General features: G+C 29.5%; 4 protein-coding genes and 1 long non-coding RNA gene across 8 annotated transcripts; 2 read left to right on the forward strand and 3 right to left on the reverse strand.

Annotated features, from left to right (window-relative positions):
* Positions 1–13,001: 13,001 nt before the first annotated feature.
* Positions 13,002–17,441, reverse strand: LOC149059918 (uncharacterized). The gene is made up of 2 exons (XM_089226909.1): positions 17,020–17,441; positions 13,002–13,526 (listed from the first exon to the last, which is right to left on the reverse strand). Exons 1-2 carry the CDS (start codon positions 17,439–17,441, stop codon positions 13,280–13,282), a joined length of 669 nt encoding a protein of 222 aa, XP_089083035.1. The 3' UTR covers positions 13,002–13,279.
* A 25,752-nt stretch (positions 17,442–43,193) lies between these two features.
* On the forward strand, positions 43,194–126,766 carry LOC149059919 (uncharacterized). Its single transcript, XR_016189674.1, has 3 exons — positions 43,194–43,314; positions 122,872–122,966; positions 126,330–126,766. It is a non-coding gene; the product is annotated as an uncharacterized LOC149059919 (long non-coding RNA).
* On the reverse strand, positions 116,802–148,654 carry LOC149059920 (uncharacterized). Of its 3 annotated transcripts, none has more exons than XM_089217099.1 (6): positions 148,596–148,654; positions 140,244–140,706; positions 131,143–133,672; positions 129,959–130,058; positions 129,301–129,450; positions 116,802–117,191 (listed from the first exon to the last, which is right to left on the reverse strand). In XM_089217099.1, exons 2-3 carry the CDS (start codon positions 140,254–140,256, stop codon positions 132,144–132,146), a joined length of 1,542 nt encoding a protein of 513 aa, XP_089073225.1. In that variant the 5' UTR covers positions 140,257–140,706; positions 148,596–148,654; the 3' UTR covers positions 116,802–117,191; positions 129,301–129,450; positions 129,959–130,058; positions 131,143–132,143. The 3 variants fall into 3 exon arrangements, with proteins under 3 accessions (XP_089073225.1, XP_089073226.1, XP_089073224.1); XM_089217100.1 differs by lacking the exon at positions 148,596–148,654 and adding an exon at positions 147,091–147,422 and having other exon boundaries at positions 140,244–140,527; XM_089217098.1 differs by lacking the exon at positions 148,596–148,654 and adding an exon at positions 147,091–147,422.
* Positions 136,041–201,026, forward strand: LOC107169350 (uncharacterized). Of its 2 annotated transcripts, none has more exons than XM_089217101.1 (2): positions 136,041–136,211; positions 198,876–201,026. In XM_089217101.1, the coding sequence occupies exons 1-2, from the start codon at positions 136,185–136,187 to the stop codon at positions 199,911–199,913; spliced, it is 1,065 nt and encodes a 354-aa protein (XP_089073227.1). In that variant the 5' UTR covers positions 136,041–136,184; the 3' UTR covers positions 199,914–201,026. The 2 variants fall into 2 exon arrangements, with proteins under 2 accessions (XP_089073227.1, XP_089073228.1); XM_089217102.1 differs by lacking the exon at positions 136,041–136,211 and adding an exon at positions 192,689–192,877.
* Positions 201,027–237,745: 36,719 nt separating this feature from the next.
* Positions 237,746–244,489, reverse strand: LOC107169348 (interferon-inducible double-stranded RNA-dependent protein kinase activator A homolog B-like). The gene is made up of 7 exons (XM_089216251.1): positions 244,071–244,489; positions 239,446–239,526; positions 239,289–239,381; positions 238,619–238,794; positions 238,331–238,560; positions 238,135–238,237; positions 237,746–238,067 (listed from the first exon to the last, which is right to left on the reverse strand). Exons 1-7 carry the CDS (start codon positions 244,118–244,120, stop codon positions 237,931–237,933), a joined length of 870 nt encoding a protein of 289 aa, XP_089072377.1. The 5' UTR covers positions 244,121–244,489; the 3' UTR covers positions 237,746–237,930.
* Between the last annotated feature and the right edge of the window lie 12,378 nt (positions 244,490–256,867).

A 256,867-nucleotide genomic window follows, 5' to 3' on the forward strand; every position in this document is an offset into this window, starting at 1 on the left:
TGAGATTTTGAAAATTAAAATTTTCAAGGCCACCCCTCTTAAGTACGCCACTGTAAATAGGTACACCATCTCTATAAATTATCTACTCATTTTAACAAGACCAGCACAAAATTGGATTTACATTTTAGTATTTTACAGTTGTTCACGCATTTTTTATTAAGTCGTACTCTTGTAAAACGATCTACAGATTCAACACAGGTAAGGCGTCCATCTATATAATATACTATCAATTTAGTTATTAATACTTATCAGTTATCAGTAGTAGGTATTGGGATTTTATAGCACTTAAAATTTCATAAAAAATATGCACTATAAGTTATAATGTTACTTTAAATATCGCTGAATATGCGATATGCACTTTTATACAATAAAAACAAAATAATATTAAAAAATTGACATTTTAAAACAACGTTTACTACCTAACTAATCTTACGATGTTTATTATTTATTCCAACCTATTTTAATATGTTTTAAAAAATAATGTAGTTTTTTTTATCATTTAATGATAGTATGTTTTGGTTTTTTTTTAATAATAACTGTATTCTGTAGCTAACAAATAAAAATAAAAATGGGAAAACACCGAACAAAGTGTTAATGCTTTATAGGGCATGGGGACTATACTTGCCACCAAAAAAATCTTTAAGGTTTTGTTTCGATGACTCATCGTTAGTAGAGCACGACAGCGTATATCGATATATCACTAAATGCAAAAAAATGTCTATAATATTTATTTATTTTTATTTAAATTATTTCTTTATTTAGTCATTTGTTGCACAATTAATTTACTGCTATTATTTATTTCCTGTGCCCTACACACACACACACGCACAAAAATATATTTTTGAATTTTATTATTAGTCCAAAATTTTAGCCGAATTTTCTGTTTAGCCTTGGTCAATTTTTCTTCCTAGTCTACGCCTGAAAGTATAATAGATACCTTTTAGTTTAGACATGTCAAGAGAATGTCCAACCTGCAAGGCTGCAAAGACACAACTATAGAGTCGGCGCAAGAACAGTGAACAAATATTATAATTGCGAATATGTGAAATGATATCTTACTGTTGAAATAATAGTAAGTTCTGTGACATCCATATAACCCATCTTTATTTAAAATATAATTTCATATTTCAAAAAAAAAAAAATTTAAAAATCACAAACATTTCCAACAAAATTTAGTGTTTTTGATAAATCAAAGACGATGAACAACGTAAATCATAAATTATTATAGACACCTACTGAAGTTTAGGTACTTGACGGTCTAAAGCTAAACTAATATTATGAAACGATATACATTATACATAGACGGGCGCATCAGATCTTAGTGTCAGCCTATTTAAATATAATTACCTACCTATACTATACACCAAGTAACAGTGGCGTAACCAGGGGGGGCACAGGGGCCATGTCCTCCCATAGACTGTATCATAATATAATATATAAAAATAATTGTAAATTTATTAATTTTGGCTGTGTACCGGTTGGGAGTTAAAATTAAAAAAAAAATGCAATATTTTTTGTTTATCAAAATGCCGTAGATTAATAATAATAAGTGAATGTCATTATCATCAATATTTTCCAAATATTTGGAAAATTAAAAGCAATAAAAACACTGTTATTTGAATGTTATTTATTTAATTCCCCCCCCCCCCCATCTTTGTAGAAATTTTGGTTACGCCACTGCCTAGTAAATACTTTTAATAAGTGTCTGATACAAAGCCACTCGTTAGAATCTCCCTATTTGGTTTAAATCATTTAATTCTATAGGATATAATATGGTAAGGTCCATCAGATTAAAGGCAAGGGTGGGCCTTAACTTATAAGTAGTTTATTTTCACATCAACTTTTGAAAATATCTAAATTAATTGACAGTTGAAATAACTTATCTTTTCTCATTTGATTTTAAAATAATCAATCGAGTTAAACACATTTTGAAATTTTTCGTTTCTACTACGTAAATACATATTAATATAAAATAAAAGTAATAATCCAATATTATAATAGGTACCTACCTATTAGTGTAACACAAACTGTTCTGTTTTATTTCTTGATGAAATAATTTCGTACATCGGTGTAATTTATTAGATTGGATGGACACGGTCACTCCTTATGTGATTTACGTTTACTAATATTAAAAATAATAAATAGATCAACTTTTTTAAACTGAGTTGGGTTAATATGTTAAAATAGCCAACTGCGTTAACTTGAGTTAATTATTTTCGTTAACTTGTCCACTTTTTCTGTAATGGAAGGTGTTAAATTTTAATTTAATTACATAAAATAATTTTATACGAAAAACCTTTCTGATCGAAGACCGTCTGTTTAGCCTATAAAATTATGAAGTAGGTATATTTCATGATATTATTGTGATTTATGCGACTCTTAGGGATTGGATTTTTCATGAATTCAGACCTATGCATAACCTGACGAAAAATGAACATCTTTCGTGTAATCCAATTTAATGGTTTCATATTTTTACAATTTAATAGTCTATAACAACGGTTCTCAACCTTTTTTTTGTGTACATATGCGTACCACCCACACAGTTTGAAGATGATCTTGCATCACTTAACCAAATAATGTTTTATTTTTTTGCTCTACAAAAATTTAAAGTTATTTTACCCGACGAATGAATAATATTATTTATCTAAGAACTACAAAATTATGATAGTTTAAGCCAGTAGTTCTCAACCGGGGTGACATGAACCTAGCTTAGGGGTGACGCAAAATTTTAACAAGAAAAGAAAAAAAATTTAAAAAATTTATTTTTCCGAAAACAGTAATATGATTTCTTATAATAAATATATTATACACCTATACCACCACTGTCATGTACATAACATACCTCAAAGTTCGTATCTTTATAATAGTTTGTATTATTTATATTTAATCTTTTGGTCCGATAAACACGTGTACCTAGTAATAAATATACAGCTAAGATTGTTTATTATTTTGATGTTAGTGTGACGCAGTGTTTGATTCTAGTGGCTAAAGGTGATATGAATCAAAAAAGGTTGAGAACTACTGGTTTAAGCGTTTAACGCACAATTAATGGAAAATGAAATATCCATAATAATAATTATTGACATCAAATGAAGTAACATATTTTTTATTACGAATATAAATTTCAGGTTTTTTACGAATCGAGATTCTCTTAGCGTATCATCACATACATGAGCTTTTCACGTACTATTAGTGGCACGCAGTTCTCGAATGGATGGTAGGGGGGGGGGGTGAGCAGGGGGACGGAGCTCCCCTACTATTTTTATTTTTTTTTGCGCACCCCTATACTATTTTTTTTTTACTTAGACGGGGGGATGGTAAAAACTAATGTCCGAAATAATTTTTATTAAAATATGGATTTTTAATTAATGTCAATTATATAAAATTTTTACTATTTTTCATATCAATATTATTTTTGATATCATAATTTAATAATTTATTATATCTTTTCTACACGGTTTAAGATAATATACAGTTTAATATCTACAGCCGTGCTTTTCTGCGGTCCATAGAATAGATATGGTGCACAGATACAAGTGAGTGATGGTAGGTACTATCTAAAAAAATCGTGTTCTGAACACGGGGTAAGATCTTACTCTATGGTTCCGAACGAAATGTTATGAGTTTCAGTTATTACTGTTGTGTGGTTATCATTTATCGGTGTTTTGAATTTTTCGATTTTGTATTGTAATCGAATTTGACGAATTTCGACTTTTCGAGTAATTTTGTGTTCAATTATAATTATTAAAATTATTATTATAATTATTATTATTACATTAAAAATATTATAATATGTTTTCTTAACAAATTACACATTCATAAAGACCGGAACAAGGTTATAACAATCAGTATTTTTCATATAATTAAATTATATGTGTGGGTGTATGTAATTTGCGCCACATCTAAAAATGTATTTTGGTAATTTGCGCCACTTTTTAAATTTGTAATTTGCGCCAAATAAAATTAAATAAAAAGGAATTATGTAATCTGTGCCCTAGAGTACCTACTAAAATTGTAATTTGCGCTTTTTTCCACCTTATTAAAATAGTAATTTGCGCCACTTATATTATAATAATATAAATAACTCCATGTATATTAAATATGTAAATTATCGTTAAGTAATAAAACATATTATAAAAAGCAGTCATATTAAACTCGTAATTATAAATAAATGTATATAAAAAATCAAACACCATTCATATTAAACATCTAAATTGTCGTTAATTAATAAAACATATAAAAATCAGTCATAATTATAAATAATTCGACGATATTGAGACGATATGTGACACGCTTCGGACGCATCAGAACGTATTATTGTATAATATCCTATGCGATATCGCTAAATTTATCTGCTGGTAAATTCCAACTGCTATTAAAGTTGAAAGTGTGGCGCAAATTACATATTTCATTTTGTTTTCTTTAGTGGCGCAAAACGCCAAAATTAATTAGTATATGTGGCGCAAAATACATGTTATATTTTTATATTTTGGCGCAAATTACATACGTACTTAAATGTACCTGTTCGTGGCGCAAATTACAAGTAATAAAAGTGGCGCAAAATACCATCTCCCATATGTGTAGCCAGTGGCGTATTTAAGGCTTTTCCGCCTGTAGGCACTTTCCAATTCGCCGCCTTCCTCCCCCCCCCCTCATCATTGCTACAATTTAATTTTCAAATTAATTACTACATACAATAAAATTCTGTTTTTATTATAAGAAATCGAACCCGCATCGAATGCGCGTGTTTTGTTATCTATGTGCATATTCGGACTGAAAGATGATTAATTTTGAGCGAACAAAAATTAGTTGAATTTGATTTCATCAAATGAAAAATACTTTTTATAATTTTGTGAAAAAAAATTGTTGAAATTTGCCGCCCTTCAATGTTGCCGCTTTAGGCCCTGGCCTATAGGGCCTGTGCCTAAATACACCTCTGTGTGTAGCTGAAAAGTGGTAGGTATTCAAAATGTACGTTAGGTTGGTGGAGGGTAGGGGGATGTGGGAGGGGCCACGGGTCTGCTTTGATTAATTGTGCTCTTGGAACGCAGTTTTTAAATCGTCGGATTGAGCTCCTCTACTTAATTTGTCCCAATTCGAACACTGCAGGTGGCACGAGTACCACATGTTGAGAAACTTTGGTCTATGATATTTGGTACTATAAGCCAATATGGACATTTGCCTTAATATATTTTAAATGTAGGGTAAACATTGTAAACATTGTAGCTATACAGTGTGCTCAGTGTGATCGCGTGAATACATGTGACATGATATTATTATTCTATGCGCGAAAAACGAAAATAATTTATTATAATATAGTAAGTAGAAAAAAATAAAAGAATAAATATAAAACAACGCCACTCCCACACGACGTGTGGTAAGGTCTTAGCACTTAAGTGGGTAGGTCCTAAAACGTGAGCCGTCGTGTAAATCTGATTCGTTCGCTTGAAAATGTCGTCGTACCAATGTTGAATGAAAGTACTTACACTCCGTCGAGTGGCTGCAGGCCGACGACCTCGTAGTAGGTCGTTGCTAGCAAATGGCGATAAATTAACATGAAAAGTTGTTCGCTATTTCTTAATAACATGGTCCGAACGCCCGTCCGTCCGGGTCCACCTCCACATCCGCTGTTTTGAACATTTGAACGGCAATAATTTCAATGATATTGTACCTGTACGCTGTTATAACCGACACGAGTCGTCGCACTGTCGCAGAATTTTTAAACATTTTGCACGCATCATCAAGCGTCGTGCGATGCTATTTAAAAAATTTTTTTTTGGGGGTTCATTATTTTTTCTCTCAAATTTTTATATAGGAGTAAAATACTTATAACCCGTTACTTTATGACACCACTGTCCATAAAACGCTTTTAGTTGGGGGCGGGGTAGGAGGGGCAAGGGTACTTACAGACTCGCACAGTGTCTCCGGCTACGCGCGGAACTGCTATACATCTATATATACCTGTCACGAAATTAGAGTTTGTATCATCTTATCTTACGTATAGTATACATTACGACAATAGTAATAAAAACATTTTTTCTTTTTTTCAGCTATTGCATAGCTTTTATCGTGAGCCTGGCGTGACCGGTCAGCCAAGGCTGAGCATTAACGAGTTAAAAAGTTAACTTACTTAACGAGTTAATTTTATTTTCATAAGCAACTTCTAAATTAATGAGTTAATTTATTTTAAATAAGTCACGTTTATTTATTTATTTTTCCTTATATAAATTTCATAGATTTAAAATATTGTATTTTGATTTTTACAACTTATTTGTGTTACCTATATATATATATAATTATATATAACTATTATAATTGTGAGGATCACCAAATATTATTTATGTTATATAGTATATGAGTGTTTTGCATTATATCTATATTTGAAATATAAATAGGCATTAAATAGATATTAACATAATACATTTATTTGAATTTAATATTTATTTGTGTAATTTATTTTTAATTAAAGCTGAAGACAAATTTAATAATTACAATTTACAAATTTAGTAGGTAAAAAAATACATTGAAATAATTTATTTGTTTTTTTTTTTTTTGATTTTATAATTAAGTGAAGTATGTAAGTATTACTTACTAATAGTATACCTACTGTAATTATTAATTAATACAATTACATATTATATTTATTAAAAATAGTAAGAGTTCCACAATATTATATTATTTCATTATTTGCTAAGCTTCAATAAAAATGTATAATAATTTATTTTATATGAAAAAATAAATGTAATTTATTTTTAATTAATTAAGTTAGTTTTTTCAGATTAACTTTTAAATTTTAACGAGTTAAATAAATAAGAAAATCAACTTTTAACTTAACGAATTAAAACAATTAGTTAACTTAGCTTTGCGATTAGCATTTGTTGGCGATCGTATAAATAATGTATAAATGTTTAAAGACATCATATGCTTATATACCTATTCGCTCGTTTCCACCAACCCTTTCCGTCTTGATGGCTTTTCTGCCAGAACCTATTAGGCCACGGCGTTTCCTCTATGTAGGAAGAGGTACCACAGAGGTAGTTTTAGCCTTGGAGGTAGTAACTTTTTAAGCTGTTGCATGTAGCTTTTATCACGGGCTGGTGACCGAAAAAAAATATTTCATATAACGAAAAATCTGACCGTAAGCGCTACAGGCGTCAGGCGCACGCCCCGTTCCGTCGCTGACGCGGGACTTGTCACAAATATTTAAAAAAAATATATTTAATTATTATATTATTATAATATTAAAATAATAAAGATAATAATAAATTATGAAACAATTAACAAATAAAAATAGAAATCTGAGCGGATGACAACTTTTCTCACAGAACAATTAAATTTACAAATGATCCACAAGAATCTATTACAAAATGTGAAACCCCATCGACGCCGTATTTTCCAGATATTTGGAGGAAATCAAGTCTCAAATGTATGTTTCATATTTTAGTTAGGTATCAAAAGACCTATAATAGTTTCCATGATACCAATTCACGAATAACCAACATGTGTTGTAAATATTTATATTCTACGTCCATACAAATGAATGAAAATATTATGTAAAAATAAAAAAATATTTCAAACTACCTACGTTAACATTTTATTTATTTAATAAAAAAGAAATTTATTCTTTTCGGTCACCGCGCTCAAAAAGTGTAACTTGAATTAATATCATACAAAAATAAAAAATTATGATCACAATATGACGATATACATATTATAGCTACAAAATCGCCATGCAACTGCAGCTTCACCGTGGCAGTCCCCGAGTGACCCTCATATTTTTTTTTTAAATCTTGTCTCACCTACCTGTCGTAGTGAACTTATGACTTATTCAATTTGAATATAGATAAACACGCGTAAGATAATGGTCAAAAGTTTTTTTTATTAAAACTATGCCTACTACGATTATAAGCACTTGCAGGGTTGTTGGCTCTACACGCAATGCCAGATATTTGCATGTCCAACCATGGCCGCAATATATACTTACTACACCCACAAAGTGTTCGAATACGGTTGGGTGGGGTGCGCAGGGGGGACGGGGTTCTTCTACTGTTTTTATTTTTTATTTTCTGTTAACTATTCTATTGTTTCTATGATTTGGACAGACTGCAGATGACTGAAATGATTTTTACTAAAATATTATTGTTGTTCATATTATGGTAAATATAAACAATGACGATTTCAAAATTATTTTTGATAGTAGTTCTATGGTTTACCTTGTTGTTTTTATTAAATTTTGTTTATATTATTTCACGTTACTTCAAAGAAGTAGCGCATATAGATATAACTATATAAAATAAACTGTGATAAATTGTATTATCAAATACTTATATATATATTATGTCAAAATAGATACTATCATATCATAGTTGATAATAATAAATATTTTTATTTCCTACTGTAACATAACGTAGGCGTGTTGTCATCAAACACGGGAATTATAATAATAATAAGACAAAAAAAAATTTTTTTTTTAAGTGACTGAATGTATGAGATGTAGACAAATGTGGAAAAATTGTGTGAATTTAACAGAAGTCCACATGTTACATAGATATATAACATAATATATTATATATATTAAATATATAACCACGGGACTGGTTAAATGATATTGTACTTGGAATGTAGTTTTTAAATCGTTGGATTGAGTTTATCCACATTTTTCTTAATTCGAGCACTATATTGAGTCTACACCTAATATTCCTATACTTTCGACGATATTTTGTTGTTGTCACGCTGTATAGATATTGATTTCTCAATCAATAGTTCAATAATATTAGTAATAATTAATAATTATTTTGTTTCTCCTTTACACGTATTCGAGACAGAAATTTCGTTTAATTATTGTCGCCACGCCGCAATTAAACGAAATCGGCATTCTTAAACAAACGTAAACGGTGAAATTCAGCTGAAAATCAGAAAATGTAGTTTTTTTTTATCCTCCAAGAAGTACTGGCCACCGATGAGCATTGAGCAAGTTCGTAACATGGATGCCCATAAGTAACTTTTCAGAAGGGGGTAAAAAAACAAAATTCTCAAATTTAAGCTAAGTAAAGGTTATTACTTATTAATATAACTTCAACATACAAATAAGATATATTTCATTATTTATTATTTTATGTTGTCAATGTCATTCTAATATTTATTAAATCATAAGTGCATATAATAAATAGGGCTAATGCTCCGTCCACCCCCATCCTCAATGGGCACCCATGGTTTGTAACAATTAATTATTGTTTGTATGCAATAAAATAAATAGTTTAAAGCGTGAATTTGAAACATTTATACTTACACAGTTACACCATGGACTTTGAGATGACATTATATTACTAGAGCTAGGGATTTCATGCCCTTAAAAACTTAAATATATGCATGCATTTATGCTCTAAAGAATCAATAAATATAGTATAAAATATGAATTTAAAAAAAATTATATTTGTAATAAACTAATAAATAATAATTAATTAAATAAAAATAATCTGATAATCTGAGATCTGAGATAATTATTTTTTGTTTTCACAACTGGTCATAGTCTATAAAATGTTATTTTGGTATCATAATCAATCAGGAATCGCGCGTGTTGTGTACCGATAAGTAACAATACAATAATTAGTATTATACTATTTTCGACGATAAAAACACCAACATTAATTTAAAAATATTTACATCCGGTCCAAGAGATCTACTTAAAATTAAGTTTTTTTTATGAAATGTACCTAGGGTATTATTGATATTTCAATATATATTTTTAATTATTTCATATGAATTTAAATATTAAAAAAGCGGATAAGTAAGTGGATGTCACTCTGCTCAAACAAAAGGTTACAAATGGGCTACTGCTGTAATGGATGGTATTAAATTTGAATTCAATGATATAATATCATTGTTTACGAAAAATGATTCTGAGTGGTGACGGTTTGTCAGTCTAGGACAATGGTATTCAACCGGTGGTTCGCGATAAATCTTATTTTTAAAATAAAAATTAAATGTATAATATTAGGTATATGAGGTAAAAAAAAAATAATAAAAAATAATATTATAATCATAATGGATATCAAGTATTATGTTTCATATTACACTGGTATGATTCTACGACGTAGAATCTACGTAGTAAGATATTGAGATAAGAATTTACGAATAAACTGTGTTATTTATATTTTAGAGAATTTATATACATTGTTATCGTTAGAGTCCTATTATATTATGTTAAATTTGAAAACGTCTAAGAGAAATAGACTTGAAACTGAAGATGATTTACAATCGCGCTTAGTCAAGTTGATCCAAGGTGGAATTTATTATGTGAAAACACTCAAGGAAAAAGTTCACTTTAAATCTTTTGTGTCATATTTTTATTTTATTTTATATTTTCATATGAATTCTATCTAGCAATAATTAAATATCCTACTTATTAAAATGTAATTGTTATTTATTCAGTTTTAATATAGTACTACTGCAAAGCATAAGGCAATTCTAGCTTTTTTACAAAGCTTACGTGGGTCACGAGTCTAAAAAGGTTGAAGACAACTAGTTTAGGATATGTTATACTATATTAATTATATTGTTATTACTTATTGTTTCACAAAAAAAAAAAAAAAAAAATGAAGATACCTAAAAATAAATTCCAAATTAATCAAATATCAGATTCATTATGTACTCGACTCACTGCAGGACACCTACATTCATAGTAGGTATATACAATTTATTAAAAAGTATTAATATGATTCATTCATATATATTGACATATATGTCATTAACTATTAATATTACAAAATAAGTTACCTAATATATATATAAAATATAGACAGGTAAACAACATATATATATATACCATTTGCCATTAACTCATCACACTTGGCTGGTAATACCCCTTTCATAGTTTTTTTAAAATACATGCATTTACTTAAAAACCATACTATATAGGTGAATCATGATCTCATAATAATTGCAATCCTCATAATAATATTCAGAGATAAATAAAACCATTGATGTAGAAAAAAAATTAAAACTCTTACCTTCGGATGATTTTCAATTTGAAAAAATATTAGATCGAAAGTTATAATAAAATTGATAACAAACTTTTGGTGGGAAAAATATTATTTTGAAATATATTCGGGCATAAGAGAGCACTACACCCGCGTGCGTTCTCTCTGTCTTACAAACGACATTAACCATTAATAGTAGATTATAAAGTAATAATATATACTATAGAAATTTAAGTACTCGCGAATAAAATTTTTAAATTACAATAATAATTTAAATTGTTCTTTTTGTTTATTTAATATGTAATTTCATCCAAATTTGAACTTAAAATGCTTATAAAAATACGTGCCTATTTATTTTTAATATTTTTCAATTGTTATTTTTTTCCTAAAACCATAGATTTAAAAATATATTCTATTCTTTTTGTAAAAATAATTTTATACAAAAATAAAATTAATAATAATCAATAGTATTGAATGTTATACTTTCTATAGTAATTTTACAAGATTAGATATCTATAAGAAAATATTAAAATTACATTTACCTATTTAATAAATTTGTATTCTAAATATTGTGCTTATGTTTTATAATTGTAATTAATTTGATCATGTTACAAATTAGTTTCACAAAAAAATAATTCAAAGTGTAACGGCCCAACAGTTGTTTATTTATTACTTACTTATCATAATAATTAATAAGTATAGGTAACAAATAATACTAAATAATAAAGTAGCTTATATTATTATGTTGTTCTAAATTAGTATCAAATGTCGATTATTTTGTATTCTCTGTTCATATTTTATGCATACATTTATTGATTTATTCTCTTAACCTTATTTTGTAGGTAAGTAAGTACCTATACCTACTCATTGCATCTATAGAAATGCAAATTGAAACAATATTTAAACAAATAATGTTAATTTGTAGACTGAGACGAAATGTATTGTTCACTTTAAACTATCAGAACATGCACTTAAAGGTCGATCGGTAATTTTGCAGTGTTTTTTTTTTTTTTTAACATATAATTTATACTAACTTAATTACTTTCTCGAAAAATTACCTCAATCTATTATTGTTACCCCTATAGTTTATACTATACAATTTTACTTCGGTACGTGAGATATTTTAAGGGGATTCGATACCGACCTGTTTTAAGGAGTTAAATATAGGCAATTTCTATATTACGTACATACAAAGCATGTTTACGAGTGTTTAGTAACCGATTATTAGTGTAAGTGACTCCTGCACCACCAACTAGTAAAAAATTCACGCACCCTCATGCACATGTTTTGCGCGCGAGCAAAATTAATTGACCAAAAAATCCAACATTTTGTCCATCAGTCTGATGGACCTAATAACGTACTAACGTGGTAAGACTTAGAAACATATAAACTGATTTTAATTCGTTATTATGTCTTATTGAGATCGGCTGAGTCATTTTTTCGAATTTACAGTTATTATTCAGTGTAATCAAAACTTATATTTTTTTTTAAATTTCACAATTTTTAAATCTACACTTATAAGATTAGGGGCAAACATTCGAAAAAGTGGATCTGCTGATCTCAAGAAGACATAACAACGAATTCAAATCAGTTTTTAAATCTCTTATCGTATCATCGGGCTGATGGACAAAAAATTGGTATCTGGTGTGTTTTAGTAAAAAAAAACGGTCGGTATTAGTCTGTATTGAATCTCCTTTATAACTATTATTATATTTGTCAAAAAATGACAAGTTAACATTTTCAATCTTCATATTTTGTTACATTTCAATTTAAGAACTAGTTTTCAAACTCCACTTCATTTTCAAGCCATAGATCAACTTTAAAAATCAAAGATAACATTAACTTCTATGTGACGATCATAATATACTTAAGATTTATTTTTATAAAATAAATATAAAAATTATATTCATGCGAAACATTATTTATAGTTAATAGACAATTAAGTTTTTTTCATTTCGCTTAAACATAACATTAAGAAAAAAAAATCAGAGGTAAAAAAAAATAATAACAATATTTGGACCTTTGTAAAAAACAAATAATAATTTGATTATAGTAAACACATTTGAGGGGTCTGCGGTGATTGGTCACTGTCACTATATTGTGCTGTGTCGTCTCTAGATGGGTGTCTATAAGTTTTGGAGATTAATCGCACGAAAACGTGTTCTTCACGAACCTAATCATAACCAATCACACACTTAAAAGCCCAAATGGCCGAGGAACATGAAAAAAAAACACATCAAATTAATTTAGTACAGATCACACTAAAACAATCATACATAATATCAAAACGTATAAATATTTTATAAATTTTTGAATCTTTCTGGCTCGAGGATCATTTTTTCGTGAAATTCTATCACCAAATGAGGGTAGCTGTTTCTTATCAGGTCGGCTTCAACTGGAATGGACACAGCTCCTTTTCCGGTCCACTGGACAAAGTAGATAACTTTTTTTTGTTTTATCGCCATGCCGGTTATTCTTTTTGGCCGGTGTTCATTCCCGTTCAACATACCTTCGCCATCAAATACGTCAGAACACCTGATATAGTTCCTGGAAACGAGTGAACGGTTAGCTGTGTGACAGGTATAAAATAATATAGTCATACGAGTACATAATAATATTATAGTAATGGCTGTGGATGGGGTGTTACGATGCAATTGGCTTAATTCATTAATGTTCTTATTATTTTGATCAACACACGAATATATTATATTTATATGTCTTTTAATATTTTGTCATTAGTACATATTTACTATTGAGTACCAACTCGGTCCAAAGTGGAGATACGCGACGTAGCTAGGGAGTGATGGTATATACCTGCCCCCACTTGCGTACACCATTGAGGTAGGTACCTACGCGATGAACAAATTCAAAAATTTTTCCACTATAACCAATTTATTAATTTTTGACCATACATAATTATTAAGCTAATAATGTGATGTTTTTGAAAATAAAAATAAATAGTAACTTTAGTTGTAATGATGAAGTTCCTTTTTTAATTTAAAAATAATCTAACTTGACCAAATGACCAAATAAAAAAAACTATTTCAAAATAGTTTAAAATATTACAATTTTTAAAGATAATTCATAATATAATTTTATAATTACAAAAAAAAACTTTTCAAGAGATAATGTTCTTAAGAGGACGCTACACAACCATTTGTTGTCTCCGTCTTACAAATGCTTAACATTGCAAAAGTAAACTCAGCAGATCACGTTTAGCTCCGTTAGTTTAAAAATTATAGTAAATTGACCTATTACGAAACTTGATGGTAAGAACATTATCTGTGTTTGTATGTGGGTTTTTTACGATGGTTCAATTTTGTAGCAAGTTACGCGCATATAAAATAGCATAAATTAAAAATCCTCATAACTCACTTAAGTTATTGTAAAAAACCAGCATACAAACACAGACAATGTTCTTAGTATCAAGTTTCATGATAGGTAAATTTACTCTAATATTTAAACTAACGGAATTAAACTCGATCTGCTAAACGTAAATTTGCTATGTTACGCACTTGTCAGACGGAGACAACATATGCGGGTGTGGCGTCCTCTTAAATAATAAACACCAGTTTCTTACTTTTTCCTCGACACGTTTTAAGTGTTGACCACTTTTGCACCTCATACGTACCAGGAACCCATAACAATCATATGATTTTTTGATAGACGCAATTTTCAATTCCTTCGTTTACTCAATTTTGTTTTAGATGGTTACTTTTGGGCCTACACATACCAGGGCCCCATATGAACGACCGCGTCAGTTTGTGACGGCCTACATCACCAGCGATCATTGTTCATCCGGCGACCCGTGGGCCATGAACAATGATATAAGTAGATACTTTTTAAAAGTATTCAGTTAGTACAGTCAGTACAGATACAAAAATAAATCGGTCACATGTGAACCTTTTTGGCTAATTTATTGATTGTGCGATATTAAAGTCGAAATGAAGATTCCCAAAATCAATATTTAAATATTAAAATAAATTATGATAAACACGATTAAAAAGTCGATTGCAATAAAATATCACTAGTTGCATAGTTTCAATTTTTTCAGTAATATGTAAAATAATATACTAACACCGCAGTAATATATAATAATAATATATAGCAACAATGAAAATGTGTGTATCTAAAATATTTATATCTTAATATATTTCAATAACAATAATAATAATAATACATTATTAATAAAATCTTCGGACTCTTACTAACACTGACAGTGTCTCATACAAAAAATGTACAATTTTTAAAACACTCATAACTCGCTTTAAAATTAAAACAAAATAAAAAGACCACGTGATAATCTAGATAGTAAATGTTCGGTACCTTTGATGTTTATAAGAGGTCGTTCACTCTAAACTTTAAGCTAACAGAGGCCAGAGCTAAACGCAAGGCGGGCATTCACGTGTTAAAAAGTTAAAATTAAATTAAGAAGTTAAGTTACTTTGAACTAAGTTACTGATCGAGTAATTTTTATTTTCATAAATAACTTCTAACTAAACGAATTTTGAAACGTAGTTTCTTATGGCGCGATGTGAGCGGAGGGACCCTAGCCCCGAAAAACCATGAGTAACGAAAATAAATTTGTTAGTCGCTATCCCTCTTACTTTTTACCGCTCACGTTAATTCATTTATTTTTCTTAATATAAATTTCTTAGAGTTAAAATTGTATTTTGATTTTTACAACTTATTTGTATTATACCTATATGTATAAATTATAATTGTGGCAATAACCAAATATTATTTATGTTTTAGTAAGTGAATGTTTTGCATTATTTCTATATTTGAAATAACAATAGGTATTAACTTTATAAGTTTATTTGTATGTTGTATCCAATATTTATGTGTGTAATCCATTTAATTAAATCCAAATCCAAATTTGATAATTACAATTATCAAATTTAGTGGGTATCAACATAATATAACATTTTTTAAAGATTATAATTTTGGAAAACCTGTAGCCTGTAAGTAAAAAAAAACACATTGAAATAATTTATTATTGTTTTGTTTGATTTTATAATTGATTGAAGTATGTAAAACGTATAAGTATTACTTACTAATAGTACCTACTGTAATATTATTAATTAATACATTTACGTATTAGATTTATTTATAACTCACCTAAAAACTAAATTATATATCGTAAAAAAACCCACATACAAACACACATAGTGTTCTTACCACCAAGTTTCATAATAGGTCAATTAACTCTAATTTTTAAGCTAATGGAATTAAAGGGAATCTGCCGAGTGTAAATTTGCTTTGTTATGCACTTGTAAGACGGAGGCAACAAATGGTTGTGTAGCATCCACTTAACATCAAGTTTCATAAAAGGTCGATTAACTCTAATTTTTAAATTAACGGAGCTAAACATAAATTTGATATAATATGCACTTGTAAGATAGAGACAACAAATGCCGGTGTCATCTCATAAAAGAACGGCATGTCCAAATATTGTGTTGTCCCTGAATTCTCTATAGCACTCTTATATTAGTAAAAAAATGTAGCAAGTACCTAAAATATGTTGTTAGTTACCACATTTTCGTATATCTTAGCCAATTTCGTATTTTTATGTGCCTAGATCGAATATGAACAGCTATATGGAATATGCTCATTATGGAATACCTATATGTAAATTAATTTTAGAAGACGATCATAACCTGCGCCGATTGATAATTAAAAGTTGAAATTTCATAAAAAAAAAAAAACGACTTAACAGAAAACGAATTTCGTGAGGAGAGTTTATGGTTGTTAAAAACATATATCTGGACACAACGCTCATCGTTTTTACGTTAAAAATATAAAAAAAATTGCATTCTCGGTTATTGTACCGTTTAAAAATTGTATACTTACTAGATTATTGGAATATAAAATCATTCATCATACATAAATAATATATTGAAGTATAGTCAATTAATAATAGATATTCACCATTTTAAATTTTATAATTTTAAAACTTTTTTTTTTTTTTTTGGGGGGGGGGGATTTGACTTTCAATCATGATGATGATAATAATAATAATAATGTAAATGGTCATCACCTGATCCGTGCCAAGTCCGTATAGTCATACCCCATGGACGTAATGCTCCGCGCTCTCCTCGAATAAGGATGTGTTCTTGGAGCGTCTTCGCGGTCCAGTCTTGGACTGTACGGCGGTCCCGGCGGTGCCGACAGGTTACACGCCGATAATGACATCTGTCCCCGCGCCTCCGGATACACACCGTCGACGATGATTTCCTCGGGATCACTTTCAGCACTTCCGAATCCGTCGTCGTCGTCGTCGTTGTCGTCGTCGTCGGGTCCATCGCTCGACGTCCAATCGTCATTGGATTCGTCGTCGGTATCGTCATCAGATTCGTCGTCGGTATCGTCATCAGATTCGTCATCGAAATCGTCATCGGATTCGTCATCGAAATCGTCATCGGATTCGGCGATGATGTATTGTAGATCGCCCCCCCACATGGTTTAGACCTGCAAAATAAATAACAATCAGTGATGCGTGCTGTGTAGTCGTGCTGGTCGGTTGTTCGGCGTGTCGAACAATTTATTATTATGTGATGATATATATTAGGTATAGCAATATTGTTCGGGACAGCGCCACGCGACGGCAACAGGAATGATGTCAGGAAGACCGAGATCAGCGACACAGCACTAACGCACGTGGCAACAAAACATGTACCTACCGCGTACGCAGTGCTCCCGGTGGCGGACGACGACTGCACCGCGGTGGACACCACTGCTGTTACCATATTATAATATTAATAATATTGTTATTCGAGTATGACGTATGATTTTTCAACCCACCTGTATAAATCGAAATACTACCCAATTCCGTCGCCTCGCCGCTCTGTATCCATGGAAACACCGACGAAATCGTTACACGGAGAAGACAGCGTTGCAAGTGCGTCTGCGCTTCCACAAACTATTTATAGTTATTATTTTGTTCTTGGATGACGGGGGGAGGGGGAGGGAAATATAATTTATTGGATAATTATTAAGTTGGAGGCTTCGCCCACACCACCCCCTGAAAGTTCTTTTATTTTTTTTAAACATCATTATACTATACACACACACACAGTTAAGCCGCGGGTACTTGTTTGTTATCGTCCCGCCATAAATAAAATACACATCTATAGTAAAATAAACGATAGAAATGAAAAACCAGTGCCGTAGAAACCGCGGTGCGGGCGGTTCATTGCACCGGGGGGGGGGGGTTGAAATTTCTAATACGAGAATGAGGCCCATACTTAAATAAAATAATATAAGAATTAAGAATCTATACTAATAACATTTTTTTTAATAAGATCATAATATAATGATAATGCCGTTAGCACTTTGTTATTTAAGTATTATATAGCACCGCCAGGCTTCAAATTAGCACTCCCAGTTCCCAGTTCCCATATTATAATAACATGTAATAATATAATTATTTTTAAATGTTTTTAATACATAATATATTGTGTACAGTATAGTTGCTTAATAGCTTAAATAAATAAAGATTAGCGATTATATTGACATTTATACAATTTCAACTTTATTATTAGTTATTAATTTGTCTGTACAAAGTATTGAAGAAAAATTGATTAAAATTTTAATTAATTATATTAGTATTATAATTAAAAAGTCAGAATAAAAAAATAAGCACAAATTTAAAATTATTGCAATGCAGTTTATTATATTATTAGTGGGGTTGTGGACTGTGGGGGGCTAAGTCTCCCACGAATCTGTGCACCATAAATTATATCAGCCCCCCCTACATTCACACCCAATGTGCGCCTTTAAAGGGGTCACAGATTAAATTTGCACTGGGGCCCATCTATTTCTAGCTACGGCACTGTGAAAAACTGTACTTAATGTTTATAAATTTAAAAAATTTGACTTAAAAATAAAAAATAAAAACACTATAATTAATAAAAATGTTAGATTTAATGGTTTTGGTGTTTTAGCCAACACAATAATTAATTGCTCCGCTTCAATGGGGTTTAGAAGTTCCCACACGAAAATAAAATTAATTTAGACTCAGGACTGACAACTTAAACGTAGTTAAAATTTGATTGTTTTTGTATAAGTAAAGTCTTTTGTGAAGTCCAATCATTTTTTGAATCTTGTCCAAATATATAATAAAAATTAATTATATAATATGTAGGTTTATGGTCCAGTTATTATTTATAGTTTCGAAGGCATTTATAGTAAGACTTGTATCAGAACTAGCTATGTAAAGTATTTGAGCTTTCGCAATAAGCCAAATAAAATTTTTTTTTCTACTACTATTATAATTGATTTTAGAAACAATGCTTTTATTACGACTTTTATTATTTTATACCAATATACAAATAATATGGACATACCTACATATTATATTATTAATTTTCATTATAAATTTGGACTAGATTTAATTAAAAAATTGATTGAACTTTTTTTTATGCAACACAAAAACAAACAAATTTTAACCACACCGATTGCGTTTAAGTTGCCAGTCCTAAGTCTGAATAAAGTGGGAAGGAAGTTTGTGTTTGGTAAAAAATTTTTTCATGTGGGAACTTATATTCGTCCGTTTCAACTTGTAAGTTTAAAAGTGTATCAGTGTATCACGTCTTATCACCACAATTATGTAGTGAAAAAAACAGTTGTCTGGAGCATGTTGTAAGTGTATCGCGTATGAATGTATACTAAAACCTAACCAAACATAACCCACTGCTGTTCCCACAATATTATAATAGTCAAATTTGTTTTTGCTCTTGAGTTATCGTAAAGAAAGGTCGATTTTCGCTTTCAGGTTTCACCGAAAATACGTTATGCGATTTTTTTTATATTTTATTATAATGGTATATTTATTAGGGAAAATTCTTAAATGCATATTTACAACTTTGTTCCACAGTGTAGGAACTGACGTATGTAATAATTATTTACCTGCTATACTCTCATAATATGTAGTAACTCACTATTCACCTTTCGAGTCGGTCCTACCTAGCTACAGGTATAAAATCCTTTTTTTGGGGTTCTTCATTGTCGCATACACTCGCCAAAACTGCAAAAATATTTTCGAACGTGTCGTCATTGACACGGACATACGCGTAGTACGTGTGCTACGGAATACTGCAGTCGCCGCCTCCATCCATCAGCTGCCTGGCAATAATGAAATTCAAACTCACCCTAATATTCGTTTACGACTGTAACATCGTAATAACGATCGCAATGGTGAGCCGATGACGAGATTTCAAATTGCCTAATAATAACCGTTGCTCCTCAAACAATAGCCACCGCGAGAGCAACTTTAAAGTAGTGTATTTTACTGTTAGACGTTAAAGTACCACAGTCGTGTATATATATAGCAAGGGTATTGTTTTGCTACCACAAAAAAGTATTATATTAAAAAAATATATTCTATGTCTATCATTCAATGTGTGTACAAACATAATATAGACTATCTGTAATATGGTGGTTGTGACCACAATAATATTATTTTGTGATAAGTCCAATGCGGACGATTAGACAGTGTACCTTAGATCATAATATATACATATGCATTTTTATTATACAACATAATAATGATTTAACCTATTTTTTCACTTTCTAAAAATGAACTTTGCTACACTTACCCAAGAAGTTGGACTTTGGTGACGCCCGTGAGTTAACAGAGATGGTTTAATTTTTTTTTTATCAACTGCATTTGAAATTGTCATAATTATGTGTATAAAATAAAATTATATATTAACTGATCAAAAAGTTTCAAGTGCCCACGAATAATTTAAAAAAATAATTTGTAAATTACTCACTGCAATAAAATAACTAAAATCGTTAATCTTGGTTAAGTTATTATGTAATTTCATCCAAATTTCAACATAAGAGAATGCGCTTCACAGAAAAGTGTCACAACGCTCCGAATTCTAGCAGAAACCATCCTCAAAGTTGAAAATCGAAGCATTTTTCTACTATTTTTCGAGTGGACAAACACACACAACACTCTTGTGCATTGTAGAATGGTCCGATTTCATATGGGTATATTATACTTATATATATATATGTATATTTTTTTTATGGTAGAATTAGTCCGATACCTTTTTTTTTATGACTTTCAGAATTTTCAAGTATACATAGAGACTATTATATCATTGATATTTTTCGTAGTACTAGAAGTGCCATCGGGGTTGTAATGTTTTCGAGATTTATGACAAACATTTCTACCCACTGATTAAAAGAAATAACCATATATATGTATAATATATCGCTGTATATAGTTGGCACAAAACCGGGAGAGTGTTGGGCATTTCAAGAAAACAATAATGCAAAGATCCCCTGAATTGAGACTCACACGGTAGAGAGAGCGGGAGTTTTAGACGGCAGATGTGCAGATGATTATAAAACATAATATTATACAATACGTATTGTAAAGTGGGTACCCATATATATATAGAGAGTCGGTCGGACCTTACGACGCCTTTTCTCTGAGGAATAACATCTAGTAAGGAACATTATCGTCGTTGTAAAATATAATTTCGATTTTCGTCTTGGCAACACACACACACACCGATTAAGTATCTGTGCGTAAAAGATACACTCCAATATTATTATTATTATTACCCCTCGTCCCCGTGAAGATGTGTGCTCCATCCGTGACTAAAATGAATTTATAAGAACTCGTTTCAATAATTTATGGTTGGGCAGACAGCGGACTCGTATCCAAATAGATAACAAATAAGAAAAAGGTCCGTCGCCAGTTTAACAGTTCAAAAACACTGTTCATCTCACGCTGAGCTCTTTTGGACGTTTTGTGCGTTTCAGACGATGAAAAAATTATAATTATTATATATAGTGTCTCTGTATAATATACCGAGTTTTGGATTCCCGTCATCAAAAATCTGGAATATATTTAATTATAATCGAAAAATAAATAAATAAAAATTCATTGCCTATATTATTATTTTCTTGTCGATAATTATTTCTGTCAGTATTTATAAACCATCCGCCGCTGCGATAAATAACCAATGGTTTCGACCTATATGGTGCGGTACCGTTGCCGCTGCATGTAGTCGAGAGAGCAGCACATGACTACGGAAAAAATTATACCTACTATAATGCAACTTTGTGCATTAACTTGTTTTGCGGGAATTAGAACCCTGAACCTTACAATTAATTTTAAAACCCAAAATTTCATCGCAATATACAAAACAAATTTATCTGTGTTTTGTTGAATATCTTATTTCAATGAATTTATATAATTTTTTGAAAATGTACAAAAAACAACAACATTTAAAAGCTAAGAACTTACTAATTTTTTACGTTATAGTTAAAAACTCTCTGAGAGAACACAGGAATTAATGTTCTTTAAATTGCATAAATTTTTTGCTTTCTAATAATTAATGTAACCTTAGTGGTTCTAATTATTCTTGTAAAGACTCTTTCAGCGTTCGGATTGCGCGTGTGAGACGTCCTCTTAAAGACAATATTTTTATGCTCGAAGAAGGCCGCGTTCGATGACTTCGACGAGTGATGTGTACATCGAAATCGTTCTTCACAGACGTAAATATAATATGACGTATAGAATCCAGTGGTTCCCAAATTTTCTCAGCCTTCCATAGATTTTTTTTTTAAATAGAAATATTAGATTTTATCTGCCTGTGTTCTATACGTCCTATTTTTTAAAGACGAATTTTACAATACGAATTGTATGTACAACGAGTCTTATGTGAGTCAAAATAAAATGATATTTATAAATAAAAGATGAAACAATATACTTATTGTAAAAAAAAACTGGAAAAAATATTATTTATTATTTAAAATTGAATTTTTATTTTCAATTTTCTCTTATCGGGATTTTACGCAGTATACATATTATAGCGTTCAAGTATTCATTATTTTTATTTTATGTAATGGACAATTTTTAAATTCGTGTTAAATAATTTTAGTGGCCACAATTAAATGCTTTGTATATGTATTTCAATATGACATATGCATGTCCTTAGAATATAGTCTAAAAAAAAAACAACAACAATAAGAAGTTCTAATGTAATATTAAATATTATATTATAATAATTTCGTAGGGTAAAAGGTATACACAATCCTATAAAATATTATCTGAAAACGCAAACGTTGTAATCGTATAATTGTATGACAAATGATGAATTATTCATGGTATTTAAATGATTTTTTGGGAGTACCATAATATATATATATATATATATATATATATATATATATATATATATATAATATATTGCACATAATATATTAACATAAATAAATAATTTTTTTTCTTCACATTTAACAAGTTTTGATCGTTATAGTCACCTATTTAAAATCAAGTTCGTTAATAAAAACCAATGAAGACACTACTTAACTAAAATTCCCGATACTGATATAAAATATATTATAGCCCGTCACTTTATAACCAGTAATCATTTGGTCAGTAAATATTGTTTTAATTTTCTGGGATTAGATGGAACAAAAATATTTTGATATCTGCAGGAAGTGGCGAATAGGGAAATTTTAATAAAAGTTAATTTGGTATAATATTGGCCGTAAAACCAGTACAAGTGAGACCACACGTTAATACATAGTAAGGAAGTGTTCGTAAATTTCACCGACTTTTCTAGACTACCTACCTGAAATCTATACGTCTTTTGGCGCCGGCGGATTTATCATAAAATAAAAAGATATACATATAAAATTACATACCTAGGTATAAGTAGTAGATATTAACTGTTATAATATTATAACGAGTACCATCTCAGAATTAAATTTCAAATTTGAAGCTCACAGTTTTTAAGTAGTCCAGTCTGGACATTTATTTTCTATCTACAAGTTCGACGCATTTATATTTGAGTTGACTTGTATATTCACTATGCAGGTATTTTTGAATAATGAAAATACTATATATTTAATATGATATATTTTAATTTTAAAATGAAACTTAATACTTATAGTGTAACGGGTAGAATACTATACCGGGTAATACAATTTATTTTTGCGCTTTTATCCCACTAGGGATTTGCGCTTTTGGTCCATCGAACAACATAGACAATTTGCCCACAGGATTTACACGAAAAATAGTATTAAAAGGTCACAATAGGTGGAGTTTACATGCGCCCATTGTTGATAATAAAAATATTACGGCCAGTACCTACCTGACGTTACACAAAATCAATTTTATTTTAATATGGATGGATGATTAACTAATAATTAACTGCGTTAATGCATATATTTATAATACACGCGAGTCAACGAAATAAATTAAAAAATAGTAAAATAAATTGAACGAATAAAGTCAATGAACTTATTTTCCATTTTTGTATAGTGTCGTTTTATATACACTGAGAATTATATTTTCCTCAGAACAGAATATAATATGTATATTATGCAATTTAATTACTTCAATCAGTGGTTTTCTAATTGTGAGAAGCGACTGCCAAGTGAGGCGCGAACAGCTGCGTGGTAAATGTTGTAATAATAAAAATATTTGTAATATTTGTATATTTAAATAGTACATAAATTTGTTATTTATTTATTCATGGAAAGCGTAATTAATTATTTTTATTTCTAGGATGGCGTATGCTTAAAACGTTTAGAAACTGTTGTCTTGGATAATATTATGGTTAGAAATGTTTTCGAGAAAAAAATCACATGCGCCTTACAAACGGGTTGGTTTCATTTGAAAAAAAGTGTTATATCCTCATGAAACACTCTTATTCAAAAGGAATGAAGATCGAAGTAGGAACCTATTTGAAGTTGTCATCATATAATTAGTAAGTATATTTGAAAAACTGTCAAAATCAGAATAAATTCATTGTCATACGAAATATTGTTTTTATCGATCATAAGTGGGTGAGTCAATCTATATATATATATATACGATATTATACATAATAATGTATATAAATTAATATAAATAATAATATATTTGGCGTATTTATATTTTATATTCATTAATCCTTATCAATATATTTAAATATTATTAGATATTTAATTTATACGTATAGTCAACATTATAATAAGTCGCTATTAAAAACCGTAAAAATATTTTTTGAGAATTGAATTATAGTAAATTATTAAGCCTCAATTACAATCAAACATATTATATAGGTAGAATAATAAAAACATATAAAATAAATTCTAATATTTTTTCATCTTCATATAATATTATATTTATTGACAGATATTATTATGTTATGGTCAATATTTATTGGTAATTTTACACTATTAGAATATCTATTTATTATTTAAAACAAAAACTTGTACTGCCCCGCACCGTGGTGCTTACGTTCTTAAATATATTTTTACAATTAGCTCCTTCAGCTCATTTGCTGCGTTGACCTACTATTATTATGAAATCGTTGTCGTCTTAATTTTTATAATTTAAATTAAATTGGTTGTCGCTTCCATGCATATAGAATTTCTATTAAAAACCACGGTATTCATGTCGTAGGCGGTCAACCGCACACCTGTCGTCTACCACGTATGTTTCTACACGTCATAATATGCGGTCTACTGCCGTCTGCCGTGTATATATAGGTATACAGGGTGATTGATTTATCATAAAACACTCATTATTTCAAAAAGTATTGACTTTTTTCAAAATATTTTTTTACATGGTTTCAAGTTGTTCAAAACCCAACGTTTTTATTAAAAAATTATATTTTTAAATATTTTTTATCCTTATCATTTTTTATTTTTTTGAATGACAACATAGAGTTTTAATTTCATATTCCAAAGCAGAATATTTTTCTAAGTATTTTGATACATAGAAATCGAATTTGGGGCTAGTAGTTTATGAGTTTTAAGTATTATTTAAAGTTTAGAAAAGCGGAGTAGTGAACAAACATTTTGCGGGGTAACCCTCGTACCACTCCACTCTGCCTATCTAAACTTTAAATACTTATAACAGTTATAACGTTATAACTCATAAACTACTAGAGTCTAGTAACTACACCCAAATTCGATTTTTATATATCAAAATATACTTAGAAAAATATTCTGCTTTGGAATATGAAATTAAAACTCTATGTTGTCATTCAAAAAAGTAAAAAACATAAAAAATGATAAGGATAAAAAATATAATTTTTTAATAAAAACGTTGGTTTTTTAACAACTTGAAGCCATGTAAAAAAATATTTTGAAAAAAGTCAATACTTTTTGAAATAATGAGTGTTGTTTGATAAATCAATCACCCTGTATATTTTTTTGGTAATTATTTTGGTTTGAAACTTCGATTTATTAAAAAAATGCACGGCAAATCTCCATCATTGCTGCCCTCGTATTTGGTGGAACAATGGTGGCGTCTAAAAAACAAGAATGACAACACATTTGATTGTTATTTAAGAGACGTGAAGTTATATTGTACCTAATTTAAATTGATTACCTAATGCATATAATTTTACATTTTTTGTCAGTTAGATTTTAATACATATTATATACTAATTAAATTTACCTACATATTATAATGAATTAATGCATATTTTTATATATTATTTTGTATTATTAAATATTATATTGAAATTCCACATTAATAAATATATTGTAATTCTACATTTATGTATTTATTTTATTCATATTTTTAACTATGTGGTAGACCGCATGACGACAAATGTGCGGTAGACCGCATAATACGACATGAATACCACATTAATTAAGGTGCCAACGAAAGTTTTTTTCATTATATTTTATGGGTTTTTTTTTCTTTGATCATGCTAAAAATATTTATTATTTATACAACCTGAACACATTACCAAAACTTGTAAAACATATGCACAAAGATTTGATAGTTTATTAATTTGATTATTATACTATATATTATATGTAGGTATATACGCCCTGTCGGGCTCAGTACAGTACATATAATGATACAATTATACGTCTTATTAAAATATTAACTATACCGAATAAGTAATTGATAAAGACCGCATACGAAATGAATACCGAAACCACCCTCTTGGCCAAAAATCGAAGCACTTTTCTACGATTTGTCGAATGGACGACATGGACGTGGACGTGAAATATTAATTAATATACCTAAATTGTTATGCTTTCATATAAATTAACATTATTTTTACACGCTACGTACAAATTGGTTCCGAAATGTCCGAATTGGTTAAAAATTATGACTTTAGTCATATAAATGCAATTAATTTTTTTTTTATTATAAAGTACAAAATAAATAATAATAAAATAATATATTATTTCAATTCGTCTATTCAATTGTTTTATAGAAGCTGTACGTATTATTGAGGTAAAAATTTATAACGAAATTTTTTTGTAAACAGTCTTGTATTGATTTCTTTATTTTTTAAAATTTATCCATTCCTGTTTTTATAAATATTTCCTTATTTTTAGACTTATCATTCTGTTGTTTGTTTGTACTTTGCTGTTTCATATGTATTTATAGTGATGGGAAATTGGGAACTATGTCATAATAAGTTTAAGCAGTAGTTTTTTGCCTTTTCTAAAGTCTTAATCGTGAACCAATTAATTTTGTAGAGTTTATTTTTCTGAAAATATTGACTTTCAAAATTTCATTTTCATTTATTTCCTGGTTTTAAATATTTTTTCTAGATTTGAAGAAATAAAATATGATTATAACTAGCCACACTGAAAGTGTTCGGCTGGCCGTACGTGAACGCCCGCGGCGCGGCGGGTCACATGTTTGACAATACTACGGTGTTAAATAATTTGCAATTTTTCTCGAAACTAAAAAAAGATTAAAAATTAAGAAATTAATGAAAATAACATTTTGAAGAGTCAATAATTTCAGGAAAATAAACTCTAAAAAATTGGTATAGTCAATTTTTTGGAAATAATTTTATATGCAAAAAATATATTTTTAACTTTTTTACCATAACATTAAAATATGAAATGACTGTAGTTCTTATCCCTGCGATTCCTATAACAAAACAAGAATTGAGTGCCCATCATGACCCAATAGAAGGAGTATAACAAATGTCTACTATACTTTTATTTTTTTTATTATTATTTATATTATTGATGTTGACTATTATTACCAATTAATATTTTTTAACTTTTAATTTTTAGCTCTATGATTTATACTTTATGAATTCTAAGTGGCCTGACACGAAAAAAAAAATGATCTATTAAAATACTTTTATGTGCATTTACCATACATTTATTTACCAATTCTCCACTGGCTACACAACGTCGGTCGCGTGTACAATATGTTTGTTATATATTATGTCGTTATATTATCATTTCGGTCTGTTGAAATACATTAAAATAGAATGACACCGCATCAATCGTTATCGCCAGATAGTTGTCATTTTGAGGCATTGGTGCGTCGTCATCGAGAATTCCGAAAGTGTCATCAATATTGTGTAACCACTTAATGTGGACATATAAAACTCACACAGGCACACACAAATTATGTACACTGCAGCTGCCTTCAGACTGATACACCGAGCATAATATAATAATACTAAATTCCTGATTTTACCTTTAACTGCCGCCGTTAATGGCGCCAGGTTTAAAACGATTCTCACTCACCCGTTACTAATACATATATATATATATATATAATATATATATATATTATATATACACTTGTCACTCAACACTCAACAGCCATGCATAGGGCGTTTACTTTCCAGACGCGAAGGGTTTCTCTCGGAAACAATTTTTAATTGTACAATATTTATGTTGTAGTAATAGGTGACAATTATAAGCAAGTCAAAAAGCATATTTGTAATGTAGGCCAGTGAAACAAAATATGTGCTGAGGCAGCTAAATTGTAATCTATAGATATAAGGTAAAAGAAATAAGAGAGGAGGGCAGTTGTGGTACGCCAGTACGGGCGAGACCCTTTTCGACCAATTTTAAAAAAGGTCGATTCCCTTTTCGGTCAAACAAAAATTTACATAATATATGTATAAAAAAATAAAATAATTGGCGCTATATAATATAGTTTTTTATAAGTTGCATAAAATGTTTTAAAAATAACAATACTCGTAAAAATACAATTCGCAACAACATAATTTACAAAACGATATTAATTTTACACACACACTAAAAATTATCCCAATTATTTCATTTATTTAAATTATGAAGTTTTTTCAAATCGAATTCAAATTTCTTGGTACTATTCAGTACCAACTTATACTTTTAATAATTTGTCAAAATTACATAATTATATAATTGCCATAATTAATTTTACAAAAAATTTTGTTTTTGGTCGTAAAGGGAATCAATCTTTTTTAAATTTGGTCGAAAAGTGAATCAACGTAAAGGGAAGGGTACGTTTTCGGTCGAAAAAGGAATCGACCTTTTTTAAATTTGGTCGAAAAGTGAATCAGCCGAAAAGGGAAGGGTACGTTTTTGGTCGAAAACGGCTATGCCCACCAGTACTATGGTATACATTGGATTGTTTTTACCTATCTGTTTGTGTGTTTTTTTTTTTAAGTATTTATTGAAGGGGGCTTTTAACTCATTGGATTGATTATTTATACATGATTCCACCTTGTACATTAGAGTCTAAATTGAAACCGGTTAATTCGTGGTCTTTAAGTCAGATAATTATAGAGGTAGAAGTATAAGACAATGTGAAAATATTAAACCATCGTCGCATTATAAAATGCAAATCAATAAAATACGTATTCAATTAACGGTTGACTAAAAATATTATTGTAATTCAAATTCGAACGTCATAATAACACTAATTATAATAGGGAATATCACCTAATTTAATTGTTAAACAACTTTCAAATTACTTTTTTAATAATGTTTCCATAAATTAGCTATACCCAGTCCTATTTTACAGTTCAACAATTTTAATGGACGCACTTGAGTCGCTCATTCGTTGAACTTTAATGGAATAATGCCATTTATTTGCGGCCATATACTTTTCTTGTTGCCGACAACGCTTGAAATGCGAAATGTATAACTAATATACTAATACCTAATTTAGGCAAACCACCGCTGTGTACAAATTGATCAGCGCCCTCCGAAGTAAAATCCTGGGTACGTCATTGGTATAAGTACCTAAGTGATGTTACTTGACATCATATTTTTATTATTCAATAATATTTCGTAGAATAACTACCGAGTTGAACAATATTTAACATTATTTATTATTATTTATTACTCGTTGTAGCTATTTTATTTATAAACAGTATTAAATTTGATACTTCCGATGATTAGATAAAATTAATTTTTACCAAATGGAATGTATTTTAAATCTGCGGTCTAGGGGGCAAACAATTTTCTAAACGTGGCGATAAAATTAAATAATTTATAACATCGAATTCCTAAGTGTTAGAACTCGTCGTGTAACGTAATAATATACCTATAGTTAGACAAAGCTTTGACTTTTTGACTGGTGGTTAATGCCGAGTCTTGAAAAAATGCCGTTAAAGTTTGAATTTAAATTTACATAATATTATTGAGATGAGATGACAAAATAAAAAGTTTTTATCAACTCCTTCGTAATCATTTCGAACTATACAAAAGAGTGTTATTCGAGTAGGTAAACAACGTTCACTTCGGACAAGAAAATAATATTATTGTAACTACTATTCTTGTCATGTTGAAAAGTGGATTTTAACCTTGTAACACTACCGACCGTGTGGCGTATGAGGGTCAATCAGTTTAAATGAATAATCGAGATAATTGTATCATGTTTTTTTTTTTTATTATTTTAATAACAATATGTAAACACGTTTACCCTTACAATGTACGATCGTTGATATTGATTATAAACGGGTTTTTTCTGTATTGTGTGATCGCATACAATGCATGGTAATACTATTATATATTACTGACGAGATTCGTTTCCTTTTTAACGTTCGTCAAAGTGGTATTCAGAATCAAAAAAAAAAAAAACTACCTATCAGCTGAGTCACCGTGCATATCATATTATATGTATTATATACAGGGCGATCCGCAAGATACTCGCTGTTTCCGAAAACATCAAAATTATTATTATTTATTACGTATCATCATCTTCCGTGTCCTAGTCATACAATAATATTGCAGATCATACACCGTCAGATACTCGTTTACGATGAGCGACATTTTATCGGTTTTTATGGTTTATCCGATCTCATTTTGATGTTTTAAACTCTCTTTTAATGACCATCATTTACATTTCATTTGGAACAAAGCGTTTGCGAAATTAGGTTTTTTAAGACGCACAAGTGCAAATTTTAGAGATCAATTTGCATTAAAAACTTTATACCAGTGTATTGTCCGTTCACATTTTGATTATGCATAACTTACTTGGCATCCATATTTAAAAACTAGCATACAGATTTTAGAGAAAGTTCAAAGTAATTTTATTCGTTTCTTATGTTTTCAATGTTTTGTCTTTAGAACTCTACATTCAGGCTACGAAGTGGAATCAAGTATTTTTAACATATTCACGCTTAAAAACCGTTTTCTTCAAATGAAACTAAAATGTTTATACAAAATAATATAAATAATATGATTGATTGCCCTAAAATACTTCAAAACTTACATTTTAAAATAAATGCAAAATATTGACGGGAAAAAACTTATTTTATATGAAAAATGTTTTTTTTTGCTTTTTTATTGCTTTATTCAGTCAATCTAGCTAATTAAAGAGAAAATCCGGATTCCGTAGTACAGACTAAATGGTTATATTCCACGGTTTTCTATATGTATAAAAAAATTCTGCCAGACAATAGAGTCTGCAGTTTCATTGGGTACTGAAAATCTTGTTAATTAATTTTTTAATTTTTTTCATCCAGTTTTACAAGTAATTCGTGTTAATTTTTGAATTAAAAAAAAAAAAAAATATATGCTTTAATTTTGCTTTTTTAAAACAATTTTATGCTTTTTCGTTATTTATTATGCTTTAAATTCCGAGCCCAAGATTAATTACTAATTACGAATTACGATATCCGATATAGGTAAGGATCATTAGCCTACAATATTCATATTTAAATAATTATACTTTTATTACTATTACTATGTTACTAAAAATTATAACTATTTATTATTTAATCCTATGTGATAAATTTTTTAATTTTTTATATTTAGTAATCTGTACGGTTCTCATATTATTTTTGTGTGTGGTATTGGTTGTACGATAATGTTAAGGGCAGTAGCCATTTTCCTCCAAAAACGAGATACTTACCGTTTTCCTGCACTGTTCATTTTCCTTCAAAAATATAAAAAATAATCCTTGACCATTTTCCTCCAATAAATAATAAATAAAATAGTCGGTATAAATAATTTATACATACCAAAAAAAAAAAAAATAAATAAATTGACTACTTATTATATAATATTATATATTTTTTATAATCATAGGACATTTCAGCGACAAATAAATAGGTACCTGTTTAAAGAAAACAAAAATTAGATATAATATGAATAATTATTTTACATTTCGTAATTGCTCGGACTAGCGTTTTTCGACACCTATAATAGCTGGTATAGACAGTCGATACCAGAATGCAATTATCGTCTTTTTTTTATAAAATTTTCGTTGGCAATTTAATGTGGTATTCATGTCGTATCATGCGGTCTACCGCACATTTCTCGTCATGAGGTCTACCACATAGTTAAACATATTAATGAATTCATAAATGTAGGACTACAATATTATGTTAATTGATGTAGAATTTCAATATAATATTTAATAATACAAAATAATATATAAAAATATGTATATACATTTAACAAGTAGGTATATGTATTAAAAACTAACTGACAAAAAATGTAAAAATATATAGAGATATGCATTAATCAATTTAAATCAGGTACAATATAACTCCACATCTCTTAAAAAACAATCAAATGTGTTGTCATTCTTGATTTTTAGACGCCACCATTGTCCCACCAAATACGAGGGCAGCAATGATGGAGATGTACCGTGTATTTTTTAAAATAATTTCAAGTTTTAAACCAAAATAATGTCTAAAAAAATATATATAGATACGCGGCAGTAGACCACATATTATGACGTGTAAAAACATACGTGGTAGACGACAATTAGTGTGCGATAGACCAGGCACTAGGCACAGTGCCTAAAGTGCCTATCGGTTAATACGGCCCTGGGCCACACGGGCAGTGCACAGTTTAGGAACCACTGAGTTAGTATAATATAATAACATAGGTGCCCGCGCTCGAATAGCTTATTGTTCTAAAGCCCGAATTTCAATGCTAAGTGCAAATTTTTTTGGTTCTCCTTAGACAATGCTTTCCAGGTACATAATTCGTTTTATGTAACGAGTGTTTCAAAGCTAAACATTTTATTTTGCATTTTCTTGCATATTTCGATGTTTTTTTATTTTTAGAGCATTTTTAGCATTATCGGGTTTTTCTATGGTTTTTAATGCATATTTTTTCAATGTACTGTACAAAGTAAGCGTATTTAGTAATGTATATCTAAGTATCGTTGTTTAGAGAATGAATAATATTGTGATTGTCCCAAAACATATGTTTGTCGACATCAAGTCAATTTTCCAATTTTCAGTTGTTTTTTTTTAATATAAAATAATAAATATATTTTATTTATTGATTCTAAATTAAAATACCAAATTGCTTTAAAAAAATAATATATAAATGGCATTTTTTTGGTAATTTCTGTGGTAAAATAAATTTTTGGCTATTTTTTAGAGCATATTTGTATGGATTTAAGTGCATTTAAATCCAGGCCTCACATTATCATTATTATTCATTGTGATAATTCGTTAAACTGTAATAAAAAATATTATTTTATGATCACTTACGACGTGTTCCGATAGTTCTTGTGCCCGAGGGTTCCGATTTCATTTTTATTATTTTTTTTTTTTCGAACTGGTCGGTAATAACATATATTATTGTGTTAATCTTAATGCATTTTCTCTTTCTCTCTCCATATATATACAGGTAATATATCACTCGGAAAACTACCGTTATTATCAAATGGTATAAATATTATTATTATTATTATCACTTGAACACAAGAGATATGTATTATACGCGTCATTATATATATTAATACAGCGTGCTTAAGGATAAACATAAAACGAAATATTTCGAACGCGCGCGACACTGAATTCCATTTGGAGTTTTTTTCCACATAAACGATTTAAGATGAAACACCTGCTATATTATTGAAAACTAACTTTTCCCGTACGCTCAACAAAACATATTTTTCGAATTTGCAGGATTTAGTTTTTTTCAAGTAACTTTGACTCATTAAGTCATAAAATTTTTTTCTAACTATTAATAAATTGACTTGTCGAAAGCGAGCAAGGATTTTGGTTTGTGCATATGTATAGTTATTATATAACATATTTTTCATATTTTTGAGCTGACCAAAAACGATTTACAATATCATCGGTGTTATTTTATATGTTTAAAGAAAAAAATACTTAAATATGGTTACGCAAGTAAAGTACAATTAAATTGTTTTCACCAAATTATCGACTAAAATGTTTAGTGAAAAGTACAATTGTATTGTTTTGGTTATGAGGACTGGAGCGTGGTATATGTTTTAAAGAGTAGGTATTATACATATTATTACGTGACGTACCACCCACGCTAAATTGTGTCACTGTGTGGGTGGGTAGTAAATTACCATTAGTGCGAACAGCTGCAAGACAGAAAAATTCAGAATTTTAGCACCCGGGTCCTAATATTGTTCCACCTCCCCTCAAAACAATAAAATTATTCAAATTTTTTCACCTACCAAGTGCGTCGTCAAAGCTTACCTTACGTTGGCCACCCGCAGATGTGAACATTAACTTGTTATAATTAGTTAATTTATTTTACACTTTTTAACTTAATTAGTTTAATTGAAAGCTGAAACAACTTATAGTTTTTCTTAGTTAGTTTAAAAATTATCCATCAAGTTAAAAACATTTTGAAATTTATTCATTTATAGTACGTAAAATTAATATGAAATCAAAATAATCCAATGCAAACATATAACACAAATACAATTCTGTTCCTTTTCTTGATAAAATAATTTTGTATATTGAAATATTTTATTAGATTAGATAGACACTGCAGTCACTCTTTTTTAGATTTACAATGTAAATGTATTTTTATGCATATTTATATCTTAGTATTTTTCTATAATATAATGCATATTTATGAAATAATAGTATTAAGTTATTTATACCAATACATAACGCTATTATGTCCTAAGTAAAACCCAAAAATATGAAAAGAAAAAACTTTACTGAAAATCGACGTGCATTTTTATTTGAAAATGTATTAAAGTCTTTAATAATTGACTGTAACTCACCATGTAACTTTTAAATATTATAAAAATTTGTTTTAATTGATTTTTGTTTGTGAATTTTTACGAGCTTATAACAATACGATTATGATTTAGCCCATCTAAAAATAAAAACCTGTAGTGAGGATAAAAGGGGGAGGTATACTTGAATGATTCGAATTTGTTTACAGTTTATTATTTATAAGTTACAGTTTTGTTTTGATGAAAAGTTTTTTTTTTATTTAGCAATATACATATTACGAGATATTATATAACATTTGAATTAGGTAATTGAATTTTCTTATTGTAAACACTATAAATTATTTTATTTATTGAATATTTATTAAAAAAAAAATTAATTTGCATTATATTTTGGGGTTTTCAAGTGCACAAGCGTTTTAAAATCTATATATTTTTTTTTTGGTCTATTATTCCAATGTAGACATAAATTCATCAATAATAAAACGAATACGTATAAGCAATAAACGTTATATTATTATTTAATAAATTTCATTTAAAAATTTAAAATATTCTATGGTATATCGTAATCAAATAAATATAAAATTAATTCTGAGGGGGAATAGTAATTATAGGAATGTTTCTATACACGCTGTGGGCATTAATATAACGGTAAAAAAAAGTAAAAAAAAAAAAAAAAAAACGTAGTTATATTTACCAGACGTTTGTTTATATCAGCTACAATGTGTTGTGTGCTCTCGGACCATTGACATCGTACAGAATCTCGAGAGTGGTTCACCTTGATCTACTGCACCTGAACCGTGGTTGTAGGTAGGTAAACATTGTGATCATCACACCGTTATTCTCACGGATTACGTGTTGTTATGTAGCAGCATCACGTCCAAGCGATAGTTTTGTTATTTATGATGGTTGCTAGAAAGTGATACGCACCAATCGTTAAATCCGTTATTTATTTCGAAGTATCCATATAGGATATGGAAAAAACTAAAAGTCATAAAAATGAACCGTAAACGTAACATGTGTACCCAATGTTATTTATTTATTTTTATATTTTTTCTATATTGGGTGTATGCGGCTTCAACAACTTACTGGGGTCGTTAGCCTGTAATAATTACAAACATTTGTTGACATCGGAAGGTTTTCGGAACGGTGGAAAATATATTATGATTTGGAATTTTTACTTTAGCACATTTATGGTTTTATCCACTGCCCTAAAATTTTAATTTCCCACAATTTTAATTTCCCTTGACGTGTAGAATCAGGTCACCCATCACTATGTTTTATGTTTTTACACATAACACAAATAATTATGCATTATGCTTATGAATAGGATTATGTCAACAGCGTTAATGACTTGAACGTCGATTTGTTTAACTACAATTCTATTGAATCTCTTAATATTTATGTAAACAGAATTTTTTGTACTTAAATATTCTATTTAACAGACCTTATTTTTATGTGCACCACGAATGTACAAAAGTGTGCTCTACGATTTGAACGTGTGTGCACTACGGTCTACAAAGCAAAAATTACATAATATGCTATAGCTACAAGAAAATATGAGTATTCCCTGAATTTCGTTGTTTTATTTGATTGCATTGTTAAATTATTATAATTATACTTATATTTATATATATATATTCTATATGCAATACATTGTTTTGTCTAAAATAGTAGTGCATATAATTTTTGTTTTAAAGCCATAAAATTAAACATGTGAAATCTATGAATAAATATAATAATATAATAAATATAATAGGGCCTGTTAATTTGTGTTGTTATTGAATAAAATTGTTTTTGATTCATTTGTACCTATGTTTTTTTTTTTTTTTTTGAACTATAATTAAATTAATTTTGTAATTGGATTATATTATCCGTTGAAGTAATAATAAATAAGTAAAATGTTGGTCCAGGACTGCGACGAGAATACATTATATTATATTATATTTTACTATGTTACAATTAAAGTGTTGAATTCCGTTAGGTATTTTATGAAGTAACTAGGAAGGTAGTTCATGAATTACCTACGAATATTAGATTGAGTATGAAATCATTCATGAAATTCATACTCTAATTGCAGTGATTTAATTGAATACCTATATGGTTGTTCTATACAATTTTAGTTAGAATTACGTTTTTTTATTTATTTTTTTTTCATTTCACTTTTAGTATAAACTATGATGCTCTACAATTATTTAATAATATATAATACAGTAGTCCCGATGGACTTTACACTACATAATTACATAAAGCGATCAAAATCAAATCACTGCAGATAATAGTGAGCTAAATAATGAAATAGCGAAAACAATTTTATAAGAATAATGTAGCAAATTGAAAATGAAAAGTGATAGCTGGTTAGTAGATACGTTATATATATGTAATATACACGTCGTTATGTTGATTTTGTAAGAAGAGAATGAAGAGTTGTTGTGATGTTACAAATAATTATCAATAATTTGAAAAGGGACAGAAAATAAATTACGACAAACCCCTAGCAGTGGTATAGATATTATAATAATATAATCATAAAACACAATGTTTTATTATTGGTTGTTGACTTAGAGGGTGGATTTATTCGCATTAAAAACCAACCAAATATGCGCTAAAAAATCTTAAATATGCATAAATATATGCATTAAAAGTTAAAACATTGAAATATATGAATTTAAAAAAAAATATGCATGATAAAATTAAGCAAAAAAAATGTATTATTTATTGAACATTTAATTAAAACAACATATTTTTAAAATTATGGAACCCTACTTAATAAATAATTAATTAATAAATACTTTTATTCATTTTTTTTCTGAAATAATATCCATGGAGAATGCACGTAATCGATTTTTTTTCTTATTTTGGTATACGTAATTTATTTCATCGATTATAGATCTAAGACCTAAGATATTTGGGAAAACCTACTAAGAGTATATCTATTAATTCATTATGATATTAATTACTAATCGAAACTAAAAATTTAATATTTTTTCTTATGTATTGCAATAGTATACATTTAAAAATTTCTAAAAAAAATCATCGAAATATACATTATAAAATTTAATTTGCAATTAAAATTGTAAAATAAACCCTTAAAATAGAACAAAATGGAAAAATATCAAAATATGCAAGAATTTGCAAATAAAAAGGTTTCATTTTTTAAATCCGTTTGCTATGAAACTAATTTTATGCTCACTTATCATAATATCATACAACTAACCAGAAAAAACATTCAAATACATAATATTATATCGTCTATACTAAAAACGACCGATCTTAGACGATTTCAAAGTAGTTGATCTCCCCATTTGTTATTAAGACTTATTATTATTATATATATATATTTAGTGGGCACAGTGACATACTACATATTTCGGATCACTTGCAGATTTAGAGTGAAATTACATTTTTTTCACACGGAAATTATAAAAGCTGAATAACGAAACATACGATTTCTGATAAAGCAGCGTTTTCGTATAGAGCTGCAGTTCTTTCGATTATTTCACAGAATATCTCAATTAATGCAGGCGAACGATAATTATTAAATAACACGCTTCTACATCTCACAATATGAATGTTAGGTTAAATAAATATTAAAATACGACGTTTTATTTTGAAATTTAACACGAAAAAACTTGTTTTCAGAAAACATTATGTACTTTAATATTGTATTACATTATTATTTATACAGTAATACTATAGTAATAGTCACTCGATGATTCGAAAAACTCCAATAATCGAACTAAACGCCAAGACCTCACCCTGAGAACACCTCTATAATTAGAAGAAAATACATTACGTAATCCAGTCTCCTCGATAATTCGAAATGTCTGTTGGTGAGAAAGACTCTACAATTCGAATATTTTTCCCCCAAACCTCTGTAATACGAATTTTCTTAAGAGGACGTTATACCCTGCACATGCGTTGTCTCCGTCTTACAAGTGCATAACATGGCAAATTTTACGCTCAGCAGATCACGTTTAGCTCCGTGAGTTTAAAATTTAGAGTTGATTAACCTATTATAAAAATTAAAGGTAACATTATTTTCGAGGGATTCTCGCGGGCTTCTTATTATATTTTAATTTTAAAGCAAGTTATGATTATTTTAAAATTGTAAATTGTTTGCATATCTTAAAATATTCATAACTCGCTTTAAAATGAATATTTATAAAAATCCTATGAGAAGCACTCGACAATAATGTTACCGTTAATATTTATACGAGGTCGATTCCCTCTAAATTTTAAACTAACGGAGTTAAACGTGATCTGCTGAGCGTAAAATTTGCTATGTTATGCACTTGTAAGACGGAGATAACACATGTGGGTATAGGTACCGTCCTCTTAAACGTGATTATATTGAAGTTCGTAATATTATGAATGTTCATACACATTTGATAATTATAAAGATTATGTACAATCTATTTGACGTACTCGCAGTGAAACTGTAATAACGACGGTGGTTAAATATTATCGTAGTTTATAAATGTCACCGCGTACCTTAAATGGGTACTAATACCCAATCCAAACTTTAATCGTATTATTTTACCAAAATAAACCTCTGCAATGACGATGAAGAGGAAACGGAAGTTCCTGTCATTACGTTAAAGAAGCAAAATCTTTGATGTCAGGATTACGTCAATTTTTTATAGCAATCTGAAATGGACGAAAAAATATGCGATACAATTTGTAATACCATCAGTAAGTTAGACAACGCTATGGACCTGATTGTGGCCAACAATTTATCATAAAAAAAAAAAATAAATAACAGATTTCTTTAATATGTATAATATAATAAATAAATATCAATTAATAATAAATTGTAAAAATTTTTTAAATTTATTATGATTTAAGTGTCTCAGCACATTATGTGCTATTACAAGTCAGTTAACAAATTACGAATACAAGATTCCAGTGGCGCCGAACCCTATGTTAAGGTCGGGCTATGGCCCGACATATTTTGAAAGTTTAAGATAGGGCCGCTTCATATTATTGACCATTTTCCTCTCCACAGTATGCCATTTTTTCGACGTTAAGATGTTGGGCCTCTTGAAACATTTTTCGCCCTACTAGATTTTTAGGACTTCGGCGCCACTGCAAGATTCTATTACTAATTTATTGTAATTAGTTTAAGGTATCGTAAATCGTGATAGCTGTACACATTTTAAAATTAGTATTTGTAGTGGTAAATTATGGTTGATCTTCGTCTTCACTTTGGTCTGGTATATAAGAAGATCTTGTGGACCTCAAGTTGTGGTAGACGTGGTTTAAAACGCCGGTTTTTCGTTTTGATTCCTAGATTGTAAAACCGTGCGCAATCGGATGTTTTGAGTTTTGTGTGAAAGTTTTGGAATCGGATTTTCATCCAATCTTGGAGAAGGGGAATTTCTGTGTCGTTTTGGATTTGTCTATTCCTCAAATTGTAAAATATAATAATATGTATTTAAAATAAATAAATGTAATATGTAGTGAATACATAGATGAATGGTTAAAAATACAAAGTTAATGTTTTAACGTCAATTGATCTTCAGGGAGAAAAAAATATATGCTTGGTAGATCTTAATTTAAAAAAATAAATGTTTGGTCACCCCTGCAGGTCTATACGCTACTTATGTATATTATAAGTACGACGTTGCAACAACGTGAAATTGGTGACATCACTGACGATAAAGAAGGATAAACACTTATACTTGGCACTCACAATACAGTAAGGGTGGCCGGCGGTTTAATCAAAGGGGTTTTCGGTTCCGAGAGCTATAAATAAGGCTCAAATAAGGCGGCAAATCCCTTTTCATTGGCAGCACATAAAAATGACAAACGCAACTTACGTTATTTATACTAAATAATTGTTGATTTATTAATTCGTGATCGCCATACAACGGAGAACATCTCTTTTGTCGGCTCAGTAGGTTTTATTGGGAGTGTCCCAGAGATGTAGGTATGTACCTTTTTGACACCCTGAGAGGCACCTTTCGATGTGAACACTTTATTTAAAAAATAAAATTTATTTATAATAACTCCTATATGGTGAGGGGGTGGTAAAAAACACAAATAACTAAAGCATCTAATGCATTAAGGTGAATTAATTAACTATATATATTTTTTTTAATTTACAATTTTGCTTTGTAAATGTAGCTATGACGTATAATAATTTATAGATATAATATTCAAATACGCATTTAAAAATGATGCGCACTTTACATTAATAAATTATAAATATTCAATTAAATATGTCCTGGAAAAAAATAATAATAAGCGCCTCATAATATAAAACAAAAAAATTACGTTTTTCTTTAAATATCTATCAATAAAATATATAACTATTTAATAAGTTAGTACATCATCAGTTTTTAATTAAAAATTTACCATCAATTAAATTATATTAATTTGATTACACAACTCAATTTTTTTTTTATTCAAATTTGTAAGTATAATAATTTTATTATACCTTGATTCATTAAAATATTTACCTACTTAAGTACTTCAATTTCGATAATCTGCAAATATCAAAATATGCACTAATTACTTAAAAAATGTGCTCTAATAAGCGAAAAAATGTCTTTTAGACCCAGCAAAAATATCAAAATATGCTAATATACACTAGGGGCATATATGTTTAATAGGTAACCTATGCAAATTTGTGTAAATATTCTTTCCTCCCCTTTTAAAATTTTTATTGAAATTATTTCTAACGACTAATGCAACTTTTAAATAACTAGCAATTCAAAGAATTAAAAGTTAAAGCAACAAGCTAAAGCCATTTCACTATTATTTGTAAAAAAAAAAGGCAAATAAGGTATAATGAATAATGAAATACTTTTAATTCCGAAATTAAACATCATTCATTCAAATTATCAAAATATCAATTAGTTTAAAAATTTGAATAAGCGGTTATTGACTGGTTTTAATGTGTGCAAAAATATTCAAAATATGTCATACTTGCTTCTTTATTCTCAACTACAATAATCATTAGATCATTTAATCTTTCGTCGCCCATGGTCGTTCGTAAATATGTATTTACTCTTTTGAGGCATAAAAAAATCTTTCATTTGAAGCAGTGGATATTGGTAATATTTTTACTATAGAAATCACAGCAATTATAACGGTGCGTTGGAGTTATTAATGGCAGGCCAATTGTTAACATTTTTTTAGTTAGTGGTGGCGTTGCACACCCTGACAACCCCCCCCCCCCCCCAATGATGCTACTGGTATATAAAGTAATAACTTTGAGAAGTTGATCACAAACATTGTGAAATCAGGGGCGTATTTAAGATTTTGACACCCGTTGGCAACAACATTTTAGCGCCACCGACTTTGCTTATTATTATTTATTGTTTAAGTACAAATTTAGCAATTAATACTAATATTTTAGGGATTTTTGGTATCCAATTTAGTGTTTATATAAATAATACAAAAAAAACATGTAAATGCAGTAACTGGTAAATAATATAAATATCATATATTATCACAATAGGTAGGTAATAAATAACAGAATAGGTAATATACTAATATGTAGGTAAATATATAAAATATATAACATACAATTAAATAAATTGTATAATATAATTTTTATTTCGGTTTTTTTTAACAATAGTACCTAAGAATATACCTAATATAATATGTTTGAATCATTATTACTTATATTTTTTCAGAAAACTTTATTATATAGTCTCCGTAAAAAAAGTTGGCATCCCTTAACGTGTTCCGGTGAGGGGAGTGGAGGGCTATTACCTGTTGGAGCCGACAATTAAAATACACCTCACACACACACACACACACACGCCGAACCGGACATATTAGGTCATTTACGTAATTTTTGTGAATTATTACACAACATATTAATGTAAATAACGCGTTATCGTACGCCGCCGCATCGGCTGCGTCAATACGTATAATTAACAAGACCGTCGTAACGTTGTTGTCTTCCTCCGTCCGTCGTTGTGAGTAAACCGTCGCGAGCGTCATTTTTTGCGTTTTGTATTTTCACCAATATTATTAATTTTGTCGTGGGCGCAAATCGCCACTTTAATCATTATATTTTAAGGCACGAATCGCCACTGTTTTATCATATTTTTTGCGAGCGCTAATCGCCACTGTTTTGTTATATTTGTGTTACCTATACTTGTGTGCGAAAATTATTATATAGAATAGGTCTGAGCAGCAGCTGGCCAGCCGAGCACTGTCTATTTCGTGAGTTTTATGTTTATTTACACTATTAATATTTATTACGTAGTTTATATTATATCAGTGTTATACTTTTATTATTATTGCCGGTTGTGCCGAACTGGCAATTTACTTATTATTCTTTACCTATTGGACCAAAAGGGTCGTATTATTGTTGGGCCAGAAGGGCCATAAAATATTATTGCTCCGCGCGATTTGTCAGCCACGAGCGTTGCGATTATTATTATATTGTTTATACATGTGCCGCTGTGAATTTTTATATATTTTTGCATTTTATTTATTATTCGTGTACCTACAAATAAACACAGAACCACAGACCACAGTTACCATACATTTTTGTTACCATTTATTTAAGCCACTGCCCAACTATACAGTTTTTTAAGTCCACACGCCTACACACTCACTGCACACGGCTATAGCGTTCGATAGTCTTGCTCGGCGATCCCGTCCACTTCTGTTGAATTGCTAACACACATATTATACTCACATACACAGGCAGGTGCGTAGCCAGTGGTAAACTATGTTTTATAATGTGAACCGGGACACAGCATTAATTATTATTTTAGACCATTCTGTGTGAGTTTACAATATGGTATGAGCATAATATTTTAAAAAACAAAAATCCTGAAAATGCTACCGAGGCTTTTTTTGACTGCAACCAAGACATATTTCCTGCCGTTCATCGACTTTTACAAGTATTGATTACTTTACCAGAGTAACGACTGCAAGCACATGTTAAAGGTCTTTTTCCTCATTGCGACGCTTGAAAACGCGTATCTAAGAAACTGCCAAGCAGTTATGAATATTCATCGAGATTTAGTAGATTTAGTCGTAACCACAGACGATGTAATAGATACACTAGCCTCGTCAAAAGTCGACGCATCAAGTTAATTTAAAAATATTTTCATTTTTTTTTTTTATTAATTATAAGATAACTATTATTCTAAACTATTATTTATTCAATTGTAAATTGTAATACGTTTGTATAAAAAAGTATACGTAAAATTAATTGTTAATGGTATGTGTACCCTTAGTTTATCGATTAAGTTTGAAAAACACCCCCCCCCCTCTTTGAAATTCCGAGTTACGCGCCTGTACACAGGTCGGACGGTGTGTGAGTTTTTGGTGTTGAGCGCGACCAAGTATTTCTCGGCCCATACATTGCCTCTCCGAACCACTCCTTAAATATGACCCTGTGTGAAATTTATTGTATACACATACTAAACATGATATGTTATAGGTACGATAGAATTTACAAGAAAAAATAATATGCGAATGCATAAAAGTCTTGGCAGCTCTAGTCCAACGGCTTTTCAAATATTTTACAATATAATATAATGCGTACCACTTAGACAGTTCGATGTTTATGTGCCGCACTTAACCAAATAACTTTTTTTTTTTTTACGTTATTTTACATTTATGAAATATTATTTCTCTAGGAACCACGAAATTACGATAATATAAGCGTAGTTTACAATTCACAATATTATTGGATAATGAAATGTTCACAATTATTATTGATATCAGATGCAAAAGTATAATATATTTAATGTGAATAACGATCCATTCCGATTTTTTCGAAAATAAGAAGTATTCATGAACCGACTTAGAATAAAATTGGCCATACGAGAGTTACGCATAGACATTGTACACCTAAGGGAAAAGACCGAACCTCCTACATGCCGCTCTTGCAATTCTATCATTATACGGTCAAGCACGCACCATCATCCACTGCCAAATCTTCACGGAGCCCAGAAAAGAATGCGAAATACCAGACAATCTATACGAAGCTATAGGATCCTACCCCGACACGCGAAAAATAATCACATTAAAAAAAAAAAAAAAAAAATTGAAATGTATAACTTAATTTGACCTAATATTTACATTATTATTAAACTTCATTTCAAAAATCCCTTATGTACACAATTACTCAATATAATATTGTAAGCTAATAACATGATGTCGATGCTGTAACAATAAAAATAAAAAAACAACTTTTGTCACGAAGCGAGACTTCCTTAGCGTATAGTACCACATATATACTTTCCCCGTACCATCACAGATTAAGAGACGCTGCTTTATAGTCATCACAGTAGTTCATATCAATAATGGTTCGTAAGTGGAAATTCAATAGAGAGAATCTTGGCCAAAATCTTCATATTTAGAAAACATACCAATATAGGTATTACTAAATATAAAATGAAAATTTCTAGTTTTTATTTAAAAATACAATTATATGAAACGCTCCGAAAACGAAAATAGAAAATAATTACTGTTAAGACAAACAATAAATCGTATTTTTGTACGACAAGAGTCATCTTGTACGCGTACCTACATTGGAAGGTGTTGTAATATGGGGAAAAAATAAAATCGCTCTATAAGCCCTAAAACGCCGTAAAAAACGAAAAAAAAAATTAAAGAGTAAAAGTGTTGAAATCTTCTAAAAAAAAAAGGCAATGTAATAAAAAATTCTCCCCCCCTGATTCGAAAATACAAATCCTAAAATGTTGCGGTAATATAATAATATTATGACATAAAAAGAGCATGGACAATTATTATTGTTTATAAAAACACGTCAAGAAACCTTTTCAGTGAATCCGGCAGCCACCGCGCGGGCAGGCTTAAAATATTAAAAATAATGAAATGTTAATATAGCTACTATCTCGTATTATTATAACATCCGTGCCGATGACTGTGCAGAGTGCAGCAGGTACCGAAGCGGCGACCACTATTATTATTATTATTATGAGTTACGGTGAATGGTCGGTGGTATTTTACTGTTTAGATATTTCATTTAAATCGCCTAGGCCGAACCCCCTATAGAAAAAAAAACAACGGTACTCACACACAATATGAATATATAACTATAATGCAATAGAAACCAGTTCTCTGACTTGTGCAGGTTGTGACGGTCGCGTGCGTACCTATATTGTATACGACCTACCTATACGAAAACGGTATTTTCCAAAGCGTAGAAGTCGTCTACGAACAGTCACCCGCCGTTTCTGCAGTGCTCTCGCGACAGTGTCGAGTGCGCATCATCTATTTCCGTATATCATATTACATCATTTCCTTTAAAACTCGCGTCGAAACCGTCCGACCGATCGAATAACATTGTTCGAAAACGATCTGCGACAAGCCGAAGCGACGCCCCAGAACCTCTGCAACAGCTGCAGCGATGTTGTACGCGTCATAGACGGCGCCAGTCCAGACACCTTTTGCAGGTATATTGAAGCGTACTATTATTGTAGAAATATGGATTTGGGCGCATGTTAGTTGGCCTCCCGAAAGTCAAAAAGGTCAATTCAAGGTATAATTCTTATACGAATTGCCTCCCGACGCATCTTAAATTTTATTGTAAACGAAAACACTCTAGCACGGCTGCCTCCCTGTGGTGAACAGGTGATAAATGCTCATGAGCGGTTTCAAACATTTTCAAACGTGTTTCATGATAAATTTGTGATTTCAAAATGTGATCCATAGGTATATGTTTTTTAAAACGATTATACCCAGACGACAATAAATAAGGGACTAAACGTTAAAAATAATATTATACTTAAATCTAATCACAGCTTTTATAAGCATGGTATTAAGAAGACGCTTCACCCGCATGTGTTGTCCTACGCCTTACAAGTGCGTAACAAAGCAAATTTAGAGTTAGTTGACCTGTTATAAAAATTAAAGGTAACATTATTTTCGAGGGATTGTCAGTTTAGGCAGTTTATTATATTTCAATTTAAAGCGAGTTATGTGTATTTTAAAATTGTTTATCTTATAGGCTCAAAACTCGTTTCAAAATTAAAATATAGTAAAAAAGCCTACGAGAAGCCCTTCATAATAATGTTACCATTAATTTTTATAGCAAGTCAACACACTCTACATTTTCAATTAATGGAGCTTTGAGTGATCTGCTGAGCGTAAAATTTGTTATTTTATAGGCTATTGTAGGACGGAAACAGCACTTGCAGGTGTAGCGTCCTCTTAAAAACAAATAATACTGATTTAACATTTTTATAAAATGAGTTGATTTAAGTCTTTATCAAAATCATTATTTTTAAAACTGAATATGTATTACTTTGTTTAAAAATTAACGAAAATCATACTATTCACCAGAAATTTGAATTAAAATTTCTGTAGAAGTCATTTAAATTACACTTATACACTTAATTTTTATAGAAAATCACAAATCAATTTGTAAAACCCCAAGTAGACTATTGAATAATACGAAAAATACAATTAATGTTATAAATCGAAATGTGTTAACTCATTCTGAATTAGTCAATTTTGAAGATAGAGGTTAAAGGTCAAAGTTGCTTAAAATAATTTACATCATTCAAATTTGAACTCAAAAAATGGTGGGGTTGCCATTTAAATAAACATTATTTTTTGCGCATGCATAGAATTTTTTTTAATTCAGATTTATCAAAAAAAGAAGTAATTCTATGTCATTTATGTTTTAAAAAAAAACCCGAATTGAATTCAAGGTCATGCGTTCGAAACATATCACGTTACCTTTATCATTGAACTCACTTTATTATTATGGACAGGAAAGAGTTCAAACATTCGGCGCACAACCGATGCATAATAATCTTTGGATTTACTGAGTCTCCACATTTTAATTTTAATATATAAATTTATCAAAGTTTAAAAAAAACCAATGCAGACGGAGAGATTGGTACCTATTTTAATACGAAGTTCTAACATACCTAAACCACATGCACGATTTCAAATCAGAAACAAAATAAAGTTAATTGATACTCAAATAAAAAATAAAAAATAAAATTTTGAATGTATACAAATATTGGCTAATAAGCCTATAACCAATGTTCTACCAAATTCTTTTTTTTTATTGAACATAATTTATATTGACACATCTTATTTTATTGATAAATTGTAGATGTTACCTACAAGTTTTCGTATTGACTTATTATATTATTATTATTTAAAATTATTTTTCATTTGCATAATTAATGGAAATGTGTAATTGTTATTATATTTACCTAATGAATAACAATGTAAATTATTTCATCGTAATTGATAAATTAAATTCGATTTACATATTTACATATAATGATTATCAATAATATCAAACCATAGTGAAGTTTATGAAACACCATGGGTACTTGATTCTACAGTGGAGGCAATAATAATGAGAAAATTCTTGGGAGGTGCCTCGTATGTAAATAATTATGAACTACCTGATCATCGGAAGCAACTAGAACGCACTGATACGTTTTTTATCCACCACAAAAAATTAATTAACATTTTTGTACACAAATCGAAGAACGCATAATACAATAATTATTGGCCGTCAAATATACGCTTTGGGTACAAACAATATTTTTACCCGAATTTTGGGAAAACGATTGCAGCGAGAACACACGTTTAGGTAGTACCTACACATTTTTCTAGACCTCAAAAATCAATACAACATTTGGGAACATCAAATTTTTTAATTAATAATTCCATGATTAAGGATACCGATGTTTAGGACACTGAAGATAAAAACTAAGACGTTTTCACACCGGGTGGATAAATAAACAATTTTTATAGATCGCTGAAATTACGAATATACTATACGTTAATTATCAAAATAATATAAATTACATTAATTGATAATCGAGCAAAATTAATGAGTATATTTAGGGCTGTTCGATTATTATTTTTTACCAATCGATTATTAATTTCACGTTTAATCGGTATTTCAGTTACCTAATCGAGAATTAATATTAAAACCAAAAATTTATCATTAATCGATAACCGTTTTTATTTTTTTTTTTTATAATGACAGATTAAACGAAATAATCAAAGTATACCATTATTGTAGCAGATCTCATTTTATATAATGTGTTCCCAAATGTATCTTGTACCAACATTCGTACTGGATGTGTCAGGTGGGCCATGTCTCACCCTGCGAGCCGTACTGTATTACTCGTTGTCCATATTGTGACCTGAAAAAATGATAAAATTACGCATTAGAATTTTCAATGAAAATAATTAATTAAATACATTGAAAAATCGAATACCTGAAAAATGTCATTAAGCATCTAAATCATCATATTATTTGGTTTGGCCAACCCTGCCAAAAAGGTCTGCGCACGCCCATGGTCTTGTATACAAGTGTTATGTGTATACCTGAACGTTCTCTGATTTACCAGGTAAAATTATAAAATACCTTTTGTTCAATGTGTCCAATCATTGTACATATATTAATTGTTCCCAAACATGTTGGCTTTTGGGTCAGTATGCGCAGATTATTAAATAGATAATATAATATTATGTAACATTACGTTTTGTGTGAATCGGTTTGGATTGGACGTTAAATATGGTTTATATGATGTGTATATACTTGAAGGCCAAAACCGATATTTTTTCCAAATTCTAGTTTATCGAATCGGACAGGAGTGGCCAACTTGCGGCTCGCGCCTTATTTAAAAAAAAAAAAAACAATATTTACTTATAAAATGTATTTATAAGCATTTTGGCTCTCGGTATCATAGGGTATTTATCCATGTGGCTCGAAGACGTATTCGTGTTGGCCACTTCTGATATTATACTGTTTTTATGGTAAGTGTTGACAATATAATATTAATCATAATAAACAACTATAATTATTATTGTTCACCCGCGTAAGGGGATCACATCACACATATTTTTCGTATGGTTTAGAGTGTTTAGACCAATAAACGGTAGTATAAAATTCACATGCTTCTGAATGTCCAATTTTAATTTTTAATATATGTATGAATTTTTTTGACAAAAAAACTAGGCTTTCTCGGAAGTCGATTTTCGATTTTCAATTTCAAAGGACTATAAAATTTAGATTTTTTTTCAAAAAATCTCATGAAATAATTGCATTACATTTGTATCTATTTTGGACTTTTTGAGTTTTATATCAAAACAGTGATTTCTACAAAGCATATACCTAGTCTAAGACCTTACGAATTCAACTCCTTTTTCGAAATTACAATCGAACTTCAGGAAATATGTTTAATTTACTACCTACCGCTTTGGTAGTTTTCAAAGGTGACATATGCATAATATTTCGTTTTTCTCGATTTATTGACATGAAGTGCGCGCGCAAGAGTGGCCTTCGTTGGCTGCCGAACGAATCTACGCACACTAATAATACCTAATTTACTTCTCACACACCGTAACGAATATAAGACATCTGATTGCCTATACAAGACCCCTTATTAAATCACCGCCACCAATTATACCATCGGCAATATTATGGTTATTGTGATATTATTAATTATTATTACTATAAACTGTAGCCGATTTTACCGTCACTATACATATTATATCATTGCATAATATTACTATTATATTAGTTCGTTGTCGACCAATCGACCGAACCATTATTATCGCTCCCGATTATTAACAGCAACGACAGGCACGATGAGCCGCCTCTTAAACAACTATATGCTTATATATGTTTGAAATATCGTAAAACAGACGTTAATTAAAGAGAAGGGGTGGTGGGGGGAGTGTAGTTCTTCAAAGTTCAAAAGTTACAATTCATCCATATACGGGTGGGGACCGGTAAAAAAGTACACTGGATACTACATATTTATAAGGACAAATAACAAAAAATGTTTGGGGCAATTTTCAAATATTTTGCAGATTATTTATAAAATATTGAAATATTTTGTTTGAATTCGATAGGTATTGAAAATACGTCAAAAAGGTTAACAGATACCAAGTTACAGCAAATATTCAAACAAAGTCGTACAGTATAAGATTAAATACAAAAATAAGAACAAATTTTAGATAAAAAAATATATTTTATGGCCAGGGACGCTGTAATATTATCGCAGCCAGTCCATCACGCAAGCGTCCATATTAAAGGTTATTTTACTTTTTTAAATACCTAGGTAGTAGGTTTTTCGTAACCTGAAAAATATTGAAATATGTATTGGTTATTTATAAGTTAACAATTAATATATCACAACACTAAACAAGCAATATCTTTGCACAATTAATTCTTGGTAAATATTTGGTAACTAAAATCACATTTTTCTTCGATGTAAGGTTTATTTTTCTTCAGCCTAAAATAAATACTTTAGTCAATAATTACTTGAAACCTGCAATATAACTAAAACAAATAATAATAATAATGTATTGTGATTTAGGTATTATCATCTCATTTTGTTAATAATAAATCAAATTTTAAAAGATAAGACATTTTTTTAAATGTTTGAACTAATTTTAAAATAAGAAATATATATAATAATAAGTAATACATGGATAGGACATTCATTCGGGGCATAGGCGAATCTAGGAATTCATAGCAGGGTGTGCCTTTACCTCAAAAAAGCCCTCTATAGTTCAAACTACCTCTCAGTTATCACACGTTTAAAATATGTTTCCCATTTGAAATAACATTAATAATATTAAATAATATTATTAAGATTAATTTGTATTACCTAGTTTAGATGCTATTTTTCATGCTGTATTTTACACATGCAATCTTTCAAAATTATTCAATTTAATAATCTACAACTATTGCAAAGTTCAATATATGTTACTCAATTTTTTTTTTTTGTACATACTTACAACCAATAATTAAATTGTTAATCAATTATGTTTAAAATTCTTGGAAATTTAATACAACAATTATAACATCTTATTTTTATTATCATTAATAACAAAGAATTGTATGAAATATATAATATAAGTATATAACTGATATCTAGTAATAGCTAGGTAACTGATATCTATAGTATATAGTGATAGTAATAGGCGACATAATATTATACTTAATACTTCTGAGTTAAATGTATTAATACTTAATACGAAATAAAATATTTTTCATTTTGTCAATAACCATAAAAATGATAATTACTGGTAAAATTAAATTCCATAAAATAACTATGATTATGGCTACAAATTACGACTATAGCCGTGCTATAAATAAACAGGCATGTTATCTCTATTCTTGAAAATATTGCTGTTCTTTTATCAACTATGTTTATATCACTATAATATTTATTAACAATATTTTTACACATAAAAATATTGTATTAAAATTAAAATACAAATTGTTTAATGCTTAGACTCAATACCATTGTAACTGAAATGAGTATTATGGGCCCTATACGGGTTTATACTAGTCGAAGGCTGTGCCCTGGCACACCAGGCACACCCTGTAGATTCACCTGTGATTCGGGGCACAGGGACACTACTAAATACGAAACGAATGGAACTCCCCGCGTGAGTTTAGACGCCTTTTGCCAATATAGTTGTTCACAGTTAGAAATTTTATAGAATAAGTGACCCACCTTCTGTACGGCGACTCAAGCGTGGACGTCCACACACGACCTGCTGTTATAACTATTATTTATTTAATTTTAATTTCTTCTGATTGTAAATACTTTAAAACGTAGCCGATAGTATCTATTATATTACTAATAATTTTTTCTAATTATTAATAGGTAACTATTATCTATTTTTCAAATGCTTAAAAAAATTTATTAATCAACACTAAGTTAAGATGACATAAATAGTTAAGATTTATGGCTTAATTCACTGAAAAAAAGCAAGTATAGTGCGCACTTATACGAGTTTTTGTCCATCACGAATTAATTAATTTCGTATACATAATTGTACAGTTCTGTTATTATAGATTATTTTATGCGACGAACGGTTTGGATTGAACTTCGATTGATTAATACACACCATGCAGGTCAAATCCACGAAATCTCAGTTTGTCGACAATATATATACAATACAATTTTTTTTTTATTAATATAATGAGATTTAACAGTGTTTATAATCGTTGATAGTATTATGAATATTTTCATTTCATTTCACCGAAATCCTACACCAGGGATGGTGAACCAGCTATGGCACGCCATATTAAAAAATTGAAAAATGGTTATAAAAAACAAAAAAATAACTAGATATACATTAAAACTTGAGTATCAAAGAATCGATTTTAGGAATTGGTAATAGTAGGTAAGAAAACTTATGTATAAAAGTTATGATAATTAATATTTATGGTTTTTGAATTCTTATATCACTAATACGATAAGAGTACAATGTACCTGACATTCGAATATATACGAAGTTTATTTTAAATTTGCCGATCCAGATCGAGTTCCTAACTTGTCAATAAATAGGTTTGGTCTGGTTCAAAATTGAAAAATAATAAAAATCGTTCAATAATTTGGTTGTTTCAATTAGAAATCGTTTAATTGTTATGAACGTCAGTGAATTTGAATCATTTAAAATGTGCAATAATGTTTTCAACATTAAACGTATTAATACACGATGCACAATAATTAACGCAAAATTGCGGTAAATGAAAATATTATTATTATAAATTATTTGTCAAGGTCAATATAAGTCTAAACATGTGTTATACATCATGTTCAGTGTGTTTTATTCCAACTTATGTACAGTTTTTTTTTTTAATTTTTTAAAATTAAATTAAAAAAACATATCTTAAAGTTTGTTTTTTTAAAGCATAGGCAATAGAATCTATCTCATATTTTAAACTTTCATAAAACTTCCATACCATATAGTTATATATAATATAATAAATTACGTATAAATATTATTAGTGATTATAATAATTATAAATAGTTGTATTCGAGTGGAGTTGATAAACCTACAGATAAATGCACTGGAGATCGTTTTTTCTTATTGGCGAGGGGGGAGAAGAAGTACCTAATATTTTTTAATGCGCAGAGAACTTTGAAAGCATGCTTGTCCACGATGTTAGTTAGATATTTGATAGTTTTTTTATTAAATATTAATTATTCTTTAAAGCAGGTACCTAATGAAATTATCAATAAAATTACCAAAATGTCAGCGACCGAAATTTGGGAAGATGGGACTTAAGTAGTTAAGTCTGATAGCCCTCCAACCCCTCCATCAAAAGTGTGCCAATATCGTGAGCCGTCGAACCTATATAATGTACTGTTAAAGTGTTAATAAGAGAACGTTACACAAACATTTGTTGTCTCCGTCTTACAAGTACATAACATAGCAAATTTACGCTCAGCAAATCACTATTAGCTCCGTAGTTAGTTTAACATGATGTAGCGTAATCTTAAATGATAAACACAGTTCCTTACTTTTTCCTCGACGTTTTAAGTGTTGGTAACTCAAGCACCCCATACGTACCAGGAACCCATAATTATCGTACGATTTTTTGATAGACGCAACTATCAATTCCTTCGCTTACTCAATTTTGTTTTAGAGGGTTACTTTTGGACCTACACATACCAGGGCCCCATATGAGCGATCGCGTCGGTTTGTGACGGTCTACATCACCATCATTGCTCATCCGGCGAACCGTGATCAATGGACTGCAATGATAGATACTTTTTAAAAGTATTCAGTTAATAATATAGATACAAAAATAAATCGGTCACATGGGTACCTTTTTGGCTAATTTATTGATCGTGTGATATTGAAGTCGAAATTAAAATTCCAAAAGTCAATACTTGAATATTAAAATAAATTATGATAAACACGATTAAAAAGCCGATCGCAGTAAAATGTCACTTGCTGCATAGTTTCAATTTTTTCAGTAATATTTAAAATAATATATAGCAATAATGAAAATATGTATATCTAATACACATATACTAATCATTAATTTAGTACCTAATATACTTCAATAATAATTATTAATTAAAAATGTCGGACTCTTACTAACACTAACTGTGTTACATGCAAAAATTTACAATTTTAAAAACACTCGTAACTCGTTTTAAAATTAAAACAAAATAAAAAGCCCATGTGATAATCTAGATAATAATGTTATATACCTTAACTAAATTATAAACTTATATTATTATTAACTTATGAACTCTTAACTAACAGGTTAAACGCAAGGCTGGGCATTTAAGAGTTAAAAAGTTTAAGTTAAGTTGAGACATTAACTTGTAAGACGGAGACAACAAAAATGTGTGTAACGTACTCCTAAAAGAACGGCTCCATATCCGCTTGTATGTCTCCTTCTTACAAATGCGAACATGGTAAATTTAAGCTTAGAAAATCATTAGTTTAAAAATTAAAGTAAATTGACCTCTGGTAAAATATAAAGGTAAAAACATTATATATGTATGATGTATTACCTATATACAGGAGGTTAGGTATATAAATATAAAGTATACAAAGTATACATATATATATATATATATATATATATATATATATAATAATTAATATTCCGAAATTTGCGGTTTTGATGTTAAACAAAATTGTACACCTCAAGGGTGAGACGCATTATAAAAAAGTTTGGAAGCACTGGTGCAACGTATATAATGTTTATTATACATAATTCAAATGACATTTTTACTTATTTTTTAGGTTCGAGTTTTGTAAATATTCAGTTTTCACGCACAAAAAAAAATTAAATTATACATTTTATCATGTAAAATTATTGTAGACGACCATTTAGGATTTTTTTTTTTTGACGGGAAATTATGTTGGTCAATATTTCTCCAAGACCTTAACGAAGACGTAATTTTCGAGGGTGTATCGTGCACCTGTCCGCGTTTGCCCGTTGGGCAAATACGGAATTGCTTGCCACGTCATAATAACTACATAGTACAACGATTGATTATATATTACGGTTTGACAGTTAAATGGTTAATGGTTAATAATAGTTTAATATATCATACAAGGTATTATTAACGGTGGAATTAAACCAAGAAGTTGGTATAAGGATTACGGTACCCATGTTTATAGGTATAGGTAGGTACACATTTTGAATATATCTGATATTTGGGTGCCCACAAAACATTAAGAAAATAAAAATATATCACGTTTGCACGGCAAAGCTTTTAAATATAAATATACAGGTGATCGTGAGGCGTAAAACATTCATTATTTCTAAAAACTATTTTCATTTTCGGATTTTTCAAAATTTTAGATCCATGCTGTTCTAGAACTATATTTTTTTTTCCACCCTTTTATTTATCAGGTAAATCTCTAGCAACTTTTGATTGTCAAATAACAACCTATGCTTAAAATTTTATAAACTTAATTTGGTTATTTTTCTTTAGATTCTGAGCGGAGCGATGAATGTATTGATTTTACCATTATGTGTGTTTTTATTTATTTTTTTGTTGTGTCTGTCATCACGTTTTGGGGCAGTAAAAATGCTTCGATTTTTGACTTCAGTACCTCGTTCAATCAGAAAAGGAATCTAGTTGGTACTTTGGCGGGTCAAAAGTAAAAAATTCTTAATACTTTTCTAAATAATCGAGAAAAACAAACTAAAAATTAAGGGAAAAACGGGAAATTTTACACACACTCATTTTTCAACAAAATCGATTTTGGTTTTTGATGTAACTTTAAAATCAATGACCATAGATACATGAAATTTTCACCGAATGTTTATATAAGTATATTCTATCCACCATCCATGCAATTTTCAAAAAATTTCGACTTAAGTTGAACTATTCATAGGTATTTGAAATTTTCGATCATTATTAGTTTTTTTTAAATTAATATCGATAAAAATTTATTTGTTAGGCAGAAAAGCTTAAAAATTTAATACAAGGCTCATAATATATTTTTACAATAGCAATTGAAAAATAAAAGAAATGCATACTCACAATTTTTTTTTTACAAGCATTCAAAGTTTGAATTTTGACAACATACGTAAAAATCACGAAAATTCACAAATTATTTTATGCTAGAAATTCATAATAAAATATTTTCCTTTTATATCTAAGAATTTTAAATTTTATATAAGGCTCCTAACATATTTTTAAAATAGCAGGTAAAGTATAAAAGAAATATATTGGCACAATTTTTTTTTACAAGCATTCAAAGTTTGAATTTTAACAACGTATGTAAAAATCACGAAAATCACGAAAATTCGCAAATTATTTTAAACTAGAAATTATTAAAAAATTTTCTTTTTAAATCTAAGATTTGAAAATTTTTAATCCGGACCTAGAGCGGCAACATTGGAGGGCGGCAAATTTCAACAATTTTTTTTTACAAAATTAGAAAAATTATTTTTCATTTGATGAAATCAAACTCAACTAATTTTTGTTCACTCAAAATTAATCATATATCTCAATGTATCTTTTTAATATAACATTATAATATAATAAATTGTATATTTAAATACGTTTTAGAAATAATTGTAGGAAGGATGAAGGGGGAGGAAGGCGGCGAATTGGAAAGTGCCTAGAGGCGGAAAAACTTAAATACGCCACTGTTGAGTGGTGTTTGTGTGTAAATCCCTAGTCAGTAGATAACCTAGCAATTAGAATTTTTATACCTCGGGGTAAAAGATATTACACTGCTCAAATTAATTTTCAAGTACAGTGTGTACTGTAAGCTTAAGTTTTGCACCGAAATGTACAATACTCATTTAAAGAAGGATTTTGCGCAGTTCGCTCTAATGAAGGTAAGCATTGATGTATATATTATTGATATAGTACAACAATTTTATAATCGTTATTGTTCGACGACAAATGTGTTGTTTGCATTATTGCTCAGACAGACTGTATTGTAATATTAATCACTTTTTAAACAAACAACATTAAAAAAAAAAAAAAGGTGTTTTATAGTTTTTATCAATCGACCGCATTATATTTAATGGACGTCTGTCAGAATAATCAAATCGTATTTATATCATTATTATTATTATTATTATTATTATCTATAACATTCGTTGTGGTTCGAATTATCGAGCAAACAAGACGAATATTCGAGTTTATCATACTATAATATTATATACTATAAATAAACATAATAATTACTTTAATCTGAGGGAAAAAAACTGCGCTAGGCCAGTAATCCGCATGAACATTATATTAAAATATTATAATAAAAATCGAAATGATTACTTTTATAAAATAACATATAATGAGTTCGTAGAAACGATCATAATTTATCCTGATTTTAATGTTTCGATTTCGGGCGTATTTGTTTGTACTTTAAAACCGATTAAAATTGTTAATGTGATGTTTTTAATTATTGTTACAAAATATTCCTTCTGACGACCGACAGCGGGTTGTTCAAGGTTAAAATTAAAATCAACTAATCATATTATTATTGTGCACAAAACAAAATTATACATTATTATTAAATATTTTGTTAAACGATAAAATAATTATAGAAATATACGAATATGATCGGTTTATTTGTGATTAACTTTATTCATTATTGTTCGCTTCGCTGAACATATATTATATTATATTGAATATCGAAAACTATAGACATATTTAACGTAATATTTCAAGAAGATGTCAGTGCGAACACTGCGAACTATGATTTCTCTCTGAGATCTGCTAGCATCATATAAAACGATTTCACCAAACATATACGAATAAAGTAAAAAGTTTTTCATAATTTTTGATTAATATTAGAGTAAAATCACCTACAATACAAAAATAAAATATTTTTGATTTGTATCAGTTTTATTTTATATTTGAGTATTTGACTTATCGACCAGGAGTTTCATTTTCAAAGTAAAAAAAAAAAAAAAACTGTAAATTTAAATAACCTTTAAAATATTGTTTTGAGGCGATAATTATTAGACAAAACGATTTGTCATACTCTTGACAATAATATTCTCTATCGTTTTTGTAAATGGTGATTTTCTATTACGATAACTCAAAAACATAGAAAAAAAATTGATTCTGCGTAAATGCTATTAATCTGTGGTTTAGTCTATGTTGGATCAGAGAGAGAAACAAACAGTGCGCTGACACCTTTTAAAATTAAAATAAATATTAAGTGTCGAATTTTGGCTGCCGACGTTGGTATTTTTTCAAATTTCCCGCAATTCTATAAAATTATACAGTAAAACCTCGCTAAACGGATACCTCTAAATAACGGAAAGTTTTATGACAATTGAACTGTCGATCTTGACAATTTTATATTAATATTATATTTTAATAAAAATATCTATCAATCTATCTAATTTGATTATAATACTATACATTTAAGTAACTGATTTTTTCAATAAACGTTAATTCTTAATATTCTTATCATACAATTATTTTTATTTACATTGACGTGTATGATTCGTGTCTTACGGTTGGGGTCATTCTATCAATATTTATGAGACACCAAGAGCGTTATCATTACGTCATCGTACCCATAACAACCTCGTTATACTTTTTAGATTCTAAACGTAACGGTAATTATTCATAATTTACAATAATTATATTAATTAATCAATACTTTTTTTATCGAATGAAATCAGTAGTCGCATGACATGTACATATGTAGCGAGTGTGGATATTACTCTCTTTTTATCGATTTTTACATAAATAATAATAAGTACAATAATTAATATTTGTTTTAAAATAGTACCTACATTATTATACCTACATATTATGTTGTACGACATAATATGTAGTTATTAACTTCTTCAAACAATTTTTGAGGATTGTATTCCCCTCTAAATGACGAACAAAAAAGACGACAACTGAGAGTGTCCAGTGTTCAGAGGTTTCACTGTGTCGCATAACTATAGGCCGGAATTATATTCTTTTGCATATTTTTTGTGAGTCTATGCAGTCAGACTGGGGTTTGAAATCTTTACAAATCATGAAACTGGTAAATAAAGTTTTTTTTCCATATTTATTCCATATTATTCATGATAAAAGAATATTTCGTATAATAAAGCTTACTTTGTGTAACAGTTGTGTAAATAATAAATGTATTATAATAACCAATATATACCGTCGTACAAATATGACACCTTCGCCCGCAGAACAAAATGAAATCGTCAATTATTTTCAAATATTTTCTAAATCAAAAGTACCTCATTAATATAACTCAATCAATTATTTTTTGATATGTACTTGTGTAGGTACATATTTTATTATCAGATTTTTTTTTTATGCTCTTATTGATCTTCACTATTTTGGAAGAATATTTTTAATTCAAGAGAATATATTAATTAAAAAGCATACTTTTGGAATATTTTATAACGATTTTTGATGAAAACCGGAAGAATATTATCAACTTTTTCAGATAATATTAGCATCTTAATTTGGCTATTTTAAAAGAATATAATTCCGGCCTTTACTTATAATATTATTATTTTTTTGTCACCTTAATAGGTAGCAATAGTTTTAATTGTTTTGTTGCCCATCAATTGGTGTACCGCGTATGTCCGTATAGAATGTACAATAAATAAAATAATGAAACATTAAGAGCACGCCCACCTGCATAATATGTTCTCTGTCGTACAATTTACCTAAAATAAAAATTAAAGGAGAAATTATTATCTACGGCATCGCATTGGCTTTTTATTATATTTTGATTTTAAACCGAGTTTCGAGTATTTTTAGATATACAAACAATTTACAATTTTAAAATATTCATAACTCGCTTTAAAATTAAAATATAATAAAAAACCAATGAGATGCCCTAAACAATAATCTTGACTTTAATTTTTATAATCAGTAAATCCACTCTAAATTTTAAACTAACGGAAATAAACATAATCAGCACTTTCAGTACGACGAAGACAACACATTTTCGGATGTGGCGTCCTCAAGAGAACGCCACAGGTATTGTCTCCGTCTTACAAACGTAAGACATAGCGAAAACTGTTTTGTGCTTTACTCCCTCTGTATTTATTGCAAGATTACCGAAATTCCACAACGCACTGGGAAGAAATTTGGCCTGTGCCGTAGTGTATTTATTTAATTTTTTGTTGGCACTAACCAATAAATTATTTAAATATTTAATTGAAAAAAAAAACAAATTTTCTTAAACTGATAGGTAATTCAAATTGTATTTATGTTATCCAAATAATAAAAACGCTACGCACATGAGAATGTACATATATATATATATACAACATACATATAAGCGTTGTGGAATTCTGATAAATGATAATTCTATTATAAATGCTGAGGAGAAAAAATTGTCCTTCTGGATTTATCGCAGAATAACCAAAATCCCACAACGCATAGCTAAGAACTTTGGCTGTGTCGTAATGTTTTTTTTGTTGCTATGTTTGATAGCACTAAACAACAATTTTAAATAATTAATTTTAGAAATAAAAACAAATTTACTCAAACTGATAATTCAAATTGTATTTATATTATCCGAATAAAAAATTTGAAAAACGCTACGACAGAGATAAAGTTCTTCGCGATGCGTTGTAAATTGTGAATTGGTGTTGGTAATTCTGAAATTAAATAAACAGACGGAGTAAAGTTGTCCCGCACTAAACTGCAGTTTTTGGTTTATGCGTTGTATAATATGATTAATATGTTCGTAGAACGGAGGCAACACACATCAGGTTAGGTTAGGTTAGGCGCTCTATCAATTTTTTTTTCTTTTATATTCTTCTAATATTTTTCTTACTCACATTATAATATTATATAACAATAACGGTCTTGGCCTAAGCACCTTAGTCACAGTCAAATAACACACACACACGTTCACTGGGTGAGGGATTAAAACAACATTAACATTATTATACGCATCGAAATATATTTTTATCGTGCAGACAACTATTAATGTGTGAGTGTGTAACGAACGCGCGTGACGAAAAAGTTTTACGACGGTAATATTACATTAAGTACAGTTTTTATTTCTCTGAATTTCGGGTAAAAAAGGCGACTCTGCCGTGGGTATGTGCCGTGGGCTGTGGATGAGTTGTGGCCCATCGACTTGTCGTTTCCGGTGTTGGAGTTTGGTTAATTCCGGACACCAGATAATATTTTAGGTATAATATGTCAGTTATGCGGTTCGACAATATTTTTAACGCGGTAGGTGAGTTGCGACCCGAATAATTTATTGTCATTATACCTATATAATATGACATATACCTAATACCTACGTACCTGGCAGTTGATTGGATATATGTCGAGCCGTGCATGCCGATCAGTACGGACGTACATCGCAGCAGGTCGCTCCGTATCGCAGCTAACCCTGCCCCCGTGCGTGCTCTCGCATCTCAGACACGCCCACCAGCCAACCAGACGAGTCACGTGCCTGCAAAAGCTTACCACGCCCATCGGTAGCCGTAACGATCACGTGCAGACAAGCCACGCCCACTGGCCAACCGTAGCAACTCACGTGCGCCTAGACACACCCGTGACCAACCGCAACGGGTCACGTGCGCTAGGCCCACCTAGAAGTCAACCGTAGCGTCCCTCAACCACGCAAGCGCAGAATCGCCTCTTCGGGACCCTATATAACCCAGTGCGCCGCGCTCTGAACGCTCAGTCTCACAGCAAGCCGGATCGGAGCATCAACTGGAAGAGAAGTCAACTACCACACCAGGCACCCGGGGCTCGGCCCCTGGTGACAACATGTCAGACCATAGTAGTCAAATGGACCAGACCCACCAGTCGCACGCGTCGACCAGCAGCCGATCAGTCCTGACCCATGCGAAAGCTTCTGAAAAGTCCTCCGCTACCAGTGACGGGCCGACCGTCAAGAAACTTAAGGTAGCAGATCCCCTCCAGGACAGCCCCGGACTGACTCTGAATTCCAGCGGACACGATTGGAACGCCAATTTGAGGGAGAAGCTTAACAAAGCGAGGTCCATCATCATAGGTGTTGCATCCAGCGCTAAGGCAGTGATGGATAGAAACGTCGACGAGGTGCTGCGCGCCCACCTTGAGCTTCTTCTGACCCGTACCGCAGACGCTTTCACAGCAGTTGACTCGCTTCTCGAGAAGAATGGCAACGTCGTGGGCTTGCCAAGACACGACCCACCTTCGGTCGGCATCTCCAGCGGGAAGACCACGTCCGATGCCTCCACAGATATGGAACTTACCCCAGGGTTTTGGGACAGCCAGGCCTCGAGAACGGCCGCCGCCAGCCGACGTAAGCGGACTTCGAAGGCCCCAGCCACCCAGTTCTCACCAGAGACTGAGGCTGACACTGCCATGGAGACAGACGCTGAAGATTGGTCGAAGGTCGTCAGAAGGCGTTCCAAACAAGCGAAAACCACAACGACTGCGGCAGACCTAATCCCCGCCGCCCGCCGCTCGCAGCCGTCGGGGTTTTCAAAAAAGGCACCAGCTATTCTCGTTAGGAACGCTGAAGGTAAGACTTACCGGGACACGATCCTGGCGGTCCGCAACTGTGGCTTATCCAGAGAAGACATCGGGACAAACGTCACAATGAGGCAGACGCGTGACGGATGTCTCCTCCTTGAATTCCCGAAAGGCGCGAATTCCGCCTTTGCCGCGAAAAACATCGTTTCGGCCATGTCATCCAGGCTCGGTAACTCCGTCGGTAAGGTACAGCAGCTCGGACTACAGGTAGAGGTGGAAGTCCTTGATATCGATGCAACCGCCACAGCTCAAGAGGTGCTAGAGGCCCTCCGCGACGCCATCCCCGGGCAGGACGACGCAGCGGTGAAAGTTGACAGGGAGGTCATCTGCGACGTCAGGATATGGGGTACCCGTTCGGGACAACAGATTGCCACGGCCAAGATGCCTAAGCACTTGGCCGTCCTCATCACCAGGGTCCCGATCGGGTGGACCATGTGCCGCGTACGCGCAAGGACCCTCCCTCCGGAGAGGTGTTTCCGATGCCACGCGTTCGGCCACAATGCCAGGGACTGCAAGGCAGCCGACAGAACCGGTGCCTGCTGGAGGTGCGGGGCTAAGGGACATGCTATGAAGGATTGCGTGGAAGCAGACGATCGGTGCGTGGCATGTGAGTCCGCCGGGCTCCCGAAAATTCCCCACAAGCCAGGTTCGGGCGCATGTGCCGCCAGAAAACAGTCGGCAGCAGGTAAAACCGGCCACAATGTGTAGACTTCTTCAAATCAACCTGAACGCGAGCTGGGCAGCGGAACAACTCATGGTTCAGACGGCGGACGAAGAGGAAGCAGATTTCCTTATTATCTCCGAGCCTGCGACCCATCACGGCCGGGAAGACAGTTGGTGCTTCAGCCACGATCAAAAGGCCGCCGTGGGCACATCACGCCATACCGAGCTCAGTTACGACAATCGGGGCTCCGGAAACGGCTTCGCCTGGATGTCGTTCAGGGATCTGACCATCTTCAGCTGCTACCTGCGCCCCAGTCTTACGTTTCAAGAGTTCATCACCTCTTTGAGTGATATCGATGATGCAATCAGAGCCAGGGGTAACGTCTCCATCATACTGGCAGGGGATTTCAACGCTTGGCACGTCGAATGGGGCTCCAGAGCCAGCAACCCAAGAGGCCGGGCGCTCTCTGACCTCGCCTCCAGCCTAGGACTTATTCTTGCAAACTCTGGTACCGCCCCCACGTTCAGACGTGGAGCAGCTACCTCCATCATAGATATCACATTCTATAGGGGCGTAGCACTCAGGGATTGGAGGGTATCCGAGGCTGAATCGCTGAGCGATCATAACTATGTCCTTTTCAACATAGTCAATCCCGCCCAGGCCCCGGCACCACCGGAACCTTTTCCCGGCGCCAACCGTGGATGGACAGTGAAAAAGCTCGACGGAGACGCCCTGAGTCTCCACCTGGCTTCCACGCTCTTGGAACCTCCTGCAGGGCCACCAAGCGTGGTGAAGGCTCTCACGTCGGCTGACCAACTGGAAGACTTTCTACTCAGCGCCTGCGATGCCTGTATGCCGAGAACAAGACCTGGTCCCCCAGGCAGACGTCCAGTGTACTGGTGGAACGAGGCTATCGCCGAGCTACGCAGGTCGTCGCTGGCGCTTCGTAGACAATATCAAGCGTGTCTCAGGCGGGCCAACCACCCGGGCATACAAGATGCCAGATTTCGCTATTCCACAGCCAAGAGGAATCTCAGGATAGCAATACGTGAAGCCAAGACCAAGTCCTGGGCCGATCTCTGCTCTCAGGTGGACACGGATCCCTGGGGAAGACCGTATAGGCTTGTCATGAAAAAGTTTGGCATCCGAAACCCGGCAGCGGACTCCAGAGGCAGAGAAGCCCTAATTGCAGACTCCCTGTTCCCTGCGGCCCCCGTCACCGACTGGAACTTGGCACCATCGGCTGCCGTAAATAACTTATTCCAGGCATTAAACTCGGATCGCAATGTACCGGAGTTCCAGAGAATTGTGCCCGAGTTCACCATTGACGAACTACGAGGGGCAACTCGTAGGCTCTCTCCAGGGAAGGCTCCCGGACCTTCGGGTGTCCCGAACGAGGTCCTCAGGGCCCTCGCCACCACTCAGACTCAAGCAGTGCTGAACTCGATGAACGACTGCCTAAGCGCTCTAGTGTTTCCGCCACGTTGGAAAAGGGCCCGCCTAGTGCTAATCAGGAAAGGCGCGGACAAGCCCCCTGACGCCCCATCAAGCTACAGGCCAATCTGTATGTTGGATACGACGGGCAAGCTCCTCGAGCGGCTGTTGCTCCAACGCCTGGAGAAGCACCTCGACGAGCATGGAGGCAGCAGGAGAGCACCCAACCAGTTCGGATTCCGCAAGGGCATCAGCACCGAGTCAGCAGTTGCCAATGTCCTGAGCCTCGCTGCTCAGGCAGCCGCCACCTCGGTCAAAAAGAGTTTGTGCATTCTGGTGACTCTTGATGTTAAGAATGCCTTTAACTCCTTGAGGTGGCCAGTAATCGACGCTGCTCTTAGAGGCATTCAAACGCCTGAATACCTGGTGGAGATGTTCAGGTCATGGCTCTCCGACAGGATGTTGTTAACCGGAGCAGAGAAGATCTCCAGGCCAGTCACGTGCGGGGTTCCACAGGGATCTGTTCTTGGACCGGCTCTGTGGAATGTCGCATATGACGCTCTACTGAAAATGGACGTGCCTCCCGGGGTACAGCTCATAGGCTTCGCCGACGATCTGGCCGTCGTAGGAACGGCTTATACGGGCCAGTTGCTAGAGGATCTTGTCAACCCCACCCTGCAGAGAATTGACGATTGGATGACGAACCACGGCCTGGAGTTGGCCCACCAAAAAACGGAAGCCGTCATCCTGTCCAGGAGACGCGCGTACAACCCTCCGAGGCTATCAATCGGAGGACACCCGATAGTCCTGTTTGACAGGATCAGATACCTTGGGGTGATTCTGGATAAGAGGCTCACCTTTGCGGCTCACGTGGACGTCGTGGCCAAAAAAGCCGCACGCACGGCAGCTGCGCTGGCAAGGCTCATGCCCAATATCGGTGGCCCATGCCAATGGAAGAGAAAGCTGCTCAGCTCTGTGGTCGACAGTCAGTTGCTCTATGCCGCCCCTGTCTGGATTAGCAGGGTGGCCGCGGTAGCCAGGACCAAAACAAACCTGATTCGTCCACAGAGATCATCGGCGCTAAGAACCATTCGCGCATACCGCACCGTCTCCGACGAGGCCTCCTTGGTCCTGGCCTCCACGGTTCCTGCGGACCTACTCGGCCTGGAACGGGCCAGGATCCGGTCCCGACTCCTTGCTGACATTACACCTGGCGACTCGCGGCCATCAAAGCAGTCCGTAAAAAGAGAGGAAAGATCCCACACCGTAGAGGAGTGGCAACGGAGATGGGAAGCAACCAGTAAAGCGTCTTGGACCCGATCCTGCATCCCATCCATCAGACGTTGGCTGGAAAGAACGGTCCCACTAGTGCCACTGACGTTCCACATGTCACAGGCACTAACGGGACACGGCTGTTTCCAGTCATATCTCTACAGGAGAGCCAGGGCCGCCAGTCCGATGTGCCTACAGTGCAGGGGCGGAGAGGACACGGTGGAACATACTCTGCTTGAGTGCTACTACTGGAACGTCCTCCGTGATCCTTTGTCCATTCACCTGGGGCACAGACTGCGTACAGCCGACATACAGGATATAATTTGCGGGCCGCCATTTGACCAGCTTCCAGCAGACCCAGATGAAAAGTTGAATATACTAAGGTACGCGGAGGAGTCCTTTCGGCTGTTCTATGGAATGGTCGAACGCATCTTCTCACGCAAAGAAGAAGAGGAGCGAGTCCGCCAGGCTGTGGAGGTGCGGCGATAAGAAATGTTGTTGCAAAAATGTTGTTATAAAAATTGTTGTTGTTAAAATTGTTGTTGTAAAAATTGTTGTTGTAAAAATTGTTGTTGTAAAATTGTATTGTAAAAATTGTTGTTGTAAAAATTGTTGTTGTAAATATTGTTGATGTAAAAAGATTGTTGTAATATTAGCGAGTGGGGGATTGTCCCACCACTAATAATTGTCGTTGTTATTGTTATCAATAAACGATGGGAGTCAGAGGAGAAGTAATGCTAACGCGGTTCCTTCTCTGGCTCTTGATACAAAAGGAAAAAAAAAAAAAAAAAAAAAAGTTGATTGGATATATACATATAGCGATAAACGAATAACGATAAACGAAATGCTCGTATGAAAAGTTATGTTATAAAAACATATTATTAATATATGAATACTTTTATTTTTAACATTATTATCATTATATACTAAATTCTTATAAATCAAAAAAATATTATGAATACTATTAATTTTGTTTTACGACAAAAAATATAAAGACAAGTACTATAATTTATACTAGGAAATAGGTACGTAATATTGTGATGTTTATATACTATATATAGACACAAGAGTATAACATATATAGGTACATATATATATATATATATATATGTATATATGTATATAATTTTATGGCCGCAATTCGTACGTTATTTAGGGATTGGGCCGTAACTCACCAACACTGATGTCATAAACCCATGAGTACCCTCTATATATATAATACGTATAGTTAATTATATATTTTATAAAATATGTTGAACAAATATAGCTCTCTCTCGCTCTCTACCTCATTCTCTCTCACTCACTCGGTTTCAGTGCAGGAGATATTTATATTATTGTATATATTCGAAAACGCAAATGTGTGTGGTTGGTTTTGAACCTACTACAGCGACGCATTTCATCTGGGATACTTATTATATTATTGCACGTGTAGAGTGTCATTAAATCTCTTGGACAACGATGACACTTTCTAGAAGTATGAAAAAATAAAAATAATATTATCGTCTAAAGCGATTAATACCCATAGGTACACAATCGCTTATATCGAGAGTCCTCGGTAAAACGTATGTATATATAGTCATCGGATATTGTTGTTGTTGTTTTTGTTATGTTGTAAGGGCATACAACAGCTATTATAATATTGTTATCGGGCCACTTATTGTGGCCGTCCGTAGTTTTTATTGCAAACCAGGAATGTCGTGCACGGACGCCGCCGGAAATAGTCACGAAAAGAAAAAAGTATCGTATGGCTTTGGACATTATAAATCACACGTCTATTCGACTGTTGTGTCGATGAATGCGGGAAAACGGGACGACACTCTGGGACCGGACGTTTGCTTGTACATCATCGTTTTAATCCGGACATGGGTCGTGCATTGTGATGGACACAATACCTACATGTAATACGCAGAACGCATTTGGCCATTTGGGGTCCAACAAGCATTTTAAGTCTCACGTTGTACACTCGCTGGCCGAATATTCAAAATAAACCGAACGTTCGACTAAAACGTCGAAATCTCCAAGGCGCACATTTAAGTCTACATATATTATGGCTGTAATCAATTTGCACCAAAATTGACCTAAAATATTTGGAACATGTGTAATTTGCACCATCCTCAGGTAGTAAGAAATAGAAATTGTAATTTGCACCAAAATTATAATCGATTATTTCTTCGATAGTACAAACTTACAAGTTCTTATATTGTAATATAAATTTAGCTTAGTTTTTAAAGACCTAAAAATTCCTACACTTAATCAATTAGCAAAAGCACATTACTCTAAATTTCACTCAAACTTAAACTCTCACGGTAATCCATTAATAAAGCAACTTTCTTCCTCCTCACTTCCTGGCAATGTACGCAGAAGACTAAAAAGGCAGTGGCCTAGAGACCTGCTAAAATAAAAAAAACAAACAAAAAAAACCCACGACATTTAAAATGTTCTCGGTCGGGTGGTGCTGCTGAGTACCTGCCCCTAAATGCTAAATTCTGCTATTTCATATTATATTAATTATCAAATTTGACCATTGTACATAGTTGTATAGATTGTAAATCGCTTTAATGTAATAAAAAAAATCTTAGTTTTTATTTATAAAATAGCTTATATATACACATATTGATGTAAGTACTAAGTATATATAAAATTGTATAATTATGAATATAAAAAAAAATTGGCCAATTAAAAAAATTATATGTTATTATTAATATTATTATTATTGTCATTCGTGTCAATCTAGTCTCGACGTCTACGAAGATACCGAGGAAAAATAGAATATTTCAAAATCGAATATTCGATAATCGAACAAATAAATAATCATTTTGGTGCAAATTACAAGCACTATTTTTGGCTACCTGAGGGTGGTGAAAATTACATATCTTTAATTTTGTGCAAATTACGAACTCCCCATATAATAGCAGTGGCGGCCAAACCGCAGATCGCGTCTTAAGAGGACACTCACACGCGTATTTGTTCCGTCTTACAAACGCGTAACATAATATAATAATATGGCAAATTTACGATCAGCAGTTCACGTTTTACTCGGTCAGATTAAAAATTATAGCGAATAGACCTATTACGACACTTGATGTTAAAAACATTATCTGTGTTTGTACGTGGGTTTTTTTACGATAATTTTGTTTTAAATAAATCATGAGCATTTTAAATTTACGATTTTTTACGTACACATATAACTTGCTATAAAATTCAACTAACGTACAAAAACGCACATATAAAACGCAGACAACGTTCTTAACATCAAGTTTCGTAATGTTTTCGTAATTTTCACTCTAATTTTTAAACTAAGGCAGTTAAACGTGAACGGCTGAGCGTAAATTTTCCGTGTTACACTTTTGTAAGACTGAGACAACAAATGCGTAATACTGGTGTTGCGCCCTCTTAAGAGTACGCAACAGTGGTATTTGTTGTCTCCGTGTTACACCAGTGCGTAATATAGCAAATTTACGCTCAGCAGAACACTTGTAGCTCCTTTAGTTCAAAAATTACAGTGAATCGACCTATTATGGAACTTGATGGTAAGAACATTATCTATGTTTGCTCGTTGTTTTTTTACGGTAATTCAATTTTTAAGTGATGAGTCATGAGCATTTTTAATGTACCGATTATTATATACTCATTATACTCACTTAAAAATTGAATTATCGTAAAAAACCAACGTACAAACACAGATAATGTTCTTATTACCATCAAGTTTCATAATAGGTCGATTCACTGTAATTTTTAAACTAAAGGAACTACAAGTGTTCTGCTGAGCGTAAAAATTTGCTATATACGCACTGGTAAGACGGAGACAACAAATTCCACTGTTACGTATACTCTTAAGAGGACGATACAACCGGATGTGTCGTCTTCGTCTTACGAGTGCGGAACATGGGCGCATAGCAAATTTTATACGCTCAGCACATTGCGTTTAGCTCCGTTAGTTTAAAATTTACAGTAAATCGGCGTCTTACAAAATTCAAAAATAACATTGTTTTCGAAATCTTCTAGCAGGCTTATTTTTATTATATTTTAATCTTAAAGTGAGTTATGGGTATTTTAAAATTGTAAATGGTTCGTATATCTTAAAATACTCAAAACTCACTTTAATATTTAAATATGATAAAAAGCCTATCGGCTAGAAGCCTTCCACAACAATGTTTCCTTTAATATAAGAGGTCCATTCACTGTAAATTTTAAACAAACGGAGCTGATAGCGATCTGCTGAGCATAAAATTTGCCATGTTATACGCACTTGTAAGACGGAGACGACACATGTGTCTGTCACAACTGATGAACTATAATGATGAGTGATGACAGTATGACACGAGTTTGGCAGTCGGTCGTCAAATAAAGAATCGGTGATTCTCGGCGGCAGCGTCGGCGGCGGGTGTGATAGTGCTAGTACACGGGTAAAACTCAGTTATTATTTAATTTTAACTCAACTTTGTTAACGATACATATCAGTGTGGTCGTGGCTTCAAAATGGTATGGTGTTATTACCAAAGATTTGTTGTCTACCACAATCGTTTAGTTGCTTAGAACTAACTTCAGTTGTGAGAACAAAAGTAAAATATTTGACTAAAAAAACATTTTGTAAATATTTCGAGTCATACAGCATAATTAGGTACCTAGTGTTAAACCAAAAAGTACAATCCATATTGTATTAACAACTCAACTATATTTGTTCTATTCTAACTATTACTGTAAATGATACTGTAAATTCTGTACGGATCATAACTTTGTTTATGCTCACAAAAATTAGTTACTATAACACATATTACTAGTATATATACAAAAAAAATATATTAACAGTAATTGATATGTACGTACAAAAAAATTGCTGAATTTTGTTATTCGAACCGGTTAGTATTATAATTGATACAGTTTTTTAGTAACGCTCACTATTTATACTTTAACTTAACAGTTTTGTTAATAAGAACAGTAATATTTTTTTCAGTGCATGGGGTTGTTACGTCCTATAGATAGGTATTACAAATAACAAGAAAAGCAAGAAATTGAACTTAACCCGTAAATTAGTTATATTTTAAAAGGACCAACCAACTACAAAATTCATTAATTATTTTATTATCATATTAGATAGAATAGAGTGACGAGGATAATTATACTAAGCCACCCAATAGTGCGACACTTACCGAATTCAAATTTTATTTAATATAATTTACGAATTTTGTAAAAATTATTGAGGTTAATAATATTTTTGAGAATTTCAACGACACTCACGCTGATTTATCAACTATCGTCAAAAAGCCTAATTTTCCACCTTAAACAATAGCTACTTAAGTGGCGTTTTAACTTGAATTTTGAGTCTGTAATTGGATCACATTTTATCTACCTACCTGTTTCGTATAAAATAAATAGCATTAAAATGTACGAATATGATATATAACATTTATTAAAAAATTTTTTTTTTTTCTAATAAATAAAGAAACAATATATATTTTTTAAATTTTTGTATATATCATAATTTAAAAATAATTGTTTTTTTATGTCATAGAAAAAATAAAAATAAATTAAATAAATGTTATACCTATATCATATTCGTATATCTTGATGCTGTTTATTTTATACGAAACAGATCAATAAAAATAGTCAAATAATAATTATTTAAAACATTTTTTTTACTTCTAATGATAAAATAATAACATCTGTACAATCTGTGTAGGTATACATTTTTTGTAATACATAAAATTACAATTATTTTTTATTTTTTATATTGTAATTTGTAATACTGGTGTTTTAACTCAATAACCATCCAACTCATAAAACTTCATTGGTATAAATTATAGTACACAACATGACGGAAAAAATGATAGGTTAGGTTAGGTTGATACGACTAAAATTCGTTTATGAATATCCGTTCGCTAGTTACGCGATTAAGTGTGCATATTGCACGTGACGTCACGGATTCGTTGGCGAGGCGGCGGCCATATATATTATAAATATAATACGCAACAATATTTATCCATTATTGGATTAACGTAAAATAACTGTTAATGACCTTATTATTTTCCGATCGAACTAATCAAATGAATTCAAGAGAAATGCTTACTGATTCGAGCCCAGATGCTCTTTCTATTAGCCAATAAATACACAAATATGTGCAAAAAAATTATTATAATACCCAGTAGTTACTTTTAATAATGATTTTTTCAAATACAATTATTTAAAATACATCTTTTAAATTTACATATAATACACGTTTCGACCGACACAGCAATTTAAGTCATACTAATACGTATTGTCCAGTCGTCGCCGTAAAATATACAAAATTCTATTATTGCTATATTATATTACTATAGGTAGTACCTTAGTCCAGAACAAACATCATAATAATAAACATTTATATTTTTTCGTCAATACGTGGTAAATTGTAGTCAACACCTGTAAAGCTTATATATTGGTATTCAAATAGTGGCGAATTTATTATATAGTTTGTCACATTAAATTTTTTTTTCGATGAACTGAAATATGCATTTTTATTTTTAAAATTCCAAAATATGCAATTATTATTCAAAACCAATAAATATGCAAATTAAAAATAGCATCATTTGATTTAGTAGGACTTGAATTAAATTTGTACCTATATAGGTTAACATTAAATTGGACGAATGGAAAAAGTTATGCAATTTCATAGAAATCCGACTCCCCGAGGTCACAATATTTCCATTCGTATAATTATATCACATTTTGGTTTATTATTAATAACATAATAACGATCATATTATAAAACACAGCACTGTAATAATATAATATCAAAACTCATAACTTTATAAGGATACTATAGATATCTAATAATGATGATATAACACTTTTAAAGTTTTAAATAACACATATCTTTCTTTAATATTATAGCAATAAAAATAAAATTATTTTTTTAATTTATACAATGCAGCATATCATAAGACATATTTTTTTATTCATTCAATTTATAGCATAGTAAAAATATTACGTTGACTTTATTATAATCATATGATTATTTAATTTATCGATTAATTGTTATATTATGTGTGGCTTTGCAGGTATTTTCATATTCGTGTGAAGTTTACATTGCAGCTGTACGTATATACTATATAGGGTAGGTACCATCGTGGGTGGGTAAAATAACTTTCACATTTGTTTGAAAACGACAGGGGCTCGGCAAAACCAGCTACCTGTGGCACTTGGTCCCTGTCATACATATATATATATCATTTACATTGTGCATAGACTGTTTATTCCCAACTCGGTAGAATATGTCTGCGAATTGAATACCTACAGACCGTTTGGCCGTCGGAAAATAATCGGTGACACACTACGTAAATAAAAAATAATTCACAGTAGGTATTTAGTTATCTAGTAATTTATTACACGACGTTGTGGCACTCATATAAAACTGGAGCCACATTAGATGTGTGCACGTAGAGAGGTCGAGAGAGAATTTCGCTAATACCTATATTGTCATTCATTAAATGTTTTGCTATATTAAGCATAATACGTATTGTTTGGTTTTAAGCGACAGCTGCGCAGGCGGCCGGCTTTGGGTTTGGATATGAATTATTAAAATTATTAAAATTATAAAATCGTGCAGAACTGCGGATACAATATTATACACCTTCAAATCCATAAATAGGTTTCTGCGTATATTAAAAACGTGTTTAATGTGACGCTAGTGAAGTTAGCCCCACCAACTTGACCGATCAAACCGGTGACAATATTTTGCAAATTAATTGCAAATAGTTGCAAATTGGGTTTTGCAATTTGCAAATTATATAAAAACACAAATTATATATTATATATAAATAATAATTTTAATATTCTATAGAATTGCGGAAAAATTGAAAAATCTGCACCTGGCTCACTTGACCAGGATAAGTTTATAACCACATAAATTTACAACAATATATATCATGTCCGTAAAATTCGTCCTTTTCTCGATTAAACCGCGTAGACAGGCCTAATAATGGCTATAATAGCAGCTATAACCACAATATTTATCGATTTTTGGTTTGACGTAAAATAACTGCTAACGAACTGATTTTATTTTTCCATTAAACTGATTAAAATATCTATTTAAGAGTATCTCATAATAATAACCTAACCTAATCTGGACAAGCCTATATATAGTAGCATCTGTGACCACAAAACTATTATTTAACTGCCGAGACGTCGACGAGTACCTAAATGTTCTTATATTGACCACAACAGCGGGGCAATCGGTCTTTGTAGTTTGCAAAATACTACTGCCAAATCGAGAATAAATTTCCTAAAATTTTAATATTGATCTAAAATGATGGTATTTGACGAAAATTTTCGAAAACTAAAATATCTTAAAACTTTCATTTTAATGGTATAATATTTATTTTTCGTTTCTACTATCATTCATAACGATTTTTTTATAAAAATTATTAATTTATTGTCACACGCTTTTTTTTAGGTTTTATCGTTTGTTAATTGAGAGCACGTGATACCCGCATGTGTTGTCTCCGTCTTACGCAAGTGCACAACAAAAACTGTAAAGCGCGGGATAGAAACACTTAGCCTTTACATTTAGTAGAAACACCAAAAGTTAACACAATATTAGAAGATAATATTTTATGTCTCGTATTATTTTTATTTGTTTGTCATCTTTAATATGAAAAAAATTATAATACTTTTAAAAATCTGATATTTTTCGAACTTACAATACACAAACATATTATAATTAATTTAATTTTAAATTACATAAATATGCCTCGTCAGTCGTCGCCTATGTCTATTGGCATTCAAGGAGTTCAAGGTTAACAATTTTTAAGAATACAGTATTTTCATAATATTATATAAACAAGAAAAGATTATAACTATTTATAAGATATGGTTTTAATTAAGATTTAAGAAGGTCATCGTGTGACTATTATGGTATCTGGATGGAGAGCTGCTGAAAAATATAAATTATTATAATTCGTAAAACGTAAATATTTTATTTTTATTACCCGGTAGTTACTTTAATTATAATTTTTTTTAATACAATTATTATTTTTTTTCAATTATTGTCCAGTCGTCACCTCAAAATTATAAAAATTGCTGTATAATATGTTAAGTATCTATAATAAAGTACTGTACAAACAGGATAATAAACATTTATATTTTTACGTCAATGCGTGCGGTAAATTGTATAGTTATCAGTTTATCACCTATAAAAGTTTTATATAGGTGTACTGCAAATTGTGCAATTAATTTAATATTACGAATATTAATAACGAACGGTCGAAATGTTTTACGTCTAAAATTTTATATTAAGTATAGTTTATATTTTTCCGTATTTCGGGCAAAAAAGGCAATAAGCCTGGTTTGATGGGTATATATGCCATATATGGATATCAATAGTACCATCTATACATATATATAATACGTATTGTAAATTATAAGTTTTATAATGTTGATCAAATACAGCTCTATTCGTCTCTTTCTCTCTCACTCACACAGTTTCAGTGCAGGAGATATTTATATTATTATTTACTCGAAAGCGCAAATGTGTGTGGTCGGTCTTGAACCTACTGCGGCTAAGTATTTTATTTAGGCTACTTATTATATTATTGTTAACCGGTAATGTGTGCACGTGCAGTGTCATTAATCTTGTGGACATCATACCTCCGTTTGACACTTTTTAGAAGCACAAAAAAATAAAAATAATATCCATAGGAATTCGAAAATAATATTATCGTCTTTAGCCAATACCTATAGGTACACAATCGCTTATATCGAGTGTCTGGCTATTGTGCGTGCGCGCCCGAGAGGTGCCCAAAAGTGCACGTACCTACGCATTAATAAAACGTATACAATATAATATATTATAGGCAGACAGTCATCGGACATTGCTGTTGTTTGTTGGATCGTAAGGACCTACCACAGCAATTACAATATTGTCATCGGGCCACTTGTAGCAGTCGATTATTTTTTTATATTACATTGCGCGTGACGTCATGGATTCGTAGGCTGTATATTATAATGCACAGCAATATTTATCCATTTTTGGTCTAATGTAATATAACTGCTAATGAAGTTGTTTTTTTTCCGACTTAACGAATCAAATGTATTTAAGAGTACCTCATAATCATTATATTCGTATAACATTATATTGTATTTTGGTTTAATATCGATAAAATAGTAACAATAATGATATTATAATACATCACTGTCATTATACGAATAGTATAACTGTCATACTCATAACTATAGTGCCCGGATTTCCAAATTGTAATATATTTTTGTTTTTCTATTAAAATAATAAATGATAAATATATTTTAATAATAAATTCCAAATTGTATACAAAAAATATAAATGGCATTTTTTTTCGACATGAACTAATATCAAATGTATTTTTTAAGAGTACCTCATAATCTTTGTATTCGTAAAATAATAAATCGTATATTGCTTTAATATTGATAAAATAAATAACAATAATCATATTATATAAATTGTAATACCCCATTGTCATAATATAGTGTCATAACTCATAAGAGTACTATACTATACTACATCTAATAATGATTATAAAATACATTTAAATATTATGTATCTTAACTATAAATTATGATGATAGAAATTTAATTTATTTTTTAATTTTTACAATGCATAGGTACCATAGTATGAAATATTTTTTATTTATACAGTCTATATCATGGTAAAACTATATTGGCTTATAATCATGATTATTGAATTTTCCGATTAATTATTAATTATTATGTTATGTATTTCTTTGCAAGTATTTTTATACTCGTATGCAGTTTGCACTGCAGTAGATATATTAAGTAGGTACTATGGCCCTATGGGTAGGTAAAATAGTAACGTTAAATAAATGCTAATGAAGTTATTATATTTCATATTAAACTTATTAAATGTATTTAGAGTACCTCATAACCATTTTATTCGTATAACATTGTATTGTATTTTTATTTAATATTCATGAAATAAATAATAATAACAATAATGATATTATAATACATCACTTTCATAGGAGCAGTATATACTGTCATACTCATAACTAGGACAGATTTCCAAATTTCCATTTTTTTTTTTTTAATAAAATAATAAATGATAAATATATATTTTAATAAAAAATTCCAAATTAAAATACCAAATTGTATACAAAAAATATAAATGGCATTTTTTTTCGATTGAACGAATCAAATGTAGTTAAGAGTAACTCATAATGTTTCTATATTCGTATAATTATATCACATTTTGGTTCAATATTGATAAATAAATAACAACGATAATATATTATAATACACATATATTATATATAGTGTCATAACTCATAAGAGTACTGCTTATTTCAAATTTTATATAATTTTATCGATGTTCATTTTTCATAACAATATAGACTATAGTCATATGGTCGTATAATACGACTCGTATTGAAGTTTTAAATATCTTTATGATTATACCAATTATTCTAATATCCTTTATTTCGTATAAGTAGCTTATACAATGTCCGAGTGAAATGTGAATGTGGTACTTCCTATTATCAATTGTGCATATTTTGTACTATAATAATGTAAATGATATATAAATATATATATATTATATAATATGAATAATATGATGCGTCCCGCGTTCCATAGGTAGCTGGTACCTAAACGGTCTTGCCGAGACCCTGTCGTTTTCAAACAAATGTGAAAGTTATTTTACCCACCCATGATGGTACCTACCACCTATATAGTATATGGGTGGTTTGCGTTTGGGCGAATTACCTTTTTACCTGTATAGTAAAAGTAATGTGTTTGGGCGAGTTAACCGAGTTTCTTATAATGTGTTTGGGCAAGTCAACATATTTTTTTTATTCCTGAATTTTGTGATCGGGATTATCATTTTTCGTATTTTGTTTATCATTTATCTTTAGATTAGACATAATTATTGAGCGAAGGTCGTGGTTCGACGTAGTACTGAGGATTCAATATTATTAAACAAGTGATTGACGTGCAGTGCGGACGGTACGACATAATATAAAAGATAAAATTGTAATGATTATAAGATAAAACAAAAAACAAATATATTTTTTCAATTTTAATTATATTTTAATTTAATTTTTAAAAAACCTAAATCATTTCAATTTTTAATTACACGCGCACACACATAAATAAACAATCCATTTTTAATCATACCCGTGGAATTCACGGACAGTCCTAAGTCTGTCAAAATAAGAGGTAAAATGGATTGCAGATAAAATACAGCTTCCCAGGGTATTCAGAATAAATAATAAAAAATGGTCGCCCAAACGCATTACAGTGTTTTAAAATCACTCGCCCAAACGCATGACGCCCATAGTATATACGTATACTGCTGCAATGTAAACTTCACACGAATATAAAAATACCCGCAAAGCCATACATAATATAACAATTAATCGATAAATGCAATAATCATATGATTATAATAAAGTCAACCTAATAACTTTACCAAGCTATAAATTGTATGAATAAAAAAATATATCTTATGGTATGCTGCGCATTGTATAAATTAAACAAATAATTTAATTTTTATTACTATAATTAAATAAAGATATATGTTATTTAAATGTGTTTTATCATCATTATTAGATATCTAGTACTCTTGTGAGTTTTGACATTATATTAAGACAGAGGTGTATTGTAATATTATTGTTATTATTCTATCAATATTAAACCAAATGCGATATATTTATACGAATGGAAATATTATGACTGTAGGGCTCTGATGTCTATGAAATTGCATATTATTTTCATTTATCCAATTTAATGTTAACCTACAAATTTAATTCATGTTATACAAAATCTAATAATAACTATTTTTACTTCGCATATTTAATGGTGGTGTTACATACACAATTGTCTACTTTGAGATTTTAAAAATAAAAATGCATATTCCAATTTTTTTTTTTTTAAACAATTTAAATTAAAAAGCTATACAATTAATTCTACAATTTGAATACCTATATGTAAGCTTTATAGGCGATAACCACAATTTAACACACATTGACGTAAAAATATAAATGTTTATCATTGTGATGTTTGCTCGGGACTAAGGTTAGGTTAGTTTTCGGAGTAATATATGTAATATATAATTTGTGTTTTAATAACAAAATAAACACATTTTTAATATACCCAGAAACCTATTTATGGATTTGAAGGTGTATAACATCATATCCGCTGTTCCACACGATTGACTTAACTGGAAAAACTCTCGAGACTTGTAGAGGTTTCGGAGTAATTATTTTTTTAACTCTGGCATTATTATTTCATTTCAAATAATAATATAAATACATTTGTAAAATAAACTGTGCGCGTTTCACCTATACATATATTATACATTATATGATATTTATCAATATATCGGGTGATCAAACATTTTGGACAAATCCGAATTAATAATATTTAAACCGAAATGTAAACTCCATGGTGCCAAATGCGGCTATAATATACATTGGAAACGTCAGTTTGAAAAGTGAATTTAGGACTGTTACAAAAGCATCGCAGTCGAATTCCTATAGATATTATACCTATACAATTACACGACAACATATGTTTGATGCTTGTAAAAGAAGACAATAACTGTTTGTATAGGTACCTATCGTATACTCGTTTTACTAGACATCATTAATTATTATACATAATGGCACTTGGCGCCGACCGCTGACCATGAACCGTAACCGGAAGTATACCAGGATAAGATATAATAGGACGACGACGTTAACAAAAGTCATATCGTCCGGATTACAATTATTACCCACAACGTACAATATAGCAAATATATGCGGCAAGTATTTACTCAAAAGGCGCCCTTATCGGCACAGTTATCCCGTCGGCCAGACGACGTATTTATTGTAATATTCGTATCATTGAGCACACATATACCTACCCATCTGTAATGCCCATGAACAACAGTAAAATGTACCAGAAATCTTTTATAATAGCGATATACAACAGCAGTATAGACTGTGCCGGACTTCTTTTTCGATCGGAATACCCAAACCCAAAGCCGGCGCCGCCTGCGCAGCTGTGGATTAAAACAGGACAATACGTATTATGCTTAATATAGCAAAACATTTAATGAATGACAATATAGGTATTAGCGAAATTCTCTCTCGACCTCTCTACGTGTACACATCTAATGTGGCTCCGGTTTTATATGAGTGCCACAACGTCGTGTAATAAATTACTAGGTATACTGTGAATTATTTTTTATTTACGTAGTGTGTCACCGATTATTTTCCGACGGCCAAACGGTCTGTAGGTATTCAATTCGCAGAAATATTCTACCCGAGTTGAGAATAAACAGTCTATGTACAATGTAAATGATATATATATGTGACGGGGCCCGAGTCCCACAGGTAGCTGGTACCTACACGGTTTTGCCGAGACCCTGCAGTCGTTTTCAACCAAATGTGAAAATTATTTTACCCACCCATGATGGTACCTACCACCTATATAGTATATACTGCTGCAATGTAAACTTCACACGACTATTAAAATACCCGCAAAGACAGTCATCAATTCATCATATAACAATTAATCGATAAATATAATAATCATATGATTATAATAATGTCAACCTAAAATTTTTACCAAGCTATAAATTTTATTGTTTGAATAAAAAAATATATCTTATGGTATATGCTGCATTGTATAAATTAAACAAATAATTTAATTTTTATTACTGTAATTAAATAAAGATATATGTTATTTAAATATGTTTTATGATCATCATTAGATATCTAGTACTCTTATGAGTTTTGATATTATATTATAACAGTGCTGTGTATATTATAATATGATCGATATTATTTTTAATAATAATAATAATTATTATTATTTACGTTCACAACCACGTTCAAATTGTGTATCGTTAAAAAAAAATCAACCTCATTTTATAAAAAATGTATTAAATTAAGTAAAACACGATCTAGTGAAGGTATTCAAAAACCAATGATATCGAATGATAAAGAAAAATGTGTTGAAAAAACGAAAAAATTTATTTGGGTTTTAAAAAAAACCATATATCAGGTTGTATATAGTTGACATTGGTATTTTGTAAGATCCCCCATGTCAACAATATATAGTTGTCAGTTGAACGTATTAATTATAAGCCAAATGCGATATAATTATACGCACGGAAATATTAAAACTGTAGGGAGCCGGATTTATATGAAATTGTATATATATTTTCATTAATCCAATTTATTGTTAACCTGCAGCTATATAGGTATAAAATTTAATTCAAATCCTACTAAATCAAATAATACTATTTTTAATTTGCATATTTATTGGTTTTGAATAATAATTGCATATTTCAGTACCTACATTAAAAAAAAAAAATTAAATTAACAAACTATACAATAAATTTCATAATTTGAATACCAATATAAACTTTATATAGTCATTATAACTACAATTTACCACTCATTGATGTAAAAATATAAATGTTTATTATTATGATGTTTGTTCGGGACTAATAAGGTACTATAGCAATATATAGCAATAATATAATTTTGTATATACGGCGACGACAGGCCAATACGTATTATTACGATTATTGCCGTGTCGGCCGAAACTTGTATTATATTATGTAAATTTAAATGATGTATTTTAAATAATTGTATAAAAAAAAAGTAATAATTATAAATAATTACTAGGTATTAAAAATAAAATATTTATGTTTTAAGAATTATAATGATTTATATTTTTGTGCTTTTCTTGGGTTAAAATTTATATTTTATAATGTTTAGTGCACATTTTGATTGCATATACAGGGTGATTCTTTTATCAAACAATACTCATATTATGGTGTTTGTGTGTAAATACTACCTAACATACACCTATAACACACAAACACCATCCAAAACTACCCAACTTTGAGAGGCTATACAGCTTGTAAATGGATTAACAAAAATTGAAAATTTAAACGCGAAAATTCATTGAAAAATAGCCTTTTTAGTTTATGGAATTTTAAGTATAGGTTTTCGTTTGAAAATCAAAAGTTGATAATGGTTTACCTGATAAATATAAGGGTGAATATATTTAAAAAATATATAGTTCTAGAACAAGATGGATCTAAAATTTTGAAAAAAAAAAAATTTGAAAAAAGGTAAATAGTTTTTGAAATAATGAGTGTTGTTTGATAAAAGAATCACCCTGTATACATCAATAGTTTGAAGTGTATAAACATCCGAGCCGTAATTATGTTGAATAAATTTGATTACAGTTGTGTCCAAAAAAAAAAAAAAATGAGTTCATTAGCAGTAATTTTACGTTAAACCAAAAATGAATAAAATATATTATTGCTGTATAAATTATAATATATGGTCGTAGCTGCGCTAACGAATCCGTGACGTCATATAATATATATTATGTGCTATGCACACTCAATCGCGTAACTATTGGATGGTATTCACAAACGAATTTTAGTGGTATCAATTTTTTCGTCATGGTGTGTACTATAATTTAAACCTAAACAAATTTCACGTGTTGGATGATCAGTCTGTTAAATATCTAATATCAACTTATATAACAAACGAAAAAACCTTATAAAATATGTGTGATGACAAAAAAATTATTATAATTTTTACTATCAATATCGTTAAGAGTCATAAGAAATAAAAAAAAAAATTTTAGATCATTATTACGAAAGTTTTCGTTATAATGTTTTCACCAATATTCGTCGAATACCATCATTGGCTCAACATTAAAATTCTAGGAAATTTCACCCGCGATTTGACAATAGTATTTTGGTGGTCAGTGCTAAGTGCAAAGACCAATAGCTCCGCTGTCGACGGTCGACAGGAAAAAAAATGTTTTGTAGTCGTGTTCGTAATAGCCGCCTTGGCCTGTCCACACGGTTTAATCGCGTAACAGACGAATTTTTCGGACATAATATCGTTGTAAATTAATATGATCAACTTGCTGTGTGGTTATAAATTTAGCCCAGTCAAGTAAGCCAGGTGCATAGTTTTCAATTTTTCCGCAATTCTATAAAATATTAAAATTGTTTTTTATACAATATTAAACCCAAATGTAATATAATTATACGAATGCAGACATTATGAGATACTCTTAAATACATATTATTTTGATTAGTTAAATCGAAAAAAAAAATATGTTCGTTGGCAGCTATTTTACTTTAAACCAAAAATTGATAAATATTGCTGTGCACCTATAATATAATATGGCCGCCACCGCGCAAACGCGCGAGTTCGTGACGTCACGCGCAATGCACACTCAATCGCGTAACTTGCGAACGGATAGCCACAAACGAATTTTAAGTAGTATCATTTTTTCGTCACGGTGAGTACTGTAATTTAAGATTGAGAAAATTTTATGAGTTGGTGACATCGGTATTACATTATATAAAAACAATAATAATAATTGTAATTTTATGTATTAGAAAAAAAAATCGTATTATTATTTAATTATTTGAAAATAAAAAAATAAATATATATTTTAAATAATTATTATTTGACTAATTGCATTGACCTGTTTCGTTTAAAATAAACAGAATAAAAATAAATAATAATTAGTTAATAAACGTTTATTATATTCGTATATGTTTAATATGCTGTTTATTTTATACGAAGCAGGTATATAGATATAAAATGTGACCCACCCAATCACCGACCGCCATAAGTTAAAATGACACTCAGTGAACTGGCTATTGTTTAATGGCAAAAATTAAGCTTAGGTTGTAATATGTGGTTGTAATGTGAGTGCGGGTCAAACTTTCAGAAATATTATTAGCCTAATAATTTTTATAAAAATTAAAAATTATGTATAAAATTTTAATTCAGAAAGTGTCACTACTACTTTGTGGCTGCTTCTGACAAGTTTTCATTATTTTGTTAATTTCAGATCATATTCTTATAGTACCATTGCAAGGAAGGTAGGTACAGATTGTACACATTTTTTAATTATAAAAAATAAATATTATTTTAATTAACGTAAATAATTAACTCTAGAAGGTAAAACGTTTTACACTTCGCGATTGAGCGGCACCCTTTGTCGGTTATTATATATAGCTAATAAATAAAAATTAAGTTAAATAAATGTATTATTTTTAATCGGCCGATGATGAAACGGTGTAGTAAAAACCGATTTTACGATAGTACGTTTTAAGGTCGAGACAATCGGGTATTGAGCCCAATGCATTAAAATCATTTTACTTTTGATGATGGTCTGATGAGCCGGCTGCTTGAAAAATCGACCGCTTGAATGTTCAGAACAAGAAATTAAATTAAATTGAAATATAATTTTTTTTTGTTTTTAATATTATAAAATGAAAAAAAAATCGTATTGGAATAAAATTGTTAATCAATTTTTTATCATGCATATTTATGTACTACTATAAAAAAAACAGCCACGAACAGATATATGTTTTGGGAACAATAATCGTTCCAAATAATATTATAGGTGGATGGATATATATTTTTTTCGATCGTTATTCAACAATGCGTTTTACGGGGATGAGTAAAATATTCAAAAATATTTCATCAGGACAGTATTGTTTTTGCAGAACCATATTTCACCCTTATAATAATAAATACGCCAAAAGTAAAACGACAGAACATATTTCATCAAAAACATACCTATAATATATATGTTATCCGAAAATCATCTTATTGAAAATATTTTATCAAAACAATTTATTCCGAATATATTCGAATAAAATATTTTTCGTGTGTTTTATTTATATGTATAGAATGTATAGTTTTTGTGTAAAATGCTTTTCGATTAGAATATTTGTCGGATATAATTATTTTCAAACATAATGTTCCCAACAGTGCTCCGCCATTCCTCTTTCAGTCGTATACCAGTAAAGCAAATCGACACACTGCAATTATTATAATAATTTAGTTATTTTTAATTTGACCATTCCAAAATATTTGTTAGAAATAATTGATATGGCAAAACGACTTTTACCGGGTCAGCTAACATGATACAGATATATAATATGTAACAGATTATATATTATATATTATATACCATATAACAGGTGATGAGCTTTGATAATATTTTATACATTGTAATTTTTATTGTTGTATATAGCTTTCGACGACAATTAAAAACTCAACTCTGAGGTGGATTGGGGGGAGGGTTAAATATAGAAATAATATGTATAATATTGACTAATGTCTACAGTCCACTATTACCGTTCTGCTACAAACGTAATTTATTTCATTAACTTTACCAGCTAATTCAATAATTTGATATTTGCATTAATTTTTTTATTAAATTTAATAATTTTTGTTAGAAGGTATAATTTAATTTTCCAATTTTTGTAAAAACGGACGAATTTGGACAATATATTGTCCTTGTAGCATATTTGACCGATTGCAGGCGATTACCGTTTCCGACATGTAAAATATGTTATAGTAATTGCGTCTGAGGGAAAATTGAAATAATAATAAATTATTACCTATAAATATAACGTAACGTATGTCGTATACAAAATGTATTGTTATCACTATCTATTGTTTATAATAAATACATTTATATAAAAAAAGTACCAATAATATATTATATATATTAAAACAATATTTTGAATCATACCAATATAGTCTGATGAAATGTGATGGAAAATATTGGTTATAAATTGGTAATATACTAATATATGTTTTAATATAAAAATTCCAGGTAGTAATTTACATATTACCAATGCACAAAAAACACTCGGAATGCAATTTACACGATATATATCAAAAAAAAAATTAAAATACTCAGCACGCGATTCACATCAAATATTAAAAAGGTAAATTGGGACGCAATTTTGCACAGTCAACCACGTCTATGGACGTCATTCGTTTGGGCGAATTACCTTTTTACCGGCATATAATAAAAGTAATGTGTTAGCAGAGCGAGATTCTTATAAAAATAACAATAATAACGTGTTCGAGCGAATATGATACAATATAAAAGATAAAAAAAATGAAATAACTATTATGATTATATAGGTATTAATAGCTAGGTGTATGCCATGTGAAATAGATGTTTTACGGTACACAAAACGCGCGAGAGTGAAAATTACAATAAAATCAAAATCAAAAGTCAAATATGCATTATTTTTTGATTTTAATTTTTTTTTAACTCGATTTCCAATCGTTTGAATGGTTTAAGTTTCGCACACTAAACACAATAAGTATTTCTCTCGTGTGCACATATCGTACTTAATTTTTATTTTATTGATATTAAATATAAAGGTCGTTTAGAAAGAAAAAAAACCGCCCACACTCAAATCGCCAGCTATACCATTGACAATGACCGTTCGCAACCGTGTCCTATCCAAAACGTGTGTATTAATGTCTGCAATGTCGCATGCAACTGGTACTATGAAATGCAGCGCAGAATACGATTACGAAAACATATTGTGTCTAACAATGATGATGTTTAATCTCTGTAGGTACGTAACGGTCTATGAAATGGTATACCTTTGTTCGGGTCTCGGGTGGTCGTTAGTAAGTAGTTATTCAATCAAGGCCGTAGAGGCGTAGACGAGACAATAGCATATTAATAATTCATTACGTGGTGCCCGTGATGGTGCGCGCGCAACAGACAAAAATTTATTAATAACAAAATATTGTTCGTGGTAGCGATAAACTGTTCAATATTATTATTGTTCAATAGGTTAGAAAGCAGCCGCCGCCGCATCCAACGTGTTAGCTGATGTGTAGGTTTCACACACAAACTTACACGCACACACGCGCATTAAATAATACGAACGGCGCACGCGCGATAATCTCCGTCCGAGGAGACTGCACGTCGTAATATTATTATAGCCGTACGTGTAACCTCCGTCGCGCGCCCTCGGCAAACGTCGGCTCGGCGGCTGCTGAGTGCTGCTGCTGGCCGATAATATTATTATTCCAACTTTTGAAAACGATAACTACTGTTTTTACTATATAGGGCCAGGATCTTCCACATTTGACTTGAAACAATCCTGACGTTTCGTAATACGTATAGATTCCGCTGTTGATATTTTTTTTTGCATATTTTTGCATGAAAACGCATATTAATAATTGCACATTTCCGCATGCATATGTAATTGCATAAAAGTTGCGTTTTTTTTTACTATAAATCAAATAGTTGACGATTTTTTACAAAGCAAGACGATGAGTGAGCTGCCGACATAAAAGTCGTTTAGTTGGAATTAGGTGAAGTGAAAGAGGAATAGGCACAGAATCGGTTAAACTTAAACTAATGCAAGTATTCCAGGTTTCTCAATAATAATCGTAAAACTTTGTAGAATATTAAGCGGCGAAATAAGCAATGGCAACGAATTACGGGTTGTCAGGTCAGGAAAGCTGCAGCAGCTATGGAGTTCCATTAAGAGTGTATACTAATTATTTAAAATACTCATAACTCGCTTTAAAATAAAAATAAAATAAAAAGCACGTGAGATGTCCCAGTTAATATTCTTGCGTTTAATTTTTATAAGAGGTCAATTCCCTGTAAATGTTAAACAAACGGAGCGAAACATGATCTGCTGAAACCTGATGTTAAGAACATTATCTGTGTTTGTATGTGTGTGTTTTTAATTCTGTAGCAAGTTATGCATTTATAAAAAAGCGAAAATCAAAAATGCTCATAACTCACTTGAAATCTAAGTTGTAAAAAAAAACCGCATACAAACACAGACAATGTTCTTACCATCAAGTTTCATAATAGGTCAATTATTTACCTACTCTAACCAACGGAATTCATAGGCGTGCGCAGTGGCGCCCAGACAGGTTTGCAAGGAATGCAACTGCATGTGTTCTCGAGGGGTGTGGGTGCAGTGTACTACTGCAGGTTTCACAGGGAAATTAAAACATTTATAACATTAAGGGCCAGTTGTACCGTCTCTGATTAAAGTTAACCGGAGTTGTAATCGGCCGAATTTGCACGGTTAAATATCTGTTATCAGCTGATTAAGCGTAATCGAAGTTTAACCGTAGACGGTACAACTGACCCTAACTATAGTCTATACTAATTGATTTCTTTGAATTACAGTGAATATTAAGTGAAAATATTTGTCATAAATAAAAAATTGGGTGGGTGGGTGGCTAACTTGTTTTAACTGCATGCATGTGCTCTTAAAATACCTCTGCAGTGCGCCACTGGGCGTGCGCATTACGTTGCTGACAGGGGGAGTGCAGAAAGTATATATTATATAAAGTACTATTATAATATATAGTATATTATATACACTATACCATAATATATAATTGAATATTATTTTGGTTATTAGTATTGTTGCCGCGTATCTATATATTAACACACATTATCAAAACGCGGTATCGCTTGTGGCTTGAACAAAGTTGGACTTTTGACCACACAAAATATTATCGTGCACCGTTTACTCAATATTTACAATTTATAAATTATTCATTGACTCATTGTAATATAAAATTATTATGTTATAATAATATTATAATGTTTTTTTTTTTTTTAAACTACATATTTTGGGGGAAAAAAGTAGTCCGCTGGAGGGGCAGCTTCCCGCCCTGCCCCCTACGTGCGCACGCCTATGAACGGAATTAAATGTGATCTGCTGAGCGCAGAATTTGCTATGCTACGCACTTGTACGACGGAGACAACACATCCGGGTGTGGCGTCCTCTTAATATTGTAAATTAATAATCTCAGCGTAGGTAAAATTATTATTATAAGCATCCACCTATCAAAATAATAACACTTTTAATCGGATTAGATATCTCTCTCTCTCTCTCTCTCTCTCTCTTATCGCAGTGGGTAAATTAATGTTCGCGAGAAGTCAAGTTAGAGAAAAAACGATAAAGTTTTAAGCAATAGATCTTACGGCGAATACGTACAATATTATTTATAAACGTCAGAGCGACAATTTTTTCAATAATATACCATGTAACGACGAGTGAATCGCAATTCCAGGCGGTCCACTTATCCCGCGAATAGCATAATGTTATCCATTATTTATGTTTTCGCCGAAAACAGAGTATCGAAAACTTTTCGGTACTCGCCTAAACTATTAGTGCAACGTTGCCGTTTTTATTGAATAAATACACGATATCATTAAAGTGAAATTTTTTTGCGAAACACCCGACTTGAGATGACGCCATATTGTGTTGTCTCCGTCTAGCAAGTGCGTAACATGGCAAAATTTACGCTCAGCAGATCACGTTTAGGTCCGTTAGTTTAAAATTTAGGGTAAATCGACCTCTCATAAAAATCAAAGGTAACATTATTTTCGAGGGATTCTCAAGGGCTTCTTATTATATTTAAATTTTAAAGCGAGTTATGTGTATTTTAAAATTGTAAGTTGTTTGCATATCTTTGAATGCTCATAACTCGCGGGTGTGTAGCGTTCTTGCAACGAACTTCATTACTATTGATAAATTTTGGACGGGGTTTTATCGATTCCGCCGTTTTAATATCAATTCCAGCGAGCTTTTTTATTTATTGATTCCGCAGGCTATCGATTTCGGTGGATATTTGTTTATGTTGATTCCACTGACTGTATTTTTTTTAATCATTAGTTTAGGTATAAGATCACCTAGTTTACCATATTTTTTTAAATTTAAATATAAACAGTTCAAAAAACAATTCAAACATTCTCGTAAGTAAAATTTATTAAAATAGAAAAATAATAATATGTTTTAAAATTTATTTAGCTACCGCCAAAACAGCAAAAATAATATAGTAAATATAAGAGTAAATAGTAATTAAAATGTAATAATAATATTAATTGATTTATTTTTTAGAATAGTGCTTTGATGTCAGTTTTATATACTTAAATCTATCAATTTTTTTATTTAAATATTTTTCGAAAATGTTCTATATTATATTTATTTTTTCTTTCATAATTTTTATTTTTACTTATTTTATTATTATCGAGGCCTCTTATTATTATATATTGTGTATCAATTTGAATCTTTAAATTTAATACATGCGTAAATAAAAATATATTAGAATGTGCTTTGTTGAATTGAGCATTTCCTAATATTATGCATTTCTAATAATATCAATGTACCTTAGTACCTACGTGTAACAAAATATGTCTACAATTGTATAGGTTATAATACTGATTAAGATATATGAAAACCGATGCGATTAAGTTCGGCGGAGTTGATAGCCGGCGAAATCAATAAATAAAAAAGTTCGGCGGAGTCGATACCCGGCGAAATCAATAGATTTTTTACAGGTAAAAAGGTAGTTTCGGCGCAATCGATATTCCTCCAAAAATGAGATACCGTTTTCCTCCACTGACCATTTTCCAAAAAAATAAAAAATAATTCTTGACCATTTTCCTCCAATAAATAATGTAAATTGAAATAAATGTAATATGAAACACAAGAACTATAAAGACATTCAACACAGGTGACTAGTCGACGTAGTGTTCGCTACTAAAAATATAGTCTTATATTGATGCCAATGATGCGAGTATATCGTATATACATTCGCGGTGTGTCTATCTCACTCAATGTGTGTAATCATAATAAGAAGTGACAACTGATACACAACATAACTAAGTATATATGTATATGCCCATCTGGAGTATGTACGTATCTTTATTAGGCTTAATCGATAGCTGATATAGATAGCCGATACCAGAGTGTACCTACGTTACAATCATTAACGGTAAGCGCAAAATGTGATCCTAGCTTTACTCTATCTTTATAAAACGGAACGTAATACTTCAACAAAAATATTTGCTAAAATATTGGAGGAAAATGGTCAGTGGAGGAAAACGGTATCTCGTTTTTGGAGGAAAATTGAACCGCCCTTTTGAACAATCAGGGGCGGACCCATTTGGCCCATTATTATGAGAAATAATTGGCCCTATACTAAGAAACCTTTGTTTTTAAATTCGGTTACTCACCATACTAAATAGATGAAGGATAATAAATGTTTTTTAAATTAAAATGTATTTAAATAGTAATATTAATTATTATTATTTATATTCTACATTAAATCATATTATACCATATAGGTAAAATCTAAAGAGTAAAAAGGAATGCAATAAAATATCAATTCATCAACTAATACAAATTTGAGGAATAATTATTTATTTGATTAGCAGATAACCCAACTAGTGTTGTAGATATATTTACAACTATATTTTTGGTTGTACCATATTGACACGTCCGATCTTATTGATTGTTTCTGGTTTTTTTTTTTAGGTTTATTTTATTTTTAGAACCTTTAGTTAGTTACTATTACAGTTCAACAATTACAGATGGTGGTTACATAAGCCAATTAAAAATAAAAATAACATAGAGGCAATAGAAATTGGTGGTGATTAAACGATAAGTGTACAAAATGTATTAATGTGAAAATAATAATTATGATTTTCTGGTTATTGATGACAGACATATTTTTTTGCATAGGTAGTTTAAAGTTGCAACAAATTTAAGTTAATAATTTTTTATCGTTATTATTTTTCTAAGATTTTAATTTTTCAACAATTATATTTTACTTGGATTAATTGGCACCTACCAGGGGTGAACCGAAAACGACACTGGTCCGTTGCACAATATAATTGCACAATAACAACTATATCAATGTTCTGCACAGTCCATCCCTGCTTTTGATAAATTTTACTATTTTTATAAATTTTTTATTTTTATTTTATTCTTCAAGAAGACAATTTTATATATATTATATTATTATATATTAATTTATTTTATTAATTTTCAGTCCTATATTATACTGCGATTCGATAAAAGAGTAAATATTGTGACATCTGTACACTACATCAGATTATTCGGATTTACCGATTTGTTGTGCTTTGCCGTCGTACACAGTACAATGCAGTATACAATATTTATGTACATAACATTTTATTATTATGCTGTTCGGAATTATCATTATTATCAATTATCACGCGCAACAGTGGTTTTTCGATTAATTAACAAAAGTTAAGTTTGAGTAGTAGTTCAACAAGACGTTTGTACGCTGCAGGCGATATAATATTAGTTTGGTTTACGTTTTGTTTACAAATATTTAATATTCTTTGTACCACTAAGTTATATTATTATTATTATAATATTACATAGTGTTTGTTTAGGTTCGGAAGCTCTTGACGCGTATCAAATTCCTTTCAAATACCATAAATTCATAACATAATATTATCTACCTACATTAGTATCAAGTGCATTGTAAAGCCAAGGCGAAGTATATTAATTTATATAACGCTAAGAAAAATATTCTGATTTTTTTAAAATAATATTTTGGAATACAAAAATATTTTTTCACCCTTGTAGGTATGCGGGACTTTATTAAGATATTAAAGATATTATATATATATATATTGCTATTTGCTAAGTGTTTAAAAAAAAAAAAAATATACCTATCTACTGTTAAATCGCTCGCTCCGTCGATAGAGATGCTCTCAACGTACGTTTGTTTGTTATCGTCAGATATTATTAATATTGTTAAATAATTATTATCAAATATTTGGAACTAATTCGACGAAATACTGCGTGCAATGGTGCAATGTACAAATCTAAATAATATTTATTTAAATAAATGTCGGATTTTAAGTAACTATATGTATATGTAATTTGAAAATATTGTTATCCCGTGGAAATATATGGGTATGAAATGATAGTGACCCTAATCTTGGTATATTTTAATGATATTTTCGTTATTTTCCAATGGTTGGCACAATACGCTTATAGACGCGATACGATTTATTATTTATTTCTGAAAATCAAAAGTTATGTTTTTTTCAAACACTATCAGAAAAGTCATAAATTGTATTCAGTCATGTACTTAGGTACATTTTGGTGCTAGTATATTATAAGCTCAAGTACAAAATGCATTTGATGTTTATGTATCTATTACAAAACGTAATTAATTTTAAATGTTCGATTGGTGTGTATTTCAGTCGACCCACGTATTTTTTATAAAATTTTTAGCAGGTCATACATATCACTTGACTATACTAATAAATTATTAGAATTTATTATTATACCAGGAACCAGTTACATTCACAAGTCAAATTATAACTATTTTGTTCATAATATTAATAATAAATTATCATTATTATTTTAAAAATACATTATTTTTTTTCACTCATCTAAGTACATTTTTGATCATTTTTTAGAGTTTTTAGGTCATTAAAATTCTATCTCTGCTAATAATGTTATTATAAGGAAAAAAAGATCTAACATCTTCAAGTTAATGTATAAAACTGTATTTGATATTTGAACATTTCATTGTGTATAATATGGTAACTATATAATATAGTACCTATAATCTAAGTATATTAAATTAAATAATAAATAGTAAACTTTGAAATTATCACGTAATATCTATGAATGATATTTTAAACTCCGACAAAATAATCTAGTTTCAACAATTCCGTACAAATTTGAACTTAAAAATGACTAAAACAAATTTGACTATGTATTTTTTGGATTTTTTCGTTATGCAGTATGATCTACTATTAAGTATGACAAACCTATTGTCTTTAAATTATCGTCAATCTTTAACTATGAATGTTGAACCAACCAAAGATATATTATGCTCGCACGTGTGCAATGTGCTTTGGCCCTGAAAAAATATTTCGTATATGCACATTAATAATGTGACTGTTAAAAAGCATATTGAAATGTTCACTATATAGACATGAACAAAGAAAACACATAATTCCCAAATTATTCAATATTTAATATAATTCATGATTTTGATAATTTTTTTCAACATTTGAACTTTGAATATATAAACTTTAAATATATTCATTATTCACGAAATTGACGAAATCGATTACATTTTGATTTTAGACGCTCGTACGGAGACACTGAAGTAGAAATCAAACTGCTCATTTTTCTGCCCCAAAATTTTATGGCAGTCATAAAAAAAAAACTTCACAAATCATTGTAAAATCAATATATCCATCATTCTGCTCAGAATCTAAAATCGTATTAAGTATGTTTGGTGAATCCTCCTTTATATCAGTGTTTTTACGATTGCACCCTAATTTAGGTCCATAAAAATAATCACAAACGACAAACCTATAATAATGACATGTAAATATTGAGGATGAGACTATATCGTTATTCGTTACACTTACGTCTTACAATTGCAGTTTTTCTTATCTGTGGTAACTGATAAGTGGTTTTTACCATCCCGTCATAATGCCATAATAATATCATACATTTACACTATTTCAGAACGAATAATAAAAATAAACAATATTTTTTTGTGACACGTCGGTTGAGAACTATTATAGCTATCTGCTAAATTAATTACATTTTAACATATTATTTCTCACATCGGTTATTTTTTTACTATGGAGACAAAAACCTATTTATTTTCGCATGACTTGTTATTGCAGCAGGGAATGATAATAAATATTTTATTTTTTCGTTCGGAGAATATATACCTATCTACGTTTAAAATAATTTATGCAATAAACATTTTTAAAAAAACACGAAATTCTGCAACATTAACCATCGTGTTGGACGAAAAATTAATATTTTATATTATTATCATATTATTATTATTATTATTATTATTATGTTCAGTGCGTCATATTATTATTAATCGGTCGGTTGTTGAACGCGGGAGTTTATGTAATGGCTCAAAATGATGATGTTTTGTGCCACTCGTCGCGACTGGCCAGTGTTTGTATCACTGTTTGACCCATTTGACTCCATTTTAATAAAATAAAATAAATAAACCTCCAAACGGTTCGTGTTGTACAAATTCGTAATTTTCCAAGCGGCTCCAGTTCTCGACCACAGAAATTCCTTACTACTTCATATATATAGTATACTATACGTTGGTCTGTTTCAAAAGAGATGTGGTTAAAAATGTGATGGTGTTTGATATGCAAAGTAATTTAGGAGACAAAAATATTATATATGCTTATTAAATTATATTGAATTTTTGTCGTCGAATAGCCGAGCTATTTGGAAACCGACGAACAATGGACGCGAGCCGTTTGGGTTTTGACACAGTGTATACAGCTAGTATATAATATAATATACTGCAGGTCAACTGCAGCCAACAGGTGGCAATAGTTATTCTACTTTTACAGCAATATACATAATAATAACAATGTACAATAATAATTTTCAAACGTATATTCTCCGGAGGAATAATGCGTCACATTGTTTATTCCGATATTATATTCTTCGTCTGGATGTCTATACCATTAACATAATAATAATATTGTCGTTGAAACGTTCAACAAAACATTAACTGTTATATTATTATAGTATTAATAATAATTATTGTTACCATTGTATAGTATATAGCTGAATAAATATAAATAACAGCTTATACAAATAACAAAATAAATTACAAGATTATAATCTAAAAAAACGAGTGTTCAAAATAAGTGAACATTGTACTGTTGCGACGTAGAAGCGTGTGATGATTGCAATGTATCGTTGACCACGGGAAAATAGTCATTAATATTGTCAATCGAAGTCATTGTTGTAAATGATCGTCAAAAATTTTATAATACAGTTTAATTCCGCTATTATAACTTTCACGCGAGAAAATGCGATGGCGAACAAACAGATAAATCTGAAATACGCATCTGTATATCTAGGTACTTGATGGCTGATGTTTATAGTAAGAAGTAGTTATATATAATAATAATAATAATAAGGCGGGGGTTGAGAGATTGTCATTGAAATCGTCCAATATAGCTATCGGCTTTTTGGCCCAATTCTACACAGTTGTAAAGGTGCCTAAAGTAGGTAGGTACATGCGATGTTATATTACGTTGTCTTTCGTGAGGATAGAAATGGATCGCAGAGAGAACGTTATTTAAAAAAAATGACATTTTCTCGACCTTAGAGGTCCCCCGTCTCTCGTTTAACGTTTGAAAATAAAAAAAACTATTTAATTATTCTTACTATTATAAAATGTAGTACAACATTTGATTCAACGCATTATTATCAAACATTCTCGGATCAAATAATATCAGAACATTAGAATATCAAAATTTTAGAATTTTGTATTTAATGGCTCTGTTGTATACGTTTCCATAATACTCATCTATATAACCGTATAATCGGTATTTTTTACTAGAAGACGATAATGTCGAACATGAGTAGGTATACAGAAATTTCTTATAAGCAGGGATGTGCATTTAATGCATTTAAAACATAAAACATCAGTATAAAATCGACTAAAAATCCCAAAAATTCATTAAAAATAAAAATTAAGCTATCGAGATATTAATATATTGAGAAAAAAACAATGTTTTTAGTTATGTTCGCTAAACAAAAAAACGACCTAAAATTACAAAAATTTTATAAATGTAAAAAATGCAAAATTAAAGATTCAAAATTTAATTCATTATTGGCATCTATATACCTATACTTCCTAGATTTATTATATCATTAGAATATGCTAAAAAGAATGCTTTTTCATACATATTATATATATATACGCAGTCGTTTTTATAAGTTATATTATATCTGCACGATAAATTTGTTTCATTTTGATCTCCAATGTTTTTAGATATCCCATGTATATGTTACGCCGAATTTATGAAATTGCCGATTTCATGAAATCTGCATCGCTGTTGCCGACAACGTGAAATCCGCAACTTTAAATGCATAATACTGCCGGTTGCGTGAAATCGGCAAGACCATTCTTAAAATAATGATAACACATAATTCAATATAAATTAATGTGTTATATTTATGATTGTACATAAACACTGGAAATATAATAAAATCATATTGTAATAATAAATTATGTGTAAAAAATTGTGAAAAAAAATAAAAAAAGTCGAAAGTTATGAAATTATATTAATATGTTTAGTTATATATTCATATTATATTTATACTTTTATCAAAGCAATACAAACTAAGATAAAATGTTTGTACTTACCTATATGATGGCATCGTATTATCGTCATAGGGAATAAAGATAATGGCTTGGTAATGCCAATAATGAACACGCGTGAAATTTGGATTATTTATATAGGTATCACTATTTCATATTTGGAATGTGTTACCGAATTCATGAAATCGGCAGAAAAAAGTGTGCCTATTTCATGAAATTAGCAATCAAAATTTGCCGATTTTGTGAATTTGGTGGCATAGTTTCCGATTACACGTTGTCGGCAACAGTGTTGCAGATTTAATGAAATCGGCAATTTTTCTGCCGATTTCATGTAATCGACAATTTCATAAATTCGGTGTAACATATATATTAAGGTCAAATCAATCAGGTATAATACTGTATAGGTAGGTATATATAATATTAGGTGTTTAACAAAATACTATATATTTCTAAATATATACCTAGGTACTATATAAACATTTTAAACAAAAAATGACTTGTTCGTTTAAATTACGTATCATTTATATGTCTATACAATAGTTAATACATTAATTCATGAATTACAATAATGTAAATATGTTTTTTGGTATTAAGTATTTTAAATATGTGTACTATGTAATAATTGTAGTAAACACTGTATGAACAGGTCATAAAACAATAGGCGATAACAAGTATTCTAGCCAGTGGTGGAATCGCCCTCTGCCTAGACACCGAACTATATATTTAAAAAAACAGACATATTATTTTCAGGATATTATTTCCAACCTCCTCCTGCGCAACCTACCGAAAAATATTGAAAAACAGGCTCTGATTCTAACATTTCAAAAGCCAGTGGAAAAATAACCCCCCCCCCCCCTTGAAAAAACTAACAATTTTCTCAATTCTCAATTTCTGGCTATACAGCACAGCTCAATACATATACAATATTTTTAGGTCTCGTCGGCGAGTACAAGTAATATTGTTATAACTACAAAATAAAAATATCAAAAAATATCTCAACGTAGTTATTGATTAGCTATCTGAATAGGTAATGTAATGCGAGATACTCGTGACTCGTCAAATTGAAAATGAATGATTTTCGATCATTGTTAAACAAATGAGTGACATAGAATTATATACATAGTACGTTTTCCGGTTTTAAAGTTCCGGTCGATGTAGCGAAGCGATAAGATTTCTGAAAATGGTTTTGAATTCATCAACAAGTCTATAGGTATATAATACCGATAGGATATAATGTTATGAAAATATTAACCGGACTTAGAGATCGAGATTCGATCCGTCCGACTGTGAAAATCCCGTGCGTATACTACTTGCCTCCTAGAATTAATTTACTGGGTAATTAGCGTCCTCAGATAAAAATGTCAAAAACCTAAAAAACCACTTTAATTCGCTGAATCTAAAAACCATACATTCAACTACTTAAAAAAAGTAAGTAAATATATTTAAAATAATTTTGACTACGCAGTACGCATAAATAAATATTTATATTTTGGGGTCGGAATTTGTTACATTTGCTCGTTATTTTTTTTTTTTTTTGACTATTATATCGATTTATTGTTAAATAAGCTTGCAATTATTTTAACGGATAACTACAAAAATAAAAGCTTAGAGTGCATACACGTGTATTCGTATTTAGTATTATTTATATTTATATATTTTTAAAGCACATATTTTTTTTAATGATACAAATTTAGCAATAAAAAAAAAAAAATAATAAATACGCTATAGAGAAAATTTATTTTGAGAGTTTTCACTATAGTAATATTATTGAATCGCGTTTTTCAAATCTCTAATTATTGTCATACGATTTTCCGTTTTTATCAACTAAATAATCAATATTTAGTAAAAAATAAAAACTATAGAATATAAAAATATTTGTGTTCGAGAAAGTTTACACAGGGAAATTGTTTGTGTATTATTATTTTTGTTTGGGATCATTTTATGAGTGTAACATTTTATGAGGTAGGTTGGTTTTCACTAAACCCGCCGTAAAAATAGCCGTCGTGTAGGTGTCAAAGAGCTAATAAGAGTCAACTAGCTACTAAATTATCTGATATCAATCTAACCTAAAGAGAAAAAACCCTCATTTTTTGGGGTAAAACTGTATATTGACTTTTATCGTAATGGCAAAACTGTAGTGCTTTATAATATACGTTCGCTAATAAATAGTGATTTTTATCGTACGATTTTATTACGATCATAAAATATGCGTCTATTATGTGTAACGACAAATAAACAAAAATTTTATTTTTTTATTATTATTTATGTGTATTCAATTATATTTTTACAATATTTTATGATAATTATTTATTTGTGTTTAATATTAGTGAAGTTATTTAAGACGCTACGGGTTTGCTCAAATGAAGTAAAATATTTAAATGTATTAATTGTTTTAATTCTTTATTTTAACATTATAAGAGTAGGTACCAGGTACCTAATATTATTATTTAAGTGTATTCAACTATATATTTTGTACAATAATATTTATGTTATGATTGTATTTTGGTTTTGCTTTTACGATAAAAATCAGTATACAGTTTTACCCAAACGAGGTTGGTCATAACTATATAGGATTGCCCGGTCAAAAGCCGTCGAAATATGACATTTTGCCCGAGGATTGTGGGCAGTTCGCCTTTTGACCGGTCATTTCTGAGGTTTGCCCGATTTCGACTTTTGTCCGTAACATAATATATATTAGGGGTGGCAAACTTTTTTCGGATCGTGTCAAATTTGTTCTAACGAGGGTTTGAAAAATGTTCACGTTTCCAAAATCGTAAATACCAAAGTATATAATATAGTAATAAATGTGCATTGTAACATTGCAGAACTGTATACAGTAACATTATTATTTGAGAAAAAAATCTCGGCCGCCGCCGCACGACCGACCTCTCCCCTGTCATCGTAGCCCCTCCCCCCCACCGCTACCCCCAAAAAATCGCCGAAAAACAATAATAACGATCGTATTGTAACACCATCACAGGTCTCTCTTCTGCGTTTTCTCCTCCTCCGCTCCGACATCGATATTATTATACTCGGTTGATAATAATAATAATACTATGTTTGGCGTGCACCACGACACGGCGTCTTTCTTTCGGAGCCGTCCGCGGGCTCGCGGCGCGCGTTCGAGCCGACGCCGCCGCCGATCCGTTGCCGCGCGCGCGGCTGTCGGCCCAAGACGCGCGTCCGAATCGAAATAGAATTATTATTATTTTCTCGAACCCGCTCGATATACACGCGGTGACAACTATTACACACAGTTGTGCGTCGGGTTTGCGGCGTGTCACACCGGCCGGCCGACCGGGACCGGAGCAGCGCCACACGCGACGCCGAACATTTTTCGTAGTCGTCGTCGTCGTCGTCCGCCGGACGGCACTTTGTTCGTCGCGCCAACTGCACCTACCACACGACCTGCCCAACTCTCTGACCGGTAAGTACATATAATAATATTATAATACTATTATTAACTGTGTACGTGCATTAATAATAGGTTCGTTCGTTTTGACAAAAAGTGTGTAGCAGGTACACTTTTTCATGATGGTGCACACCTGAAGCGTTTGTTTTAGAAAAGTGTTAGCGTGCACACTGTTTGTTTTGAAATAGCGTGGGTTTGGTGGTGCGTACACTATCCACACCAACTAAAGTGCAGGTGTCGAACTTGATTTCTGGTGTGGAGCCAGTTATTATCATAAATATTACCTTATCACTCACTACATGCTGACTGCCGAGCCAACCACACCTGAAACGTTTGTTTTAAATTGGCACACCGCACACCATACCAACACTTCTACACTGTAGTGTTAACACTTAGTTTTTAGAACGAACAAAGCTATTATTCGTCGTAATAATATTATATTGTTATTGTTATTGTTATTACCTATATACCCCGGTACGATATATTGATTCAACAGCCGGTTATGCGTGGTATTTAATTTTGGTCGGATCTCTGTATGAACGGGTTTGGCGTGTGGGTGGGCGGGTGGGATTGGAGGGGGGGGGGGGGTTAGGGAGGGTCCAACCCGCTAACGTTGTACAGTGTTTGTTTGCTTACCGGTGGCGGTGGCGTAGGCTCTGCTATTGTTGTTGTTGATTTGGGAGTTTGTGATTTGCACCACTGCAGGTAGCCAAAAATGGTGTTTGTAATTTGCACCAAAATAAGGGTATGTGAATTGCACCACCCTCAGGTAGTCGAAAATAGAATTTGTAATTTGCACCAAAATGATTATTTATTTGTTCGATTATACCGAATATTCGATTTTGAAATATTCCTGGTTTAAAAATTTAATTTATCTGTAATATTATTTTTGTTGTTAATCTTGCTTTCATATGTAATATTTATAATCATAATTGTCGAAGCTAATTGTTTACATAGTTTCTTTTAATAAAAAAAAAAAAAAAAAAAAAAAAAAAAAATATTCTATTTTTCCTCGGTATCTTCGTAGACGTCGAGACCAGACTGATACGAATGACAATAATAATTTTAATAATAACAATAATACGATTTAATAACATATAATTTTTTTAATTGGCCAACTTTTTTTTTATATTCATAATTATACAATTTTATATAAACTTAGTAGATACTTACATCAATATGTGTATAAGCTCAGCTATTTTATAAATAAAAACTAAGCTAAATTTATATTAGGATATAAAAACTTTTAAGTTTGTACTATCGAAATAGTATCGAAAAAATAATCGATTTTAATTTTGGTGCAAATTACAATTCCTATCTCTTACTACCTGAGGATGGTGCAAATTACATATCTTTATTTTGGTGCAAATTACACATATTGTAAATATTTTGAGGCACATTGACTACAGCCGTTGATTTATCAAAACACCCTTCGTCGTCTACTCGTACGTTTCTCGATCGCCGCCGTTGCGAATCGATTATTATACGTTCGTTTTCCCGTGAAATTTCGTTTTCTAACATATAATATTAGGTATATTTTATTCGACACGAACGCGTTACGAAATTCGTCTGTAAAATCAGGACACTTGACGCGCGGAAAAAATAACGAAACGACTTTATAACGATTTACACGAAACGAAAATCTCGAAGCTTTGCGCGTACCTATTTCAATTATTTAAAGCCAACCGTCGCCGCGAGTGATAAAACCATAATTATTAGAAAACGGCTGATTTCAAATTAAATTCGTTGTCGCTCATAGACAGCCGCAGCCGGGTTGATCAACCGCGCGAATAAGCATACTGCATACGTATTGTGTTCAATATACCTAGGTACAGAGCATTAGGTATACCGAGGTACTTACGCCCTTAATAAAAGTTTACCTGTATGTACTTTGGCCGGGATTCAAAAAAAAACTGCGGACCGCGGTAATAAACTGAAATCGATAATTATTTATGGCGGCTGGTTTGTGCAGTGCTGCACAGTTAATATCATATGCTATAACCATTATAGGCGTGCGTACGGGGGGGGGGGGGGGGGAGAACACGGACCCTTCTGTGAACTCTGTCTTTTTCTTTAATTAAAGTATGGATATCTGATATATATATATATATATATACTATAATACCAGATCAGGGATTCTCAAACTCTTATGAACAGTGTACGCCTTTTTACCACTATATAATTTTTTTTGGAATGTCCTTTCATAGTTGCCTACTAAACTAAAATATATAATATATATAAAAAAAAAATATTTAGCAATTTAAAAGATTGTATGCTTACCACAGTTTGAAAATCCATATACTAGATTGTTTTAAAATTTGCATATTGAATTAAATAAATCTCTATTTCATTAACTTAAAATTTGTGTACTTATTTTGGTAATTGGTTTAGAACTTTTTAATGTGCCCCCCTCCTCTGTGGGTAAAGTCTGTGCACTCCTATTTATATTAATATAATATTTACAATTTTTTTCTAATAATATATACTATTTTTCATGGCTAGCTCGAAAAAAAAATGGGTAATCTTTAGCACGCAGCGTTCAATTAATTTGTCACCCCTATTCTATACCATACCATCATATGTTCATATGTCCATATATTTATATAGACTTATAGAAATAGACGGAACACTTCTTCCCCCTCCTCTAATGCTCTTCCGACATAAATAACAAAAACATGTGGATGGGACATCTGCACAGATTGAGGCCATCATATTTTTGTGGTCGTAAAGGGATAACGAATGGAGCCCATTCGTTTACATTTTTGGATCATATATGATTAAATTTAAAATGATCAACAATCAAAAGATTTATGTATCTTGCCAATGTTGACGCTTCCTCTGTTTGTAAAAATGTATATACATTTTAATGTATATATTCATTAATTGCGGTAATATTTTTGTCAGGTTTACAAGTAATTGTAATTTGATTGCCTCAATATTTAATTTTACTCTCAAAGGACTAGTCTCGTAAATACAATAAATGAATATATTTACTGTATATGGATAGTCGATAAGCTAAGTTAGTCCTATACACTTATTTGGCCTCAATTGGAATAATTAATCACCGCTGATAAAAGGTCTATCCATTTTATTATTATTTATTTTTCGGGGACAACCAGTTAGCTCCACCTAATTGTACGCGTTTTCATACCAAAATCAAATACGAAATGTCCCGTCTATTTCCTTAAGTAGATACCTATCTAGGCGTGTTTTCGTGGAGGTAATAAAAGCACACAGTTTGTTGTCTGTTCACTGATACTAACCCCAGATACGGTATTTGAAGTCATTTATCTACAAAACGAAAATGTATTATCACAGGAACCAACCAGAAACATTAAAGTTTAGTCAACTGTTGAATAAGTTAGTTTGTGTGATAGGAGCATTTCAATTAACAGTTAACAGCAGTTCTGACATAAAATTAACGTCAAAGCGATTTTTAACTATAACAGTTTGCTGTCGATACTTCCGTAAAAACAGGCTTACCTATTAACTATACAAGAGTGCATTTTTTTTTTAGAACTTTTCGTGGTTGTCCTTAATATTACGAGTATGTTATATGAGAATCACTATGGTAAGATAGAACTATTTAATGCATCGCCCCTCATAATAATTAAGATCAAATCTTAATATTAGAAGTATCAAGTATGTGGTAAAAATCATTACTAAAAAAAAATGTATAATTACAAAGAAGATGCCAATAATTATAATATCAAATAGTGTAAACTAAATATTGATTTCATATTTGTGATGGTGTTTAGAAATGTAATTAAAAATAATTTCTAAAAATTTCAAACACAATAATTAGTATACCTGAATAATACAGAAATATTCGCAATATTCGTGTCTCGTATACCTTTATTACCGTAGTTACCGTATTTTATGTTCTGCTAGAATTCTTTGTTTTATATATTTCATCGGTTGATACTATAGAGCACTGCTTGTGGGAGGGGGGGGACTAGAATATTCTGATACCCATTACAATATTTTAGAATATATGAATAAAATAGAATTACTTATAATCGTTTAGATTATCATTGATTTCCAATAAAACATGAAAACAACAATTTGATTTTTAGGTCAACAGACAAACAAACTACTAAACATAAATAATAAATTATGGATCTGACGTTATACCTACAGTATTCGTTTTTATAAATTATTAAATAAATTCATGAAATGTACAACAGGCAGACCTGAGAAATGAAAAATAGACATATTTTCAAGTAAAAAAATTATATGGATTATAAATAATTCTGAGTTTTACTTTGAAAATCGTACAGACGATTAAAAACAGTCATTGGCGATGATGCCTGAAAATTACACAAGCGAATATACTTTGAAAAATGCTACCTATTACGTTTCAAATTAATTTATTCAATAAACAAAAACATAATTTATAATAATAAAAACATTTTTCTGAAAATTAGATTTGCAAATCGGTTATTTTGAAATTTTCTGAAAAAATTTACAATTATTATTGTTATGTGTGATAATTAAAATGTGTATTATTATAATCTATTATCTTACATAATATTGTAGTACTTGATGCGTAGCGCCTACAAATAATTATAAACAGATTATTAAAAAAAAATTAAAAATTTGAATACAGCAAAAGTTACTTAATTTATGAAGTCATTCTGTTTCACCTAGTTGCTCAATTTAGTATACTTAAGTTAGGGTTAGCCAATCAAGCCAGTATACCAGTCAGACCAAGGCCAACTACATACATTTTCGGGACCCTATACTTAACGTTTTTAACCTAACCTATGAAATATAATAAAATCAGAATTAAAATTAAAATTTTAACAATTACGAATTCATTAAAACGGCTGGTCCCTAACATAGCCAGGCCCCTGAACAGTAAGGTCAATGGACCCCTTCACCTTTTTGGGAGCCTCAGCTGATACCAACTAGTCCAGGATTATGTTAATAATTTTAATTATCTTGACAAGAATAAATATATTGACGTTTAAAATGAATACGGTAATATAATCATTTTGATTTGTTGTTGTTGTTTAGACGATCGGCATGTCATCTAATGGTAATAATAATAATAATAATAATAATGATAATAAAGAAGAACGTCCGTCTTCTCCGGGAAGCCATAATACTTCAATAGAGGAACTCAAAAATAAACTCGACGGATGTCAGGCGCATTACGAAAGGATGCTGCAGAAAGCCAAATATGTGCCACCAATCGCTAGGGTGGAACCCACTCAACGACATGACTTCAAACCAATGTTTCTAAAATCCCGGACGACTGATTCAACGAGTACAAGTACTACCGGAAGCAGTTGACTACGAAATGGAAACTATACCAAAATACCTCTGTTATAATGCTATAACAATATTATTTTTTTTTATTTTTTTTTATGCAAATACATAAATAATGTCATAAGATTAAAATGTGTTGTACTGTACTATGTATAATGCAAATTACTTATTTTGAATTGACTTAAATAAACGTAAATTGAAGTACATTGAGTGATTTATTTTTTACGCAATAATAAAATTTTAGTATTATATAGGTACTTACAGGAATTGGAGATAGTTTTTTGAAATGGTTTAATGCTGTCTTGAAGAATAACGGGACCGAAAAAAATTAGACATTATTCGATCTGCCAATAGCATATTGTATAATATTATGCAAACCACTGTCGGTTTATCAATAAAAACTGTGAAAATCATCTATTTAAAAAAAAAAAAACAAATGATATTTATTCTTATGGGTATAATGAACGTTTTCTTTTGGCCGTCATAATACAATACAACTTGAAAAATACGTCATTAATCATTATTATTCTCTTAAAAAACATTTGTTAAAATTAATAATTTCTCCGACCTAAGCAAATTCTTATTATTTGTGAATGAAAAAGTTTTTTTTTTTCAGACCTTAGGAAGTACTTACATTTTTGTCGACAATTCATTGTGTCACTTTCGGTTTCAAATTATACCTTTTGTCATAATGATAATATATGTTTAGTGATCTACGCTTTCGTGTCGCGAAAAAGGTAAAGTGTTCATAAACGTGTTTCGTTTAGATGTATTCCACGTCAATAAATAATTGGTTTTGAATATTTTGATCTAATGAGTGATGACATGTTCACGCGAGAGTTTAATTCGTATGACTTTGGTCATGCGGGTTGTGGGTATTCCACTCAACAATTATCAATAGTTCAGGGTTATAGGGACATCATGCCCTCAGATACCTTAAAATATTAATTTTCATTAATTTAATATTTCCTAAAAATCCCTAAATATACCCTTAAAATATGCGCAATCGGGTGGTCAGTAGGTTTTTCGGACAACATTTTATCTACCTGTTTCGTATAAAATATTTGTTTACATTTTACTACCTGTAAATTGGGCCATTGATGTACAGTATAAAAATGTACTAATATAATATAACGTTTATTAACTAATTATTATTACATAAAAAAAAAAAAAAAACAATAATATTTAAATTATGTTATATGTAGATTTCACAAATTTATTTTAATATAATATAATAAGGTCAATAAGATTAGTCAAATAATAATTATTATAAATATTTTTTTCTATAATTTGACAATAATAATGTACGCCGTTGTTAAAAAATTAAATTAATATATTAAATCTATATAAATCGATATTTATATCTTAGAACTTTTTTAATTTGTTTTAACTATGAAAGGGAAAAATGGAGGCGAGCATGTAGAATTGCAGTCATTTTAAGAATTTAAATAATTTTTTTTTTAACTTTTTGTATTTTAAATGTTTTCTAAATAATTTTTCTTTATATTTTATTCCAGAAATATTTTCATAAATACTTTTTTATTCTTGTCGTCGTATTTCAACGAGCAATAATTTTGTAAAAGTTTAAAAATTGGTCATATATTAATATTAGAATATACAAATAAATAGGCAGATGAGTTGCAATGCAAATCTATCTTGCTGATGTTAAACTTGACAATATATAATAGGTAAAGGTATGTATGTGACATTCAATGAATGGACGAGTTATGAATTATTTAATTTGAATATATTTTTGAATCATTTTAAGTAACATTCGACGAAAAATCATTAGACTACAGAAAAGTGATTGTTAAATAATAAGTATTTATAATATTTTTAAAATGTATATTTATTTTGTATTTATATTCAATGTTATTATAGGTATTATGAGTGCTTTTGAAAAACAGTGTTCTGAATACATTTGGAAAGTACCTATTCTTGACAAAAAGACTCATAATATTATACATATTATAATTTTGATACCGAACTAACCCGCAGTAGTAGACCACAAAAAACGAAACGATATACCGGAATAGGTACCTATAATATAACACCGCTTATTTTTTTATATTTTTTTTAACGCACACCAACGAACGATGGATTATGATTAAAGTCTAAAACTACTTATGATTATGAATTAACTTAGATAAACATAAACGGAAGTCCATTGAGTAATTTATGTTTTTCGTGTAAGATATTTTAGATTCTGAGCGGAGCAATGAATGTATTGATTTTACCATGATGTGTGTTTTTTTTTTTTGTGTCTGTCATCACGTTTTGGGGCAGTAAAAATGCTTCAATTTTTGACTTCAGTACCTCGTTCGATCAGAAAGTGAATCTAGTTGGTACTTTGGGGGGTCAAAAGTAAAAAATTCTTAATACTTTTCTAAATAATTGAGAAAAACAAACTAAAAATTAAGGGAAAAACGGGAAATTTTACGCACACTCATTTTTCGACAAAATAAGTATATTCTATCCACCATGCAATTTTCAAAAAATTTCGACTTAAGTTGAACCATTGATAGGCATTTCAAATTTTCGATCATTATTAGTTTTTTTTAAATTAATATCGATAAAAATGTATTTGTTAGGCAGAAAAGCTTGAAAATTTAATACAAGGCTCTTAACATATTGTTACAATAGCAGTTGAAAAATAAAAGAAATTCATAGACACAATTTTTTTTTATAAGCATTCAAAGTTTGAATTTTGACAAAATACGTAAAAATCACGAAAATTCACAAATTATTTTAAGCTAGAAATTCATAAAAAATTTTCTTTTTAAATCTAAGATTTAAAAATTTAATACAAGATTCCTTACAAGTTTTTCAATCTTTATCACAAATAAAAATTCCACCTGAAATTCAAATTAAATTTTGATGGGCATTTGAAATTTAAATTTTTAGAACATTGGATTTTCACTTTTAGCGATTTCCTTATTTTGGTGTAACTCTAAAACAAATTACCGCAGATACTTGAAATTTTCACTGAATCTTTATATAGGCATTGTATATATTTGATAAAATTTTCAAAATATTTAGATTTGTTTTGAGCTGTTAACTGACATTTTAATTTTTCAACTTTTTTAGTTTTTTTTTTCTATAAATATCGATAAAAATGTATTTGTTCGGTAGAAAAGCTTGAAAATTTAATACAAGGCTTCTAACACATTGTAACAATAGAAGTTAAAAAATATTAAAAATTCGTAGGCACAATTTTTTTTTATAAGCATTAAAAGTTCAAATTTTGACTAAATACGTAAAAATTACGGCAATGTTCAAATTATCTTAGATAGAAATTCATAAAAGTTTTCCTTTTTAATTCTAAGATTTGAAAATTTAATACAAGGCTCCTAACATATTTTTACAATAGAAGTTGAAAAATAAAAGAAATACATAGTCACAATTTTTTTTTATAAGCATTCAAAGTTTGAATTTTACAACATATTATGTAAAAATCACGAAAATTCGTAAATTATTTTGTGCTAGAAATTCATAAAAAATTTTCCTTTTATATCTAAGATTTGAAAATTTAATACAAGGCTCATTATAAGTTTTTACAATAGCAATTGAAAAATAAAAGAAATATAAAGTCACCATTTTTTTTTACAAGCATTCAAAGTTTGAATTTTGACAACATATGTAAAAATCACGAAAATTCGCAAATTATTTCAAACTAGAAATTCATAAAAAATTTTCTTTTTAAAACTAAGATTTGAAAATTTTTAATAATCTATAATATATCCTAGACAGATAAACCGTCTTCGCTCAGAATCGTTTTTCGTATACAATGATATAATATCATTGGATTCAAATTTAATTCCATCCATTACAGTAACCCACTTGTAACCTACTGTACAGCAGAGCGACATACACGACTTACCCGCTTTTTTTAATATTAAATATACAACAGGTGTATGCATATAACGGTAATCGTTAAAATATTATAATATTTATATTTGTTTGGCGACGTCTTGAATACAACAATCGGAGTGAGCGACAATATAGATGAAACTAACCGATCTGTCTGGTCTGTATATAATATTGATAACTAACAAGTGTAGGTTGAATAATAAAAATTAATTGTTTTAGCAAAATGTGAAAAAAAATTATAAATAACATATTTCGCTATCAAATTGATTTTAAATAATTATGCAGCACGTCATATCGAATGCGGCAATAATAATTAATAATTATACAATCATAGAAATATCGGCAACAATAATATTATTACGACTAGGCACATTAAAACAGAATAATAAATTAATAACTATAAATTTACATTAATAATACATTATTATATCTTATAGGGTAGGATTTAAATGTCATTAAAAATATCAAAATAGAAATAAAATGCATTTTAAAAGAGGGATACCCTTTCAGATACATTTAATCATTTTTGCGTACAAATGTACAACTCAATTTCGCACACGAATTTTTAATACCTGCGATAAATGGCCCAAAACTTAGGACTTGTCTGCGGTAGCATCATGTCGAACGTTAAAAAAAAATGCAATTGCATCAAAATCCAAGACATTTTATCATAGGCGTAACTAGGGGGGGACTAAGCCCCCCCCCAAACATATTTTTGCCCCCCTGTCAAAATTCCTAGTCCCACCAACGGAAGCTATGTTTTTAAACTTAATTATCTTTTTAAATTTTAAATATCTTTTTTTTTATTAATATCTTGGAAAAAAATTTATTTTTTTGGTTATCAAATTGTTGTGTAATGACCCTGTGACCTAATACGTATCATTTCGTGTATTTTTAACTATATAAATACTACTTAGAAGTTGTCAATAAACTAAACACAAAAATTGACGTAAAAGACGTACGATTATTCGTAAAAAAATGTTATAATAATAATATTATGTTACTATTTTAATGTTAACCTACCTCAATACCACATTTTTATAATTTGTTTTATACATGCTATACACGATACACACTACAAAAATAATAATAATAAAATAATGTTATGATTTAAGGAATAAGTATAGGGGGTGGGGGCAGAGCCTCCCCCCCACATTTGTTATATATATTAAATATGTTAGGGCTTCAGCCCCCCTAACTTTAAGGTCTAGTTACGCCTATGCATTTTATCATAACATAATATATCAAATTTTTGCTGTCTTATAACAGAATATCAAATGTAACGTGTAATCATACAATCATAGAAATATTAATAAAAATATAATTTATTATAAACTGAAAACGTTTACACAAAAACAGAAAATATAAAAAAAACTTCTATTAACAACTATTTATACAGTAATTTTGTATTTTTCTTTATAAATCGTCATCTCAGAACGAAAAGGTATTCTAAATCGATTTTTTTGAAAAATGGTTTTTTTCCGTATACATAGGCGCCGACTCCTCGGGGGAAAAGGGGGCGATCGCCCCCGTACATTGATTTAATGGGGGCAAAAGTATTATTTCGCCCCCGTGCCCCGTTGTGTACAATAATAATTATTTGGTTAAAATACCAGATTATAACATGAAAATATTCATTAGAACATCGACGATTGTATATTTGTATATTACCTAAATATGATCTATAAATACTATAGATCGCTCGACGCTCACTACTATTTGGTTTTATATTTTGTCTAAAAATACATCTGTCATTTCAATTTTTCCCGAAATATAGAGACGGAACTGATTTTATTACCATTATAGTATATAAACTAAACATTTTCAATTCAAATAATATTATTTATAAATTATAAACAAATATATTTATAGCACCCTAGAGGAGTATTAAAATAGAGTTAAGGGACAATTTGGTAATTACTCCTCCCGGTAAGTAAACTACAGCATACTATGGAATTTTTTTTCACTTAATAAGAAGAGTTTGCCCCCGCGCTAACATCTAAAAGTCGGCGCCTCTGTCCGTATATTATTTAATATTTTATCCTTGTAGAAATCAATATTGAAATTGTATCGATCCGTTGATTATTTAATGAGATATAGAAAATGAAATAAAGGTTCTAACTCATACAAATATGGACGATAAGGGCTGCAAGACGGAGAATATCAGTTACAACCTTATTTCATTCTAAACAATAATTAAGAATGAAATAGTTCCAAACGATCTTAGATGTAATATCTTGGAATGAAAAGGTAGAGAAAATATGTAAAAATATGTAAATATATGTTGAGCAATAATTAACATTAAAATTATCAACAAAAAAATTTCCAAAATTTAGAAGCTTTTTGACCATAAGTTCCAAATTAAGTTTGAGCGACATGGAAGTATGTCATAGTATATCAAGACATATTTTGAAAAAAACAAAAATAAATCGCTTAACCAAAATTGTTCTTTGTCTTGTAGTAGGTATGTGATATAAGTCCTATACCCAATATCTAATAGGTAGGTACTCTACTTAAAAATGCAATATATCGCATAAAAAAAGTTCATAAAATAATTTACACTTGCAACTTGATATTAGTGAATAAAATTAATAACTTTTATTTTCAGAACGAAAAAGTTCTACTCGTAAAACATTTTAATTATAAATACAATATTTTAGTTTTTTTATTATTGACTTGATCAATAATTGCGGTGAAATTGTGTTCCTTGCTTTGTTCTTGACGACTGCATCGAATTTTGGTAAGTTAGTATATTTACAGCGAAAAAATAATTCCATTTCTGACTCAAAAACGTTTTCCTGAACAAAAATTACGTTAGAACCTTTTCATTCTAAGACGACGTAAATATTTATTATAATCATATAATATATAAACGCATAGTGGATATGCCTTTACGATTTAAAAATAAATTAAACATTATAATAATTAATATATTTATAATAATGGACGACGATTAAATGGTACCAATATTTTTAATTCTTCGATGACATTTTCGATATCAACGTTATTAGCCAAAGACGGTGCCATGTATGATATGATGGTAGCAAAAGTTTATTCAAACTGTCTTGTTTCATGGCGAATCGAAGTTAAGTTTTTACAGAGTGATGCGAGTTCAGAAAATGCTCTTTCACAAGTAGCACCGGTGACTGGAATCACATAAAAACCTCTAATAATTTTTATGTATAAAAATATTATTTTTTTGTAGTACCTAAATAGTTATTAAAATATTTAAAAAATACAAATTTATAGTCAGTATTTGGTCAAGCCATGGCCGTAGTTTCGCCTTTTATATGTCACTATGAAACACGATAATAATGTGACACATATTATGATAATGGGTTTTAGTTTGAACATAGCATACAAAGCTATTGTTCTAAACATTCAGCTGACCTGAAAAATAAATCAACACGATTAAGAATTAAATTACACATTGGTAGTAGTAAAAGCAGCTCTCTCTCTCAAAAAAAGGAAAGAATCAGAGCAAAATAGCAATTTTTTTTCTTTAAGCTTTACAGGTTGTAAATAATATCATTCACAAATTTGCATCTCATGGGAACCTTTTAAATGAATTTAATGCTTAAAGTGTACACTATTTAGTATCATGTTTGTTATTTTATTTTATATCTATTTATTTTATAATTAAATTGAAATAAAATATTAAGTTTATATTTTCAATAATTTAATTTCAGTGGTGTTAAGTTGACCTATTTCATTTAAAATTATTCTAATGTGAGCATATATATATATATATATATTAAATACCCTTATAATTTTTAGTTTTTAAAAAGTATTATAGATGTCAGATGAGTATAAAATATATTGTTTAGTGTCTAATCATATTTTTACTTTTTGTTAACATTTAAATTTAGGCGCATAATAATACATTAATTATATGTATGTGTGTAAGAAGAGGTTGGCGGGTGAGTGACCTAAAAGTTTAGTAATTTGAATATACGAGGTAAATTATTGCTGTAGCCGTCACTGTTTTTACAGCAAATAAATTTTGAATTTCTAATCTCATAGTGCATATTATTATATTATTAAGTATACACATAAATAATGTGTATATTATATGTATATATCGTGCATTATTATGTTTACAAACAGTGACAGTTATGTATAGGCAATATATATATAGGTATACACGTGCATTTTTGTAAAACGTATGTACCTGCTATAATCTTTTTGTACCTATTTATATAATTATTTTTATTTTTACAAGTCGGGTTGTCATAATTCATTTGTTTCGTTGAACTCATTATTAAATATTGAGAATTTAAAACGTTGGAATATTAATAATATTATTATTATAGAGGTACTTGGAAATGCACCACCTGAGAATTTTAATAATTTGGAGTTTTCAAATATATAATGAGATATAAAAATTCTTGTTCTGTTAATTCATGCCCATAATTATTGTTCAATTTAGTCTATAACATTAAAATATATCTATTCTTAGAGACAGTGGCGGTTTTTAGGGGGGGGGGGGCGAAGGCCCTCGCCCCCCTTGGAGTTTTTTGTGTCAACTGTTATGTTCTGTAAGTTATATATGCAATATGCATATATATAAGTTATATATGCAACTGTTATAGAGGGTGGGGGGGCACAAAAATTGAAAATAGCCCCCCCTTGATGTTTTATCAAAACCGCCACTGCTTAGAGACTGTCGTCTGTTGTACTTTATTAGTACTGGCCACTGGGTCATACGGCCGCGTCTATTATTAATAATACATTTTTTTCGATGTGCCACGACCACGCAGAAAATTCATATTTTAATATTTTATAAGTCATATTGGTTTATTGATCTTAGGTCATATTTTTTCATGTTGTCTGTCCTATTCTTTTTCAACAAATATTACTAATATTTTATTACCTTCGTTGACTAGATATTCTCGAAAAAACACTGTACATATAGGTATATATAGGTAAGTACATATTTTAACTTAATGTTGATTTTTTTTTCTACTTTCATAATATATTTCTGTACTCGTGTGTTAAATAAATAATAATAAATATAAAAATATAAATTTTAAAGCATATTTTTTTATAAATGCATATATCAACATTTTTAAGTGCATATTTTTGAGATTCTATTTTGTGTTTTTTTAGAGCATATAAATCCGTTTCTTAGTTATTTTGATGGTATATACACAGCCGTCATGAGTGAAAATTTCGGCGTAAGTCCCAAAAAAAATAAAAAATGAGGTAATAAAAAAAAAATGTTTGTGAAATTCGGCTTGTGTAGATGAATATGCCGTACTTATTTCTGAAATTGTAATCCAAACATATTATAATACAATCAATACTCAAATGATTAACAGACCATAAATCTTAGAAAAATTCGTGATGGGTACCTACTACCTACAATTTTTAGGTAATAACGCCGTAAAATCATAAAACAATTAAGGTTCCTAAATTCATGCATTTGCATATCAATCTTGCTAAGTTGTGTTTAATGCTACAGATGACATAGAAATCCATTTCAAGGTACCTACCACGGTGAAATAAGTAGTCTTATTTTGCCTGTTTTTCCATACTTACTTAGTGGTTTTATGCCTATTTGGCATACATTTATGCACATTTCTATTTTATCGGGCATATTATACATGATTTTGATATTTCTATTCATATTATTATATCAATATGCATTTTTTTATGGAAATACACCATGCAAGAATCAACATTTGTCGAAAAAAAACGCTATCTGTTACAATTTTTCATTTTAATTGTGAAATGAAAAAAATAAAACATAATATCTATAAAAAAAAATGAATTATGTTTCAAAAATTGTTTTTGATTTTTTTGAGTGAACATTTTTTATTTTCCATAATTTTAAATATTTAGGTATAGTGCTGTATATAAATGCATATTAAAAAAAAAAACTTTTTAAGGCATATTTCAATGCATATTTTTCCAAATTTGAGTGCTGCATAAGTGCATGCCTATTATTAAGGCATTTTTTAGGGCATGAACTATAATTGAGCCTGCTTAGTTAAGCACTAACGCAGTAAGTATTGTTTAAGATATATACATTTTATCTTAGTCCATAGTACAATTTACTATACAGTGGCGTTAAAATATATACTTACCCATGACTATTGTCGTAGGTGATTTTATTTGGTAGAAGTTTTTTTTTTTGCCTTTGTCATTCTAAATATATTATGATAATATTAGAAATTAGAATTATGATATTATGATTAATATTAATAATATTATCTAATATTAATCATGATATTATTAGAAATTACAGTTAATTGTTATCTAAAGGTTGATAATATTGCATAAAAACTATACTTGATATGTAGTAACGTAATAATTATAAGAAATGCGTGGGTGTAAAAATTATATGTAGAGGTGCCTGATGTCATAGGTACAATTTTAGACTTTGACGCCACTGAGTTAAAATTGTAATTGATGGACATTTTGACTTAGTAACACAGACTGGTTTACTTATCGCAAAGCTAGTCCACCATCGGAACAATTGTTAATTTATTATTTTATTATTTACACGATCACCAATTTCCCTTGCTGTCGTCCGATTGCGTCATCCGGTTTCCAACTCCATTGGGAGTGAAGACCGCACATGTCACCTCTTGGAGAAGGATGGGAGGAGGGTAGCGTAATGTATCTATATAGTGATGATATATACATAGATAAATAGAACACACATTGCCCACTTATGATACGCATTGAAAAAGGCATATAAGGTGGTTTCAATGTAGAAATACAGAAAAAAATTAATAAATATATAAAACTAATATTAATACACACAATATCATATATTCACTCACTACAAACTATTTACATTTTTTTTGTCCTTAACCTATCTTAACCTACAATTTTATATAACTATAACTAAGACTAAAACTATAACTAAAACTAAAACTATAACTATAACTGTAACTAAAACTATAAATATAAATATAACTAAAACTATAATTATAACCGCATTGGGCGGATGTCTACAACTACATTATCCTTATTCTTTTTCTTTTTCTTAAACTTCTTTTTTGACACTGGATCATAAATATTTGGACTTCTTGGATTCATAGCTAGAGGGAACCCTCCTGTTAAGATTTCGATTGGCACCAGCGTTATTCTAGGGTGGCGGGTGCCATCGAAATTTTCTTTATTTATATAATTTGGACTAGAACTCATTGTTTTACCTATAATAATAATATAGAGGACACACATTAACATCGATGATTATCGTTTTAAGTTATCAATTATCATAATTCAAAATACAAAATATACGTAGTTTCATATAGGTAATGATTGTATACTAGCCATTGTGCCCGGCCCGTGCTAAAGATTTATTTTTTTTACAAATTTATTATTAAAAATGCGGGTAAGTCGTGGATGTCGCTCTGCTGTACAGTAGATTACAAGTGGGTTACTGTAATGGATGGAATTAAATTTGAATCCAATAATATTATATCATTGTATACGAAAAACGATTCTGAGCGAAGACGGTTTATCTGTTTAGAATATATTATAGATTTTTACATAATATGTTGTCAATACTCAAACTTTGAATGCTTAAAAAAAAAATTGTGACCATCTATATCTTTTATTTTGCAACTGCTATTGTAAAATTATGTTGGGAGCCTTGTATTAAATTTTCAAATCTTAGAATTAAAAAGAAAAACTTTTATGAATTTATATCTAAGATAATTTGAACATTGCCGTAATTTTTACATATTTAGTCAAAATTTGAACTTTAAATGCTTATAAATAAAAATTGTGACTATATATTTCTTTTATTTTTCAATTGCTAATGTGAAAAGATATTATGAGCCTTGTATTAAATTTTGAAATCTTAGATATAAAAGGAAAATTTTTTATGAATTTCTAGCATAAAATAATTTACGAATTTTTGTGATTTTTACATAATATGTTGTTAAAATTTGAACTTTAAATGCTTATAAATAAAAGTTGTAACTATGTATTCCTTTTATTTTGCAACTGCTATTGTAAAAATATGTTAGGAGCCTTGTATTAAATTTTCAAATCTTAGAATTAAAAAGAAAAACTTTTATGAATTTCTATCTAAGATAATTTGAACATTGTCGTAATTTTTACGTATTTAGTCAAAATTTGAACTTTAAATGCTTATAAAAAAAAAATCGTGCCTACGAATTTTTAATATTTTTTAACTTCTATTGTTACAATGTGTTAGAAGCCTTGTATTAAATTTTCAAGCTTTTCTACCTAACAAATAAATTTTTATCGATATTTATAGAAAAAAAAAACTAAAAAAGTTGAAAAATTAAAATGTCAGTTAACAGCTCAAAACAAATCTAAATATTTTGAAAATTTTATCAAATATATACAATGCCTATATAAAGATTCAGTGAAAATTTCAAGTATCTGCGGTAATTTGTTTTAGAGTTACACCAAAATAAGGAAATCGCTAAAAGTGAAAATCCAATGTTTTAAAAATTTAAATTTAAAATGCTCATAAAAATTTAATGTGAATTTCCGATGGAATTATTGTTTGTGATAAAGATTTAAAAACTTGTAAGGAATCTTGAATTAAATTTTTAAATCTTAGATTTAAAAATAACATTTTTTATGAATTTCTAGCTTAAAATAATTTGTGAATTTTCGTGATTTTTACGTATTTTGTCAAAATTCAAACTTTGAATGCTAATTAAAAAAAATTGTGACTATGAATTTCTTTTATTTTTCAACTGCTATTGTAACAATATGTTAAGAGCCTTGTATTACATTTTCAAGCTTTTCTGCCAAACAAATAAATTTTTATCGAAATTAATTTAAAAAAAACTAATAATGATCGAAAATTTCAAATGCCTATGAATAGTTCAACTTAAGTCGAAATTTTTTGAATTGCATGGTGGATAGAATATACTTATATAAACATTCGGTGAAAATTTCATGTATCTATGGTCATTCGTTTTAAAGTTACATCAAAAACCAAAATCGATTTTGTCGAAAAATGAGTGTGCGTAAAATTTCCCGTTTTTCCCTTAATTTTTAGTTTGTTTTTCTCGATTATAAAGAAAAGTATTAAGAATTTTTTACATTTGACCCCCCAAAATACCAACTAGATTCACTTTCTGATCGAACGAGGTACTGAAGTCAAAATCGAAGCATTTTTACTGCCCCAAAACGTGATGACAGACACAAAAAAAAAAAAAAAAACACACACATCATGGTAAAATCAATACATTCATCGCTCCGCTCAGAATCTAAAATATTGCATACACCATATTATTTGAGATAATTTTAAATAATATAATAATTAATATAATTTAATTTTTAACAGCTCTCTGGTGTGAACATTTTTAGAAAATAACTCTACTTAACCTAATCTAATAATTACCTGACCATTGAAGGGATCAATGTTAATAATACCGACCATTTTATCTATACGGTGGTAGGTACCTATATAATTTGTGTGATACTGAAAGGTGTAACAGAAAGACTCGACAAAAAAAAAAAAAATAATGTTAGGTAGTAAAAGAAAAAGATTCAAAAAAAAAAACACTATTATACCAAAATATCAAATCTTGTCTAATTTTGATTAAATATCTATGTTTAAAAAAAATATATATATTATTTTCACAGCAAGCCCCGCGTTCAAATCTCTCTACGCCAGTTTTGGTAAAATTAATTTCGCGGTCCGCATCACATCAATGTGAATTTATTTAATGGAAGACATTACATTAATTGTAATTTTTACAAAAATAATTATCAATTTATTCAATAATTTTAATTTATTTTGAGTGATAATCACTGTTACACTAATGCTTATATTTTTAAAAATGTTATGAATATAATAAAACCATTATATTTTTCGATTCTGTAGTAAATAATATTTACAAGAGGTTCACTAATTCGGCTAGGTGATACTAATAACACTAATAACAGAGGTTTCGAATTTCGTTCAGTATTACAGTGAGGTTTTTTTTAAAAATGAAAATTAATTTTTCATGCACGATGTAACACAGCTTGAAAAACAGTTATCAGCAATTTTATTGCAAAACAAAATATTTTTTAGAATAAAACCTGCCCTGATAACGGTCGACATCTAACCTAACCTATCGTTGAAATTTTATTCAGTAGTTTTTGACAAAAAATAAACCCACAAATTGATGAGGCTCCTTAAATATTATATTAATGTACAGCAAGAAAATAATATGTTTAGAATAATATTATACAGCAACCTACCTATATCATATATCATAAAATAAAAACAAAAATGTAATATTTTATTATTTTAAATTGTGTACTTACAAAATATAGACGTCAGGATCAATAATAAAGAAAGAGCTGATGTTGTACCTAGTTGTCGTTGTGGCGGACTAATAACATGAATTAAGGACTTTCAGCTCACGAAGAACCCACGTCGTGGCGATGACTCACTAATACAATATTATCGGAAATACATTGTGATATGGCACATAATTCAATCCTATTGAAGAATAAAAATAATCTAAGGTCCTAATGGTATAATTATTTTCTACATGTACTTTGTGGCCGACAACAGAAATGCTGATAATGCGTTAAATCCTATAATGTGATTGTCATAATATATGGAACCAAAAAATTATCTCATTCGTTGCTTTACCATTATTTTGTCAAAATGTAATATATATTATAATATTATAATAATACATATAGCATGTTGTAGACAATACAGTGAAGCGAATGACATAAAAAAATAAAAACATTAAGATAGATTATTGAATGCGATTAACTATAAGTGTGGTCTGTTTTACAATTATTTATTACGTTTTATACGAGAATATAAGAATAAGAATTTCAATGAAAAATATCATTTAGTGGTGGTGGAGAGAGGAGGTCTAATAATATGTTAACGGGTTGCCCAGCCTAACCTAACCTACGACTGATGCAGGAATAGGCGCAATCGAGGAAATTTTTCTGTGTAGGGGGAGGAGGTTAAAATTTTATCACCAGTACAAACCTTGGTTGATATTTTAATATAAACTAGGGGGGCTATGGATATAACTGAGGGAAATGCCCCCCCCTCCCCAGTTCTCCTAATTATGCATATGAATACTAGTAACTTCCCTCAGTCAGTAAACGGACTTAGTAGTGAGCTTTACCCCCCTCTCTACCCTCCCCCTTCAAAAAAATAAATAAATAAATAAACAACCTGAAGGGTACATTTAAACTCTCACAAGTCTTTAATAACAATCTAATTTCAATACCAAAAAATTAAATTGTAAATATAATAAATTATACACTTAATAATAGTTTATATCAATTTCAAATTTAATTTAATCTTCATGATAGATGATGATGACATCATTTAAGATAGATTTAATTCATTATTTTTTGGTCTATAAACAGTTTGTAATTTATAAGACAGTTTTAATATTTACTTCAGGTACACATTATGATAGACCAGTAGAATTTTTACATTTTAGGTAAAATACATTTTTAATATTACTGTTATTATAATATAATCATCAATCATAGGTTATGTTTAATTGTTTAATATTAAGTTTAGTATGATATAATGCAATATAATATAATATAAAATAATGTTGTCATTTATAATTTTATGGACTTTGGAAATAGATTTCATATTATATAAATATAAAAAACAAGCATAATGTATAAACGCAGAATGTTTTGTTGGATAGGTAAGTGATATGATTTCATCAAGCTTTTTCCATCACGTCATTTAATCTTACGAATATTATTTATAATCTACCACAAACAGTAAGCTTGGATGGTATACATTGTGTCATAATTTCCACATATTAAATATTCGTTACATCGAAATAAAACAAATTTGGATCATAGAAAAATGAACAGAAAACAACACACGTCATAATCGAACCGATAAAATATAACATTCATCGCTCAGTTTGTAATTTAAAATACAGATGATTTCAAATGACTCAATACACTTAAGTATTTTACATAATTATATAACATTACGTATATGTGTAATGAAAAATATTTACACAATTTATACGTATATAGGTACATATTGTATAATATTATGCATAAAGTTGGTATATACCGGGTGACCAAGATTAGGTCGGGTTTTGTTCTAAAAAAAAATGGTATATATACCTAATATGTTTGAATAAAAACTTTTTAAATTATTCTTAAGTATTTCTGACGGAAGAATAAAAATAAAGATGCAATGATTTAATTTATGGCCGAAAAATCAGAATTTTATTTGAATAGATTCATTTTGAGGGAGAGAATGTTTGGCGAAAACGCCGTAGCCACACATAGGCTGTAACTGGAAAACCTCACGAACGAAATAATTTTTGTTCTAATCAATATAAATAAAAAATTGAATTTGAATTTTCAAAAAGCAGTTTAAATCAGATTTAATAACTATTTTTATTTTCAGTATTTAAGAATAAAAATTTAATAATATTCAGTAAAAAAAAAAAAAAAATTAAAATTTTGATTAGAACAACTCATCCTTCAGGCCTTTATATTATGTTATATTATAACAGTTACACCCGGTACATAAATAATTTTTAATTAAATTCTGCTTCACTGCACCATAGCAATAATGTTAGTTTGATAATAATAATTGATAACATATTTATTATTATGAAATAACGCCGAACACAGACAGCCTACACCAGTCCACTACATAAACATCCAAATTAAGTTGTACGCTTTTCGATATATTACATTATGGGTACCTAATTATATAAAGTCGATCGTTTAAGCCCTATTGTTCGAAGCTTCGTGGTAACAAACTAGATAATATTAATATTGAGTTTTGATTCATCGTCCCGCCCGCATTCGTTTTATTGCCTGATATTTTTTTTTTTTGTTATTTGTTTAGTTAAAGTGAATCGTCTCTCGTTTATATTTCAGCGGCTGTGTTGAACACCGTCGACGGCGTAAACAGACTTCTCAGACGACTAGACCACAAAAGTTTAAAAGACAAACACTCCTCCGTCAACACTACCGTAAGTACCCACCATTTTTAATTTGGTTGCCAAATATAATAGGTAATTTTATATTATTCAAAACATACGTGTGGCTACCAAATAAAAATAATTAAATTTTAATGTAAATTACATTTTTTTTGATTGTTCTAAAACTATGATTTCCAAGAATTTAAACTTTTGCATAGTTTTTCATTGCATTTTTAGAACGTTTGTTATTTTTAGAGCGTTTTTAGTTATTTGAGGCATTTGAACATACTTCATTACCTATAACATTTATTTTGATAACTTCCTAAAGAAAAAAATTCACTTTTGAAATATATTAAGTGGCTTACACACTAATACACCCGAAATAAAGTTTTTGAGTATCTTTTAAATGCATTATCTCGTTAAATATTTATTTTTTTATAAGTGAATTAAATTTTAGTTAATTTTTAAAAGTTTTTACCTCGGTGCATTATATTGTATTTTTTAAGGCGTTTTTCTTGTATTTAGAAAATTTAAATCCGCTAATAATGTAATCAGGTAATTTTATTTTTGTGTAGAAACTTATACGATTATATATAAAATTTAACTACGAATAAAATATAAATGAAACATGAATATAAATAATTTAATATGTTCAACTTATACGATTCCCCAATTTGTATTACTTTTATTTTAAGACGAGAGTGGAAGAGAATTCGAAAGGCCGGGGTACCTGCGCAGTGATTATTTTATAATATTAACTATAAAAATATTACCATAATTTATTATTTTATTTATTTCCATACGGCATGCATATTTAATGAAATAGGAACGTTTAGATTATTTTTATGAGACCATATCATTACGAAATTTACTGTTAATTTAGTTATTATTTTAACATATCTAATATTTTGGCGACAATCAGATCAAAAAAAATAATATATCTTAGACACGTCATCGATGATTAGTCATCATCTCATCAGTAGTCCTGCGCTGTTTACGTTTTTATAATATTATCTTTAGAGTAATAAATATAACGCATGCAGATAGATAATACAATACATCCCATCCATTTTAAACGCTACAGCAGCAGCAGATTTATCGAAATCAAATAATATGATATAAGCATTTTCTGACGAATTTTGGCCACAATTATAATTATTATGCAAAACCAGTGACTGAACATTGTACTGTATTATTATGGTTCCCGTGAAGACACAATATTGTTTTATTTTTGAAATGGTGGGTAATAATGAGTATGGTTAGCGGTTATTATCGCTATTCATTAACGTTACTGGATGATATCCGACCTATAAGGAATGACAAATATAATATATGATATACAATTATTGCTTAAAACTGATCAGTCTGTCAGAAATCGTCAATTTGTTCGAGTGTCATCGTTATAGCTATTATATATATATACATCGTTCAATAATGGATTTTAAAATCGTACCTGGTGAACGAACAAATAATTTAGTCATCTTTGAAAATGGAAAATTTTTCAAAACAAAGTTTGTTCGACGTTTAAGTGCGTACAAGTGGAAATGCATCAATAAAAAATGCAACGCAAAAATATATATCGATGAACATTTAAGCAATATCTTGAAATACGACATTAACCACAAAAATCACGAACAACTATCGTCAAAACATTTATATGCGAAATTATTTTCTAACCAACTGAAAAGAAAACTGGCCGAGTGCACGGAAAGCGTTTCGAAAATTGTGAATCGGGAACTATTAAAAGATCCTCAAATTCGAAAAATCATTACGAACAACGATATTTACAATATTAAACAATGCATACACCGAGAACGAAGAAAACACACTTCTTCATTTCCGAAAAATCGTGTTGAAGCGACTGCTGACCCAAAAATGAATATTGAATTAAAAAGTGACAAAAGTGACGAAAGTGAGTTTCATTATTAAAAATTCGGTTTATTCAGATGCGAGTGTTTTTATATACAGATCGAAATTCATAGGTAACCTGACGGTGATTCTAAACACGTCCAACTTAACCTACGATGGTATATTTTTATCGTGTCCAAATATTTTTTAACAACTTTTTTCAATTTACTTGTCTAAAAAAGTGTAGATTTCACTTTATATAATAATATATTACATGACAAAACCGAAAAAATACAAAATATGATTTAGAGTTTAGTTTTTTGAACACTAAATATTTCAAATAATATTCTGATCGGTTATGGTAGTGCAAAATTGATATTTTGGTCATATCGATAAAAACAATAATTGTGAGCATATTTCGTTTAATTCAAATTTGGCGGTGAAATATCTATTAAATCAGATTACAAGAAGAATGTAAAAAAAAATATAAGCTACAGTCCGGAATCAGGTTACGAAAAATTGTTAGGTATACCTACTTATGTTTTATTTACCCATAAGAAGTTTCTAAATGTTTTACAAAAGATTGTATGTCAGACCGACCTGAGAAGCTTTCGAGATTTTATCCTGATATTTGGATTTCTTTTTATATTAGAGATATATTTTCATCTGTTAAAATCACAAAAACAGTTGTAAATATTTTCATGCAAAACTCAATTTTTTTTCGTTTACAGAATCGCCTACCAAGTGGATGACTACATTTTGTTCAGAAACAAATAGAAATATAATTTTAATGTACAACAGATAATTTTTCATTAATCTCACTACAAGCTTTGTTTATAGAGGTGAATTCATTTAAATACTTAACTTTAAAACTTATATATTATTTGTAGATGAATAAATAATAAGCAATTGACCTAATATAATATGCATAGGATTCGATTTGATATCAATATAAATAATTTTATTTATATTTTAAATGTATTTATTTTAATTGTTATGAACTACTCATTTATTTTATAACTAAGTACATATCCCACCCCCACCTGAAACTCGCTCCTAATCTTAATATTATATTATATACACTTTTTTAACACACAGGTCTCAATAGGTGCAACATTATTCTCAGGTCAATCCACAGTAAAAAATTAGTAAAAACACTAAATGTGTTAAAACAAATAAATCAATAAAAATTGAATAAGAATTATTTAAATATAAGGAAGCTATGAATATTACTTTATCACTTTGGTATCATCAATTTTATATAATAAAATAAAATTTAGTTTAATATTTTTAATTATACTTTGATTTTATTTGTAAAATGATAATTTAGTGTAAAATGTACAACTTGAAGTTATATATGTTTTATACGACTGGCCATTGAGTATACCATATTATTTATAAAAAGGTATATAATGTATACCAGTCAAACTCAAAGTATTAATATACTGGGTAAATTATTAATACACACGTTTAAGGGAAAGTAAATATTTTCTAGTCATTGAAATATTTTAAATTCAGAACACTATAATTATTTATAAATATTGCATATTATTATTATTGTTACAGACGAAACCAAATACGACGGAAATATGTCATTGGACAACGGTAAATCCGTGTCGTCACCGCGGTCGTCCATCAACGGCAACGTGCAGCCGAAAATCGACCATTTGGACAACGAAGCGCAACGGAAATTGAGAAACAATTTGGACAATATTTTGTTGCAACAGGGGAGGGCCACTGGACAGGACGAGTACATCCGCCCCAGCGTAATCGTGTGGAATCCCGCAGCGATGAGGAAGCAGACGACTTTTGCGCAAAGTCTGGAGGGCACAAGTTCGGCAAACCGGAACACCGAGACCTACTTCCGACCCGTTTGAGTATAACATGATAATAAAGATTATATAGTATATTATAGGCACGTCACACACGACACACTATTTATATGTGTAAAAGGACTTTAAATTATATCCAAATTATAATTATTGTTTTTTATTTACTCGTAACTACAGATGTTTTGATTTGTATATTATATAACGACGAAAAAGATATATTTTTTAATCTGTGTGTGTGTGTGTGTGTGAATTTTATTTCAATAAATTGCAAAATATATTTTTATTTCCTAGTATTTTTTTCATCTGAAAACATTGCCTTTAAATATTATAATGATGATTATAATTAGCACTATCATTGTAAACCACTTGTGGTCATTCATTTTTTTTTATAACTATAAACAAATTTTTCGTTAAAATATATCCCTTTTATTTTGAAAAGGATAAAGCCTATGAGAATGTTACTAATATTCTTCATAAAATACCTACAAATCAAATGTAATTACGATTCTGAGATTAAAAAGATCGATAATTTTTATACGAATTGTCCCCGACTACCCGGGATACACAGAATAGCTGAGTGTGGACGTTAACAAAATCCATACTTTTAGAGAACTCGAACGTTTTAAAATAAAATAAAATAAATTTAGTCCACTTAATGAATTCCACTTTTATACCTACTTGAAAATCGAAAACTAAAATATTGTCATAATATACTTTTTAATTGTGTTATTCTTCAGTTTTTTATACACTATAATGGTACGCGGAATGTAAATAGTAATTCATTTTTAAATAAATAATTTAGTGAAGGTGTGTTTTTCTGAAAATTTAATAAACGTGATCGTAAACGAGTACATTTTTAAAGTGAACTTTCCAAATACTGTGATCTTATATACTATATAAACCTTAAACACTTTTACCATACTATTAAACGTTGGTCATAAAAATTGAGAGTTTCATATATTTCAAAATGATTGATCGTTATATTAACAAATATTGTAAAAATAATTTAAAACTTTAGATGCTATAATAAAAATCCGGTTGTAAATAAGTTATTTCATTTTCAATATCGAAATTCTCAAAAACACAACTTTGCAATAATAAAAATATTAGTTTAACAGGACTTACTCATCGCTTAGATAAATATATTGAATACAATGTCCAAAAAAAAATTTATACTGCAGACGTAATTCGAATACAATATTAGATTATATTGCACCTATTACGTAAAATTATTGAAAATAAAAGTTCTTGTTTAATAGAATGAAGAAATCGCGTGAAATAAATAAAAATAAAAATAAAATCTTGGCCGTCTGTTTTATACGTGACCGTTTCACGTTCGTATTTTTTTTTTTTTTTGTTTCTACTGTCGTCCACAAATGTGTGTGACCAGCAACATTCCGACCGGGTTACACCGCTGACCAACGAGCGTGAATCATGACATGCAGGTTTGGCCTCGGCGATGATTCGCACGCAAATTTTAAATGGGCGTTGATAAAATATTATAATACGCGGTCGCGCACATGTTGTTATTATTATTATTAAGTATACGTCATCGTATTATATTATCTCTGGGCGTTACTATCGTGTCGGGGCTGTGATGAAGTAGACGATTTAATAAGACCAAAAATAAAGATAATGATTTTATTTTAAATTATGATCGAAATATGTTAAATTATTGTAGGTAGTCAGAACTATTAATAAAGACGATTTTGCCTAAATTGAATGTAAAAAATAAATTTTATTTTAAAATGTTACCTACTTATACCTAAACAACGTATCGGTAATAGTTCAACTAACTAAACTTTTATAGCATTATTATATTTTATATAATTTACAAAGTTTGAAATTTAATTTATCGACTTATACATTAATACACTAATAGTACCTATCACTTTTATAACAAGTATGGTCTAAAAATATGCTCTTGTATATTATTGTTGGGGATGTGTTTTTAAAATACCCCTCAAGTAATAAACTTTTTATTTATTTTAATTCTATTTTTCAAACACGACTCCCAGAAATAGGTAAAAGCATAATATATAAATATATATAAACATATATAAATGCATATTATTTCAAACATTAAAAACGGCAATTGGACGTAGGAAGGGGAAAAACGTCGATAGCTCCTCAAAATTTAAACTATATTCGACATGTTATTATTACTGTTATTTGTTTTGATAAATATCTAACAACCTGTTATACCATTATTTGAAAATTATAAAATATTTAGGCAACAAATTGCGCTGGAAATCGTTTAAACTCTAAGACATATGGTTGCGAGTTGCAATGGTCAGATAATAATTAATATTATAATGATAATAAAAACGGAAAATTCACATTTCGAATAACGGAAATCGCGTGAGTTTTATTTTCTACATTATTGTGTTTATAGATATAGGTGTTTAATTGCTAAGTTCGACGTTCAGAGCCTTTAAGTGTTTTGTTTTAAAATGAGAATAAGAATACAATAATTAATATTATTACTTATTTAATGTAATTCGTTATAGATACTTACACTCATATTTTTATTATATATCTATACTAAATGGTGTATGCATGTGTGTGTGTGTGTGGGGGGGGGGGGGGGTGATTCGGGGATTTTGGATTATATTCTAGCTCAGCAAAAAATTCAACCAAATGTCCGTTATTGATCAAAATGTACATAACTAACAATCTAGGTCATATTTGTGTCTAAAACTTACTCTGTAAAATATAATTCAATAAGCTCAAAACTTGCTTGTTTTGTTTCTTGAGTTATGTATTGGACTTTTTACAGCTTTCCACTGATCAGCGTCGGTCGATCTCAATATCGCTAGGTAGTAGATGAGCGTTTAAAAATGTATAACAGGTACCTGAATGAACAACAATAAATAAAATTACACACTTTCTTCAATTTTAATCCTCTAAATAGCAGACAACATTTAATTGAACGAGTATGTTCGGTTTTTGGAGCTGTGAAAACTCTATATATGAAATCTAGTGTATCCGACTACATACAACCAGTGATCGAACTTTTGCAGGGAGATGGAGCTCCTCTACTATTCGGAATTTTTTTTTTTTGGACAACAAAAACACTAATGCCTGAAATATTTGGGCCTGAAATTTTGATCATGTTGTCAATGGTGTATGCAATTTTACATACATGACCGAGAAATGAAGCAAATAAGTTTATATTATATACATTTAAAAATAGCAATCGAATATCAGGAGGCACTGAGGCAGATACAACATAGGTTAATTATAATATAATATTATTATTATTAATTACTATTATTATATTGATACTAATAATATTCTACGTCTAAATTGTGTCTAAAACTACAATGCAAAAATACATAATATAAATTGTTCCAAACTTGCCTAAATATATATTGAGATGAAGTATATTATGTAGGTTCCGTTGAACTGCAACGAGCGCTTATCCGTTCACCGTAATATTCTTAGTAGAACGTATGGTATGCTAAATCAAATTAAATCAAATATTAATAAATTGTAATAAAAATTTACAAAAAACACTCTTACTACGTCAAACGTTTTATTTAAATATACAACAACATGCAAATATATCAAACGAGTGTTCGAATTGGTGATATGGAGAGGACGATAATTTTGATTATGTGTTTCGACTGGGTACGTACACGATAATTAGTCGAAATTATTTTTTGATTTTCAATATAAGTAACTTTTTTGATCAGAAAGTGAATCTAGTTAGTGTCTTTAAAAGGTAAAAATTGAAAAAAAATAGTAGTTTTCGAAAATGACGTGAACCCCATAATAACACGAGTAATTAAGGAAAAACGATAATTTTTTGTTTAACTCTAAAAATATAACCATAGACACTATAATAATAAAACATTCTAACAGTTTTGAGCTATTTATAGTCATTAGAAAAAAAATTTTAATTACTGTTAATAAAAAACCTTAAAATGTCTTTAAACTTTCTTCAGAGGAAATTTAATTGCAAAACAAAAATTTTAAAGATATGTTGACACGATATTTTTGAAATCTGTAGGTATGCATATAAATTCATGGAAAATTGAAGTAAATAAAATAATTAAAAAATTTTTACTTAATTTTAGCATGTTATTTTATTTTTGCGCATATTTAATTACATTATCTTAAAGATATATAAAAATGTAATTTAATGTTCTTGCAATATTTAGTATATTATAAGAATGTATTTTTTTTTAGGAAATATTAACCACATAGTTGTTAATATTTTGATGCATACGTACATATTTTTAAATGCATAAATGTCCTTACTTTCTAATGCAATTTAATAAATCATATGTTTAGATTTGTATGTATAAATCTGTAATAAAGTGTTCAAAATATAGGCATAGCGGGGAATGGAGCAAATTCCCAAGAATCTGTGTAAAATAATTTAGCACTTCGAACACAGTATTTAAATTTTTGGATGAGCTCCATAACTTAATATTTTCCAATTCGAGCACTGCATGCAAATATAAAACCACAAAATCATAAAACCATACTACTATATTATACATCTATAGTAGCAAGACAATTATATTATTATAACGCACCCTTCGCACAATGTGGCTTGTACACGATACAATGTATCATATTTCATTATTGCATAAGATACAACGTCGCCTTAATAAGAAACATTGTACCTCCAGCGTCTGGTTTGGACCTTGGATCACGCTGATTGCTCCGTGGGCGTATGACACCCACATCTTCGATATCCCATTTACCTTACCCCCACATATCAATGCTGTCCAGCGGAGCAGAGCCAACAATTCATGGACCTTGAACTGCAGAAGTTTGAGTAGTCAGCCGCCGCATCAGCGCCGTCGTAGGGCCACATGATGAGTCTGCCGAAAGGACCATCTTCGCATACGATTTTCGTAGGCAAAGTGAAGTTGATGATGGGACGATCGGTTATGGGTCGAGTAGGAGATTCTTGTGAGACATCGGAGGGAAGGAATGAGAAGATTAGGATAAGGTCAGTTGAGAGAATTTAGTGCGGGATCTAGGGAAACGTTTAACGGATAACTGGGAGCCAAAAACGAGTAGGATGTGTAGCGTACCATTGATGAATCTACGGAGTGCTCCAAAGATCAAACACATAATGTGACTCATAATATAACCCCGAATATGGCTCAAATTACTTATTTGAATTTATTAGTTTTCATATTTTTTTAAATACAATTTAAGTGTATCATATCCTTATGGTAATATATATATCCTAGATATGACCTATACATCAGTACCAGGTACTATTATTTATCTTTTTATACTATGTACACCTAAGTTTAAATACTAACATAAGTACTAAGTAATTAGTTAAGATAATGATAACAAACTATTAATATTTATTTAATCTTGAATTACTAACCTAATTTAACTACCTAATTTAATTTTCAAAATCACGCCATTTAAGTCTAAAAATGCTAGTTGCTAGTTGCCACTCAAGAAAGTTTAATTTTATAAAATAGTATTTACAATATACACAATAAAATTAATATGATGAGTAAATTCAATAACGTTTAAGGTTGTGTTAATGAGCAGGCACTCAGAAATGTCATGTTGACGTTTGATAACTCATGTCAAACTGATCAAAAGGATTCAGGGGAGAAGTGGCATGCTGATTAGTTACAGTGTTGTTGTCAGTGGTGACAGATTCGCCAATAGTAGTATCTGAAGACCTGCCAGTTTCAACGGAGATGGCCGAAGTGGAATTAGTGGTGGCACGTGACGATGGATTCCTACAGTTTACTAATCTATCAGAAACGCTCCAGGTGGAAGTGGTATGACGATCGGTGGTGGGGGCTGTTGGAGCGCCTGGAGCGGAACGGGCGGTGGTGATCCCAGAGAAACGTACACGTGATGGTGGATTCCTGTTCACACGTGACCTGTTCTGGGAATTCGGAAAAAATCGGACAGCAGAGGGGGGCCTAATGGTGACAGGACGTAGTGGTTGATTTCTATTTATGGGACGATCCGTATCACTCTGGACGGAAGTGGCTTTCTTCGTGGTGCCAGTAGTGTCAGTGGTGTCAGTGGCGGTAGTGGCGGTAGTGGCGGTAGTGGTGGTAGTGGTGGTAGTGGTGGCAGTGGTGGTGACATTTTGTGGTCCTAGATATCCGTTTGCTGGTAGCCATTCTCGGCGGATGGATGTTATAGGTCTATTGACAAGACTACGGAGTGGTCGATTTTGATTTTCGGAGAGGCGTGAATTCCCGGACAAAGTATTAGAAAATCTAGCGTCAAATATTCGAAAACCAGCGGTAGTCTCGGTGGGACTTTCTGGTGAATATTCGTTCATGTCATATTCCATAAAGCCCCAATTGGGAGTGGTGGGCCTATAGGGCCTAGGATCGGATACTGGCCGATGGGCAGTTTCAATAGGACTTGACGGTGAATTTTGATTCAAGAGATTTTCAAATAACGCACTTCGGGCGAGGCCGGTGGATTGAAAACCAAGTCCCTCCCAATCGCTTGCGCTAATACGTGCCGATCGTAGTTGTTCTTCGACGAGATGACTGGCCGTCAGGGTTATCGTTTCTCCAAGCATCTCATTGATTAGGCAGACGCACTGTACTACAGAGGACGGTCGGCCAATGATGCGGATGGCCATTTCATCAGCCATCGGGTAATCGTGGAATTGCTCTAACTCGTCTTCTATGTCAACGGACATGCTGCTCCGGAGACCGCTTAACGTCTCCACAATGCCGCCGCGTCCGTTGATCGTCGACGCCATTTCGAAATCCATCGGGTCAACCAACATCCGGGCGATTACGTTATCGCTGTCGTCCGCGAGACCGCTCAGCAACCGGAACAGCACGTCGACGAACATCATCGAAGTGGTTGCGTTCACGCATAGCAAGCGATCGGTGGTCCGCGGACCCGCCAGTTCCATCACGAGTACACCGGCACCGAATCGGGTACGCGCTGCGTTGTCGTCGATCATCGCCGACACCGTGTCGTACTGGTTACCGTCGTTTTCCAAGATCGTGGGCCAATCGAATACCGGAACCACAAACCTGACTCGAAATACACCGGTCGATGACTTCACCATGAACTGGTGCATCACCTTTGCCAATGTCCTAGCTGCTAACACAAGTTTTAGAATTAAGATAACGTCTCACGGAAACGTTCAGTGTTCACAGACGCAATAGTATACAACGTTCATGAGATAGCTTTTTATCAGCCATCAAGCCGTCGTCGCGGCAGGGCGAACTATTTTCCATGTTCAACTAATAAAACACAACCAACGCGCTTTCAGGGAATATGAGTTACAGAGTGATGTTATTGTGAACAAAATTAACGAACGAAATCGTAGAGGAGATTCGTGTCTGGTTCCATAAAAAGTCCTATTTTTGATTTCTGTAAGACTTCGTTTAATATTTCATGTTTATAGATCATGCCCGTTTTTTTTTTTTATTACCTTTTTCGAAATTTATTTTTAAGACTTCAAATTTAAAAAAAATCGAAAATCGGACTTGTTATGGAACCAGACATGAATCTCCTTTTCGATTTTGTTCATAATATGTGTTTTTACAATAAAATCACTCAGTAACCCATTATATTCTCTTTAAAAGTGCAAAGGATAGTTTTCGGGTACCTACATAATATTTTGATGAGACGTCATTTTATACTAAAAACACTAATCATTATTAATCGTTATATTTTACTGGAAGTGCGCCGAAAACAATCGAGAAAGATATTATAATATTTACATATCGATAGATCGAAAGATATATTAATTAATATTTCCAAGATTATTTTTGTATTTCCTATAACATAAAACGTGGTTAGAGATTAAAAAAAAAAAAACTATACCTAGTTAAAGTAATACTATAACGGATGTGTTAAATTTTCGAAAATTTTACCTTATTCAAAAACTGCGATATGAAAATGTAAAAGGGCCTTCCTTACGAAGAATCAAACTTTTTTTATAATTTTTATTGTACTTTAACTTCGAGCAAAATTCTTTGAAGCATAAAATTAAACGTGATAACACAAATATTGAGCGTCTTATTTTTAATTTAGACAAAATCGAAAATTCACGTCATGTTAATTATTAACGATTTCTCATCAACCAAATTATGTTTTTTGTTGTTATTCATAACATTAATTAACCGTAGAATTCGAATAACTTCCATTGTTAATAATAAATTATTATGTTAAGTGTTTAGGTTCAGTCATTGACACTTGACAAATTAAAATTGTATTCCGAATTATTCGTTCTTTTATAAATCTAAAAATATTTCAAATACGCTGGCAGAACATAAGCTTTTCCGAAAAACTGTTATTCATTAATTGATAATGGACAGCATCGAAAACAATCAAGATCTCTATTATTTCTCAGTGGCGCAACTAACTCAAATATTTAAATTATTTTTTTCGGGATCGGAGGGGGATAAATACGATTATTTTTTTGAAAGTGGTCAGTGGATAGGAGTTACTAATGTACAATTTTTGACGAAATTATTCTAACGTATCCGAAGAATCGAAAATGTGAAAATTATTTTAAATGGTTAAAAATTTGTAAATTATAATTTATAAAATATATCTCGTCTATACCTTTGTGTATACCAAAGTACCGACTTGTGTAAATTAATATAGATTTTTGGAACCGTATTTTGAAAAAATTTCATATTTATTCACTAAGTGATTTACTTATTTTACAGGATAATATGTTTTATTTTTATCTCATCAAAAAAATTAATGATTATTGATCAGGTAGATAAACATATACCTAATGGCTAATATAAACAATATAATTTATTTATGTGCCTACTCACTTCAATCATTTAAGATTTTAATTTGGTATATCTGTACCTACCTACATTGAAATATTTATTTGCACATCTAAAACGGCGAAGAATCGATTGGCTATAATATTGAGTAAGAACGTACAATTTCCCGTTCAAAAATCAATATAAAAATAACCATTTGGGGCACAGCGTATCTACAATAATATTACAGAAATTTGATCGAAACGAATTATTTACTGTTTGATGCTAAACATACTATTTCCAGTGGACTTCGTAATTAAAATCAAAATAATATATTGTACTAATTACGTAGATTTTTCTAACGCATTATTTCCGTCATTGTTGAAAACAAGTAGGTATATCATTTCACAGGTAAAAGATAAAGAAAAGAAAACAGCAAAACGTTTAAACGGTACCCACCTACAGACTAACCTTTCAAAAAAAAAAAAAAACTACAATGTCTTAGAGCTTTTTTTTAAATCAAATTTAATATAAGATAAAAGGTCTTTATTTTTCATGCGATCGAATTGCCAACACAAATTTAAAAAAAAAAAAAATCGTTGATAATGTCTTTATTACCTACTATAATACCTCTATGTTACCTAGGTACCCGCATTCATGACCACTAAATGTTTTTGATAAGCTCTCGTAGTAATTAATGAAGTCGAATCGTTATTCGTTATTCGTTGTTATGAGTTTATAAATTGTTAATTTAATGAATAATCGTAGCTTTTTAGGTTTTTCTACAGTTAACTGAATAGGATACAATTATATTAACCTATACTCTTCAAATCGAATAATATATTTTTTTTTCAACTGCGTCAAAAATAATCAAATGTACGATGGAACAAAGCGATATAACAAACAAGGTAAGTACCTACCTATAAGTTTATATTTTAAAACTTTTAAGATGGTTGGATCAAAAATGTTTAATGAATAAATATTGAGCTTATCATGTCTCTTAGACTCAATACAGTTGCCCTTGATAAGTCCATTAGATTTTATTGAACGATTCAATTAATTAATCGTTCATGTGCCTCAGCATTAATCTCTTATTCCAATTACCATTTCAGTGATAAAATGATGAATATTACATTTTTTGTATTCAACGATTCTTCTAACTCTAACTCGTTATAGTGCTCATATTATTATCAGATAAGTATAGGTAATTCATGCCGGGATAGACATTTTTTAGATATAATGTGTACATATTTTATTTTAAAACTTACTAATTTATGTAGTATATTATGTCTTAAAGTGACTGGTAATTATGATTTAAGTTACTAAACAAAGAAATATAACTATACCTATACAACATAAGTTATCTGAAGCATTAAATTTATAAATCACATGTTCCTGAAGATAAGGCTTTTACACAACGACTGCGAATAGGTATCAGATACCTTTTTAATTTTCAATAGTTACCTATTTCAATTAATTTTAATAATTTAATTATAATATAAAAGTAAATTTGAGTTCTTTTTAATTTATTAGGTTTTAATTGGGTTATAATTTGTTACAACTATGTCAAAATGAGTTAGATTTATGAAAGACAAAACAAAATAAGGTGGGTACCTTAAGTCATACAGTAAAACTGTGTAATTCACAATAGGTATATGATAGAATAACAATAAATAACAAAGTTTTAGAACTTTTAATCTTTTAAGTTACATACTCGTACAATAGGTTCTTTACTAAAATTATGTATATTATATTTCTATTTAATGATTTATCTAACTTATATTGTCAAGTAGGTTATGTTAATGTTGGACAGAAGAGTATCAACATAATTAATGCCTCTGCTAGAAATAAGATAATGTGTACAGATTTTATCTTGTAACCTACTAATTATATTATATATTATGTTTACTTACTATTAAATAGTAGCATATATTGATATATTAGTTTTATATTAACAATATATAAAAACTAATTAATATTAGAGTTACCTAATTAACAGGGCTCAGATGTTATAGCACTAAAAATAATTAAAATGTGCACTGTAATATGATCTAAAGAGTAAAGACAGTATAGAAAATAATAAAAATATAAATTTATTCTGTTTTTACAATTTAACAAAATATATGTGCGAATGTACGATAGACTATTCTACATAATTTATATATACAAGGTGTAATAGATAGAACTGACTTTTGTTCAAATTAAAGTTTTTTATTTATTTATTATTTTGTTCATTAAGTGACCCTAGGTCTAAACGTATAAAACACTTTTTTAATGTACTGAAAATAAACAAAATTTTGGATAAATTAAAAATAGCCTATTTGTGAATCTGATTATAAGAACAAATTTGATGGTAAAAAGATTTATCTAAGTCAAGTAGTTTATTTTTTAGAATATTGTTTTTATTGAATTAATTTGGAATGTAATAACTTGTTTAAAAATATGATTTTTGAGTATTTGCTGACATGAGTATATTTCTGAAACTATATACTTATCATTAAAGACTGGATTTATATTTTCTTAAAATACCTAAAATATGCTAGGTTATGCAAAAATAATCAATTAATATCATTAAATATGCTTTAATACCTAAGCATTTTTAATTTTTTTTTTACTACATTATTTTAATAGTGAAGTATTAAATGTTAGGTAACATGGAATATAATAGAATAGGAAATATAAATATAATATAAATATAATTATAATAGTATAATCATGGTTATATTCATATTAAATACTTAATATAGATACAACTATGATTTTTTTTTTTTTATTTGTTTCAATATTAATGACTAGGTATTTAATATTAATTTTTATCTTAGCATTAAATTTATAATAAATTACTTGCTACTTAGTGTTATATTTTCCATTTTCTAGGTGGGCTAGTAGTTTTTTTTTTATTATTTAGGTGTTTGAACATAATTTATTGTTTTTAATGTTGATTTTGTTTACTTATTAATATTTGGAAAGGTTCCTTTCAAACTCTTTAATATTTTATTTGTCTTGTTTTTTTTTATTTATTAATTGTTATTTACTTTAAAATATATTCATAATGGTACTTTTTGAAAAATAATATGTTTTTATCTAACTGAAAATATAAGGAAGTAACAAAATCATTTAATAAAATTGATAAATGTTTTCAATCTAGTTATTCTACAAAACCCAAACATAGTGATGAATAACAATGAGCTACCTAGTTTGTTTTACTTTTTATTATAATTATACATTTTTAATATTTTAAGTAAAGGAAGGCAAGTTAACGAAAAACATAAACTCAAGTTTAGTTAGGTTAATAAAACACAAGATCGATAAGTAAGAAGTTTACAATTAACATATCATAAATTTAATTTGATAAATGATCACTATGCATACTAACTTTTTTAGATTTTTAATTTTTTGTAGTACCTAAGGAGTTGTATATGGCAATTTAAAAATCTACTTTTCAAATGAAAACTTTTTTTAATGTAATTTATTTACCAGATAATTTATCTGAATATGTTAACGTATCAAAATCAAAATTTTTGATAAAGAATATATTTCTGATATTAAATATGAGTAAAATTAATTTTTGAGAACATTTTGAAAATCATATTTTGCTAGATAGTTTTAGTTTTGATCATATTTCTGACACAAAACATAACTATAGTTCTACTGTATAAAACAAGTAGGTAAGTTAAAATTAGTTTCAACGCGAGTGTCCTTGTTAACTAGTTAAAACTATACAGTTTGAAACGCAGTACGCGCTGCACTACTCTATAATTGGTATGAACACTATCTCATATATTTCTATTTCAAATACCTATTTGTAATACACCTACCATCGATGATGTGGTGGTGACAAGCCGACAACATACTTATATACCAATGACAATGAGATTATAGCATTATAATATAACAATTTATAATATTATACAAGAAGTAGTTACTATTTTTCCGTAAATGGATCACATATTAGCACTAAACTAACCTTCCTACGTATAATTTTTAATAACAAATATCGACATTTTGTCGCCTGGTGGTAGGTTAGGCTAGTCGAACGCTGACCATCAGACCGGGCCAGTCGGCCCTTGCGTACCTACCTATACGGTTAGAAAGATTGTCTTTCGATTTTTTTTTGAGTATTATCGATTGGGAAGAGGTTAGGTGGTATGATGGTGTGGATTGTATATTTTATACAATTATTATATATTTTTCGTATTTATACTATATTATTATATTTTCGTAATAATGACGAAAACATAATGTTTAACGTAAAAACGATGAGTTACCGCTGTCCGCGGTATCTACATCGAAAAAATATACCTAACCTACTCGTATATTACCGCGCCACTGAGATTTTGTGTTAACACGTCGTGTTTAAATTATGCGTATAAGGTAAAAATCTCCTATGATCAGAACCGTGCAAAATTCAAATAATTTAAATATTGATATCTTTCTTTGTAATTCTGTTCGTTTTCATAACTTGAATTTTACCACTTGAATCCGGTGGATGCGGCGAAAAACGAGAAAACTTGTATTTCGCCGCATCGGACGCTGCGCGCTGCGGCGGAACAGCGCAGTTAGAATAGACCTCGTGCGCACCCTCCACACCCGACGCAAACGACGCACCCTCCACACCCGACGCAAACAACGCACCCTCCGGATTCGCGGCGGCAAAAAATCAATAACTTGGAGATTCGTTTAAATCCATTTCATCCCACATTGTACAGTAAATATATATTTATTATTTTCGTTTCAACATGAATATAACTATCGTAATATCGAGCTCATCTGCCGTTTTATCATAATAAATAAAATATTTATTCGATATCGACGAGCAGGAATAACATTGTCGCTCGACGTAAACATTTAATGTTATATATCATACACTTATAATTATCGCGATTTTTCAAGTTAAACGAGTACGATAATAACAATAATATAATGAAGAGACAACTTACCCTGAGACGACATTAGGTTTTGTGAGATTGTTCGTTGTCTGTCGCAAAGTCTTCACAATATTTGGATCACTTGAAAGTTGTGGATCTCGGGCGGCAGCGGTGGCTTGCGAATACTACGGCTTGGCAGGAACTGACTGACCAAAACGGGATGAGAGGGCGAAATGCTTCACAGAAGTCTCTGCTAGTGGCTTATATAGATGTTGGCGGTGGTGGTGGCGTCGGTGGTGGTGGCGTCGATGGTGGTGGCGCTGTCGTCGTCGACGTCGTGCTTCTGAGCAGGCGCCCTGGAAATACGACGTAGTATATCCATATTGATGCGTGTGGTCCTACAGAATCCGGGCAAATCCGGCCGGGGGGTGATTTTTTTCCCGGTAACTATGGTAACCCCAGGATAGTGGCCCAGGCTTGGTGGTGGTGGTCAAAGGAGCGGCGTACAGCCCGGCGGCATTATTTGCAGTGCGAACTATAAAAATAATAATATATATAAACGTGACATGCGCGTCACTGTTTCCAGGGAGATGGGCAAATTTTATTGACGATATTCACGCCACGTCCTCTCCATGCAGCTCTAGGGTAGGATGACCGGGTGATTGTGAGTCATGTGTCTTATACACGGTTGTCCTTTATTTTAGCTCGCTTGTATCTTTTTTTTATGTCTATTTTTATAATTATTTCGTATTGATTCTTATTAATATGACGTGTATTAGGTGTACCTACATATAATGAACATTATAGCATTATATTATAGTTGTAAGGGGCCAAATTTGGTGTATCAGAGGTTCAACAAAATACTTTAATGATAATTACTTTTAGTTAATTTTGATTTTTATCAGGTAAAGTAAAAAAAAAAAAGGCGGGTAAGTCGTGGATGTCGCTCTGCTGTACAGTAGGTTACAAGTGGGTTACTGTAATGGATGGAATTAAATTTGAATCTAATGTTATTATATCATTGTATACGAAAAACGATTCTGAGCGAAGACTATTTATCTGTCTAGGATATATTATTGATTATTAAAAATTTTCAAATCTTAGATTTAAAAAGAACATTTTTTATGAATTTCTAGTTTGAAATAATTTGCGAATTTTCTTGATTTTCGTGATTTTTACATATGTTGTCAAAATTCAAACTTTGAATGCTTGTAAAAAAAAATTGTGACTATGAATTTATTTTATTTTTCAACTTCTATAGTTAAAATGTGTTAGAAGCCTTGTATTAAATTTTCAAGCTTTTCTACCGAACAAATAAATTTTTATCGATATTTATAGAAAAAAAAACTAAAAAAGTTGAAAAACTAAAATGTCAGTAAACAGCTCAAAATAAATCTAAATATTTTGAAAATTTTATCAAATATAGAAAATACCTATATAAACATTCAGTAAAAATGTCAAGTATTTGGGGTCATTTGTTTTAGACTTTTAGAGTTATACAAAAATAAGAAAATCGCTAAATGTGAAATCCAGTGAAAATCCAATGTTGTAAAAATTAAAATTTCAAATGCTCATAAAAATTTAATTTAAATTTCCGGTGGACTTTTTATTTTTGATAAAGATTGACAAACTTGTAAGGAATCTTGTATTAAAATTTCAAATCTTAGATTTAAAAAGAAAATTTTTTATGAATTTCTAGCTTAAAATAATTTGTGAATTTTCGTGTTTTTTACATAATATGTTATCAACACTCAAACTTTGAATGCTTAAAAAAAAATTTCTGACTATCTAATTCTTTTATTTTGCAACTGCTATTGTAAAAATATGTTAGGAGCCTTGTATTAAATTTCCAAATCTTAGAATTAAAAAGAAAAACTATTATGAATTTCTAGCTTAAAATAATTTGTGAATTTTCGTGATTTTTACATAATATGTTGTCAAAACTCAAACTTTGAATGCTTTTAAAAAAAATTGTGACTATGTATTCCTTTTATTTTGCAACTGCTATTGTAAAAATATGTTGAGAACCTTGTATTAAATTTTGAAATCTTAGATATAAAAGAAAAATCTTTATGAATTTCTAACATAAAATAATTTACGAATTTTCATGATATTTACATAATATGTTGTCAAAATTTGAACTTTAAATGTTTATAAATAAAAATTGTGACTATGTATTCCTTTTATTTTGCAACTGCTATTGTAAAAATATGTTAGGAGCCTTGTATTAAATTTTCAAATTTTAGAATTAAAAAGAAAAACTTTTATGAATTTCTATCTAAGATAATTTGAACATTGCCGTAATTTTTACGTATTTAGTCAAAATTTGAACTTTAAATGCTTATAAATAAAAATTGTGACTATATATTTCTTTTATTTTTCAATTGCTATTGTAAAAATATATTATGAGCCTTGTATTAAATTTTGAAATCTTAGATATAAAAGGAAAACTTTTTATGAATTTCTAGTTTAAAATAATTTGTTAATTTTCGTGATTTTTACATAATGTGTTGTCAAAATTTGAACTTTAAATGCTTATAAATAAAAATTGTGAATATGTATTCCTTTTATTTTGCAACTGATATTGTAAAAATATGTTAGGAGCCTTTGTATTAAATTTTCAAGCTTTTCTGCCTAACAAATAAAATTTTATCGATATTAATTTAAAAAAAACTAATAATGATCGAAAATTTCAAATGCCTATGAATAGTTCAACTTAAGTCGAAATTTTTTGAAAATTTCATGGTGGATAGAATATACTTATATAAACATTCGGTGAAAATTGCATGTATCTATGGTCATTCGTTTTAATGTTACATCAAAAACAAAAATCGATTTTGTCGAAAATTGAGTGTGCGTACAATTTCCCGTTTTTCCCTTAATTTTTAGTTTGTTTTTCTCGATTATACAGAAAAGTATTAAGAATTTTTTACATTTGACCCCCCAAAATACCAACTAGATTCACTTTCTGATCGAACGAGGTACTGAAGTCAAAATCGAAGCATTTTTACTGCCCCAAAACGTGATGACAGACACTAAAAAAAAAAACACACACACATCATGGTAAAATCAATACATTCATCGCTCCGCTCAGAATCTAAAATTAAAATATACATATTATACAATAATGTTTCATATTATTTTTTTACTGTGTAGGTACTATACTTAATCGATAATTACCTACTATATGCCGTCTCCATCTTACAAAGTGCGTAGGTATAACATATTATAGCAAATTTACACTCGACAAATTTATGTTTATCTCTGTTAGTTTAAAAATTAGATTGAAACGATCTATTATGAAACTTGATTGTATAAACATTACTGCATATGTGTTGGTACGTAGGTTTTTTACAATAACTAAGTTTTTAAGTGAGTTATGAGCATTTTTAATTTACGCTTTTTTATATACACATAACTTATTACAAAATTGAAACATCGTAAGAAACCACATACAAACACAGATAATGTTCTTACCATCAAATTTCATAATAGGTCGATTTACTGTAATTTTTAAATTAACGGAGATAAACGTAAATTGACCGAGTGTGAATTTGCCATGTTATGTACTTGTAAGACGGAGACAACAAATGATCTTGAGCGTTCTCTTAAGATAACGAGACACACCCGCATGCGTTGTCTCTGTCTTACACAGGTACGATATAGACTAAACGCCTTTACGCAGTTTGAGTAGGACTCGCAGTTTAAATACTTATTACAATATTGAATTGTGATAATATTTCTGAGCCAAAGACGTTGCGTTTCTTCATGATTCGTAACATATCTCTCATTATTATTATATTTTTTAGAAATATCGTACGTTTTAACATTTTTAAATGACCATTAATTTTTCAACATTTAAAAATTAAAAAAAAAACTCAACGTCTTTCCTTCTAAAATATTGCCACCTTTTAATTTTGTAATTGGTGTTTTTATTCTCACACCAAAATTGAGCGAGTTTTACTCCGACTGCTACGGACTGCTACGGGCCCACTGTGTTGTCTCCGTCTTACAAACGTACAACATAACATAAACTATTTTACACGTGATAGAATCACTCGGGCTGCAGTCAAAACTAAGAAACAACATTTTCTCCCTATTAAAATGAGAACATTTACTGTGCAAAGTGCAACATCGATTTTTCTTTTTGATATCGCAAATATAAAAAAAAGTTATTCAAGTTTTAAATAATGATTTTTAAACATTAACATTTTTGTTTTGTATTTGCGATATCGTAAAAATAAAAACGATTTTGCACAATAAATGTTCTCCTTTTTATACAGCCCGAGTGGTGGGCCGTATCGGGATACCGCGTAAAACAGTTTTTGCTATGTTGTACGTTTGTAAGACGGAGGCAACACAAGCAAGTAAAGCGTCCTCTTAAACGTGTTTAGTCTATGTTGTACGTGTGTAAGACGGAGACAACACACACATGGGGGTGTTAAAAACACGTTTGTGCGTTCTAAGAATATGGGTTACAGAGAGTAGTTAAAAACTAACTCTAAGTTGCAAGACTCGCTGAAAGTGGATAATATCGATTTTGGGGAGAATGTCGTTGTAGTATAAAAGTTGAAAATTTGTGGAGTTAATTAAGATTAGGACTTGTGATGATAATTGGTGATAAGGGCTTGGAAGTTTGGAAGCTGTGTTTGAAAGTTTTAGCTTCGTATATAGTTCGTCTTAACTGTTGTAAGTTGGTTGAATACAATCAATGTTGTTGAAATTACGTATAAAAGTCGCTCGTATTGTGATAGATGGTTAAAAAAACAAAAATTTGAGGAGGTGATAAGGCTTGGAAGTCTCGTTTCGAAGGCAGGACCGTTTAAAAATCAAGTTAGAATGTCTAGCAAATTAGTCACCTCTGAAAGTAGTAAAAATCAATTTTCAAGTTAGCTACCTAGGTAGGCAATCCACCTGCGGTAAATTGCGGATCCTATGTTCTGCGGCGATTAACGAAATTCAGCTACATTGGTAGTGCGTATACCTACTTTGTACACCCATAGGCCATAATGTATACATAACAGAACGCTTATGATTATAATATTTGCTATGATAAACCAAATGGCATTTAATAATCATACAAGACAGTAGTTATAAGTGACGCGCACGTCTTATTTGTAATAATTTCATAACATTTATACTTCTTGTGTGGTCTTGTGATAAAACAAAATCAAATTTATTATAAAACATACAATAAATACAAACATTTAATTTAATTTATTGTATTATAAAAATTAAAAATTAAAAATTCTGGCGACAATATAATCATACGAATTTTCGAAAATTTACTTTAAAGAAACCCAAACATTTCTGTTGGTTACGTTAGCTAAGACATTGGTCTTAGACAGAAAAACATTTAACTGTAAAGATGACTTTCTGACCGAAATAAATTAGACGTTATTTCAATGATGAAGACCAATAATATATTATTGTTCTCATTTATTGTAAATACCCTCGGGTACGGGGTAATAATCACAGTAATAGCTGATAAAGAAAATCGTATAGTATCTCGTTCGTAAATAGAAAGATTGCAGAAAATTAGATAAAAAATACCTAAGGACTATTAATGGAAATATGGAAAATATACGTCTATTACGAGAACGTGGTATATTAATACCACCAATACAATATATTTCGAATTTATCTGCGATTTATGGTACCTACTTAGTACGTTTACAGTTTATACGATACGTACTAAAAATAAATAAATTAAACTACTCAAAAATTAAAATGCTTTAAAAAAATTACCACCTTTTTTGAACTCATATCCGTTAACCTTCTAAACGCTAAACAAATTATACACTCGCTACAGGGACGCATACTGTAAGAACATCCGAAAAATAAAATGCACATAGCGTGGAAATCCGATTGCTGCAGTAATAAAATTATTATTAGGTATAGGTATATTGTCGAGTCTAAATAATAATAATAAATAAAGTTATTAAATTAATAATATATATTAAACGGTTTCCCTCGAGTTATTGAACTGTATAAACACAAAATAGGTTATGGAGGTAGATTTTATAGCACATTTATACACGTCGGATGGTTGAATGTCACAAAAATGACATAATTTACAACGAACAGTTATATATATATATATACATTTACAGTTTTTCAGAATATCCTCGTATTACAATAAAACACTTGTCGCTGTACAAACATTATTATTATACTAATTCGTGAATCGAATGTAAACCGATGAAAAGTCTCCGAATAATAACCGGCTATAATAGTTGTCAAAAAACGAATGAACGTTTAATCGGAATAATATTGTGTAAATTATATAAGTATGTTAAGCTACGCCTAATATATTTAAAAGCTTGTGTAAAGGTTTCAGAGTTTTTATTCTTTAATAAACAAAAAACAAGAGGTAGGTATGAAAAAATTGTGAAAAAAAAGCCGTGAATGGTAAATAACTGGGTAAAATGTTTTCAACAATATTCAAACGTCCCGTCGACAAAAATAGTATGTGATTCGCATAGAAAATCAAAATTTATTTAAGAAAATATAATTATATTTGTTTTTTGGTCATTAATTAACACACATTTTTCGCCATTTGTGTTGATTTGTCAGTGTTATCTATTGCAGAATGTAACTCATTTAATTACGAAGGATAAATTGGAAATGAATGCTTTCGTGTTCGATATATAGATTGACGAATAGCTGAAATGTCATTGACGTAAAGTTTGAAATACTATTATTCAATTAGACTTCATTCAACATTATTTTTTAAAGGCTTTCGCTAATAACATTTTTTGCTTATCACTTACAAACAGTCGCCACTATTTGCCTATCGATATTAGAACATGGCCCAACATATGTGATCCACAGTACGAGTAATTAATATACGTGCACCGAATTAGTTTTAAAATATTGAAGACAAAATAAAATTAAAATAAATATATTTTTTACATACCTGCAGTTGTACTGATTAAAACATTGTAGTTATCAACATTAACAGTTGAGGTACCAGTTTTGATGAAACAACGATATTGTCAAATATTTGTTTGGACCGGCTTGTATAAAAAATTTAATTTAGACTTATCGAACACAATCATTTGTTTACCACGTTTACTGGTAATGAAATTCATCACCAAAAATGTTTATATTTAAAATTTAAAATGTATTTATTTAAAAAATTTTTATTCATGATTCTCGTGGACGCGACTATTATGTTGTAATATTATGCAGCTAATAATCGTAATTTTGTCATTGATGCCACTTCAGTACTCACAGTTCGGTCACAAAACCCCGATTGGCAATCAATATCGATAAACCTATACACGTGATATACGTTAAATCTATTTATATTTATTTATAATATGTAGGTATTTCTACATTTAAAATCAATTATCTCTTTATGATATCTTCAATATTAAATGGTTTATCGACATAATTACATCGATGGTCGATAGCATAACAGACAGAATAAGGGTTCTCAAACTTTAGCTCAGTAATATAGGTAGAAATAAATTGGCTGGAAATGAAAATCTAGTTGTTTGGCGCTAATAATGACCGCCCCTTAGGCTAGTCGCTGACTGGCAATTTTCAGTTGCGCAATAGTTTAATTGCATGGGTGACTTCCACAGTGATATGTGACAATCAGCTCACATGCAACTAATCAGTTTGACCAACTAATTAGTTTGTGTTTTGCCACAAATCGTTCGATTGCGTGATTACTATCGCGCAACTGAAAATTGCCAGTCAGCGACAAGCCTTATAGTAACTGCGTAATAATGTCAATAATATCATTAGGTCTATACAGTAACATATTATAACAATATGGTCAATATGTACAAAGTTTACTCATACTTTTGAAATTTCAAGTACCAAATAATAATATTTTTAAATTACATTAAAATAACTAAATTTATTATTCTACAATTAATTTATCGAATCGTCCAAATTTGAATATAAAATATTTATTAATAATGTCTTAAGGTTACACTCTGTATAAAATAGTAGACACATCATGTTTATTAAATATTTCAAACGTAACAATAAGTAATTTGCATACCTGCCGAGGTGCTAACTATTGTCATTGCAGACCGTAGGACCTTTTACACTCATTATACATTCTAATGTTCTAATATTATGATATTATGTAATATATAACTACATTAAAGAAATGTAATTTCTGTATATTTTAAGATTATAGAGTGAATTTACTTGTTATAAAACTTTAAGGAAAGAATATTGTCTAGGTCATCTCAGAGGATTTTACTAATATTATTATTTTTAATTAAATAATTTTAAAATATACAAAAATATTGTTTAAAAATGGTTATAACTTACTTGAAAATAATAATATCAATAAAAACCTCCAAGATGTCAACGATATTCTTTCATTTATATTGTATAACAAATAAATCCACTCTTATTTAATAAATTACAGAGTAAAATGTATAAATGTGTACGTACTATTTGCCAAATTGTTCAATTTGTAAAATTGAGACAACAATAACTGTGTTGTCCCGCTAACATAATGTTTTCAACATCACTAAAAATTACACTTAAAGGTCGCCACACACTGCAGCGGTAGCGGTAAAATTGAGTCCGGCATCATTTTGCCGTAACTGCCACCGCTACCGCTGCAGTGTGTGCAGTAACCTAACCTTTAGAGCAGGGATGGCTAACCCGCTTAATGCCGCTAACGCCTTGGAAAGTTTTGCGGCCCGCGGCATTTATCAAATATGTATTTACAAAAAAAAATTATATAAACACTAATAATTCTAATCTAATCTGATAAAAATATATACGAGTATAGACACTAGCTTATAGCAAATTTTATTTTTAAAATAAAAAAAGCTTAGTGAACGAGTTGAGAAACAAATATCTCTCTAAATAGTAATGTTTACTCCATTTTTTTTTTGTATTTAATACTTTTATATAAATTGAATATATGTGATTATATTAATATTTTGGCTGATGACTTTTTTTTTTTTTTTGTCAATCCTATATGTGTCCCGCAGGATTATTATGTATTTACAAAGTGGCCCGCAAGATCATTTGGGTTAGCCATCCCTGCTTTAGAGGACACCATACCCGCAAGTGTTGTCTCCGTCTTGCAAACGTATAACATAGCAAAATCTGTTTAGCGCGGGACAACTTTACTCCCATTGTATAGCAGAATTACCAAAATTCCACAATTATAGGGGAGAATATTATCTGTGCAATAGCATCGTTATTTTTTTGATAGCACTCACCAATAATTTTTAATAATTAAATGAAAAAACTTATGTTCTCAAACTGATAACTTAAAACGTATACTTACGTATGTTATCAAAAAAATAACGACGTTATTTCACAGATGATATTCTCCCCTATACGTTGTGGAATTTTGGTAACTTTACTATAAATACAAAGGGAGTAAAGTTGTCCCGCGCTAAGCAGATTTTGCTATGTTATACGTTTGTTAGACGGAGACAATATATGCAGCCATGCAGGTGTTGCACCCTCTTAATATACATTACATCATGGGATTAATATTAAAATAATTAAACATAAAAATGTTTTAATTGTTCTTCAAATTATTATTAAATATAATATCAATATAATTAGAACTATATTAGAAACTATTTAATCAAAATTAAATGTAATATAAAATAGTATTATTAAATAAGATATTATTAGAATATTTACTTACCATTATGACCCACGATTTACGTCATTGCGTTCAATATTTGCTCGTTATAAATCAAGGGTTCTTAACCTATTGAGGTCCATGGTCTTTTTTTGTAAAACGTCAAGCCCGTTCACTGCTATAGGATTATCGATTAAAATATGATCAATAGTAGGGTATATAAATATAATTTTTACGTTTGATGAAAAAGATGCACACCTCCTTGGGGGGGGGGGGGGGCGTGTGCGTATTGCCCAGATCGAGAACCATTATTCAAAATTACGAACGGGTCGGCTCAGGTTGTACTAATTATATAGGACACTTGGGTAGATATAATTTTTTAATCGATCTCCAACCTACATATTATAAGTGTGCGATTTTTGGAAGCGCAATCAACGTTTTTGTTATTTTTCACCTCATTAAAACATTTTTTTTGTGCTTTACCTACCTATTATTAAATCCGGTGTTTACTAGTTGCGGTCACTTAAATAATAATAACTAAGTATACTAAATAATATAATATAATATAGTTTATATAATAATTAAATATGAAATTAATATTTCGTTTATTTATTTAATTTAGAAAAATGTATCAATCAACATTTTCCTTCCCATTTATATCGAAAATATAACATACTTAGGACTGTCTACACACTACTATTTATTGTGTAGGTATGGTAAAAAATGTTGATACTTATTTTTAAATTATTCGAATATTCGTAACTATGATCGGAGTATACAATTTAATCTATTTTATTTATAAACGCTGTGTACATTATATCGAAAAATATGTTTATCATATAATATAATTTTCACCTGGAATTGGAGTAGGTATAATAAAGCTATGACCGCAATTAAGATATTACCTAAATTGGCGTGACCGCAACTGTTAATTTGTTTATCTCAAAAATCGTCATGACCGAAACTAGTATGCAGCCGTTAAATCGTTGACTGTTTCCTTATATTACTTATTACTAGGTAGGTATATTATTGTGATCCGCGGTTTCATTTTATTCCACGAATGACTCATATCGACAGTTTGTTTGTGTCAAACAATTTTATATCATAAGAATATCCGGTGATTGTAGTTCAAACGGTCGGGTGGCTATAAAAAAATTTATAATTACGAGTACTATGGGATAAGCGCCAAAAATATGAAAAACAAACATAATTTATGATTACCCTTTTAAAAATATTTGAAATCGTCAATAATACCTACTTGATATAAAATACACGTATAATTAATTAAATCTATATTTTAGTTCGGTTAATACACATAATATGTATAAAAACGCCCTATTTCATTATTATTTTCTAAAATTAATTTTCAATACGGGATGGGTTAGGTACCTATACCTATAATATTACTATACCCGCTTGAGGTAACTACCTATTTAACCTTAACTGACCTACTTGACAATTTTTTTTTATATAGTTATTGATCAATGTGTAAATTGCGTCCAATTTTTCCTAACATAATTTTTATTTTTTGTATTATGATTTCCATAATTTTAATGATATCCGTATAATTATAATATAGACAGTATGCGTGTATGCGTACGTGTGTGTGTATGTGTATTTTGTATTGTTACGCCCTGTACACATTTATTCGAAAGCAAACCAAAATCTTGCTCGTGTCTTAATAAGAAAATATCCGATTTTTTTGTACTAGAACTCACAGTGGTTAATATAGTGTTTAATTGTGAATTAATGTTCAGACCTCTAATCTAACACCAGATAGCTGTTAAAAGTTAAATTATATTTATTATTATTATATTATTTAAAATTATCTCAAATAATATGGTGTATGCAATATTTTAGATTCTGAGCGGAGCTATGCATGTATTGATTTTACCATAATGTGTGTGTGTGTTTTTTTTTGTGTGTCTGTCATCACGTTTTGGGGCAGTAAAAATGCTTCGATTTTGACTTCAGTACCTCGTTCGATCAGAAAGTGAATCTAGTTGGTACTTTGGGGGGGTCAAAAGTAAAAAATTCTTAATACTTTTTTAAATAATCGAGAAAAACAAACTAAAAATTAAGGGAAAAGCGGGAAATTTTACGCACACTAATTTTTAGACAAAATTGATTATGGTTTTTGATGTAATTTTAAAACAAATGACCAAATAGATACATGCAATTTTCATCGAATGTTTATATAAGGATATTTTATCCACCATGCAATTTTCAAAAGTTTTCGACTTAAGTTGAACTATTCATAGGCATTTGAAATTTTCGATCATTATTAGTTTTTTTTAAATTAATATCTATAAAAATTTATTTGTTAGGCAGAAAAGCTTGAAAATTTAATACATGGCTCTTAACATATTGTTACAATAGCAGTTGAAAAATAAAAGAAATTTATAGTCACAATTATTTTTTATAAGCATTCAAAGTTTGAATTTTGACAACATATATAAAAATGACGAAAATCACGAAAATGCGCAAATTATTTTAAACTAGAAATTCATAAAAATTTTCTTTTTAAATCTAAGATTTGGAAATTTTTAATAATCTATAATATATTCTAGACAGATGAACCGTCTTAACTCAGAATCGTCTTTCGTATACAATGATATAATATCATTGGATTCAAATTTAATTCCATCCATTACAGTAACCCACTTGTAACCTACTGTACAGCAGAGCGACATCACGACTTACCTGCATTTTTTAATTTGTCTTAATGTTTTGGTAAAAGTTTAAAAAATATATTTTTTTTTATTAGATTATTTCCAAAAAAATGAAGATAGCCATTTTGCAGAGTTTATTTTTTTGAAAATATTGACTTTTAAAAATTGTATTTTCATTAATTTCCTGATTTTGAATATTTTTTCTAGTTTTGAAGAAATAAAAATAATTATAACTACGCACATTGAAAACGTTCGCCCGCCCGTACGGGCACGTTGCGAGGCGCGGCGTTTCACATAATACAATTGCAGATAACACTGCGGTGTTAATTAATTCACAATTTTTCTCGAAACTAAAAAAATTAAAATTAAAAACCACAAAACCAACGAAAATAAAATGTTGAAACGTCAATATTTTCAGAAAAATAAACGCTATACAAAATGGCTTATTCAATTTTTTGTTTAAATAATTAAATTAAAAAACATATTTTTTAACTTTTTTACCAAAATATTAAAATAAATTAAAACATGAAATAATCATAGATGTTATCCTTGCGAGTCTTATTAAAAAACCAGAATTTTGATATTTCCATTATTTCGGGAGATATCGCAATGGGTAAGGTTAGGGAATATTCGGCAATAATATATAATTATTTCGAATATTCGATAACTTATATTTTATACTTAATAGGTTAGGTTAGGTTAGGTACCTATTTAAAAAATATCCATAGATTCATTTTTCACCAACAATAATGTATAGTTAAAATTTAATTCAAATTTAACATAATGTCCATTACAGATACTTACAGCCTACAACAATGTGTAGGCGGCGTATTACGGGCGTACATTTAACCTTTTTTGCGCCTCGTTTGCATACAAATGTACAACTTAATTGCTCACACGAATTTTTAATACCTGTGATAAATGACCCAAAGCGTAGGACTCGTTTGCGTATACAAAAACTATGGCAAATGTCTACTTAAACCCAAAAGAACTAACAAATATAATGTAATAAGATTGTATATTATCTAAGATTGTATATCTAGCTTTTTCAGGCTTAGGACTATCTGTATACAACAGGCGTGATTAAAAATGTTTTTTTATTTTGTTAATTTAATTTAATGTGTTACATAAATGTCTGAAACATTTGTGACCAACAACGTTTGAGATTACGTGAATTTTATCGAAATTTGCATTGCAAGTTACACTATAAATCTTATTTAATAATTATTATACGCAAACGAGTTCTCGGTTTCCAGGTAAAAAATTGTGTATTGTGCGCCAAACGAGTATCACACTATCACCGGTTTAGACTATACTTACTCAATGTCCCTTTTTATCTTTGCTATTACTATGGGTAAGTTCCCACACGAGATATAGCAGGTAAAAATCACACAAGGGTATGCATACGTAAGTTCCCACACGAAAAAAAATTATACCGAATACAAACTTCCTTATTCCAACTTCAGACTTAAGACTGACAACTTAAACGTAGTTGGTGTGGTTAAAATTTGCTAGTTTTTGTGTTGCATAAAAAAAGTTCAATCAATTTTTTAATTAAATCTAGTCCGAATATATAATGAAAATTAATAATATAATGTGTAGGTTTGGTCCACATATTATTTGTATATGGGTACAAAATAATAAAAGTATTGTAATAATAGCATTGTTTCTAAAATCAATGATAATAGTATTAGAAAAAAATTTAATTTAATTTGGCTCTTATTGCGAAAGCTCAAATACTTTACATAGCTAGTTCTGATACAAGTCTTACTATAAACGCCTTCGAAACTATAAATAATAACTGGATCATATACCTACACATTATATAATTAGTTTTTATTATACCTATATTTGGACAAGATTCAAAAAATGATTGGGTTTTACAAAAGACTTTACTTATACAAAAATAATCAAATTTGAACAACGTTTAAGTTATCAGTCCTAAGTCCAAATTTATTTAATTTTCGTGTGGGAACTTACATATAGGTGTCATTTTTTTCGTGTGTGAACTTATGTACCCGCTTACCTGCTATGTTTCGTGTGGGAACTTACTAAACCTCATTACTATACATAGGTATTGGCTATTGCTATCCATTATTAAAACGTATACGAATTTACTAAACATATTTAAATTTATTAAACTATTAATTTGCTTGTTTTATTTTTCTACATTTAAAAATTTGATAATTATAAAAAATATTAGCTAATGTCCTTGGACGAACGGTATTGTTAACCCCCTCTGCGTACGCCACTGGTATATTTATGTAGTAGGTGCATCATCTTAACCGTCAAAAATAATTCAATACGTAAGGGACCACTATAACTTTCATGTAAGAAAATGTTAAAACTTGAATACAATATCTGAGTACGAATACTTTAAAGCAATGTAGTTTCAAATACTTTCAAATGTTTAATAAATATGTTTTTACCTTATCAACTGGCCAATGTGTTTTACGTTAGGCATTTAAAACAATTTTTTCAACCATGAAGTATCGATTTTAGTCTAAGAATTTAAAAAAATTATATACTAAAATATATTGTAAATTCTTAGTTTTATTTCACGTGATTGAAATTACTATCAATATATAGATATAAAACTAAATAGATATTGAATAATTATTCGTGAATTTATATTTGATTATAAACACGGATAGTCCAAGAAAGTATTTGAAATACTTATACTTTGTAAGAGGAATTTTTAAAAGTATTTAAAATATTATGTGTTTGAGTTGCTACTTAAAGAGTATTTCAAGTATGTAATTCTGAAGTGTAGATCGATATTCACCTTTAATAACTATTAACTTTTGTGTGATATAATCTAATGTACCTATATATATATACAGGGTGATTCTTTTATCAAACAACACTCATTGTTTAAAATATTTTTTTACATAGTTTCAAGTTGTTAAAAAACCAACGTTTTTATTAAAAAATTACATTTTTAAATATTTTTTATCCTTATCATTTTTTAAGTTTTTACTTTTTTGAATGACAACAGAGTTTTAATTTCATATTCCAAAACAGAATAATTTTAAAGTATTTTGATTCATAAAAATCGAATTTAAGGCTAGTAGTTTATGAGTTATAACTTATAAGTATTAAAAGTTTAGACAAGCGGAGTAGTGGAAAAACATTTTGCGGGGTAACTCCGTACCACACCACTCTGCCAATCTAAACTTTAAATACTTATAACTCATAAACTAATAGCCCTAAATTCGATTTTTATGAATCAAAATACTTAGAAAAATATTCTGCTTTGTAATATGAAATTAAAACTCTATGTTGTCATTCAAAAAAGTAAAAAACTTAAAAAATGTAATTTTTAATAAAAACGTTGGTTTTTTAACAACTTGAAACCATGTAAAAACATATTTTGAAAAAAGTAAATACTGTTTTAAATAATGAGTGTTGTTTGATAAATCAATCGCCCTGTATATATACAGGGTGTCTCATGATGATCTGACATATGGAATAACTTTTGTTGTATTCAATATTTAAAAAAAAAAATTTTTATACAGGTAATACATAGACACTTGAGCTGCATTTTTAATATTATTTTTTTAATACAGATAATAAAAACTTAAAAATTGATAAAAATTGTTTGGATTAATTCAAAATATTCTATTTGTGAATCTGATTATAAGAACAATTTTGACGGGAGTAGATTTATCTAAGCCAAGGTTTTTAGAATTTTTTTGGTTAAATTAATTTGGAACGTATTAAATTTTTTAAAAATATGATTTTTGAGAATTCGCTAATATGAGTATATTTCTTAAATTATTTACTTATCATATAATAGTAACAATTTTTGTCATACGTTTAATTAGCATACATTTTATTTTTGGATCTTTCTGAGACCCTGTATATATATATTATAATTCATAACTGCAGTACTATTTGAAATGTATAATAATAATTTCTAACGGAGGAGGTTTGAAATCATCTGAGATTGCCTACCTGTATCGATTTACTATTTTGCAACCCCTAATGTAAATAGGTACTGTTGCAGTATTATCAACTATTTATACAAATTGCAAAGCATTGTCCATCATTCTGTGTCATTTTATTATTGAACAACTCAAATCACCTAAAAGTTAAAAATCATTAGTTATCAAACATTTTTTAGCAGAAACGGATAACATTGTGGTGGTAACTTTAATATTTGCCATTTTGGATAAATACATATTCGTCATCTGATGACGGTCATCAGTCATCACCGGCTATACTGTCGTTATATCGGGGGTCAAATAAATGAACCGTCAGAAATATTTTAATTCAATGCCGATTTATTGTTGTTCATTATTTGTCTCTTTAAACTCTGTAAAACTCTTATAGCCTCTATTTGCTGTGAATTATTATTTCTACTCGAAAATCACTTTTCATTCGTCACGTACTCACGTCTCATTACAACAATAGAAAATACGTTTGACAATATTGTTATAGCCGTTTATATAAATATTATATTATTTTATGGCACACAAATAATATCTCTGCTAAAAATTCTACTGTCGACCAGACGTCTGAAAATTATTATTCAATGTCTATACCAAAGTAATACGACATAATATGTATATAGGTGCTGTATTGGTGTAGGACGTGTAGGTATATATGTATATTGTCGAATCTTGTACTGCTATTGCGGCTTATCGAAATTCGCGTTATTACTTATATAAGTCGTTGTGCTTCTTCTTCTTATTATTCTTCAATTATCATAATGTTGGATTTCGACCTTTGCCATAACCCCTCTGTCCGTGATTACAAGTATTTTATGTTTGACTTTTAACACGTATATTGATTTCCAAGTGTACATGCATGCTTTATAATTACTGCAAACTTACTCTTGAGCGAGCTTATCACGTATAATATTTTTTAATGAATAAAAAATTATAAAAAAATATTTGATTATAACACGTCATGCAAACATGATAGTATAATATAATATATAAATCAATAAATCGTTGATTTAATTGTATACGGCGACTAGCTATGTGTGTATAGGTATTAATTAGGATAGGCTTCGGCGTTTCATAAAACTACTAAACTACCTAATTAATAATTATATTGTGTTATTTTATACTAATTATATGTATTAGACACAGATTGATGAAATTATGTAAATTTTTTAAATATTATTAATGATCAATTTAATGGTATTATAGATATAAATATAAAATATATTGTAGAAATATATCAACAGAAATTGTTATTACCAGTTAGAGAAACAATGAGCAGAGCACAGATTGTTAGAAAGTAGAAAGTATCAAATTATCTCATGCAATATACTTATTTAAAATCGTGAAAATATGCAAAAAGTAGGTGTACAAGAAGAAAAAATTGAATCAGGTAATATGCTAAAAAAGTGTACAATTATTATTTAATCATAATTATTATTAGGTAAAAATTAAGAAAAAATTAATCAATTAAAACAACTTATAATTAAGTACCTGCTTGATAAAATTATATTTATTTCAATTAGTATTTAGTTATTTAGTGTATATTATAACATTTATTTTTGAATTTTGTACTTGGTGAAATAATATTTTATACATTTTTTTTTTTCAAATTTCCATAAAATAAATGTACAATACATATGTTATGAGTAATTTATGGAAAATCGTCCAATAATAATATATGTGAAAAAAATTGCCATTAGATTCAACTTATCGTAAAGGTTGCTGAGGAAAATCGAAAAATATAAATAGGAAAAAATAAAATATTGCATTAAAACCAAGCTCTACTTAAGATGTTATATGCCAGTATGATACATTTATACGTTTTATAAGACTACAAAATATTATATTGGACAGACAGTTGAACCATAGGTTTTTTTTTTTTTACAATTTATTCAAGTACCTATATACCTATATGCTTTTAAATTAAATTTGAGCAAAAGATATAAATCCTGGCTTCGTAATTTCATATCTTTAAAAATGTCAAAATAAATATGCACTTATGCACTAAAAATTGTCAAAATATACATTGAAATATGTCAAAAGTTCAGAAATACGCATTTATATGCACTAAAAATAATCTAAAAATATACCTACAGATTTAAAAATTTTAAAAATTTCATTCATAGTTTTAAAAGTTATATTTTATTTGTTTAATTAATTAAATTTAAAAAAATATACATTTATTATTTGATAAATACATAATATATAACATATAACATGTTTCCCACTAATTCAGACATATAAAACACGCGGCCCTCAACTCAGTTTTTTGTGGCCAGTGGCTACTAATATTAATAATGAAAAAATAATAATATAATATACCTACAACTATCTTAGATTCTTTTAATATAATGGTTTATTAAGTTTATTTGATATGCATTATTATACTGCCTTATCTTTTGATAAACTGTAATCGAAATATCGAATAGGAATTTTTATAAATATTAATTTTTGTTAAATATGTATGTACGGCCTGCATAGCCAAGCATTTAAATATACATATTTGGCGGGTGGTGGTAAACTCTCCCGATTTTTAAAAATAGTTATCTCTCCCGATGGTAAACTCTCCCGGGTTAATATTATGTTTACCTGAAGTAAATGTGTAAACTCTCCCGGGTCAAAATTATGTTTACCTATAGTAAATGTGTAAGCTCTCCCGGGTTAACTTTATAGCTACCTGTAGGAAGTATGTAAACTCTCCCGACTTGTTTTAAATGTTAAAACATTTTTTTAGAAAAAAAAATAGATTCCATAACTTTTTTAAAATCTGTATGTTCTTATTATCAAATACAATAATTTTAACATTTTTACGTATATTTTGTATTTGTAACTTATGTCATGATTATATTATTATTATTATTGACTATTTTTAAAAGAAACTTATATGTAGGTATGTTAGATTTTTTGAAATTTTATTTTTTATTGTATTTTGACTATAATATTATAGCTCATAGCAGCTAAAGACATTAATTATTTATATTGTTATTATTATTATTGTTATTATATATGATTGACTGCCATTGACTATTTTTAAACGCAACTTAAATTAATTTTATGATTTTTACTAGACTCGGGAGGGTTTACATGTTTCCATCAGGTAGTACAGGAATAGACCCGGGAGAGTTTATATATTTTTGTTAGGTAGTTCAGAAATAAACCTGGGAGAGTTTAAACGTTTCCGTCAGGTAGTACTGGAGTAGACGCGGGAGAGTTTACAATCACCCTATTTGGCTCAATTGAAACTTTGAGTTTGGCATGCCTTCACTGATTAATGTGAGCTATATACGTAATACGTGAACGTTCGTACGAATTGTATGCATTATAATAGATAGAATAAATAAATATAATTAAAATAAAGTTTGGACAAGCGGAGTAGTGGATAAACATTTTGTGGGGTAACCCCATACCACTCCACTCTGCCAAACTAAACTTTAAATACCTATAATTCATAGACTACTCGTCCAAAATATTCTGCTTTGGAATATGAAATTAAAATTCTATGTTGTCATTCAAAAAAGTAAAAAACTTAAAAAATGATAAGGATAAAAAATATTTTTTTAAATAAAAACGTTGGGTTTTTAATAACTTGAAACTATGTAAAATAATATTCTAAAAAAGTCAATACTTTTTTAAATAATGAGTGTTGTTTGATAAATTAATCACCCTGTATACGTTTTATTTTAATAATTTTTCGTTGAGAAAATTTGCATATATTTTATAGTGCAAAATTATAAATCAATGCATTTTCATCAAATATTGGTAAACATACGTCTATACACCTCTAAATATATGCAAAATAAAATTTCACATACTTCACCGTGGTTCCTCGAAATAGATTTCTGTGTCACCTAATATTAAATACGACTTGGCAAGATGAATATGCAAATGCATGAACTCACGAGCCCTAGTTATAATAATTTAAAAATACATACTAAAAATTGTAATAATTTCATTATTTTCTATTTAGTTTATTAAATATACCTTCCTCAAAAAAATATTTCTTATTGCATTTGTTTTTTTTTTCAATCAGTCATATTTGTATTACATATCCGGTATGGCGGTATAGGTACTGTTAAAATACAAATATGACTCAGTGAAATTATGTTTATTTTTTGAACATCAGTCAAGATCAATGTAATAGATGATAAATTATATGGATCAAAATTTAGTAAAAATATATTGAAATAGAAATTATTGATTTAACTATATATGACGTAACAGAGATCTGACAGAAAAAAATGATGCTAGTTAAAACCGTATGACAACAATTATCCTGAAAATTATAAAGAAAAAAAATAATTTAAGAAATATACAAGGAAGTCCCCAAAAATAATATTTTAGAATAATTTAAAAAAAATTCAACTACTTTACGAAAATAATTATTTTCACTAAAATTCGCGTGATTGCATACGTGAAACAATTTCACGCGAGTCTGTAAATTTTGTTATTAAATCACTCGTTATAACGTTACATTTGAAATTTTATTTTCAATAAATTCAGTAACTTTTTTAAGTGAAGGAGCACTGATCCAGTTATTGTTCCACCAACATGTGAAAATTCATTATTTTATTTTTATTTGCATAATATTGTAGAAGCTTTAACTCCTTCACGTTTAGCGTAATTCCAAACTCCACTTTTAATCTTATACATAGTTATATGCGTTAGAAATAAAATTTATTTTAACGCCGATATATTCAATAGCATACATTTGCCGAGGCCAAAGACTTTATCCACAAGGCTTCAATAAAAAAAAAAAACAACGGTAAAAAAAAAGACAATAATAATAAACAAGTTAAACCGTTGGCTTATCGGTTCGTTGTACAAACTTCGTAGGTACTGTTCGTAAAAATGTCCACGTCGCGCGTCGCTGTCGTGTATAGTAGGTACCTATATATGTTACGGTAAAAGTACGAATAACGAAATTTACTCGGAAATCCTAGTTTCACCGACTACTGTTGATAAATGTCCAAAGTTCAGATATTTACCAATTGATTTCGGTAAAACCTAGAAAACAATAAACGAGATTTGGTAAATCTTAGGATAAACAATCAATGTTAGTAAAAGTCCGAATTTTTTTACAAATTTTGTTATTAATTATTATTATTGAAGTATATTAGATACTTCATCAATGACATGTATTATGTTTATCATAATTTATTTTAATATTTAAGTATTGACTTTGGGAATTTTCATTTCGACTTTAATAACGCACAATCAATAAATTAGCTAAAAAGGTACCCATGTGACCGATTTATTTTTGTATCTGTAATCACTGAATACTTTTAAAAAATATATTTTATTTTACTGATCACGGGTCGCGAGGGTGACGTGCGACGGGACGTCGGATGCGCAATTATCGTCGATGAGAGGTCGTCACAAACCGTCGCGATCGTGCATATGGGGTCCTGGTATGTGTAGGGTCAAAAGTAACCGCCCAAAACAAAATTGAGTGAGCAAAGGGATTTCGTCTATCAAAATATCATTCGATTGTTATGGGCTCCTGGTACGTACGGGATGCTAAAGTATCCAACAACAAAAATGTCGAACTGCGTTTATTATTCAAGGGACCCGCATGTGTTATCTCCGTCTTACAAACGCGTAACATGGCAAATTTACGCTAAGAAGTTCACGTTTTACTCCGTTAGCTTTAAAATTAGAGTGAATACCTATTATGAAACTTGATCGCAAGAACATTATTTTTGTTTTGCTGTGAGTATTTTTGACGATAATTCAGTTTTGAAGTGAGTGTTGAGCATTTTTATTTTACGATTTATTATACGCGCATAACTCACTTAAAAACTGAACTATCGTAAAAATACTTCTAACAAAATACATATAATTTTCTTATCAAATTTCATAATAAGTCTATTCACTCTAATTTTTAACCTAACGGAGTAAAACGTGAAGTGCTGAGTGTAATGCTTGCTGTGTAAGTTATGTATATTATGTATATTATGTATATTATGTATATTATGTATATTATGTATATCGTATATAATTAATAGGTACATTTATTCCTTATACATTTATATGACCGCCGAAGACCGAAAAGAACGGTACGTTTTTTTCATTACGAAATGTCGAATTTTTTTTCGGTCAACAACTTAAAATTGCTGACTTTTAATAACAGTAGTCGACGAAACCTAAGATTTACCGGTAAAATAATATCGGTTTAATCGGTATACGTACGTCGTACATTTACTGTAACATATATATTAAACCACCTGTCACATAACTTTACGATAATATTGTTTTTAAAAAATATTTTATTTTTAGAATATTAGGTATAAATATTATTAGTTTTTAGTTTTTTAAAGAAGTAATCAACACGCGTGTCTTTTTAAATATTCTATTAGTGTGATAATATGTTAATTGTTAGCATAGGTCCTAATATCTGCAAACATTTCAATATTTTTACAGGTACAAAAAACCTGGTAACTATTTAAAAAATAAAATACGTTTTTTTAATGGTTCGATTATAAACTTCGAATTTTGAGGGATTACGTGCGCTCATCCCTTAATTAACATCTGTGTCAATTAAAATAATCGATAAATATGATTCATAATGTCCTGTATTTAAAAGAATCTAAGATTCCTTCTGTTTTTTTTTTGGGTGAATTTGGTCCAATCATATACAGCAGAGCGGTTTCCTTTACCTCTCTCTATTAAACGATAACAATGACATAAAAACTAAACTCAACATAATATTTTGGTTAAAATACTTATAAATAATTAAAACCAAACTGGTATAATATGCTAATGCGTTCGGTATAAAACGAATTATAGTATTAGTTTCATCGGCAATAAGTATTATGATTGAACTTGAAGTGTAGTGACATTAATCCATCAGAAAGTAGGTAATTGGTTAAACGTGTACGATAAAAAGTGGGCGTGAGTTGTATGCTATTGACTCGAACAACCATCATTATTATGCAAATTAATGCCTCGTTAAATATTAATAATAATAATAATATGTTATCAAATGATTATTGTAACGAAATCACATAGACATTAAATTATAACTCGAAATTATATGCGTCGTAATTACATATCGTTTAAATAATGTTTTACCAGCGGCCATAAAAAAAACCATTATAGAGGTACCTTTATATAAATTGAAAATAAGATATTCAAAAATTGTACCTACCAATTATTGTAAAATTAACAAACTATATTGTATTTTGTATTTCTTTTCGACACATTTGCCAATCAGTAACTAAACGAATTTATACATTAGTATATATTAAATATAAAATATATTGTAATATATATTTAGCACATTTATACATAGGTTCTTACTTTTTTATAATAATTTTGTGTACCTATTTATAGTTTTTAATCAAAAAATGTGCAAGGAAGTTATTAATAATATGATGTCATTATTACGTAGTAGAAACGTCAACTACAAATTGTAATAAATTCATTATCCAATTTCAATAATTTATTAATTTTTTTTTTTTTTAGCCAACAAAATAAGAAATATATTATTTTATGAAATTACGTCGTTCTCGTAGAAAATATATTGCTTATTTAGTTGGATTTTTTTTATTATTGAATCAGAGTCGTATTTATTTTATATTTGGTATTTTTAAAACATAAATTTGAATATTTTGATTATAAACCATTCTGAATCAAAAGTATTAATTTGTTCAGCCTAAAATGGCTTCCCAATAACCACTGTATAAATTAAATTATTAAATAAATATTACATTAATATCAATAATAAATCGCCAACCTAACCTAACCACAGTAGAAAAAAAATCTTTATAATATGTAGCTAAACTCAATAATATTGACATAGAAATAATATATTAATATGTTTAAAATACTATTCGACGATAACGATTGATAACGATCCGAGTATACGGCCAGAGCGCACTATTTGTTTTCTTTCTCTGGCCCACGCTCGACGTATAGACAAAACGTATTTACGTAGAATCATTTTTCCTAAGTTTTAAGTAATTTTAGAGTAAAATTAACCATTACAAAAGCGATAGAGAATAATGGTTTAGAGAGAATGGCATATTTTATCGATTTGTCTAAATTTTGTCTCGGAATCATTTAAACATAATTTAAACGTACAACATTTTTTCGTTTATTTGAAAGTTTAATACAAAAATTGAATACCAATAAAATGTAATATCGATATGTCATTCCGTCAAAAACGTTATTCTCTATCTTTGTTGTAATGAGTGGTTTTACCCTAAATTACTTAAAAACACAGAAAAAATGTTTCAACGTAAATGCGTTTTGTTTATGTTGAGCGAGCGTGGACCAGAGAGAGAAAACAAATAGTAATAAGCAGCTGACAATTTATACGAATACTGTTATGGTTTTTAATGCATGTGATTCCGAGCCCTATAATAATTATCAATAATCGTAAACGATTATCTTAGACTCTTTGATTACTGAATCAGTAAGTGCGGTGTACCCGGATCCCTATTTTTGGATTTGTGGGTAGTAATTATTCTAATCGTAGCTAGTAGTACCGTAACGTATTTTGGGTTTTCAAACTCATCATATTTTCCGAAATCATTGCCGTCGCCCCCTTTTCCAGTGTGTTAATGATTTCAAAATATTCATTCGGATAGGGTTTGGCACGTTGACTAGGTCTCGATTTTTGTCTCGATAATACGCAAATAACCACCCCGTACATTATAATATAGATATGATCGTCCTATACCTACATAATATGATATTTTACGTTCCTACCTTCTTAGCGGGCACAAACATTTTTATTATTGTCTACACAACACACGACTGCAACAATAACACAGGGACGGACGGGCGACGATCCCCATGTTATAATAAACAGTGCACAACAAATTATTGTTTAGGTCACGTACTCGCGTGCAACAGTGTGTGTGTGTGTAGGCGCGCGTTGATATTTTCATGGAATTAATGGTTTTTGATAGCGGCAACCCAAAACCCGGTTTATTGTACGGCGACACAAAAAAAAAAAAAACAATAATTTTTTTCGCCGTCCGCTGCGCACAAAACGTCCAAAACGCTATAAGTGCTAGACGTGCTGCGTATTTCGGAAACGTCAAACTGGCGACAGACCTTTTCCTTGTTTCGTATTGATACGAGTCGGCGGGGCTGTGCAACAATAAATTATTGTAACGGGTCTATAAGCACATTGTCGTCAAAAACGGATAACTCGCGCGCGCACGCACGTTCACGGCGACGAGGGATAACAATGCCAAATACCTAACAACAACAACAATAATAATATCATTATAATGTATTTTTTACACGTAGAAACTTAATCGGCGTGTCCACGCATGTGTGGTCTACAAGGCGAAGGTCAAAATTTTATTTTACAATAACGATAATGTTCTATTGTAGATGTTATTTCTCCGAATTTCGGTCAAGAAAAGGTCTCGACGGATATCAATATATCCTTATAATATAATAATCGTCGTCTACATATCTCTCTATCCTGCGAGTCTCGGTTCAAGGGGTCTTTGTATTATTATTTACTCGGAATACCCTTCACTTCTCCCAGTTTTGTACCAACTATATAACGACGTACTATATATATATAAGTTTCACTGTTAACCGGCGGGTACACGTGCGTCATAAATCCCGAGAAAATTATTACATTTCCGATTGAACTTTCTAGAACTACGAAAAATATCTGGAATTTGAAAATTTAATGGTCTCTTTGTACACTTGAAAGTTCTGAAAATCATAAAAAAAAATATAGTATGCGACAATATAAATTCTAAAATATATATATATATATAATCGGACCACTCTACAACGCGAGAGAGTTGTGTGTGTGTTCATCGAAGTAGAAAAATATTATGCGATTTTAACTTTTAAGATGACTTCTGATAGAAGTTAGTTGTATATATACCTAGTGGATACAAATGTAATGTTGTATGCGCCAATTCTATTAGTTTAGTGGACACACACTCACAAATTCAATCAAATCATAAAAATTAAGACAATAACGATTTCATAATAATATGACGAAGCAAATTAGCTGAGGGAGCACATTGTAAAAATATATTTAATACTGTAAGCGCCACGGGACGGGGTAGCGCCAGTTTTGTGGTACTATATATAGTACGTAATGATTCAATGATTGTGGTGGCGTCTCTTAAAAAGAAACTTGAAAACCGTACCTTAACCGAATGGTACTCGACGAATTTCTACACTTTTGAATTCGTTAATGGCCAGAAATTATTTGTAATAATTCATACTAATTATTCGGTGGCGGTTATAAGGGGGGGGGGAGGGAGGTGATAGGTGAATCACCTTTTCGGGATATTCCTTGTGTTCATATTTTTCGTTTTAACCACGAATAGGGTGTACCTATATTATATTTGTGTCTGTGGTTTTTTCTGTTGTCTATGAACTGTGATTAAAATATGCGATAAACACACAGATTAACTTGGTATAAAAATCAACAGATGCACACGCCATAGACATATTGTACAATAACAGTAAAACATGAATTTTATACACGCGGTGGATGAAGCGGTCTTGGCTACCTTCATAGCTGCAGTGTTGTCATTTCCGCAGACGACATATTTTACGATTTGCCATGTAGAATAAAAATGCATAATATGCTTTTATCATAATTATTATAAGATGAATTAACTATTAAGCCGATACATTTATGGTAGCTACATTATATATAAATATTTATATACATATTTATACATTAATATTAAAGTGTATTACGAATATTATAATTATGTAAACATAATTACTATGCCTATAAAATATAATCCATATTATGTACAATTTATATTATATAAGCGTACAAGGTGTTACAGATAGAATTGACTTTTGTTCAAATTAATATATTTTTCTTTCATTAACATATACTTTTTACTTTTTGCATATACTCTAGTGCTACATATATAATTGATTTTTTACGTTTATTTTTAGTACTGAAGACAAAAAATTAAATTAAATTTTATTAAAAAATTTTTGGATAAATTCAAAATAGTCTATTTGTGAATCTGATTTTAAGAACAATTTTGATGATAAAAAGATTTGTTTAAGTCAAGTTGTTTATTTTTTAGAATTTTTTGGTTAAATTAATTTGAAACGTATATAACTTAACTTTTTTAAAAATATGATTTTTGAGAATTTGCTAACATGAGTATATTTCTTAAATAATTTACTTGTCATATTTTATTAAAAAATTTTATCATACGTTTAGTTCGCATAATTTTTTTTTTATTTGTCAGGTCTTTTTGTTACACCCTGTATGGCTGTATACTATATATAAAAATGCTCTTGGGGAAGGTGGGCATTATCCCCCCCCCCCTTGAAAATCATGTAAAACATCTGTACCTATCATCAAATTTTAGGTAAAAATCTATCTGTGTTTTCTTGTTCTGTTTTTTACGATATTTTAATTTTTAAGTGAGTTAAATCCAATTAAAAAATACAACCCATGCGGGTGCAACGCGTAACGTTCTTCTTTTTATGAGCGTGTCTGAAAAAAAGAATTTCCTAAAATTGGTTTGTTATTATATTTTATACTCACAATGATCATCTCAAATCCAATTTTTTCGGCAAATTTGAATTTACTAAGTTTTAATTTCTAATATTAAGTGGACGCTACCCCCACATGTCTCTGTCTTACAATTGCGTAACATATCAAATTGTACGCTCGGCAGATAACGTTTAGCTCTGTTGGTTTAAAATTTAGAGTGAATTGACCTCGTATGAAAATTGAAGGTGACATTATGTCTAGGTTATTACATGGACTTTTTATTGTATTTTCATTTTAAAGCTAGTTATGAGAATTTTCAGACATACAAACAATTTAGAATTTAAAAAATACTCATAAATCGTTTTAAAATTAAAATAAATTTAAAAAATGCCCATGTGATAATCTAGACAATAATGTCGCTTTTAATTTTCATACGAGGTCAATTCACTCTAAATTTAAAACCAACGGAGCTAAACGTGAACTGCTCAGCGTAAAATTTGCCACGTTACGCTGCACTTGTAAGACGGAGACAATCAGACAACACATACGAGTAGTGTGGCGTCCTCTTGAACATTTGGACAGGTTTCCTGCAAATTCATATACAAACGGGGGTGCCGGTTATTGGTTAAAGATAACATAATAATATAATATAATTCTACGATTCATTAAAAATCATGTTACGAAGAAAGCTATTATTATTGCATGAATCACTGTGAGAGCACTTACAGAAACAAACATAATAATATTTGTATAGGGATTCATTTGTAGTGCGGAGACGCCGGAGACTGACGATTTCGCGGATTCATAATGCTTATATAATATTATTCTTATGCCTATATAGGTATAATATAGTTCTGAATCAGTTCAAAGAATTTCAAACGCATTTCCCGACGTCTGATTGTATGACAATATTAGTATAGCTATGCTATGGGTGTCCCGCATAGGTAGGTACTATAGTTATCATAATCATAGTTTTTTGTTGTACATTTTTTGATCAGAATCATAATAATAATAATATTTATTTTGCAAAACAACAAGTGACACATTATATAAATACGTAAAATAATTATTTGCAGCACGCCTAAAAGCAAAGCTTGTGCTGGGGAAGCGGTTCTTATATTAACTTAAAATTAATACATAAATAATAAATTAGTAATAGTCGATATAAGGAAGTAGCAAAGTATATATATATATATATTTATACTATATTATAACAGAGTAAAAGATAAGAGTATGAAAAACAAAAAAAAAACATATATAATATATTTAAAAACAAAATATAAAAGTTAACAAATTAATTATATAATAGACAGATCAAGATTTCTAACATACTTTTTGAATGACTTCAAATTATTAAAACGGCTAATGTTGATATTTAAGGTTTGACGCAGTTTTAGACCGTTATATAAAATACTATTATATAAGCTACTATAAGATGGTTCATAAACTCATACCGCCCTTAGTTCATGATTAGACCTTGAATATTTTGATTATTTTTTTTATTTTTTTATTATGAAAGTATTGGGTTAGATTAGGTTAGAATGTCGAGGATAAATCAAAATATATTGATTAGATTTAATTGTTATATTGTTATTTCATTTAAATTCGTATTTGTATTATGAGACGAGTCATTTTATATTAAAAGATTTTAGGGGGTAATTTTCTTGTATTTAATTAGGTATATACTTAAAAACACCAGCAAACCTGTGAAAGAAATCTGTGCAGGCCTATGAACATGACCTACATATATTTTGTTGAAACAAAATACACAGCTCTTAACCATATTATGGAGTAACACTTTTATTGTAAAAATATCTTAACGCATCTCATTTAATTGTGTCCTAATCAACAAAAAAATGGTAATATTCGGAGACGCACATTTCTTTGTTTGCTTTTGCTTCTCCTTTCTTATTCAACGGCTGATTTAATACCTATCATAATATAATGTCTGCGTAATATAAGAAGGTTACTTAAAAAAATCGGAATCAATTCGGACATGATCTTCGTAAAAACTCGGAAACCAATAATAGAATCGGGTAGTGTTTTTTTTTTTAACCTAAAAGACTCGTCTTTTAAAAAAAATTGGTACAAAATCATATTTCACTAATTTGAATTTATTTAAGTTTATTTTCCTTCGCCTGTAAATTTTACCATTTTGGGTGTACAACCTTGGCAAATTACACGAATGTTATACGTGATTCATGTATTGGTTATGGTCACATAGATCGTCCAGATATACTCTGCACCGGTACACTGGTACGTAGCACGTGTGGTGTTCAAATTATATAGATGTTGTAGTCGCACATATTATGGTAAAATAGTAAATAGTAAAATAATTTAATTTATATGCAATTTAACTATTCGTCTAGACATATTTTAATAAAATGCCTATTTTAAGTCTGACAAATAATAATAAAAATGAAAAACTTTGTATTATTTTAAAAATTTAACTAGGTATCTATATTTTCTATTAAGTATTTAATATTTATTGCTATTTTATATAAAAAGAAATTGTAATATTTATATTTATGTAAAATACGTAGGCGTATGAAATATTTTTAATTTCGTGTAAGTACGTCGGTACGATTATAAAAAATGAATAAAAAATCTATATGTATTATATAACTAAAAATTATTGTTAATTTTTGGTCTTTACTAACTGTTGTTACCTGTTATTGTTTAGTGGCATTTGCCTAGTCGTTAAATTTTTTATATGCAGATGGTGAAATTGCATAAAAATTAAATATAAGCATATTTGAAATTTTTCCCATATTTTATTGATACAACTTCGGACTATTTACCTACATTTTGCAATTGAATTAAAAGTTGATCACGTTGTTTGCCATGTCGAATCAATTTATGATAACATTTGTTTAACAATTCGTATTATTCCAACTTCTCAGCAACAAGTAGGTACACAAATATATAGGTATTATGTTTACTACATATACTCGTATGTAATAAATAAACAAATAATTGACAGCAGTGGCGTACGCAGGATTTTTCAATGGGGGGGAGCTTGAAAATTAATTACAATTTTATTTTTATTTTGTCCATTCTAATAATTGTAAACGTTTAAGTGAGGTATTTTAAAATGTTTGTACAACTTCAACTTCTCAACTTTTCTAGTAGAAAAAATGCTCTAATCATAAACCTCGATTGGGGTGGAAGCAAATTGGATTTAGTTTGAAATTTGAGAGTTCAAAATTGAAAATTCTCGGTATTTTTTAAAACAATCAGGAAAACAAAAATAAATGAAAAATTGTTGAGTAACCTTGGTTTTTTTCTAAAAATGTCAGTAAAAAATTATTCGTCGGTCAAAAAGCTTTAAAATGTAATACAAGGTTTTATTATACCTAGTTATCTAAAAATATTAACGACACATATTAAGCACGATTAGTTTTTATAAGCATTTATAGTTCAATTTTTGACAAAACCAGAAAATTTAATTAATTGTAGATTAAAATTTATAAAATATTAAATTTGTATAGCTAAGGCTTGAAGATTCAATACAGGTCAATCATATACAAGTAGTTCATACTTTTACCAAAAAATTAATAATTTTTTTAGGAAAATTGGTATGCAAATCAATGTTTTTTTTTTTTTAAATGAATTTATTCTGGCAAGACGTTAAGACGTTTATTAATTTTCGTCTTGCTTACTATAGCTGACGACAGTTGAAGTTTGATACATTTTTTTTAAGTAATACTAATGAGGGCAATGGGGGGCTTCAGCCCGTTAGCCCCCCCTCTGCGGACGCCACTGATTGACAGGTATAATATGGAGTGATCTATTAAATAACGTAAATTCATTATTTCAGAGAATATTTAAGTTTTTGAAAATATTTCTTTTACGAAACAATAATTTTTTTGGGAAAATCACATGTTAACTGTTCGTAATCGTTATAATTTTTAGTTGATTACTCTTTTTAATGTCATCATCCAATTTTGAACTTCATATTCCTAAGCAGAATATTATATCGCGTCTAAAATTAATAAATGAAATTTGATTTTTATACATCGTAGTTCTCAAAAAATAAATTAATGAATACTCTGCTTTGAAATAAGGAATTAAATAAGCACGTTGTTATTAAAATAAAAATTATAAAACGATTATAGCACATGATATACCAGTAGTGGTTTTACTTAAATCTAACTTAAACTTATGTAAAAATCATTTTTCAAAAATGCTCATAGTTTTTGAAATAACGAGTGCCATCTGTTTTTTATACTTCTTTATCCGAGTTTGTAGTATTTCAACAGTTGCGTTGCTGTCGATTGCTTGCTTTTTAAGTAGCAATAAGTATGCCGTCCACTCTTTCACTTCCATTTAATCCGCAGTGTTCTGCATGCGCTAACATAAATGTTTCCATCGTCACCAAAAATATACTAATATTAAATGCCTAATAAATAATCTATGTGAAACTTAACTTATTTTAAACAATTTTAAATGTAACTGAAGACGGTCACATAAAAATAAGTAGTCGAAAGTTATGTATGAGCTAAAAAATGGCAAATTATTCGCAAATAATTAAAAAATATGCATGAAAAAATGAGAAATTCATGTAAAAAAATTTCTATAAATGTACAAAATATTAATCAAAGTTCATTTATCAAAAACATAGGTACAATTTCGTTATTACTTATCAATTAATATTTATTAATACACAAACAATATATATATATATATATACATATTATATATTATATATATATATATATTATACTATATATACATACTACTGAAAACTAAAATATGTCGCGTAACCGGTTGGCATTTGACATTTTATTAAACTTAAAAAAAATATTTTTTCATTATTTGTGAAGTTAAATATGAAATAAATATATGTTATATAATACCTGTTAAGTTGTTGCATTGGTTATTGCACTTTATTATTTATACATTATTATAATATTATTATTTAAAGTTATTTAAAATACATAGTTTAAGATAATTTTTTTTTTTAAATATGCATAATGTTATATATTATATATGCATGTAAACCAAGAAATGTGCATCTATTTGTCTAAAATTGATGAAATATGTAAAATATACATTTTTAATTTTTAATTTAAAAATTTTGAACTCAAAACTGTGTAGCTTGAATTTATAACTTGGTCTGCTATGGACCGAGAGCATACAGAATAATATGCAACTCCTATAACTTCCGAACCCTAATAATTACAAATCGATCATTTTTAGGCCGTCGGCTGCCGCACCATACATATCATTCGGCTGTATGACATAAGCGCCAAAGGTACAAAAATGACCTATCATTTGCGCCAAAATTAATATTTTATATAAGTAGGTAGTTATTTAAAAATTTCTATATCTTATAAAAATTATATTATATTAATATTATTATGTTGATAGTAAATTATAATATAGGTATAGGTACATGCACATCAATATTTAATAGATTTAATAAATTGGTTGATTTTTTATAAAAATTAAATGTCGATAGTAAATTATAATATACATGCACATCTATATTTTATACATTTAATAAATTGGTTGATTTTTTATAAAAATAAAATGACGAAATTACGAAATAGGTACTAGCAATATGTTATAACACAAACTGCTCACCCACTGTCTATTTGACAATCTATCGTAATCAGATAATATATTTTTTGTCGATTAAGATTAAGCGTTTGGAGTTTTTTTTAATTTAATTCTGTTATTTAATTTCTGACGCTTTTGTACGATACGACTTGTTTTTCTTATCCCATTTTGGCGCTTATGAACGATACGATTTTGGCGCTTTTGTACGATACGAATTTTTTTTTCTTATCTTATTTTGGCGCTTATGTCTTACACCGTATCATTCGTAGTCATGCAGGCTTAGGTCGCCGTAAATTCGGGCGCCAGGGAATTGGGCCACAATTAATCTTTTTTCAAAAAGGTATACTGTAATTGTGCCACTACAAATTTACATTTTTCACTGGTAGACCCGGGCCACTATTTTCAATTATTTTTTATTATTGTATCCGGTAATTGGGCCACTTTTAAACTAATATGTCATATGAATATTAAGTGCATACGAAACTTTAATGGAAGCGACCATGTATCTTATCAAAAGATAATGAAATGATATAGAATTATCAGGGGCTGCTATAGTCCCGTCAAATTAAATAAATAAAAATAGCTATAATTTAGAATTCAAATCCATAAGAAGTAGGTAACTGCTTTGCAATGGATTTTTTTAAGTGAGATGCCACAGAACGATAAATTAACAACATTTTCAGATTATATTTTTGACACTTATATAATATATTAGTGACGATGCTATTTTCCCTCCGCATATATGGGCATTACGTTTTGAATCTATAACTCGAACTACAAATGCAGTTGAGACGTTGAGTTCTTTCATTCACATTTCAAAAACAATTTTTATATGTCACATTCAAATATTCATTGTAAATGTTTTATTGGGGGTTCAATCCGAAGTATATATTAAAATGAGAAGCATAGGAACGAGAAAACGAACTTTGATTCGGAAAAAAATATATTTTTAATGAAATTCAAAATTATGAAGAAGGGAAAAAGAATAGATTTGAATTTGTAAAATCTGTATCACATTATTTAAAAAAATAATATTATTATTATGAGACTAATTATTGTATTGATAAATTTGCGAGATCTGCATGTGTTATTATTTTAAAAGATTAGATTAGGTATAGAAAAAAATATTTATTATTATTATTATTATTTGACTAATTTTATTGACGTTATATATTATATTAAATTTATGAAATCTATGTTTAGCATTATTAAGAAAAAAAAAATATTGTATTTTATGCATTATATAATTAAATAATTATTAGTTAATAAACGTTAAATATTTTTATATTTTTATGCTGTACATTTATGACCCAATCTTCGGGTACACATTAAAAATATGATTTAATTTGTGGCCCTATCTCCGGGTAGTATAAAACAAATATTTTATACGAAGCTGGTAGATAAAATGTAACCCAATTACCGAACGCCTGTAAATTCTATATATTTTGGATTCATAATAAATATGTTGACACTGTAGTTTGACCTTTTAAGTTCATATTATGACATAGTGAAAGAAATTACCATTCAATCTGTATATTGTATACCCATATTATATGGGCCATATACGATATTTTTAGTCATAAATATTGTGTTACTCATATTTAATTAAACATCAAATTAAATAATACGTTTTACTTAAAATTTGAAATTTCATAAAATTACAGTACCTTTTGAAACAATATGCTTGGTTACATAAATTTCTATTGACATTGTTTAAAACAATTTAAATTTCTTTATTTTAAAAATAATTTCAAGTTATATTATAATGTTTGTCAAACCATTTTAGTCGAAAACTCGTTTTCATAATAAAAAAAACTTAATAATAGTCTATAATTTGATATGCTAGCACGCCACTTCGTATGACGTCTAATAATAACTACGTATTGTGTTAGCGCCGGCGGCCATACTATTATTATGATATATTAAAAATCTTCAAAGAAAAATAAACCAATTGATATCAGAATCGTATTTTTAGGCCTATTGGTTCTAATAATATCACCCGGTACATTTTACGAATGTTGCTTTATTTTACTGCTGAATTTTATATTTAGTGGGATGGGTTACTAAATGAGGCTTATAGATTTTGCTAAAAACATATGATCCCCCAAACCAAATTCCCTCGCCAAGTTTTTGCGCTTTATCGGCCCCCTTACAAACTTAATATCAACAACACCCACGACCCTATTAAACTATCGTCTGCGAAAGTCCAACTTTTATCTCTTATCATATGTTTTCAGTCCGCAGCCTCGTCATGACTTAAACGGCCCAACGTGTTTTACTCTGTAAAGGACCGGCCCAATTCGGTACTTCAGGGCATTGTCGAAATAAGAATTCGTTCTCGCTCGCCTGATTCACGTAGGACTGCACGGCAAAAAATAAACATATTACTTATAAATAGTCCAATTTTAATTTTGATTATGTACGCTAACATCTGTTTTCAATTTTTTTTTTTTTTTTTTGGTTACCTACCGCTCTAATCCGACGATCTCACAAACGGAACACGATAAACATGAAATTTACCAATATAGTCAGCGCAAGTGTTAAATTAAGATGATTGTAGTACATATACTATTTTACAAATTAGTTTTTCTCAAATCTAATATTTCCAATATTATTTCTCCATCAATTTTCCAACATTTTAAAATTCTAGAAAAATCAAATCCAATTATAACTTGTGTGTACATAATATTGTCAAGTAATTAATATAATAGACAACTAGAACAATAATCACATATGTAATGATTTTTATTTCTGGGTTAATCGCATAAATGGTTGGTATCGATTAAAGTCTGTTACTAAATCTGGGACAAACAATAAGAAATAGTCGTATTATTTTACGACCAAAAGTATAAATAAGAACGATTTTAAAATACTATAAATCTGTAAATATATACTATTTTAATTTTTGTAATCATTCTATTTTGTATTGGGTAATATGTTTTTGATAAAAATAAATAACTTTTTGCAAATATTGTGAAATATCACTTGGGAAAAACATATTATGAAAAGTGTCTCCCTACCAATTAAGGTATCCATAATAAGATAATAATAAAATATTTTAATTGATAATATATAATTGTTATGTACTTGTGTTTGTATTAAAATATTCAATTTTAAACTAATGCACACTTCACAATGACCCTATATGGTATGTGATATTAGCCACCTAACCTAATCTTCTTATTTTCTTTTTTCCTTTTAAACTCTGCCAACATTCCCATCGTTCCTAAAAATATTTTTTCATCCCAAAAAAAAAATATTATATTATATTGTACATTTTATCCTTTTTCGCCCTTACAGGCCTTTTAATGTAATCAGAAATCTTTTTTTTCTTATTTATAAGTAACTTTCTTATTTATTGTTTTTTTTACAACAACTAATACAACGAAATAATGCAATTTACGTAAAACGTTCCGAGGACGAATTGGTTATTCTGGTATTATAACACTTATTGTAGTGTCGTATCATATATATTGTGTTTTATTAATTTTATTTACAATACTATAGTGAAAAAAAAATGAATAACACAGTTTATAGGGAATCTATATTATAATGCAGTAATATGATAATGACATTATCCATCACTCGTTAATTTGAATAAATATTTAAATTGCATATACGCACGTGTTCGTATACTGGTGTGGAATAGAATAGGGAACCTTTGACCGGAGGGGTAGAGTTAACCGGTTCAAAAACGTTACAACACGTTTTATAACCAGCGCATTCGTAATATGTGCCGACGATAGTGGACAAAAAAACAAAACATGATTATGTAAAAACGCTGCGCTGGTTATAATATATTCCGGTCTCCAGGATACCTGCCTACAATATTACGTCTGTACCTATATTGAATAACTTAACTCGAAAACTTTAATATCCATCAAACCGAAGAGTGACAACATAATAATATACCAGATCGTGGTTTTAAAATAAAATTATAATATATACCTACCTATTTCTGTAACCATATTGGATTATATGCGTTATATTTTTTTAAATATTAGGTATACGCATTAAACTATTATATATTTAGACTTTGTTACAATGCAACAGTCAACAATATAATTATTATCCACGGATAATATTAGTCATGGGAGCTAAAAAAGGTGAGACATGCACGGAAAAATTGTTTTTGTTTTTTTACACTATTTACTGCACACGTAGCGCGAGTGTCTACATATAAATAACTATATAAGAAAAAAAAATGTTTAAATATTGATCGGAACAAATAAGTTATTTAATTTGTCATATCTTTCTGTTTACGCCTCAATAATCTGCAGGGCTTGGTACTTCCTTCTTGAACTCGCACATTATTTCTGAGGAAGTTGCAAAATAATCGAAATATTATTCGATACCAATATTTGTTTCATCTCGCACGGAGGTACAATCGAAATACAAAAATGTATGTCGCACATTTTTGAAAAATTGTACTAAATTTATATGATTTATCATGTTTAAAGATTTTAAGCATGTATTAATGCAAGTGATTGGACGGTGATCGTCGTCCACAGAAACTTCATTACGAGGAACGTTCAGTATTTGATGTGAGGCCTCACTGATGTCCCATTTCGCGAGGATGATCGATCCAGACTAAGGGTTGCCTTGCAACGTGACACTCAATCCCTTTCGCAGAACTGTCGAGGTCAATAATATTACACTGCTGCAGAGAAAATAGCAGAGGATGGAGTAATAACCATTAATCTGGCAGCTTGCAATTTTCACTAAAATAAATCTATGTGATTATTTGTACTACCGTAGCCCATAGGTAGTTGAAAATAGTGTTTGTAATTTGCACCAAAAAAATGGGCATCTATCAGTGTTAGGCACTGTCGATGGTTGGAATTAGAGCTTGGAATTTAATGTTTTTAAAAAGCACTAAATATGCACGGGCTTATGTGCTTAAAAATGTTCAATTATTATTTTTATTTTACTTTCATAGTTAAAAATATTTTAATAAATTATACTTATAGTTAATACTTTTTGGTTTCTGGATTTGATGTACCTTTTTTATAAATACTACGAAAAAAAATTTTAAATATACGAATATATTAGTACATTTTCATATTTTATTTTTAAACACTATTTTTACGTATTAAATCTATAAAATAAAAAAATTATTGGTATAATTTATTGTAGGTTAATGAATAAAATTAATCGTATTTCAATAGCAGATATATTAATTCTAGTGTTTGCATATTAATATTATAATATACTTAGAATTTTAAAATTATGGTATGAAAATATCTAACACCTATAATAGCTAATGAAAACTTAAAACAAATACGATTCGTACAAATGCTTGACAAATGTTTGACGATACCTAGCGGTGAAAAATACTCGTGGTGTTAAAATATAAGCCTTGGTTTACTGCATTATTGAAGAAAAAAGAGGCTCATCATGCTTGGTGCATCACCCTGTATATCGTACATTGTTGTATTGCACATAATATTTATTTTTATAACATGTAAAATTTATATTTGATTCAACAATAACAATAATAATAATAATAATAATAATAATAATAATATTTACCAACAACAATAATAGTGGCAATCGGCGTAATCAAAGGTTTGTATAGCCTTCCAAACGCTGTAAATTTCTCTGTCGGGGCACAAATCTTTTTTATGGCCATCCCATTTCTCTGTCGGCATACCAGAAAGCCACATGTGCCGTTACCACTTACAAATGCCTAATACCTTATCCCAAACACCTTTTGATTTATTCGATCCGTGATCGTATTATAATGCCGATCGTCTCTTTTGTCGGCGATAATGATTAATGGTTTTATTGGGAGTGTTCGTTAGAAAATTTTTGGCCCCATATACGATAGACGAACGAATGGATGGAGAAAACCAGAAAACTTCATAACGTGGTACCCCAAGGACTTTTCAAGAGGCCGAATATAGTTAGAGACATCGCCAAGTAACGAATCTGATGTTTCTATATAATGAAATAACTATTCGATAAAAACTTGTTTTTGTAGATGTTGTCACTATCAAATTTTAAACATACAGTTCTAAAATTGTACACTAACAATAAATCCGATAAAGATAAGACATCGAAGGTAGGTAGGCAAACTGATTAATTTTACTACAGTATATCAGTTCCGATATTGATGCAAACGTTTATACATATACGAATTTGTTCTCGTTTTCTCTTGGTCCGTACAAAAAAAAAAAAATGTCAAAGAAAAACGAAAAATAATTTTATTTGTGGATAATTGTACTGCTCAGCCTCGTATACTTTATCTATATAATGTTAAAATCTGTAACACTTGAATATTTTCCGCCGAATACAACAATAGTAAGCTCCAACCAATGGACCCAGGAATAATTAGTAATCTTAAAGTGTGTTATCGAAAAAAGTATTATAGTATTTATTTTAAATTACATTTAAGGTTAAAAATTAAATTAAACTGTATTATGATTTTTCGTTACATAATTTACTAATTATTTCTTTTGAATTATATAAAATTGAAAACTAAATTAAACTGTGATATGATATTTAATGTTGTTTTTTACATAGCATATTATACAACATAGAAGTATATATACATACATACATAATTAGATTTTTTAAAAAAAGTTGAAAAAAATACGTAATTATATTTAACGAGCTTCTCCATATTACAAATTGCTTTGATTGCTATTCGACTTCGTTGTATGGATAGTTTCACTGTATATTATCAAAATACAAAATTCGTTTTGCGTGCACACTCCCGGTGAATACTATTTGCGGTTGAAATCAAAAATTACGCACTAGTTGCGGTCACTCGAAATATATACCTAGTATACATATACCTACTTGGTTTTATATTTAAATTAAGTGCACCGAGTACCTACTGTACTTGACATCTCAGAATGAACAATTTCGGAGGGACGCTCGCTCAATAACTGCTACACTGCCTTACGTTTAGCACTGTCACCAGTGTTGAGCAGTATCTTTGATACAATTCTGATTTTATTATCAAAATAATAATTAATAATAATTAATATTTTTGTTTAATATTGTAGATTGTTAGAAATAATTTTTCAACCTAGTACCGGTAAATCATAAATTGTTAAGTTCGGAATATTTCTAAAATTAAAACCTTTTCATCCTAAAATAAAAAAAAAATTGAACTTTTTCATAACCTACTTGTTTATTATTATTTTTATTTATTAATTTAATGATGACATATTGAAAACAGTCACTACGAAGTTATATCCGTGATATAATATATAAAACAATAATAATATTATCAATTATTTTCTACCATAGATTGTACTATTTCAGATGGTGATTTATCGAATTAGAACACCTTTCATACTAACGTTTTGTAAATAATTTGATTAGACTATAATAACGTTGATTTGATTTGATTAAATATTGTATTTATTACTGAATTTTCGCTGGTTCAGAACCTTTAACACATTTTATAAAAATTGTCGCGAATATTATAGGTTAAACCCTTTACAATTTAAAACTACTTCTGTTAAACAGGTGACTTTTGGGGAAAATGCAATTTTGAACCTTTTCATTCTATAGATCCGTGACTCGCGTGTTGTACAATTTTCGTTTCACAAATTCAACATATTATGGTGCACATTGCTGATTGATAGACGTTTAAAAAAAAAAGGTTTTTGCCCGTTTAGGCCCATTGCTAAGTGGAGTCTGTGGCTCTCCCTTAAAATTGTCCAGTCCCCTCACCAGCTCTCCTACGGAAAAAACAAATTACTAACAGCTGCAGAGTACGTCACACGTTATTTTTATAAGAGCTAAAGTACGTCACTTATTTTTAAATATTTTTAAATTTTAATAGCCGATATTTCTTTAAGTATGAACAATAAGTGTAAAAACAATTATTATATTTATCTTTTAAATAATATTATACATAGATACAAAGTAATTTCATATTTTTAACTATAGCTTTTTGCATTCAACATTTTTATGTATTTCAGCGTATTATCCGTAACTTTTATTAATATAAAAATTATGATTTTTTTTTCTGTATATATAATATATATAGTGGCTAAGATATTCATTTAATGCTGTTATTTGTTTTTTTTTTTCATCGTTGAAATTCACATGGGCCCAATTTATGTATTTTTTTCTCCCTGGAGGAGTTCCTATATAACTCAAGGACAGTAGACTCTAGAAAAGCACCTGCTTAAGTGCCAAAGATAAAATTATTTTTTTTTTAGGTAAAACTTTCTGTATCGCTGTAGAGTCATACTTGCTACCCACAAGTCGCATAATATTATAACTACCGAGCAAGGACTTTCTTGCATTTGCATATTTTTTTGATGGTTAGTACGATTATATTATACGAGTATAGTAAGTACAAAACACAATTCATATATAATTTGTGATCAAATAGGCACTCGACATTTTTAGTACATATTTTTGCATAATTCAACGGGTTTTTGGTTCAATAAGGTCGTATTATAATTGCAATGTAGGCCCCAGTGGTAATTGTTTTCATTTCACGCCTACTTATTGTCTCTACGCAATACATATTTCTGTGGCTATAGTTGCAGAAGACGTCACAGAAAGAAAAATATGGTTCAATGTTTTATAATTTATAACAATATATACATTATTAGGGCCCAGATTTTTATGTAGGTATTTGCATTTTTTTCCGGAATGTTTAACATGAAGCTTTTCAAGTACCTACCTAATATGTTAACAACAAACTTTTTTGGTGTACTTTTTGCATTTTTTGAGGCTTTCGATTTTATTTAAAGGACGTTTAAAAACTTTTTACGACACTATTTATTTTTTTCAACCTATTTCTAGTATAGTGTTTCTAATAGTTAACCACCTAACCTGGTTGTTAAACAAAATGATTCACAAATTTAACTTTGTGGACCTACCAATTAGTCGATTGCCATTATGGTAAATAACCGGTCATTATACTTCCGTATCGTACGATAGAAAATTGGTGATGAGAATTTTTCAAAAGGACATTTTCGACACTTTTAAATAATTTTTTTAATTTTTAGTGTCATGACTGCATTTTTTGAAAGTCTGAGAAAGTTCAAAGAGAATTTTTAATTGATTTTAGTAAAGTCGATATGAAAATATTTAAAAAAGTCTTAAGTTAATAATTATCCTATTTATTTTTTTAAACTAATTTAAGTTACAAATTATATGAACACTTACAATTAACTTACTAACTTGAGTCAAATTATACTTTTTTTAAATACATAAATAACATCCTACTATGGTTGAAAAAAAAAAATATTTATGACATAAATGCATCATCATTGATTCATCAATAATAATTGCATTATGTTTAATATTTAATTAACTATAAACTAACTTAACTTGGATTGGATTAAAATTTTAACTCATTATTTATAAACTTTATAACAATAAAAATCAGTTAAGTTAAAAATTAGGTAAATGAAAATTTAATTCAAAAAAGTTAAGTTAAAATAAGTTAAAATAAACTTAACTAAAACTTTTAAACTTGTTAATGTTATCCAGGCTTGCATGTTTATATTATGACAAAAAATTTAAAAATATTAATGTATAGAAAACTGAAATTAAATGTGTTATACGTTCAGGATAAAATAATTCTAACCTATTGATCGTAATTTTGCTCTTCTATGCTCCCTAGCAACACTCAAGGTGCTTCTTTGAGCACACTTTAAATATTTCTGTTATAAAGTAGCCAATATTATATAAATATATATATATTATGATTGTTCTGGTGTAGGTACATTTTTAATTTTTATTGTAAATCACGAACATTTTGGTAAATATTTTTTGTGAATGAAGACCAACAAACAAGCTTTTTATTTTTAAATAATAAGCTTTTAAACACGTCACTTGATCACTTGACGTCAGTAAAATATACTTCCAGTCCTATACACCTGCATGAAGAGTTAGAATGAAAGTTTAAACAATATGTCTTCATACAATATATTTATAATTGTTACATATATATTAATTAATATCAGTGTAAAATAAATTATATTAGCCGTAGCCATTTTCCGCCAAAAACGAGATAGGTACCCCGTTTTCTTCCACTGCCTTCAATAAATATAATAATAAAATAGTCAGTATAAATAATTTATGCATCGCAAAAAAATAAAAATAAATAAATCGATTATATAATATTATATTTTTTATAATTATAGGATATTTCAGCAACAGATGAATACCTGTTAAAAGAAAAGAAAAATTAGTTATAATATGAATGATTATTTTACTTTTTGTAATTGCTTGGACTAGCGTTTTTCGATAGCTGATGTAGATAGTCGATACCCAGAGTGTTAATCATCAACCAATAAGCGCAAACTGTGAGCTTAACTCTATCTATATAATACAAAATGTAATACTATAACACTGATCACTTGCTAAAATAATGTGGAAGAAAATGGAAACCAAACTTTTCCACTTTTTTGTGGAGGAAAATGGACAGTGGTCAGTAGAGGAATACGGAACAGCCCATTATATTTTATACTTTATAGTGCTAAAATTGTGACACTCGAGTAGATATTATAATTAATTCGACTGCAACTGGCACGAAAGAGGGTCTGACCGCAAATCAATATCTGGTTATCGTTTTAAAATGCATGATGGTTGCCCATGGCGTGGAAACTTCAAAAACAATCTACTGTCACCTTGTCGTCAACAGAACCCGGGTTAATCGCAATAGATTGTGTCGTAACTGAAGTCATGTTATATGGACTTACAAGGAAAGGTATGTGTACGTAATAGAACTTTGACACAATTACTTATTACTGTCCGATTGAATAATACATGAAGATAGCCAATCATATATAGTCTTGAAATTATTAAATCATGAAAAATGTATGAAATCCGTCTGTATATAGTATAAGAAAAGCCACAAAGTATGAACAATTTGGACGTTAAATATTCCTTTTTACTAGATGAGAATATTAATTGTATTAACAACTGCATTTCCTACATTCCGTTTGAACAACAGGTTTCCGATATCTTCACCAAATCGGAAATCCTTACCTCGTTTAAAATTCGAATTTCTTACAACTAAAACTAATTTAAGCTGTAATAATACGTGCAATTTTGGTTTAGAGCAAAATACCTTAATTAAAAATTAGATAGGACAGTTGTATCGGATGACGCATAATACTCGATTTTTGATATTTCAAATTTTTTATACCAATTATTCACGCAAGTAAAAAACTTAATAAAAAAATAAACAGAAAACGCAAAACGCAAAACGATTTTTTATCGATTTTAAAAATGAAATATCAAAAATCGAGACTTAAACGTCATCCGATATAACTCTCCTCCACAACTTTTAATTAAAGTATTTTGCTCTAAAACCATTCTGTAAGCCGTATTATCGGAACAAAATTGGCATGTTTTTGTACAGTGTTTTCGCTGGTGTTGTCTCCGTCTTACACGCGTACTACATAACAAATTTTCGTTCGCTAGATTCAATAGTGTGCTGTTAGTTTTGATATTAGAGTGAATTGACCCATTATCAAACTTTTAGTTTAGAACATTATCTGTGTTCTCATGTTGGTTTTTTACGATATTTTAATTTTTAAATGAGTTATGAGCATGTTAAGTGTGAATATTTGAAAATTCACATAACTCATTTAAAAATTAAAATATCGTAAAAAACCATCATGAGAACACAGATAATGTTCTTAAAACTAAAAGTTTGATAATGGGTCAATTCACTCTAATATCAAAACTAACAGCACACTATATTGAATCTAGCGAACGGAAATTTGCTATGTAGTACGCGTGTAACACAACACACGCGGGTGTAGCGTCCTCTTAATGTTAGGAAAAGAAATCAATCTTTCACTGTTTCATTCACTATCTCACTATTTTTATTATTATTATTATTATTAGATATTTTTACTTATTAGATTATAATTATCTGTATTTCATTAATTATTATAATCAAATAACTCATTACAATGATAATAGAGAACAATATTTTTGAGGTATCGATATGTCAAAATGTACTGTCTCAAATCAGTTTTTAATGACTAATGAGTATTCAATTTTTCTCAGCGCTTTTGAAAGCTAATAGCTTACTAAGTACTTTAAATGAAGTTGAAAATCGAAGCATTATTTCGACACACAAATAAAAAAAAAGTTTAAAAAACATAATATATTCATCGCATCGCTCAGAATCTATAATATGACATATAGAACAATAATGTTTATTTAAATGTAACAATTAATAAAATAGGTGGCAAAAAATCATTTTGTTTTGATATTGTTGGTGAATTATTTAAAAATTAAAATCATGTAGGTATATATTTTTCTATAAAAGATATTCAATATTATTATTATTATTATTTATTAGAATTCAATATTATGAAAGAAAAATTATTTTTGCTTGTCCCATAATCTATAATGATTAATGAGAGATATTAATAAAATTATATATTTATTAATTACATTTTTTTTACTGATTTTTGTTTTTTTCGGTACTTAATTCTACCGACTGTACGATTAACCAATTTTTAGTAATATTCCCATTTTTTTCCACCACGTTGTAACATACACACCTCGTGGTCCGACTGTATACGCAATTGAAATTGGCCAACTCTAATAACAAATTCTAGACACGCTCATGTTCCTAAAATCCAATAATACACTTATTCGTACCGTATTTTAAAAATTAATTATACATTTTTAAGTAACGACTACACAAAATACACAATACAAGAACAACAAATAGTACCTAGGATCAAAGGTGGGCATTGTATCTATATAGTTAAAAAGTTTGTTTTTTTAAACTTTTTAGCTTAACTAGTTAGCTTATTTTCTAATCAACTTATGAATTTATCAAGTTAACCTAACCTGACAGTTGAAATAATTACTTAGCTTTACTCGATTGATTAAAAAATAATATATCAAGTTAAAAACATATTGAAATTTTTCGTTTATACGTATAAATACATATAATATATAAAACAAAAATAATTCAATTATATAACAAGTAATAATAACATCACAGACGTTTTTGTTCTTTTTCTTGATAAAATAATTGTACATATTGATATTATGTATTAGATTAGACGAACACAGACACTATTAATATTATGAGATTTGTACAAACTAATTATCTCTTCAAACCGATCAACTTTTTTTAAACTAAAATTTTCCAAACTATCAACGTTTAACTCGATGAGTTAAATTTATAAATTATTAACTGTTAAGTTTAAACTTATATCGATCACGTGTCTTGTTAACTTAACTTGAGTTAATTATTTTCATTAAGCAATTGCCTTCTTTTACTCAGGAGGACGTAACACTGGCATTTTGTTGTCTATGTCTTACAAGTGCTTAACATATTATAGCAAATTTACAGTCAGCAGATCACGTGCAGTAATAATTAATTTAAACGTATCACGTTTAAGAATTAGAGTGATTTGACCTATTACGAAACATGCGATGATAATAAGAACATTACCTGTGTCTGTATGTCCAGAGTATTTTACGATAGTTCAATTTTTTAGCTAGTTTTACGTATATATGTATATATTATATTGCACAAATAATTAAAAACGCTCGTAACTTACTTATAAAATGAATTATCATAAAAAAAAAACCTACACTAAAACACGGATATAATGTTCGTGTTTCGTATAAGAGGTCGATTCATTTCTCATTTTAGATTATGGAACAAACAAAATAATTCAACACGATTATGTAAAATATTTAAATTTCTGATAAAAACCTATATATAAAATATTTTTTCTTTACTTGTGAAAATATGTTATCATTTTTTGCATATTTTTTTTTTTTACAGATTACCTACAACTGTTTGACTACATTTTAACACATTATAAAATATTATGATACTTATTGTATTTAATTTCACGAATAAAAATCGTTTAAATATTTAAACAATATTATTATAGTATAGTTTCAACGCACCAACTCACAGATCGATTAGGTAGTGATGAAGAAATTAACATAATATTATATCTTTTTTTTTTAAAAAAAACGTAGAAACTGGCCTATGAATTTTTTACACGCTAGGTCTCGTGTAAGAGCTAACGATATATTTTAACTAATTTAACTAACATTTTCTCAATAATACATTATTATTATTAATTTATTACAATGGATATACGTAAATTGTGTTAGAAATCGAAGGTATAAAAAGAATTATGGAAATAAGGGATTATGGGATCATTCTCAACCATATTTTATTTTAACTAAGTCAATTTAGAATGTGATTTAACATCAACGTGACTTCATATCGTATCGAAAAAATTTCCAAATTGCATTTGTATTTTTTTTTTTTTTTACAATTTAGTTTAGTCAACTTTTAAGACTAACACATATTTTAGTATATTCAATAATAATAGGTTGAAATATGGCTTCTGGGACCGGAAAAATATACAAGTCCTTATCATAATTTGGCACTCAGTGTGATAATCGAAACAAATATTAAATTATATAAAAAAAAATTATTCAATAATACTATTATATGATAATAAATATATTATTATAAGTAGGTCCAATGCATAAAACATTAAAATCCAATAATATACGGTAAAGCACGATTGAGCTTACAAGATAATATTTTATATGTGACGTTGTCACATTCACGTAATTTTCACACCAATTATTATACTACCAAACTTAAACGATCCGCGAGCAGTGAACCGATCCCAGCTTCATCGACAATGTTACTGACAAATACATTATAGATGTATATTTTTGATCAATGTTGTGACTCGAAAAAAATACAATTTGCTATTGAATTATAATGTTTAAAACATGAATTAGTGTATTATAATATAAACTATTTATATCTACGATATATATATATATGTTTATATATCTCGTATATTTGGTATAATGAAAACCATTGTTTAAGAAAAATTAAGTGAAACGTTCATTTACTATAGAATCTTTAGTAATCTATAACAGTAATTTTATCAGAGACGTTTTATTACCAACCACATTTTGAATTATTTAAATTATTTAAATGAATACTTTTTGTATAATACAGCTCAAAATTGAAAATGACAACATTGCACAGTTTTTTTATGCTCGATCGTTTAGGTTTACTTTTGTATTTCCATATCCTTTGTTACGCTTTACTCAATCGTGTTGTACCCATAATTGTCTATTTTAATATAATATACACTCAATGAGTGAAACTTGCAAAATAAAATAAAGCCAAGTGCCAATAAGTACTTTCCTAGTTAACATTGCAATAATCATAATCTGTGTCGATGTGCAAGTATTGTCTGACTTGACTCTGAATGGCTAGGTATAGTTGAATGTGTGACAATAATTTTGAAATTATTACTATATTAATGTGTAACTGTAGTAGTGCCTATACTGTGTGTTGTTTAAGTCATTAATGATTAACCATATAATATTAGTTTATTATATTAATTATTTGAAGTTCAGGGGATCGCATCACATGTGTTTTTCGTACGTTTTAGATCAATAATAAGCCATTAAGCAATGGTAAATATTACACATACATCCGAATGTCCTATTTTAAATTAAAATATACGGTGAAACCTCCCTTAACGGACACCTCTAAATAGCTGACGCCTCCAAATAGCGGACATTTTTTCCGGAACGGGGACATTTTCACTATTATTATACAAGAAAACCCCTAAATACAGGACACTCTAAATAACGGACATTCTTATGGTAATTCCATTTTGATTTTGACGATTCTAAAATATAGAATAATCGTGTAATGTCTTTATAAATATCTATCTAATCTATTATTATAGTTTTAAGTTAATCTTATCTGTCCACGATCGCGTCGATTAGAACATTTTTCTAGTTTATGTTCCGTGAAGTATCCTACATCACTATTTCCTACTCGTATTTAGTTGTGTTTGTGTTTCCATCACACATACGAATGTATTCTTAAACGTATTGTCTCCAACGCAGTTAAATTAGAAAATGCTTTGATACACGAAACTACCATATGCATCAAGATCCAAACAAGTTACAGTAACTGATTTTTTCATATCATTTTAAATAATAATATATTATGTACAATTAATATTTGCGTTAAAATAATAGAAATATCATTGATTATAAACATTACCTTTATAAATAATAAAATTATATGTTGTAAATATGTAATTATTAATTTCTCCGAGTTTTTTTTCGAGAATTTACCCCCACCCCCTCTCACTCACTTGATATCCGAAAACTTTAAATAACGGACAAAATTACGGCGACCGAGAGTGTCCGGTATTTAGAGGTTTCACTGTATGTATACATATATATATGTGTGTGTTACCGGAAATATGGATAATTCGGTATAGGTATTTTGCAAAATATCTGTAGTAGGCTTTATATATCAAATACCAAAAATTACTCGGTCATATACTATACAATAGGAGCTTTGCCCAGGTAGGTATTATGTATGATGTCAAACGTGCAGTAAAAAATATGATAAAAATAAACAAAATTGGGTATCGCCTATAACCAGCGACTTAACTGTCTCATCGTTTATCGTAGATGTGCGTGTTTCAATTTTTACAACTTTCAATTTTAAAGGACCATAAAATTTGGATATTTTTTTTTTAAAACTCATAAAATAATTGAATTTCATTTAATATTATTATTAGGATTTTTGGGTTTTATGTCAAAAAAGTGTTTCCTACAGAGCATATAGTCTAGGGCAGTAGGACCTTACGAATTCAACTCTTTTTTCCGAAACTACAATCGAACTTGAGAAACTATGTTTAATTTATTATCGCTTTCGGTAGTTTTCATGTAGGTGATGCATCATAGATGAGTATAATATATTTCGTTTTTCTCGATTTATTGACATGAAAGTGCGTGTGTGAGAGTGGCCTACTAACTTACGCACACTAATGATGATTTACTTCGCAAACAACCACAGTCCGTAACGAGTGTAAGACATCGGATTGCCTATACAGAGATCCCTTAATAAATCACCGCCACCAACAAAAACATTGAAAATGTCAATGATTCGAAAAATGGACTTACTTCAAGTGTATTTAAAATCTGAACTTTAATATAGGTCATAATTTAATCACGAAAACAAGATAAACGTGCTTAAAAAATCACCCTGTTCATTCTATGTTATAAATATATACATATATACATTTTTTATTATTCAATAAATTACGTTATTATTATTATTATTACTATACATCGTGTCTGTTTCTTCACCTTTGAACATAATATATGCGGTTTAAACCTTTTAAACGTATTATTATTATTTAACATTTTCTGTACAAACTGTGTTGATATATTACGTGACGTGACCTTAGAAACGTTCAAATCAGTTGTATGTACCTATGTATCTCACAAAATACAATTTGTTATAATAAATACGTCAATACGTGTAGGTTTATACTAAAGAGTCAAGAGTGTATGAGTCGATTTGGTTGATTAGTCGAGTCGGTTAAATAATTATATAACAAAAGGTTTGAATGTAAAACGATTTTTAGGTATAGGTACATATTATATATATATATATATATACACATTAGCATTTTATCGAGACCACTCATGTGCAACTATTAGGAGAATTAATAAATGAATCATATTCATCAAATAATTTATATACTGACGTTTCAGCTGTATAGTGATACAGCTCCAGTGATGGACGTTCACATATTCTAAATTCTGTGTCAGTAAAAGTAAATATTATTTATATACATGTTTAACAGTGTAAATGTATTTAATCACGAGAATTTTAAATCAAATAAATATGTAAATGACGGTGACCCGTCAAAATGGATCTGCAAAAATATTCCATTAAACCATTTTAATTTGTTACAAATCCGTCGACGCAAAAGAAGTATAAAATATTTCAGGTAGTCGTGACGAAACCAGGTTATAGGTTAAGCCGGTTAGGGTTTTATCCCCATGTCTACAACCACAAGAAACACGGATTAATGGTTATTAGCGGTTAAGATAATTTTTAGCGTTCCGATGTATCGGCCAATTTTTGATTTACATAATTATTATTATTTTTTTATTAAAAATAAACAATCTATACAAGTATGTACAATAAGCTTATGTGCTAAGAGAAGACAGAACGTGATAAATTGATTAAGAAGCCACCCGCTGACAACACTTAACATTTGTTTTTTAATTATTGATGGTTGGAATTGTGTGTATGTATGTTGTATATTTATGTGTGTATGTTGTATATTTTAACTTGATGATTGTAGGAGGTCACGACACCATTTCCTTTTTAGCCTGCACCTTGGATTTCCTGGGAGAGTTAAAGAGTAGAGGTTTTTAATAAGAGGATTTTGATGGGATAAAGTCGCATAATTATTTTAAATGCCTAATTGCCCTCTATTTTATCGGTGTTTTTTAAGTAATCATCAAAAATTACATTCTACATAGTGGTACATTATGAAATCCTCTTGTACCGCGGTTACACTGTTCACGGTCTGTTATGATACTGCGCCTCAATTACGCGGTATAGCTGTACCGCTATAAATCGCGGGCTAGGATTTTGATGCAAATAAGCACTTTTTTTCTGGTGTTTTGTAAACGTTAGTCCTAGGTTTAAACATGTTTTGTATGATACTGATTATTTCAAAACAAATTTTTGTTTGGCATTTTTTGACAAAATCACATTAAATGCATTTTCGGAACGAAAACTGTTACGATCAACAGGAGACTTTTGACGGACTGCCGACGGTACGAACAATAAATTATAATATAGCGCCACAAGTTATGGTTATAAAATTTTCATTGCAGCTTAAATTATCACCGTTATTATATATACCTAATACCTATTATGGATATTATTATTATTAATTTTACCACACCATACATACATAATATATTATTTATATAAATTATATAAACGAATAGAAATGCACATCGTTTTAAAATGTTTTTCCACTTGTCGAGCTATAATGATTTAAACGAGTTTTTCAACTGGTTTTTTGATTTTTTTTTAGGTCGTTATTTAAGGATTTTTAGCGCATTAAAATCCCAGCCATAACTGTTATAATATTATTACTTTGTGCTCTTCGATCACGCGCGGCGACACTTAAATAATGTTGTCATGTACACGACGGCGTTCCGTCCCTTCCATGACGCACACAACGACATGCAGATAACATTGTTATCTATGGGTGTTCGTTTCTCCCGTCCGTCCGCCGCCGAACCACCGCCGCCGCCGCCGCCGCCTCACGGGCGTCGCGCGCACGAACGGACGCGCCGCTCGCACGCACGAACGCGATTGTGCCCACACGCACACGACGGTTGTGCGTTGGAGATGCGCGCGCACCCGCGCGCAGAGTTTCGGAAACCCGACGCGTACGCCGCGTGCATCGCGGCACTCGCTGTTTTGGGATCGTGAAAATATTTTCTCTCCGTCGTCGGTCCGCAGTCTTCGACGGCGTGCGAAGGGACTCGTTCACCATTTGCTCAATAATTGCTCCGGAGACGATCAGCGCGCGCACCGACATCACCTCGCACAGTCCATCACCGACGTTGCTGCCAACCATAACAAACATTCGTTTCGCACCGTAAGTATATTAATGTCGAATTTAATCATGAAATTATATTATTTATATATTATCATTATTATTCGTTAATATAATGTTACGTTTGTACACGAACGATATCGTTTTCTTCGTTTACGATAATCTCGGGCGAGATAATTATTTGATTTATTATTATTATTATTATAGGAGGTACATACGATAGTAGTTGTTAGCCCGTAATTGTATTTATTGGACATAAATAATACAAAATAATATTTTTATCGAGTTATTTCAAAAAAAGATGTATATAATATATTCGGTGATGGTAATAATATTATTTTATTGTTTTCGTGTTGAATTAATTTGATTTATTGTAATTAGGGTGTTATGCATAAACATCGATCATGCAGTGGCGTATACAGGGGAGTGGGTTTGGAAAGATTTGGTACCGCCAGGTTTGGCACGTGTTGTTTAGAAATTGTTAGGTAATCAAGTATACAAATTTTTTTCCATTTTAATATTGATTTGTTTTTTCTAATTCGATAATTTATAAATTGCATCATCCATCGTATTATGATGTGAATATTAAAAATTACAGCATAATCTTTTATTCTATTTTTAATCTTAGTTTATAGAATGACATTAATTAAATTATTTCCATACCTAATTTTCGTTATAGTAAAACACAATGTTGAACAAATCCATGGTAAATTATATAGTGTTTTGTTATTTGAATTACACAATCCAAGGATATTTCCTTGGAACATCATTTTAATTATTAAAATTATGCTTGGAAATTTGTTACCGACTTATTACGAATAACCATTATTGCTATTTATATCTTACTGTTCGAAATAATTCGTTGAATAGATTTTAAAAACATTATTATTCACTTTATTATTGTTAACATAAAACGTAACGAAATGTTGAAACCGTGTATATAAATGAGTTATAATGTAAGATATATTATAATGCTTATAATGTCAATTGATCATAGTTCATAATATAAAAATTTATAAGAGTTCAATATATAAACGTTACCGGCATTAACATATTATTATAATATACTAACTTGCATAACTAACATAGCTAACTATGGTTCGCCGTGCATTGAACGAGTGCATGGGAAATGTTTTAGGGTTCATATTTCTTAGTGCATCAATCAAAACCTGTATTTTTGAATAAAATTATCGCATCTTCTCTGTATATATTAACAATGTATTATTAAATTATTTATATATTTTCTACCAATCACCAAACCAAACGGTCGATTGGTCACTTAAACGAATTACTACATTTTTACAACCGAACGGCGATGTCCCCACCCCGCTCTCCTAATACACTCATTATCCCATCACCGTGTTCATTTAAATATATCATTATCTAGGTATATGACTGTACATATTTTATGCCAAAGCAGTTTGTGAGGTCAAGTTTGTCCTCAGTAGTCATCTTTCACCGATATATTGTGATTAGTGATTACCTACCTATATATATATACAGGGTGTAACAGAAAGAACTTGATATTTTAAAAAATTATAAGAAATAAACTACTTGACTTAGATAAATCTTTTTACCATCAAAATTATTTTTATAATCAGATTCACAAATTAGCTATTTTGTATTTATCTAAAAAATTTAAATCAAATTTAAAATTTTTTATTTCCAATACTAAAAAATTAACATAAAAATAAATCAATTTTACGTATAGCCCTAGCGTCTTTTAATGATAAATAAAAATAAAAGTTAAAAATATTAATTTAAAAAAAAGTTATCCCAAAAGTCAGTTCTTTCTGTTACACCTTGTATACAGGGTGATTCTTTTATCATGAATCACTCATTATTTCAAAAAGTATCAATGTTTTTGAAAATATTTTTTTACAAAGTTTCATGTTGTTAAAAAATTATATTTTTAAATATTTTTATCCTTATCATTTTTTAATTTTTTAATTTTTCAACTTTTTTGAACGACAACCTAGAGTTTTAATTTCATATTCCAAAGCAGAATATTTTTCTAAGTATTTTGATACGTAAAAATCAAATTTTGGACGAGCAGTTTATGAGTTATAAAAATTTAAAGTTTAGAGAAGTGGAGTAGTGAACAAACATTTTGCGGGTTAACTCCGTACCCCACTCCACTCTGCCAATCTAAACTTTAAATACTTATAAAGTTATAACTCATAAATTACTCGCCCTAAATTAAATTTTTATGAATCAAAATACTTAGAAAAATATTCTGCTGTGGAATATGAAATTAAAACTCTAGGTTGTCATTCAAAAAAGTAAAAAACTTAAAAAATTATAAAGATAAAAAATATTAAAAAACATATTTTTTTAAATAAAAACGTTGTTTTTTTAACAACATGAAACTTTGTGAAAAAATATTTTCAAAAACATCGATACTCTTTGAAATAATGAGTGGTTCATGATAAAAGAATCAATCTGTATAATATGTATATATATATATATTCAACGTTTAATCGATGTTTTTGAAACATTCAAAGGTTAGGAGGAATCTTTTTCTTCGATTATGTGTAATACTTTTCTTTTAAACACTTAATTTTTGTATATTCATTAGCTTTTGTCCGATATATCCTCTCCTCCCTAACCTTTTGTCTGAATATGCCACTTATGGCGCCACACATTATATACCGGCATACCTAATTTCATGTCTGCACCGTCGTGACATCTGCAGTCGTCTGTGTGTAACACATATGTTCATTGTTCGTTAAAAAATAATGATAACGACGGTATAAAATACTAATGAGTATAGACAAATAATGGCTTAATAATTACATGGCGCAGTGTACTTCTCAACGGGTGATAATGGGTTAACTATATGCTTATACAAAAAAAAAAATACGCACTAAGAAATTATTTTGTCTAAAATATTGTATGAGGAACATATTATTAACATGACACAAATGTAGCGAGGGAACTAAGTACTAATCAAAAAATTGGTCAGTTTACACACATAAAACAGTACGCATGTATTTTGTATTATTATATAGATTAGGTTCTTTTTCCAAAACATTTGATAGGTCGCAAGTCCATTAGCTATAGATTGTATTTAAGAGACCACAGATACCTGAAGAAAACCGGTAATAGGACTTATCATGTTTATGACCATAAACCACTCGACTTGCCTATATGTGTTGTGATCATCGCATGTTACATAACATATAAACGGGTTATGCTCCCCCAAAATACAAATCATATATTTCTTTCGATTTCCCTAAAGATCAAAATTAATATGTGGATTTTGCATACCTTATAGTGGCGGAATAATAACGCAAACATCTATTTTATTATACCTGGTACCTGTTGTACTAGGTATATAAGTCCCAAGCCCCAACTCGGAATGTGGTGCGTATTTTAGCGGTGAAGATGATAGGTGAATACCTCCCGAATACCTTTCTGGTCTGGTTTATGTATTAATAATCATGTATTGTACTTGCTACCTACCTAAGTTAGGCTAGGTCCTATTTGTAATAGTTAAATAAATAAAATTATCATTGATATTATAATATCGTTTAAGGCATCAATTTCATACCGAGAGTCTCGGAAAATCACAATTTTGGTTGAGCTTTGGTCTATATAACATGTACCTATTACATTATATAGAACCTCTCCTCCTACAGTACGCTTTGTAATGAACGGTTAGGTTTGTGTGGCCATAATTTTCCTGTCTAAAAATTCCCAAAATGTTTATTAATTATTACTTATACGTTTATTGGATAATAAAAATATAAAACGGTTATTACTTAAGGTGTCTCGTCATGACTATACTTTTATTATAAATGCTAAGGAACATTTTATGGCCAACTCTATTCACGCATTCGGTCGTTGTGTTGGTAGCTGTTAACAATTTTATTGTACGGTATAATATTTAATTTAAACAGTTTAATATGACGGTAGCTAAACCGCGGGAAGTTATTGAGATAGCGCTTTGTAAAATATGTGACACATATTCATATGATAGATAATTTAATTTGACAAAATTATTAAATATTATTTAATCTACCTATTGTCTATATCATACTTCTTCAATATAATTACGTCTGATTATTATTAATTGTTTTCGTTGGTCATAAACTCATAACTAATATCTACATAATATATTTTTTTAAATATTATAAAATGATCTAGACAGACGCGTCAACGGTTTGTTATTTATTTTAGGTATGAATAATAATAATATTATGCGAATGTTTGGTTAAGTTGTACATAAACGTGGTATCCGAACAATTCGTCAAAAAAAAAACAATTTGTTTACAAATTGTTATACTGGTCAATAATTTCATCGAAATATGGTTGTAGATGGTCAATAAGTTTTGGTTAGTGTATGCTTTGAAACTATACGCTTTAGTGTACGAGTTAAATAGATAATTATATTATTAGGTAAGTATGTAATGCAAAACTGTTCTCTCTTATCTTTTATAATTATTATATTAAACAGATATACTAGTTAGTGTATACTAATGGAAACAATCGTGTTATTGTGTTAGGCATATTTATTATTATATTTATACCAAACTGATTATTTTTTTAACAAGTGATACAAGCTAATTAAATATATTTACCAAGAAAACAAATATTATCATACCATATTAAAATTTAAATGCCATATACTATATTGCATATGGAAATTACAACGATGTCCATAGTACATTTTAATAACCTACCTAATTAAATTTAAAAAAAAAACTATTTGAAAATAAGTGGAAAACATTTTAAATTTCGAACAAAACGATGAATATATTGTTCTTTTAATGTTTTTTTTTAAACTGATACACATTCACGTAAAAATTCTTTATTCGCCCAAAGTACCAAATACCTCGGGTAGGTACGGTGTTCTCGGTATTTACCCAGGTGTGATATTTTCAGTAACTACCGATATTCGATTAAACCAATACGGATATCGATAAAAAAAAAAAGCTCTAGCAGAACGCTTACCATACGTACAAATCACTACCTCCGAGCCTATAACCACCTAACCACCTACGAACTTGAACGGTAAACCATCATGTATGCGCTTTCGTCAATCCTACCGCAACGGACCTGATAACACAATAAGACATGACTTCTGTAAACTGTAAATAATTCGTTAAGTTAGGTTATACATTATACCAAATTCAAATCCTATATGCTCAAAAGCATAATCTTATAACTAGGGCATATCGGTATGATCGAAAAACTATTTATGTAAATTTCGGTTTAATAAATAACCACAGACCATGTGCAAACCTTTAATGCTATACTTTTCCATGTTGTACATTCATAACATTTTATTGCAATGTAAATATCAACATTTTTGGTGTAGCCGAGAAGGATAAAATTAGAGTACGTTTATTTTGGTCAAAAAAAGTCTAACCCGCACATAATCACCGTACATGTACACCATTGTTTCACATAATCTTATTATAAAAGACGCATTTTTATCAGGTTCCATAATTTTGTAGCTAACCAATTTTTTAAAACTAAAGAAACAATTAAAAATTACAGTTTGATGACATGACTAAAAAATTTGACTCCCAATATTAACCCGACGATTAACTTTAATGTAGGTATGTGGTCAAAAATTGTGGGTTCCCAAGGTTTTGCAACAGGCTCAGGTTTCTTCTCTATGCAAGGCCCTGGTAATAGTACCTACCTACCTACCAACCAACCTCTTTACCTACCCAGGTCCCTCACATTTAATTTTGGGCCCGTGCACTAAATGTTTTTGAGGGCCAAATAAATAAAAATTATTGAAATTTAATTCCAATTTAAAATGAACTATAGATTAGGCTAACCTAACTCATTAAGTCATAACTAACCTATAGACGATACTAATGTCCCATACATGATTTATTTATTATAATACACATTTATATATCATAAAATATTATTTAAAAAAAAATAGGTATCTATTCAAATGAAACTTAGAAATTTCAAAAATAACAAATTAATTTCAACAGGCCCCTTTACTGTATGACCAACAGTTCCCCCTCCCCTCATTTTGGTGGTACTGTACCTAACCTTGTCGCTTGTGTTGTAGCCTGAGTGCTGCTCCGTCTCGTTTTCGTACATGAGGAAGGACCGGCATCCCGACAACTCCACGGAATCGGCAAGCCCGCCCGATTACCACCGCGATCCACCGGAAGAAGACGCTCCTCCGTCATTGATGGCCTACCCGTCACTGGAGACACTGCAGCAGAGATTGGACACATTCGAGGATCGTTTTATCGACCAAAACCAGCAGGATGACCGGACACTCGTATCGCGAATTGCCAGAGTCGCCCCCATGTCTGCAGCAACCGAGTCGACGCGCGACCGCCAGATACCCACCCCGCATCCCGGCGCCTACAACACCACCATCCCCAGCTTCCCATGCACTGAAGTCGCAGCCTCAGTCTCCGCAAGTGTCGCCGCAACCACGGCCACGACCTCAGCCGCCGCAAGTGTCGCTGCTAGTTTCGCCCCAACCACGAGCGCTGCCGCCGTCGCCGGAAGTTCCACTGCATGGGCGGCGCGCACCGTCGCCGGAAGTTCCACAGCAGGGGCGGCCCGCACCGTCACCGGAAGTTACACAGCAGGGGCGGCCCGCACCGGCGGTATACGTTCCGCCGTACACGCCACCGGATGGAACACCCCCTACTCCCCCCCAAACGCCTCCGCCACCTCCTACACCGCCACCTACGCCTCCTCGCGTGGCCGATACATCACCAACTACATACGCCCTATTGAACCCGTCGATTACCAACAATACTTATACTGCGTAGCCTCCACTTCTCGCGGCTACCCCAGACATACCTACAATCCATCCACGATTCACTCCTACGCAGCCGGCTCACACTCCTCCCCCGTCTCGGGCTCTTCCTCCGCCAGCAGATCTGCAGCTACCCTCGCCGCCAGTAACCTCAACCCCGAAGCCCCGATCTTCCGCCCCCGATACCTCGACGCGGAAATGCCCAGCGTATCGGAACCGCGCAAGGTGGCCAAGCGGTCGGAGCAGCACACATCGGTCAAAAGGAACGACGACATTGCAGTCGGCCACGGCGGCGATGACGACGAAGACATGGACATAGACATCTAGCCATGATGTTTCGATACTACACCGACGGCGGCTCCAATAATTATGTCGAAATAATATTTAAAACATTCATAAAACTTTTTCAATATTAAAATTAATGCAGGTAGCTACTCGCCGTCGAGATTTTTTTGATTTTTTAATTTCCATTTTTATTTTTATTTTTATTTTTTTTTTTTGCATTACTTATATTTTATTTCATAATATTATAAATGCTTTATATCTTTACGTTTAGTTAGCGCCACACGTCCATAACATTATAAGGCTTACACAATATTGTTATTCGTAAAAACTGTCGTTAAAGCCACGCAAAAAACCGAATCAGCTCATTACACCTAAGTACTAAATTATTTTAATACATTATTTTATTTGTATGGATAACGTGATACCGCACATCGTGGCAAGTACGCGAAAAACTCAACTTTTCAATTATTACTGACTGGAAGGAAATAGGGTACCTTTACTATAGTAAAATATTATTATTCTTTTATTTTTTGCAAAACTCCGTTTTTTTCCACGTGGTACGAAAAAAGTTGTAATTGTTTTAAAAATTCCGGGTTGTTTGTATGTTATTTTTTTCAAAAGTTGTACGCAACTTTTTCCGTCACCGAATGGACGAAAAAAACGATTTGCAACCAAATGGGCGTGTGGTGCCACATTTTTTTTTATTATTATTATTAAAGTCCGAGTGTATTACAAAAGCTTCAGACTGCATAAAATTGCCATCTCGTCGTAAGCTCATAGTACAATAATAATTATGTTCGTTTACCGTAAAAGCATTATATTAAAAACTTATTTATACTCTATTATACAATAAAATGACCTGTGAATAATATTTTATGTTTTGTGCACTCGTTTGTATTTTTACACTGCAATAATATTTTTATATTGTATTCATCTCAAAGTCAATATCAATTATAATTAATGGAAACCTTTATCGATCGTTTGACGTATATTTTATAACAACAATTGAGCACGATTGCGTATAGGTAGGTAATAATAATAATATTATGTGTGGACTCTTACTTATACACCGTCGTCTCGAGGTAGTGTTTAATAATAATTAATATCAATCGTCATTACAATATTATAATAATAAGCTTGTTGTGTACACTCAAACGCTGTTTTTTCATTTCGTCGTCGTTTAGGTACCTATATACTTCCTTCTTTCCCATCTAAAAAAAACAAATACGTGTGTGTGTGTGTGTCAGTACACACGAATGAATAATATTCGACTGTTTGATCGGAATTAAAATAATAAGATCGAACAGTCGACCGGATGGTGACGAACAATATGGTACCACTGGTGTTTTGATGGTATACGGTCTATACCGATTTGCCGTTTTGGCGTGTACGCTGTATGATGTCGGTCAAAACACACTGAAATTCACACGAATGCGCATAAGTAATAGTGCTGTAAACACCTTGACGCCAGCAATAATAATTATGCATTATTATTAATAGGCGCATCTACAGTCGAGGTCGGATGAGATATTCAAAAAAAAAAAAAAAAAAAAAAACCAGACGGGCGTTACACTCCGGAGTGCCGGCAGAAATGAAAACTTGAATATTGTTGAATAACGTTGTGCATTTTCGATGTTTTTGAATGGTTAGATAATAAGATTTTGCACGAATATTGCTTTATTTGTCCGGATTTTGAAGGCAAAAGCCTTTCTTTTAATAATCATAATAGAAAAATAATTTTTTTTCCGTTTAATTTCTAAGACGATGGATGTATTTATTTTGTTTGCCTTTTTTATGTTCAATTTTCAGTTGATTTAAAATAATTTTATATTACGCAGCTGAAAATTTTATCGGTAGAAATCGATAAGAGCTTGTAAAGACGGTGCATTGTCGATGTTAATATGTTTCTATAATGATCCGTCCGTTACCGTCTTATCGAGTAGGTATTTGATATGGCCATAAAAGTATCCGTACTAGCTATTTAAAGATTAAAATATGTTGCGTAGATTTCAAGACTGTTCGTCGGTTCGCATTCGTCGACTGCAATTGTCTTTTAATAGTTTTTCCACGCGTTTATTTTATTCTGTTATTTTTTTTTTTTCTTATCATGCCAAAAGTCAAACAAAATCACGTTTCTAAGTTAAATTTTTTTTTATATACCAACCATAGTTACTGTATTTATTTTTGTAGAATATTTTTGAATTGCTTTTTTATATAAATTAAATGCTTTTTTTATTCACTATGTTGCCTTCAAATCCGAACCCTAATTATCAGTACCTATAAAAGTTCTATCATTTATGTGGTAAAATATATAATATTCGTTTATTGCGCTTTCGTACACAAACATGACAATTTATATTACACTAAAAAAATTAACACTTCATCAGAACTATTACAATTGTTTTACATTAAGAAGTTTATGTCTCAGAAAAATCAATTTCCATCCATAATTTCAACGGCTCTTTCACCATTATCGTCAACCTCTAAAACTGATAGGATAGGTTTATGGCAACTGAAGTAAAAAAACGAACAATTTTGATTGGAACCTATTTAAATGTTTAATAAAGATCGCATCAGTTGTATTTTTGTATTTATCGTTGTGCTAATCATTGCGATCATTTGACATTGTCAAACCAAATTCATTATTTCAAAATTCAATTAATAGTTGATTTTTATAGTCTGCAAAGTTTATGTTGAAATATCCACTCAAAATCATTGGCAAATCGTCAAAGTTTTTCCGAATACCTACATGAGAGCGAATAATGCCAAAATCGAAAGAAAAATTAACACATTTCTAGAAGTCCGATTTCAATTTTGAAAACTAATTTGAATTCAATGACTTCTTTTATGTGTTAATACATTAATAGATATTCGATATTTTGTAAAGTTTTTATAGTACAGTTGCAAATTAATGTACTCAAATTCTCAAAATGAACTTGTGATTTAAAGGTTCAACGAGTCAAAAAAAAAATGAAAAAAGTTTCCTCTCAAAACATAGAAATAAAGAGACTAACAAATTCAAATATTTTTACAAAATTAAAATTGCATTACTAAAAGTATGTTTGTTTTTCTTTCACATAATATAATGGCCTAAATGCACGCATTCATCTTACGAAGTTTCGATCAAGTCACGTGTCCTTATGCGAGTTTAACATTTTTTAGTTTTTTACCCATCACAAAAAGTGCACAACGCCGCTATAGAAGTTTACACTTTAAAAAAGTATCAAGATTATAATGTACTGCTGCGGAATGTCCCGCGAGGATTTACCCATTGCGATATTTCCCGAAATAATGGAGATATCGAAATTCTAGTTTTAAAATAAGATTCACAGGGATAAGAACTACAATTATTATTTCATATTTTAATGTTTTGGTAAGAAAGTTAAAAAATTGTATTTAATTATTCCCGAAAAAAAAATACTATAGCCATTTTGTAGTGTTTATTTTTCTGAAAATATTGACGTTTCAAAATTTTATTTTCATTAATTTCCTGATTTTTAATCTTTTTTTTTTGTAGTTTCGAATTATATAACACTGAAGTGTTATCTAACATGTGACCCGCCGCGCCGCGCGCGTTCTCGTACGACCGGCCGAACACTTTCATTGTGACTATTGTTATAAATTTATAATCATATTTTATTTCTTTAAAGCAAAATTAGAAAAAAATATTAAAATCAGGCAATTTATGAAAATCGAATTTTGAAACGTCAATATTTTCAGAAAAATAAACAATCCAAAAAAATGGCCATCTTTAATTTTTTTTTTTTTGAAATAAATAAAAATTTTTACCAAAACATTAAAATAAATTATAAAATGAAAAAAATTGTAGTTTTTATCACTTTGAGTCTCATCACAAAACCAGAATTTCGATATCTCCATTATTTTGTGAGCTATCGCAATAAGGGTAAATCCTCGCGGGACAACCTGTATTACAATTATGTATTTATTTATTTATTTATTTATTGACGCCAATCGGCAATTACATAGCTCGTAATATATAATGTATTAACAAGTTATTGAAATTATAACATAAATAATGTAAAAAACGTCGTGATAAAACTAAGACAGAGAAAAATTGTTTAGAATAAAAAATAATAATAGTTCTATAGGTGGTGTTAAGGAGGCGAAGCATAATGTTCTATGTGTAGGATATTTGCAGTTGTAGTTCATACGATTGGAAGGTATTTCATACATTATATTATCCAATCGAATTTTAGTTGTACGCTATTAAACGTAAAACGTCCATACCCAGTGGCGTGGCGTGCATAATATATAAGCAGTGTAAGCGTTGTTTACGATCTCAGTAGGTAGTTGTAGGTAAACCGTTGTAGGTTACCCATATTTTTAAAATCCAACGCTAACAATGATGAAATAGAATAATTATATACCATTTATTATTGTTATTTGTTGGAAATTTAAAAATAACACAGGTGGTTTAGGGCGGTTGATGACAAACCGATTAATTATAGCACTTTTAATACCTACTCGGTGAAATGACATAATCAGTTCAACAATGCATTTTCTGCATGGCGATTTCGGCGTGTTCACAGTTAATAGTATGAAAATAATTGCATTGGATTATTGGTATTACATGATGGAAACTTATTATAATAAGGTGGTGGTATCGACGTATAAGCGATTTTCAAAAACGTTATTATGACCCAAACGATTTTCGTTGACGTCATTATTTTATTTTACTCATTTTGTTGGTACGACACTGCGCCACTGCAAGGACTGTCATCGACTAGTGGTCACGGCTCTAACAATCTTAGTTTGTTGATTTTTAAAATGAAGTTCAATTGTTTAAATTTTTAAATCATTAAATATTATTTATATTTTAAATTATAGCACGATGAGTGATAATGATTATGGTATTATAAAAATAATGAGAGTGTGTGAGTTACACTTCGGGGAAGTAAAACTTCTTTCGTAAGTATTGGGTCCGTTAATTAATAAGCGAGATTTAAATAATATAAGATTTAAACATAATATTTAAATCATAAATGACGCGCTATATCACACTCGGACATATTATTATATAATAACATTTAACCATTCAACCGATTTCTGTCGCAGTCATACACACGCATTCATACGCACCGTTTCGTTTTTTCGTGATGACGTTTCATCATCTTTCGTGGCGTTTCATTTTTCGTGACGATTTTTTCTCCATCCATATCTCCTCAACAAAGAAGTTTTACTTCAATAATAATTTTACCATACGCGAGTGTGGTAAAGAAGAAAAAATGTATTATATCATTTTTGTATATAAAGTAAAGACCATCAGACTTTCTATAGGGATGGAAAAAAAATACATAATTGGTATAAGTGGGTACAATTTTGTGTGACTGCTTACACCCCATTGATGATTCCACGCCACAGTCTACACCCACACAACTCACTGTAATGCTGTCTATAGATACATTTTTATTCAGTCATGACTATATTAAATAATACAATGAGTCGATATAGGTGCACATTATAAATGAATAACTAGAGCGCAGATTTATAGCATAAAAAACCAACCAAACACGCGCTAAAAAAATCATAAATACGCATACATGTTATATGATGCACTAAAACGTTAAAATATGTGTGAAAAATAAACACATGCCAAGAGAAATATGTATTTTTTAACACTTATAATTAAAACGACATATTTAAAATTATAGAAGCCTATTGTACCTAAATACTTTTCTTTATTTTTTTTTTTTTTTCTTAAATAATGTCAACGGTGAATAATCGATGTTTTCTCATATTTGTGTACGTATTTTATTTCACCGATTATTCTCGTGACCTGACCGATCTAAGGTCTAATATAAGATGTTTGGGAGAGCCGTTTATATAGTATTAATAATAATTTATTTTGATATTACCTAATCGAAACTATAAAAATGTATTTTTTTCATATATACTATACAATATACCATATATTTCAATAATTAAAAAAAAAACATCAAAATACGAAATATGCAATTTAATTAAGCCCTTAAAATTGAGAAAAAAAATGGATAAATACCAAATTACGCAAAATTATGCACTAAAAAAGTTTCGTTTTTTTTAATCGTTATGCTATGAAACAAGTTTTATGCTCACTTATTAGCATACCATACAACAGCGGCGTAGCCAGGATTTTTTTCCGGGGGGGGGGCTGATCAATTTTTTACACAGCGGTGCATTAAATACCTATATACTAGCACGGCCGAAGCCATAGAAACCTAACAAGTAAAAATACAATTTAAGACTTTTCGAGTGAATATCATAGACCATTAGAATTATTTTTAAATTTTCTTGACATTTCGTGGGGGGGCTGCAGCCCCCTCAGCCCCCCTCCACGCTTGGCTATGCCACTGTCATTATACAATCAACCTGCAAAATAAATGATATGTAAATGCATATTGGTAAATCCACGTTCTATTAGGTACTAATATACATCACTAGGGGTGGCCAAACTTTTATGGTCACGATCTACTAAAAAATATACTCTACCTCTGAGGATCGACTTTCGTGGAAAAAATTGTTTATTATTGAATGGCAATAATAATTGTTAAGAAACATACTTGCGCGAGGTATATAACATAAACATACAATAATTACAATAAACCAATAATTATACTAATAACTAAAACAATAATATAATTATTATTTCTAAAATCTATAATTACATAAATTCTAACTAACATATTATTAATTTGTTGATCTGGTCTTTGTTCAAGTGTGGTATCACATTTTCCCAAAAAGAGTCCCTAAAAACATGATCGACTTTGAAATTGTCCGCGATCGACCCTCTTTTCTCTTTATATTATGTGACATAAATACACAAAAATTAATGAATTACTTAAATTCTACACAGTTACCTTTGCTCTTGGTTTCATTTTCAATTTTGTGCGGAAATGCCCATACTCGGTTACAACACTCATCATAGGCGAAACTACGGGTCAGGCCACCACTAAGAACATGGCCTGACCTAATACTATAACTGGAGAATATACCGACATAATACAATTAAAAATTTAAATTTAAAAAACACTTATTTTATTATTAGAATTGTTTTCATATTTTTCATTTGGCCTGTCATCCCAACACAATTTTCTAGTTTAGCCTACATGGCACTCATATCTTTTAGGCACAGCGGGTTTATATATATTACGACAACGAAAATTTCAGTTTACTTATATATTATATACGCGTACGACTGTACATAGAATACGCATATAAGTACCTGCTGTATATTATAAGGGCGTCTTAATTTGATTTCATGTTTTTTAAACTACCTTACACGTGACAAGATTGCGTGGTACATTTTTTCGTTATCGTTAATTTCGGCTCGATTGCGTCTGGGCAATTTTTTTCGTAAAAATACTAAAATCGAAATGGCTTATTTTTGTACTATATTTAATACAAATTTTTACAACATTAAAGTATCTATTGTATCTTTTGCAGTCAAAAAAACAAACATGAATTATTCTGTGGCGTAATTCTTAATTGCAGGTTCTGCAGGGTTGGGATATAAGTTTATACTATATCGTCCTAGTGTTGGGGGGGGGGGGGCATTCAATTTCATAGATCATATAGTATTATATTAATTTGTTAATATAAATTAAATGAGGTAATAAATTATGGTATAATAATGGTTTTCAAAGTACAATTTTCTTGTCATACATTATAATTGTTGAGGTACCGTAAACTATGGTAAAATAAAAAAAATCTCAACTCTGACGATGTCCATGAATTCTTATTTCATATTTTAAAATCTTAAAGTGTCTTTTAAAGCCAATAAGTGCTTATACGGAAATTTAATTATGGTTATTCAAAAAAAAAAAAAGCTCTGCGGGGGGATATATCCCCAATTCCCCATATTCGACTCCCCCATAATTACACCTCTGTTTTTGATAGGTACTATAATATATAGTATAAAATCTATCATGATACAAGATACAAGACAGGCCTGCTGTCAGACCAAATTTTCGGGTTATGTATAAAAGCGATATTAATTAGAGATGGTCATAAAATCCAAATATTTGAATTATCCGGATTTATGTATTTGCTTTTTATGTGACTCAAGACCATCGCGTTCATGAACGCACGCAGTGGCGTAAATTGGGTGGTGGAAGCTTATATTTTTGCACCACCAGAAAATCATAAAAATTTGTAGAGGTAATACCTATAGTTTCTATTTTCAAAAGCATATATTAGTTAATTAAACAAGTATCTGTAAATATATTTTAATTGGCATCTAAAGTATTAGAATAAAATCATAAAAATTTCCAAACTATTTTGAGTTAGAACTTCATAAACATTTTAGGTTCTGAGCGGAGCGATGAATGTTATCATTTTATAGTGATGTGTTTTTATTTTTTTGTGTCCGTGTAAGTTAATTTAAAACAAATGACTATAGCATTTTTTATACACTATACAATTTTCAAAATATTTTGATTTGTTTTGAACTGTTTACGGACATTTCCAGTTTCCAATTTGTTTAGTTTTTTTTTGTATGAATGTCAATAACATTTTTTTTTTGGGTAAAAAAGATTGACAATTTAATAGAAAGCTCCTAATATATTGTTACAAAGGCAGATGAAAAATATTAAAAATACGCAGTCACAATTTTTTTTATAAGCATTTCAAGTCTTCAAGATCAAATTTTGAAAAAAAAAACAACTGTAGATTTGGCTGATAAATACATGCTTGAAACTTATACCGAGTGATTTTTTTATCATTGAACATTCATTATTTCAAAAATTATTAATGTTTTTGAAAATATTTTTTTTACATTGTTTCAAGTTGTTTCGCTTGTCTAAACTTTAAATGCTTATAGCTGATGAACTACTCGTCCTAAATTCTTAATTTTTTATGAATCAAAACACTTAGAAAAATATTCCGCTTTGGAATATGAAATTAAAACTATGTTGTCATGCAAAAAAGTAAAATACTTAAAAACTGATAAGGATAAAAAAAATGTAAAAATATAATTTTTTAATAAAAACGTTGGTTTTTTAACAACTTGAAACTATGTAAAAAAATATTTTCAAAAACATTAGTAATTTTTTAAATAATGAGAGTTCAATGATAAAAAAAATCACCCGGTATAATAAATCTGTTATAGTTAAATTATAATCTGCGTGTTTCATTTGTTTTTATATTACTATTCACGAATTAAGATATATCTTTCATGGCACTATATACTTAAGATAGTATATCTAGGAATCTAAGATAGTTTATTCAATTATAATTATATAATAACAAGAAGTTAACTTGTTAACTATTGTTTAGTGTCAAATAATATAAATATTGAAGATTTTCACACAGTTATAGCAAATATGATGTATGTTTATTAATTAATTAAACATTACACGAATGAATACAATTTCTAAATTTTTTCTTTTCAAAAACGTGACTTGAAAAATAACAATATCTCCTTATATTTGTTATACTATAATTTCTAGGTATACAATTAGGACACTATAGATTACTATAGATAGGTAAACAATTTCACGGCACGAATTTCCAAAGGAATTTAGAGTATTGGTGGTTAGATACCGAAATTAAAATATTTCTTTTCACCACCAGAAATTGAGGCCAATTTACGCCACTGAACGCACGTTCATAATTAGTGAACGATACGTGAACGTCGTTTATATTTTTAATGGATTTGAATGATTTTTAAGACGCTCAATTTATTTACTATTTAATAAATATTTGTACATATAATTTAGATACTTTAAAAAATGTATAAGCTCTTAAGTCTAAATTGTGTTTTTATTTTTGGGTTGAGTCTTATATGTTTATGGGTTTTTATATAAACTTTTGGTAAATTATATTCGTTATCAAAAAATTAGATGAACGACTTACTAATAAACGCGTTCGTTTAAAAAAAACATGAATGTGAACGTGAACGAATTCATTTTTTTAGTGAACGGAACCGAACACTGCTTATTAAGACTTGTAATTATTTTATTATATAATTAAAATTTAACAATAAATTAATATTTAAGTGGTTTGATATCACTGGTAGGTACTTAAAATGCGTTCGAAATTTGGTATACTATATTGTATCCAAAAATTATATGTTATAGAATTAAAATATTATCATAGCATATGAAAATGAGTCGTTATTGAACAGCAAAATCGAGTTTAATAATCCGGATTTGACAAATCCGAATAATTCTGATTTTTGAAATCCGGATATGCCCACTGGCCACTATTGATATTAATTTCTAATATTTTAAATATTTTTAGAGGTGACAACGATTGGGTTCATCGGGAGGGCAACGCCCCTTCTTCCCCCCCCCCCACCGTAGTTACGGATATGTAGGTACAATTTATTGTATCTTTGATACTGCCCAACACACTTCCTACGAGTTATACGATTTGAATTAATGACGACGTTATGCCCGCACGTGTTGTCTCCGTCTCACGAGTGCGTAACATAATAATATGACAAATTTTACGCTCGGCAGATTTCGTTTAGCTTTACTTTATAGTCCAAAAATTAGAGAGAATTGATCTCTAACAAAATTAAAAGTTAAGAGTATCGTGGTCCTCAACCGCGGTGTGTCGCGACATACTTATTAATCTGTCACGTATCGCGCAGTATTATACCGTATATGGTATGCGTCACCAAAATATTATATTATTTATATTTTTTGTGCATTATGTCATAGACCATATTATTATTATTTCACGAAAACCAAAATAATAAAACGTCTACGCTTTAAGATAATATACTGAAAGTAAATTACCACGAATCGAACACCTAAATGTGTTCAGTGTTCAGTTCGTCACAAGTATCGCACTAATTTCCTTGATAAATTAATAGGGGTATACTGTTTTTTATAATAATTTTTTTCAAATATCTTTTTTTGATTCGCGTTTAAATTTTAACGACCCAAGTAAATTTAAAATATATTTTTTTTTTTTTTTAATAAAATGCTACCATTGTATTCATCATACATTTAATGTATTAGTTTACAAAGGTTTGTAATTATTACTTTTTCAAAAACCCGATACTTTAAGTGTGTCGCTATTTTTACGGGTCTGAAATAGGTTGTCGTCGTCCTAAAAAGGTTAAAAAAAAAACACTGATTTAGACGACCGCGTGGGCTTTTTATTGTATTTTAATTTTCAAGCGAGTTATAAGTATTTTAAAATTATAAATAATTGTTTGTTCGTCTTAAAATACTCGTAGCTCGCTTCAAAATTAAAACATAACTATGAAAGCCAATGAGAACGTCAAAATAATGCCCTTTTAAATTTTATAAGAGGTCAATTCACTGTATAGGCTCATTAAACTATTATAATAACGGAGCTAAACGTGATCTTCTGAGCCTAACATTTACCATGTGACACATCACTTGAAAGACTACTCAAGTTTACAGAGTAAAATCAATTAATATAATATGAAAAGTATTTCTGAAAAGAAAAATCTCATTCCATGATCTGAACCTGAATGTAACGGTCTATTACATAGTGTAAAAAATAAAATAAATATTCCTTAAATTTTTTTATAAAATGAAAAATGTATCTTCATTTTATAAAAGTAGTTTCCCAAGTAACACCGAATTTAACAATGTGGCTCGCTTCAAATTAGCTTCTATAATTTGCGGCTCTCAAAATTAAGGCTAGTGGCCATCCCTAATATTATAGTGTTAAAAATGTCATGGAATGTTTCAAACGCGTGAAATATTTTAGTAGTAAAATGTTTTTTTTTTCTAAATACATTTTAATTTTATGTATAATTATCATCACTATTATTACCTTCACAATTTTATAATATTAGAGAAAACAATTACTAAATACTTATTAATGATAGTTTTATTTGGTGAGGTTATTGTCATAGAGCACGGATTTCTATGCAATCATATATTATTTTCTTTTTTTTTTTTTTTGATATCTCCACGAATCATAATAGTTTGAATCTAATTGTGAAATTTTGTTATGCATATTTCTACATGTTTAATAGTTTTCGCATATTTTTTACAGAAAATAAATGTATACAATATATTTTGTCAAGTAGAATGTAGAAATATTAAAAATAATTTTGTTGGCACTAAATAATATAGCTGAAACAAAGATTCAATGAATAATCGATTACGATAAACATTATTTTGTGTGTACTTAAATTTTTAAGCACTTATTAAGTTGTTTGGAAAATTCCTTACATTTTTTTTTTCAATTAAATATATGTAAGTTGTTTATTTTGTAAATTTTAGATGAATAGAAAACATTTTCATGCATATTTCTATGATTGTTATTGCATATGTATGGCATATTTTGATACTTTTTAATGCATAAAAATCAGTGCTATAGTTATATTGATGAATAATCATCATAAATGTATATTTTGTATTAGAAAAAATTTCAACGTTTCACGTTTTTGTGAAATATTTCATATACCTACATCAAACACTAATTATTGGTACAATAATAACGTCTTCAATGTTATTGATACATATTAGTTACTACTGAGGTATAGGTAAATACTTTTACTATACACGTCATACGTTTTGACTTACTAGAAAAATTTTAATTTTAATTTTCAACATTCTTATTATGTTCAATATATTTTTATTCGAATAGTAATTGTCAAAAAAAAAAAACCATTCGAGTACATATTTATTCGTATAAGAATCTAAATAAAATGTTGCGCTCGCAATTCTGCACCTATAACTAATACGTTTGGCATTGGAAAAGGGACAATGAAACAAACAATTGTAATCGCATTTTTGGACATTATGGAGGAAATGCATATTTCGATTCAATAATTATAGGCATTTATTGCAGTACAAGTTCAAATAATCGCGTTTCATTTAATTGGTCCAAAAGTTACTCGAATAATGGACAACAATTAAGCGAGGATGTCAGCGCACATTATTATTGTTTATTCTCTCTCTGTCTCTTTCTGTCTCTGACGCACGTACCAAATTTATTACGCGTTCATCCGAACCAACCCCGTGCAAGGCCGAATTGAACAAACTCGTCAGCCGAGTTTGTCGACAATAGTTTGACAAATATCAACAACCTATTTAATTACGGCCTGATGCAGTAGTGCAGTGTAACTATACTTCCAACCTTACGTCTCCATTTCTTCAACTTTTAAACGCATTGCGGGCCTCTCGTGATCTGTTTTACTCGGAACTCATCGGGCCAATTCGGCCCTGAACCAGTGGCGAAAGTAGGACTAAAATGTTGGAGCGGTGTCTTTTAACATGATATGCTCCGCCGACTTTTATCAATAAATTGGAACTTCTTTGCATTTCTTATAAAATCAAACCACTTCATAATATAATAGAGACTAAAAAATTTCTACATTTTGGTCCGGATGCATTTTTTTTATTTTTTACTTAAAATGGGTTATTAATTTATTGGAAAAAATTGTAACCCAACGTTAAAATCGATTAAGCACGAAAATTGGGTTTTCTGCAATAGTCGTACGTCATATAGGTAGGTATACATATAAATATTTAAGGAAACTCATCCATTTATACTCTTCATCTGCCTCAGCCTATATCAACACATCGTGACCAAACATTGTCCCTTTTGAACACCACCCATATCCCGTTCGATACTATAAAAATATTATTCTCAAACCTGCAACAACAAAAATATCATATTGTTGAATATATTATTATCATTCTTTCTTTGACCATACGGGCTTTTTCATTTAATTGTATAGAGTTACTACTTTTTATTTTTGTTTTCTTTTTCCTTATAAGTAGGGCAGAGGACTTTAAGCATTTGCGTATTTGTTTTGCACAGTCACAAGAATAGCAGAGTACTATTACACAAATACATTTCATGCTTTCACGAAGCTAGTTTTGAAATTTTATTGTGCATATAAATGCATATTTTGCGTTTTTTTTTTTTGTTTTTTAATTTATATTTTACACTTTTATACTTTTTGAGACATGTTTAACTTAAATCGATTTTTAATAGTACCTCATTTGGGCCAGCTAAAATTGTCTTATATACAATGTACCGTGGGGCGGTGGTATTCGCTAACCAATAACCATATTATATTCAAATGGTTTGTTATTCTCCGCATTGAGCACCGAAATTACTTATTAATAATATATATATATATATATACATATATCTGTTACCGCGAATGTCCGCAATTGGTGAATTCTGACACGTCACCAGGCGAATGTCAACATACACTCAATAAATTGGTGTAGTTAAGTTAATTAAACTTTTTAACTTAATAAGTTTTTTTTTATGTTTATTGACTTAAGTAATAACTTTTGGAGCTTTTGAATTAACTTGGAATTAACTTGAGTTAATTTTACATTTAAACAAGTTAAGTTAATTTAATTTAATTTTGTGAACTATTGTAGGAATACAAATTGCTGGTAGGTACACATTTTATAAGGTTATAAGTTTATAAGTATCCTAACAAAATGTGTACTGTTAGCTTTTGCACACATAAAATAGTAATAGTTCTTTGGTCTAATAACATGAACAATTTTAGGTACCGATTATTTTAATTTTACCTATATAAGAAAACAAGAAACTTTTTTAACTTAACTTGAGTTAAAAAGTTAATATTAAATTTTGGTTAACTCTTAACATAATTCAATTGATAGAACATTTTGGATTAACTTTTAACTATTAACTTGATTTAGATTTTAATTTAACTTAACTGAGTTAAAAAAAAATCATTAACTTGTCCAGCCTTGCTTATTACAGCATGACAATGTGTACTACATAAAATGCCAACATTTCTACAGCCACACTTTTTTGTAGTACACTTTGTACACTTGCTTATAGTACACTTGCTCACCAATTAATGAATTTGATGTAGAAGCTTCCCTTAAGGAAATTTGTTGATTCCTTTGTACATCAGTGATTGATATTAAATTATTATTATAAATTATTATAAAATAGTTCCGGCACGTTTTCTATTTAAAAAAAAAATCATGATTCAGGTGCACCTGAATTAAATTTTGTTTAAAATTAAAATATATAACTGTAGGTGTGCAACTGGGCACTAATTTGTTCGTACATTTTAAATATCATATAAATGTGTACAATTTTTTATTAAGTGAAAAACCTGATGGTTGTAGGGTGGGTGTCAAATTGTATAGTTTGTCTCAGGTCTGAAAAATGTTCTGCACGCCACTGGCATATGACCGAGTAATTTTTGGCACTTTATATTAAAAATACCTATCGGATTATCCATATTTCCGGTAACATATATAATATATACATATATAAAGTGAAACCTCTAAATACCGGACACTCTAGGTCGCCATAATTTTGTCCGCTATTTAGAGGTTTGCGCTAATTCAGTGGTGGGGGGGGGGGGAATTCTCGAAAATAACTCTGAGAAATTAATAATTACATATTTACAACATATAATTTTATTATTTATAAAGGTAATATTTATAATCAATGATATTTCTATTATTTTAATGCAAATATATTAATTGTACATAGGTATTATTATTTAAAATTATATGAAAAAATACAGTTACTTTAACTTGTTTGGATCTTAATGCATAATATAGTAATTTCGTGTATCAAGGCATTTTCTAACTTGACTGCGTTGGAGACAATACGTTTAAGAATACGTTCGTGTATGTGATGGAATCACAAACGCAACTAAATACGAGTAGGGAAATAGTAATGTGGGATACTTCACGGAACATGAACTAGAAAAATGTTTTAATCGACGCGATCGTGGACAGATAAGATTAACTTAAAACTATAATAGATCAGATAGATATTTATAAAGACATTCCACGATTATTCTGTATTTTAGAATCGTCAAAATCAAAATGAAATTACCATAAGAATGTCCGTTATTTAGAGTGTCCTGTATTTAGGGGTTTTCTTGTATAATAATAAGTGAAAATGTCCACGTTCCGGAAAAAAATGTCCGCTATTTGGAGGTGTCCAAGTTTGTTTCTCAATAAAATGTGGCCTCTCAAAATGTCTAACAACATGAGAAAATTTTTATTTGAAAAAAAATTACGTATAATAATCAACAATAAATTAAATGCGTAATAATAATTTATAAAATGTACCTACACAGACTCGAGAAAGTTTCCATATACAAATATAGTTATATACACTTTTTAAGTTTATTATGACGTATGTACCTACAGCTGTGACGTAATTTCAGTTTTTAATTGAGGAGGCAAAAGTTTTGACTAGCACAAATTGGTAGTTTAATGATATATCAACCTGCGCTCGAAAGCACATACCTATTATTATAATAAGTTAAAAATTAAGTTCGGGTTCGGTTCGACCTTAAATATTATGGTTCGTAACATCTCTACTATTATATTCCCACCACATTTACCTTCATAAAACAAACACATAAAATAGGTATCAAATCTCATGAAAATCCACGCATGCGTCTAAATATAAATATATTCCGACTATAAATTTAGTACCTAGTTAGCAATTTATCATTGTGACGATAATTTCTTATTAGTTCACAATAATATGATATCGCTCAAAATATTTAAAAAATTGTCATGTTTTTTCGCTTACAAAATATAATAATACGCAGGCGAATATATATTATACAACCGGACACTGATCCGTCGGGTTGCTTTTAGAATCAGACAGGGGCAAAACGGTATAACGACGCCACTGATATGATGCAGACTTGAAGTCCGATTTTTTTTGAGATATAAATAGTGAGTATTAAATCGGACTTATATAATGTTTTTAAATCGAATAAAAAATAACGATTGATAAATTAATCTCGAGGTTGTAAATTTAAAATTTAGGCACTTTTTAATACGTTATGACTTATGTCGCATAAATAGTTGTATTGAATGTTGTTGGTATCAAAATGCGAAGTAAATAGTTATTAATATGTACTCGTAGATCATCGCGAGCGACTTTGTAATACACAGTTGGTTGAAGTCTCTATAATCTATATACGTGGCCATAAACCGGCCTTTCGTAAGTGCGGGGCAGACTCACGGTATATACCTACTAAAATCCTGGTGAGCAGGGCCGGCCCAAGGTGTATTTTGACGCGCCGGACAATTTTTTGAGAGGCGCCCTTAATCAAAATGCTCCATAATACATTTAATACTTTTTATACTTAACGACATATTTTGTTTAAAATTCTTATATTTATGGATAGGTAAAGGATTGCAAAACTATTATTTGGATACAGTTTTTTATAGACGTATCGGCTGTAACACATACTTTTTTGGTTTTCCCGAGTTAATGATTAGGTATATAATATAATTGTATATAATTTTTTTTAATTATTAGTAATATAATAATAGAAACTGGAAAGTGGAGTAAAATCTATAAAATATATATATATATGTTACATACAATGTTGCTGTACAAAGTAACTAGATTGTACAGTTTCACTGTACAATTCGCGATGTGTACAATAATCACTGAACAAATTTCGAAATGTATCTTCATTGTTCAAATCACAAGATTACTGCTAGTTTTAAAGTCTTAATTATTATTAACAAATAAATAGAAATACTGGATATTTTAATATAAAGTTATATAAATTACAATATAATAAGTGGTATGTTTTAAAAGTATTTTCTTAACAATTAATATTACATATTAGTATATCATATATAATTAGATGCACCTGGTCTACGTATTAGTATACTACAATCATCGGACAAATCACAAAATTTAAAAACATAATATTATAAAAATATTACAAATTGAATAAAACTACATATTAATGTACAGTGTACACAGTACACATTGTGATATGAAATAAAATACGTGAATCTATAATAAGATGTATAATTTCATCTTGTATAAGTCATATGAGTTGTTTTCTCACGTTATGTGGAATCTAACATATTAGTAAAGGTATAATGCAATAAAAATGATAAAGTTTATCGACTTTACGATAAGTACTGTCGTTGAGTCGGCTGTATGACATAAGCGCCAAAGGTACAAAAATGACCTTTCATTTGCGCCAAAATCTGTAGAACATAAGCGCCAATCTAATATTGTATACCAGATACCTGCTATACCCAACATATGACATAAGCGCCAAAGGTACAAAAATGACCTATCATTTGCGCCAAAATTAATATTTTATATAAGTAGGTAGTTATTTAAAAATTTCTATATCTTATAAAAATTATATTATGTTGATAGTAAATTATAATATAGGTATAGGTACATGCACATCAATATTTAATAGATTTAATAAATTGGTTGATTTTTTATAAAAATTAAATGTCGATAGTAAATTATAATATACATGCACATCTATATTTTATACATTTAATAAATTGGTTGATTTTTTATAAAAATAAAATTACGAAATTACGAAATAGGTACTAACAATATGTTATAACACAAACTGCTCACCCACTGTCTATTTGACAATCTATCGTAATCAGATAATACATTTTTTGTCGATTAAGATTAAGCGTTTGGAGTTTTTTTTAATTTAATTCTGTTATTTAATTTCTGACGCTTTTGTACGATACGACTTGTTTTTCTTATCTTATTTTGGCGCTTATGTCTTACACCGGTTGAGTCGTTCAGAAATATAATTTAAACAGATTTTAATACGGACTAGTGCATTGTAATCGGAACTGCTGCAATATTTCAACATAATATATTAGTGTGATTATAGTATTATACAATCGGGCAAAATGGGTGAAGTTGAAAATAATATTAATTTAAAAAATTTTTTTATATGATATAGGTTATAATACTTTAAAAACATACCTACCACTTATTATATTGTAATTTATATAACTTTATATTAAAATATTCAGTATTTCTATTTATTTGTTAATAATAATTAAGACTTTAAAACTAGTAGTAATCTTATTGTGATTTGAACAATGAAGATACATTTCGCAATTTGTACAGTGATTATTGTACACATCGCGAATTGTATAATGAAACTTGTACAATCTAGTTACATTGTACAGCAACATTGTACCTACAATTCGCGATGTGTAAAAAAATCACTGTACAAATTTCGAAATGTACAATTCCGGACATTGTATGTAACATATATAAAGAATATTCTGTCATAGATAATTCAGTCATTTAGCTATATTATGGTCAATTTGAAAAAATATTACGCTAAAATTTATAAAATATTCGTATATTAAAATCGCCCCTAGAAAAGTAGCGCCCCGGGCAACCGCCATGTTCGCCCGTATCTTGGGCAGGCACTGCTGGTGAGAATGGTTAAGTCCGAGATTCCCAACCAGGGTGCCGCGAAATTATTTGAAATATTTTTTTAGAAAAAACAATTTCATTAAAAATATAGCATTGTGAGTAATAAAACGGACTATAATAATATAAAACCTATCCTTACACGTCCTACACCTTACTACTTTTGATTATAATTATGCACTAATAAATAGAACCGAAGTACTCTATAGTATAGTATAGACTATAGAGCATAGGGTGCCTCCGGATTTTTAGAAAATGTCCAAGGGTGCCACGAGTCAAAAAACGTTGGGAACCTCTGGGTTAAGTATTAGGTGTTAGTGGAAGTAATGCGAAATCAGTTCCTGCTCCGGTTCTCTCGAAAAAAAAAAAGCTTTGGTGAGGCGAGGTCCTGCTTAGTGATGTATATTTTCAATTTTGATACACTCGTTAAATGCTCTTTTTCGAGCGTATTCGACACGCAATATCGATGTCAGGGTAGAGGAACGACGTAGTAGCTATAGAGCACACAATGAGATTGTTTCGGATTTTCAGTCCTGCACTGGTCGACGTTTTATAAAATTTATGGTTTTTGATCGCGGGAGGCCAATACGTATTGTAGATAGTAAAGATGGGTACATATATATATATATGGTATTTTGCCGTTCGTTCCGGATTATCCAGAATGTCCAAAATGCTCGGCACGACGACACGTATTGCTCGGAGCTGTCCAGTAGGTAAACTGCAGGCGATGGACCTTTTTTTTTTGTATTTATACGACCGTCAGTCGTCTGCGTATTGTTAGTGCGCCGCAACAGTTATACAATGTACAGGGTGGTTTTTTAAACATGATGCTCATTTCATGCTTATACGATGTATACAGGGTGTCCCGTGAGGATTTACCCATTGCGACATCTTTCGAAATAATGGTGATATCGAAATTCTGATTTGGTAATAAAACTCGCAGGGATAAGAACTACAATTGTTTCATATTTTAATGTTTTGGTAAAAAAGTTAAAAAATATGTTTTTATATTTCATTATTTCCAACAACAAAAAAAACAGCCATTTTGTAGAGTTTATTTTTCTGAAAATATTGACGTTTCAAAATTTTATTTTCATTAACTTCCTGATTTTTAATATTTTTTTTTAGTTTCGAGAAAAAATGCGAATTATTTAACACCATAATGTTATCCAACATGTGACCCGCCGCGCGCACTCCCACACGGCCAGCCGAATACTCTCCGTGTTCCTATAATAGTTATAAATTTATAATCATATTTTATTTCATCAAAACTAGAAAAATATGAAAAATCAAGAAATTAATGGAAATAAAATTTTGAAACGTCAATATTTCCAGAAGAACAAACACTACAAAATGGCTATCTTTATTTTTTTTGGAAATAATTAAATAAAAAAAATATATTTTGTAAATTTTAAAATGACATAAATGTGGTTCTTATCCCCGTGAATCTTATTATAAAACCGGAATTTTGATATCTCCATTATTTCGTGAGATATCGCAATGGGCAAATCCTCGCGGGACACCCTGTATAATATATTCGAGTTCTGATGTCTGGAATTGTTGAGTGCACTTGAAAACCACAATATTTTCGAATCCTCGAGACCACTTGTGCCGTCACTTAAGGATGATCCAGACAACACATAATCCCGTTTTTTTCCAAATGGGAACTCATTTTTTTCGTTTTTAATTAGATACTTGGCAGAAATCAAAATTCAAGTGAGTATTTTTTGAGTCGCGTAACTTTTTGGACCAACGTCAAAAATACGGTGGCGGGTTAACCACTAGATAACTATTATTTATATTGGGACTTAGACAATTTGAAAAAGTTCGTCATTACTATGGCCAGATTTATATATATGCAAATTTACATTCTTCTGCGATTCGCCGAGAATAATAATTACGATTATAAATGTCGACGTTTCTTAATGTACAGTGTAATTTCTCCACACCTAGCAGATAAATAGTAAAACAATATATATGTTCATAGCTAGTTCAAAAAAATATTTTTTCATTACATCATGCTGTTGTATTGTAACGTCAAACAACGACGAACCGATCCTACACGTAATATAATAGTACGGTTGATTTTTTTCTTGCATATTTTTACATGTTATTTGAATGAAAATGCATATTAATTGTATATTTCTCGATAGACGTCTATATATAGACTATAGTGACAATCGAATCACACGATCACCACGTTCAGACCATAATATTAATTCAACTTTCGATAGGCATTGTAATCATATTGTATTACCTTATTACACACAGACGTCTACCTATTATTGGCGATCGAGTCTCGCGATCACCTGCTGCAAACTCTGACTATAATAAATTCAGCTTATGACGTGCACTATTAATTTCAAACACGCACAGTAGTTAAAAGATAACACTTTATCAACCATTTTGTCCAGCAGTGTCACAGAGACCGCGGCAAGCGATCACCACTGAAGGATCACCGCCGTTCTTCAAGTCTCATTCCTTGTATAATAGCTAGGTACATGTATTATTGCAGTGGCGGATTTAAAGGGGCCAGAGCCCCTCCCCCCTTAGACCATAAGATGTGTAAGAATAATATAACCGTGACGTAAAACTTATAATCACGATTCACGAAAAATTGAGGTTTCTGATTTTGTTTTGATAATTAATATTTAATCGTATTATACTTTATATTTATGTAAAAATATTTACTGATGTACAAAAATATTGCCCTCCCCTTCCCCCAAAAAACATAACCCTAGTCCCTAGGTCCGCCACTGTATTATTGTTTGACCTAGTTCTACTCTACCAAATTTGCTAAAAACTTGCTGACTAAGACTTACTATACCAAATATACTAGCTGTTACTTATTGCACACATGCAGTTTACTTAACCTAGTTAACAGATTTAATATTAATAATTTTTTGTTATATTTTAGGTATATGTATTCATGTACATTACAACAAAAAATAATAATGATAATAATTAATAATTCTATATTTTTTCATTAAAATATAGACACATTTAAGCTGAACAAAATACCAACTGTTGATCGTAAATAACCCATGTTAATGTACATCGATGATGAGTTATCAACGAATAACGAAAAATATTGGATTTTCTAGTGGTAAATTACGCGACTACATTAGATAACAGTATATAGTAGCACACACACTGCAATACATGTCATTAAAAATAGTATTTTGTAATTTTTTTTATTTATATTTAAATTGTGTCATATTTTTACTCGACATCGTATAGTTTATTTATTTAAAAAAAAAAAACGATTTTGGATATTTTTTGCACATTTCAAATATGGATCTGCATATTATTTTATATAGTTTTATTGAATATAAATCCGGGCCCAATTCATAATCATTGATCAATCCACAAAAATAATTTGTGAGAATGATCCAACAGCAGAATAATATAAATACTATATTAAATTTCTAATAGAACATACAGGTTTTTATTTTTTATAAATCTATTTTCAGAGACCATTATCCTTGGACCATGGTATGAACATTTTAATGACTAAGTAAACAAAATAGGGCGAGGGGGTTCTCGTTTGAAAAATAATAGAAGTTTGTACCGCAACAGGACGCTCCTCGGGCGTAGTAGGCACAAAAAATATCAGAAATTTCATTAGATATAGATATTTATCAATTAGGTATTCTAAAATTCAGGATTTGAATAAATATTTAAGGGAAAAATGGGAATGAAAAAATTAAACATTATCACTCCGTAGTCTGTATATAATAACGAGCGACTGTACATGGGCATTAGTCACGGACGACACACACACACACGCGCGCGCGCGCCTTGAGAGATTATAAATAATAATAATAGTAATAATTTCATTATTGGTATGTACTTTTCACGCACCAGCACATTATTGGTGTGGGCTGTGTGTACATGCGAACGGTGGAAATGTTTTACAACAATAACGATATAATGGTTTTTATTTCTCAGAAATTCGGGCAAAAAAAGGTCCTGCTCCATGGATATCAATAATACTCTATATATAATACTTATCTTGTACTCGTATTATATTTGATAATCTGAACAACTGCAGCTCACTCATTCTCTCTCTCTCTCTCACACACATACACACACACACACACTCTCTCTCTCTAAAGGCTCATGCCACTCTGGTGGTCGGTGGTTTCTGTGAGTCCCGGCGCAAGGGATCTCTGTAATATTGTATTTCGTATTACTATTTTTTCGAAACGTCCTGCGAAGCGCGCATGCGTGTTCCGATCGCAGCGGTCGGTTTTGTATCCTACGCTGCGGCGACGCATTGTGTAGAATATGTTTAGGTACAATATTATATTGTTAACCAGGTGGGTACCTACTACACGTGCGACATAAATCTCGAAGAGATTACATCTCCAGTGGCACTTTCAAAACTGTGCCTACATACACACGAGTACACGACTACAATAATAATGATAATAAATTATACAGAATATAATAATGTGTCTCGGCGGCCGCATTGACGGTACGACGGAGGTGTGTGCCTGGTAACTGCTGGTACGTTATGGGTACCTATAGAATACGATAAAATGTATACCGCGTGATTCATTTAACGCACGCCAATCTTTGCTCGTAAAGTGTTTCAAAGCCGTTACAGATGAACAACGTTTTTTTTTTATACAAAATAATAATTGTTTTTTCAATTTATTTTTTAATTACTACCTACATAATGCGCAGTTTACATTTCACCTCCGAAATTTATATAGTGATCGGTACCACAATATTATTATTATTTAACCGACATAAGCGCGTTCGTACTTCAAAACAAAATAGAACAGTGGTTCCCAAATTGTTTTCCCTTTTTTGGACTAAGTGTAGCCACGGTGTTCTATATACTGCGTGCAGAATATCACGAAGAATAGGTCGATAAATAATACTCATTAATAACGAATTAAAAAAAAAAAAAAAAGTTCTATACATTTTAAATAATCTATATCATATTATGTGCTGTGGCCTGTGGACCGGAGTGAAATAGGACGTTTTATTCGTACGAATTTAAACACGAAATTACAATTAAACACCCATTGCAGTCGTTAGCTCGATTAATGTCCTCTCTAAAAATGTTAGGTACCAACCTACTCGTATACCTACTCATTAACCCGTACTTATAGGTATATGGGTTCTATATCTATGACGTATGGCGGCTTTATATCCTGTATGATATTCTAGTTATATTTCCAGTTACGTACTGTCGAATTTGCATCATTGTGTGAATAGGTAAAAACGACTTGTTGTTTTCACCTTTGATCTACACTTCCTGTTTAGGCTTTACACGTCCCCCACCCATTTATTGATTATTGTTAACATCTACATATTATAATATACATCATAATACTGATTGTATAATTTATTCTCTATATATAAATTATAGGTAGTATTACACTATATAGTACCAGTAGAAATATGATTATATTCAGTTTTGGATTTACTGAAAAAAGCAAAAACATATTTTTCTAAATGTGTTTAGATACATAGTATACACAGGTTTCTAAAATTTCACGAAATTTAATTTTTTGAAATATTTAATTTTTATGAAAAATAATAAAAAGTCATTTTAATTTAGATCTAGAGTAGAAATATTATTGAAATATTGTTTACATACCTATAGTACATTATATATATTTTCTTGTAAGTCACGTTCTGTAGACAAACAATAATTGTTGTAGTATAGTTAAGCTGTTTATCTAGAATTATTAACCCAGACAAACGTACTACCTTTGAAAATTAATAAAGAACAATTTTTAAAATAATTAAAATAACGTCAGATCTTCCATCGAGATAAATTAGTAACTTTAAATAACAAAAAATTATGTTTCAAATCATTAACGATACCGTCGTATTTTTTACTTGAGCTAAAATTACAAAATACACACAAAAACCATTTATATTTTATACCATGTATACAAAAATAATTCATATACCTAGTAGAACCTCAATTATCCGTCCCCCAATTTACCGCCATTCTCGGTTAACCGTCAGGCCACTTATATAGATTTGGCAGCCAAAAAAGCACGTAATATGTTAAAACAATAAAAATTAACCGATATTTATAATATTTATTGTTAAGAGGACGCTACACCCGCATGTGTTGTCTCTGTCTTACAAGCCCATAACATAGCAAAATCTGTTTAGCGCGGGACAACTGTTCTCCCTCAATATTTATAATATAATTTTCAAAATTTCACAACGCATAGGTAAGAATTTTATCTGTGTCATAGCGTCGTTATTTTTTTGATAGCACAAACCAATAATTTTAAGTAATTTAATGAAAAAAATAAAAAATAAATGTATTTTCTTAAGCTTATAACTTTAATTATATTTATGTTATCAAAAAAATAACGACGTTATGACACAGATAAAGTTCTTACCTATGCGTTGTGAAATTTTGAAAATTCTATTATAAATATTGAGGGAGAACAGTTGTCCCGCGCTAAACAGATTTTATACGTTTGTAAGACGGAGAGACAACACATGCGGGTGTGATGGCCTCTTAAATATGTATGTAATTGTAGAAATGTAGATAATAAATATAATAATAATAATGTACCAATAAGTTATTACCTATTATTATATCAATGTATATGTCATAATTACTAAAGAAAAATAATAAATAATATGTATGTATATCTAGATTTTTGTTGCTCGTTTAACTGTATTTTTCGATTATCCGTCAAAACTCTGGTCCCGAGACTGACGGTTAGGAAGGACTGCATGGAAAAATAAAGTATAAGTATTACCGAAAATCAAAAACCCATGCGAATACGCGATTTGGTCGGGTGTCTGTAGGTGGGGTGGGCGTGGACATATATTAATTTTTGAACTTTGCCCCACCTTTAAAAGTTCGGCGCCACTGACGCCAAGTACGCGTACCTGCTGATTTCTTAATTCTATAATCGTATAATATAGATCTTTGTTTCTGCCTATATGACTATGGTTTCATTTAGGGGATGTCCGATTTCTTCACAATATGACAGTCAAATAGTTATTTATTAATGTTACATTTTATCCGATTTCTATTGTTACAATGACGCCTGTGAGCATACGGAGAGCATATTATTAATTTAGTGGACAAATCTCTATGCAATCGCATATTATTTTCCTTTACACTTTTTTGGATTTCTATCAGTTATCTTCGTGAATCACAATAGTTTAAATCTATAAATTTAAAATTAAGTTTAGCATATTTCTGTATATTTAATGGTTATTTCAGCATATTTTTGCATATTTCAAAATTCGAAATATATTGCATATTAAATTAAAAATTTATAACAAAATATACATTTTGCATTATACAATTATTAAAAAAAATTGTTGGTATTAAATAATAAGTGATAAATAAACATAATGTGAATATTCGATTACGATGAACGTTATATCGTGCCTCCGACAACATTTTTTTTTTAAAGTGTTTAAGCAATTAGTTATTATAATAGTAGTTAAATTTGTAAATTTTAAATAAATGAAAAAAATTTTCTTGCATATTTTTATGATTTTTACTGCATATTATAGCTTATTGCATTTCAATACTTTTTAGTGTATTATAAATATCCGTGATTTAATCATTGTACCGTATCGAAATACTTTTAAAAATATTCCGCTTTGAAATAGGTACGTATGAATGAAATTTAAACTGTATTTTGCAATACAAATAACGATGATGTCAGGGATAGTAAAAAAATATTGTTTTTTCTAAAAACACTATTTAACATAAGTTTTAATATATTAAATTTTTTTTATTTCAAAACATTTTTACGTTTGGAAATAACGAATGTTCAATGATAAATTAATCACCCAGTTTACGATATTTTAATGGATGATGAAAAATATATATAATAGAAACAACCGCATTAGTTTCACGTCCCATACCTATTTATCGTAGCTATTTATCGTCTACATTATAGGTACTAATTTAAGGACATACCTACGTTAATTGCGCCAGTAATCACAGGTAAGGAAAAAAAATATGGAATTCAAAAAGGTTAGGTACTAATGCATTAACCATTAACTACGCCGGACGATATTGAGGTCCAAAAAAGGTTATTAATGCGGTATTTTAATATTTTAAGATTTTTAAAATTACAATTACATTTTTAACAAATTGTTCTATCATAATATGTATTTTAATATAATAAAAATTATTTTATATGGTAACATGCTATATGTTTGATTGTATTTGAGACTCAATAATTTAATTCAATTCAATTCTCTTCTCAACAAATATTTTTACTGTTTTTGCACATTATATAGTGCATTTTATAAACACGTATAGTACACGTCTTATTAGATATTTTATTCAAATAAAATATCCAAAAATATTTATATTTTCCTGGTGCAATTGATGTATAGGCGACACCTAATTAATTTGTAATAAATTAACTGGCGCAAAAAATGCAAACCTTATTAGGTTGTGATAAAGCCGTCGGCACAAAAATGTATATGTATCAGGTTATAGGTTAGGTTATAGAGTCTAGAGAAAATCGGCGTAATAGGCGAACTAGAGTGTAATTTAAAAGCGCGTTTCCTTCGTGATCCCAACGATGCAGATAAAATCATGAAAGATATTTTACTTCACAATAATGTTATTATAATATAATATCAGGTATATTTAAAACATCTAAAACACGATACGATGGCGTCAAAATTGCATTGACATTATGCAAGACTTGGATGATTATACTTCTGCAGAAGTATCCGTATATAGACTATAATATAGGCTGCAGCATACATATAATAACAAATATTATAAATTATAATATCGTTGGTACCTATACTACTGCAAATGTCTCTTTGGTAATTGATTCGACATTCTGCACTGGTCGTATGGTAATTTTTCGTCAAATCAAACCCAAAATTTTAATAATAAACTGAGGTCATATCAGATAATTTAAATACCTATGCGGCTGTTTCACGAACTTTTGACATTCTTACAACAATATATTACTATTCAGCCTTCAAGTAGGGGTTCAACGACTCTCGTCGCCACGGTGTCACCTAAAACAATAATGTCAAAAATTGAAAACTCAGCCTCCAAAAATGATCAATATACAGAGTGATTCATCGATCATGTACGCACACATTTTCTTACTTTACGAATGCATTTACTCAAACTCTGATCCGTGGAAATTTCAAATAGGTAAGCATGTACACTAACAGCATAACGATGATAAATATTATAAATTTAATTTGTGAATTCTTGTGCGTTTTCTACGAAAATGTTACATTTAAAACGAAAACGTGACACACCGATAAGAAATAAAAGAAAATAAACTTTTATGTGTCCGGTGAAAAGTCGTTCAATAATATTCCAACTTTATTTTCTAATATAAAAAGTTTCGAGCCATTAATGAATCACCATGTGCGGTGACTGGTAAATAATTTCAATTTATAAGTTTAGGTCTTCCTTAGGTATACTGCATTTACTGCAGGGTAATCCATTTAAGTGTGTAGGTACACTAATTAGTAATTATGTCGAAAAGTATATTAACTTTTTTTGAAATTTTTTCTTTTAGATTTATGTTTTTCAAAAACTGTATAATATTTAAATTTATTTTCACCCTTATATTTATTGGTGAAACCACTATTAACCTTAGATTTTCAAATGATAATATATAATTAAGATAATATTATGAATTAATAAAACGATTTTTTTAAATTAATTTATACGTTAACATTTTTATTTTTCGTTGGTTGGTTTGTGAGATACAGCTCATTACACTACGAGTGGAAAACATAAAAAAAAACATCTTTACGGTTTTGGAAAAACTTAAATCTAGAAGTTAAAAATAATAAAAAGTTTTCAAAATAATTATAGTGTAGGCACCACTTAAATGGATCGCCCTGTATACTACAAATATCAAATACCTGCAATTATACAATTTATGGTTTTTTTCATTTACAAATGCATTAACTATTTCTTTCGTTAAAAATGGACACAAATTAAATACCTATAGGTAATAATGCGAAACTTCGTTGACTCGATTTTTTTTTTTCAATCTCGATCATATTTAACATTGGACTTAGGTACGCGTTAAATGTTGATTTATTTTAGTGTAGGTATTACGTCGAATTTTCTTATCATAGACAATATCCGGTAGTGAAGTGCTCATTATGATTCATCAATTCGAAAAGTTATTAATTATTTAAAGCATATAATTATAGATAGCTGCTATATGAGTACAATGTCCAGACAATAACGTATAAGCTAAACGACAGAGCAAATAAAACGTTGATAATATTATGTACATCTATAATTGGCGTTCAGCGTTCAAGGTTTTTTCTGCACATAATACTTGAAAGTTTTTTGAAAGCATTTCTATTATAGTAAACAAAAACAATAAAAAAAATTACAGATTTTCCACACCCATAGAAAATAACATTTACCTATTATAAATTAAACAAATACGTATAATATGCAAAGGCGATGGAACTTAACTAATTAAATTATAGTTATTGTTTTAAACTTTTTAGCTTAACTTGTTAGTTTTCTAATCAACTAATGCACTTATAAAGTTTATCCAATGCCTACTATAATAAGTAACAACACAAACATTTTTGTTCTTTTTCTTGATAAAATAATTTTGTATATTGATATGTTATATTAGATTAGATAAGCACTGCAGACGTTATATTATATGTGATTTACAAACTAATTAAAAAATAGATGAACTTTTTTTAAACTGAGTTAATAGTTAAAGTTATTTTCCGTAATATTAACATTTAACTTATCGAGTAACGTTTATAATTTGTCAACTGTTAACTTTTAACTAATCAATAGTTATGTCCTGTTGGCAAAAACAAGCGGAAAAGTTGTTAAAGTTGTCATCATCTCGATTTGATCCACTTGAAATAGGTTCAGCTGTTAGAGTATCGATACCAAATGTAGAGATCATGCTCGCGGACATAGGCGTAACTAGACCCCAAAGTTATAGGCACTTCAGCCCTAGAATTTTGATAATAGGTAAATTAAACCCCCCAAACACATTACATTAATTGATTATGATTGTAATATAAACAAATAATAGACAAGGTGGTATTGTGGAAACATAAAAATATAAACATATTATTAAGTATTATTTTAAGTTAAATTTTCTTAAGATATGTGTGAAACCATGATAGCTTAAGGACTTTTATACATAACTCCCAAATCTTTAGAGCCCATCGGATCATGGCTTAGTTCATGTTTCAACTACCAGTGATTAAGTAACTGGGCTAAATATTCTACTAAAATATTTAAAAAAGCATAAAAAATCCAATGAAAATATAGAAATATGCATAAAAAGAATATTATGAAAACTGAAAAATATGCAATTTTTTCTAAAATTGACAAAATATACAAAAAAATGTATTTCTAATTTTTGTATTTAAAGTTGTCATTAGATTTCTAGCTTGGTCTGCTATAAATTGAGACCTTATACAGAAAAATATGCAATTCTTACAACTTCCGAGCCCTAGACATATAGTCATTACTATCATTACATACAATAATATATAGTTTAATAACCAATAAAATAAATATTTTTCCAAGATATTAATAAAAAATAAATAAAACGATATTTAGTTTAAAAAATTTACTACTGCTGGGAAGTGTGGGACTAAGAATTATGACAGGGAGGCTAAAATTCATGTTGGGGGCTTAGCCCCCCCCCCAAGCCCCTCTCTAGTTAAATAGCGGAGCTCTGCTAAATTTATTAGGAATCGTTACACATGACGAAAATTATCTTTACAAATTATGTGAGTACCTACATATAAGTTATTCAATTATTTACAAAAAACGAATGCTGTACTTTTAATATAGGCATTGAACATGGACACCTAAAACATAAACACACAAGATCTGAGCTATTACCCTGTAAAAAAAACTTTTGGATATGCCATAATTTTTATCGTAAATTCCCGGTAATTGACGTGAAATCTACTCATATAAATTAAAAATGGATATTTACCGGTAAATTAAGTAAATTATTTACCGTAACATATACGAGAATAAAATAAATATACCAACTTAGGTTTTTAATAGCATTTCTGATGATAAACAAAAACAATACCATATATAGCATCACGCTACTCGATATTTTTTTTCTGAACGAAAACCCTATAAAGCTATAAATCATAAAAATACACTTTTGTTAAGTACTTATAGATGACGTCGAAAACCTCATGAAAAATTGGTAAGGAATAAAAATTCGTATACCCAGCCTAAAAACATATTCTTGTTTAAAAAAATGACAGATTTCCACAGAGAATAACGTACGCCAATTATGTATATAAGAAAATTCATATAATATGTACCTATATATATGATAATCAAAAATATATTTCAAATTGTATCATTGCCGTGTTTACATGGTATAGGCCGACTCGCCGGCTGGGCCTGTCCAATTTTTATTTAAACGTTAGGTTTTTTTTTTTGTCTCAATAGTAAAAAATTTACTATTAATATTCAATAGGCAAATTCACTCTACTCCAGCGTTTCCCAAACTATGGGTCGCGAAATTTTTTTGATGGGTCGTACCTCGCGGTTTTTACGATTACAGTTATTTTAGCCGTGAATTGATAAATGCTTAATATGTTATATTTTATTTCATACTCCATAATCCATATTCTATATTGTATAATAATAATGTGAAGTCTAACTAGTATTGTAGAATAAATGACGTAAAGTTATTACGATTATGGAATATTTCTTTCTTTTCTTATCGGTAAATGTGCTAATGACTATAGTCACTAGTCGATTCGATCGGTCTCGGTCGTTTGTCCATAATCCATATACCTATTAATATGCAGTTGAGCAACGAGCGGTAGGTACATCGAGACTACGAAAAGTTTGAGTTTACGATTAAACACACAATTTTAACAATTTTAACAAATTTTTACCTAATGGATAAATTCTTATAATCTATTTTCTTTATTTATTAATTTATTATTATTCAGAATACTGTTTTCGTATTGTATTTTATAAAAAACTCAATGATAAAATGGATTATAATTTATATTAAAAATCTTATTTATTTACGGCATACTTTTTTTTTTTGCGGGGGGTCGCGTATCTGATAAAGATTAAATTTATGAGTCGCCATTGCAAAAAGGTTGGGAAACGCTGCAGTCTACTCCATACCTACATTAATATTTTTTATTTTTATTTTTATTTTATAATCTTGTTATTAATTTTGAAATCGTTTTCTCTTAAAAGTCTATATTATAAAGAATTTAGACTGAAGTAATATTTCCTAGTACCTATTTTACCATAAGCATTTAATCAATATCGATAAAAATTGTTAATTTTTTTTAATATTCTTAAAATTAAAAATAATTAACCATGTTACAAAAAGAATATCAGACAAAATTGGAACCCAAAATTCACTATCACGTCTCATGTGACCAATCTAAAGGGCCAATCTTTCCTAATAATTATATAAACACGTTACAGAAAAAAACGGGCCTACCCAATTGTTTTATGCAGGAAACGCCACTGAATTGTATAAGCATATTTTGACTCTTGAGGTTTCAATACTTATGTCAGTAATATTTCACGTCCTTTAAGACTTCGCCAGACTTCGGTCTTTGAGGGTGTCAACGCCGACGCGGTTGGGACATTTGCGGTCGGCACTTTTTTCGCGCGGTTTGCGATCAATTTATTGCAACCAACCTGAAGATCAAATTGAAAGTGCTACATAATATATTTAATACATAAATGATTTGCATATAGATAGGTACCTGTTATATATTATATATTATACTACTGAAGGGTTTTTGAAGTGTGTTATAATTTGATGTATCGATTATTTTCTATACTCGACTGTTTATGAATATCGATAATGTTTTCCAGTATTAATAATAGGCATACAACACACGCACTGGCTTGTGAGTGACGTCAAGTACTTCAGTAAAAGTATTCAAGTACTTTTTTAAGTACCTACTCAAATAATTAGGTATTTTAAATACTTAAAAAAAAAAATACTTCAACATTGTTTATTAAATACTTACTATACTTACTCAAAGTATCAGTATATACCTACTTAAAATCAAATACTTAAAAAAATCTTTTTAGATGATAAGTTTCATAATTTAATTTTGATCACATGATAAAAACCAAAAATTAAGAATCTACTAAATAATATTTTTTTTTTACTTTTTGCTTTTTAATTTTTTTACTCAAATGATTATTAAATATTTCGACGTAGAACACAACACACACAATTGAGTACCTACTCATCTAATCATAATTTATAAAATTAACGTAAGACATGAAAATTGATTCGGTTGATTTATAAGGTAAAAAAAATATTTATAGATAAGGATTCCAACTTTTATTTTATAAAGGTAGTCTATATAAATAATATATTTTTAACACATCACGTGATTTCAGTGAAAATACTGTCAGTCCTACGCCGGGAAAGGTAGAAAGGAAGTTTAAATATATCTAAATATACATATATCTAATGTGTTTAATTGTTGCATATAATTAGTATTAGAATGACTTGTATATTACCCGTAGAATCATGACATTTTATTTAATTATAAATAACAATTTATTATATTATCATTGGACTATTTAGTGTTTTCTGTAAATATTTATATTTATTTAATTGCAAGAAGACCGTATATACTGCAGCGGTCCTCGCTAGGACTTTAGAAAGAACCAAATGTTATTTTTGAAAATTACTTGCAGGCCGCTTCCATTTTTAAGATTCTGAACGAAGTGATGAATGTATTGATTTTACAATGATGTGTGTTTTTTTTATGTTTTTTTTTTTGTGTGTCTGTGTACAGCATAACTAGTCAAAATAATGCTTCGATTTCAAACTTTGGGGGTGGTTTCCGATGTAAAATTCAAGATCCTTGGTGCATTAGAGAAGTCAAAAGTAAACATTTTCCAACAGTTTTCAAAAAAATCGAGAATAACAAAAAAAAAAAATGACAGAAAAACGGGAATTTTTACGCAAAACCAGTTTTCGACCAAATCGATATTATTATATGGTTGTAATTCAAAAACTAATCACTGTAAATACTTGAAATTTTCACCAAATGTTAATGTTAGTGATATCTATATACAGTTTAATTTTTAAAAAATTTCGACTTTTTTTGAGTTATTTATAGACCACTGAAATTTTCGATTTTTTTTAAGAATTTTTTTTGAAGTGTCGGTAAAAAAATGTTGGACGACCAAAAAAACTTGAAAATGTAATACACGGTTCCTTATGAGTTGTTCTTATTGTAGCTAAAAAAAATTAAATATCGTAAGTCACAATTTTTTTAATAAGCGTTTACAGTTCAAAATTTTACGAAATCTGTCGAAAACGCGAAAATTTGCAAGTAATTTTGAAGTTGAAAAATCATAAATTTTTTGCGTTTATAACTAAGGATTAAAAATACAAAACTAAGTTTTCCATAAGTTTTCCATTAAGTAGCTAAAGAGAAAACTCGAAGCATCATTATAGGAAAAATTATAAGTGCTTTTGAATTTTAAATTTTTACGAAATAGCGTAACGATAACGATTTATCCTCAAACGATTTTAAATATTTGTTATTATTCAAAAAGTATAAGTCATAGATACTTGAAAATTTTATCAGTTATTTAGATTGGCATTTTCTTTACATGATTTAATTTTCAAAATATTTTGGCTTTTTTTGAGATATTTATAGACGACTGAAATTTTCAATTTGTCTGACAAATTTTTTTTGAAGTGTCGATAAAATTTTTTTGGCCCTATCAAAATACTTGAAAATTTAATACAGAGTTCCTCATAAGTTATTCTTATAGTGAATAAAAAATTATAAGAATACATGGGCACAATTTTTTTTATTAGCATTTGAAGTTCAAATATTGACAAAAATTCGTCAAAACCATGAATTTTTTTTTTGTGTTTGTTATTACGTTTTGGGGCAGTAAAAATGCTTTGACTTTTAACTTCAGTACTTTGTTAAATCAGAAAGTGAATCTAGTTGATACTTTGGGGGATCAAAAGTAAAAAATTCTTAATATTTTTCTAAATAATCGGGATAAACAGACTAAAAATTAACGGAAAAACAGGAAATTTTACGTACAATCAGTTTTCGACAAAATCAATTTTGATTTTTTATGTAACTTTAAAACGATGGACCATTGATACATGAAATTTTCACCGAATGTTTATATAAGTACCTATGTTCTATCCACCATGAAATTTTTAAAAAAAATTGACTTTAATTGAACTATTCATAGGTATATGCAATTTTCAATCATTATTAGTTTTTTTTTAATTAAAATCGATAAAAATATATTTTAGGTAGAAAATCTTGAAAATTTAATATAAGGCTCTTAACATATTATTACAATAGCAGTTGAAAAATAAAATAAATTCATAATTACAATTTTTTTTATAAGCATTCAAAATTTGAATTTTGACAAAATACGTAAAAATCACAAAAATTCATAAATTTTTTCAAGGAAGAAATTAATAAAACATTTTCTTTTTTAAACTAAGATTTAAAAATTTAATATAAGATTCCTTACAAGTTTTTCAATCTTTATCACAAAAAACATGTCCACCGGAAGTTCAAATTAAATTTTTATTAGCATTTGAATTTCAAATATTGACAAAAATTCGTCAAAACCATGAATATTTGCGAATTATTTTGAAGTTCAAAATTCATAATATTGTTTGTAATTTTATGTTAGGTTATAAAATTCGACACTAAGTTGAAAAATAAAATATTTGTTTCAAAATAGAATATATGACAATATTTAAATATAATATATCCTAGAGCTAGACTCAGTGGCGCCGAACCCTATATTAAGGTCGGGCCATGGCCCGACATATTTTGAAAATTTAAGATAGGGCCGCTTCATATTGACCATTTTTCTCTCCACGGTATGCCATTTTTTCCGATATTAAGATGTTGGGCCTCTTGAAATATTTTTCGCCCTACTAGATTTTTAGGACATCGGCGCCACTGGCTAGACTGACAAATCATCTCCGTTCAGAATAGTTTTTCGTATACAATGATACCTATCATTGCATTCAAATTTAATCCCATCCATTACAGTAACCTACTGTACAGCAGAGCGACATCCACGACTTACCTGCTTTTTTTCATATTTATTTTAATTTATTCAATCTGTATAAAATAATTTTACAATAAGCACAAATGCACAATAGATGGAGGGATACATAAGAGGGCTTGAATAGTTGATTTGATTGATTAAAAAAACTAATTAATAATAGTACTGCATGCTTATATTTTTAATGAGAATAAAAATAAAAATAATAAAAATTTGCACCTGCAGTTCATTGAATTTAGAGGAAAATAATTAAATGATTCACGATATTTTATTAGGAAAAGGTATTGTATGAAAAGTTCAAATAAATGTGACATAAATGTTTTTCTTGAACTTTGGATTTTAATTAAACAATTTAATTTTAGCGCGTAAAAAATTTGTTATACGGCCGTGTAATGGGGGCCGCTAGTATAGAGCTACCATTATGTGGATTTTGTCAATATCTATTTCAAGATGTATTGATTTTCAAAAAATTTCATAAATAGATAAAAACAAAAATACAATTTAAAATTTGATTTGATTATTTTTGGTAGTACCTACCTACTGAAAGAACTTCTGATATTATACAACATTCTGGGGCACTCGATAGATTTTTATATACTATATTTTGATACTATTACCATATCAGTCATATCACATATTTTGTTATAAATATCATAATGATTTATGATATTTTGTTATAAATATCATAATGATTTATGGGTGAAAAAAGTCGGCACTATAAGAAATAAGGTGGGGAAAAATGGCATTATAGAAAATGTGTATCAGGGCAGCAAAATCCAAATTATGTCACTGTTACTGATGGAATTAGTATATAGACAATATTAATTAAAAGAAAATTAGTTATATTTGAAAATTTTAGTAGAATATTGTTTACTTACTTTGACTACAAGACTTGAAGAAATCCTTTAAAAAATGTTTGGAATAATCACCCGAATATTTATGAAAAATGGTATTCTGAATGAAGAATTAAAAATATTTTGCTTTAGATATCAAAAATATTTAGCAGGTTATTTGTCTGCTGTGGAATATTTGAAATAACAGCTAATATTCAAATAGTATATTATATTTGCGTAATAGGTATAATTTATTGTAATAATGAAATATAAAAATAAATAAAAAATTGAATTTTCTATAAAAAATATTCTAAATTATATATTTAAAATATCTTTAGCACAATAGATACTCTATATAAGAGTAATAAAATCATTCCAAATACTTAAAATTATTCAAAATACTCACAGAATCTGCTGGATCAATCAAAATTCAATCAACATTAACATATTTGTAAGATAATTTCAAATATAAATTTTTGTTTTTCATTCCATCATCAGTTATAGTTACTAAATTAGATTTTTTCGCTAGCTAACATATGTGCGAGTTAGAACTTACGCCACAGTCTACTTGGCCGCTCTGTTCCTATATCATCTAATTATTTTAGTAAAAAAAAATAAGAGCCAGGGTTTCCTAAAATTGTAGTTATCAGTAATTTTTTATAATTTACTGGTAACTACAATAACAGTACATAATAGTAAATCTGGAATAGGTGAAACGTGAAAATGTTTTGGACGTAATAGTATGTCCAGAACATTGAAAGGGTTGAATAATATAACACAGCAAATAAAAAAAATTAGTTATATATATATAACTTAATTACTAACATAAATACTTATACTTATTACTTTATTTAAACTGGAAAATGAATTGTCAAAGCTGATAAGTAATTGTTATGTAATTAATTAATCAATTTAATCAATGATTAGTTTAAACGTTGAAAGAAATAATGATCATTGTTCATTAAGTCTAATGAACAATATAATAAAATGTAAATACATTTTTAAAGTTATATTATTAAATATAACATTTTGATTTGAAGTATGTCAAAATAACAAGAGCAGCAGATTCTCTAGCATCAAATTCATTTTTTCCTGATTTTGAAATCACAATTACTGGAAAAGTATTTACCTGCATCATAACTTCTTCTTCATCTAAAAAAATAAAACAAAACAAAATAAAATAAAATATAAAAAGTTTGTATTTAAATAAATTTAATACCATAATTTCTAGAAATCACAGCACATTCAAAAGTGAGGTATTCTTTTTCCAAAATTTTTTTGAAAGTATCATAAGCTGTCCACTTGAATTCATTTGAATTTTTCTAGATAAAAACAATAGTAATAATAATAATAATAAAATGTTTATTAGCATTGTTGCATAAAATAAAATTAACTAGGTATATCCAGTATATTACCTCTATGTTAAGTAAATGTGTTTTTTTGGGTGCACTTTTTACATCAAAAAAGGTTTTCAAAATAGTCATCGATTCATGACACAAATAAGAAGCATGGTTAGAAGTCTCCTTTTTAAATTCGCATTCATTGCCAACAAAACAAAAGGAAGCGTTTGATATCAATTTTTCCATTTGCTTATACATTTCATAAGCTGCTACTCTTTTAGCTCCCTGCTTTGTTACACCTGTGCCTGTTCAAAATATTTATTTAATATTTAACAAAAATATCATTTTGTATAAAATATCTACCTAAGGATTCGTAAATAGATATGAAACACATCGCTGTAAACTTTGCATTGGGGTTTTCCAAGTTTTCATTAGAAAAAGTGTAAATGGGAAATGGATAATTATGGACTATGCATAATTCTTGTAGTGAACCAACAGGATTTGATTCCACACTGTTATCCTTTGAACCAACATTTTTTCTGAAAATAAAAATTATACTTTCTAATTGTCTATCTCACTTGGCATTATATTAAGAAGATGTCAGCGCACTATTTGTTTTCTCTTTCTGGCTCACTCGTAACATAGACAAAACGCTTTTACGCAGAATCATTTGTTCTATGTCTTTAAGTAATTTTAAAGTAAAATCTCCCTTTACAAAAAAGTTAGAGAATAATACTTTTGAGGGATTGACACATCGATTTGTCTAAATATTGTCACTAAATAATTTAAATATCATTGAAATGTACAACATTTTTTTGTGAAAGTCGAATACTAAGTCAAATATCAATAAAATATAAAATCGATATGTCATTCCCACAAAAATATTATTCTCTATCTTTTTTGAAATGGGAGGTTTTACTCTAAAATTACTTAAAAACATAGAAAAATCTGCGTAAATGCGTTTTGTCTATGTTATACATGGGCCAGAGAAAGAAAATAAATAGTGCGCTGACATCCTCTCAAGTTTACATACCTTACTGAGGACGGTGGTATACTTTGGCCAAAAGTAGAAGATTTGTCTCTTTGATTATGACTATTAAAATATTCACTCAGCTTAGGAACTTTGCTGGAATAAACAATGTTACATTAAAGTACATAATTATTTTTATTTTCATTTAAAATTTACTAACTTCATAAGCACAGTAGAATTAAGAGAATTCATATGTTTTTTGCTGTTATTATTAGAAAATACTGTCTCTTTGAAGTCTTGTCTGAAAATAAAATATATACTTATAAACATTTGTAGTTACACCTAGTTAGGTAGTTGGTATTTTTCATACATATTGTACTACTACATAACGTATTTATTTTTTAAGCCAATAATCTGGTTCAAATATGGTATACATCTTAATGTTAGTTTCACCACAAAAATAAAAATAAACCGTTACCTAGTCTTAATGTTATTATTTTTTTACATATAAAATTAACATTCTATATTTTTTCATGAGAATTTGGTATTTGGTAAATAAGTAGTTAACTTTCTGTAAATAGTCAATTTTACTTGGTATCTATAAATTTACAGCCATAAAACTAAAAATGAACTTAATGTGTCTTATCATATTATAACCACTACAAATACTGTACCTAGGTACTTTTAACTTTAAGTTAAATGAACAATAAATATTTGCATATCTATAATTTATTATGCCGTTTATATTACACATCCAGACTCAAGTTGTGAATTATACCTACTACAATGTATAATTCAAATGAGTTTAAAATTTTTAGATACAGGGGATTACTCTAAACATGGGTACCATTCTAATGAACACTGAATGTTACGCATAGATGAATTAAATTTCAATTTAATGATTTAAAATCTTCGTAAACGAAAAAAAATTTTTAGCAAACATGGACATAGCGGATAGCCTATGTTACCTAGTATATTTTATGATATTTTTGCTATTAAAGTAATTTATTTTACTATTAATTGAACTAATTTTTGCAGAAAACATTGCATTTAATAATGACATTAAATATATTAAATATTATAATAAACTTTAAATGTTTCAAATACCTAGCAACAAATATTTTTAAATAAATAAAAACAACTAAAAACTTTAATCTCTGTTTAAATATCTATTTTTTCAAATTAATTATTTAATTAGTTCATTAAAATTATAAATTTTAGGTTTTTATTAAATATAATATTAGTCACATATATTAATAATTTGAATGGTTAATATAAGATTTTTAATCAACAAAAGGGTGTGATCAACAATTTAAATTGAATAACTATGTTTATAAATACCAGCAGTCAGGGGCGGCATAAGGGGTGGGCAGCCTGGGCCTACACCCAGGGCGCTTGTTGAAAGGGGGGCGCCTCAATGATATAATGTTAAAACTTAAAACAATCAAGGTTTAAAATCTTCTTTTTTTTTATTAAAATTAACATAAATAAATGTTAATTGTAATATGGTATGAATTGTTTTTTTTTTTTATATGAAATAATACAATATATGTTTATTTATAAGTAGAACAATAAGCATAAGTGATGTTTTTTAAGTATGATTTATTGACGTAAGTAAAGAAACCATAAAATAATGGCACTTGAATTTTTAATTTAAAATATAACTACTATTATTTATATGGGGAGGGACACATAATTTGTTTACTCGCCCAGGGCGCCAATGACTCTACTGCTGGCACTGCCAGCAGTGATAATCAAACCATGGTCATGGTTTGAAAACTGTCGACGAAAATTTCATTATTGACGATAAATTGTAAATGAAAAAAAATAATGATAAATCTGGTGCTATGATGATATTGCACAATATATTGTGTATCACTTTGCCAGATTATCATGATTAGCCATCGACATATTTTATAAAATTATTTATTATTAAACTATCAATTATACTAGTTCTATAACTCAACTTCACCCGAGTGGTGAATTTTTTCTTAAAAGATTTTAAAAGTCGCGTAAAAAAACGTACAGATGGCGCCACGGATGTATTTCTATTCTACTTCACCGCTGAAATGTCTAAAAATAGGTATACAATTTAATATCGTATGTTCTTGATTGGACAATTATTTAGAAATCGCATGTAAATCAAATCATGATTTGAATATTAACCACACATTACAAAACCACAAAAATGTTTTGCTTTGCTTAAAATCGCAATAATTTAAAAATAAAAAAGCAGATAAGTGGGTAATGCTCTGCTGTGCATTCAATGAGAATTGAGTCACTGTAATGGATGTGTTAAATTAGAATTCAATGATTTAAAATCATTGGTTTACGAAAAACGCCTTTGAGAGAAGATGGTCTGTAAACCTATGATATTTTAAAATAAATGCTTATCATGCGGAAATGATAAATTAAATATAAGATGGAAATTTCATGTATTTACGGTTATTCGTTTTTTAATTATAACAAAAATCACTTCATGAGTCAATATGAGAAACCAATTAAATTTCTAATGTTGTAAAAGTTTAAGCTTCAAACGCTCATAAAAATTATATATGACTTTCCGTTATAAATTTTCTTTTTGATAAAGGTAGACAAACTTATGACTTATGAGTAATCTTGTTTTAAATTTTCAAATCTTATGATAAAAAAAAAAAAAATTTTTTATGAATTAATAACTTAAATAATTTGCAAATTTTCGTGTTTTTTTACATATTTTATAGAAATTCAAAATTCAGACGCTCATATGTCATAATAAACTATAAAATTATAATTGATTTACGGCCAGCTTTTTTTAAATGTCCACTAATATAAAGTATAAACTCACGAGGAACCTTTTATTTACGAGTAAATTTTTTTTTTTTTTATTGACATTAATTGAAAATGAGATATCTAATAAGATATGTTGCATTTTTTTGCCAATATAACTGGAATATCTGCTTTTTTTCATAATTCAACATCCCGTACTAATGTAGTTGACAGTATTATAGGTAAACGCATTCCTCAGTTTATACAGACAAGGTGGGCATCTAGATCAAAAATTTTGCATTTATTATTTAATGAGTGGATTAACTTTAAAGCAGTTTTTGAAGCTATAATAAATGATGCTAAGTCATCAGCTGATTCTATTTGTGGATCAGTTGGACATTTAAAAAATCTTAAATCTTTTGAATTTGCATTTTTGGCACACATTTTTAGTGATATATTTTTAATTACAGATAACTTATTTAACACATTGCAAAACAAATCATTTGACATAGAATATTGTTTAAGGAAAATAAGTACTGTATGTGATCATATAAAAAACAGAAGAAACAAAACAGAATTTTTAAAAATATATAATAATGTAGTTGCTTTAACTAAGTTGCCCAAACCTTCTAGAAACAATGCCAATATGGAATCAAGATATAGAATTTTATTTTATGAAATTATAGATAATATTTTAATGCAGTTAAGTGTTAGATTTAATGATACTGATAGATTAATATTTTTACAATTAGCTGACATTTCCAAATTTAAAGATTATTGTAGCATATTCCCCACTTGTGCTTTAAATAATCTTATTAAAACCTATTCTAATATTTTTCATAAAAGTGGAACTAGAAGTATTGTATAATAACGTAAATTATCATAACCTACCACACATTTATGATATGATCAAGATTTTTGAAAAAGATGGTTTAAAGGAAGTTATGCCTGAAGTAAATAAGTTATTTTCGTTAATTTTAACCATTCCATCTACTAGTGTTTCTGTCAAAAGAAGTTTTTCTTGTCTGAAACGCATTAAGACTTATTTAAGAAACAGTACATCTCAACAGCGTTTAAGTTCTTTTTCTACAATATCCATTGAAAAATTATTAATCCAGCAGCTCAAAGAAAATGAACCATTTTATGAAGATATTATTAATATATATGCCAGTAAAAAAGATAGATGTATTGAATTAATATATAAAGCATAATATTGTTTTTATACTCTTAATTATTTATGTCAGATTAATTTTATTTTTCTTAAGTTTTGTTTCATAAGATTATTTTGTTACTAGAAAGACACTAGTCAATTCATAAAATAAAAACCGTTAAAATGTTTATTATTTATATTTTATTCAAATATGTTTCTATAACTATACTTTTATTTATGTTACTTCAATTTGTTTGTGATTTTTCTAGAAAGGCACAGGTTATATAGAAACCAAAATTGTTTGTTATTAAGATTAACACATTTTTTTTATTTGAATTAATTTTTTTAAATTTTCCTTTTGCATCAATTTGTAACTTACAACTAGATATTTTTTAGGTTTATGTGTCTCAGTTTTGTTTAAATTTTAGATGTATAGTATATTCAATATTTTATATTAATATATTATATAGGTATAATATGACAGAAAATAGTAATGCCAAATCATAACTAATAGTTAGGTACCTATATAGATTATAGGTAAATAAAGAAAATGAAAATTTTCTGACAGATTTTTAAAGAAAAAATATTGTTTTTAAACAAAATAAATGAGTTTTGAGAACTGGGGGATTTGCGCTAACATGTCTAGAAGGGTACAATATTTTTGCCTCCTCAAAAATTTAATGTCAGGACCGCCACTGTATTATATTATCTACTATACAGTCACTGCAGTGGTAAAAACGGGTAGAAAATATATTCAAAAAAATAAATAGACTCCAACGTGGTCATCTCAGTGACATCTTATATCAATAAACTTGTATTTATTATGCATATTATGTATTTATCTAATTGTATAATTGTTTACTGCTCCGTAATAGGTATAGGTAATAAATTGATGAATATTACAATAATAATAACTGTTTATCTATTACAATCTATAATATACTTACGCCCGGTGCATGGATCCCGATTGACCGGCAATATCCTTCTGATTCGACATGATCGGTGGGCAATGGTAAATATTGCTACTATTCGGGCTCCTTGGGTGAGCTTACGTAGACTCGACGAACCCACCAAACCACTGGCGAACGACGACGACTGATCGAAGATGGTACAACGGTAGAGAATAGAGATATGACGCGCAGAGGAAAAACGAAAATAGACTCAAACGGCAACGAAACTCGCCAGCGAAATCTACGACAGCGGATAATGGCATAAATAGCGGCAAATCGAAGGCCGACGACCGTTCGCGTTCCGTCCGCGCGCCGCCCGATTGGTCGGTGTCGTCGTCTGATTGTACTATCTTAAACCACCGTGCCGACAGAATATACCTAATAAAATATTTTTAATACTATTAATACTTTAGAAATTTTAATTTGTCATCGGTCCGCCGCAAACACGAACAGACATAATAATTATGAAAATAATAATAATAATAATGGCGACTCTCATACAAATATTTCATCGATTCCTCCAGACCTTTTTACAGTTTTACACTAGGGCAGGGTTTTCAAACTTTTTTTCGCGTACCACTTCAGTATTATTGTATTATAATATCAATTATTGTATTATTGATATTATTATTATCAATCAGTCACGTACCGCTAATGATTAAAAATAGAACCATACCAACCTACCATAGAGTTGAATATACTTATTTTGAATAAAAAAAAACCAGTAAAATACTACGCCAAAATTATTATTTATTTATTAATACGATTTTATTAGTGTTTTTAAACTTACGCGTTTTACGTACCTCCATGATGAAGTCGTTCGCGTACCACCGGTTAGGGAACCGCTGCACTAGGGCGGTATATCGTTTCCGCCAGGGGGAAAATAATCTTTGCAAACAAAACTTATTGTTTTGTTTTATTAAACATATGGCTGCTATATTATAAATAGTATATGCAATATCTGTATAAAAGTTTATTTATGTGATGCGTATATATATATATCATAGGCGAATCTACAAGGTGTGCCAGGGCACACCCTGCGACTAGTGTAAACCCGTGTAGGGCCCATAACACTCATTTTAGTTACAATGGTATTGAGTCTAAACATTAAACAATTTGTACTTTAATTTTAATACATTTTTATGGGTAAAAATATTGTCAATAAATATTATAGTGATATAAGCATAGTTGATAAAAGATCAGCAATATTTTCAAGAATAGAGGAAACATGCCTGTTTATTTATAGCACGGCTATAGTCGTAATTTGTAGCCATAATCATAGTTATTTTATGTAATTTAATTTTACCAGTAATTATCATTTTTATGGTTATTGACAAAATGAAAAATACTTTATTTCGTATTAAGTATTAATACATTTAACACAGAAGTATTAAGTATAATATTATGTCGCCTATTACTATTACTATATACTATAGATATCAGTTACCTATATTATATATTTCATACAATATTCTTTCTTATTAATGATAATAAAATTAAGTTATATATTTAATACAATTCTTCGTTATTAATAATAATAAAAATAAGATTTTATGTTAAACTCCCAAGAATTTTAAACATAATTGATTAACAATTTAATTGTTGGTTATAAGTATGTCCAAAAAAAATAATTGAGTAACATATATTGAACTTTGCAATAGTTGTAGTTAATTAAATTGAATAATTTTGAAAGATTGCATGTGTATTTTACAGCATAAAAAATAGGTAATAAAAATTAATCTTAATAATAATATTAAATTATTATAATGTTATTTCAAATGGGAAACATATTTAAAACGTGTGATAACTGAGAGGTATTTTGAACTATAGAGGGCTTTTTTGAGGTAAAGGCACATCCTGCTATGAATTCCTAGATTCGCCTATGAGATATATAAATATATATATATATATTATAGTTTATATACATTATATAAAAATCTTTATCAAATTTAATTTATATTATTTTGTATTTTATTGACCGATCAAAATATCTCCGCAAAAATATCTTCCATGAAAATATTTTAATAATTACCAATAATTTATCATATATAATATAATAATATTTAATGATATGACATATGTTATTATTATTATTGCAATTATTACAAAATAAATTATTTGTTAAATAATCGATTGTAATTATAATTCCATTAATATTTTAGAAATACCGTGAAAAAAACAAAAAATAATCCACAGACAGTAAAAACTTATCACAATAAATAAATATAAATTCCAATCTTGATATAAGTTGAAATTTACAACTCTCTTAAAAGTGCAGTGCCATATAATGAATTTGTTCACAACTTTTTTATAAAATGTACGAAAGTTATCCGTTTTGTAATAATACATTTTTGACTTTTTGTTTTCCAATAAATTGCAGAGACATTTTTAAATTCAAATACGTCGTATTAATTTGGTGGAACTGAAACTACCTCCATAGTCTACACTATCGCGTAAATACAAACATCAGTCGTTACGGCGATAAAGTCGTTTATCATGGTTTGTAATATTGCAGTCGTAATCGTAAAAACGTTTCAACATTATTGCCGTTGGGATTATTTTCTAGACATTATTTTTAGACCAGACATCAGTATTATTCTAAAAATATAATAATAGATTTTTATCTACATTTAATAATTATTATTATTATAAGAACATATTAAAATTAATAGATTATTAAAATATCTTCATGGGAGATATTTCTATACTAGAGATATTTTTAAACGGAGACATTTTGTTGGTACCTACCATAGATATTATTGACTAAGGATAGCTCCGAGATATTGGCAGTGTGCACTACGGAATCGTAAAGTATGTACCTACCCAGTGGCGTAACGATAGGGTGGCATGACGGGCAATGGGCCACGGGCCCAGGACTCTAGAGAGCCCTTCAAAAAAAAAAAAAAAAAGTACATTCAAAAACAAATCACCATTAGTGAAATTTATTAATACGATTCCGTTTAAAAATATATGTAATGTATATTCTTGTAAAATAAAATAAATTTAATAACTGATCACGATTATATTTATAGATTATTTTATTTACCAGTCCGTTGACATTGTCGATATTAATATTATTGTACATTTAATGATATTGTTATTTGTAGAATGGAAATAAGAATGAATGTCATCGCAATCGCTTGTCTTTGAAACCGAACGTAACATTTTAGCTGTAAGATCAACTCTTAAAAATCAAATAAGTCAACTTAATTCAACTAGAGATCTTGCTCAACTTTTAATCGTGAAAAATCATTCTTTAACAGCCAGTTTCCCAGAACTTCTGGGCCAGAAGTATGTACTGCTCTTTTATTATTTTTGACAATTCCTGTTACATCTGCAAGCGCGTTCCGGTCATTTTCGAAACTAAAAATTATTAAAGGATATTTAAGGAGTACAATGATGCAAGATCGTTTAAGTGGCCTGACGTTAATTTCAATCGAACAAGAAACAGCCCGAGAAGTTGAACCTTTGAAAATTTAATCGATATGTTTGCCGAAGCAAAAGCAAGAAAGAAGAAATTTTGTATTGCTTTGTATATATTTTTTAAACCAAAAAAATGTTTAGTAAAATTTTACTATAAAAATAATATTACACTAAACATGTTTTTTATTGTTTGTAACCTTTTATAGAAGGGTAGAATTTTATAGGTGGTTAATTTTTGTAGGCTATTCTTCATATCTCTTTCTTCCAAATTTATAAAACTAAGGGCCCGATTGGATTATTTTGCCACGGGCATTAAAAGTTCTAGTTACGCCACTGTACCTACCTAATAAATACTAATAAATAAGACCACAAGCTAGATTAGGGTAACCATACGTCCCGTTTTATACAGGATTGTCCTTTATTTCAGGTTTGTGTCCCGCAGTTGTCCTGACAAACTTCTCTCAAGACACTTTTTGTCCCGTAATTTCAAGTCTGTCGCATATTAATCCCATTTTTTGCCTTACTTACTGTTTATTTATAATTTTTGAAATTTATTTTATAAAAAAAATCGTTTTTGTTTCTATATTTTTGTACACTATAATTAAATAGAACAATATAAAAGTGTACTTGTCAGTTTTATATTAGATTTTTGGATTTTTGTTTTTACCATAAATATTGTAACATCGCATTGTTGTCGGTGACATAAATCTCTATGACATTTTCTATATAATAAATATACCAGATTAAAAATTTAAAAAGAAAATAATAATAATAAATATTTATTATATTATTATATATTTTTGTACCGTATTTTATTTTTATAAATATAGTCGTCATTGGTTAGATCAGCGGTCCTAACTAGAATTTTAGAAAGGGCCAAATATAATTTTTGAAAATCACTTGTGGCTCGCTTACATTTTTCTTTTGTCATATTTAATTTAATTTGTACACAATATTTTTATAATAAGTACAATAGATGGAAAGATACATAAAAGGGTTTGGTTGGCTTGATTGAAAAGCTATTCAATAATAATATCACATCATGCTTACATTTTTAATGATAGTAATTAAAACTATAAAAATGCGCAACTGTTCAGTGTTCACTGATTATATTGAACATTAGTAAAAAAAATAATAATAATAATAAAACGATAAATAGGATATTTTGTTACAAAAAGTTTATGAATGACACAATGTTATTCTTAAACTTTGGATTTTGGATTTTAGAATGTAAAATTTAATATTAGTGCGGCCGTGCGGGTCGCATTAGACTTTTAACTTTTTAATGGGACATTATACTCGTTACCCGTATATGTGTTGTCCAGTGCCACCACTAGCGGGGGGGCGGGGGTGCGTAGCACCCCCAAATAGGCCTCCTTTCCATTTAAGTGGGGCCCCCAAAAACAAAAAAATGTTTGTTTGATAATTATATTTATGTGTGGGAATTATATCAACCCACAGAGTAATACAATTACAAGAATAAAATAATATTATATGAATATCAATAATATTATTGGGGACACCGATAACCGAGTTTACTGGAGGTCACTGAATATTATATATTTGTACGTTATAATAATATAATAAAGTTTATTAATAGATTACCTACTATGCACACTGACACTGTATTTCTCAGTTGCTTGTGCCTTATCACTAGTGGACTTTTTCCGTACGTTGTTTTATTTATAGATACACCTAGTTCGACTGCAAAATAGATACGTGTAAATACTCGTATTATTAGCTTATGATTATTGACTAGTGTTTTTGATTAATGTCTCATAACTCATGAGAGATAGTTCCTATCAAAATCGTGACAAACCGATCACTCTTTTGTGGTATATTGCACTCTTGCAGTTTGCTGTCTTCAGTCTTGAAGATTTTTGTTTTATTTTATTCGACGTTTTTTATTTCTTTTTCGTGAAGTTTATTATTTTTATATTTTGATATGTCATCAAAAAAAACTTACGAAAGTGGCTCTAAAAAACGTAAAGCAAAAGAAAAAAAGACTGAAAATCTGAAAATCTGAATCTCATGAGAGGTTCTATGAACAAATTTCTACGAAAAACAAATATTTCTGGTAATTATTACTTGCCATGTCCATTTTTTCCTGTTATGAATTACCTATTGATTTATTATTTTAGAAGATGAAGCACTGACAGACCAGAGTTCAGAAAAAGTGATTTTAGATTTGTTGAGTGAAAATGATTTTGAAAAAATTTACACTTGCAAAAAGATAATGTTAACGAAAATAACATTGAACTGAATAGTGGTAAATTATTATTTATGAAATTATTAAAAAGGAAATGTAATTTAAATAATGTAGAAAATTCCAAATTGAGTAAATTTTATCATAATATACCGATTATAAATTAATTATTGTAGTATCAATTGTACAATATTGTACTAAATATTTAACTCTTAAAAGCTGTGTTATAATGAGTGTATTAAAAAATTAAAATTCATTAATATTAATAAAGTTTATTTATGATTTATTTTTTAAATATATTTTACCTCCAATGTAATAAGTTACATGTGTATTATTACATCTATTTAACATATCAATTTAAAGTTAACTTAATTTAAGTTTTAAAAAATTAATCTGGATATCATTAGCTAATTTAGTGGATCTATTTAAAGGTGCATTTTTTATATAGTTAGTTCTGTGCAAGTGATTGTGAAAGGTATAACTGTATAAGTATTCCTGGTTTGTCATTGAGGGACACAAAAATGTATAGAATTAAGCGGTTTTTACACAATTTATGTAGTCATTTACCAATCTATAAATAACTAATAAGAATTAATAATAATAATAATTCTTATAAATAATAATTTTAAATATGTTTTTTCTGTCAGCAAGGTTGTTCATATTTAGTATTTAATATTTAGCTTATATTGTGAATGTGTGTAAAAAGACACATCTTATAAGAAGTTTTATAATATTTTATTTACTTGTTAAAATATTTAATATTTGTATGATAACAATTTATGACATTCATTAGTCATTACAGTATTAATGCTTAAAAATTAAGTTGAAATCACAAAAGTAAGTAATTTATTAATGCATACTCTACAATAATGAAGATTTAATGTTTAAAAAACAAGAATATTTAGAAAAATTATAATTATAAATTATTACGGTAATAAAATTAAATTATGACAAAATCCCTTTAAGAGGGGGCCCCCACAATAAAATTTGCACTAGGGCCCCACAAGGCACAAAGCCTAGTTGCGGCACTAGTGTTGTCCCATCTTACAAGTGCGTACAACATACCAAATTTTAGCAGATCACGTTTTGCTCTGTTAGCTTAAAAATTTAACAAAATTTACCTCTTATAAAATTTAAAAGTAAGAGTAGTATTTAGACGACTTCGTGGGCTTTTTATTCTATATTTTAAGTTTGAAGCGAGTTATAAGTATTTTAAAATTGCCAAAAAATAATCTAATTATTAATATTCGATTTACTTAAACTGTTAAACCATATATAAACGTACCTTAGCTGAATTAAATATAATGGATTAAAAATATAATTAAATATAATGGATACTTTTTACCTTTTTCTGTGAAAAATTTTCGGTCATTAGGCTGACCGGTAGGTCACCTACACCAGAGAACTAAAGATAATATGTTATTTATTTTATAATGAGTTTATTATACATAAAAGATAAAAATAAAAAAAAAGTTAGAAATTACAATTTAGTCCAATGTCACAATGTTTAAGTATTTTCTTGTTAGTACAAATTAATATATTCATACACATCATACATTGAATTTATTTGGGGAAATATATTGAAATATAAATTCCTAAACTAATAGTCCTTATATAATATTGGACGTGTTTGTATTTGAAAATCAAATACTTTTCAAAATTTAGAATAATTACTAACTATTCTTCACGTTTCAGGGTATTCGTTTACTGTTTGTATTTTAATTATATTTAAAAATCATAAAATATGCGATTTTATTATTATTAGTTAAAATGGCAATATAAATATAAACATAAAATAGTACAGAATTACATTAAATAACGTCAAAATCTGTTTAAAAAAAAAAAAAAAAACAATGTATAAAAATATTAAATACCTATTATTAGGTACCAACGTCAAAATTATTCAAACAATTTCATAGAATTATTTTATTTAAAAAAATATATTTTAGGAACATTATTTTTGTACATCCCTTAAAAAAATTAAAAATGTATCTTTCCTATTAATAGATCGGTGCCCGTACGTTGTCGTTGTCCATACATGCCATAAATAATCGTCTTATTCGTCTTGGGTATTCGCATACCAAACAAGTTTTTCGCTTAGTACCTAAGTCACATAATAAATGAATACCCATTTCAGATTGTTTTTTGATAAATTACTGAAAATCATTATAAAATTTTGATTGTAATTAAAATAAAGTAATTAGGCTGGGGCTATAGTCAGCTACAGGGTTGTACTAGCTCAAACAAACGGCCCGGTAAATAATTTTTTAACAGGCCCCCTGCTCTCAGCTCACAGCCTGTGCTATGGAGATGTTAGAACTGAATTATTTTTTGCTCACTCAGTAGCGTATATAGGGGTGGGGGTTAGGGGATTTTGTTGGTACGGCACAATGAAAATAAAGTTAATTTATAACCAATGCTACAACAGACGCTGACACGAAAAGTTTATGAAAAAAAAAACGATAACATTTAATTAATAATTGCTATAAATAGCTTAAATACACACTAGTGCAGGGCGTCGTAATATAATATAATATTATCATACCTTTTAGAGATAAAGAAAATTAACAAATTATATTTGTTTACATTAAAATAAATATAATATAAATAGTAGTAATAATAATATCCTCGTCCTCAGTATTTTATATTTAAACGTTACATACCATATGTTATAGGTAGGCAAGGTTATCACAACAGTTAAATATTATTAATTATATTATATTATTAGTTTTATTACAATTTAACATATATATATAAGGCCCCCGCACTGCTTATTATCGGCCCCAAATAGCCTACTGCAGCCCCCATAGGCTCATTTTCATGGCGGCCTACCGGGAAAATCTCGGTGTCTCGGTGGCCTAGTTCAACCCTGGCTATACACGGCGATATTCACCGCGAAATTCGTCTTACTTCCGCTTTCGTCGAAAACCTATATGTTTAAATCGGAGAGGTTACCTATACGATTTCGCCGCGAATTAATCCGCCGCGATATTCGACGTCGTTTTTTTTTAAAACCGCACAATCCATAAAACCGCAAAACCGTCTATTTCCATAACTTTTGATGTTAGTGGCTATACAGGTATTTTGATTCAACGAATTTCGCGGCGATTATTACCATAGTACGGTATTTTAATACATTATTATTGTGAGTAATATCGTAAATATCATAAACATAATATATCTTAACAAATTATTTCACTGGGTACAAAAAAAGTATATACCTATATAAAGTAAACGAAAATGACTGAAAAATGAACTGGTACCGTACGTGCTCACACATGCAATGTGAATGTTCTTGACTTCTTGAACTAAGCCCACCAGATGGGTGTAGAATTTGTATTATAGAATTATATCAATAACTTCGGAACTGAATCATGGCAAAATTATGGTAGAAATATTTTGAACGAAAATATTGAACGAATCAGTCATGCGAATTCGCTGTGTATTCGTCGGGCGGATTTCGCGGTGAATATCGCCGTGCATAGCCCCAGCCTTATGAAACATTTATTTAGTTATAGTAAATTAAAATTCCGATATTGGTATAATTAATTATATGATCGTCCAATATTCCTCTAAAGATTCCTGCTCTACAATTTACAATGGTTGGTAGCTGTGTGTATAGAATACATCTGTAATCAGTGTATTTTTAAACTTTTGGTTGTAACTTTGTAGTCATCAGTTTTTAGCATTAGGTTAAATAATGTATTAGATACCTACTCTATAAGTTTCAATTACCTACCCACGAATAAGTATTAAATTTTCAGATATAACATTTAAATAGATTATATTTTATTGACATGCATATTATAAAAATAACTAAAAAAAAAATTGAAAATTAAAAATTAGTAATTACTATGAATGACTCAAAAAATTAAAAATATTTTGAGTAATAAAAAGATCAAATTAACAGTTGGTGAAAATTTAAGTATCTACGATCATGCAGAATTGTTATAAAGTAAAATATGAAATTCACTCTAAAAGAATTCATTAATTTACTAATAAATCTAAGATCAAAAAAATTTGAGGTTAATTTTTGTAAATAGAAGTAAATTTATGCATAATTTTTAATGAATTTTAAAATCATAAAAAGATTTTTTTATGAATTTCAAACTCGAAATAATTTTTCAAAAGTTCGTGATTTTGACAAATTTCGTCTAAATTCTTACTTCAGATGATGCTTTTAAAAATATTATGGATTTCCTTTTAATTTCCACTAACAACAACTTATGAGGAATCTTGTGTTATATTTACAAGGTTTTGATTACAAGCAAATTTTTTTTATCAACAAACTACTTATTTAAAAATAATATGATAATGACTAATATATTCATAAAAAATCTCATATATATATGAGACATGAGTCGAAATATTTTGAAAATTGTATGGTGTGTAGAAAATGTGAGTATAAAAAAATCAATGAAAATTCCATATCTACGATTATTATTTTCAAATTTACGCCACAAATCAAAATGGAATTCAAATCGCAGTTTATTCCTTAAATTACATGTTACATTTAATTTTGTATTATTATAACTTTTATATTACCTCCATTATAGCGTGTATTAAAAAATGAAAATAAATAAAACTGGATAAATAATAGTAATTCTTATATGTTTGGTAATTAAATAGTTGTTAATGAAATTTCGAGAAGAATTCTAGAGTATTTAAAAAAAAATTTAGTTGCATTAAGTTGCAAGTAAAATAATTTTCTGTGTTCATCGATCATCATTGCAGCTCAAAAAGCCCAGCACATCGTATCGCAAATAGGCGTTCTTAAAATGTTCGAGTAAAAAATTTTTATAAATAAAGTATTAAAATAATTTTCAAAAAAAAATATGCGACAACTGTCGAATAATTCGTTTGAACTTTCAAAGTTGTTTGATTTTCAACTATATTATATACGCACTTGTAAGACGTTAACGTTTCCATTAAACACAATGATAATTAATATTAGAATTTCAATTTACCAATGAAATGACAATAATGACGCTATGAAAGTTATTATAGTACCTATATAATACTCGTAATATCAACGGCGCATAATTATGTGTTCCGATGGTCGTAATTAATGGTCATTACGTAATAATGTAAAGATAATCATGCTCTACAATTTACAATGGTTGGTAGCTGTGTGTATAGAATACATCTGTAATCAGTGTATTTTTAAACTTTTGGTTGTAACTTTGTAGTCATCAGTTTTTAGCATTAGGTTAAATAATGTATTAGATACCTACTCTATAAGTTTCAATTACCTACCCACGAATAAGTATTAAATTTTCAGATATAACATTTAAATAGATTATATTTTATTGACATGCATATTATAAAAATAACTAAAAAAAAAATTGAAAATTAAAAATTAGTAATTACTATGAATGACTCAAAAAATTAAAAATATTTTGAGTAATAAAAAGATCAAATTAACAGTTGGTGAAAATTTAAGTATCTACGATCATGCAGAATTGTTATAAAGTAAAATATGAAATTCACTCTAAAAGAATTCATTAATTTACTAATAAATCTAAGATCAAAAAAATTTGAGGTTAATTTTTGTAAATAGAAGTAAATTTATGCATAATTTTTAATGAATTTTAAAATCATAAAAAGATTTTTTTATGAATTTCAAACTCGAAATAATTTTTCAAAAGTTCGTGATTTTGACAAATTTCGTCTAAATTCTTACTTCAGATGATGCTTTTAAAAATATTATGGATTTCCTTTTAATTTCCACTAACAACAACTTATGAGGAATCTTGTGTTATATTTACAAGGTTTTGATTACAAGCAAATTTTTTTTATCAACAAACTACTTATTTAAAAATAATATGATAATGACTAATATATTCATAAAAAATCTCATATATATATGAGACATGAGTCGAAATATTTTGAAAATTGTATGGTGTGTAGAAAATGTGAGTATAAAAAAATCAATGAAAATTCCATATCTACGATTATTATTTTCAAATTTACGCCACAAATCAAAATGGAATTCAAATCGCAGTTTATTCCTTAAATTACATGTTACATTTAATTTTGTATTATTATAACTTTTATATTACCTCCATTATAGCGTGTATTAAAAAATGAAAATAAATAAAACTGGATAAATAATAGTAATTCTTATATGTTTGGTAATTAAATAGTTGTTAATGAAATTTCGAGAAGAATTCTAGAGTATTTAAAAAAAAATTTAGTTGCATTAAGTTGCAAGTAAAATAATTTTCTGTGTTCATCGATCATCATTGCAGCTCAAAAAGCCCAGCACATCGTATCGCAAATAGGCGTTCTTAAAATGTTCGAGTAAAAAATTTTTATAAATAAAGTATTAAAATAATTTTCAAAAAAAAATATGCGACAACTGTCGAATAATTCGTTTGAACTTTCAAAGTTGTTTGATTTTCAACTATATTATATACGCACTTGTAAGACGTTAACGTTTCCATTAAACACAATGATAATTAATATTAGAATTTCAATTTACCAATGAAATGACAATAATGACGCTATGAAAGTTATTATAGTACCTATATAATACTCGTAATATCAACGGCGCATAATTATGTGTTCCGATGGTCGTAATTAATGGTCATTACGTAATAATGTAAAGATAATCGTTACACATTTCCCGTCTCTCAACCTTCATTATTTAAATCGTCTGGTTGGTTAAACCTAACCTAACCTGATATCGATCTCAAATAGATATAATAAAATAAAATATTCTATTACATTATAAATTTAGCCATTTATAATTTTATTATTATACGAGTGGTGTTTTACCCACTACGAAAAAAATGTATCCCTCTTTTGTTTATTTTGTTTATTTTATTATATAGTATTAATACTTTGTTGTTATAATTTTAATTAGTAATTATTACTTTCATTTTTTTCTTTTTCTCGTTTTATTTAAGTGCAAATCACTATCTTCTAATTTTTATTATATTGTCTCACCAACTTTGGCTAAGTTCTATTGCTTTTCAATAAGATAGGATCCATCTTGGTGAAAAGTAATGCTAGTTTTTTCACTCTTTGTATATTTTCATCAGAACAATATTTTAACTAGCAATAAAAAAAAATTAAGCATTTGGATTCATAATAGGTGCATACAGAACAAATGTGTACACGAGTTTTAACACATATTTTTTTAGACATCAACAAAAAAATA

The sequence above is a fragment of the Diuraphis noxia genome, unplaced genomic scaffold (genome assembly GCF_037042655.1).
Source record: "Diuraphis noxia isolate RWA-SAM2 unplaced genomic scaffold, SU_Dnox_SAM2 contig0001, whole genome shotgun sequence".
In the NCBI taxonomy this organism is placed as follows: Eukaryota; Metazoa; Arthropoda; class Insecta; order Hemiptera; family Aphididae; genus Diuraphis; species Diuraphis noxia.

Coding starts and splice junctions, on each gene's coding strand:
- LOC107169348 (XM_089216251.1), bottom strand. CDS start 244,120: ATGTCGAATCAGAAGGATATTGCCGGTCAATCGGGATCCATGCACCGG. Junction 239,382..239,445: donor AATTCTACTGTGCTTATGAA/GTTAGTAAATTT, acceptor TGTTTATTCCAG/CAAAGTTCCTAAGCTGAGTG. Junction 238,238..238,330: donor CACATTTACTTAACATAGAG/GTAATATACTGG, acceptor GTTTTTATCTAG/AAAAATTCAAATGAATTCAA.
- LOC149059918 (XM_089226909.1), bottom strand. CDS start 17,441: ATGTGGGGGGGCGATCTACAATACATCATCGCCGAATCCGATGACGAT. Junction 13,527..17,019: donor ACGGACTTGGCACGGATCAG/GTGATGACCATT, acceptor ACTCGTTTCCAG/GAACTATATCAGGTGTTCTG.
- LOC107169350 (XM_089217101.1), top strand. CDS start 136,185: ATGGAACAAAGCGATATAACAAACAAG. Junction 136,212..198,875: donor AAAGCGATATAACAAACAAG/GTAAGTACCTAC, acceptor CTTGTGTTGTAG/CCTGAGTGCTGCTCCGTCTC.